Raw genomic sequence first — 288,358 nt, 5'->3', positions numbered from 1 at the left:
ACATTGGGGGCAAAGGTCATCAGAGCCTGAAAGAGCTTCCTCCCAGATGACTCCTGGGTCTTCTGGGGACAGAATCTGGGAAAGGTCGTGTCTGAGAGAGCAGGCACTGGACTGGAGAGACAGAGCTGGACTGTCTACACCGTCTACCCTGTCTACACTGGCAAGGTTAGAAGGGCACATTTTAGCACTAGTAATGCAAGCTAGGAGGGAGGTTGGTTTGCTTACTTTTGTTCTTTGCTTTTTTTGCATAAACACCAAGCCATGGTCTTTATTTCCCCTCCTCAAACCAGCAGCTACATTGTGAGAGCTTTCAGTGGGGGATGCATTTCAGGGAAGAGACGAAGTCTGCCTGGGTGTCTGCAAGTCCAAAAAGAGATTTCTAAACAGGCTGTCTGGGAAGATCTTTCCTACACGAGATCCTGGATGGAGCTGGCAGTGGTCTGACACACTTTCTCTATAGACACCACTTGAAGGCCTTGCCTTTTCCCCAATACCAGAGGATGACATAGTCCCTAAGTGAGGCCACAGGGTTACTTACCATTGATCGTCAAGTCCTATGGTTTCCTTGAACTCTGGGCATCTTACACACAAATTAGAACCAAGTATAACTCTTAGGTTAAAACAGGCTTTGACCTCAACACCTAAAACCTCAATGGAATGGCTTGATTTTCAATGCATATGTCTTTTTTTTATCATTTTAATTTTTTTAATGTTTGTTTATTTTTGAGAGAGGCAGACAGAGCACAAGCAGGGAAGGGGCAGAGAGAGAGGGAGACACAGAATTCATAGCAGGCTCCAGGCTCTGAGCTATCAGCACAGAGCCCGACACGGGGCTCGAACTCATGAGCTGTGAGATCATGACCTGAGCCGAGGTTGGACGCTTAACCGACTGAGCCACCCAGGCGTCCCTTCAATGCATATTTCAATCAATATTTAAACGAAATATCTGTGTAATAGATATTGTCTATATATCTGTCTGTGTACCTGGAAGTTTGTTTCTTATGATGCCTCCAAGCACAATAATCCAGACTCACAAGCCAAATGCAAACCCACAACAAGCATACCCCCTACCAATCCCAAGCCTTCCCTCCTAACATTGGCACCCAGGGTTACAGTGGGTATGGTGGTTCTAAGTTTGAAGAAGCCCAATAGGCACCAGGCACCCTGCTGGGGCCTCTGGCCTCCAACTCCACTAGATTTGCCAACACATTTGTCCAATAATCCAAGATGGCAGAGGCCACTGACTCCATACTGAGATCAGTACAGCCCAAAGGACTTGGAGGAAAGGAATCTGTGTGATCTGAGCACACGCCCAGTTGGCGTGCAAGCAAGACACCCATCTGCAGAGCCACTGTTCGCTCCTGTGCCAAGCCAGGCTCCCTTAATCTGCCAGCCGGAGTCCAGCCAAGGAATGGAGATGTAGGGCTGTCACTTCCAAATGGCACACAAATCCTCCCCCGCCAATTGGCTGCCTATGAGTAACTGGACCAAGCACATAAACATAGTCCATTAGGTCCATGGCAAAACAGGGCAGGGCAAGGCAGGCCCATCCTTGTCCAGATGGAGCTGGGCTTGGAGCTTTTTCCTATAAGAGCAGGGCCTGCACTGGACCCTGAGTGTTATGCCCAGGAATTTTCTGGTACACGTAGCACTCAAGAGACATCACTGGCCCATTCCACTGGAGCTTATCTAGGAGACCCTGACCCAAGCCAGTCACCAACCAGTCCCCTTGTCTTCCTTTCTCCTTGCCTTTCCTATGGTTCCATCCACTTCTGTGGCTATTGACCCATACCCAAACTTGTATCCCAGAGTCCTCTCCTGAGTTCCAGCAGGTAAAGCAGCAGTTCTTTGGGACACCCTGTGTCTGCTCTGCAGATGTCTCAAACTATGTCCAAGATGAACTGACTTTATTTTCCCACCTTTTATCCCAGCCCCAAATCTACCCTCCACCTACATTCTCTCTCTTGATAAAATTCATCTAGACACAGGGTCAGGAATTTCTGCTACTCCCCACCATCATCACCTCCACCTCCACCACGACCATCACTAAAACTTCCACCCTGACCACTACCTCCATATTCACCTCTGTCTGTGCTTTCACCTCTGCCACCATCACCATCACCTCTGTCACCACCACCTCCATGTCCTCCACCACTACTATCATAACAACCTACACCACTTCCAGACTTACCTGTACCAATACCTCCACCTCCACACACACGTGCACGCACACACACACACACACACACATTCACACACTCACACACTCATACATACCCCTAATGGGTCATCCAGTTTTGGTGGTTCTTTCTTCCAAATTTCTTGGAATCTGTCCCCTTCCATGCATCTACCCAAATGCCACCTGAGCTAGGACTAGGGCACATTAATCTTGCCATAACCAGCTCTCCATTCTTCATCTCTTCCTCCCATCTGCCTACACATAACTCTTAGGGGAACCTTTCTAGTGTGCTCAAAGCCCTGCAATGGCTCCCTACCACCTGCTCCTAAACTTCCCCAAATGTACCCTTAAAAAGAAGGTTTTGATAAAATATGGGAAATGCTGGATTAGAAATCTAAGACATTTTTTTTGTGAGATTTGTCAGAACTTTAATATGAATAACATGGAGACATTTCACTGGGAAGAAAACAGATGTAAGGTGTAGTTTTCTGAATTTCTTTTCTTTTTTTTTACAGTCTAGAGGTTTGTTTGTTTGGGTTTTTTTTTATACTATCATGCCATGAATGAATAGAGAATGGGTTCCAGAAGCCCAGGCTCCTTTCCATTGGTTCTCACAAAGTGAGCTTCTCTGGATGGAGCAGGCTGGTGCTTCAACTGAACCCAAGTATCTTTCTCTTTGGCTTCCTTCACTTTCTGATCATTTTCCTTCACATGCTTCAGGAAGCTACCTCAGCTCTGTGAGTGTTTAATATGATCAATCCATACATTAATTCTCTCGGCAAGAATCTTGCCTGTAACTTGTTTGTTTTCAATGATGTCAACAGCATGCTGGGTGACATTGCAGACTGTGCCAGTCCTCCCATGGTAACATTTGTGGGGTATTTCGTTTTTGAACAGTGCCCATTCCCTTGATGTCTCCAATATCACCTTTCTTAGAGATATGCATGTATGTGGCCAAAGGAACAACTCCATGTTTTCTAAAAGGCCTACAGAACATATAGCAAGTGCCTCTCCACTTTCCTTTTGTGTTGGTCATTTTGGCAAATTACTGGAAGATGGCAGAACTTGCTGAAGTTTCTCAGGGTGGAAGAAGCAAGACCAAGACACCTGTTTTGGCTCCGGCTTCCCCTCCTCACAAATACCTTCCTGCTGTTCACTCTGCACAAAGGTCCTTTCTCTCCTTGACAACCTCCAAGGTCAACATAATCACCACCCCCCACATACTCCTACCTTACTCACTTTCTAATATTATAATTATCTTAATTTCTGATTTACCCACTGTTCTAGGATCTCCCTATGTGTAGGGAGTATTGGGGATCCCCTCAGCCAACACAGTGCCCGAGAAATGGTGGTGCCCAGTGTTTGTGGAAAACTGTCCAGTGCTTACTGATCTAGGTAGGAAAAGTTGAAGCAGACCAAATAGTGCCTTGTGCTATTTGCCCACACTCTGAATGTACTTCCCTCTCCCCTCTCTTGCTCCTCAGACCACCACACCCTGGAATCAGCCTCAGCACCCCCACCTACAGAACTCCTACTCATTTGCCAATGACCCAAATCACTAAACTCGCCCTGGTGTGTTGCAGTTTTCAATGGACTCAACTTCTGGTCAGAAGTCTACACAGCTGCCCCTCTGTCTTTCCCAAAGCCTCTCACCCACAACCCCACCTGGTTCTCTTCCCACTGGCCACTCTGTCCTATGCCTTCACCCTTCCAGTCAGTTCTGCCACTCCCCTTTCAGGTTTGGCCTGATTCTCCTCTCCTGCCCTGGGCTCTTCCTCAGTGAGTTTTCTTTGCAGCTCCTCCCGTGGCTTTGGCCCCACTGCATCCTCTGATAATTCCCTCATGGTCTGCCTCCCTCAGTCCTCTTCTCCAAGATCCCGGTCTGATTCCACCAACTGTCCACTTGACAAATACACTCTGATATCTCACTGGGGTCAAGTATTTTCCCACAGTCCTAGATGGCACCACTATTCACGGCCATCCACCCACTCACTCACCTCCCCAGCTTTGCCAACAGTTAGCCCCCGTAAATATGTCTCTTTTTAAAATCGTTAACATTTAAAAAAAATTATACTGTGATAATATTTCACATGAGATTTACCCCCTTAACATTTTTTTTAAGTGCACACTGCGGTATTGTTAACTACAGTCACAGTGTTGTACAGAAGACCTCCAGAACTTCTTTATCTTGCATAATTAAGACTTTATGCCTTTTGATTCCCCATGCCCCATTTCCCCCTCCCTCCAGCCTCTGCTTTTTGCTCTCTGCTTCTATGAGTTTCACAATTTCAATGACCTTGTCTGAGTGGATTCATACAGTGTTTGCCCTTCTGTGACTGGCTTATGTTACTTTACATAATGTCCTCAAGGTTCATCCATGTTGTCACATATTGCAGGATTTCCTTCTTTTTTAAGGTTGAATAATATTCCATTGTATGCATAGACCATAACTTCTTTATCCATTCATCCACTGATGGACATTGAGTTTGTTTCCAGTACTGTGAATAATGTTGTAATAAACTCTGGGGTTCTACTATCTCTTCAAGATCCTGATATCAGTCCTTTTGGGTATGAAACCAGAAGTGGGATTGTTGGATCATATGGTGTTTCTATTTTTAGCTTTGCAGGAAGTTGCCATACTGTTTTCTACAGTAGCTGCATCATTTTGCATTCCCACCAACAGTGCACAATATTTCCAATTTCTTCACATCCTGGCCATTACTTGTTTTCTCTTTCCTTCCTTCTTCCTTCATCCCTCCCTCCTTCTCTTTCTTCCTCCTTCCCTCCTCCCTTCTTCCCTTCTCCCTCTCTTTCTTTCTTTCTTTCTTTCTTTCTTTCTTTCTTTCTTTCTTCTTTCTTTCTTTCCTTCTTTCTTTCTTCTTTCTTTCTTTCTTTCTTTCTTTCTTTCTTTCTTTCTTTCTTTTTCGTTCTTTCCTTGATAATAGTCATCCTGACAGGTGTGAGGCGCTATCTCATGGTGCTTTGGCTTTACATCTTTCTGGTGATTAGTGACACTAACCATCTTTTTTAGTTACCCCCTTTTCTCTTGGTCCCCAATGCTGCCACCCAACCTGGACTCCACCCTCTCTTGCTCGGATTCTTACTAGAGCCAGAGCCTCCAAACAGGCCTCCCCTTACTTATCCATACTTCTACTCATGCTCTGCACAAGCAGAAAGGTCTTTCTAAATATAAACCAGTCGTGATGAGTATAAACCCTCTGATAAATTTCTTCCATTACTCTTGAGATAAAGCGAACATCCCTAGTGTAGACCCTCCACCTCATCAATGTGTTTCCAGCTGCATCTCTGGCTTCCCACAGGTCAGGCTCGCCAGCTTTTGTGGGTCGCTCTTCCCACCCTCTCCCTTCTTGCATCACTTACCCAAATTGTTCCATCTAACTCTGTAAGTCCTTTGGAGTTCAGTTCTGAACTGTCCTTTGGAGTGTGTTCTGATAGCCAGCAGGACTTAACATCTGGAATGTTATAAGTCAACAGCTCTGCTCCGAGGGCGGGAGGGCTAGAGGACAACGGGAGGGAGAGTTGTTGAGCCCCGGAGGACAGAGCTCAGCTTGGCGGGGAACAAAGGCGCTCGCCAGCGCCATCTCCCTTGCCCATCCCCCAGCCAAAATCCCAAAGGGAACCGGTTCCCATCAGGGAACTTGCTTGCACCAGGCAAACACCCAATGCTGTGCTTCTGTGGATCCATCCCTCCAACGGGTCTGCCTCCCTCCTGGTGCTGCAGGGCCCCTCCCAAAGCGGACCACCGAATGCAAAGTGAGCTGAGTCTGCCCCTCCTGCCCCTGTGCACCTTGCGGATCCACCTGGACTAATACACCAGATCCCAGATTACCACAAGCCTGGCAGTGTGCAAGTAGCCCAGACAGGGGCCACACCACTCCACAGTGAGCTCTGCCCCTGGCAGAGGGGAAGATAAGGTACACACCAGTCTGACTGTGGCCCCAGTGGTGGGCTGGGGGTAGACATCAGGTCTGACTGCGGCCCCGCCCACCAACGCAAGTTACTCCAGACAACACAGGGGAAGAGCCCTGCAGTTCCGCGCCACTCCAGGGACTATCCAAAATGACGAAACGGAACAATTCTCCTCAAAAGAAACTCCACAAAGTAGCGACAGCTAATTAACTGGTCAAAAACAATTTAAGCAATGTAACAGAAAATGAATTTAAAATAGTAGTCATAAAATTAATCTCTGGGCTTGAAAAAAGTATAGAGGACAGCAGAGAATCTATTAGTACAGAGATCAAGGGACTAAGAAATAGTCATGAGGAATTCAAAAATGCTATAAATGAGCTGCAAAATAAAACGGAGGTGACCACAGCTCGGATTGAAGAGGCAGAGGAAAGAATAGGTGAATTAGAAGATAAAATTATGGAAAAAGAGAAAGCTGAGAAGAAGAGAGATAAAAAAAATTCCAGGAGTATGAGGGGAGAATTAGAGAACTAAGTGACACAATTAAACACAATAATATATGCATAATTGGGATTCTGGAGGAGGAAGAGAGAGGGAAAAGTACTGAAGGTATACTTGAAGAAATCATAGCTGAGAACTTCCCTGATCTGGGGAAGGAAAAAGTCATTGAAATCCAACAGGCACAGAGAACTCCTTTCAGACGTAACTTGAATCGATCTTCTGCACGACATATCATAGTGAAACTGGCAAAATACAAGGATAGAGAGAAAATTCTGAAAGCAGCTAGGGATAAACATGCTCTAACATATAAAGGGAGACTGAAAAGAATAGTGATGGATCTATCTACTGAAACTTGGCAGGCCAGAAAGGAATGGCAGAAAATCTTCAATGTGATGAACAGAAAAGATATGCAGCCAAGAATCCTTTATCCAAGTCTCTCATTTAGAATAGAAGGAGAGATAAAGGTCTTCCCAAACAAACAAAAACTGAAGGAATTCATCACCACTAAACCAGCCTTACAAGCAATCCTGAGGGGGATCCTGTGAGACAAAGTACCAGAGACATCACTACAAGCATGAAACCTACAGACATCACAATGACTCTAAACCCATATCTTTCTATAATAACACTGAATGTAAATGGACTAAATGCTCCAACCAAAAGACATAGGGTATCAGAATGGATAAAAAAACAAGATCCATCTATTTGCTGTCTACAAGAGACTCATTTTAGACCTGACAACACCTTCAGATTGAAAGTGAGGGGATGGAGAACTATCTATCATGCTACTGGAAGTCAAAAGAAAGCTGGAGTAGCCATACTTATATCAGACAAACTAGACTTTAAATTGAAGGCTGTAGTAAGAGATGAAGAAGGGCATCATATAATAATTACAGGGTCTATCCATCAGGAAGAGCTAACAATTATAAACGTCTATGCGCCGAATACAGGAGCCCCCACATATATAAAACAATCACAAACATAAGCAACCTTATTGATAAGAATGTGGTAATTGCAGGGGACTTTAATATTCCACTTACAACAATGGATAGATCATCTAGACACAGGATCAATAAAGAAACAAGGGCTCTGAATGATACATTGGATCAGATGGACTTGACAGATATATTTAGAACTCTGCATCCCAAAGCAACAGAATATACTTTCTTCTCGAGTGCACATGGAACATTCTCCAAGACAGATCACATACTGGGTCACAAAACAGTCCTTCATAAGTATATAAGAATTGAGATCATACCATGCATACTTTCAGACCACAATGCTATGAAGCTTGAAATCAACCACAGGAAAAAGTCTGGAAAGCCTCCAAAAGCATGGAGGTTAAAGAACACCCTACTAAAGAATGAATGGGTCAACCAAGCAATTAGAGAAGAAATTTAAAAATATATGGAAACAAATGAAAATGAAAATACAACAATCCAAACGCTTTGGGATGCAGCAAAGGCAGTCCTGAGAGGAAAACACATTGCAGTCCAGGCCTATCTCAAGAAATAAGAAAAATGCCAAATACAAAATCTAACAGCACACCTAAAGGAACTAGAAGCAAAACAACAAAGACACCCAAACCCAGCAGAAGAGAAATAATAAAGAGCAGAGCAGAAAAAACAATATAGAATCTTAAAAAAAAAAAAAAAAAAACTGTAGAGCAGATCAATGAAACCAAGAGCCAGTTTTTTGAAAAAATAAACAAAATTGATAAACTTCTAGCCAGGCTTCTCATACTTCTTGACTTCAATGCCTGATGAACCTTGCTTATTCAGAGGCAGCTTCTCTAACAGTTAAAAACAAAGGTTTTGGAGTCAAACAGGACTCCACCTCTCACTAGCTTTGGGACTTGTGACTCAGTTTCCTCATTGGTAAAGGAAGGATAACTGTGTGTGGGGGCTGGCCTAGAGAACAAGCTCAGTGAAGGTCAGCAGCTTTTCCTACCATGTGAGGCAGCAGCCTCACCCCTCTCAGCAGAGGAACAAAGATCCCTATTCTTGCTTTCTGAAGGTTCCGTGTTCTTAGACCTTTCACTCACTCATGTTGCACAGAATGGAGACTGTATTAAGTAGTTAGTTTCCAGGGCACCTGGGTGGCTCAGTTGGTTAAACATCCAACTTTGGCTCAGGTCATGATCTCACCACTCATGAGTTTGAGCCCTGTGTCAGGCTCTGTGCTGACAGCTCAGAGCCTGAAGCCTGCTTCCACTTCTGTGTCTCCCCCTCTCTGTCTGCCCCTCCTCTGCCAGCACTCTCTTTCTCTGTCTCTCAAAAATAAATAATAAACATTTTTAAAAAAGTAGTTTCCTAGGGCAGCAGTAACAAAGTACCACAGACTTTAGGAGATGAGGCTTGAGCTATAGAAATGTCTTGTCTCAGGGCTCTGGAGGCTGAAAGTCTGAAATCAAGGTGCTGGCAAGGCTGCTTCCTTCTGAGGACCATGAGGGAGCATCTGCTCTCAGCGTCTATCCTGGCTGCTGGTGGTCTCAGGCATTCTTTGGTTTATAGAAGCCTTACCACCATCTCTGCCCTCATCTTCAGGACTCCGTGTGTGTGTGTGTGTGTGTGTGTGTGTGTGTGTGTGTCCAAATTTCCCCCTCTAAAAAGATACCAGTCATATAGGATTAAGGTCCCACTCCACTTCAGTATGATCTTAAGCACTTACTGCAACAATCCTATCTCCAAATGAAGTCACATTCTAAGGTACTGGGGGTCAGAACATCAACTTCCGTTTTGGAGGAACACAATTCAACTCATAAAGGAGTCTGTCCATAGGGTCTGAAAATGAGTCCTGGACAGGCTGACGGGGATTGGGAAGGGGTCCCTCTGTGTTCGGTGGTAGGTGGACAGGCTAAGTTTCCATGTGATGAAGCTCTCAGACTCAGCCTGGTCCAGAGAATTTCACTTATCTGCAGAGCAGACAGGGAGCCCCACTACATCTCTGTTGAGGGGGTTGAGAACAGGCCTCTCCAGGGCTCTCCTGAGACCCCTTGTCCATTGTTCCACAAGCCAGCTCCACTGAAGGCACCCTGCTCACCAGAGGGCTCCTGGTTGAGCTGGCCCACCACTCACCCAAGGGGAAGGTCATGGCAGCTCCCACAGCTCACCTTACCTGCTGCAGAGAAAGGCACCCAGCCTGCCTTGCCTTTCGCCCCATTACTAAGAACTGAGATGAGCCAGAACCTTTCCAGAACTTGCAAGACAAATGGGAGTGAGCAACTATTTCTGTGACTTGGTTCAGTTCCTGTGGCTATGTGGTTCAGGGTTCAGGGTATGGGGTCTTCACTCCTCCTGACTCTGAGGAGTGCCCAAGAGGACACCTACAACAACCACACCGGCTTGTCTAGACCCCACAGACTGCATGATCCCCAGCAGCTGGCAGGCAAAGTAGGCCCTTCACAGAGGCATTTTGTCTACAGTGAAGGTGGCAGAGATTTCTGCTGAGGCCAGCCCTTGAGGTTAGCTTGTCACAGTTGTGATTTCTTCCCCGTTTGCCTCCCACACACATCCAGGCTCCTCAGATTTAAACTAGTGCCTACAGTTGATTAGTGACATTCCAGGCACATAGTAGGTGCTTGATAAACATGCTCCAGACTGGCATTTCTATTTTCAAAGTGGAATTATCTTCTACTGACCTCTCTTTCTCAAACTACCTCTGGGTGTCCCCTGCCAGGGTTCCAGATTGTCCAGTCACCTCAGCTGGAATCCCTGACCCCTCTCCCAGCCTGTCTGCTGGAAGCTTCTGGCATCTGTCTCCCCATTTCCTCAAGCCCTCTTCACCTCTCCATCCACACAACCTCCAGTCAGGCCTGCACTTGTCTTACCTCCATCTTGAGGGCTGTCTTCATGCCCATGTCTCCCCCAGTGGTATCTCTCCATCCTATCCATCTGCTGTCTGCCTCCAGATCCCCAGGGAAGCCTGGGACCCTGTGTCTGATCATTCACTGTTTGGATGGACACTGTCTGGCCTCTGCCTGTCTGGTCATCTTCCCCTGCCAGCTTTCCCCATGCCCCTCGACCTCTTCCTCAGCCACACTGACCTACTGCCTACTCCCAGACCACACTGTGCTGTTCCTACCATGCCCTTCCTCATGCCGTTCCATTGCTAGGGAGCCCTCTTTCCCCAGTTCTCCAGCTGGCAATATGCCTATTCACACTGTGAAACCCAATGCCAACATCATGTCATGGGAGTTGACCATGACCACCCAATCTTTCCTTACAGAATAGTTTGGACACACCTCCACTGTTGCATTTGTCACTCCACATTGTGATTGTCTGCCCATTAGTCACTCTCTCCCATATGCATCCCAAAGGTGCCCAAATTCCAGTGTGCACAAAATTATGGCAACATCATAAAAAGGTGGCTTGCCTGGTTCCATGCCCAAGATTCTGATTTGGGGGCCCAAGAATGTACATTTTAACAAACACACCAGGTGGTCTTGTTGCAGGTGGTCTTTGGGCCCTTCACTGAGAACCACTGGTCCTGTGGGTTCCAGGCTGGGGGATCTTGTCTTATTCAGGGCTATGTGTCCCCAGATCCAGCTCAGCCCCCGTCACATGGAATTATAGGAGAACTGGAGTGGAGGCCTTGTTGTGGCTATCCCCTTCCACTATGGCAAGTCCCTCAGAACCCCTGAGGCTGGCCCCTAGCTCCATCTGAAGAAGGCAGATCCCACCCCCAGCCTGGCTCATAGGGCTGTGGAGAAAATTGCAGAACGTAAAAACCCCAGACACAGCTTCTGAACCTGATAGCCTATCGGTGGATACTGCCGAACCTATAGCAATCCATGCTTCTTATGATTTTCCAGAAGTGCAGAGTCCTTTCTCTTCAACACATTCATGAGCCATCTATTCACAAATAGTCCTCAGAGGAAAAAACCCTTCCCTTCTTCGGAATTGATAGAGTTTAAAACCTGTCTTGAGTTTCCTTAGGTCTCTTGCCAAGTTTTAGGAGGGTGGGTGTTAATGCATAGAGATGAAGGCACCAACATTTCCTGAGAATACAAAAGGTAGGAGGTGTTACTAGCACACTGCATGCCTCTCTGATGGGGATGGCCCCAGTGATAGGGAACAGCAATGGCCCTGGGCCTCTGACATGCTAGCCAGCAGAAATGCAGGTAGCCAAGGGCCAGGGCCTGCCTAGAATTTAGCACCCTTGTTTGTGTTTAACTCAACCCCAGTTGGATTTGGCCCTGCACCCACCTGTGAGCTCTGTCTCACCCCACACTGTCATTCAATCATTCATTGATGTGCAAATATTTATTGAGTGCCTGCTACCTGCAGTTACTGTGCTAACCTTGTGGATACAGGGACAACAAAAGACGTCTCCACGCTACGAGGTTTACACTGTTTGGGGGGAAAGATAAGCAAGCAGGAGCAAAGCAAGACAGTAATTATTGGTATTAAAGCAAATGGAAAGTTCTGGAAGGCCTTGAGGGAAAGACTACTAAGGTAGAGTCTTGCCTTTGCCTGTGAATTGGCATAGAAGAGGCCAATGCCATAAGAAGCCCTTATTTCAGAATCTAGGCCCCTCTGGGTGCCACATGTTGTCCCACCTCTATGGCTGCAGCCCAAGGTCACTGCAACCTCATCCATCAGTCCCTGGGTCCAGGCATCTGCAGGTAGAGGGACTGGCCAGAAAGACTGGGCAAAAAGGGCAGAAGGAGCACAGAGGAGCCAGTGTGCCAAGAATCTATGATGCGGACCCTGCCAGCCCTGACATAGATACTCAGGGCAGCTACCCTGGTCTGTAATTGATCTCCTGGACAAGTTCTGTAATTGATCTCCACTAGTTGAGGGGACCCCTTCTTGGATTCCCATGAGCCCTTTGTAGTCTTATTTTAAGAAAATATTTCACTTGAGCTGTATTTGTTCATTCATTTATTCAAAAAAGTATTTATCAGGGGCACCTGGGTGGCTCAGTCAGTTGAGCGTCTGACTCTTGCTTTCAGTTCAGGTCATGGTTTTTGACCTGAGAGTTATGGGACTGAGCCTGACATTGGGCTCCAAGATGAACATGGAGACTGCTTAAGATTCCCTCTCTCTCCCTCTCTCTCTCACTCTCTCTCTCCCTCTGCCCCCTCTCTCCCATTCTTGCTGTCTCTAAAATTAAAAAAAAAAAAAAAAAAAAAAGGTATTTATCAGGCATCAACTAGGTACCAGGCATAATTCTATGTGCTTGGCCTATATCAGAGAACAACATTAACAAAGACCCTGTTTTCATGGAGTGTGCATTCTAGAAGGAGGAAACAGACAATAGGCAATAAGCATAACAAGTAGGTCAATTATATAGTATGTAGAGAGTTACAGGTGCTAGAAGGCTGAGAGTAGAATAGAAGGAGGGGATTGGGGGCCTAGAGAGTGGGGAAGTAAGTTGTAATATTAAATAAGATGGTCAGGTGAATCCTTGTTGGGTTAAGGAGATGAAGATGATACTACCTGAGGGGAGGCTGCTTCTGGCAGAAGGCACAGCAAGTGCAAAACCCCACATGGGACCATTTCTGGGATGTTTGACCAACAGCAAAGAGACCAGAGAGCTGGAGCCACGTGAGCAAAGGGCAGAGCTATGGAGAAAGAGGCAGGAGAAGTAAGGGGCTGGGGGACCCAGGCAGCCCCTGGGGGGCATGAACAGAAGAATGTCACCAGCTGACTTAGGCTTTAAAACATTCGTCCTGGCCACTTTTTGAGACCAGATGGGAGAAAAAGAAGAGACTGGATGGGCCATATGAATTATGGTTGCCATATTCAGGTGTGAACTACTGATGCTCAAATCAGCAGCAGTTCTGGATCTATACCACATGAGGACCAACAGGGCTTCCTGACATTGGATGTGGGAAGTGAGAAGAGAAAAGTCTGAATTTGAATGTGTTTCTGTTGCTTGTAGACACAAGAGTGAAGCCCTGAAACTGGTATCCTTTGCTCTCACAGGGACTTCCAGGTGGCTGCCTGAGCCTGACCTGCCCTGGTCCCAAGGCACTGAAGACACTGCCTTAGAAACCACCCATTGCCCCATGAGGAATTAGAGATGATGACTAAGCCCAGGGATTGAGTGACCTAGGCATATTTACACACAGAAGCTAAAGTCAGAAAGAACAAAGGGTGTGAATGAGAAATCCAGGAAATAGACCATGGGCCCCAGAGCTTGTTTGGGCTCAGCACACTTTCCCACACACTGTCAGCAGCTGCAAGGCCAGTCCTTTGTGGCTGAAACTCCTCAGTGAGGGCACGAGACCACACACATGAGTTTATTTACCGTGACTTTGCTGGTGTCATGGGAACAGTTGATACTCACCTACCTACCATCCTTGAGCTTCCCAACATTTCCCAGCCTCCCTTGCTATTAGATATGACTAACTCTGGCCAATGGATTGTGAGCACAAGTGATGTGCTTTCCTTCCAGGATAAGAAATAAGAGACAGTGTGTGTTCTCCATCCCTCTCTTCCCCTACTTCAGTGACCTGAGACAAATGGACAGTTTGGATTGCTGAGTCACCAGGTGGCAAGAACCAGCTCTCAGTGGACCTTATATGAGCAAGAAACAAACTTTTGTTTGTTACAGGGTTCATTTATTGCTACAGCATGACATAGCCTTCTCTGATAAATATTGGCTAAAGACTTTAAGACCAATTTAAACAATAGCAAGAATAAGTAATATTCACATATTATTTTACAGCTTGAAAGAGCCTTTGCTTACTCTCATTTGATCTTGATCTATTCCACAAACTAGGTAGTTCTGTTTGAACATTTTCAAAAAGACACCTTCTAACCAGCTAAGAAAAATAATCACAGAGAAATTAGTAGCTTTTCTTTCTGGAAGACTGCTTTACCACACTGTCAAAAATTACCTATGTATAGTGATAGATGTTAGCTAGACTTATTGTAGTGATCATTTCACAATATATACAAATATTGAATCATATGTTGATGGATGTTAACTCATTGTGGTGATCATTTTGCAATCTATACAAATATAGAATCATGTTGTACCCTTGAAACTAATATAATATTATATGTCAATTATACCTTAAAAAAAAAGCAAGAAAAAAGAAGAAACATGTAGCATTTAGGGTGAGTATGAGACCAAAATCCTAAACAAATGTATCCTAACAAAGATTCCTTTTACAAAATTTTATTTTATTATAAATTCCAGTATAGTTAACATACAGTATAATATTAGTTTCAGATATATCATATAGCAATTCATCACTTCCATACTTCACCCAATGCTCATCACAGCAAGTGCACTCCTTAATCCCCATCACCTATTTAAACCAACCCTCACTCCCTTCCAGTTTGTTCTGTATAGTTAAGAGTTTATTTCTTGGTTTCTTTCTCTCCCTCTCTTTTCTTTATCGTTTTCTGTTTGTTTCTTAAATTCCACATATGAGTGAAATCATATGGTATTTGTCTTTCTCTTACTGACTTATTTCACTTAGCATTTATACTCTCTAGATTCATCCATGTCTTTGCAAATGGCAAGATTTCATTCTTTTTTATGGCTGAATATATATATTCCACATAACATCTCCTTAATCTTCTTCATTCATCCATTCATCTATCAGTGGACACTTGGGTTGCTTCCATAATTTGGCTATTATAAATAATGCTGCTATAAACATAGGGGTGCATATATCCCTTTGAATTAGTGTTTTTGTATTTTGGGGGTAAATACCCAATAGCTGGATTACTGGAGTGTAAGGTAGCTCAGTTTTTAACTTTTTGAGAAACTTCCATACTGCTTTCCACAGTGGCTGCACCAGTTTGGATTCCCACCAACAGTGAAAGAGGGTTCCTTTTTCTCCACACCCTCACCAAAACTAAAGAAGCAATTAGTGTGCTTTTGATTTTAGCCATTCTGATAGGTGTGAGGTGACATCTCATTGCAATTTTGATTTGCATTCCCCTGATGATGAGTGATGTTGAGCATCTTTTCATGTGGCTGTTGGCCATCTAGATGTCTTTGGAGAAATGTCTATTCATGTTTTCTGCCCATTTTTTAATTGGATTACTTGGTTTTGGGTGTTGATTTGTCTAAGTTCTTTATATATTTTGGATTCTAATCCTTTATTGGATATGTCATTTGCAAATACTTTCTCCCATTTAGATTGCCTTTTAGTTTTGTTGATTGTTTCCTTCACTGTGCAGAAGATTTTAATTTTAATATACAAAGATTCTTTTTTAAAGACTCTCAGAGAAGCAATATTTTTAGTTACTAAAAAAATATTAACATACACGTAAGAATGAACTTACCATAAAAAAGCAGGATTTGTTGAGAAAGCTAGTATATGAACTCTAGTATATGTGCTGCTGAAGTGAGCACAAAAGCTTTGAACTCTAATAAGGAAAATAAAATAAAATTTTAACAAATGTAGAAAGATACTGAGCTCTTGATTGGAAAGGTTGAATATTGTAAAGATGAAATTTCTTCCCAAATTAATTTACAAGTGTAATGTATTTTCAATCTGTGCTCAAGATGACCTTTTGAGTAACCTAAGAGCATTAATATAAAATTCTTCTTGAGGAATGAAAAGCTATAGTAATGAAGAAAATTTTAAAATAAAAAAGCATAATGCATTTCCAGATATTAAAACAAAGCCTATTTTATTTGGACATGTTATTCAGTATTTGTAATCAAGAGGGGACATATGGGGAACTTTCTAAGAGTGGTAGAAATGTTCTATTTCTCAATCTGATGACAGGAATTTTCACCTTGTAAAGATTTAATAGATTATTATTCACTAATGTTTTTGGTACTTTTCTGTATTGATACATATTTCTTGTTTTAATAAGAGATTTAAAAAGATTAATAAAGATAATTTTCCATGGCAATTTTTTAAACAGCCTATCTTAAAGCTACGATCATTAAGAAAGTGTGGGACCAGTGGAGAAGTAAACATACCTATGAAATGGGATAAAAAACTTAAGAAGAAACCTAAGTGCTTCAGTAATACAAGATAAAATTCAAAGGGATTAATGGCAAGGGTTTAATGATTTTCAAACTCAGTCTCTGGAGTACTCCACATTTTCCCAGAGTTACAGTGTTTCTTTATGGCAAAGATTCTCATTGAGAGGGCTTGAGATGGAAGGAAAACCATGTTAAAATATCTGTGTGTGTGAATTTAAAAACTGCCCCAATGCATACACGTGTAGTAAAGTAATGATGAAAAGCAAGAAAGTGATAAATAGCTCAAGATATTTCTTACTTCCTCAAGAGAAGAAAGAGAATGAGATCAGAAAGACCTTCAAAAGGCATTCGAAGACTTGGTGATATTTAATTTTTTAAGCTGAGTGGTGGATAGAGAAGGGTTCATTATATTATTTTTTATCCCCTATGTAGACATTATACATATTCTTTGTATGTGTGAAATATTTCCCAATACTGGAGTATATTTGATGTGCCTCCTCAGAAGGTGTATCCACCCCATCTCCAGTTATGAATCACTGGATTAATAAATGATGATAAAACAATAGAAGAACTTGGGGTGCCTGGGTGGCTCAGTTGGTTAAGTGCCCCACTTTGGCTCAGGTCATAATCTCAGGGCTCATGAGTTCGAGCCCCGTGTCTGGCTCTGTACTGACAGCTCAGAGCCTGGAGCCCACTTCTGATTCTGTGTCTCCCTCTCTCTCTCCTCCTCCTCTGCTCATGCTCTGTCTCTCTCTCTCTCTCTGTTTCTCCTTCAAAAATAAATAAACATTAAAAAAAATTTTAAATAGAAGACCTTGAAGAATTATCAGTAGTATCCATGACACAGAGTTTACAAAATAAATAAATAAATAAATAAATAAATAAATAAATAAATAAAAGATGATGAAGATGGGGTATAAGTACTTCCATGAAAGCAAGTGAAGAAATACTTTTTAGTCACTCCTTTATTCCCCCAGCACCTCACTGCCACACACAAAGGCATAGACTTCCCAATTAGTATTTATAATTGTAATGGGGGGAAATGCCATTCAAAACAACACCAAATGAAATATTTTAAATCTACTATAGGAAAAAGAGTATAAATTCTTTTTTTTTTTTTTTAATTTTTTTTTTCAACGTTTATTTATTTTTGGGACAGAGAGAGACAGAGTATGAACGGGGGAGGGGCAGAGAGAGAGGGAAACACAGAATCGGAAACAGGCTCCAGGCTCTGAGCCATCAGCCCAGAGCCCGACGCGGGGCTCGAACTCCCGGACTGCGAGATCGTGACCTGGCTGAAGTCGGACGCTTAACCGACTGTGCCACCCAGGCGCCCCAAAAGGGTATAAATTCTACATTAAAAAAATGTAAACCAATTTACTGAACAACGTTTAAGAAGTCTGAAAAACTCCATGAGCTTCACTGGAAATGTTCAGTTTTATAAAGAGGTAGAGTCTGTCCCAAATGATGCACAAATTGAATAAAATATGAACAAAAATCCTAAAGGATTTCTATGGAATGTACAAAATGGATTCTGTTTAAAATATAGAATAGCCAAAAGTGTTGGAAAAATAAAAATGACAAGATCTTGATGTGCTAGATATCAAAATATTCTATAAAGTTACAGTAATTAAAATATTGTGATATTGATAGCCAGAGTAGACAAATAAATGGATGGAAAAGGACAAGTCTTGGAACAGATTCATGATTATTTGGGAATTTATCACATAATAGAGGACCATCACCAGCAGAGACAGACTAGAATGTTCAATAAATGAAGGTACTACTATTAAAAAATAATATACTTATATTCCTAAAACATCACTATATACAAAAATAAAATCCAGCTGCATTAAAGAATCAAGTGCAGAAAAATAAAATTATAAAAGCATTAGAAAAAATATATAGGGGTATATCTTCATATTTGATATATAATGTCATAAGCAGAATACCAAATCCACTGGCCATAATAGAAACACTGACAGATTTAAATATCTATAATTTTTAAAACTTCTATATATTAATGACATCATTTGCAAGGTTTAATGATGAGGTAAACTTAGAGAGAAAATATTTTTAATATGTATAAAAGACATTCAAGTTTTAAATTGTAACAAATTTCTAAAAATTGATCAAAGAAAAAAGAATAGCCTAGTAGAATAAATGGGCAAATGGTATTTATAAAAGCAATTCACAGAAGAAATATAAATGGCTGGTAAACCATGAAGTATTGGGCATGGAAATGCAAATTCAAACAATGAGATGACATTTTAAAATCTATCAGATTGTCAATAATGTAAAAACATTGGTAATATCCCATCTGGGTTAGAGTATGGGAGAAAGGGATCCATCACACACTATTGATAGAAGTATGGAACAGGGACCATGTTTATACAGGGCACTGAGTGGTGTCCATCAATGGGTCACCGTCTGACTCAACAATTCCACAGTTGAAAACATAGCTGACACAAATCCTTACACCATGCATAACACCACATGTTCAGGATCATTTACTGCAGCAGTGCTGGCAATAACTAAATTTGGGGAAATTTCAATGTCTGTTGGGGTGATGCTGTAAAAAATTAATAATGGTGTATTTCTACTATGAAATGGCATGCAGCCCTTTACAAGAATGAGGCAGTTCTACATGTACAGAAGGAGGAAGAGACCAAAGACCTATTTTTTTCTTTCTTTTTATTTTTATTTTTTTTATTTTTTTTTTTATTTTTTTTTTCAACGTTTATTTATTTTCGGGACAGAGAGAGACAGAGCATGAACGGGGAAGGGGCAGAGAGAGAGGGAAACACAGAATCGGAAACAGGCTCCAGGCTCTGAGCCGTCACCCAGAGCCTGACGCGGGGCTCGAACTAACGGACCGCGAGATCGTGACCTGGCTGAAGTCGGACGCTTAACCGACTGCGCCACCCAGGCGCCCCTCTTTCTTTTTATTTTTAATGTTTATTTATTTATTTATTTAAATATGAAATTTATTGTCAAATTTGTTTCCATACAACACCCAGTGCTCATCCCAACAGGTGCCCTCCTCAATACCCATCACCCCCTACTCCTCCCTCCCCCCCCATAAACCCTCAGTTTGTTCTCAGTTTTTAGGAGTCTCTCATGTTTTGGCTCCCTCCCTCTCTAACCATTTTTTTTTTCCTTCCCCTCCCCCATGGTCTTCTGTTAAGTTTCTCAGGATCCACATAGGAGTGAAAACATATGGAAGCTGTCCTTCTCTGTATGACTTATTTCACTTAGCATAACACTCTCCAGTTCCATCCATGTTGCTACAAAAGGCCAGATTTCATTCTTTCTCGTTGCCACGTAGTATTCCATTGTGTATATAAACCACAATTTCTTCATCCATTCGTCAGTTGATGACATTTAGGCTCTTTCCATAATTTGGCTATTGTTGAAAGTGCTGCTATAAACATTGGGGTACAAGTGCCCCTACGCATCAGCACTCCTGTATCCCTTGGGGGAAATTCCTAGCAGTGCTACTACTGCTGCTGCCAAAGACTTATTCTTAAATACAAACAATACAGCCTCAAAACAATACATTTATTATGACCCATTTATCTACGTGCAAAATATATATACCTATGGCAAAACAAAGAACTAGAATGATCCTCACCAATCTATTACTCTGGTGAGAAAAATGAGATTGGGGGTGAGATGGGAAGATAGGCTTTGCAATGAAAAACTTTTAATAATCCATAGTTCTGTTGGATTTGACATTTTTATTTATTTATTTATTTTTATGTTTAATGTTTGTTTACTTTTTGAGAGAGACAGAGAGACAGAGACAGAGACAGAGACAGAGACACAGAATCTGCAGGCTCTAGGCTCTGAGCTGTCAGCACAGAGCCCATCATGGGGCTTGAACTCGCAAACCATGCATGAGATCATGACCTGAGACGAAGTTGGACGCTCAACCGACTGAACTACGCAGGCACCCCAAGGACTTGACATTTTTAAAAGATTATATTTAAAAAATTGAAGGGGCACCTGGATGGCTCAGTTGGTTAAGCGTCCAACTCTCGGTTTCAGCTCAGGCCATGATCTCATGATTTTGTGAGTTCGAGCCCCACATTGGGATCTGTGCTGACAGTGTGGAGCCTGCTTGGGGTTCTGTCTCTCCCCCTGTCTCTGCCCCTCCCTTGCGTATGCTGTCTCAATCTCTCTCAAAATAAATAAATAAACTTAAAAAATTTAGAAAAATTTGAAGAACAAGGGATGCCTGGGTGGCTCAGCTGAACATCCCACTCCTGATTTTGGCTCAGATCATGATCCCAGGTTTGTGAGATAGAGCCCTGAGTTGGACTCCACGCTCATCATGGAGCCTGTTTAGGGATCTCTCCCTCTCTCTCTGCCCCTCCCCAACTCACGTGCTTGCACACACACACTAAAATAAAATAAATTAAAATTTTTTTGAAGAACAGCAAATCCAGAATTATGCCATTTTAGGTTTTAAAAGGCAAATACCTAAACACATATACAGGATTCTTCATTTTGCATGATAGTGCGGGGCCATAAAAATGTGTGATCTGAAACCATGCAAAGCAATCTTAAGAATCAATGGAGAAGACACATTAAACTTTCCTGGATCTTGAAGAGGGACTTAGCCATTTTTCCTCAATATACTTCTGGGTTATTGAATACTTGACAATGATTCTTGGAATGTTAAAAAGAAGAAAAACACATGCAGAAAAAGAAAAAGTCATCTGAAAAAAATACCATTGTTTTTCTAAAAAGATATGGAAAGTGTATATAAATAGAAATATTCCATTAGATTGTTTTTAAATTGTCTTTATTAGATTTTTTTAAATTATGAAGTAATACATATCTTTAATAAGTGAAACAAGCCAAAGACAATAAGGAAAATGTTAATATTTCTGGATTTTATTTTGTTTCATTTGTTTCTGATTTATGTCATTTCTATGCCAACTGTTAAAGCATTTTGAAGTAAATTGTAATAATCTGGTGAAGCAAAGCACTCTCCCCACACCATTTCTTTTTAAATAAAATATTCTGGGGTATTCTCAGACTTTATTTTGTCATATTACCTGTAAAACATATTTGTTCCATTCTAAGATATACCACCGAAATTCCATTTACAACTGCATTTTGTTTTTGTTATTGTACAGCTTCGTGTTTATATCTCAAAACATGGTGTGTCTCTCCAATGTTGTTTTAATTCCTTTAGCAAAGTTAGAAAATTTTTTTCAATAGGTATCATATCCCTTTTGCTAGACTTACTCCTGTAAATATTGTTAAATTATTGTCACTGACATGAATAGGATCTTTCCATTTTAATTTCTAACTAAATTTGTTAGTACAGAGAAATGCTATTTATTTCTATAGATTTACTTTGTATCCAGCAAGCTTATTAGATGTTCTTATCAATACCAGTTTTTTAATTAGTTTTTTAGGTTTTCAAGATATCCAATCCATTACAAGTGCATATAAAGATAATTTTACCTTTATTTCTGATGTTTATATTTTAAATCAAATTTTGTTTATCTTAGTAATAAAAGCACATAGTTTAAAAAATCAAATAATATACTAGAAGATTTATAATTTAAAAATAACAGTTCCTTGCCACACTCACTTTTGATTCTGAATCTTCAGATGCAAGTGCTTTTATTTATTTTAACTATTTCTTCTGACATTTTTATAGTATTTATAATTCCAAATGTCATGCTTGTATTTGTATCTTTATTCTTATTTTTTGGTTTAGAAACTATCTATTGACTTCCTATAATGGAAAATAAGTATTCACTGTCTTATACCAGCCCTCACCCACAAGTGTATTCCCCATTCTCTGAATACAGTTTTGTCACAATAAGCCATTTTTTCATATTCATGTAGTCATATTATCTATAGTAAATATTACTTATAATATCTATATCTACATCTAATTGTATATATTATCTATAGCACAGCCACACACATAATGGCAAGGACTGTCTTTCCCTTACTGTACAACTTTTCTTTTCCCTGAAGTTATTAATGGCTTTTGTTTATTATTTGTTTCTTTGTTTTGCATGTGTGTGCACATGTGTTCTTATTATCTTGTTTTGCTTAATTATTCATTAGCATTGCTCTGGATACATTCTCTCAATACATTTGAACACATCCAATCATCTATTGATTTTGTTTCTTTTTTGGAGATCTCTTTTCTGTGGCCCTCTACCTTCCTGCTTTCAATGGGACCAGCTGCTCTGATAGCCAGCAACATAGCTATAATTCTGGACTTACATTCATATTAGCTGTTCACAACAGTCCTTTGCTTCTCAAGTGTGTTTCCTGTGTTTCATTTATTTCAGTTTTTTCATTGTCTTTCTCTTTCCTGCTTTACTCCCTACTGTAAGCCAGATAGAAGATAGATTTTGAGGAAGAAGTAATTCCCACATGCCAGAAAAGTTTTTCAGTGAAGAAAGAAACATGAACCATTAAAAAAAGGCAGAAGAGAAATAGTAAGGTGAAAAAGAGAAAAAAAAATGTGTCACCTGAGAGAAGGAGATAATATGTAGAAGTTTCCCAGAGATTACACATGGAGGAGCTGAGTTTGGAGAGGGAAGTCTTCCCACAACAATCAGCAGGAGGAATTGAAAGATTCTGTTTCTAGGAATTTGGCAGACTAGATTATTTGGGTCAACTCTCCTGCTGAGAAAAATTAAAAATGCTGCATAGAAAAGAAGCATTTTTTTAAGCATCCAAAGCCTGGTTAAATATTAGATTTATTATATTTGCTTTTTGACAGTCAAAAGAGGTCAACCAGTAGTAATTTCACATGTTTCAACCCTAATAGTAAAGACTTAACAGGACAAAAATATAAGGGAAAGAGGAAACTCCAGAGAGGTAAGAGCAATACTGGAGTTACTTTTGCTCTGAGGGCATTTATTGATTGAGCCAAACTTGAACTCTGATTTGAGTTCAGATGGTGAGAGGGCAAACATCAAAAGTGAGCAGTATAATAGGAGACTTTCCCCACATTAAGCTAAGAACCTGAAAAGCTATACTCTCACAATAAAGATGAATCGGGGAGCTAAATGAGAGTTGCTGAGTCACTAAACAGAGTGTGGGAGGGACTACCCCACTCCAGAACTTGCAATCTTAAGTAGGGCGTTATGGAGATTTGCATCCCAAGTTCACATTTTTAGGGTAGTCTAGAAGTAATCTCAGTTGCCAGTTTAGTTTAAAGTGGTCATTAGCTGGTAGTCATCCCAGACAACTAGAGAAACAAATGTAAATCCTGAAGAAAAGCACTTCATCCCACAAATACTTTTTCAAGAACAATGAGCAACGTACAATAAAAAATAACCAAGTATATAAGGAAAGAGACAGCAGGAGGGAGAGCCAATAGAAACAATGGGTAGCAGAAACAGCCCTCAAAAAGAGTCAGCTATTAGATTGTAAGACACAGAGCACAAAATAATAACACTTGGGATGTTTAAAGATATTGAAAGCTTAGACATATCTGCAGAGAATAGGAAACTATAAAAAGTAATAAAGACTTGAAATAGAACCAAATAGAACTTCTAGGAATAATTTAAAAAGAAAAATCAAAATTCAAAACTCATACTTTCTTTTACTTCCATTTTTTATTGTGGTAAAATATACAGGACATAATATTTACCATTTTAACAAATTTGAAGTATATAATTCAGTGGTATTAAGTACATTCATATTGTTGTGTAGCCATCACCACCATCCATCTCCAGAACTTTTCCATCTTCCTGAACTAAAATTCTGTATTCTTTAAGCACTGTCTCCCCATTCCCCCCCTCCCTCAGTTCCTGGCAGCCATCATTCTGCTTTGTGTCTGCATAAATTTGATGACTCTATGTACCTTGTATGGGTCAAATCAAATGGTATTTTCCATTTTTTGTATGGTTTATTTCACTTAGCATAATGCTTTTAAGTTTCATCCATGTTTTAGTGTATATCACCATTTATTTCCTTTTTAAGAAAAGGAATATACACATATCATAAAATTCACCATCTTACCCATTTTTTAAGTGTACAGTTCAGTGGTATTAAATAGACTCACATTCTTGTGCAACCATCACCACCGATCGCAAAGTCTCTTTCCATCATATAAAACTGAACCTCTGTACCTACTAAACAATTCCCCATTCTCCTGTCCCCCCCCCCAACTCCAGTAACCACCATTCTGCCTTCTGTCTCCATCAATTTAACTACTGAAGTACCTCATAGGTGGAATCATACAGTATCTGTCTTTTTGTGACTGACTTATTTCACTAAGTATATTAGCCTCAAGATTCATCCATGTTGTCACACATTGCAAAATATCCTTCTTTGTAAGGCTGGATAATATTTTACTGTATGCATACATCACATTATTCATCTGATTACAGACACTTGGGTTGCTTCAACATTTTAGCTATTGTGAGTAATGCTGCTATGAACATGGATGTACAATTTAGTCTTTGAGGCCCTGCTTTCAACTCTTTTAGGTATATACCCAGAAGATGAATTGCTGAATCATATGCTAATTCCATTTTTAATTTTTTTGAGGAACGATTATACTATTTGCACAGCAACTGTACCATTTTACAGTCTTACTAACAGTGCACAAGGGGTTCCAATTTCACATCACCAACATTTGTTTTCTGTTCTTTTAATAGTAGCCATCCTAATGGATGTAAGATGATATCTCATTTTAGTTTTGATTTACATGTCCTTAATGATTGGTGATACTGAGTACTTTTCATGTGACTTTTGGCCATTTGTGTATTTTTAAAAAGTTTTTATTTAAATTCCCATTAGTTAGAGGTGCCTGGGTGGCTCAGTCAGTTAGGCATCTGACTTTGGCTCAGGTCATGATCTCACAGTTTATAAGTTTGAGCCCCACATCAGGCTCTCTGCTGTCAGCACAGAGCCCACTTCAGATCCTCTATCCCTCTCTCTCTCTCTCTCTCTCTCTCTCTGCCCCTCCCCTGCTTTCTCTCTCTCTTTCTCAAAAATAAATAAACATTAAAAAAAATCAAATTCCCATTAGTTAACATACAGTGAAATATTAATTTCAGGTGTATGACATAGTGATTCAACACTTCCATACAACACCTGGTGCTCATCACAAATGCACTCCTTAATCCCAATCCCCTATTTTTAAAATTTATTATTTTTCATTTAAATTCCAGTTAGTTAACATAAAGTGTAATTTTAGTGATGAATGGATAAAGAAGATGTCACACACACACACACACACACACACACACACACACACACAATGGAGTATTACTCTGCCATAAAAAAGAATGAAATCTTGCCATTTGCAATGACATGGATAGAGTTAGAGAGTATTATATTAAGCCAAATAAGTCAGTCAGACAGACAAATACCATATGATTTCACTCATATGTGGAATTTAAGAAACAAAATAAATGAGCAAAAAGAAAAAAAAAATAGAAAGAGGCAAACCAAGAAAGAGACTCTTAATTATAGAGAACAAACTAATGGTTACCAGAGGGTAGAAGGGTAGAAGCATGGGGGAAATAGGTGATGGGGATTAAGGAGTGGACTTGTTGTGATGAGAATCCCGTGTTGATCACTATATTATACACATTGTCTATCTTTGATGAATTGTCTATTTAAGCATCCAGCTTCATGGTTTTTTTGTGTGTTTTTGTTTTTGTTTTTGTTTGCATGTACATATAGTTTTCCCACCATCATTTGTTAGAAAGATTGCCATTTTCCCATTAATTAATCTTGGCAATCCTAGCAGTAGTCATTTGACAATATGTGAAAGGGTTTATTTCTGGGCTCTTTATTTTATTCTATTGGTCTATGTCTGCTTGATGTTGATACCACACTGTTTTGATTACTAGAGAGTTTAGTAATTTTTGAAATTAGAACGTGTGAGTCCTATGGTTTTGTCCTTCTTTTCAAAGGTTGTTTTGGCTTTTCAGGGTCCCTTGAGAATCTACATGAATTTTAAGATAAGTGTGTCTATTTTTGCAAAATATCATTGGGATTTTGATAGGGATAACATTGAATCTGTAGATTTTAGTACTGACATTTTAACAATATTAATTCTTCTCATTCATGATGTGTTTCCATTTATTTACACATCCTTGATTTCTTTTGGCAATGTTTTGTAATTTTTACTGTATGAGTTTTTCAACTCCTTGGTAAATACCTGAATATTTTATTCTTTATGATACCATTGTAAATGGAACTGTTTTTATAATTTCCTTCTCAGATTATACATCATTCATGTATGCAAATGTAAGTAAGTTTTTGTGTATTGATTTTGTATCTTGCTACTTTGTTAAATTCATTTATTATTTCTCACAGTTTTTGTGTGTATGTGTTTGGAATCTTTAGGCTTTTCTATATATAAGATCATATCACCTACCAACAGAAATAATCTTACTTTTCCTTTTCCAATTTGGATGCCCTTTATTTCTTTTTTCTTGCATAATTACTCTTCCAGTATTATTGAACTGAAGTAGTGACAGCAAGCACCCTTGCTTTGTTCCTGATCTTAGAGCAAAAGTTTTCAGTCTTTCACCATTGAGTATGATGTTTGCTGTGGGGTTTTCACATACAGCTTTTATAACATGGAAGTGGTTTCCTTCTACTCCTAGTTTTCTGAGTGTTTTTATAATGAGAGCATGTTGAATTCTATCCAATGCTTTTTTTATACAATTGAAATAATTACGTGGTTTTTTCCCCTTCATTCTATTGATGTGACATATTATACTCATTAATTTTTGTATGTCTAACTGTCCTTGAATTCCAGGAATATATTTCACTTGGTCATGGTGTATAATTCTTGTAATATGCGGATGAATTCTGTTTACTAGTATTTTGTTGTGGATTTTTGAATCCTTTTTAAAAAGGGATGATCATCTGTAGTTTTCTTGGAGTATCTTTTTCTGGCAATGGTATCAAGTAATGCTGGCCTCATAGAATCGGTTTGGAAGTATTCCTTTATCTTAAATTATTTTGGAAAAGTTTGAGAAGGATTGGTATTAGTTTTTCTTTGAATGTTTGGTAGAATTCACCAGTGAAGTCATCAGGTCCATGGATTTTCTTTGTTGGGAGATTTTTTATTATTGACTGAATATCCTGACTAGTTATAGATCTATTCCAATTTTCTAGTTCTTCCTGATTTAGTCTTGGTTTGTTTTGTATGTCTAGGAATTTGCCCATTACATTTAGTTTATCCAGTTTGTTGGCATACAGTTATTCATAGTACTTTCCTGTAACCATTTTTTATTTCTATAGAAACAGTAGTAATGTCTCCACTTTCATTTCTGATTTTAGTAATTTGAGTCACTTTTTTAATTAGTCCATCTAGCTAAAGGTTTGTCAATTTTGTTGATCTCTTTTTAAGAGCCAACTTTTGGGGGGCGCCTGGGTGGCTCGGTCGGTTGAGCATCTGACTTCGCCTCAGGTCTCGATCTTGTGGTCCATGAGTTTGAGCCCTGCATCGGGCTCTGTGATGACAGCTCAGAGCCTGGAGCCTGCTTCTGATTCTGTGTCTCCCTGTCTCTGCTTCTCCCCTGCTTTCACTATCTCTCTCTCTCTCAAAAAATAATACACATTAAAAAAAGAAAAGAATCAACTTTTCGTTTCATTGATTTTTCTCTATTGTTCTATTCTCCATTTCATTTATCTCTTCTCTAATTTTCATTATTTCCTTCCTTCTTCTAGCTTTATGCTTAGCTTGTTCTTCTTTTTCTAGCTCCTTAAATTGTAAACTTAAGTTGTTGATTTGAGATCTTTCTTGTTTTTTAACGTGTTATAGCTATAAATTTACACTGCCCTGCCATGTTTATATTGTCTGGTCCGTTTTGGTATGTTGTATTTTCATTTTTATTTTTCTCTAAGTATTTTTTTCATTTTCCTTGTGATTTCTTCTTCAATCCACTGGTTGTTTAACAGTGCACTGTTAAATTTTGGGGGCGCCTGGGTGGCTCAGTGGGTTAAGTGTCCAACTCTTGATTTCAGATCAGGTCATGATCTTCCAGTTCATAACTTTGAGCCCCATGTCAGGCTCTGCACTGACAGCATGGAGCCTGCTTGGAATTCTCTCTCCCTCTCTCTATGCCTCTCTCCTGCTCATGTGTGCTCTCTCTAAATAAATAAATAAACATTTGAAAAAACAGTGTGCTATTAAATTTCCAAAATTTTGTGAGTTTTTCAGTTTGCTTTTTGTTGTTAATTTCACATTCTTCAAGAACATCTTTAAGATAGTTGCTTCATCTCATTGTGATGAAAGAAGATATACATTGCATATTTAAAATTACATCTTTTTAAAAATTTTATTGAGACTTAATTTGTGACCTAACATATGGTCTATCCTGGAAAATGTCCCCTGTGCACTTGAAAAGAATGTATGTATACACTGCTGTTATTGGGTGGAGTGTTCTGCATATGTCTGTCAGATATAGTTAGGTTAATGTGTTAAGTTCTCTATTTCCTTACTTCTGCCGAGGTTTTCTATCCATTACTGTGAGTGCAATATTGAAGTCTCCAACTATTATTGTAGAAATATTCATTTCTCCCTTCAATTCTATCCATTTTTGCTTCACATATTTTGAGCGTCTGTTATTAGGTGCATAATGTTTACAATTGTTATATCTATTTCTATATTGAGTTTTACTAACATATAGTGTCCCTTTCTGTGTCTTATAAACTTTTTTGACTTAAATTCTATTTTTTTCTATTAGTGTAGTCACCCTGCTCTTTTTTAGTTACTATTTGTAGGGAATATCTTTTTCTATCTTTTCACTTACAACCTGCTTGTAAATTTGGTTCTCAAGTGAGTCTCTTATAAATAAAATATAGTTAGATCATATGTTTTTATCCATGTTGCAATTTTTGCCTTTTGATTGGAGAGTTTAATCCATCTACATTTAAAGTAATTTCAGATAAAGAGGAATTTACTTCTGTCATTGTGCTATTTGTTTCCTGTATGCCTTATAGATTTTTGTCTCTAATTGCCTGTATTTACTATCTTCTTTTTGTTTAGTTAGGTTTTGTTGTTGTTGTTGGTTGTTTGGAGGTTTTGTTGGTAGTGAAATGTGTAAATTATTTTTTCATTTCCTTTTGTGTATATTCTATAGCTATTGTTTTTTGTGATTACCATGGAGATTACATTTAACATTTAAAGTTATAATACTCCAGTTTGAATTTATATCAGCTTAACTTCAATAACATAAAAAAGAAATCTCTGTTCTTTACAGCTCTGTCCCCACATCTTTTGGTTGTTGATGTCACAAAATTACATCTTTATACATGTGTGTCCCAAATCATAAAATAATTTCAAATGCATTAGTCTTTTAAGTTAAGATTTGAAATCATAAACAAAAGTTACAATAGCACCCCTTTTTACACACATAATTTTTTTTCTTTAAACATAATAGTCTCTTCAATCATGTAGAAAACAAAAAGTGCAGTTGCAAGCTATTGTTACAATAATATTTGGTTTTAGAATTTCCAGTGTATTTTCCTTTATTGAGATTTTTATTTCCCCATTCTGCTCAAGTTGCTATCTAGTGCCCTTTCATTTCACCTAGCAAAGAAGTCTTTGAGCATTTCTTGTAGCACAGATGTAGGGGGCACAAATTCCTTTGGCTTTTGTCTATCTGGGAATGTCTTAATTTCTCCCTCACTCTTAAAGGATACATTTGCTGGATATAGTATTCTTGGTTGACATATTTTTTTTCTTTTAGCACTTTGAATATATTGGCCCACTGTGTTCTGTCCTCCAGCATTTCTTTTTCTTTTTTCTTTTCTTAAGAACTATTTTATTTTATTTCTTTATTTAATTTAATGTTTTTTTAATTTACATACAAATTAGTTAGTATATAGTTCAACAATGATTTCAGGAGTAGATTCCTTAATGCCCCTTATCCATTTAGCCCATCCCCCCTCCCACAACCCCTCCAGTAACCCTCTGTTTGTTCTCCATATTTAAGAGTCCCTTATGTTTTATCCCCCTACCTGTTTTATTATTTTTGTTTCCCCTCCCTTATGTTCATCTATTTTGTCTCTTAAAGTCCTCATATGAGTGAAGTCATACGATATTTGTATTTCTCTGACTGACTAATTTCACTTAGCATAATACCCTTCAGTTCCATCCATGTAGTTGCAAATGGCAAGATTTCATTCTTTTTGATTGCTGAGTAATACTCCATTGTGTGTGTGTGTGTGTGTGTGTGTGTGTGTGTGTGTGTATACCACAACTTCTTTATCCATTCATCAGTTGATGGAGATTTGGGCTCTTTCCATACTTTGGCTATTGTTGATATTGCTGCTATGAACATTGGGGTGCATATGTCCCTTCTAAACAGCACATCTGTATCCCTTGGATAAATACCTTGTAGTACAACTGCTTGTCCTCCAGAATTTCTGATGAGAAATATGCTGATAGTCTTATTGAGGATCCGTCATATGTGCCAATTAATTTCTCTCTTGCTGTTTTTAAGGTTCTCTGTCTTTAACTTTTGAATTTTTGATTATAATGTGTCTCATTGTGGTTCTCTTTGAGTTCATTTTACTTGGAGTTTGTTAAGCTTCTTTTATGTTTATATCCATGACTTTGATCAAATTTGGAAAGTTTTCAGTCATTATTTTTAAAAATATTCTCTCTCTTCTTCTTCTGGGACTCCTACAATGCGTATATTAGTGGACTTTATGATGTTCCACAGGTTCCATAAGCTCTGTTCAGTTTTCTTCAATCTTTTTTCTTCTAGTTCCTCAGATTCCACAATTTCCATTGTCCTGTGATCAAGTTTACAGATTCTTTTTCTTGCCTACTCAAATTTGCCTGTGATCTCTAGTGAACTCTTCATTTCAGTTATTGTATCTTTCAGCTCCAGAATTTCTTTTATTTTGGTTTTCTTTTTCTTGATCATTTCTATCTCTGTATTGATATTCCCATTTTGTTCACACATAATTTTCTTGATTTTCTCCACAACTTTCTTTAGCTCTTTGAGTGTCATTAAGATGTATTTATTTTAAACTCTTTGTCTAGGGGTGCCTGGATGTCTCAGTTGGCAGAGGATGCAATTCTTGATCTTGGGGTTGTATGTTTGAGCCCCATAGAGGGTATAGAGATTACTTAAAATCTTTTAAAAAATATTTAGAAAAAGTATTTCAAAAAATAAAGTCGTTGTCTAATATATCTGCCATTAAGACTTTTTCAGGGACAGATTCTGTTGATTTATGTTTTTCTTTGAATGGACCATCCTTTCTTATTTCTTTGTATGTTTTGTAATTTTTTGTTGAACACTAGACATTTGAATCTAATAATGTGGTAACTTTTGAAAGCAGATACTCCTCCTTCCACAGGGTTTGCTGTTTTTTATTACTGATTTTTGTTTTTATTTTATTGCTATAGGCTGTCTCTGTGAGGAGGATCAGATTGAGTTATAAACTTAAGATCTTCTCAGGTCTTTTCTGAGCCTCTCCATGGGCATGTGCGATCATTTTCTAATTTTCCTCATACAGTTGTTTTTGCATGTTGTACATGCAGTTGTTTTTGAATGTCCTACTCTCTGACATCTGGCTCCCAAAAGAGGAAAAAGCAAAAAATGAACAGAGTGACAAAGGACAGTAGCTCTTTAAGTCCCTGGATGCCACTTTAGCCAAATGGAGAGAAGTTTCCAATAATGGAGGGAGGTATATGGTTGCATGCCTCTTTGACTACATACCTGTGAGCAGAAGTAGCAATCAGTGATCACATATGGAGTGCATGTCCTTGTATTTGGAGGACAGGAGGATAGTCTTTTTTGCCCACTGTGGCTCCTGTAAGATGTGTGCAAGCTGTTCTAGGAACACATGCACAGCTGCCTGCCACATGGCTGGGGATGGAAGATGGATAGCTGCTACTGTGCTAAGAGCTTGCCCAAAATTAACAAATTTTACCATCCAAGTCTTTTCCTGGATGTTATAAGACTTCAATAGACCCCAGATCTCCAAATAGCTATATCAAACATTACCAGTACAATGGTTGTTTAGGTTGAGAGACAGATTTTTGGTGCTTCCTTCTCTGCCACCTTCCCAGGATCCTCCTCTAAACTCAGATCTTTTTTTTTGTTTGTTTGTATATTTTATTTTTTGAGAGAGAGACTGAATGCAAGCAGGGTGGGGCAGAGAGAGAGGGAGAATCCAAAGCAGGCTCCAAACTCTGAGCTGACAGCACGAAGCCTGATGTAGAGCTTGAACCCACAAACCACAAGATCATTACCTAAGCCCAAGTCAGACACTTAACCAACTGAGCCACCCAGGTGCCCTAAACTCAGATCTTTTAATAAGAGGTTAGAAAAAAGCTAAAGAAAGAATTTGGGAACTGGAAGTTAAGTTCATAGAAATTATTCAGAATGAAGCACTGAGACACATAAAAAATGGAAAATATGAAAGAAAGGTGAAGAGACATGAAACATGGAGTTAGAAGATAAATACGTATTTAATCAGAAGAAAGCACAGAAAGAATCAGGCAAACTCAATATTTGTAGAGATAATGGCCAAACACTTTCAGAACTGATGAAAGTTTGGAATGTGTTTCTGGGTGGTGTTCCTCAATAAACACATAACAAAATTTGCTCTGCTGTTATATTGTTGTGGGTGTTAGAAGGACTCAGGAAATTTTTTAATTTTATTAAACCAGGATCACATCACCCCACCCCCTGAGCTAAAATCCAGTTTCAGTGTGATAATGCACTGCAAAATCAGCCTTCATTCCTAATGGGAATGATGATTTCCAGCCCAGCTGAAATGGAGCAGAGGAAATTCTTTAGAACACTGATCTCAGGTTAGGATTCCTTTGAAATCTCCCAAAAGAGCCATGACATTTCATTTTTAAAAATCAGTATCATTGGTGAAAAAGCATAACTTCCTCAGAGGATGAAAAAGAAAATCCCACAAGGTTCTACATCAACAACCTAGGCCAAGGCGCCAGAAAAATTTCACATGCTGTCTTGTCATGAGTTACAATCATTGTTCTGGGAATTTTCTCAGGGCTTGGCATTTTTCCTTATAAACAAAACTACATATCACTCTTGAAACTGTCTGATAACTGGAATGCAAGCAATTGCAGCATCTTCTTCAAGCCAAAGAATGATACCCGGTGGCTCCCATAAACCAGGAGTTTATGCTTCATTCTTCATTTCCTAGTGGAGCTGCCTCCATTCAGGACACATATGGAGAGAGGCATCCCCAGATATCTTCAATCTGGCCCCAGGAATCTCACACATGGACCTCAGAGGTCCTTTCTCCTTTACCCCACAGAGTCTTATCTCCACCTGGAGATCAAGGATAAGGTTTCTGAGGACCTATTAGTGTGGACACAATTTCTTTAAGATCTCTGGATCAAGTACCCATGGTTGGTACATGTCCCTTGTTTGTAAATTAATTCTGGGATAAAGTTTACAAGAAAAAGTTTGATGACCTCTTGGATAAAGACATGCAGGCTCAGAGATAGTTTAAATAAATCAGACCAAAACAGAAAAGAAATTATCATTAGCAAGCCTTCCAGTCATCTTTTTTTTTTTTCTAGTTTCCCTCTGTTAATATCAGGGTAGTGCGTCTCTGTATTATGTAGTTTTGATCTCTACATGCTCTGAGCCCAGAGTTTTCTGATTCCTCCAGGGATGGATAAGGGAGCATCCTACACTTCTGTCTGTTATCACCTCTTCTGGTTGTGGTGCTGGATCCTCTCTCATAGGTACACAAGAGTGACCGCAGTGGGATAGGCAGTGGGTGACTTACAGTTATTCTTAGCTACCTTGACAGTCTTCTCTCATTTAAGTCTGGGATCTCCCCTTCCCCAGCTTCTTCTCTACTCCAGCTCCCTTTACTTCCCCCAAATACTCTTCTTTTCTTCAGTGATTTCCCATTGTCTTAGGGATCAAGACCAAATTCGTTCCTTTGGTTTTCAAGGACTTCCTCAGTCTGACCGCAAATCCCACCCTGATTTCCAACTTGTTGGCTCTAGTGGGTCTCCACAAGGGGTGCCCTACAGGGTGTTTGGAAATGCATGGAAGCATTTTGGTTGCTACAAGGATAGGGTGGTGACTGGCATTTATTAGGCAGGGTCCATGCATGCAAATTGCCCTTTAATGGGACTCCCAACAGTCCCACACAGTAAACATCCCAACCTGATGCCAGCAGTGCCCCTGTTGAGAAATGCTGCTTGATTCTGGCCAAACTTGTTCACTCTTCATCCATCAAACCAGTTATGTGTGTTTGTCCATACTGTTCCATCCCACCTGGAATTTCCCTCCTTTCCTCTCAGCTTATCTGAGTTCTACTATTTGTAAGGTCTGACTTGCTCGGATACCCTCCTGAAGCCATCACACCTTCTGAACCCTTGAAGCAACTGTCATCTACCACTGGGAGGTTAACAGAGTCATGTGAAGGATATGGATTCTGGAGTCACACAGACCTGAGTTTGGTCTCATTCTGCCACTTTACTAATATGGTCTTGGGAGAATCACTGCTCCTGGCCAAGTCTAGTTTCCTCATGTCCAAAGTAGAGGTGATAACTGCATCTACCTTAAAAGGTTATATGAGGATGAGATGCTACACGGTAGGGTAAAGTGTCCAGCATCACCTGGCAAGTAGTAGTAACTCCACTAATACTATACAAATTTTTTTTTTCAACACAATATATGTATTCAATAAACATTTTGTGGAGTTAACATTTACCCCTAAGACTGTGGAGTTAAAGCACTAGGTCCCATCATTCTAGACAGGGACTGTGTAGGCAGAGACTCATTTTTAATCAGCCATGTAAAATGACTTAGAACATGAGCCAATGAGAAATGACAAAGGAAGAGGGACCCCTAGAAGGCAGCACCCCCTGAATTTTGACTTTACGCTAATGCTGAGTATAGTGCCGAAACACAGGCTTAAGTCCACTCTCCTAAGTATGTTTACAGCCCAGAGGAGGCCTAAGAGGAGAAACAGGGGCCCATATATCTCTTTGAGAGAAGTGCCTACTCAAGTCATGGACACCACAGGATGGGAACAAGATGTTGTCTCTCTGACACAGTATGCCACAGTCAAGCCACCTCCCCAGCTTCTCTTGGCCACTTCCTTTTTGCTCTATGCACTATGAAAACCCTCAATTACCTTGGAGTTTTTCCAGTTTGGCTTTGCTCGTGGCCTGAGAAACGTCATTGTCTCCTAGTCAAGGAATGGCAGATATGGGGTCAGAGAACAGCTTCACTGCTTTTATCCAATGACATAGGGCATCACAGATATTCAGGGAAGTGTATAAGGGTAGACACCAAGTGGGCCCAGGTTCTCTGGCCTGATCAGAAGCCCAAGTCCCCACAAGATGTGCACTGGCTCTTAGCAAGCACTCAGGGGCTAGCTGATGAAGGCTGAGAATATGACTCACTCAGTAATAAGAAGTGAAAGTTGGTAGAATTTCTGCTAAGAGATGACTAAGAGAGATATTGTAAATCAGAGACCCTTCTCCAATTCCTTCTTATTATTTCCTACTTTTAAAGTTAGCAATATCCCAAAGGTCTACAAAGACCCATCAAGAGTATTCTAGCCCAGCTCCCCCCACCCCAGAGAAACAGTTCAGGCATGAGGCACTGCATTTGTTGCAATTTGAAAACAAGGAAGTGGTCCCAAGCAGACCTAGGTCAATGGACTGATGGAGCATACTGTGCCTTCCTGTGTGGAGGAAGAAGGGAGGAGGACTGGAACTGAGGCATGGCTCTGCCACCAAGTGGCCAGAAGGTTCTGGGCACCTCACACAGCTTCTCTGGGTGTCTGTCTCCATATTTATTCCATCAGAACATTGTCCCATAAAGATTACTTCTATGATGATGATTTAGTTAAATACCCGATTGACTATTTTACCCAAAGAATTGGTAAGTAGTTGGAATGATTATGTTGTTCATTTGACTGTTGGCTCTTCCCACAGAAGACTTCTCACCCACCATCCATAAAGGTGATTAGAGGATATCACCCAGATCCACCTGGGGGGGGGGGGTTCTCCATATGACCAGGTTATATGTTCCTGGCTTCAAGTCCTGGCTCAAGCTCGGATCCTGACACCTGTCATCTATCATTTACTCCCCAGGACTGTCTTTTCTTTGTGTGTCCACTGATTCTGCCCCCAGGCCTGGGATAAGCCAAGCTACATAAGGGCTCTGGACTGGGGGGGAGGGATCAGATGGCACTTGTGACCCAAAGGCCAGACTCAAGAAGATGCAGTGACTTCTACTGCCCACAATCCACCAGCAGTGGATGGTGTTCAGCCAGAACACTCAGGTGAGAAATGACAAGCACCAACTCGGGTTCTTACTCTTACAGAGAAGGTGCAATGAGCACCCAGAGCAGAGCTGGAACAGATAATGATTGTACAACACATGCTTGCAGACACCCCTTTCAATGCAGGGTCCCATCACAAGTTATGAACGGAAAGCCACTATCATTCGCACTCTTGGGGAAGCTGTCCAAAAGAGCCAGGCTGAGGAGTCTTCTTTGGCCAAGGACAAACACAGCTTCCCTTTCTAGGAGCTGGAGAAGATTCAGTTTCAACGTGAAGAAGCGTGAGTCCTTCTCAAACCCACCTCCAGCAATGCAAGCACGTGGCAGGGGCCAGCTGGATGCCTCCTGCCGGCCTTCATACTTCTGGCCTCTTCAACTCAGAGGTTTTACTAGAGGACAAAAACCTTAATGAACTAGAGCACAATCAACATTTTGAATTCCTCAGATCATTTTTGTAAGTTTTTCCTGTAACAGAAAGAGAAATCACACAGTAGAGAAAGAGCATGTCTCTGGTGACTCTTCCTCTTCTTATAGGGACTCTAATCCCATCTTGAGGACCTCATTCAGAGGACCTCATCTAAATCCAGTTACCTCCCAAAGTCCCACCTCCTAATACCATCACTGGGGGATCAGGGCTTCAATATCTGAATTGGGGGGGGGGGTGGTTACAAATGTTCAGATCATAGAAAACATTCAAGTTCTATGTCATCGGTATCACCAGGGCATGTAGAACATGTTTTCCTGCTGCTCCAAACCTGCTCTGGCCACGGGCTCCCTCCCTATGCAGTAGCCAGGGAAGCAAACCATGTGTAACCCCCTTATCCTATGGTTTCCTGGGCAGAGTCAGAAGGGTAAGGAGGCAGTGAGGGAGGTCAGCCTTAATTTGGAGATTTGGTGGTTTTAGACATAGATCCTTGAGCTTCCATCCCAACGTTTGGTGTATGGCTGAGAGTGTAGGCCTGTACTCTGGCCTTCCAGAAGGTCTATACTCTTCTGGACCAAAGAGTAGAGCAGGGGCTGTTCCCGGGCCAATGCTTCTTTCTCTGCAGGAACACATAACTTGGCAGCATCTGAGGCCTAAGGCAAGGCTGAGCTAGTGCCCTGACTGGGAGCCCTGCAACACCAGCTAAGAGGGGTTCAGAACTGAACCTCAGCCCAGGCTGATAGGGCGGTTGCCTCTCCCTTACATCTGGCTCGGGGCTTTGTTTGATTTATTCTCAGGACACGTTTACAGTCGGAGGGTCCTCGTTCCTCACCCATCCAGGGACTCTCGCTATTTCCCTGATCACCTCCCCCCTACACCCTCTCCCCCACTGCTGCTGTGACACCGACCCCTGGGAACCTGGATGGCAGAAAGGATCATTCCCGCCAACATGGCTGGCATGGGGGAGGAGCTGGAAGTTTTTGCCGGTAATAGGCTACCTTCTTCCCTTGCATCAGCATGAAGAGGCTGCACAGCCCACTTTTCCTGTAATTTGCTCATCTGCTCTTGTAATCCTGGACCGAGTGATGTAATTAATGCCTCTCTGTCCCCCACTTCCTGTAATGATTTCTTTTACAGGCCCCTTTGAAGCCGGAGGCCCACCAGACGTTTCCATTTTGTTCCTTCCATTTCTCCCTTTACCATCACCCTTGCAATCCATCCTGAGACCTTCTGAATGAAGCCAGAACAGCACATTCTTGTTTTTGGCTCACACTTTTCTCCAGTTGAAAGCTCACTGTGTTTCCCTACAAACCGAGAGGCTTCGTGTTGAATATCTCTGAGAAACTCTTACTCAGTTGATTACAACATTGCTGAACTTTTGGCAGAACGTATGTTTATCCATTTAATTATCATTATTAAGTTTCTCTCCCACTCAAATTTTTGGCTTTACATATTATATCATTTTTGGCTGAGTGTCCATGACTCGGGGGAGGGGGTCTATGGAAGGGTAAAAAAAGATACAATTACTCCTATTGACTATCATGCTGTGTACTTAAACCTTCATTTTCTCCCAAGGATAAATAATTAAGAGCTATCTATGGCACTAAGCAAATATTCCTTTCTTTAAACCAATTTCCTTTTCTTTCCTTAGTTTCCCTTCCATTGTTTCTGACCTCACCAAGTCTTACTCATGCCTCAGTCACTTCCTACTTGGGTTAGAGATGGTTTTGTCTCACCACTGGTCTCAAATGATGTCTTTTGAATATTTCAGAAGCCAGCCAGACAGCAGAACGATTGATTCTAGGCTCTGGAAGAGAAAATTTTAGTCATCTGCTTTACTCACTTGTTAAGCACATTGAAGGATTAAAATCAAAAGCACTCATTCAGATTTCCAAAGCTTCGTTGTCCCAGTAATTACCATAATTCATACTTCACCTGTTACGTATGCCTCCCTTTCCTTGGCATGTTTGTGGGTGACCATTTCCAAACCACTGGCCAGGGGAAACAATAGAGCAGTTACAGATGAGCCCTCTGTGGGAGCCCCAGGCCTGCCTTCTTTCCCACCCAGATCCACGGCTCCCTTACTCTTGAACCCACCTGTCTCCAGGGCATGGTGCTATTGGAGGGACTCTGACACCTTTCAGGCTAAGGCATCCACATTTGGCTCTGCTCTAACTCCCATTTCCTAACAACTAACCATTTCTTTTGCTCACCGACATACCCCACCAAGGTTCCCTGCTCTAACCTGTCTCCCAGGACCAGCACAGAAGGCTGGAGCCAGAGCCAGTCCACAGTTCTCAGGGAGCCATGCTCTCACTGAGTCTGGGCCCACACAGGGATACGTCTCTCCTTGACTGGGATCCTGAGAGTATTTCCCTTCTCTTTCTCCTCCAGTAAGTGGCCCTCAGAAGGCAGCCTTCTCTTACCATTACCCACTTCTGTCTGGACCTTGTCCCTACTGAGGCAGAGATGGCCACCTGCACACCAAAACTGTGTGCTCCCCCACCCGGGTATGGGATGCTCCAGCCCCACCTGCACTACATTTCCCACCTCCCTGGCATCCAGGAGAAGCCATGTGACTAGTTCTGGCCAATGGAATGTAAGTAGACGTGCAGAGAGCCCCTTTAGGTTGGTGTCCTCACTAAGCAGATGTGACCTCCCCATACTCTGCTCTCCATTTGCCCGCTAGAGAAATAGAAAGCGAAGGGACTGGCAGACAGCAGAGATCCAAAATGGAAGGGCTCTAGCCTGACATAACATATGGAAGAAAGTCACCCATTGACCAAGAATGTCTGCTTTGGACCATCGCATGAGAGAACACGAAGGTCTATTATGCTCAACCACTGAGAAGTGAGGGATCATTGTTACAACCACTGGTATTACTTCCCCTTCACCTCTGGGGCTGCCATTCACTTTCCCAAGGGGCTAATTTCCCCACAACAGTGGAGACCACACCCTGAGGGTGGGTGGTGGAGCCAGTTTGGGGCCTCTACACCTTTGGGTGAGGTGACTTCCACTGTGCCTTCAGGGTTATCCCCAGCACCTCTCTCCCCAGAAGGATGTCCAGCAGGTATTGCCCTGGGTGCTGTGAGGATGTTGGGGCTCATTTGCCACTAGGGGTGAGGCAAGGCTATCTTGGGGTCAATTTCTCAAGTGCACATCTGCACCCTGACTCCATGGTTGTCTGGCCTGTCTCTATCTCTTCCACCTGCTAAGTGGCATAATGATATCTGTCCCACAGGGAAAGTGTGAGGCTTTCAGAAGATAAACTCCTCAAAGTTCCTGATAGCAGAGTGAGGGTGCAGAACATGTTAACTCCCTTCCACATTCACCCCACTCTTTCCCAAGGAGGATATCCAGATACGAAATCTTAACTGTATGCCTACAAATTGCCTAGTGAAACAAAGAGGGGAAACCCCCCAGGAATCCAAGATGGCCAAGCCAGACAGGGCAGGTCACTTCTGGCTGCGCCTTTCCTGCTTGGGGGTGAGCTCAGCGAGCCTTGCCGCATTCCAGGGAAGTGAGCTGTCCAGGCCAGTTGTCCAAGCGCCCCGCGCCTTGTCAGGAAGGCCATCCCGGGCCCATCACGACTGCTCAGCAAACTCCTGCACCATGCCAGGAGCCTCGGAAGGGGCTGTGGGTGCTGGACAAGAGTCTGAGGGGCCCCTTCGCAACACCCACCTTGTGACAAGAAGGAAGCTGTCCCTCGGGACAACCCTTTAGAACAACCCCTCCATGAAGAAGGAAGCCCCCTGCACAATTGGCGGGAATGCAAACTGGTGCAGCCACTCTGGAAAGTGGTAGGGAGATTGCCCCAAAAATTTAAAAATGTAACTGTTACAAGTTACAATTCACACTGTCATCGAAAACCGACCTCTGTACTCCCCAAGCCGAAATATGTAGCTGGAAGACAGAGTTTCGTGATAAAGAAGGAAGAGAATTTATTACTTTGCCAGGCAATTGGACGCTGTAGTGGCTAATGCCTCCAAGACGGCAAGTCCTCCGGGGGTAAAAGGCTGGGGGGTTTAATAGGACAATACAGGATCTGGGCGGTTTCGAGAGGAATCTGCTACTTGCTGCCAGCCGCGTTCTTACCGCGTTCTTATGTCTTCGAGGTGGTCTCATGACTAGCCAGCGCTGCCATCAGAGTCTCATTACTAAGTATCAATATTGATACCTCGTTCCTGGAATAGAGGATTGTGCAGAAAAGCAAGGGAGGGGGTGGGGGAGGCTTCAAGAATGAGGAGGAAATTTGTTCAGTTTGAAGTCAAGACTTGGTGAGGCATTAGTGTGTCTGTCTTAATTTCCATTCACTTTTACATTTCTGTAGGCGTCTCAACACTACTGGGCATTTATCCGAAACATACAAAAACACTAATTTGAAGGGATACATGCACCCCTATGTTTATAGCAGCTTTATTTACAATAGCCAAATTATGGAAGTAGCCCAAGTATCCATGGACTGATGAACAGGTAAAGAAGATCTGGGAAATATATAATATATAATATATTATAATATATTTTATATATATATATATATATATATATATATATATATATGTATTACTCAGCCATCAGAAAGAATGAAATCTTGCCATTTGCAATGACTTGGATGGAGCTAAAGAGTATTATGCTAAGAGAATTAAGTCAGAGAAAGATAAATACCATATGATTTCATAGTTGGAATTTAAGAAACAAAATGAGCAAAGAAAAAAAAAACAGAGAGAAAGACAAACCAGGAAACAGACTCTCAACTATAGAGAACAAACTAATGGTTACCAGAGAGGAGATGGGGGAAGGGGGTTGGAGGAAATAGGTGATGGGGATTAAGGAGGGCACTTGTGATGAGCACTGGGTGATGTATGGAAGTGTTGAGTCACTATATTGTACACCTGAAACTAATATAGCACTGTAAGTTAATTATACTGGAATTAAAATAAAAGACTTAATGAAAAAAAAAAAACAAAACAAAAACAGCCCCTTCAGGACCCGCAGCTACCTCCTATCTCTGGTGCAGAATCAGCACTGGTCTTCTGTTTATGTGGATGCAGTCCACAGCTTGGCTCGAACGACCCCACAGCTACTTTCCCACTAGCCGTCTGACAAGGAGGGAACACACTGGCTCTTTTCCTGGATGGTCTCCAGCTCTCCCATCCTCTAGGCTCCACCCTTCCCTTTCCCCCGCCTTGCCTGCCACATCTGTTTGAGCACCTGGGCAGTCCAACCCGGATGCCCTAGGAAGGACACCTCATGCCGTGAACTCAGGAAGAGTGTCCTCCAGAGCCCAGACAGAGATGCCTGCTTGTCATCTGTCATCTGTTGGAGCCTGCGACCTTTTGTGGAAGTCCTTCTGCCTGAACGCTGCTTCCTATAAGTCTGCCCGCTCCTCCGGAAGGGTCAATGTCAGTGAGACACAGCCAAGGAACTAAAGTCCACTGGATGTTCCTGGTGATGCTGAAGAGTGATTCAGGACCTCTCATTGAAAATGGGGTCAAATACTGTACCATTATGTTGACCTCTTTTCTTCCACTGAACACTGATAGCCTCAGAATGTCAGCCAAGGGAAGCTCAGTTTGGGGGCCACGTTTTGCTCACAATTGGAGTCACCGTTTCCTTATATTTAGGGGCATCAGGATGCCATCAACTCTCCCTTCCTGGTGGGAAGGTGGGGGGCTACGAGCGAGGGAGATGTAAAGAGCTCCATTCGTACTCTAATGCTTCACTGAGGCAGCTCTTCCCCAAAAGACTGGCCGGGGCCTGAGAACCTCCTGAGACCAGCTTCTAGAAGCAAAAGGGAGAAGCTAACTTCTGTGGGCCCCAATGCCTTCGAAGTGGCCCACACCCCATCCAGGTCCTCCAAATTAAAAGGGGCAGGTGGTATTTTGAGCAGGGGAAAGGGACAGGAGAGAACATGTGAACTGCAGTCCTTTATGACAGGGATGGATGGAACTGTCAGGGATGGAACCAGGAGACCTGCTCCCCCACGACCCCTTATTAGGTTTGGGGGCCATTAGAAAAATGTCAACCACAGCAGGGTCCACAGGAATCTGACCCTTCCCCCCACCCAGCTGGCCCCCAAATGACTTACACGTTTAGAAAAGACTCTGTCAGAATCCACAATAAAAATTCTTTAAATAAGAGTTGGAGTTTGAAGCTAGTGCAATACTTGGTCTGGAAATGTCAGCTGCTTCTCGAATGATAGACCCAACCCTTCCTTAAAATATCCTGCTCTGCCTAACAATAAAATGCTATCAAGGGTTTAAGGCACTCTTTTCAAAAAGATATTTTTTTCTTTTAACATTATTCAATTTTGAGAGACAGAGCATGAGTGAGGGAGGGGCAGAAACAGAAGGAGACAGAATCTGAAGCAGGCTCCAGGCTCTGAGCTGTCAGCACAGAGCCCAATGTGGGTCTCAAACTCTCGGACCCACGAGGTCCTGACCCGAGCTGTAGTCAGACGCTGAACTGACTGAGCCACTCAGGCGCCCTGGGTTTAAAGCACTCTTGATTTGCCGGTGGTGCAAAACTGTCAGACTTCAGAGTTTTTTGACAAAGCCAAAATTTTCAGGTGGTACCTGGGTAAGTCAGTGACACCAACTGCTTCATTACCAAACAGCAGTGAAAGAGAAAGGGCTGAACTTGAGGGAGCAGACCCACTGCTGGGGATTCCCCAAGGACCCTAGCCGCTCCTGGCTCCAGGAGGTACACATCCACCCTGCAGGCATGACACTCGGGTGGAAAATGCCTCCAGTTGGGGGCGGAGGGTGGGAAGGAATTTACACCCCAGCAGCTCTCCAGTGTCCCTCTGTGCAAGGTCTGGCCTTATGCTTCAAGTTTCTTTGCAAGTGATACAGACAGGACATTCAGAGAGGATATGCTATGTGGTTTGTGAAAGAGGTTGGGACAGGATTCCACAAGCATCCACGCCATATGAGGCAGGGCCGTCAGGAGGAACGTGGGTGCAGTCTTTGGTGCCCGTAACCCCATCCTCACCCCTACTTCCTGGACAGTCTTTTCATTTCTGCGCTGCCGTAATCGGATGAAGTGTGTGAGGGCTTTCAGGGAATGGACTGTGCTGTGGCAGCTGCACACAACGGCACAGCTGCCTTCACAACGTTTTAATCATCACATACTCACCCAGTGTTGCAACACAATGGTCCTTATTCATCCATTCTCTTAAAAACTGCTAAAAAAGAAAGAGCAAACCCCAAACGAAGTTGTTTCCGACTCCACAACAGCAAAGGAGACTTAATTACAGTTTCAACCGATCCCAGGAATGTGACCTTTTAACAGTCAATCTGTTGAAGTTTCCTGATCAGCACTAGTGAAGTCAAATGCATGATAAAAAAATAAAATAAAATACCGCTTCTCCCCAAAAGAAGATGATCTGGCCTGGAAGAATCCTTTCCTTTCTTTGGCTAATAATTCCTTGCCTTCCATTTTGTACCACTCTTAGGAGCATCTCTCTGTTTGCTAGGATTCATGAACCCCTTAATAGAGCCAATTAGATCTTCACATTTATCTGGTTGAATTTCGGTTTTTTACAGAACTTTGTGTTGAGCACCAGGTGCTGAATGAACAAGACACATGGGGCCCATGCACAGTCCGAGGGCGGTAGAGTCCCGTAAGCAGGGAATAAAGAGACCCTACCACGTCTGGGCATCAGAGCAGGCTTCAGGCTGGATGGGAGGTCTCCGCTGAGTCCCGCAGAATGTCTGGCATGGGATGGGGGCAGAGAGTCTGAAGTGTGGTGGGCGCCCAGGAAATACCATGCCACAGTCACACCAACAGGGGGCTGAGCAGAGGCCAACAGAGTTTGACCTTCACCTCAGGGGCAACATCAGGACACAGACTTGGCATGCAAGTACCAGGTGGGTCAGCTATGGGGGTCATGGGCTCTGAGATAGCATCAATTTTAAACCACAACCCATTTCAGAAATGTTAAAATGTGGGGGTGCCTGGGTGGCTCAGTCGGTTAAGCGTCCAACTTTGGCTCAGGTCATGATTTCGCAGTCTGTGGGTTCAAGCCCCATCTTGGACTCTGTGCTGTCAGGTCAGAGCCTGGAGCCTGCTTCGGATTCTGTGTCTCCCTCTCCCTCTGCCTTTCCTCGCTCACTCTGTCTCTCTCTCGCTCTCAAAAGTAAATAAACATAAAAAAAGAAATGTCAAAATATGGAAAAAAATGTACATATTAGAATATGGGAAATGGAAGTTCAGTCCATTGCATGAAGTGAAAATCATAATCAGTTCAAAGCAACCTAAGCATCTGAGGGATGGGCAGCCCCAAGCAGGGGGCACGGGCAGGGGTTGGGGAGAGAAGGCCCATATCCAGCACCACTTGGGGCAGGCGATCTTGGCCCCTTCATTCCCTTCCCTCAACACTTTTGTTCAGACCAAACCAGATAAAACTAAGCCTCAAGAGCTGACTGAAATTAAAAAGATAATAATAATAAAAATTAAAAGTCCAGGAAAAGGCTCTCTGAACTAGGTGTGGAAACAAAGGGAAGCTTATGTATATGAGGCCCCCCACACTCCCAAAACAGAGCTACCTTTCTAACCCCCAACTCAACAGCACCCCTGAACCCCCAAACCATCCCTTGTTCTGTCTCTCCCCACCCCCAACATGGTAGCAGGTGTCCTGCCCTCCCCTAGACACTCAGTATTCACACACCATATTTCCCTGTTGGCATTTTACCCAGATTTTAATATTTCTGAAATCACGATGCCTCTTACAATGGATGTGTACATTGAAGGTGATGGTGTTTTTTTCCCCCTGAAAAGTCATTAAACTGATGGCACATCTCTTAATTGTTTACTATCTAGAGACTTGGACTCTAAAATATTCAGTAATCCACGGGCCCAGCAGATCATGGGGTAGCAACTGTGTGGTTTATTAAAAAAAAAAAAAAAAGGCACTTGGGCTTTTTTGTTTTTAAATGCTGCTGTCTCCAACCGTCTCTCCTTTTTGCTGATGTACACAAAGAACCACTAATAAACAAATTCCAACCTCGATTGGGTAATTCCTCTTAAAAAGAAAAAAAATGAGGAATATCTAGATGGTTACAGGAATTGGAGTCACAGATATTTTAGGGAGTGCCTTTGCACCCACACTTAATGGTACAGTTTTTGCAGGGTGAGGAATGACCACAGCAAAGCAAGGTTGGGCATTAGGCTGGTTGCAATTTACTTTGCTTGCTGGCTGTCATTTGACAGTGCCTGTTGACACACAGCATCTTTGTCGTCTTCACAGTAGCCCTGTGACCACTGTCCAGATGTGGAAACTGAGTCTTGGGGATCTAGGGGGCTACCTGAGACCACACAGCATGGAAGAGGTGTGGGGTGGGACTGAAACACAGGTGCATCTAATTCTGTGGAGTCACAGAGACTCCCCAGGGGCACAACACCCTCAGGGCTTTAACCCAGATGCAAATCAGCTTTCTTTAACCCCCTCCCTCCCCTGGGAGAAATTCACATGCATGTGTAGGGGATAAAGAAACTTTCTTCTTCCCTGCAAGTTTCTTCCAGCTGGTTTAGGAATTAAATTGACATGAGACAGATTAACAAGGAGGAAAAACCAAAGTTTCATTATGTGCACACAGAGGCACAATAATAAAATTGAGACCCAAAGAAATAACCAGTACAGGCAGTTTTTATACATTTTAGACAATATGCTTGTCTAAATTGACAAGGAATTGACAGAATGAAGAAAAAAGATGCTTGAGAGCTTTAATTAGTAAGGAATTCTAAGCAGAATTTGGGCTGAGGTAGTAAATTAGAAAAAAATAAGGTTTCTACAGCTTTCTCGGTTTTGAAGTCATATCTCTGGTGATAAGGATGTCTTTTTACTTCTTAGTTCAAGAAGAGTACTTTTATTATTTTTATTTATTTTTTATTTTTTAAAGTTTATTTATTTTGAGAGAGAGAGAGAGAGCACACAAACGAGCAAGGAAGGGGCAGAGAGAGAGAGAGAGAGCGAGAGAATCCCAAGCAGGCTCCAACATATCAGTGCAGAGCCTGATGCAGGACTTGAACTCACAAACCATGAAATCATGACCTGAACCAAAATCAAGAGTCAGATGTTCAACTGACTGAGGCACCCTGGCACCCCAAGAAGGGTACTTTTTATAGGGGGATTTCTTTCCTGCTTTCATGGGGATAGAGAAGGGTCAGAGGGTCCTCATACCAGCTGTTTTCCAAGTAGTTTCAATTCAAAATAATCAGTATGTCATTGTAGGACACATGGGGGCAGCCTGCTCTGGGCTCCTTTCACTTCCCTGCCACACAGCACTTCTGTATTCCAGAGGGGTCTCTGAGTGGAGGTCAGATCCTGAGACTTTACTTCCTTTCCATCTCTGCCTCTGACTCTGTGCTGGGAATGGCCCCTTGGCAGAGTGCAACACTTTCTGGTGCCTTCCAGATATTAAAGCAGTGAGGTCCAGGCTGAAACATCCAGCCTCCTACCTGGCTGTCTTCAGCCCAGCCCAACCAATGCTTCTTCCTCTGGAGATGGAGAGACCAGGAGCTGTCTTTCCTTCACCCCTCCATCTGTCCACATTCTCTAGCCTCTGAAGCTGGGACTGGGGAGATGATCAGGGATATGTCAGGACCACCTGCTGGCTTGTTCTGGTTCTGTCCCATGCAAGGACCCAGAATGGGATAGAGGTGGTGTCCACCCCTGTAAGTACTTATGCAAATCTCAGGCAGGAACAGGTTCCAACATCTGGATCAGGTGCTCCCTGAACTCCACATCACATGCCTTGTGGGCTGGTGGTCTTATGGTCCAGCAAGCAGTCAGCTGAGCAGACAGGTCCAGGTCCCCTTTCTTGGGCACCCTGGACTCCAGGAGGAATACCCACTACCCATCTCCCTCACTTGGCTGGGGTGAGGAAGAGCACAAAGTCTGCCCCTGCCCACAAGGCTGCCAATGCAAACTTGACTTTCCCTCCTGCTCTCCAGTCCCCTCTTCTTATGGACAGAGGGGCAGGGCAGTCACAGTGCCGGGATGCTGATGGTGGCCCTGTGGTTCTGGCAGTTCTTAGGAAGCCTTCAGGGGGCTCCCTTCCCAATACAGAAAACTCAGACCTTCCATTTGTAGATGTGGCCTTATGCCAGAGCCCAGCCAGGGCCTATGGGGAAAGCTTCCTGACATGTTGTTAAAAAGGAGAGGGTTAGGTAGCTAGGGAGCAGAGTTCACACTCCTTGTACACTGGCTTACTCATTCTAACCCTTCCATCTTCTTCTTATCTCCTGAAGCCACAGGTAAGGCCCACTGTTAGCACTGGGTCCCAACTTTCTCACAGCCTCCTACTTTGATGAGCAAACTTTGAATGATGAACCTCACCTTTCCACCTGAATCCAGTGTCCAAAGACATTGTGGAGCTTGACTAGACCAAGGAGGCCACACACAGATGAGGTTCAACGTGGTCACTGCAATCGGCTGAACTGTGCCCCCCACCCAAATTCCTAGGTCAAAGGCCTAAACCCCAGTACCCCAGAATGTGACCTTATTAAGAAATACGGTTGGGGAGCCTGGGTGGCTCAGTCGGTTAAGCATCTGACTCTTGGCTTTGGCTCAAGTCATGATCTCATGGTTCTTGAGTTTGAGTCTCACATCAGGCTCTGTGCTGACAGTGCGGAGCCTGCTTTGGATTCCCTGTCTCCTTCTCTTCTGCCCCTCCCCTGCTCATTCTCTCTCTCTCTTAAAAATAAATTATTTAATTAAAAAAAAGAAATAAGGTCTTTGCAGATTTAACCAAAGGTCATTAGGATAAGCCTTAATCTAATATGACTGGTGTCCTTCTATGACAGGGAAATTTGGCCACACAAGGGAGAACACCATGTGAAGAGGAAGGCATGAAAATGATGGTGATTCTTCAACAAGATACGGAATGCCAAAGATCACCAGCAAACCACCAGAAGCTGGGAGAAAGGCCTGGAACAGATTCTCGCTCACAGCCCCCAGAAGGAAGCAACCCTGTTGACACTTTGGGCCCAGACTTCCAGCCTCCAGAACAGCGAGACAATATACTTCTGTTGTTATGTCACCTGGATAGTGGTACTTTGTTAGAGCAGCTCTAGCAAACTCATAAAGTCACCAACATCCTGGATTCTCCAGAAAAGTCACAATCCCAACCGTTTTAAATCTCAGTCCTCAAAAGCTGTCAAATGTTGCAGAAATTCAAATTTCAGCTAGAAAATATTCTTTCTCAGGCTGCTTCCCAGACTCCCAAACAGCATAAAAACCCACTGAGGGACAATTAGTCTTGATGTAGGGTTCAGAAAATATTTCACCCCATGTATAGTTCCACCCACAAAAGCCTACCTCATCAGGACTCACTCTACCCAGCAGGGGAGCAACCATGCTTTCCTTTGCTTTCCAAACACACATGACAGAATCAGAGCTGGGTTGACTCTGTGGAAAGGCCTAGAGAATCTCTGTGGCACCCCGAGACTTGGTCACCTCCTCTTGGGTGGAAGGCTTGAAGCCCTGTGGGAGTGAGCCAGCACGCACACATGATGCTCCCGACTTGGGGAGCCAATTCCTGCTCTCAACCCTGTCCTCCACATCAGCGCCTAAGTGCCCACAGGAGGCCAGCCCTATGTGAAGCACACACACAGGTCACTGGGTGCCTTCAGACCTCTGGATGGGCTCCTTATCATATGTCACTACCTGTCTGTGCTTGAATATGTCTCAGACTGGCTGGTTGTGATTCGCCCCATCACAGTGACACGATTAGGATGGTTCTATAAAACCAACAGCTTGTTTTCTTTGGGGGTGTGGGGAAGACATTTCCAGAAAACTGAAATGCTGCTTTTATGCACTGTGAAGTTTCTCAAGCCAGAAGGCCATGGGTGTTTGGTTGGATTGTGCTGCTTGGTTTAGGAGTGGAGCTGGGCTGTCTGACTGTTGCCCACTCTTGGCTGGACAAGCTGACAAGGGACCCAACAGCTCTGCAATGTGAACATTGCCAAAGAGTCAGCCCTGGTTTGAAGTGGAGACAATGATTCACAGCAAAATGTGCCAAGATGGCTTCCATCAACACCAAACTCACAGTAGTTTGTCCTTGGAGGAACATCACCTGGGCTCTGGGTGAAGTTTTGAAACACCACAGTAATGTTGGCCAAGGGCTCAGTTAGACCTAATGCCACACCATTTGGCCCGCAGAGGAAACTCTGAGAGTGTCTCAGACAGAAAGACAGATGTGGGCCACCATCCCACCTCCACCACTAGCCCACCATGCGACTTTGGGCCCTCTATGACTCAGTTTCCTCATCTTTACCCTGTGGTAATAGAGTACCCACCTAATAGAGTCATTCTGAAGGGTTAAATGAAATAAAGTGTACACAGAGACCCACATGCATGCACCCATGCACTAGCATTGCGAAAAGTTTTCAATAATCACAGCCTTCGGGCTGTTGGCAGCCCCACGGAATCATCTAGTGCCAGGGAGGAAATGATGGTCCAAGAGGAAGGCCACATTGTGAGCTCAGGACAAAGCAGATGCCAGCACTCAGGCCTCCATCCTGCACTCAGGGAGTTCTGCATCCTCATAAGGAGCTGGGAACACTACACGTCCTCATGCTTTTTCCTTATTAGACCCCAATAATTCTTCATGTCAGGAAAGATGATTTTCTTTAATATGCAAGCCTCTTATTTTACAGGAAGGAAATGATGTAAAAATGGCATCTAGGGGCTCCTGAGGGGCTCAGTCGATTAAGCGACTTTGGCTCAGGTCAAGATCTCACGGTTCGTGAGTTCAAGCCCCGCATCAGGCTCTGTGCTGACGGCTTCTGAGCTGTCAGCAGGCCCGAAGCCTGCTTCGGATTCTGTGTCTCCCTCTCTCTCTGCCCCTCCCCTGCTCATGCTCTGTCTCTCTTTCTCTCAAAAATAAATAAAACACGAAAAAAGTTAAAAATGGCATCCAGAAATGGTCACTTAGGTCAGGTGGGAGCATAGACACATAATGGTCTTCCATACTCCACTTTCCCACCCACATTTCTGAGTGGGTTTGTGTGCGTGTGTGTGTACAAATGCAAAGAAGCCAGAGTCACAGAGTTTAAAACCTGAGGCAGGGAATTTTCAAGAAAGTCTCCTTACCTCCAACTCTGTGGGACCAACCAACATGGGCCATCTATTTTGTCATTCAGCTCTTGGTCTGAAAGATGAAATATGGGATTAGAGACAGAGAGGAAAAAAGAAAAAACCACCATGTTGTAATGAAATAAAGATCAAAATCCTCCATGCGGAGGAAAACAAACAGGGCTGCCCAGGTCTTACCCTCCATGGGCAGCCGGTGGCCTCACCTCACTTCAACTGAAGTAAACATACAGGGAAAGAAATGCAAGTCGATTAGAGTGCCGCCGTGCATCACCAAATACCGGCTAGTTCCTGGAAGGGACGCCAGCATTTCCCAGCCTCTGCTAAGTAGCCAGATGTTTTCCTCGTTAAGGCTTTCCTCGGGTAGAAATGATTCTTGCGTGCTTAATGCTCAAGTAGATTAGCAGTCTTTCTGCAAGGCCTGGGAACTGTCTACTTTCAACTGCCTTCGGAGATGAAACTGTTTAAATGTATGCTAGTACACAGCATCGTCTATGCAACACATTTACGGAGAATGCTTACCCTGAATCCAACCTCCCTGCCAGGCTGGCTTTCAGTTTACAGCAAATACCAAAGATAGATGAACAAGCTAAGAGGCACCAGGAATAAACAGTCATGCAAATCCAGATTATGGGACATTCTCCAGGCAGCTCTTCTAGATTCTTAATGTCATGCAATTAAAAATGAATAAATAAATCATAAGGTAGGGGGTATTGTTCTAGACCCAAACAGACCCCTGGATCAAGACCAAATGTAAACCTAGATTAGATCCGGATTGAAAATAATACCAAAATAGTTATAACAGACATTCTTATGGCAATTGGGGGAAATTTTGAATATGGGCTGCATATTACATTAGATTATGGAATTACCATCATTTTCTTAGGACCGATATTGGCAGCATGTTTCTATTGAAGAGTGTCTTTATTCTTGCATGTAGGGTGAAGCACTTAGGCGTGAAGTGTCATGATGTCCACAACTTACTCTTAAATGGCTTTAAAAAATATGCATGTATATCCACATAGAGAGAAAGCAATAATGTTCAAATCCTCACAGGTGTTGTAGCTACATGGAAGTATTCATTGTATAATTTCTCAACATGTTATGTTTGAAAATGTATTTAAAGGCTGGGGAAAGAAAAACACAAGCAAAACAAAAATAAAGAGAAAACTAGAAAATATCAATAAAAGGAGAAATATTTTTTAAATGAAATAAAAAAATTTTAAGTGGGGGGAAAAAGGTCATTGTAACTGGAAGCCATGCATTCCACTCCTTTGTCTTCTGAAAAGCAGAGTAGAAAACGTATGTGCAAAAAAAGTCCTACCAACCAAGCAAGGAAATAAGAGCATTATAAAATCCCAGGGCAGGCTGGTGGCGACTTCGCAGGAGGACGAGGAGTGCAGATGCCAGTGAAAAGTTCAGTATTCCAGTTTTTGTGTTGTATGGAGGCTTGTTGACTGGAACATAGTAGCAAATGAATAAATGAAATGGGAGCACATCATGCACAGACTGATGATGACAGTTCAAATATCAAGTAAAATAAAACACTGCCCAGTGTATGTGAATGCTAAGAAAATGCTCTCATGGTGGAGTCTCTGGTCCTCTGGAAGCAAAATAATTATACTCATTAAGTGATGCTTCCATTTACTCGTTTGTTTATTCATTCCATGAATATTTACTCATTGTCTGCTATATTGCAGGTATACAGTGTGTGTATATAGATAAATAAATATACATAGAAAAATATATACATAGATAAATATATATATGTATATAGATGAATATCTATGTATATATATTTGTGTATATACATGTATGTGTGTGTATATATATATATATATATATATATATATACATACATGCTCACACACATATACATATACATACAGACACTGAAGGTCTCCTATATTCCAGGTATATGTATGTGTATATATTTAATAAATATATTTGTTAAGTAATAATATTTAATAAATATACAAATACATAAATATAAATATGTGTAAATCTATATAAGTGTGTATATATTTATTTAATATACTATATATATAGTATTACATATTATATATTTATAAATAACTTATTGGGGATCTGCTATATTCTAGGTATATAGTATGCACAGATATGATATATGCAAATATATATTTACTGAGGGTCTGCTATGCTGTAGGCATATATACGTAGGTCAAATGCTATGAAGAAAAACATAAGACATATAAAGGGGCTTAAGAACAGGGAGACTGACCTTTTAGACAAAGGGCTGGGGACAGGCTCTCTGAGAAGGTGTCCTTTGAGAAGGCTGGAATGACTGAACAAACTGTTCTGTGTTCTCAGAGGAGGAATATTCCTGGCAGAGGAACAGTAAGTGCAAGGAAGATTCTAGAGCAGGAGTGTGCTCCATATGTCAAAGAACACAAGAGGTCAGAGCAGCTCCAGTGAGGTGATATGGGTCAGAGAAGGTTTGAAAGCCATGATAAACACTTCAGAGTTGTTGTGTTGGAAGCAATCAGTGGGTCTTGAGCAGGGAAGTTATCTCTCTGATTTGTGTTTTTAAAGGTTAAAGCTGAATGATCCTCTTGAACAAGTGAACCAGAACAGTGTTATGTCCATGAAGGCAGGGGTGATATTCAAGGCATTGAACAACTTGCAGGACCAATGTCATGACCAATCAGAACTGACGCTGGTCCTGGCACAAGAGCCAGATGCTGGAGAGCCCCTGGAACTGCTAGATCTGGGTGAGGTTTCCAAGGTTGAGGAGGCCTAGACCAGTGGGGTGCTGGGGACACTGGAGTTCTCAGACAATGACTATTTGTCCATCTGTATGGAAGTAGTCAACATTTTAACAAAGGAATGGTAAAAACACACTTGCATAAAGATCTAATGAAGAGCTAGGATTGAATTGGAAGTTTAAGGAAACCCAGTCAAGGTCATCAATGAGCAGATCTACTTCCTCCCTTTATCCATGGTAGATATAAGAATCATCTGTCCATCCACCTGTCCATCCAGCTAGGCACAGCATCTGTAGGTTTTGAACTACTGGTATATGTCAAATACTGTTTTAGCACTGGGATATATTGGCGAACAAGACAGGAAGTGTCATCAATTTCAGTTTAAACTTTAATGTAGACAGACAGTAAACAAATATATGTCAAGCAAATTTCAACCTGGGAAAATAAAACCCTTGATGAGATAGTAGTTAGGAAGCAGGGTGTATACTTTAGATTCAAGAAAGAATTGAGTAAGAAATGGACACATAAAAGAACTAGTTTCTGCTATCTCCCCAACTCCTAAAGTACCTGATACATGGAAGTTGCTTGATACACATTGGTTGGAAGAAAAAAAATGAATGTGGAATTTATTTAGCCATTAACAAGAATTAGGCATAGTTACACATGGTAACAGGAAAGAGTTTCCATGAATAGAGAGAAGGCATCTGCAGAGAGATTATTTGGTAAAACTAAATGCACAAAGTCTTGGAAGAATCCACACTACATGATTAATGTTGAGAGGGAAAAACAAGGGCTTTCATTTTTTACTTAATATTGGTTTATTGTTTGCATTTTAAGAGTATATACTCATTTTGAAATAACAAAGACTTTTCAAAGTATGCACACAATGATTCTGTGTATCAGAGGGAAGACCTGGAATGAGCCATGAACAATGGTGAACAGTTTGACCCAGTCAGGACACCTACACCAGACATAGTCACTTTAGAGGTGATGATCCTTCTTACATGTGGGCAAAGCACGTTCGCTCACACTCAATGCCATCAGCCAGGCTCCCTGATGCTCCCCAGGGCCTCTCTGTGTCCAAGGAAATACATGCATAGAATATGTTACTGCTTCTGATGCACCTGTGTGCTACCTCAGAAACAAGAGGCAGAATGAGTAAAAACAGAAAATAAGGAAGAAAAAGTATTGCAAGTTTCAAAGTACAGCATCCTGGCTGCATTGTTGAAATGGTGTCGGGAGCTACTGGCATTTAAACAATCCAGATCTTCACCTTGAAGGAAGTTGAGCAATGCTGACACAATGATCTCTCAATCCAGGTGAATTCTGTCGCCGGTTTAGAACAAAAAAGAAGAGGAAGCGGTCCTTGTTCCTCACCCTGGAAAGACCTGTTGCATGTTGGGAATATCAAAACCTTGGAAACAAAGGCATCCTGTGCAGAATTTTGTGGAAGGATTAGAGAACAAACAGGCATGCCCTCCCTAAATTCTCCTGGGCAGTGCTGGCCCAAGAGCCCCACCATGGACAGCTGCACACAAAACATGGGTAGGTGGGATGCCGGCAGGAGAGCGTCCAGGGGTGAGGGCTCCCTGACCCTAGAGGCTGAGCCTGCGAATCACGTGGCTTCAACTCCTAAAAGACCCTGTAATTTTCAGTTGACTAATGGGGGGAAAATCAACATGTGAATCACCTTTCAAGTACTTAATTTAATTAGACAAGGAAAATGAGGCTTCTTTAAAATTCTTACTTGGCATTAACTTCTGTCACAAAGCAGCCTAGCGTAATTGGTAAAAGTGAAAAAGTGATTACTGAGGCTTAAGCTTATTTATCACAGCTGCTGCACTTTTACAAAGTGAGTTTTATGGTGCTAAACCCTCTGCCAGAGCAGTGCAGACCCCGGAGCATGGATTCCAGTCTTTTCATAAACCACCTCTAATAAGCTGCGGTAATGGGATGGGTGGGTGGGGAGGGGAGTATATTAAACAAACAACACGGCTGGGGCTCACAGCTTGGTTTGCTGCTCTAGGTGTCCATTCTTTCCCCTCCTGTCTTTCTGTAACTTAGAATCATACAGTATGGCAGGTCAAGGAGCCCTTAGCGCATCTCCTCTAATCCTTGGCAAATGACTTGTCCAGAGTCACACTGCCAGTTACCAGCAAAGCCAGATAAGCCCAGGCCGTGTGAGTCCCAAGTCATGGATCTTTCTATCTCTAGCAAGCTAATCAGAAAGAATGGGGAGCTGGATCTCGGGAGCTACAATTCAGGGTGTTCTGCAGCAGCCCTTTATCTCTTGTTCTTCAGGGTCCTTCCTATTTTCCATCGCGTTAGTAATTTTCATTCACCATCTCTTCTCTCCAAGGACCTAAACATTCGAAGGTAGGTTCCTGATCCCATTCCTCTTGGGTTACTGAGGGCTGACTGCAGTGCACTGTATTCAGGAGGCCCTGGATACAAGTGTGTAAAAGAAAGAAACCACGCCACGTTAGTAACTGTGTTAACCAATGAATGCTAAGAGTGTTTCCTCAACTCAATAGGCTAAAACATGAATGGATGCCTGCTATGTGTCAAGCTCTGTGTTGGAATCCAAGAACTGAGGAAAAACCAGGGCCAGCCCACACAGAACGTACAATCAAGCTGGCAAGAAGACAATTTTCCTTTGTGTTTTGGGGGAAAATATAACACAATATTTGCAATGTGAAAATACATTTGCACATCCAGGGGCTCCTGGGTGGCTCAGTCAGTTGAGGTCCGACTTCGGCTCAGGTCATGATCTTGTAGTTCGTGGCTTCAGGCCCCGTGTTGGGTTGTATGCTGACAACTCAGAGCCTGGAGCTTGCTTCGGATTCTGTGTCTCCCATTCTCGCTCTGCCTTCCCCTGCTCATGCTCTCTTTCTCTCTCTTAAAAATAAACACAAAAAGTTTAAACTTTGCACATCTAAGTTTTGTCATATTCACTTGGTCTCCCAACCAAAACCAGACAAGTAAAACCAATATAATAGCAGGACAGGATTGTCTGTCCTGGACCAGGAGGCCAGGGATTCAGCTGCACTTTCCTTTAGAAAAATACTTAGTTAGGCAAACAGGAGATACAGGGTTTGGAGAATAGACCTGCTGAAATCCTTCCAAGGCATCAGAGACCCTGAATATTTTATTAAGCACCTCTGCCTGATGAAGGACTTCCAGCCCCCATTCTACCTCACATTTACACAGGCTGCATCATCATCAGGCAGAGGCTACATGGCTGATGGGCAGGACAAGTCACCTGCAGCCACTGTCCCAAGACCCACTGGGGCCAGGCTTTGGGGCAAGGGGTAGGCAAAGCGTCCCTTGGGAAGTTCCCTCAGAACTTTTGGGAACACCACTATTGTCTTTGCTACATGTGTCTCAACCTGCTTTCCTACCCCCTCAGGCCCCCTGCCCCTTGAGACTGGAACCTTGAGAGTGACACTCATTACTTCTCCCAAGTCCCAAGTTGCATGTAGCAGCTTCTTGCACCACGAGGACAAACTCTGAACACTGCCTTTCCTTCAAGTTGTCTGTTTTTCCAACTTTCCAATGGGAACAATCAAACTCATCAGATTGTACACATTAAATACGTAAAGCTTTTTGTATAACAATTACAAATTCAACTAAACTGTTAAAAAAAAAACACGACATGGTAGGGAGGAGGGAACACCATGAATTCTTTGTTTTTAGCAGGTAGATTCCATACAGAGATGAGTCCATTTTGGTGGCTCTCAGAGTGGCTCCTGAACCAGCAGTAGCAGCAGCCCGTGCAAAGCTATACTCATTTCCTGATGATTTTGTGTGTGTGTGTATGTCTTAAAATGGGTAATACCAACTTAGTCTCCAAGAAGCCCACGCTGCATCCCGGGGCTAGGAAAGGATTTGTGGGTGCAATAGTTTCCTCAGGCTACTGTGGGGAGCTCAGGCTGCCCCCAGCCCAACCTGGCTTGGGGCATCCCTGCTGATGCTTCTTTCCATCTTTGGGACTCGCCATTGGCAGCTCGCCTCGTGGGTAGAGCCAAAGCACATGCTGGCTGAAGCAGCTAGAGTCACGGTCTCCCCCACCACAGAGCAGGCTACGACTGTCATTACCAATGTTTGGCAGCCATATTATTTACAGGCTGCTTAACTAGGCTGAAGAACAAAAACAGAAGGATAGCAGAACTACAGGCTACTGGTTTTGTCTGTGCCCAACTTAAATTAAGTAGTTGCAAAAGATAATTGGAGACATAAAGGACCAGACGTACAGTCAGCTTGTAAGGGGGGAGATTTTTATTCTTTGTTAACACAATACATATAGAACCATTCAGGCTGGCCCATAAAGGGGACTCATTTTACCTGTGGTTTCTGAGAATCACTAGATCTACTTTATTCACAACTCATGGACAAGTAGGAAGGTGGTTTCTATAACATCTCATACTAACTGTTGGATTGTTATCTTTTCTCCCTTTTGTCATGCAAAAGCCTGAGGTAATACCTGTCTGTGGTGGTTCTAAGTGTCGTCTGCTGACCAGCAGCATCAGCATCACCTGGGCACTCATTGGAAATGCAGATTCTTGAGTTTCCCCCTGCCCCAGACTTGCTGCATCAGAAACTCTGGGAGTGGAGTTCAGTGATATTTTAACAAGCCCTCTGGGGGATTCTGATTCTCACTCAAGGTATACAGTGGAGTACCATAATTCCACACTCCAGGAATGGTGTACAGTTTGAATTTAAAACATGGAAGTCCTTGGGCAAGCACAGCCCTACCTGATTTCCACACAGCCTGGCCTCCCCACACCAGCCCTGCTTCTTCCTCTCCTGCAATCCCCACCCCATTATCTCTTATCTGTCACCTGGGCTCCATCACCAGCTGGCTCCTTGAATGCTGGCACTATGCTGGCCCCTCAGCACAGGTGCTAAAATATATATAAATATGTATGTATTGATTGAATGAGTCAGCAGTTCTCAACTGGATTTCTCAACTTTTCTGGGACTTTGTGAACATGCTCAGTAAAGACAACAGCGGTGGTGTCTGTGGATGTTACATAAGGGATCCCCCATGCAGAACTCAACTGGGGTTCCACTGTGTTAGGAAGACCAAGGGACTCTTCTCAGGAAGGAGCTTTCTCATACAGTTTTCCAGGGGCACAGTCCGACTGGAGGAGTATCTCAACCTCTATATCATTGAGATGATGAGTTAGAAACTACTAAGCAGGCATTTTATTTTTATCCATTAAAACAAAGTGATTAAAGCACTTTTTAATTTTAAAAATTATTATATGGGGAAGGAAGTAATAGTATCAGTTAATCTCAGGTCAGGTTTTTTTTTTTTTTTTTTCTTTTCGTTTCTTGAAACCCTGTAATAAGTTCCTAAACATCAAGCATTTCCATGAAGCTAGCCACTTACTTAATTATAGGCTTGGTGAGTAAGTGCTTCTACAGAATTCTCAAAGGGATTGCCAGGATCCTCATATAATATAGGGTTTAGATGTTCCACACTGGAGCCTATATACTAGCCCTTTTATCTTAACTCACAAAGGTGCCCAGGAGAGGATGTGATGCGGGGGTATACATTGTGGGGAGCCAGCCTAGCTCAAGGATGAGGCAAGCAATTGAAGGCTGTGAACCAAAGTGCCAGCACCCCCACCCATGGGCCACAGTAGAGCCTGTTCTGGCCACAGTAACCCTCTGAGGGCCTCTCAGGACAGTAATGTCATGGCTCATCATCCGGGAGAGTCAGCATTGCTGTTGTTCCCCTCGAAGCTCCGAGTTTTTCTCTGAGGTAACTGGGGAGCCTGCAGATGTTGGGTGGAGGGAAGCACAGTGGACGGCCAGCAAGAAGGGCCCAGCATCTGGCTGGCACCATCATCTGCTGCGAGGCCACGGGCAAGCTCTCCAGGCTCTTCTAGTCAGAGCGTCCTCTCCTTTCCCCAAATTACAGCATGGGGTCCCCCAGGTCCCTTCTTGCCCCAAAACTCTCTGCTCCCTAAGACCTTCTCACTGAAGATGGAGGTTTAGGACTCATGTGGAAATAGTTAAGTGAGGAGATGAGAAGAAAGATGGGGGAGGATGGGGGACCAAGGCAGCCGACTCACACCCCAGCCCAGTCAGGTGGGAACTCCGGGCCCAGGAGGCAGGAGGAGGTGTATGCCATCATCACCTGGCTCAGCGCGGAGTACTCAGGACTTAGGCCAAATACATGGGCAGGGCCCCAGAGGTGGGTCGAGGAGCTGCCCTTGGTACTGGGCTGGCAGGGAAACACACTCGGGAACTACCACAGGGTCAATGTGCCACTTGTTGACACTAGGGGATGACAGGGCCCTTTGACAATTTGACAGTACCCCAGACCCTCTTCCCTAGAAAACTCACATGTGCACCCATACAATATGTCACACACTTAGGTTTCATAGGTTCTACATTAAGAACCCTCAGGAACACAAGTGCACACAATGAACAAGACAGTGGGTGGCATCTGTGATAACAGGGGCAATACAGATGTCTGGAGGAGCCCAGGGAAGGGTGAGTGAGGCCCGTTTGGAGGCTTGGGAAGCATCCCTGGGGAGGAGGCATCCTGGTGAGGTGGGTGGGCCAGGGCCTGGCAGAGCTTGGCAGGCAAACTGGAGTAGGGAAGAACCAGCTTCAGCCTCTTCAGCTGTGAAAACGATCAAAGTACCTACCTCACAGGGTGCTGGTGAGAATCGACAAAGAATAAATGGTAGCTTAATGGAATCTATGTGAGCAAATCTAACACTAATTCTCCTCCAATTTTCTTACCTGATAACAGAGCTTTCAAGGGGCTGTTATACCCACTCCCTCCTTCCCTCCCTCCCTCACCATCTACAAGGCCCCATGACTACAGCCAGGCATTGTTTGTTGGGCCACAAAGCCCAATGCGAGATCCCTGCCTTCCAGGGGCTTCCAACATGGCAGGTGGAGACAAACCTACAAATCGGTTTCCCCCTTGGAAAGAGGAACTGCAGGACAATCTCTCCAATCATGACTTCCCAAGGGAAGGAAGCAGAGGGGAAGGGCATTCTCACCACTGGAACAGGAATGCCTTGGAGAAGCCGTCCCAAGAGGCAATCCCAACTACTGTCCTGGGTTCGGGCTGGGTGTCCAATAGGACGGGACACCCTGCCCTTCTCCCCCCACCACAGATCTCCCAGCTAACACTCATTTCTGAGCACCAGCCCCTCCACTGCCTCTTTGCCTTAGTTTCCCATCCCCTTCTAGACCTGACTAACCGGTTACTATAAATCCTCAGGCCCCTAACACGGAAGTCCTGCTCACGTCATGACACACAATCAGAGTTGACCTCTGCAGAGGCACGCAGGCCTGCCCTACTTCCATGAGAGCCAGTTTTCTGACCAACACTATTCTTTGATCAAAATCTCATCTCTGTTCATCTAAGGCTTTATTTTAGTAATAACATACACACACACACACGCTTTTGTGGGGGTGTGTTAACACATTCATCACTTATGCATTATGGGACAGATACACCAGAGGACAGATTGAACAGGAATCAGGAGTCAAGGCAAGTGTGCTCAACAGGCTGTAGCAAGTTGCTGCATCCCAGGCCCACAGTTTCTGTGACTCAGGTGAGGCCATCCCTTATTCTTTAAGGGGCTCCAAGGTAAGGAAGAGACTGCTACCAGCTCTGGCTGTCTCAATTCTAGGCTCCTGGTGGTGTATCTTGGATTTTGTTATGGAACTGTGGCCATGTGTTGAACCCATTCCTCCCCGGACGAGCTCTTCCCAGGAGGAGGTGTGAGGCGAGGGATTTCATCTCTCCACTACTGGTATTACCCCGGCAGGTGGAGACCCTAATGGCCCTACAACTCATGCCTTAGAAACACCTGCCAGGGGTGGGGAGGTGGTGGTGGTAACTTTCAAATCTACCCTGAATTGGGATTGACAGGAAGTTGGAAGTGAAATGACCACCTTATTGACATGTCTGCTGTGATTTTAACCATGGGACCTCCAAATGTTCCATGGATACTTTCTGGAATAAAGCATCATACTTTTAAAGGCTGATGAATTAGGGTAAAATAATTGGACATCCTTCCTTTAAAAAAAATTATTTTGGTTCTAGTTAGTTAACATACAGTGCAATATTGGTTTCAGAATTCTGGGATTCATCACTTACATACAACACCCAGTGCTCATCACAAGTGCCCTTAATACTCATCACCCATCTAGCCCATTCCTCACCAATTTCCCTCCATTAACCCTGTTTGTTCTCTATTATTAAGAGTCTCTTACAGTTTGTTTCCCTTTTTCCCCCCTTCCCATACGTTCATTTGTTTTGTTTCTTAAATTCCACATAAGTGAAATCATATGGTATCTTTCTCTGACTTATTTCACTTAGCATTAATACACTCTAGCTCCATCCATGTTGTTGCAAATTTCATTTTTTTTAATGTCTATTTATTTATTTTGAGAGAGTCGGGGGGGGGACAGAGAAAGGGAGAGTGAGAGAGAATGGGGGGAAGAAGAGGGACAGAGAGAGAGAGAGAGAGAGAGAGAGAGAGAGAATATCCTAAGCAGGCTCCAGGCTGCCAGCACAGAGCCTGACTTGGGGCTTGATCCCATGACCACCAGATCATGACCTGAGCCCAAATGAAAAGTTGGATGCTCAACTGACTGAGCTACCCAGATGCCCCAAGATTTCATTCTTTTTGATGGCTGAGTAATATCCCATTATATATACATATATATACATATACATACACACATATATATATGTATATATATATATACATATATATATATATATATATATATATATATATATATATATATATATATATTACACACACATACACCCCACATCTTCTTTATCCATCCATCAGTTGAGGGACAATTGGGCTCTTTCCATAGTTTGCCTATTGTTGGGAATACTGCTATAAACATCAGAGTGCATGTACCCTCTCAAATCTTTTAGTATTCTTTGGGTAAATACCTAGTAGTGTAATTGCTGGATTGTAGGGAAGTTCTATTTTTAACTTGCTGAGGAAACTCCATACTGTTTTTCAGAGTACTGGCTGCACCACTTTGCAACAGTGCCAAGAAGGCTCTCCTTTCTCCGCATCCTCACCAACACCTGTTTCTTGTGGTGTTAATTTTAGCCATTCTGACAGGTGTGCCATGGTATCTCATCATGGTTTTGATTTGTATTTCCCTGATGATGAGTGATGTTAGCACCTTTTCATGTGCCTGTTAGCTATCTGGATGACTTCTTTGGAAAAATGTCTATTCATGTCTTCCGCCCATTTCTTAACTGGGTCATTTGTTTTTTGGGTGTTAAGTTTGATAAGTTCTTTATAAATTTTTGATACTAACCCTTTATCAGATATGTCATTTGCAAATATCTTTTCCCATTACATCGGCTGGCTTTTAGTTGTTTCCTTTGCTGTGCAGAAGCTTTTTATCTTGATGAAGTCCCAATAGTTCATTTTTGCTTTTGTTTCCCTTGCTTCTGGCAACATGTCTAGTAAGACGTTGCTATAGCCTAGGTCAAACAGGTTGCTGCCTGTGTTCTCCTCTTGGATTTTGATGGTTTCCTGTCTCACAGTTAGGTCTTTCATTGATTTTGGATTTATTTTTGTGTATGGTCAAAGAAAGTGGTCCAGTTTCATTCTTCTGCATGTTGCTGTCCAGTTTTCCCAACTCCATTTGTTGAAGAGACTTTTTTCCCATTGGATATTTTTTTTCTGCTTTCTTAAAGATTAGTTGGCCATATAGTTGTGGGTTAAACTAACATGACACCTTCCATGTCAGTAGTGACACTTGGTACCCCCCCACCTCTAAATCTGCAAGTTTTACTTTTTAATTGCTGAAGGTAATGATTTAATCCCTAAGAAAATTTATCAGCACCCTACATACAAACTTCAGAAGCCTTCAGATAAAAAACAACTATTTCTTATTTTACTTTTTAAAGAAGCATCTATTTTAAAGTGTACACAACAATTAGCTGCTATCTGATACAAGGATATTTATTTCAACTCAACCTTATTGCTAAGATGAAATATCCAAGTTCCTCCCTCTACTCCTTGGCAGGTCTCCTTAACTCCCAATGGGAATGTATATCATGAATGTAAGAGATCATAAAATGTGGTGGAAGGATGGGAGCATCTATCAATCTTAGGTGCCTGCATGAAAGATGAAAGGGAAAAAAAAAAAAAAAAGCTTGAGTTTGAATGCCACAGGGGTCTCAGTACAGGCTCATGTATCCAGTTATGGGACATCTTGTAAACATGCAGTGCAAAACAGAAACACAGCATGCCGAGAATTTCTGTTGCCACCCTCACAAGGATGGCAGTGTACTTCCTAAGGGCATCTCCAGAATCATAGTTGTTTCTCTTCAGTTCAAAAAGTTGTGGCAGAGGCTAAAATGGAATTTTCAGAAAACATTCTGTAGGAAATTACAGGCAGTGTATGGATGTGTGGGCTTTAAATCTAGGAAGTATGTATAGAAAATCCCGAGCCCTGCCAACTCTTGCCAAAGTGTGTCTCATCCCATCATTGCTGTGTGAACAATGGGTCAATTGCTGTTCATGGGAAGCAACTGGTGCCAGTGAGAGGAAAGCCAGCTAGTCCCGGGAGGGCCGGAGAACGCAGGGGTTGAGGAAGCCTGGCTTCTATGCCCTACCGCCAGTCACTACGTGCGTGGCCACAGCTACCAAATCACTTCCATTCTCAACTGCCCAGCTTTCCCACCTGTAAAAGGAAGGGTTTGGACGAGATTCAGTCATTTGAAAAATATTGATTGTGTAATACTTTGTGAGGCACCATGCCAAGGAGGCACTCAGGAGAAGGTTAAAGAACATAAAGAGCCACCTATGCTGGTGCTTTCCTACTACATAGAAAGTGATACGATTTGTGCTCTGCAGGCTGAGCATGGAGGGTAGTGATGGGCCAGGGGTTCTGCCTCGGTCCCCATCTAGCTGCCCTGAGGACTGAGGAGAACTCTAAGCATGGCTGTAGCCCATGGAGATACACAGTGACTCGGGGCTCCCTGTCTAGACATGCTGAATTGGACATACATGGAGTGTCCACTGCCCCAACGGGAACAGGAATCCTTCAAGAAGCTTGATGCGCTGTGCCAGCTCAGGACGCAGTCTCCTGGTAGACAGAATTCCCTGCAGCCAGAGTCCAGCAGTCTCTCTTTGGAAGCTTGCCATCACAGTGTCACGCATGGTTGATCATGTGAGTCCACTGCCCAGTGACGATGGTGGAGGGGAGGCCAGAGGGATGCGGACAGAGGGGAGGAGGAAGGAAGAGCAAAAGGCAATACTGGCAGGAATGAGGACTCCACTTACCTGAGATTTGGAGCTGAGAAAAGCTGATGCTGTCATCCACTTGTCCCTGGTTTCCTTGGAGGCTTTAAGGGAACTGTTTGAGATTTAGGCAAACAAGGCCAGGGATCTCAGGAACTCACTGTGCAAAGAACTCACAGCAAATGGTTTCTTAAGAGCAATGGTAATAAACCAAGAAGAAATGCAATCTGTTCCTCTGTGGCACTACCCAAGATGATAGATGGATGTAGCCCTGACTAGTTTGCTAGGCATTCTTCCTAAATGGAAGTAAGCTAGAATTCTACCCAGGTAAGGCAGGAAAAACAAACAATCTGGGAACTCTACAATCAGCACACAAAAGCAACCTGGTGTGGCCAAGGCCATACCTTGTGCACGTGTATGTACTTCGCTAAAGGGTTAAGTGGCCAGAACTAAGAGAGGGAAAACCTAGAAAGCCCCTAGAGAAATACAAAATGGTCATGTACTGTAAACCCATGCCCTACCCCTACAAATGGTCTTTTTTTTTTTTTTTTTTAGTAAAGAAAAAGAAAACTGAGCAGTGACCTGACCCAACACTATCAGAGGAAGAAAAGCAACATTAGCTTCAAGCCTGAGCAGCAAGAAAAATAGGACTCCGTTTGCCAGATAAAATAGGAACTCCCTGCAGCTGGATTACCTCTGTGTCAGTCACAAAGGCACAGCCTACTCATCACGTGACCGAGTCTCTCAACTTCAACTAAGTCCTGTTGTCCAAATTAAGCCACTTCTTTTCTTATTCATAAAATACTGTTTCAGAGAAAAGTGAATCACTTCATTACTACTTAGTGTAACGTAAAAGAAGTCACACTTAACTAATGTGAAACAATTACCTAATTAAAAGGAAACATAAAAAATGTGCTAAGCATGATTTTTAAGATGCCGGAATAAACCAAGATTCAGAACGTATTTATAGTAACCACAAACAATTATATGAAATTTTTTTAAGGTCCTATCTGCAACAGAAGAGAGTAATTCCCTGGAATCTGATCCTTTACCCGTAATGGATCTTCAGAATTGATAAATTGCATGGTTTGTGGATGTGCAATGGAAAACGCAGCACAAGGCACTCTGGGCGTCAGCGAATGAATGAAACAAAAGAGCACATTTCAATACTGAGTGTGACACTCCTTCAGGACAAGAGACCGAGCACTGGAGCAGCAGCACTAGCTCAGGGTTTCATTCCCACACCGACCATCTCTTACAGGACCTTCCCGCAGATCACCTCAGTCTTTCCAAATGGGATTCAGAATGTTAACTGTCACTCAGGAATCACAGAGTTCTTCTGGAAGATAAAGAAATACCTATAAAAGGCATCATGATCCCTTAGTAAAGAAATATATTTACAAAAGTTTAAATACTATTTACCAGCAGCGTACAAGAAAAGTCATGAGATCCAGCAGCGCCATATGCCGACTTGACACCTCAGTTATCTAACACTTAAGACATCTCAATGGTAATGACCAAATAACTAATGACCGAATAAAGACCAATTACCTTTGTATCTTAGGACTCTAGAGCAACTCGGGCCTAAATATCTGGCAGTGGATATTTAAAATGTTTATTGGTATTTAAGCTCATATAAGTTCTAACATCAAAATTTGTAAGACGTGTTAAGAGAACACAGTTACATTATGTTACATAAATACAGGCAGCAGATACAAATCCATTTTCTCTCTTCTCTGAAACGCAGCTACATGGGATGTGGAAATATTTTTTTTTATCAAGTAGATAATCTGTTTTATCAATAGCTAGTAAGCCATTTTTGTAAATTGTCAGCTGAAAAAACAAAACACTACTTACATCATATTGGAAAAGGAATGACCTCAAGATTTCCAAGCAACACAGCTATTTTTCACATCTGAACTCCCCTGCTGATCATTAGGAATGGTTTCAAATGTCCCATTCTTGGCCTTTGGTTGTGCCAAACCCTGGACAAGTCCTCAACAAAGTTAGTTGCAAAATATCGGTTATTTCTGCATCGGGGTGCTCCATCTCAACTGTCTGCCCTCCCTTTTCCTCAGCACACCGTCACTCACAGTAGTGTGAAGTCTCTCCTGAATCAAACTGTGTTTATATTACATAAAGGAAGTGTGAAATCAGAGTTGTCTTGCTTCTATCTCCTGCAGACTAATCAACTACCTCCAATTCATCATTCTACTGTTTTGTGCTTAGAAACAATGTGGTCCGAACTCTGTGCTCAGTCAAGGTGTGGCAGGCATGAGGCAGAGGTGAATTGGGCCCAAAAGGGCTCGGTGCTCAATCAACACTCTTTTGTGGTGGTACATGCAGAACACGGCGAAATAAGTGATTGGGGGAGGGGGCCAGAACTGCCTTCTCTGATCTAAACTGATGCTGTTTTCTGGATCACGCTCTCTATACAGTTCCCAATGATCTAAAATGCTGATGAATGAAAGACAGATCTTCGTTTCTTTTCACCGAACAGCCTAGAATATGAAAAAGCTAAGGTAGACTAGAAATAAAACACAATTCCGAAAGGGTTTTAAACCAGATTTAAGTTTTTTTTTTTTTTTTAATTCAAATTGACCCAAAGCAAAACTTACATTACAAAGGAAGAACAAAATACATTATGATATAACACTAGGAGTTACATGAAAGCTAAATTTGTGGGCAAAGGGCCTCATCCCAATCACATTCTGGGCTACTGAGCAAACCTGCAGGGAAGTTAGAATCTGTTTGCATACGGTCCACTCTGGTAATGAAACTATACATTCTTGTCTCTTAGGGTGTGCGTCTGACAAATCACTCTAGACTCCTCAGGCTCCAGATGTGGACTCTTTCTCCTGCCAGAACACTGAATTCTCTAGCGGAAATGCTGTTCCAAGCATGACTGATAATGAATTAAAAAAAAACAAAACAGTCAAGTCCTCCAAACTAACAAGCGTGGATTATTCTGTAGTAAATAGTTTAGAAATATGGGAATTAAATAACCTAAAAAACACTCTTAACTCTGCTGTACATTTATAAACACAAATATTTACACACAAAAAAAATCTTCTGTTTTCAAAAGATGAGGTTGGCAGTTCATTAATGATCATAATCTTTTATGAGTTGGTTTCTTTGGTGTACTTGCCAAATATATTTTTATAAAGGTTTAAAAATAGGTTTAAACAATAAATTCCAAAAGGAACATAGAAGGCTCAGTGACAAATTTGATAATGTTTGGAACACTGTGGTGAAGATTCAGGAAAAATCAATCAGTTGATCTTCTGAAAATACTTGTTCTCTCAACTCATGACGTGACCACAGAACGCATCCCTGCCAATTAAATTCAAATGCGGACCTGCATGTTCGTCCCTGTATTCTACCAGTTACCACCTTTGAGACTGAAGTTTCAGTTGTGGTTGAATAGGGTATGTGATTGGGATTTCACTAACAAAACCAAAACATTCTCTTTAAGCTTCGAGGTAAATCAAACTTCAAACAATAAACAATGGAATTATCCACTTCTTCATTAAATAGAAATTTCAATTCCAGGAAGAGCTCTCATAATTTTTTTCCGAAGTTGCAGCAGCAATACAGAACAAAGAATTTACCTTAATCTGATCTTCTTACTTGGAATTCCCTGACTCAAACTCAGTGGCTAACTTAGTTTGGAAACCTCCAAATGGCTGGGGAAAGAAGTCATTTTAATCTACCTGAATAAATGAATACACACGTTTGAGGAAAGAAGCCCTGTGTGACGGTAATGTTAATATTCCTGCTCAGAGTACAGGGTCCCAGGCGCCCTCCCAGCTCCTCGCCTCCCTAAGGCCTGGGCTTTGAGGGGGAAGTAACACTCAATTCATTTCTGGCCATGCCATGCCCCTGATGCTGCAAGTATGTCTCAGTTCTGACTTGGGCACTGGTTAAAAGAATGAGAACACAGTTCACTTCCAAAAGGGACTCTCTCTCTTGGAAGATGGAGATGACCCATTTCTATCCATCAGGTTCCAGTTAGTTTTGGAATGGTTATAAAACTGGCCACGCTCTCACTGGCTCCCCGCAAAAGAGTCCATGTACCCCATCAGCAATCCCCCAAATCATTGTTTCCAAAGCTGCCCGTTCTTGTTCTTCATAAACCTATGCAATGCCTACAGCAGATCAGATACTCCCAACACCAAAGCTACTCCGCATCCAAGAGAACAGACTTTGTGCTTGAGAAAATGGCGCTGCTGGCTCTCTAAAAAATGTAAAGCCAGAGTAGATTCTTAATTCTGCTTGCACTTTCCAGATGAAAACGTTTTATACTGAATGACTTAAGACTAGAAATTCAGACGAGAGAAGCCCTTCATCTTGTAAACTTCTGATAACAAATTTATTACTAGTGTGTAAATATTTTGAAATTTCCCAAAGCACTAAGAACAATACTGGGATATTTGAAAAGGTTCTTCTGAAACCAATATGATGACAAATCAAGCACAGAACACATTTCTAAGGGCATCATCATAGATCCCTAATGCTTCTGGAACCTTTCCCGTTGTTACACATTATCATAACCATGTTTACACTGCAAACGTATGCCCAATCAACCCAGAAAATAAAACGACCGTCCAGAAGAGTTTCACTGTGCATAACCTTAAAATGAATAGGAAATGTTTAATTAGCATAACAGGAATTAACCAGACTTACAACTGTGCACCCATTCGAAACTGTACCCTTTAGAAATCGTTTTTTAAACTGGGAAGAGGAAAAAAAAGAAAAGAAAAAAAGAAAACACCATGAAACCACCCCGAATTATTGAACCGTTAAAGCCAAATGGTTTGACAATATTTTGGGCTATTTTTAGGGAAGACTCTACCACCAGGATATGAAATTTTCTGCTTAAAGTGAACGACAAAGCTTACAATGGAAATTGCAACTGACACACTATGGTTCTGCAATTAAAATTAAAAGTAGCGGTTCCTGTCCTTGTGGGCATGTTGGAGCCGGTTGTGGAATGAGAAACATCAAGTGAAATAATGGATAAAATACACCAGAAAGAGTATTGCACGGAGGCACTGTTTTAAAAACAGAACACACTGGCTTTATAAAGTTATCTTCTTTTTCCATTAATTTTTTTTTTTAAAAGCACGATTCAACTAGAGACAGAAGTTGAGTTCCAATGTCTCCGGGTAGTGTACTACAGTTGTTAAAAAAATAAGTTAAAAAATAAGAGCACACCAACAGGAAAGCAGAGGTACTGGATTTATGTCATCCGAAAGCTACATTAATTAGGAAAGGAACAGTTTGAAACCGCCAATTTGTACTCATTAAAAATGAATGAGGTGACAGCATTACTTTAAAAATTTCTTCGGGCATTTTCCAGTAGAACCCAGGATTCCCCCCACCCCCCCACCCCGGGTGGAGCTGTGCCTCCAAACCTTAACAAGTGCTCTGCCGGTTCATACCGTCGTGCGCGCCCATGAAACCATAAATTTGGAAAGGGTAAATTCTCCACTTCAGCCCTGCTTGTGTCGTTTTGGAAAAACAAGTTTTGTAAATGCAATATTGTATAGAAAGCTTGGACCTCTTAAACTTGGACCAAGAAACCAAATTAAGACCTTCAAGCATGTGGGATGTGTGTGTGTGTGTATGTGTGTGTGTGTTTGTGTGTGTGTGTTTATATATATATATATATATAAAAAAAATCCCTCCCCTACCATGAAAACCAACCAAACAAACAAAAAACCTAAAAGTGTATACCTGCTTTCTGACTTCACAGCAAATCAGAAATTGCATAGGATATACTTTGTGCAAGGCAAAAAGCCTTTTAAGTATCTGGAATATAACTCCTAATCTTGCTCACAGTTCTGTGTACATCAGATATCGTCAAATTTGTGTTTTAAGTAGTCTTTCATGACCTTGGCAATTGGTAGTTCATCAAGTAGCTTTAGGTTTTGAAGGCCTATACATTGTCGAATTTTAATTCGGCACAGGTCCTGTAAGTTTCTGGGCTGTCCTAAAAAGACAGAAAAAAAGAAACTGTTACAAAGCTACAAAGTACAGTATTTAAGGCAGGCTTTTCAGTTTTGAAAACAACTGTTTATTTCAGAGGGATATGCCCCTCTGTGGACTTCACATGCAAAGGATCAGACAGACTCTTACTGAGAGGACACATCCCGGGTACCTTTGTGGGAGGTCTTATTTGATGCTTTTCACAACCTTGGGAGGATGGATATTTTCATCTCTATGTTACAAATATAAGGACTCAAAGTCTTAAGGATGGGAGTAAACTGCTCAATGTCAGATGACCACCAAAGGCTTTTCAGCAGAGACTAAAAACAGTTCTTTTGATTCTAAGGCTGGTATTCTTTCCATTACAAATCAGAATGCTGGTTTTCATCCTGGGATGCCTCTAATATGCTGAGTGAGTCCGTATGAACAAATCATCCCTCTGGGCCAAAGTTCCTCCATCTGAAAAGTAAGGGGGCTGAATGAAATGCTGTCTAATGTGGCCCCTCCTTCCAGCTCACCATCCAGGACACTGGAGCCTAAAGATAGCACGATCTCCGGGGAGCTTTCTCAAACAACATGTGCGCACCTGCTCGCCAGGATTCCGGACACGGCACACCTTGGCTGTGGGCATGAGGGCCTGGACTGCGAGGGCAGGGAGGCAGGCGGAGAAAGCACTCCACACTATTCTGAAGCTGTGTGTCTTCAAACCTCACACCCTGGCCATGTGCCAATGAAAACCGCTGCTGCCACTCAAAAGAAAAATTACAAAATCCAATTTCTTTCGCTTTGGAACACTGTATTTTACCAAAACGACTTAGATGACCACAAACACAGGCAAGAATTCGAAGCAGCAGTGCCTCAGTCGTGTTTGGATTCACATAAATTCTGCTTCCATATTAAATGGTAATAATAACAAAAGCTAACATGCCAAACGCTTACTCCGGGCCACGTACTCTTCTAAGCTCTTGACATACCCTAACTCGTTTCATCCTTTTATGAGGGAAGTACTTTGATCATCATCCCCATTTTACAGACTCCTTGCGTCTCAGAGAGATTAAGTAACATGCTCAAAGTCAGGTAGAATGCCATACTTCAGCGGTTCTCACAACTTATTGGTCTCAAAACCTCTTGGCATTTAAAAAATTTATCAAGGACCCAAAAGAACTTCCATCTATGTGGGTTGTATCTATCAATAATTAGGAGGTAAAGCAAATTTTAGAAACACGTATTCATTAAAAAAAGATAAAAATAAGCTCATTACACGTTGCCATAAATAACACTGGCACAAAAAATAACAATGTTTAGAAAAATAATACGAAGAATGACATTCTTTCACATTTTTGCAAAGTTCTTAACAGGCTGGCTTAATAGATGATAGTGGAGTTCTCATATATGCTTCTACATTCAACCTGCTGTGCTAAATTCACATCATCTCATCTCTGGAAAAGTCCACTTACACTCATGAAAGAAGGAACATGAAAAAGGCAGGTAATGTCTCAGTATTCTGAAAACTGTTCTGACCTCAGATGGGGAAGGGGTCTTGTGGAGCTCCAGAGGTCCCCAGGCCCTACGTGGGAAACCACTGCTATCCTTAGTACTTTATACCCCTTACTTGAACTGTCCTCGTTTGTAGCAATCGCCATTATTCAAAATTAAGTAATTCTCCATAAATGAAAAGGGCTCCTTAAACTGCTCTGTAAAGCCTGTATGAACATGTGCTTGCCAAGAGTTACTTAAGACATGGTCTCTTGACAGAATCGCAGAAGCTACTGCTTTCCTGGAAATGCCTGTAAAACAGGTGCATGGGTATCTACGGATATCTGCCCTGGGATCTATGTGAGGCTGTGACACATACACACTCATGTGTCTCTCGTCAAGATTTGTCTTCTCCATTGTCCAAATCTTTGCTAAAAAAGCACTTCGTTAGGATTGACAAAGTCAGGTTCCCCATCAGATACTCTAGAGCTCTCTTCTACTACAGCACTTAATAAGGTTATGATTTTACATTTATTTGGTGACTATCTATTAATGCCCACTTTCCTCACTATGTCACATGTTCCATGAGGGCAAGACCACTTCTGGCTGCCAAGGAAGCCCAGTGCCTGACACAATACTCAATAAATACTAGTTGAATGAATAAATACTTAACAGGCTTGTCCATAAGGGATAAACCAGCCAACTTATTGCAAAACCCACCCATGTCAACAGCAAATCATTTTCTAACCTGTTTTGAATTATTTTTCACCACCCTTCATGGGCTACCATTAGGAAGAGAATAAATTATCATTGTCATTTTTCAATAAATGCTTACAGTATTTGATCTGCAAATGCAAACCAGAATAGGAGTTAGATATGAACCTTCTTTTTTTTCGAAACAAAGAATCTGATTTTGCTAATAGATGGCAGGTTCTTTTCAAACGGAACATTAATAAAAGGAATAAGCTCAATGTATTCAGGCAAAAAAAGCAGGTGAGGACAAAGTTAACATGTATGAGTATACATGCGCACTTAAATGAAAACATATCATCCAACAAAGTAGAAAAACTATGTTACTGGAATTTGCTTAGCTAAGGAAAAAAGAAGGGATTGAGACAAAGGAATATTATGTATGGGGATCTTCTGATAGTCCTGTTTTGTGGGTGACCATGCTCTCCAAAAGTAACTACACCTTCGCCTATGCCTCATGCTCTTTTTGTACAGACTGAGAACTACCACCATTAAGGTGCCCTTTCCTTGAAACTATGGCAGAAGTGATGTTATGTGACTGCTATGGCTAAGTCATAGAAGGGGACACGCTTTCACCTGGCCCTTGGGACATTCACTCTGCGAACACAGCTACCCCCATGCCACGAAGAACTCCAAGCAGTCTATAAAAAGGAACTGAGGTCACTCACTGCCCAACAGCCCTGGCTGAGCTCCCAAATGCCAGCACCAAACTGCCAGCCATTGGAGTGAACCATTTTGAAAGTGGAGAGGACCCAGTCAAGTGACTCCAGATGGAGCAGAGAAGCAAAATAATCCACCAATACTGTGTGAAGGCACTAAAATTTGTAGCATTCGATAACTGAGATCCTGGGACCCGGAAGCAGGGTGTTGCCATTAAAAAAAAAAACAAAAATCTAAAATATGTGGCTCTATCAGTGGGACCAGGTGGTAGGGAAGGGTTCTGAGGAGGCTGTTAGGGCTTAAAAGAATGTTTCAAATGTTACTAGAAGCTGGAGGAAAGGGGAATCTTTCATTAGTGGCAGAAAGTTTGGCAACACTGTCCCCTGCTGTAACGTGGAATGTAGTAAATGCCCTAATGATCTGGTTAAGAAGATTCCTCAGCCAGAATACTGGCTCTCCTCATTGTCTATTATAAAATGCAAGAAGGCAAAGATAAGCTAGCAACTTTAATCCAAGGGATGCAGCTACAGAAATACTATCATCCTCAGAAGGTATCTCCACATGGGCCTTTCCCAGGGAGAGATGTACTTTCTATGTCTAAATATCAGACAGTTTTACTCAATTTGCTACTGATTTTCCTTCTCCTTAAGCAGTTTGTTGTGCTGTGGCAATCTTTGCCTATCTTGGGACAATCTGATTTTTTAGAAATTTCTTGACCATGTATAATCCCTGTCTGCAGAATGGCCTTTAATGGGAGAGGCTTATCTTGGTGGTTAAAAGCATCCACCCTGGAGCAAGATGGCCCAGGTCTGAGTCCTGGCCCCACCACTTTCAATCTGTGCGGTCCTAGGCAAGCTACTCAGCCGCCTGCTTCAGATTCTTCATCCATGAACCAAGGATAGTAACACCTACATCACAGGCTTTCTACCAGCATAAAAAGTAAATTTTGCTAACATGCTCCTGGCACAGTAAGAGCTATTTAAGTATTCGGTAAATAAATATTAAAATGGTAATTTGTAAATACTCGTAAGGATAACGTCTACTTCTCCTTCCCAGAAAAGAAGAGGACTCTTCTTGGAAGCTGAGGTCTCCATCTTCCTGGTGTTAAGATAGTGAGACACCTAGCTGACACCATGGGAGCAACTGGTAATCCATTACGGGGAAAAGACCCTGGGCAAAATGACGGAAATGGCACTCTGGAAATCACTGCGTGACTCGAGTCAAGCAGAGGTGTAAGAGCCTTGTGTAAACAGCTGTGCAGTGACGACGGGAGAGATGTCCTTCTACAACGGTGCCACAAATACACAAATACAGATCTGAACTAATCTTGCATGAAAAGCAGGCTAAATAGTAAGGAGTGGTAAGGACTCCTTGTTGTAATTACTGCTATTTCTAAGACTAAGGAGCTATCTTTTCAGGAGTATCATTTTAGGAATGGAAGGTCATGATGGAAAAAGAAGTACTTATTTTGTTGTCAATACATCACTCAAAAGTACTTACGGAGCACCTACTATGTACTCAAAAATGCACCGCCCAAGGATTAAAGGGGTGAGGGGAGAGGAGGCAGCAGTGGCAGAGGAGAAGAAGGCAGAGGAAGAGAATAAAGAGAACGAAACCAAAAACAAAAACAAAAACAAAAACCCTCAATACGCACATGCACAGTGTTTATTAGGTGTCTCAGAAAATTATTCCTACCCTACTAAATAACAACTGCCTTGTCCAAGGGATTGTAACAAGGGAGACCTGGGGGGGGGGGGAATCTCACAAAAGAGTATAATTTAAGGAACCATAAACACTTGGGGAGATGCAGAAACACTATAAGGTGTTCACACTAACAAACTACAATGGAATTGCATAACAGTTCAAAGGGTTATTAGTCTTTCCATTTGGTAAAGAAGCCCATCATTAGTAATAATTGGGCTGGTCTAAAGTAGGAAATCAGCTTTTGAAGGGTCTGGTCTAGGATAAATTACAAAACCAGGCAGCAGCATAATTTAGAAAATTAAATGTCCTAAACAACCTCCTTTTGATATCACCATTACCATATTTATGATAGGATAGGCAAAACATTTTTGTATAAGCTAAGTAAAGAAAATGAAAGCACAACAAAGGTCCCAGTCTTCTTTGGGAGAAAGGGAGAAGAGGCTGGACATTTCAGAGGGGAGGGTGGAAAGAAACACAAGGAAAGACTGAGCCTCCTCTGGACTGCTTTATACAATCCAGCTTGTCCCTTCAAGCACCTCCCCACCTCAGGTCAGCATCTGGGATGGTCTCCCAATACTTCTGTTTTACTTCAGCTTCCCATTTTAAAATCCTACCATAAACATGTTTTATTCCTTTGCTCTTCTCTCTGATTTCCTTTCACAGGGACTCAGTATGAAATGTGTTCAACAGGGGCAGCTGGGTGGCTCAATCGGTTAAGCATCCGACTTTGGCTCAGGTCATGATCTCACAGTTCATGAGTTCGAGCCCTGGGTCAGACTCTATGCTGACAGTTCAGAGCCTAGAGCCTTCTTCTGATTCTGTGTATCCCTTTCCCTCTGCCCCTACCCTGCTCACACCTTCTCTCTCTCTCTCTCTTAAAATAAATAAACATTAAAAAATATTAAAAAAAAAAAAAAAAGAAATGCGTTCAACAAATCTTACTTCATAGGACAATGGCAATTTCTACCTTGCCTTAAAATAAAAATCATGGTATTGTAAAATAATTTAAGCCTTAGAATCCAAATATATACAGTATCAGCCTTGATGACATCTGTCCATTGGTTACATTTTTTTCCACAGGCTAAGTGAGCTTTGACCTACATTCTTCATTTGCACCAAACAAAATATTGCTTCCTAACAAGTGACAAATCTCTAGAAGCCTACGTTAAAAAGCAGAGTGCAATATAGGGGCACCTAGGTGGTTCAGTCGGTTAAGTGACTCTTGATTTTGGCTTAGGTCATGATCTTAGAGTTTGTGAGTTCAAGCATTGGGCCTGCAATGGGCTCTGGGCTGACAGTGTGGATCCGCTTGGGGTTCTCTCTCTCCCTCCCCTGGCTCATGCACACATGTGCACAAACTCTCTTTCTCAAAATAAATAAGTATTTTTAAAAAATTCAGAAAGCAAAATTAGTATCATGAAAAAAAGTCAGAATAAGGTAATACTTTCTATATCAAAGAACCTTAAAATGTAGGATAAGTTGATTTAGAACTGTGTACTATTTATTTCTAAAAGTGATTTTAGTAATTGGTACTGAAAAGCCTATCAAGACTACAATGTAGATGTCTGGCAAATTCCCAACTTCTTTGGGGAAAAAAAATCAATAATCAAAAATCACCTTAGGTAAAATGTGTTACATAAATGATTTCTCCAAAGAGTTATACTAGGTAACACTGTTTTGATATCATCCTACCAAAAAAAAAAAAAAAAAAAAAAATCAAAGAAATTGATTAAAGAAGCATTTGAAAGAAACACAGGAATAAGGGCACCTGATATAAAGCTGTTGTTTTATGTGATCATCTGATGACATGCCTGTCGTTCCATTAGATTTAGCAGAGAACACCACAGCCTAAAATTTTCTTAAAATTAAAAAAAAAAAAGTCATGACCTGTATTCTTACTTTTTAAAGTTCGAAACTGTTTTGGAACTTTAACTTTGCAGCTAAAACATAGTGTTTGACTATTTAAATAAAAACACACTTCAGATTACTGCAGTGTTTATAAAACAGTGTTCTTAAATTTTTTTTTTGATGTTTGTTTATTTTTGAGAGAGAGATTGACAGAGTGGGAGTGGAGCAGAAGCAGAGAAAGAGGGAGACACAGAATCCCAAACTGGCTCTGAGCTGTCAGGCCAGAGCCTGACACCGGGCTTTAACCCACGAACCATGAAATCATGACCTGAGCTGAAGTCGGACACTCAACTGACTGAGCCATCCAGGCGTCCCTAAAACAGTGTTTTTAAACACCTGTGATGCTGTTCTAGAAAGTAACAAGCTTACGTACTTGACAGATTTAAGTCTCCACCAAAACAGTTTACCCAATTCATTTCCCTTCTAACTAATCTTTTTTTCAGAAATATAAGCCATTTAATTTCTTAAATTATACAATTTGAAATACAACCCAGTCCTATCTTTTACGCACCACTGAAGCATACTGAGTGGTTGCTTCAGGTCTATGAACAGCATCTACTGGAAACACAGATCGCTGCATCAACTTGGACTCCTTAGGACAGTAAACACAAACCCAGATAGCATATTCTTTGCTGTAAGAAAAAATCTATACCAGAGCTTGCCACAGGAATAAAAGATGCTGTGTAATTTGTTCAGCTGTTTAGTGAACAAAATAAAATGGTTAATTTACTGGACTTCTTGCGCCTTGGATATGCTGCTCTCTAGAAGTGGGATCTAGAGTCCAGGGTACTTACTAATCCTCCAAATTAATCTGAATAATGAATCTGTTTGCCCTCATGCATCTGATAGAACCACAGTTTTACAGACACACTTCAGCAAACACTGATCTCCAGAGATCCTAAATTGTAAATATGCTGGCATAGGGCAAGTAGTAATTTAAAGCATTTCATTTTATCCAGGCGTTGTTTTATGTGATCATAGAGAAAGAGAAACTGTAACTGCAAAGAGAAATATATCAGAGATTCACCAAATTTGAAAACACTAGGCTAACAAGGTGTCCTTAAAAATTTGAATAGAGAGGTTATACATATTAGGTCTCAAAGTTTTTAAGTTTTATGGCCTTTATGCACTCTTAAAATTGGAGCACCTCAAAGAATTTTTGTTGTGTGGGTTACATCTATCAGTATTGCCACACTTAGAAATGAAGATTGAGAAATTTAAAACGTATTCATTGATTCATTTAAAAATAACAGTAATATGGGGTGGGGGGCGCCTGGCTGGCTCAGTCAGTGGAACTTGTGACTCTTGATCTCAGGGTTTTGACTTCAAGCCCCACGTTGCATGTAGAGATTCCTTAAAAAATAAAATCTTAAAAAAATACAACAAAATAAATAAAATAAAAATAACAGTAATATAAATTCATCATCACTTGAAGTAAATTTTTGTGGGGAAAAAGAAGCTGCTTTCTAAGACAAAAAAGGTTTCACGAGAAGAATGGCACTGTTTTACATGTTTTTGCAAATTATCTCTTAAAGTCTGGCTTTATAGAAGACAGCTGGATTCAGAGATCTGCTCCTGCATTCTGTTGTGATATGCGGTCTTGATTGAAGTAAGTGAAGAACACCCAGCCTCACATAACTGGAAAGGGAAGGAATATTTTCACAGCCTTTTAAGATAATCATCATCTTTGATACTTCACCAAAACTCGACAAGTGTTATTTTTTTAAAGGTTAGTTGCAATAGGAAATCTGAAACAAAATCAATGAACCTTTTGTACTCTTTCACATTAAAATCCATTGGTCCATCTTGCCCTTTGAACAGTTCACTACGTTATGAGACCTTCCAAATGGTGGCCCATTTCATTATATGGTATCAAAAAATCACTTTTGTTAGTATCACTGCTGATCTCAAAAAAGTCTTTACGTATTGGGAACGTACCAAAGTCACAGTAGCAAACACAAGCTTTTCAAAATTCTAATTTTCACTTGAAAGCTCAGATTTTATGGCTTGCCATAAATACTGTCAGTTGTTTCCCTTAGGGTGACAAGGAAATGTCTGCCAAATATCCAAGGTGAAATGGCTATAAGTGTGGCTGTCAGTCGCCCTTCCAGGTAAAAATGGGTGTTCCACACACACAAAAGCTGCTGGTGTAGCTCAAACAACTCAAAGGAGTGCGTTTCCTCAGTTCAATCACAGCACTCTACAACTCAGTGAGAATACTTTCCATCTCCATTCCACAGAATATTAAAAAGGCACACACGCAGAGGGATCAGATTTAATGGGATTAATTTTACTGCTTCGTCAAAGACATCCCTAAATGGAACTGGAATATTCTTTAGTGAGATTGCCCGGCGGTGAAGAGCACCAGGACTGCTGGTACCCTTGGGGGCCATGGCCTGAGGAGCCAGCAGGTTCGCCTACTGTTGCATTCACACCCGGTCAAATGTCAGTGCAGTGAAAGAGGCAAATCACATAGCATTGCTAGGAAATCTGTTTTGCCTGCATGGGCACCTAAAACGGTCTCGAGGACCCCCGGGGAGTCTGCACTGTTGCACATAAATTGTAAAATAAAATCTCAAGCAGCAGGAAACCATCCCCTTTAAGAGTGGTTACTGGCAAGAATTTTAAGAAGGGAGAGACCCCAGAGACTATGGTCTGATCCCCCCATGGTTCAGAGGTGGGGCACTGAGAACCAGGGGGAGTGGGGAGGCCCAGCGGCTTGCCCAAGTGTTTTTAGTCAAGTCAGACACAGGGTCAAGAACCATTAGCCCCTCTCTCCACCATTAGATACACCTAATTTAATAGCACCTCTGACACAGGCAGAGCTGAGAGGTCTTCAGAATGGTAAATGGGAGAGATGTGCCTCTCAATTCCAGTGGGCAGATCACCACTCAGCCCAAATGACCACGGACAGGATAGTTTCCACATTGTAAGTAACAATGATAAAACTAATGAACAGACTTCCAGTTTCAGCTCCCAAACATGTCAAGAGCTTGGAAGTCATCACTCCCATCCTCGTAAGAAGGAAAAGCTGAACAAGCTCAAAATCAATGACTTCCCTTGGACCAGCCCACCCGTGAACAGACCTCCCAGGGCAAACGTCCATCACAGAATCAGGAGAGAGGAACAAATCCAGAGAGTCACTGCGGAGATGTGTGTGCCTGGTGCAGAAGACGTCAGAGCCCTGAACTGGCAGAAACACTTAAATGATAATTTTGATGAATTACCTGAGGCTGTGTGTGGACTGGCCTGACAGTGAGAGCCCCCACCTGTTCTCTCAGTTTTACTCAGGAGCCCCACCAGGTTCTCACAGTGAATAGCTGATAAAAACCCCTTTGTGGTTCTAGCAAGGGAGGGCAAGAATAACCATATGACCTATGCCCAGAACCTTCTCCATAACAAAGGCCTGTTCTCTACAAGGAAACACATTACCAGAGTCTTATCCCACCTGGAGAAAGAACATTTCTCTGACTTCAGCCCCCAACAGGCTTTCGGTCTCACCAAGGGGTGTACGTGTTGAGGAGGAGAAAGATGCGGGGGCGTGAGGGGGCAAACTAAGAAACGCTTATGAAGGCCACAGCCCAGGGACACAGGCCCCTGGATACACTGAGATCTTCATCTGTAGACTGTAGACTGCTAGCCTGCCCACACCCTGCCTCCACAGCAACAGGGGTCCGGTGTGAGGACAGTGGACTACAGGTGCATGTGAAAGAGCCGCGAGACGCCAACACTTCCGAGAAGCCCAAAGTCAAGAGGGGAGACAAAAGCCAGGACGCGGGAGTTTGAAGCCTCCGGCACCTACAGCCTTGGCAGACACAGCACACAGCCCAGCTCCTCACCAGGTTAACACAGAACCTGACATTTAAAGGCCTATTTACCTCAGTTCCTGTTACCTGATCCATCATGCCTGGCTTCAATAAAAAATTACAAGACAGGCTAAAAGGCCAGAAAAAACAACAGTCGGAAGAGACAAAGCCAAGCATCAGAGGAGACTCAGCTATGACACAGATGCTGGAATTATCAGACAGGCAATTTAACTATGATTGCTCTTTTAAAACTAACGAAAATATTTGATGGTGGTGGTAAAATCTTGCCTCTCTAATGCCTTAATGAAATAGCAGCTCTGCAGAGGTAGATTCCACACAGTTAAGTATAGACGTGGATGTCACTGGCAAAGTAAGGAATGGGTGACAAGCGCAACCTCTCCAATAGCTCTTGACCTTGCTGCTTGCACAAGTCTTTGATTCCACTTTGCCTTCGGAACATTTCCTTCTTGTGCAGAAAGGGTAAGCCTTACAATTGAAGGATTTCCTCGGCAGGCAGCACAACACGGCACCTGTTCTTCAAACAGTCCAGCCCATCAGACATGGAGGCAGCCTCCTCTCAGGGGGCGCTCTCCAGCAAGGAGTCATCTTGTTCAAGTGGCGCTCTCCAGCAGGGAGCCATCTTGTTTACTGCCCTCTCTACTCTGACTTGACTCTGTTCTCTAAAACCTTCTTCCAATTTCCACACCCTTGTGCACAAGGAGCTGCAGGTACCAGTTCTGTTCAGTCCTGAGGCCTTCTCCTGCAGAGGTGGCTGGCTGAAGAAAGTCCATGGCGACCACATGTGTGATCTGTGCCTGAGCATGAAGAAGTAGGCTTTCCCCTGAAACTAAGTTCCTCACTACTTCTCTCCGAACAAAATTCCAGGCATGCAGGTAATTAAAATCCCTTTTGTCCCCCCATAAGTTTAAAAGTTCTTGCTGGTCAATGCCTGAGGTTCAGCTTTCCTGTGGAATTCCTCTCTCTTCAAAGATTTTACATTCCGAGTAACTCCTTGGTCAGTAGGTATGTTGAGTAGGGAGGGGAATTTACATTATGGCACAGGGAGATGATAAGGGGTAAAAGGGCACTGGATTACAATCGAATAGCTCAGGCTGAGTTTGGTTATTATTTAACCATATCCTCAAGGTAGACTTTACTGATGAAATAGTCTTTATCCACGTTTAATACTGTACCTGTTTTAACATTTTCTTGTGCTTGCCCTTTTTTTATTCATAAATGTTTACTTTCTTTTATGAATTGGGCAAACATTCCTACAATGTTCTGCTCTTCCCTCAGGCTGGAGAATTTGAGCCCATTTCCATAGACCAGAGCTTCCAGGATCCTCTTTGCTCCGTAATGGTGTTTGACGCTATGTGCAAATTATTCTCCTTTAATTACCTGTGTTCATTTGCATGATCCTGAGAATGAGTTTTTCCTTAAATTTTGTGCCCTAGGCACCCGCACCCTAGTTGCCTCACCCGAGCCGTGGCTTTGGTGCAAGGGGCTGTTTAACTCCTCATCCAGGGACTCAGCCCTAAATGGACCTCTCCCTACCAACAAATGGGTGTCTGCTGCAAACTGTCTCCACTACCATTTCTACCTGTGATCAGTCACACCTGCATTGTTCCGTTGTTCACTTTCTCGTTTTTTCTTCCAAGTAAAAGAACTAAAAGAACAGAAACTGGCTTCTCTAAGCTGGAAACATCTTTCCTCCTGCAAAGTGATCCACATTCTTGCTCCAGGGCACAAAGAAGCCGCTCCTTCACTTGACTGGTTTTCTGGAGGAGACCATGTCGAGTTCCAGCCATTCTAGGAAACAGAAGTTTCTGGAAGTCTGGTTGCAGGTGAACAGTACCAGCAGTTCTTCATGGTTTCTGCCTCTACCCACAGTCAACAAGGCACCAGCAGATACTAGTTTATACCTAAGCCACTCGACCTGTTCTGTTTCTATGCGGTTTGTATCAGAGTTTTTATAGCAATTTTTCTAAAAAGCCACAGTAGCTTTTAGATTCCATAGGATTATAACTGTCTTGAGCTCTTCTAACTTAAATAAACTGCTTCTAGTCACAATGGTGCAATGAACAGTAGAAGAGACTTGAATAAAGACCACCAAGTGGCGTTTCTGCCATCCTTATACCTCAGGGGTCTCAGATTAGAAGCCAACAGCTCGGTGCCTGGTGCTCAATGGTGTTGTGGAGGCCAGAAGGAGCTTGCAGATTTGACTTAGTGCTCCCTGAACTATCCGACCTTCCTTCACTCTGGCTTTCAAGAGAGCTCAGTAGAGAGCTCCAAAAAGCATCAGTTACAGTTGGTTCTTCTAACAGATAATTACTCACTAGGAAAAGAAAATCTAATAAATGATGCACAGGTCAAGCAGAAACGTTAACTTTGGTTTTGGCAGGAAACATCACTGGAGAGTCAACAAGGAATGGACTATGTTGAGGCACCTGAACACAACGATACCGTAGCCTTCAAAAGGTTGATGGCCCTTCACTTCTGAAAAGCATACCAAGTTTGCTCGGCCACCAACCACCAGTCAACCAGCTGACCCACATTTCCTGAGGGCCTACCAGGTACACAGCTCCACTCTACGTGTAGCAGGAGATCTCAAATACGAAGAGGCAACCCCATAACTCTTTCCATGTGCCCCTAATTTTAAAGGTACCTGTGAGTTTTCTCTGTAACTCAACAGTCTTGCTCCCCAGAAGCACTCTGTGCTGTAACTCAGCAGCTCTGAGGCTGATGGGAAAGGGCAGCGCCCCCCATCCCTCCTTGGGTCTCCATATGCAGACTACAGAAGAGTCCACCAAGCTGAAATTAGGAAGCAAGGGGAGAATAAGAATCTAGGGGATTCGCTCTATTGGAAGCAAGCCAGCCTTTGCTGTTCATCCACTCCCGTTTAATTATTTTATTTAGAAAAGTACACATAGCCATTAAAATGTGCCAGGCACTGTTTTAAGTGCATTATAAATATTAACTCATTTAATCCACATGGCAAGGCTGTAAAACAGATATAATTATCCTAATGCTAACAAGAGGACACTGGGGCACAGAGCAGTTGGGTAACCTGCCCAAGCTGACACGTGGCAGAGTCAGGGCTTGAGTTTGGGCCGCCTAGCTCTAGTTGATGCTGTTAACTGCCGAGTGAGGTATTTAACAAAAGGAGCTGAGGCATTTATGTATATAATATGCCTTCCCGAAGGCAGTCACGCTAATAAAACCAGGAGTCTCTAGTGAGAAGTTAAGACAAAAATGACAGCAAGAACACAAACATATTCAGAATGTATAAAGAATAAAAGATACTTCACAGGCTATTTACCATGACAGAATCCTAAGCTCAAGTTCAAGAGTAATCTTCTCTCTCATAACACCAATACCTCTCCCAGTCTATGCATGAAGACTGCTAGAAAATTTGCTGAAAAGAATCAGCACTTGAAATTTCACAGCAAACTTTTCAGAAAATGTGGCCTGGATCTGAAGAGTCAGAGTAAACTGGTGAGGAACCAACATACACAACATCTCCCATCTCTCCAGAGGTCCCGTGCCTAGAAAGCTCTCAGCAAGGGACCACCTACCAATCAGCCCAAAACACCTCTCCCAAGGCACACAGACCTGTACTGTGGAACATGGGAAACACCAGGCGCTTGTAATTACAGTCAATACAGTTAAATTAAAAATTCAGTTCCTTGAGGCACCTGGGTGGCTCAGTCGGTTAAGCGTCCAACTTCGGCTCAGGCCATGATCTTGCAGTTCATGGGTTCAAGCCCCACGTTGGGCTCTGTGCTCACAGCTCAGAGCCTACAGCCTGCTTCAGATTCTGTGTCTCCCTCTCTCTCTGCCCCCTGCCCCCACCCCTGCTCATGCTCTGTCTCTCTCTCAAAAAATGAATAAACATTAAAAACATTCAGTTCCTCAGTGGCATTAGCCATTAACAAGTGTACAACAGCCACCATATTGGACAGCACAGACAGACCATTTTCAGACCACGCAGAAAGACCTACTGGACAGCACACGTTAGATCCTGAGTGTTATTTCTTTTTATGCTTTAGTGTGTATACACCCAGTGGTGATAATGTCTTTTCCTTTTTACAAACATACAAAATTCAAATTATACTTCATTTCTAGACTGCTAGAAAACTTGCTGAAAGAATCTGCAAATTTCTACTCCCAAGTTCAGTTCCAAACAAGGGGGCAGATTATCTACAAGGTCAAGTAAACTCCTTACCCCTCGGTACCTGGTACCCTAACTTCTTCCTTATTAATGACTGAAAGGTAAAAATCAGGCGAGGAAAGAGGAATTCACTAAAAAGTGCAGCAGTTGGTAAAATCATATATTTTGTTTACAGACTTTAGCTTCATGTTTGGAAGCTGAGCTCTGAGACACACACTTGACTAGTCACACAGGACATCCAGCAAGAGAAGGAGGCGGTGTCCGCACAAACCAATACCCCTGCCGGAAAAATGATGCAAACATGTGCACCACAACATGAGGTAGGTCATATGCCTCCAGGCTTTAAGAAGAAGTGCCCACACAAAACCGTGTCGAAAGTGGAAGTCATGTGGACCAGGGACGGTGGCACCAAATTTCCTACTGACAAAAAAATCTTTTCTTACAACAACTTCTAGCATCCTTAACCTGTATTATTAGTATCCCTAAATCAGGAACACTGCTGTTCATCACATGTGGGGTCACATCATAGGAAGCCAGCAAAGAAACAATAAAACGGTGAGCAACAGCTTAGCAAGAAAGCACAAATTCTAGGACACTTACACAGACATAGAACCTAAAATCCCAAACTCTCCTTCTCATTCCTCAAGCTGAAGTCCATGAAAGCCTGAACGACTATGTATATGACCAGCAAGAACTGCTTTGTTCTAACACAGATCTTAGTGAATTTAAAAATTTCTCTTCTGTCTGTCCTTTTCTCCATTTCCTATCTCAACCTATATACATACCCGTTACTTTCAGTAACACAACTGAATTTGTATGAAACCTTGTGATCTAGAAGTTTCTTTTTACTTCAGATGAATGAAGTAGAATATTAATAATAACTTATTAATAAGCAGGGCTAATAGGAATCATTAGTGTCTGGTCATTTTAAGTTGTGAAAACATCTAAAGCCCCTCAGAAGATGAACATTTTAAATGCAATGCCAGTAATAATGAAATTACATACTTGTGACTTCTTGTAAGAAATCCAAACATGGTCGACTACTTCCAGAAATACTTATTGAAACAGCCAATGGGGTCTGTCCTTCATAGTTCCTTGTGTTTGTGTCCGCTCCATAATTATATAACATCCGTGCACAAAGCACATCATCCCTAAGGGCAGACAAATGTAAAGGAGTCTGTCCATCTTCTAAGCGACCCAAGTTTGTGTCTGCTCCTCTCTGAAGGAACATTCGGCAATAAGAGTGATTGCTTTTGATCACAGCGTATCGCAGCAGGAAACCGTTCTGGATGTCAATGTTGGCATTGTGGTCCAGGAGGATCTTCACGCAGCTTGACCTCTCTCGGATGATAGCGAGCTGAAGTGGTGTTGTGCCTTTATCACTGAGCGGGTCGACCTCCGCCTTGAACTCCAGTAGAAGTCGGACAAAAGAGTCCCTCCCATAGTGAGCAGCCACATGGAGGGGAGTCCAACCGTCATTACTTTTGGCATTAATAATGTCGCTCCTGTATTCAGACTCTAACATCAGGCGTGCGATCCGGGCCCGGCCATGCATAGCTGCGTAATGAAGAGCAGTGAAGCCTCCAATCAAGTCCTTAACTGTAGGATCAGCTAGAGTTAAAACCAAAACGAAAACATTAGCAGACTTGAAGACAAAACAATGGTCTCTACCATGGCACAGGGCATTTAAGACGTTACCATAAAAATTGCGAAATGACTGAACATTATAATGAACATCAAGTACTTCTTTCCTCAATTGAAGCATAGTTTCATGGAAAATAAATTTTGGTAGAAAGTTATCAAACCTGGGTTAACAGAATGAAAATGACTTACAAAGTATTTAAAAGATAGATGGGCAAAAACAGAGAGTTCAGATCGCCACATCCCCTCTCTTGGCTAATTTAACCAATTGCTTTTGGCTACTCAACTCTCTCATCTCTGTATTGTTTCATGTTTCTCTTCTGTTTTGAACTTTTTGTTTTATTTTCTCTTGTGTTTCTTGGTCTTAAAGAGAAGCATGTGTAGCAACATCTGCTGCTCTAAATTACGGATGTACTGTGGTCTGGCAGGCCATGTTGTTTTAGGGTGTATTAGGTAAAAAAAGAAAAAAAAAATATTTTCTGTGGTCTGTAAAAATTCCAAAGCATGTAAGATATATGTTAAGTGATCTTGATAAATCATGTTTTCATAAGATAAAAGACTATTCTGGATTCTTAGTTTTACAAGAATTGTGGAGTTTATAAGAATTAAACACCACATTGGGTGAAAAATTCGGAGAAACCTCAGCACTGTATAAATATTATTTTCTAAAACAGTTCCAAAACTCTCTCCTAAATGGATTGATTTCTGGAGAGAAAGAGAGAGAGACAAATGGGGGGGGGGGAGGGGATGGTGGGAGGAGGGAGAAGAGGAAAGAATAAAAGAGAAAGAAAAGCAACAATAATCTATCTGCTATGTCACTGACTTGTCACCTGCCCCCAATCTCTCCTGAAAGTAAGGGTCAGTTCTGTATAGCTCTCCTCCCGCTGGCCTTCCGGGGCTGTGGGTAGAAGAAGTGCTCCTTCCTACTATGTAGGTCACTGCCTGGAGGCTAGCAATTTCACGTGAAAATAAATTGTTCAGACCTAACTACCTAGGATTAAAATGCTTTCTCCTTATAAACATCACCCTTAATTTCTGGTTTGTTCGTGAAAGAGAGAAATTCATGAGTGTTTTTCAAACAAACGAAAAGCTTCCCAAGTTATATGATTAAACATTCAAGTATTGTTTACTAAACTGTTATTTCATTCCAAACTATATTAGGACAGCTGTGTCCCTCAGGAAAAATGTGAGGCAGAAAACTACATATAAAATATTAATAATACTATGGAGAATAAAAATGACAATTAAGAAGTAGTTGCTAACAAAACCTGTAAAAAAAAGTTAACATTTTTATGTAAGCTGTGTCAGTTGAATTTATAAAACCACTTAGTATAAACTGACAGTACCCAAAGGTTGTATTACCATTTAAAGAAACTAAGAGTATTCCATCTGCATTGGCCTTTGCGAAAAGAAAAAGATACAATACCTATTTACTCTGTGACTTAAAAAAAAAAAAAAAAAAAAAGGCAAGAAAAAAAAAAAAAAAAAGCAAGAACATTTAAACAAAGCATTTTGCTGCCATCTGCTGGTATCAGGCATGAAATTCAGCTACTAATGTTTTCATTTAGACAGCTGACACTGAAGCCTTCACATCTGAAACCTACCTCCCATATATACAGAGACCAAGTGAAGACAGGCATGAATCTAAAAGAATCCCTTTAATTCAAATGAAACAATGAATTTTGCCAAGACTTCCATTTCTAATCTATAATGAGCTGCTTCCTACCCTCTTTCTTAACTTGTCAGATTTAAGAATACCTTCTTTCATTTCTCTCACCTTTTTTCATCCACCAGGGGTGTCTTTAAGGTGCCAGCACACAGTCCTGTGTGCATCCTATACTTGCTCTATTTGACAGTTAAGACTGAAAATATGTTACATGAAATGGCACTAGCATCTTTAGTTTTCCACTTTACTACGTCTTTTTTAGGTGCTACTTACATTTGGGTGCTATACTGAGCTAGGAAAAACAAAGATTAACAGATACAACAAGGATCTGCTCAGTCTCAGAAAAACCATGAAAATGCATTAAGTAAGCACACGCTGGAAACACAGCACAGCAGAGATGTAAATTAACAATGCATGAAATTGTATACTTACTGTCCTCAAGGAATTAACAAATGGGAGACAGAAGACCATTGAGGATGCAAACAAAGATTAATTTAAGAATTATTATTAGCCAGTGCAACAGATAAGAAAAAGATCTCATTTCTGATAGTAACAGAAACCACAGAAATCTAGATAGAAATTAAGAGATGGAGCAAGGCACATGTCAAGACATTTCTTTGAACTCAATTCACTTCATCTGTATCTGCTCAAATGTCCCTTCTGAGAAAAAACTTTCTCTGAACACTAACAGAGCAGCCCCACCCACCTCATTACTTTGTCTGCTTATAGCAAGCCTCCCTCCCTCCAAGGTGCAACTTACTTTATTTTCTATTTTTGTTTTTCAAGTGCAACTTATTTTAAACAAGTTATAGTATAGTCTCAAGAAATCCATTTAAATCTACTGAAAAAAATTTAAAGTGTGTATAAAAAATGCTTCCCACCAATAGGATTTCTTTTTTTCCAACAGCTTGACTGAGGTACAATAAAATCCACTCATTTTCAACGGAGGTTGATGAACTTTGACGAATTGTATACAGCCATGTAACCACCACCACAATCAAAATATTTCCATCATCTCAAGAAGTTCCTTCCTGTCTCTTTACAGTCAATTCCCTGCCCAGACTCTGGGTCCCAGGCAACCACTAAAGTTTTGCCCTTCCAGAATTTCATAGAAGTGAAATCACATAGTGTGTAGACTTTTGTGTTTGACTTGTTTCACTCAGCAAGATGTTTCTGAAATTCACCCATGTTATCAGTGTGTATCAAAGGTTCATGCCTTTGTATTGCTGAACTGTATTCCATAATATGGATACACATTTATTTATGATTCACCAGCAGGTGGACAATTGTGTTATTTCCAGTTTGAGGCTACTATGAATAAGGCTGCTGTGAACATTCACAACCAAATCTGTAAGTGCATATGATTTCATTTCACTTGGGTAAATACCTAGGCAAGAACTGGCTGGGTCACATATTAAGTGCATGTTTAACTTCCCAAGAAATTGCCACATTGTTTTACTAAGTGGCTATATTTTCTCATAACTGAGTTTATAATTTAATTGTGTATATATTCTGGATACAAGCTTTTTGTTAGGTATGTTTTATAAATATTTTCTCCTAGTCTCTTGATTGCCTTTTCTTGTTCTATATTGTTTTGTTTTTTGAAGAGCAGAAGTTTTAAATTTTGATGAAGTCGACTTTTGTTTTTTATTGCTTGTGCTTTGTGTGTCCCATTTAAGAAATCTTTGCCCAACACAGTACCACATAGAATTTCTATGTTTTCTTCTAGAAGTGTTATACCTTGTTTTTTAAATTTGAGAGAGAGAAAAAGAGCATGTGTGAGTGGGGAGGGGCAGAGAGGGAGAGACAGAATCCCAAGCAGGCTCAGTGCTGTTAGCACAGAGCCTGATGTGGGGCTTGAACTCACACGAACCGTGAGATCATGACCTGAGGTGAAATCAAGGGTCAGAATGAGCCACGCAGGCGCCCCTAGAAGTGTTAAACTTTCAACTCATATTTAGAAGAATGACTTATTGCTGATTTCTGTGTACAGTGCGATCAGATCAAGGTTCACTGTTTTCCACACAGATATCTAGTTGTCCAGCACAATCTGTTGTAAAAACTATCTTTTTCCCAATGATCTATGCTTGTGCCACTGCTGAAAACCATTTACCATACGCAAGTATGGGTCTGTTTCCAAACCCTATCCTGTTCTATTGACCTAAAAGTGTATCCATACATCAATACTGGCTTGTCTTGATTACTGCAGCTTTACAGTAAGTTTTGATAGCAGGTAGTATATATCCTCAAACCTTTTTAAAAACTTTTTTGGCCAATAAATTTTGGAATCGACAATTTCTTCAAACAAACCTGCGGGATTTTGATTGGAACTTCATCACCTCTAAAAATGGAAACCATCCCCTAATACTTTAAATAATACTGATTCTTCCAAACATGAACATGAAACCATCCCCTAATACTTTAAATAATACTGATTCTTCCAAACATGAACATGAAGTATCTATTTATTTAGGTCTTCTTTGATTTCCATCAGGAATGTTTTGTACTTTTCAGTGTGTAGGTCTTGCACATCTTTCATTACATTTATTGCTAAATATTTTAAGTTTTGTTGGTATAGTAATGCAGTTTCAAAATTTCATTTTCCAAGTAGTAAGTGCTGATATAGAGAAATAAGGTTCATTATATACTGACCTATGTATTGTCTACCTAACTAAATTTTAGTTCATGCATATTATTGTATATTTGTTATGCTAGTCTATGTACATAATTACATTCTGTGTGAAGAAAGCTTCATTTCTTCCTTTCCAATCCACAGGCCTCTTATTTAAACAAGAGTTGAATAAAAGTGGTAAAAACATCTACTCTTGCCTTATTCCTGATCTCGGAAAGCAATAGGCAATTCACCATTTACTGTGATGCATATTATAGCTTTTCTTAGGTGCCTTTCCTTAGGTTTTAGAAGTTATTTTCTGCTTCTTGTTTGCTGAGTCTTTATTGATGAATGGGTATTTCATATTGTCACATGCATCTTCTGCATCTATTGAAATGATCACTTGGTATTTACTTTAGTTCTATTGACAGTGGAAATTACCATGCTTTTCATATCTTAAACCTTACATTCCTGGGGTAAACTGTAGTTGGCCATGATGTAATATTCTTTTTGTTGTATACTGATAAGATTTGCTAGTATTTTGTCCAGGATTTTTTTTTTTTTTTAATCTATTGTCACAAAGGATACTGGTATATAGTTTTCATTTCTTTCAGTGTCTATTTGGTTTTGTATCAGGGCACTGCAAACCTTGTACAGTACATTTGGAAGTGTTCCCTTAGAGTTTGGGTAGTGCTGTTACTGTTTATTTTTTTTTTTTTAATATTTGAAATAATTCAACAGAGAAGGCAGCTGGGCCTGAAGTTTCCTTAGTGAAAAGTTTTAATTATCAACAAAATTTCTCCAGTATAGGGCTATTAAATTGTTTTATTTCTCCTTGAGTCAGTTTTGACAATTTGTGTCTTTGAAAGAACTGGTTCATTTCTTCTGAATGGCATAAAGGTGTCCATTATATTCCTTATTACCCTTTTAATGTCTGTAGGATCTGTCCATACATAATACTGGTGATATGTCTTTTATTTTCTTCATCAGTTTTCCCCATCATTTTCCCATCTTCGATCCCACTGATTTCTCTTCTATTATTCATTCCTATTATTACGTTGGGTGTAATTCCAGCAGTACATAGAAACTGTTCCAATACAGCTCTTTTCCCCTCCCCTCTCCTTTGTGCTACCATCGTCAAATATATTACATCTCTACATAAGCCTAACAGCAGTTTTATACTTGTTTTATATTGTTGTCTTTAAGAGATGAAAAGGAGGAAAATACATTTATACTGTTTATGGCAGAATGATTCTAAGGTGGCCCCTCCCATAATCCCTGTCTCTTCATGTCCATGCCTTTCTGTAATCCTCTCCTGGCCAGTTGTAAGCAGAACGTAGGACTTCCTTCTAACCCAAGAGTGTGGCAAAGGTGATGGCCTGTCACTACTGTGATTGTGTTCTGTTATATGAGATTCCATCTTGCCGGCAGACTCGCTATAGTGACTCTCCTTGCTGACTTGATGAGGTAAGGAGCACGGGTGGGAAAGCCTACAGGACAAGAACCTGCAGCAACCACTGGAACCTCCAGCCAACAGCCAGCAAGCAGCTGAAGTGCTCAGTCCTAGAAGCCCAAGGAAATTAACCTGGTAACAACCTGAATGAGCTTGGAAGCAAATTTTTCTCTACTCAAGCCTACAGATGAAAACATTCTGGCCAACACTTTAAAACTGTAGGGTAATAAATGTGCACTGTTTTAAGCCATATGTTTGTGTAGTTTGTTGCACAGTAATAGAAATGAATATACTGTTTGTTAGATGTACCTGAGTGATTACCTTTACCAGTGATCTTTATTTTTTTGTATGAAAAACAAAGGACAGTTTTGTTAGACATAAAATTCTTGATTGACAGTTTGTTTTCAGCAATTAGAATATGTCATCCCACTGCCTTTTGGCCATTGTTGTTTCTTATGAGAAATTAGCTGTTAATCTTACCAAGGAATTCTTGTACATAATGAGATACTTCTGTAGGTGCTTTTAAGATTTTCTCTTTGGTTCTGGCTTTCCACAGTTTGACTACTATGTGTATAGATGAGTTTATCCTACTCGGAGTTTGCTGAACTCCTCAGATGTGTAGTTTAATATTTTCCATCAAATGTGGGAAGCTGTGGCTATTATTTCTTTAAATATTTTTTTCTGCCTCTTCCTCTCTCTCCTCTCTTTTCTGGCTCTCCCATTATGCCTCAGGCATATGTCAGTATTCTTGATAATGTCCCACAGGTGTGTGGGGCTCTATTTTTGTTGTTGTTCTTTTTTTATATGTTCCCCAAACTGAAATAATGTCTGTTAATCAATTTTCAAGGTCACTGACTCCTTCTTCTGCCAGTTCAAATCTGCTGTTAATTACTCTAATGAATTCTTCATTTTAGTTATTGTACTTTCAGCTCAAGAATTTCTATTTGGGGACACACACATATATTCATATGTATGTAAATTCTATCTCTGCATTGCTAGTGTCTATTTGATGAGTCACTGTCATCACATTTTCCTTTAATTCTCTGAATGTGGTATCTGTCCTTAGTTCTTTGAACACATTTCTAATAGCTGCTCTGAAATTTTGTTAACTAAGTATATAGCATCTGGGCCCCTCCAGAGACACTTTCTATTAGCCAGCTTTATTTCCTGTGTATGAGCTATACATTCCTGTTTCTTAAGCATGTCTCACAATTTTTCTGAAAACTAAAGATTTTAGACTATATTGTAGCAACCCTTGATTGTATCCAGGTGGGATGCCATTGCTGTTTGTTTTAGTGAAATGGGCAGGCTAACTATACAAAATCTGTCTCCTTTGCAGCATGCAGCGACTTACACGTCTGCTTAGCTGTTAATATTATTAAATTCTGGCTTCTAGGGGCCACTACCAAGAATAACTTATGTTTGGCAAAAATAACTCTCTTTGACCAATGACTGGTCAGAGGTTGTACTTAAACATCTCTAATGAGCAAGGCTCCCACACTTTTTGCCAAGGTGATATGTATACAGGTTGAGGCACACATTCAATATTCAGTGAAGCTCTCATCTTCTGGTCTCCTGTTCAGCCAGGGTTGAGTCGATAACTGGGGTCCTTTGTGGTCTTTCTTAAGCATGCATGTAGCCTTCCAAATTCCCAGGAATATACAGAAGCTCAATAAAGCTCAAATGGCTGTCTCATTCTCCAGGTCTCCTATTAAATGTGAGGGTACTGTGTTGCTTGCTCCAACCAGTATCACAGCCTGAGGCAGCTGTGTTGTCGGCCTTTCTAGATTGTTTGCCACCTAATTTGAGACCACTGTTATTTTCAACAATGCTCCAGGCTTAGGGCATTTCTACTGAGCTCCAAAAGCAGGTCTTCCCACTGGCAGCAAAGAGAATGCCAGTCCTCATGATAACGTGCCATAGAGATTGTTGGGGGACAGAAAGGGCGGATGGGGGCAGCCACTCTGAGTTCAGTTTCTTACAGTAAAAACTTGGATAACTGGTATAAAATTCTTTTCTTTTTTTAAAAAAAAATTTTTTTTTAACGTTTTTATTTATTTTTGAGACAGAGAGAGACAGAGCATGAAGGGGGGAGGGGCAGAGAGAGAAAGAGACACAGAATCGGAAGCAGGCTCCAGGCCCTGAGCCATCAGCCCAGAGCCCGACGCAGGGCTAGAACTCACGGACCATGGGATCATGACCTGAGCTGAAGTCGGACGCTTAACCGACTGCGCCACCCAGGCGCCCCAAAATTCTTTTCTACTATAAGCAGTGAAAGTTATAAATTTCTCTCTAAGCACCAAATACATCCCACAAATTCTGATATATTGTATTTTCATTAGCATTCAGTTCAGAACACTGTTTAATTTCCAAACATCTGAGGCTCTTCTAGATATCCTATTGTTATTGATTTCTAATAAAATTCCACCGTAGTCAGAGAACATATTCTTACAATTTCATAAAATTTACTGAGACTTTATCCTGGTATCCTATCATGTATGCATGAAAAAAATCATGTACACAGGAAAAAAAAAAATGTAAATTCTGAAGGTGCTGGGTGCAGTTTTCAAAAATCTCAAGTCAATGTGTTTGATGTTTTTCAGATTTTCTCTAGTTATTGATTTCTTTATCTAGTTGTTCCATCAACTGCTGCAAGATATTAAAATTTTCAACTGTGATTGTATAACTGTCCATTTTTCCCTTTAATTATCAATTTTTTGCCTCATGTATTTTGGGCTCTCTTACTGTGTACACATCCCATGATCCTTACTCCTCCTTCTTCAGTTCTGGTACTAGTTTAGGTCTTAAAATAGATTTTATATGTTAGCCATAGCCACTCTGGCCTTCACTTAATTACCATTTGCATGGTGTATCTTTATCCATTCTACTTTCAACCTATCTGTATCTCTATAGTTAAAGTGTATCTCTTATAGGCAGCATTTCATTGAATCTTGTCTACTCCTTTTTGACAATTTCTAGCTTCTAACTGGGAGTGTTTAGTCCATTAAATATTTAATATAATTATTGATACTTAGATGAGCTTAGATCTGCCATTTTGTTTTCCATTTGTCTCCTCTCTTGTTCCCCTTCTTCCCTTTACTGCCTTTTTTATACTATTAGGTCATTTTTTAGTATTTTAATTTCTCTATTGACTTTTTAGCTATATAATAAAACCTTGGTTTGCGAGCATAATTCATTCCAGAAACATGCTTGTAATCCAAAGCATTTGTATATCAAAGCGAATTTCCCCATAATAATGGAAACTCAGATGCGTTCCACAACCCAAAAATATTCATATAAAAATGATTACAATACTGTAATACAAAATAATAAAGAAAATACAAAATATAAAGAAAAACAAACAAATTAACCTGCACTTACCTTTGAAAACCTTCGTGGCTGGTGTGAGGGAGACAACAGAGAGGAGGGTTATTGTACAGGACGACTTTTGCTAGCATTAACGAATCACAGCTATCTACTGACTCAAGGGAATCATTTTCTTTTTGTGCAACTTTATCAAGGAACCTATCCATTGACCCTTGCTTTTGCCTCCTTTTGAAGCTTTCACAGAAATGTAACACTGCATTGACGATCAACCACAATCCCACAGCAAGAGAGAGTGAAGAACCACTGGCTCCGTTGTGATCACGTGATATCTGGTGTCAAGTACAACTCATATTGCAAGACGTTGCTCATTTATCAAGTTAAAATTTATTAGAAATGTTTGCTCGTCTTGCAGAACACTCACAGAACAAGTTACTCGCAATCCAAGGTTTTACTACTGTACATCTGTTTTGTTTTGTTTTTTTTTTTTTTAGTGGTTGGTCTAAAGATTGGAATATACATACTAACCTGGCCAAAATCATACCAGATTTGTATAGATGTACTATGATATGCATCTCATTTGTATTTAAAAGCAAAATCCTCAAATCAGGAAAATACACAGATAAATACCATACCCTAGTTCACTATACATGTGATTACTCTTTAAAAAAAGGTTTGGGAAGCACCAAATACAATTAGTTAAGTTACACAGGCACAGACATTGCGTGGAGGTCTAAAACAGTTATACATTGTGCTGTATTAACACAGGATAGAAAGGCAACAGTGACAGAGGAAAAAAAAAAATCTAGACAAATACCTAAAACTTTGCTAAGAATTCACCAAAAAATACAAAGTTGGAAAGTCAGATGGTATAATGTCTCCAAACAGGATTTCTCCCAGAAACAAATTTTTTCATTAATGAAAAACTGAAAATTTAGAAAAGCAGCAGCACAAAAACCCAGCATTTCCTGATAATTACTCTCACCACTGACAGTAGGCTTGCAGCTTTTCTTCTATACCTTTTAAAAAATTACACATACTTGTGATTATAGTCTACCAATTTAATCATTTCTCTGTATTTGGGCATGAGAATTTTAAAAATTATATGAAATGAAGGGTGAAATTTTCAGACACAAAAAAATTCCTTCATTTAAGATGGATTTATTGGAATAAATTAATTAGAAGTAAATTTACTGGACAAAAAGATCTTCCAATTCTAAGGATCTAATACATACTTTCAAACTGCTTTCTAGAAGTGCTTTCATAAATTCCTACCATTAATGTTTCTTCTTTATCACATTTGGGATAATAATTTGCAAAATCTTTCCTTTTTGAAAAGCTAAAAATAATTTCTCACCACACTGCTATGGATTTCTTTGATTCATCCCTTACCTCTCTAACTTATTTTCATGTGTTTCACCATGAGGATTTTACCTACTGTATCAAGAAGAACTCTGAGATTCTTTCCTCAGGTTCCTATGGGGATGTGCTTTACGGACTTAACTTCTACTGCCCTCCAGGTTAGTTACATGAACCCAATCTAAAGATAAATAATCCCACCTAAGATAAGGTCTCTTAATGTTATTTTTATAAAATGTCCAACATGATCTTAGAATTTTTAGAGAGATTCCTAGTGGGAAAATGAAGATGATAGTAATAATGGGTTTCTTATACTTTCCACTATTATAATACAGACTCTTCTGCGTAACTTCAACAGCACACTAATCTGAACAGGAAGATTAAGAATTTGTAATATACTATCACTAATTATTATATTAGTTATTATATTACTAATATATTATATTATGTGTCCAATATTTGATGTTACTGTTGTAATGGTTTGGGGTACCATGAACTATATCCACATAAGATGGGAATAATAAGCAACAGCAACTAGCCATTACCCCATCTTTCTCCCTCTCCTTCCTGTCCCCTGAGACCTAACAATACTGAAACTAGGCTAATTTATAACCCTATAATGGCCTCTAAGTATTCAAGTGAAAGGGAAGAGCCATGTGTCTCCCACTTTAAATCAAAAGCTAGAAATGATTCAAGCTTAGTGAGGAAGGCATGTCGAAAGCCAAAATGGGCTGAAAGCTAGGCCTCTGGAGCCCGCTAGCCAAGCTGTGAATGCAAAAGGAAAGTTCTTGAAGGAAATGAAAAGTGCTACTCCAGTGAACACACAAATGATCAGAAAGCAAAACAGTCTTATTGCTGATACAGAGAAAGTTTTCGTGGTCTGGACAGAACATCAAACCAGCCACAAGCTCCCTTAAGCCAAAGCCTAGTCCAGAGCCAGGTCCTCACTCTCTTCAATTCTGTGAAGGCTCAGAGAGAGGAGGAAGCTGAAGAGGAAGAATTTGAAGCTAGCAGGTTGGTTCATGAGGTTTAGGGAAAGAAGCCGTCTCCATAACATCAAAGTGTAAGGTGAGCGTCAAGTCAAATGCTGATGTAGAAGCTGCAGCAAGTTCTCCAGAAGATCTAGCTGAGATAGTTAATGAAGGTGAGTACACTAAACAATAGATTCTCAATGTACACAAAACAGCTTTCTATCGGAAGAAGATGGATGCCATGTGGGACTTTCGAAGCTAAAGAGAAGTCAATGCCTGGTTTCGAAGCTTCCAAGGACAGGCTGACTCTTTTATCAGGGGCTAACGTGGCTGGTGACTTTGAGTTGAAGCCAGTGCTCATTTACCATTTCGAAAATCCTGGGGTCCTTAAAAGTCAACTAAATCTACTCTGCCAATGCTCTATAAAGGGAAAAACAAAGCCGGGATGACAGCACATCTGTTTACAACACGGATAACATACCATTCTAAGCCTACCTTTGAGACTTACTGCTGGGAAAAAAAAAGATTCCTTTCAAAATGTGACTGCTTGTTGACAATGCACCTGGTCACCCAAGAGCTCTGATGGAGATGTACAATGAAATTAATGTTGTTTTCATGCCTGCTAACACAACATCCATTCTGTAGCCAATGGTTCAAGCAGTAATTTCAACTTTTAAATCTTATTACTTAAGAAATATATTTTCTAAGGCTACAGCTGCCATACACAGTGATTCCTCTGATGGATCCAGGGAAAGAAAATTAAAAACCTTCTGGAAACAATTCACCACTCTAATTGTAGTTAAGGACATTTGTGATTTGCAGGAAGAGGTAACATATCAACATGAACAAGAGTTTGGAACAAGTTGATTCCAACCCTCATGGATGATTTCCAGGGTTCAAGACCTCAGAGGAAGAAGGGACTGCAGCTGTGGTGGAAACAGGAGGAGAACTAGGATTAGCAGTGGAGCCTGAAAGGGGCACCTGGATGGCTCAGTTGGTTGAGATCCGACTTTGGCTCAGGTCACTATCTCGTGGTCTATGAGTTTGAGCCCTGCATCGGGCACTGTGCTGACGGCTCGGGGCCTGGAGCCTGCTTCAGATTCTCTCTCTCTCTCTCTCTCTCTCTCTGCCCCTCCCCTGCTCATTCTCTCTCTCTCTCTCAAAAATGAATAAATATAAAAAAAAATTTTTTTTGGGGGCGCCTGGGTGGTGCAGTCGGTTGAGCATCCGACTTCAGCCAGGTCATGATCTCGCCGTCTGTGAGTTCGAGCCCCGCGTCGGGCTCTGGGCTGATGGCTCAGAGCCTGGAGCCTGTTTCCGATTCTGTGTCTCCCTCTCTCTCTGCCCCTCCCCCGTTCATGCTCTGTCTCTCTCTGTCCCAAAAATAAATAAACATTGAAAAAAAAAAAATTAAAAAAAAAAATTTTTTTTAAAAAGGAGTGGAGACTGAAGATGGAATTGAACTGCATCTCACAATCTAACTTGAACAGTGAGAAACTGCTTCTTACAGGTAAGCAAATAAAGCGGTTTCTTGAGACGGAATCTACTTCTGGTGAAGATGCTATGAAGGTTGTTGAAATAACGAAGGACTTAGAATGGTACATAAACTTAGTTGATAAAGCAGTGGCAGGGTTTGAGGAATGACTCCAATTTCGAAAGAAGTTGTGGGCAAAATGCTATCAAGCAGAATCGCATGCTACACAGCAATGTTCACGAAAGGAAGAGGCAATCGATGTGGCAAACCTCACTGTCATTTGAAGAAATTGCCACAGCCACCACACCCTTCAGCAACCACCACCCTGATCAGCCAGCAGCCGTCAACATGGAGGCGAGACCCTCCACCAGCAAAAGGATTAGGACTGGTTGAAAGCTCAGATGATGGTTAGCATTTAGCAATTAAGTATTTTTTAATTAAGGCATGTAGAAATGTTTTTAAACATAATGCACACTTAACAGACTACAGTATAGTATCAACATAACCCTTACGTGCGCTGGAAAAACAAAAATTCATTGACTTGCTTTACTGTGATAGTCACTTTATTGACGTCGTCTGGAACCCAACCTGCTCATCTCCAAGGAATGCCTGCAAAGCAGCAAAATGTAATTTACCTGCACAAGCTAATGTTTTATATCTGTGAGGCCTAACACAGTAGCTACTAGTTACATGTAGCTATCGAGCACTTGAACCACAGCTACTCTCAATGAAGAACTGAATTTTTAAATTTCATTTAGAATTTATTTTTTAATTTCTTTAAAAATTTCATTTAAATGTAAATAGCCATGCCTGCTACAGACAGCCTAGGATTAAATAAGAAAGAGAACCTCACTTTTTTTTTTTCTACCTTCTGGAATAGAGACAGCATCAACTAACCAAGTCAAACTTGCTCATTTTCTCAGTGAAACTGGATTCCTCCCACAGGACCAACAAGTATGGCTTCACACAGCTGTTCTCTGACCAGGCTTCCCTGGTGGCCATATCGCTGGCATCCCAGTAGGGTCCCAGGCAGCCTGTTATCTCTGCATTTGGGTTAGAGCTGATCATTCACTAGCGGTTTCACTGTGCAGGTGAACAGGTATTACAGTGGTGAATGGTTTGTATTAAGCATCTGTGTCTTTTCTTTTTAATTTTTTTTAATGTTTATTTATTTTTAAGAGAGAGACACAGCACCCAAGTGGGGGAGGAGCAGAGAGAGAGAGAGAGAGAGAGAGACAGCATCGGAAGCAGGCTCCAGGCTAAGCTGTCAGCACAGAGTCCAATGCAGGGCTCAAACTCACAAACCATGAGATCGTGACCTGAGCCGAAGTCGGACGTTTAACCAACTGAGCCCTCCAAGGCGCCCCTATGTCCCCTTTTTTTAATTGCATTTGGTTAACTTTCAGCTGCTCATTCAATGGCAACTCTTTCTCCCCCAGGCCCCAGACCTCAGTTATCTTGATTTCTTTTCACTGCCACCACATGGCCAACTAATCTATCAGCAAAGCCTATTGGCTCCACTTTCAAAACCTCTCCAGAATCTGACCACTTCTCAACGTAGGACTGTTCTTGTCTAGGATGAGCCACTAGCATCTCCTGCCTCAACTATTCCAAAGCTTCCCGACAGGTCTTCCCCTTTATCTTTTGCTCCTCTATAATCTACCTCCTTAAGCCAGAGTGAGCCCTTCAGTAAGGTCTTCTCATTCTTCAGTTGAGAAGCCTTCGATGGTTTTCCATTCTCAGTTGGAACAAAGTCCAAAGCCTTTTTGAACCTTCAAGGACCTACGGAACACGTCAGCTCATCATCTCTTTAGCCTCTCTCCCATCGTTCTGTTCTTGCTGTAGTCTTCCTGGCTTTTTCTTCAAAGTGCTAAGTACATTCCCTTCCCAGAACTTGTGCAGCACTCGCTTGTTACCTTTGCCTCTTTAAAAAAAAATTTTTTTTAATGTTTATATTTGAGAGAGACAGTGTGCAAGCAGGGGAAAGACAGTGTGCAAGCTGAGACAGAATCTGAAGCAGCTTCAGGCTCTGAGTGGTCAGCACAGAGCCCAATGCAGGGCTTGAACTCATGAACCACAAGATGATGACCTGAGCCAAAGTCGGCCGCTTAACCGGGGCCACCCAGGTGCCCCATTGTTCCCTTTATCTTTAACGTTTTTCTCCCAGATATTCTCATGGCGTGGTCTTCATTTCTTCCAGGACTCAATTCAAACAGCACACTGGAGGCCTTCCCTAAATACCTAATTTAAAACAAAATCCTATATACCTCTTTATCCCTTCTCTGGTTCACCTTTCTTCACAGCACTGATCACCACCTGACATTGTACATTTCACCTCAATTTCCTTCACTCAGAAATGTTTAAGGGCTGGGGCGCCTCCTGGCTCAGTCAGTTAAAGCGACTGACTCTTGATTTTGGCTCAGGTCATGATCTCAAGCCACTCATTGGGCTCCACACTGATAGTGTGGAGCCTGCTTGAGTCAGCTCAGGTCTTCATATCACCGTCTGTGAGATCAAGCCCCACATAAGGCTCTATGCTGATAGTGCAGAGCCTCCTTGGGTTCTCTCTCTATGCCCTGTCCCCACTTGCACACGCTCGCTCTCTCTAAACAAATAAACTTAAATACAAAAAAACGAAATGTAAGTGCCATGACAGCACTTTATTTTGTTGCTGTATTCCCATTATGTTCAGAACAGTGCCTGACACATAGCAGGTGCTCAATATATGTGTTTAGAGTGGGGTGAAGGGAAATGAGACCAGAGTTCTGATCAGGAAGCAGGCACCCACCTGCTCTTGCTGAGATTGCAGGCCCTTTTACTAAGTTCACATACTATCACTAGTGAATTTGCTAAAATGCATCCGTTTCTGCCACTCCTCTCTATCAGATGTCAAATGGCTAATACAGTCCATAGAATAAATTAGTGGATATGCTCTAATCATACTGAACTTTTCTCAGTTCCTAAAACCCAACATGTTCCTTTCTTCTTCTACCCTTCACACTCAGTGTCCTATGTGTTTCAAAAATCCCACATCTCTGTCCTTCCACTGCCCCATCCCTGCCCCACCTTTCAGGATCTCAAGTCAAACCATATTTTCTCTAGTAAACTTCTTTTGCTGTGGCCCCCACATCCACCACTGCAACAGTGGGGACTTTTTATACCCGGCACTTAGCTCACTCTGTTGGAACTGCATTGTATCCGTATAGGCAGGCCATACAGAATCATAGCTAAGACAGTGGATTTGAACCCTAGCTCCACGATTTATGAGGTGAATGGCCTTGGGCAAATTATTTCCCATTCTGTGGCTCAGTTTTCTCAATGGAAAAACTACTACTCACCCTCACAGAGCTGCTGTGAAGCATTGGGCTACTACTAAGTGCTCAATAAGCATTGCCTATAAACCTATCCAGCCTCTTGACTATGAAGGACCAGACGGCTAGCACAACGCTCATTCTGTACCTTGGTGCCTGGCCCAGAGCCTGGCATATGTTAGGTACCCAACGAATATTTGCAGAATAAATACATGAATAAGTGATTTATGGAGGACCAACGGGCCACCTCATCTAACTATCTCTATGAACCTTCCCCCACCCTCATGGGACTGGGGGCCAGGAGGAGGACGGGAAGAGAAATGAACCTTTGTTTTTTGTGGCTTATTTTGCTCACTTACCCACATTTGATCTGGACTTCAGTTCACCTTAATACCAATCACAAGAGAAGCTTATTAACAGGAGGGGGGGCCAATCTGGAAACTTTCAAGCTCTTAAAGAAACTATGGTTTTAGGACAAGAGCAGGTAGGTCAAATTCAAACACTTTTCTAATCCCACCACAAGACTGGCCCATTTTCAGCCAATATTCAATATTTTTAAAGAAAGGATTAGTCTTGTCTCTGTATGGCTGGGGAGCAATTCTGTGAGATAGCTGGTATGTGTTTCCTCTCTCTCTCATTGAGAACAAAGAAGATATGGGTGCTACCCTCCAAAGCTTCAACAGGAGATGAAGACATTAAACAGGGTGAGCAGGGGGACTCAGCAGGTCCTGCGCATAGGCCTCTGGGCTCAGTGAATGTGAATGAACACAGAGAGGCTGCGGCTCAAAGATGAAGCTGGAAAGATATCGCAGAGGAGCCAGAACAATGAGGGTCATGTAGGTCACATTAAGAATTTTGACTATTACCCTAAGAGAGATGGAAAACTTTCAGTGATTTTAAAAAGGAAATATTTTCATTTTAATTTTTTTAATGTTATTTATTTTTGAGAGAGAGGGAGAGAGGAGGGAGAGAGAAGGAGAGAGAAAGAGAGAGCGAGAGAGACAGAGCGCAAACAGGGGAGCAGCAGAGAGACAGGGGAGACAGAATCAGAAGCAGGCTCCAAGCTGTCAGCACAGAGCCCGATGCAGGGCTGGAACTCACAAGCCGTGAAATCATGATCTGAGCTGAAGTCAGATGCCCAAATGACTGAGCCACCCAGGCGCCCCATTTTAATTTTCATCACAGATCATTCTGTTTGGAGACTGGCTGGGAGGGGGCAAGACTGGAAGCAGGGAGAACATCATCACAGTCCTGGTGAGGCACGAGGATTCCTCACCCAAATGTGGGGCAGTGCCTCCAATGAAAAGAAATGAGAAGATCTGGCAACTATTTAGAAGAGCGTCAAGGGTGGTTTCTAGACTGCTGGCCTAGCAGGCTGTGGTGCCGTTAGCTATAAAAGAACATGTCCAAGCAGCAGCCTGTGCTGTGTGTGAGCCAGGAACGTGCAGAGGCTTAACACACAGCTGGACACTCTGGTCTAGAGGTCAGAAGGCAGGCTTAGACTAAACACAGAGCACTGAGAAGCATTACCTGCAGCCAAGGGCACAGGGAAGGAGGAAAGTTCTTCTCCTATTAACGTTTCCAAATTGATATATAACGTGCTAGGAAAAAAATACTTCCCAAACCTCCTAATTCTGTTAGGGTAACAGGAGTGAGTAAAAGGTGCTATGTAAAAACAATTGAGAGGCTTCTCCAAAACATTTAGTTCTATTGTTTTAAAATTTTATATGAAAACATAAAGGGCTAAGAGTAGCCAAGGCATCCTTAAAGAACAGAATAACAAGGAGATTTGCCATACCTGCCTCCTCCTGCAAATCAAAACTTTAATTACAGAGTGATATTAATTATAATAGTATTATACTAACTCGGGGTTATACCAACAGACACTAGACTCAATGGAACCATGCATATATGAAAACTTTATATCTGAGCCAGAAAGACACAGCAATAAGGACAGAAGTGATGACTGAGGCTACCCTTATGGGGAAAAAGTATGAAATTGTACCTGACCATCTCATACTAGACACCAAAATCAACTCTGGAATAGATTAAGGATCTATGTGCCATAAAACTTTTTAGAAGAAAATACAGGCAAATAATGACCCACTGGCATGGTGTGCAAGACACAAAAAGCACACATCCTAAGGCAGATGAAAAATAAAATTCAACTACAATAAAATGCAAACTTCTGCCCAACAAAAACAAACACGACATCAAGAAGATAAAGCTAAAACCGGAGAGAAGATTGGCACAACACATATCTAACAAAGAAGAATATACGAACAATTCCTACAAGCCAATAAGAAAATGACCAGCAAAGCAGCCCAGTGTTGCAATGTTTTGTTACTCAAATGTCATTTCGGGGGGGGGGGGGGGGTGGGGGGGAGGAAGGAGAGAGAGGGGGAGAGATAGGGAGAGAGGGAGAGAGGGAGAGAGGGAGAGGCAAGCAAATCACAAAGAGGAAGAGCAAACCATCTTGTGATGGATGCCTGGCAAAGGTGGGGGAACAGGTGCTATCCTACTGGTCAGTAAAGACAGAGCCATCCTAACATTTGCAGAACAATTTGTCAAAAAATCTATTAAAAAAAACTTTTTTTTAACATCCTTTTGGTTTGGCAATTGCACTTCTAGGAATTATCCAAGAGATAAACTCTCACATACATTAAAAAAAAAAAAAAATTCAGTCAAGGACATTCTCTGTAATACTCTTTCTAGTAGTAGAAAAATGAAAAATCAAAATGTCCAACAATGAGGGATAAGTTTAAATAAATTACATCTGTGCAACAGAATGTGAGATACTGTCAGTAGTGATAAGGAGTTATTGCTGGGCTAAACTGGCAGGTGGAAAAAGCAAGATGTGGAATAGACTATTAACAAGAAAAGGAGCAGGCTAGAAGGAGGAGGATGGAATATTATATGCACCTAGACACACAGGTTATATCGGCCGGGACACAAAAGAAACCAGTAAGAGTGACCGCCTCTGGGAAGGGATGTCACGGACAGGTGCTAGAGAGCAGGCGTTTTCCCCTCACTGAACAGTGCAGAATAACTATCCTTTGGTTTTTAACCACATATGTTATGTTCTCAACAAATAAAATCCACTGAGAAAATTTTAGCCATGCTCAAATAATAAAAAATAAAGAATGGTTTAGACAAAAGACAGTGTGTCCATACTAATAAATATTATAATTAGCGGCTAAAAAGAACACAGTAAATCTATGTGTATTATAGAACAGGCCCAAGTATTTTCGGGGGTAATGAAAATGTTCTAAAATTACTTGTGATGATGGATGCCCAACTCTACAAATATACTAGAAGCCACTGAACTATATGCACACTTTAAATGGGTGAATTGTAAGGCATGTGGATCCTACCTCAATAGAAGCTGTTAAAAATACCTACACACACACACACACACACACACACACACCCATGGCTACACAGAGGGGAGGGTGAGTGAGTACGCAGGGTTCAGAAAACTGTGGCCCACAGGCCAACTTTGGCCCACCATTTGTTTTTATGAAGTTTTATTTGCACACAGGCATACTCATTTGCTTCAAATTGTCTATGGCCACTTTCATGCTACCTACAAAGGCAGAGTGGAGTATTTATGACAGAGACAGTAGGGTCTGCAAAGCCTAAAATATTTCCTATCTGGTCTTTTACAGGAGTTTGCCAATCCCTTATTTAGAAAAAATCTTAAGTTGTACAGTTCAGCAGAAAACAACTGCAGGATACCATGGTCAGTACAATATCATTTTATGTTCTAAAACCACACACAACGCAATATGACATATTTTCTGTAAGTATAAGTAACAATATGAGGAAATTATCCCAAACTCATATCTATGGTTATTTCTGAGAGGGGCAGGCAGAAAGGATTGGGAGTTGGGCAAAGGGGTCTTTGGCTTTATTTGTGATTTATTTGAAAACTGTTTTATTTAAGGAGACACAGTAATGTTATTACCTGAGTAATTGACTTTTTTTTTCCCCTTAGTTAATTGCTTAAAAGCAAGGCTGGCAGAAGCAGAAAGCAACAGGACTAGGTTGTCAACTCTTGGGGTCACCTGGGTGGCTCAGCTGACAGAGCGTCCAACTTCAGCTCAGGTCATGATCTCACAGTTCATGAGTTCAAGCCCCATGTCAGGCTCTGTGCTGACAGCTCGGAGCTGGGAGCCTGGAGCCTGTTTCAGACTCTGTGTGTGTCTCTCTCTCTCTACCTCTCCCTGCTTGCTCGCTTGCACTCTGTCTCTCTCCCTCTCAAAAATAAATAAACATTAAAAAAAAATGTCAACTCTGATCTTGGTAAGCACTGCCAGAATTTTTCAGATCCTATGGCTTTCAATTTCCCTGATCTTTCTCCTGTTCCTCTCCGTATTTCCCCTTCATCAACATCAGGACTGAGGTTTCTAAAGAGGAAGGTGAACTGAGGGAAGAGCCAGGGTGGCAGGAGGGAGGGAGGACAGCTACACAGCAGGCATGGGACAGCAAATGGCTGGGCCGTCAACGATCCACCGTTTCAGGGATTTAGTTGCTGTTACGGAACCCCTGGGGTGTGTGAAGACCCGGGGTCCCGGGCTTAGCATCGCCCTGCAATTAGTTCCCACTCACAGCCTCCATGTCCCTAGTTTCACGTAATTCGCACGACCTTCAAGAGAGCCCTGGGACTTCTCAAGTTTTCTGTACTTCAGGTGGGTTTACAAGGCTGACTCATCTCATAACATAGCACACCTTAAAACAAAACCAAATGGTTGTCAAAGAGCAGTGCAGGCCCCAGAAGGGGCATGTGTGGAACCTGAGTCCCAAATAAGCTGCTTTACACCATAATTTACAAAGATAACATGGGTATGAATACAGAATACATCTAGCCCATCTTTGGAAAATTAAGAAATTCAACTGGGGAAAAAAGTAAACTAGTCTGGGATAATGATTAGTTCTTATTATTATGGAAATTGTTAACTATGGGAATGCACAGATTTTCAAAGCAGAAGCATAAAATGTCAGATGTCGTTCCCAAATGTGTATATTTATACACAACAAGACCTCAGATAATCTATCTTCTAACCTACAAACTATGTACAGATCTGAAAAAGGCAGGAGCTCTAAAACAGTAATAAAAGATGCCATCCAAAAGTTTTTTTTAAAGAGGTAACTTCGAAAGATAGGACTTCATTAAGGGCATGACACTTAAAGGGATCCCTGCTAGGTCTGTTTGCATGAGCAATTATCGAACGGGAAACTTGTGCAACTCTCTAATTGTGGGTACCACAACCACTTCTGCTTCCGAAACAGAAGCAGCCGGACAACATGGAGGGTTGCTTTTACTTGAAATGACCCAGGAAAATCTGGCTGTGTATAAATACAGTTACAGGCGGGGGAAGCACATTATATTCACCAAATTGCGCTTTAAACAATCTGGTTTTAAGCAAAACGCAGCACACCTGCAACAAATCTTCACAAAGGAGAGAATAAGAAGGTGGGTATCAACCAAAGGGAAGCATTAAACATTATATACATGTACACATATATTTAAACTAAATATAATTTAAGTTTCTCCTTGACAAAAAAGGTTTGCTTCCAGAAAACTCACCTCCATGTTCTAGAAATACTCGAACACATCTTTCCTTCCCTCTTGCTGCAGAGAAATGAAGAAGGGTCCAGCCATTAGCATCCCGGCCATTTGGAGAATAGCCTTGTTCTAACATCTTTCGTACTGTGTGAACATCCCCGGCAGCCACTGCAGCCTGAATCTGCAATTCTTCCTGGAGTTCAGGGTTCCTTCGACAATGGTGGTGTAACATCCTAGCTGAGTCCACTTTTTACCAAGGATTCATTAGGTCACAGGGAACAGCCTTTAAGGGCAAGTAGAATATGTGAAATTTAGAATACTTGGCTCCTCGCAGTGTGTCTATTAAATAGCACAGAATTTTCCATTGTTAAATCATGTAAATCTTAGTCATGACAGTTCATCCTACTACAACTAATTAATATGCACCTCTTATAACCGGAACTTTGGTAGCTTCCCAAAGATTATAAAAGATTTCAAGCAAAAAGCCAGGCATAATGCCTTAAGTTCCGTTTACAGGAAATTTCTTCTGTAGTCTTTTGAAAACTCAAAGCAAACATCCTATGAACATAGCAGCATTATTTTAGGTATAATGGAAGGTGATGCTGGGCAGCCAGAAAATGGGAGACAACAGAGTAGTCAGGTGAGTGCTTGTCTTAAGAGTTTGATTTCGGGGCGCCTGGGTGGCGCAGTCGGTTAAGCGTCCGACTTCAGCCAGGTCACGATCTCGCGGTCCGTGAGTTCGAGCCCCGCGTCGGGCTCTGGGCTGATGGCTCGGAGCCTGGAGCCTGTTTCCGATTCTGTGTCTCCCTCTCTCTCTGCCCCTCCCCCGTTCATGCTCTGCCTCTCTCTGTCCCAAAAATAAATAAACGTTGAAAAAAAAATTAAAAAAAAAAAAAAAAAAAAAAAAAAGAGTTTGATTTCCCTGGGGCACGGTGGGGGGGGGGGGGGAACAGGGCTCAGTTGGTTAAGCATGTGACTTCCTCCACTCAGGTCATGATCTCATGATCCGTGAGTTCGAGCCCCCCGTCAGGCTCTGTGCTGAGCTCAGAACCTGGAGCCTGCTTCAGATTCTGCACCTCCCTCTCTCTCTGCTTCTCCTCCACTCATGCTCTGTCTCTCTCTCTCTTTCAAAAATAAACAAACATTTTAAAAAAAATTTTAAAAAGAGTTTAATTTCCCTAATGCATGCAGTTATAAACCATTCAAGGACTCGATCACAGATCAGTGAGTGAATGCACAGTATCAAATGGTCAATTCATAGCCTATGAAGATTAAAGACTATGAGAAGCAGTTTAAAAAAAAATGAAAAACTTTAGATGAGTCCCCTAAAGTATTTCAATATTTTATTTTTAGCCCCAAAGGGTGAAATGTTTGGGGGGGAAAGAAGTGCATGGGGTAAAGTAAAATGCATAGAGAGTATGCATTTTCCTTTTGTTTGTTTCTTTCTATCCTCCCCACTTTGTTATTTGATGCATGATTTACCACCCCTTTTTCTGCCACGTTATCTTTTCCACTTTTCTAATTTCAGTTTTCTAAAAGTTTTACTCTAATTGGCAAAGGACCAAGATCACACAAAATATCTAAAAACTCTAAGAATCAGGGCACCTGGGTGGTTAGTCAGTTAAGCATCTGACTTTGGCTCAGGTCATGATCTCACAGTTCATGAGTTTGAGCCCCTCTTCGGGCTCTCTGCTGTCAGCGCAGAGCCCACTTCGGATCCTCAGTCTGCCCCCTCCCCTCTCAAAAACAAATTAATTAAAAAAAAGAAAATGTAGAAAATCCAAGTGAGATTAAAAAAAAAAACAAAACCTGTAAGAACTGAAACAACACATGAAAAAAAAATCATTTTAAAGAAAAAGTAGTGTCCTGGACTTCTGCACCCTCTAACAGGTCACAAAAGAGGTGTGCACTCAGGCTCAATATAAAACGAGATCTCCTTCACGCAAAGAGGAAAAAGTCCAAAGTGAATTGTGAAAAGTGGCTTTTACATGTGTGTGTACAAAAACTTTTTCAGTGGGTTTTTAAGCTTTACAGAAGCTTACAGAAGCTTAAACTAACACGCTTCTAAGAAGCCATTCCATCTGGGCTAATTTTAAGGAATAGATTAGACTCATCTCCTAATTAGGCGGCTTCCATTTCTAAAAATAAAAAATTATGTGATAAAGTCCTTTAAAGACATTTTGGTCTCCTATGTAGGTTAGACATCTTGGGATAATCTTGTTACCAATAATAATTTATCTTGCAAAACCTCTTGCTATAGATTGTACAAAGGTAAACTTAAGCCTGACCTAGGTCAAATCATCACAGCTTAAGAATACAATCAAATGTCCTATGTTGTTTCATAAAGTGAAAATGGTTATTTCAAACTCGTATTCCTATTAAGTAATATAATTTAAAAATATCAGGCTACTATTACAAAGAGCTATCTCCTCAGAGAAAATTTGGAAATGAGAAATTTCCTGACAATTTGTCTCCTTAATAAACATGATTTTCTCCCTTATCCCTTTGCTTAATTACTTTTTCAATCAACACTATAAAACTAAGTCTCTCATCTTAAAAACGACCAAGAACCCTTTTGGAATAGCTTTCTGTGTATTTTTAGAGTTGTAAGCAAAGACACTGAATACCACTGGAAGAAATTAATGAAAACTACTACTATATGCTCAAAATCAGTTTTAACAGATTTTTTTTTTTTTTAAATGAGACCATTATCTTGGCTCTTAAATGAGGTCTACTATGTAAGATTCAAACAGTATAAAAAATAAACAAAAACCTGGATTTTCTTTTAGCAAGTGTTGTGTTTAGTATATGTTAGCTGCTTTGAAGGGAAAAGCAAAAGCTATATGGATTTTCCTCCCCAGAACTGCACAGATGACCAATAACCTTCAGTCACTTACCTTGTGGAAGAATGTCCCTTCTTCTGATACGTGGATTGCCTAATAACCATTGTGCACATACAGCATTGTGAGGAGAAGGCTCAGAGTGTGTCCAGATTGCAGTGTGATTGAGCTTTCTTAACCTAAAAACAAATACCAATTATGGGAAGATTCCTAAAAATAATAAAAAATCAGAGATGCCTACACACTCTACCTTTCGATGAGCTTAAATTTTAGTGCTTTCTATCAAACTTCCAGAGCAGAGAAAGAACTCAGGTCAGTTCTTAGAGAAAATGATCTTGAGACTTACATTAATCTCCAAACTGGTACAGGATATGGTGTATTTTCAGGATTTTTTTTCTTAAAAGGGCAGTTTTTTGAAAAAGAGTAAATTAAAAAAAAAAAAATCACACATTTGAAATTCAGATGCAAGTACAGGTTCCTTTTATCTTATTTTTTGCTCTATTCAGAATATATTTTCAGGCTTGCTTCATCTGAATTACTTTTTAACTGACACTGTTAGGCGTGTGCTCTTTTCTAAACAGGACAAAAATGAAAGTATGTGTTCATTCAATATAGTAGGTGGTCAGGGCCAAAATGGAATCTATGACAACCAAAAGGAGAGTATATCTTTAAATGCTGGTTCTTCATATGCCCTAAAAAGCATTATGTTAATCATTTTGAAATGGTTATTCCTTTATATATACATCAAACTGCGTAAAAGATTAACTACATCCTTGCCAGCTTCCCTATATGAATTCTGGAAAAATCCTCTCCACAATTGAAAGAAAAAAAGGATCTTTCTTCATACAGATTAAACCCTAGGTCTATGAACTCCATTAAGGTTAAGAGCACATGCTAAGTGACTTCCACACTTTATGCTCAAATTACTCTAGAAATTACTCACTGGGAGAACTACTACCCCACCCCATCCCAGTAGGGTAGGTATGCTAAGCCCTCCATCACTTAAACAGGAAAGGCTGGGCTACCTGAAAACCTGACAACCTGACGTACTATGGGGAAGAGTGGCAGTCCTAGGTGCCGCTGGTTGCACACCAGAATTTACAACCAATCCACATCAGTATATAGTCCACTTTGACCCTTTCCTTTTTCCAAGGCCAAAGACTTGGCCAGCACACACTTGGAAACAATATTTAACTTAAAACTGACTATCATTTCTTAAAAAAAATGAATTAGAGAATTAGACATGATCAGAACAACTCCTACAAGGCAAGCTGCAAAAAATGCAGAACTATCCTTACAGAAATGCCCAATTCTGAGAGTGGGGCAGGAAATATACAATATGAGCCTGGAGCATCTCACTGTGCCAAAAAGGAAGTGCTCAAAGAGAAATGCAGTGATGGGGGAATGTCACAGGAACACGGGCCAACCACAAGACCTCTTAGTAGCTAAGCTGGAACAACTTGAACAAGATAAATATAAGTGGTATGGATTCTAATCCAAAGTCTAGAATAAATACCAACAGGCCCATAATGCTCTGATTGAATAAATAAAGGATGGAGCAGAAACAAATCTCCTGTACAGAATTCCATATAATTGCATGGATCCCCCCTACTCAGGGAGGTAAAGCATAACTCCCTTCTCCTTTAGTGTGGGCCATGTAGAGATTTCCTTCCCATGAGGACAGCATGGAAAAGGAGGGAAAGAACAACTTTACGGCAAGAAACCTGAAAAACACCGCCTCAGCCTGGTGATCGTGGTTAACAGGCAGCGGTGCCAAGTCACGTGACAAGCATGGAATGAGGAGAATGGCAATTTACTGTGGTGATCTTTCTCTCCAAAGCCCATAACCCCCACCTAATCATGAGAAAAACACCACACAAATTCCAGCTGAGGGACATTCTACAAAATACCTGACCAGTACTCCTCAAAATGTCAAAGCCATCAAAAACAAGGAAGTCTGTGGAATTGTCATGGCCAAGAAGAGCTTATGGAAACAAGAAGGCTAAATGTAATGTGGTATCCTAGATGAGATCCTGGAACAGAAAAAGCATATTAGGTAAAAGCTAAAGAAGTATGAACACGATATGGATTTTAATTAATAATAATGTTCATTGTTGGTTCATTAATTGTGACAAATCCATCTATTAATATAAGCTGTTGGTCGCAACTGGGTGTGGAGTATATGGGAATTCTGTACTGTCTGTGCAATTTTTCTGTAAATCTAAAACTATACTAAAATAAAAATTTGTTTAAAAAATGCAAACCGAGGTCTCCAATGATAAGCCTCCAGCATTTTCCACAAATGAACAGGTGATTATTTTCCACATGAGCTACATCTACATTGCAAAAATCAATGGCACTGGCTGCCTTACTTCTAAGGGTGTCCTTGGTATCCCCTGCCTCCCAAGCGAAGCGGAGATAGCTCTCCATGGTTTCAAGCCTTTAGGAATCTTGTTCTTAGGCCTTCTATCTACCCATCGCCCCTTCCATGGAGGCAGAGGGGGTAAGTGGGGAGGAGGGCATGCAAAGTGGGGGTTGAGGGGAATATGAAATGGTACTGATTTATTAATAATATCAAGAAAAGGCTTTGTGTTAAAGGATGAAGTGACTATTTCTCTGAACAAGAAAGATGCACAAACCACAATAACTTGCAATAATGCCGTATGGGCTACTTCAATCAGACAGATGAAAGTCCACGGAGCCCCTGACATGTGTTTGGCACACTGCTAGGCCTTGGCCACTGGTGTCGCCCCCTGGTAAAACTTTACTAGAGAGTTCTGCATACTTAAAATAAATTAGATACACCTAAAAATGTTAAGATCATTTTTCCCTTTTCTGACAATACCAAGTGCTATAAACAATAACTATATGTTTAAACCAAAAGAGCACTTTACATGCAACAGTTTTTACTGGAAAAAAAAAAAACAAGACACACATACCATGCACACAGAGTCCTTTGTCAGCTGCATCCCTTAAATTATGAAAGGCAATGACTTAATTACCATTACCAAAACATCCTAATAGTCCAAAGCACCAGACAAATAATTAATTTTTATCTTGGTGTTATTTTAGGAGAGTTTGCACTTAATAGAGTATAGCTATCCATATATGAATACATTAAAAAAAAAAGACTATTGAACTTAAAAAGTAAATACAATATCTAGCGCTAAACATACTACTTAAAAAATCAGAGAGAAGTTGGGGTGCCTGGGTGGCTCAGTCGGTTAAGTGTCCGACTCAGGTCATGATCTCACAGTTCATAAGTTCAAGCCCCGCATCGGGCTCTCCACTGTCACTGCACAGCCCACTTCAGATCCTCTGTCTCCCTCTCTCTCTGCCCCTCCTCTGTTCCTCTGCATGTGTTCTTTCTCTCTCTCAAAAATAAATACTTAAAAAAAAAAAAAATCACAGAGAAGTCCAGACACAGGAAAATGGAGAAAAGTCTATATTCCCCTCAAGGAGTGCACATTTGAAAATCTGATAGTTCATGAAGAAGTCACCTATAAAATAATAGAATATGGCCAAGGAGGCTATTTTCTAAAGAAATAAATGTACAGTGTAAGCTGTTTTTAAATTAATGACTCACAATGACTAAAATTCTGAGGGTATAATCTTAGAAATCCCATTCCAGGTTTCAGTCAGAAAAGACAAGAAACAAAAAACAAAAAACAAACCATGCAGACAAGACTTCAGAATTATGTATCAAAATGAGCCACTTCCCTAATGTCTATCATTTTTATATGAGGTTTTACTGCAGGATAGTGTGTTGAATTGTGTTGTTTAAATTTTACGAATCCATCTTTTCTAATCTACGTCAGGTCAAAAGGAAACAATGCAGGCCTCTGAGCTTTTACACTGTTGACCATAGTAGAAAGTATACATTTAGGAATTAAAATTAACACTGAGGCACCTGGGTGGTTCGTTCAGTCAGTTGGGCATCTGACCTCAGCCCGGGTCATGATCTCACGGTTCGTGGGTTCAAGCCCCACATCGGGCTCTGTGCTGACAGCTCAGAGCCTGGAGCCTGCTTCGGATAATATGTCTCCCCCTTTCTCTCTCTGCCCCTTCCCACTTGTGCTGTCTCTCTCCCTCTGTCAAAAATAAACATTTAAAAAAAATAAAAAATAAGATGTTAACACTAAATTCTATGAAGATGCCAAAGGAACTTCATTAAGTTAAAACTAAACTTCTTGCTTCACATAATTAAAAGAAGTTTATATTCACAGAACAGAGTGAAGAGTAAAATAACTGTAATATAAAATATATTTAAGACCTGTCTAAAATTGTATAAAACTTTCACCAGATTTGCCACATGTCCCCGATTTCCTCTGGCATAAATGATTAGTCACTAATGGCTCTTTGCATATTATTTTCACTAAAAGTCCACATATTTTTGGATTAGGTGATACAAATTAGAACTGTGCTTTCAGATTTCACACCACTAGAAACAAGATAACAGCTTGCTACTCAAAAAAGGAAATAAGCATTTCTTTGTAGAACAGACAGAGATATACAGGCTGGTAAGAAAATAAAATCAGCAACTCCAAGGATATTGGCTCTGAGGAAAAAAAAAAAAAAAAAACAAACACCATTGGGTCACAAGTTCTAAGAGGGAAGATGGCTGCAGAAACACTGTAAGGCCCAAAGTGTACAACATGGCCGAGGTCTATGTTGACCAGCACTATTGATATGATCAAGAGCCTGGAACCCAAAATGAAGTAGAAGTGTTTTCTAGTATCACTCCTCATGGTTAGCATGGTGTTTATGTTCTAAAACAAGTAAGGGTATTCATATTTCCTCCAAATTACTGGGCCTCCGCGTAACACAAGGATGTGTTATCATGCACAACTTATCTATAATTCTCAAATGTTCCAGCAGAAAAACCAACCATTTTCACAGAATGTGAAGGAGGCAAGAAAGGAAATTGTATAATTCACTATCCAGACTCAACTCAAGGCTTAAATCACAAATGTTGTAAATGAGGAGGTCTTGTCAATATTATCATATTAACCCCTGTCCGGCTTTATCATCTTAGCAGCCTTACATCAGTACCTAGAAGGTTTGCAAAAAAAGAGACGATCATTCTCCTTAAGGAGTGTCTTCAGCTGAAAATGACATAAAAGGATGTAAGTCAGATATTAGGTAATATATAAACCTTATCTGACTTTAGGCTTTTTAGGAATAGTATGAACTTCTGTGTTACCAAAGTTAAACGTGAAGAAAATAGATATATATAGAATATTAAATAATCATGCATGGTATTACTTCAGGTATAAAGAATGTAAGTATAGAGCCACAGCATACTCTAAATGCATCACTGTAGATCTTCAGTTAAAATCAGTTATTCTCCCTATGTAACTATAAATCTATATTTGGTTATCAAATAAATCAGGCTCTTTCCATTTTTTTTTTCTCTAAAAACCTGTATACACGGCAATCGAATTAACACAAAGTTAACTACCAATCTGAAAAATATAAACTACCTAATTGTCCATGCTGGTAAATAATTACCCATATTAAACGTTTTAAATGTTCAGCATAATCTAGACCAAACACTCTCAATCATGCTAATACTAGGAATAGATGCCAACGATTTATATACATATTCCCTAATCATAGAAAAGCAGTTAAAAGCTGAGAGGAGCAATGAAATATTATTTAAGCAATGAGAATGATCTGGTGGGCAACCAGAAGAAAGCAATGTTCTCTCTGTAACTTACAAGCCTGACTCGCCACAGACCTGCTCCCTTACCATCTCAGGTGGTAACACCCCTTGCAAATGAAAACATGCTAGAGTCATATCTAAAGTAGAAAAAATATGTAAGTGAGAAGGCCTGAATAGAAAACACATCATTTGTCTTTACCTTAAAAACATATTCCAAATATGTTAGCATTTAAAAGACAAAATTCCTAAAGTAATCATTGGGCATCTCTCTGGAGATTTGCATATTTGCATAATGAAAATTGCCTTTAACTTTTATAGACTTCTGCCCAGCTTTTACTGAAGTGAAGTGGACCCTATATGCACATAAAGGCTGCCCTAAATGTTCACCATGGAACAGTCAGTGGTAGATACTGATTTTCAATTCCATTCAGTAGCATACACTCTCCCTTTGGAGTCCAGTACCAGGTCTCAAGAATATGCGAACCCTCAGAGCACTTAAAAGTATCTTTAGCAATGTCTTCACAATTAAAAGAATCAGGAAAGGCATAAATTTCTTTTGCAGGAAGGCAGAAAGTCCAGTGGAACAGAGTAAATCAACGATTTCCTAACAACTTCTGCTATTTTAAGTACTTCTTTGTACCTGAAATTCCCTAAACAATCTGAGATATTAAAATAACTCTGAGATTAACAAGTCACTTTATACTCCTGTTATTGGATGTTAGAGAAGTCATTCACTTGACTAATTTGTGAATTAACTCTTATATAATTTCCCTGATCATATTCCCTCTTTAGGAATTACATGAATGTCCTAAACTTACCTTTGGTGTATTTTCCAGAAGCAGCAACAAAATACGACGACAGAAATGTGATCACATGAATTAGATGCTTAAATTTCAATCTAACAAATTATCTGTAAGGATTTTGAAATAAACCTTATCTATGAAGAGTGCAAGAATACAGCCCTAGATTCTAAACACACCAAAACATCCCTTTGTTTTCAAATTCTTGAGTGTCAAATGATTAACAAAATATTGTATGAAGTTTTGTAAGTTCTTCTAGAAAATCTAAGGTGTCACAAATATTACTTAGCGTTTTATAACAGTTTCAGAACCCATTCACATCTGTCAACAGAAACACATAAAAGCCAGAAGAGTTAGTTACAGGTACGTGCTTCAGGAGCAAATATTGCTTTCATACTATCCACACTATTAAGGTATACAGATTCACTTTTCACTAGCAGAAAAAGTCAAGTTATTTTCCAAAAGTCATAAATTTCAAGCCATTACCGCATCTTCCTCTACCAAACCCTTGTCTGTTAGTTAACTCAAAAGATTTTCTGACAGAGTTAGAGGAAAGGTGATAGGCAGACATAAGGGGAAAACAGAAAATTGTGGTTTAATTAAAAAGCAGAGTCATTCAGAATTAACAAGCAATTAACAAGGAATTGAGGAATTCCTCTGGGAGTAAGGTTTGGGGGGGGGGGGCTACAAAAAGGTCTCAAAGTCTCAGAGCAGGGTAAATGGTACAGTGTACAGAAAGATAATGCAAAAAAGAAAAAGAAAAGAAGAAAACACAATGTACAGAGAAGGGAAAATATGTTTCTGGGATAGAGAAGTTATTATTAATTAAAATCTTAAGGATCAGGCACCGGCAGAGTTTTGTTTTTGCTGGGAAACTGGGTGCCAGGAAAGACTTGCATTTCCAGGTAAACACGCTGAAAATAAAGCAATGCTTAATGAGATAGGGGCTAGAAATAAACAATGGGGGTGGGGAGATCTGGCTTATTACCTTTATACAGGATGCTGGTCAGAGGCTCTCTGCTGCTTCTCTGGTGGGTGGCTTGACCCTTCCTGCTCTCTCGTCTCCTCTAGCCAGCTCAAACCTGGAAAGCAAAAACCAGTGAGTGGTGCAGTGACCCAGGGGCGAGGAGGAAGGGGCTCTGAGAAGGGGTAGCAAAAGGAAGAGTGATAACGGCAGGCAGGAAGAAGCAGTGATTCTTCCTCCCCGCCAGTCCCCTTCCCCTCGGGGGAGGTAACTGACTTTACCTGTCTCCTCAGCTGCTGCTTCTCTTCCTCCTTTCAGCCTTCTCCACACTCACCAACTTCTCCATTGAACAAACATCCCAGGCAGGGCCGGACACGGGTGTTCCTGATCCTTCTTGGTGCCTCACGGCCCCAGCCCGCCGAGCATCCAGACAGCCGAGCAGAATGGGGGCGACGGTCCTGACCGCCGGGCAGCCTCGGGGCAGGGGTGCAGGGAGGAAGTCCCGGCTCGGGTGGGGGGGGGCAGTCCCGGTCTGAGGGCTCGGAGCAGGGGGCTGCCGCGCTCCGGGCCGGAGGCTCCCAGCTACCGGGGCACACGAGAGGTCTCGGGGCAGCGAGGTCCCGGGTCATACAGGGTCCGAAGTGCCAGCCGCAGGGGCTCCAGGCAGGGGGCTTTCGGGATGCACTTTGCACTGGGCCACCCCCGCCCCCTCCCTCCAGCACTTTGGGGTCACTGGGATGGGACCAAGCCTTCAGCAGCCAATCAGCGGCCGCACTGGAGCCTGAGCCCGGAGCCGTAAACCAGGTCCGGGGTGGGTGGGGGTGGGGGGTGGGGGCGACTTGGTTGGTTGGTTGCTTCCTTCTCCCCTCCTTACCCCCTGCTTCCCCCACCCCTTGCCTGCCGTAAAGCCATCTGCGCATTCGCGACAGTTAGAGGAGGCGTGCCGATCGAGGCTGGGACTCGTCTCGGATTGGCTTCACTCATTTCCCCCTCGGCTTCCCCACTGTGGCTTCCGATGCTCCGCCCCTGGCGGAGGGACTCGAAGCCGTTGCTAAGAGACACTGTACGCCGAACGGGGCCTCTGCGCATGCGGAAGGAGAAACTAGCTTATACTTTCCGCGAAGTACGGTGGCCCGGAGGGCGCTTTTGTGGGTTAGGATGGTGGTGGCAAGGCTGAGTCTCCCAAGCCAGATCCCTGGCAGGTAACTGGGAGCGGCCGCGGAGCTCCGCGGGGGAGGAATGTGTGCCGCGGACTGAAAGGCAGGTCAGAGGGTCTAAGGTTGGGGTGGCAGCAGTCCGCAGGAAGCGAGGAGAGGGGCACCCTGTGTCGCCGCCCCTCCTCAGCGCTTTTCAGAGGCGGGTGCCGGGTCTGTGGCTCGTCTTTCGGCCCCCGAGGCCCCTTTACCGACCAGGCTGGGCTTGCCTCGCCCGGAGAGGAGAAGAGGACTCTCTTTGGAACGGTGGTAACGCTGCAAGAGCTTTCCTGCGAGGATAGCGACCCTCACGGATTTCTGACAATGGAGGGGAAAGGAGAATGGAAAATAATGCGAGATGGACGGGTTTATTGAGTGCGTGTATTCATTTAGAAAGTGTTAACTGGCTAGACACGGTTCTAGCCGGTAGGGAGACAACAGTGAACATGAGGGGTGCGATCACCTGTCCTCGTGGAGCTTTCGCTTTAAAATAGGAGACAGATAAACACAAAATTATCACAAAGGGATAGGTTATATAAAGAAAGTGAAGCAAATAATGGGATCGAGTTTGACTAGGATGTGATGACTATCTTAGATAAGTAGTCAGGAAAGATCTCTGAGGAAGTGATATTTGAGCTGAGATCTGAATGAGGAGGGGCCAACCGTGCCAAGATCTGGGGCGATGGGGTGGGGATAATTTTGAAGGCAACAGTACAAAGGCTCTGATGCTGGAATAATCTTTGCTGTTTAACAGCAACCGCAAGAAAGAAGACCCCCGTACTTGAGCAGAGTGAGTAAGAGGGAGAATGATTGGTAGTAAGGTTGGGGGTGTGGGAAAAACTGCGGATCTTTGCAGGACATTGTAAGCCATGTAGGGAAATTATTTTTTGAAAAAATCCCTGACTGCTCAGGGGGAAAGACTGTAGCTGAGAGCGGGGTTACTGCAAATCTGGAAGGCTATTAGAGTAATCTAAACAAGCATTGACATTATTTTAAACTGAGCCATCTGATATACCAAACATTTGGCTACCACCAATGTCTACATAGAAAGGCCTATCATTATATAAAGGAAGTAATTTAATATGCCAATTACTTTTAAGTAATAAGATAAATTAAGATGTTGTGTGGCCGGTGGGGGTCGCTGCAAACACTTTGAATTTGCACGCGCCACCCCCACCCCCCACCCCCCACCCCCCACCCCGTTGTCTTCTACACTATTCTTCATTCTGGAGTACATGTTTTGGTGCTTTCCTCATGAGCTACATACTGGCTTATGTAAGCAAACACCTCAGTCCTGCCCAGGGAAGCCCATAGTCAAAGTGTGGGTAAACCAAACTAGAAAATATTTATAGACCATGCAGTGAGATAAATAGTGTAGTATAGGCTGAGGGAGCACTTGGCACGGCCCTCTAATCCTGAGTTGGATATGTGAAAGCCTTCCCCTGGACCGCAGGTTTCCACACTAAAGGTTGAACGTGGGAGGGAGAAAGTTGAATGTGATTTAGTCAGAAGGTGCCAGGCAAAGCTTGGGAACGCTTAAAGTGCATGGTTTTTGAGGACCTTAGAGAAATCCTGTAGCTTAGTTTGTGGGACAGAAAGTTGAAGGGATTCCAAGAGGCAGATCTTGAAGGACCTCTAAGCCCTGTCCAGGGGTTTGGACTTTTTCCTAAGGAAGGTGGAGGGGTTTTTCAGAGGGAAGTGGGTGTGATGTGGCCTAAGAAACAACCACGTAGCAAAAAATCTGTTAGTTTGTCCGGGGCAGAAGTGTTGTACTGCAATAGTGGCCGTGAAAATGGAGAGAATTGGGGTGAGGAAGGGTTCCAGGAAGATGTCTGAGTTTCTAGCTTGGTTGACTCGGAGATACACCTAAAGTGAGATGTAAGAGAAAACAAGTTTGAGGGACCTTAGAAGTAGAGCTGAATTTATGCTAAAGGTGCCTGTGGGACCTCCAAGTGCAACTCTCTGATAGCGTTTTGAGTCTGGAGCCCAAAACTCTCTGGGCATACTTGGGTGTAGCACCCAGAAGACAGACCCTAACTGGATTCTGGAGTTGTTAGCATAGAGATAATAATTGAAGACATTGAGAATCCATGAAATTGCTCTAAGAGAGAGGCTGTAGAGGACTGAACACTTAAAGATGCCAACTGTTTTTCTATTTTATTGAGAAATAATTGGCATACACGATTGTGTCTGTTTAAGGCATATGGCATGATGGTGTGATTTTTATAAATTGTGAAACGGTTGCCGCAGAAGGTGCAGCTAACACCCATCTTCTCATATAGATACAATAAAAAGAAATGAAAGAAAAAAAGGAAAAAAAAATGTTTTTCTGGTGATGAAAACTCTGAGGACTTACTCTCTTAGCAACTTTCCTGTATGTCGTACAGCAGTGTTAGCAGTAGTCGTCATGGTGTACCTTACATCCCTAGTATTTATTGAACTTATAATTGGAAGTTTGTATCTTTTAGCCACCTTCCTTGAATTCCTCTCCGCTGCATTGTCTGCCTTTGTAACCACAAGTCTTATCTCTTTTTCTATGAATTTGGAGTGGTCTTTTGTTTCGATTCCACATATAAGTGAGATTATATAGTATTTTTCTTAGCATAATGCCTCCAAGGTCCATGTGTGTTGTTGCAAATGGATTTCCTCATTGTTTATGGCAGAATAATTTGCCATTGTATGTATATTACACAACTTTTTCATCCATTAATGGACACTTACATCACGTCCATGTCTTAGCTATTTAAATAATGTTGTTAGGAACATGAGGGTGCAGATATGTTTTCAGGTTGGTTTTTTTTTTTTTTTTTTATGCTTTTGGGTATATTCCCAGAAGTGGAATTTTTGCATCATATGGTAGTTCTGTTATTAATTTTTTAAGGATCCTCCATACTGCCTTCCAGATTCCAGAGTGGTTGCACCAATTTACATTCCCACCAACGGTGCGCAAAGACTCCCTTTTCTCCACCTCTTGCCAGCATTTGTTAACTCTTTTTCATGATGGCAATTCTTAACAGGTGTGAAGTAATATCTCATTATTGTAGTTTTAATTTGCATTTCCCCGAGTGGTGAGGTTGAGCATCTTTTCACGTACCTGTTGGCCTTTTGTATATTTTCCTTGGAAAAATGTCTATTTAGCTCTTTTGCCCATTTTTATTTTTTTAAATTGTTTATTTTTATTATTTTTTATTTTTTAATTTACATCCAAGTTAGTTAACATATAGTGCAATAATGATTTCAGGAGTAGAATCCAGTGATTCATCCCCTACACATAACACCCAGTGCTCATCCCAACAAGTGTCTTCCTTAATGCCCCTTGCCCATTTAGCCATCCCCCCACCCACAGCCCCTCCAGCAACCCTCTGTTCTCTATATTTAAGAGTCTCTTATGTTTTGTCCCCCTCCCTGTTTTTATATTCTTTTTGCTTCCCTTCCCCTATGTTCATCTGTTTTGTATCTTAAATTCCACATATGAGTGTAGTCATAATGATATTTGTCTTTCTCTGACTAACTTTGCTTAGCATAATACCCTCTAGTTCCATCCACATTGCTGCAAATGGCAAGATTTCATTCTTTTTGATTGTCAAATAATACTCCATTGTGTATATACAGCATATCTTCTTTATCCATTCATCTGTTGGTGGGCATTTGGACTCTTTCCATACTTTGGCTATTGTCGATAGTGCTGCTATAAACATTGGGGTGCATGTGTCTCTTCGAAACAGCACACCTATATCCCTTGGATAAATACCTAGTAGTGCAATTTCTGGGTCGTAGGGTAGTTCTATTTTTAATTTTTCGAGGAACCTCCGTACTGTTTTCCAGAGTGGCTACACCAGTTTGCATTACAACCAGCAGCGCAAAAGTGTTCCTCTTTCTCCGCATCCTTGCCAACATCTGTTGTTGCCTGAGTTGTTAATTTTAGCCATTCTGACTGATGTGAGATGGTATCTCATTGTGGTTTTGATTTGTATTTCCCTGATGATGAGTGATGTTGAGCATTTTTTCATGTGTCTGTTAACCATCTGGGTGTCTTCTCTTGAAAAGTGTCTATTCTCATGTCTTTTGCCCATTTCTTCATTGGATTATTTGTTTTTTGGGTTTGAGAAGTTCTTTGTAGATTTTGGATACTAACCCTTTATGTGATATGTCATTTGTAAATGTCTTCTCCCATTCTATTGGTTGCCTTTTAGTTTTGCTGATTGTTTCCTTTGCTGTGCAGAAGGTTTTTATCTTGATGAAGTCCCAATAGTTCATTTTTGCTTTTGTTTTGTTTCCTTTGCCCATTTTTAAATTGGATTATTTGTGGTTTTTTGGTTGAGTTGTACGAGTTCGTTATGTATTTTGGACATCAGATGTACGGTTTGCAAATATTTTTTTCCATCCTGTAGGTTTTCTTTTCACTTTACTGATGATTTATTCAGCTGTGCAGAAGCTTGTTAGTTGGACATAGTTCCACTTGTTTATTTTGTTGCTTGTGCTTTAGCAGTCATCCAAAAAATTACCAACACCCATGTCAAGGAGCTTTATTCCTGTGTTTTCTTATAGGAGTTTCATGCTTTCAGGTCTTATATCTAAGTCTTTAATTCATTTTGAGTTAATTTTTGTGAGTGTAAGATATGGATCCAATTTGATTCTTTTACATGTGAATATCCAATTATCTCAGCACTATTTATTGAAAAGACTGTCTTGTCCATTGAATATTCTTGAATCCATGGTTAGATATTAGTGGGTTGTATATGCGGGGATTTATTTCAGGGCTCTCAATTCTGTTTCATTGGTCTGATTGTTTTCATGCCAGTTTTGATGGCTATAGCTTTATGGTGTAGCTTGAAATCAGGAACTGTAATGTCTCTTGCTTTGTTCTTTCTTAGGATTTTTTCTGGCTTTTGGGGATCTTTAGTGGTTCTGTGTAAATTTTAGGAGTGTTTTTTCTACTTCTATAAAAAAATACCATTGGAATCTTAATAGGGGTGGCATTGAATCTATAGATGACTTTTGGTAGTATTGACATTTTGACAATGTTAATTCTTCTAATACGTGAACATGAGATACTTTTCCATGTATTTTGTCTCTGAATTCTTTTATCAGTGCATTGTGGTTTTCAGAGATCTTTCACCTCCTTAGTTACATTCATTCCTAAATGTTTTTGTTTGTTTATTTATTTTTGGTGCTATTACATGTGGGATCAATTTCTTTATTTCTTTTCAGAAAACTTGTTGTTACTGTAACAAAATGCTACTCATTCTCATATTTAATTTTATATCTTGCAGCTTCACTGAATTCTTTGATTAGATCCAACATTTTTTTGGTTGAGTCTTTAGGATTTCGTTTATGTCAAGTCATGTCATCTGCAAATAGAGATAGTTTTACTTCTTCCTTTCTAATTCTGATACTTTAATTTAATTTTCTTGCCTGATTGCTCTACCTAGGACTTCCAATATTGGAGAATACTGGGGCATGGAGAAAGATGAAGAGTAGAACTAGGAGGGCAAAGCACGCGACATGCTGTTGGAAGATATCCCTTCTGCGTCCATCTTTTATAGGGGAGGGAGGTCCTCTTGAAATCACAGTTCACCAGCTATGTTCCTTTTGTCTTCCAGGCCTTGTCAGTGCCTTAGCCACCCTCCTCAGCCTCCCCTGACTTTGGCATCACCCTTGAACTTTCTGTAGACTCTAACTAGACTCATTTTATTTGTTTGTTCGTTCATTTGTTTGTTTAGACATAATGATTGCTGTCTTAGTTGGGACAGAAACCAGAATCATGGAAGGATAGCCTTTGTTTAGAGGTCTCAACTTCTGCCTTTAGAATCACAGCATCTTCATTAGTGGAGCAATGTAGATTCAGTGACCTGTGGAGCTGTGATCAAATTTGAATTTACTGTTGCATTTGGCCAAAGCCCAGTTTTGAGTTTTTCAGTCAATTGACAAACTATAGTAGCTTTTCATATAAAGAAAAGCATTTTTTCATTGTAACAATGACCATGAAAGTAATTATTTTTCTGTATTCTGAATTTAAATATATAGGTTATTTAAAGAAAATCTCCTAAAGAGATAGTGGCACCTTTTTTGTTGTGTTTTTTTTTTTTTTTTTTTTCTGCATACAAAAAAGGATTAAATTACTAGCAGCTTGTTTTTTGATAATTTTGAAATTGGGTGATGGCAGAATGTTTTCTAATGAATAGACTGTGCACTTAAAATTTCTACCTAGTTTTTACTTAGGAATATTAAAAAAGTTTTTTTAATGTTTATTTTTGAGAGAGAGAGAGCGAGAGAGAGCATGAGCAGGGGACAGGCAGAGAGAGAAGGAGACACAGAATCCATAGCAGGCTCCAGGCTCTGAGCTGTCAGCATAGCCCAACAACATGGGGCTCAGTCCCACAAATGGCAAGATCATGACTTGAGCTGAAGTCAGATGCTTGACCGACTGAGCCACCCAGGCGCCCCTTACTTAGGAATATTTTTTAAGAAAATACTTTTTAGGGGCGCCTGGGTGGCTCAGTCAGCTAGGCATCCGACTTCTGCTCAGGTCATGATCTCACAGTTCCTGAGTTCGAGCCCCACATCAGGCTCTATGCTGACACCTCAGAACCTGGGGTCCGCTTCAGATTCTGTCTCCCTTTCTCTCTAACCCTCCCCTGCTTGCACTCTGTCTCTCTCCCAATAACAAATAATAAACAAAAAAAATTTTTTTTAAATACTTTTTAGCATTTTAAAATGCCATTCTGCTTAGTTTTCACTCTAGGAATTTTCAGAATCAAAGTTCTAATATCTTTACATTTAGATAAAGTTGATATTAATGAAATTCTATGTATATTAATGCTTGGGATCAGAAGGCTGATGTCTGTAGCTGAAATCATATTTTCTTCTTTCTTTTTTTTTTTTTTTTTTTTTTTAGGTAGGCTTCATGCTTAGCTTGGAGCACAACATGGGGCTTGAACTCATGACCCTGAGATCAAGACCTGAGCTTAGATCAAGAGTTGGATGCTTAACTGACTGAGCCACCTAGGTGCCCCTGAAATTATGATATTTTTAATTGAATTGTTAATTTTGAGAAATTGTAGATTCACATGCAAGTGTAAGAAATAATACAGAGAGAGACTGTGTACCCTTTGCCTAGTTTTCCAATGGTAGCATCTTTCACAACTATCATACAGTATCAGAAGCTAGATATTGACATTAGTACAATCACTGATCTTGTTCAGATTTCCTGTTTTACCTCTGTTCATTTATCTGTATGTATATTTAGTCCTATGCAATTTTATCACATACAGCAGGTTAGTGTTGCTGTCACCAGTTCCATGGTCACAAGGATGCCTTGTGTTGGCCTGTATAATCCTACTGCTAAGCGGGAGGGGCCCTCCCTAACCACTGGCAACCACTAATCTCTTCTCCATCTCTCTAATTTTGTCATTTCAAGAGTAGAGCCGTACAATATGCAACCTTCTGAGATTGGCTTTTTTCTCTTGGCTTAATTACATAAGAGCTATCCAAATTATTGTATTTATCAATAGTTCTTTCCTTATTGCTGTGTAGCATTCCAGTATGGTATGGATGTACCACAGGACAACCATTCATCTATTGAAGAACATCTGGGTTATCTCCAGTTTTTGGCTATTATAAATGAACCTGCTGTGAACTTTCATGTACAGGTTTTTGTGTGAATGTAAGTCTTCATTTTGTTGGAATAAATGACCAGGTGTGTAATTATTAGGTCATATAGTAGTTGCATGTTTAGTTTCTTATTTTGTTTTAAAGATCTTTTAAAGATTTTTGTTTTAAGATCTTTGTTTTAAGATCTTTTTAGAGCAGGTTTAGGTTCACAGCAAAACTGATCAGAAAGTACAGAGATTTCCTGTATATATACCTCCTGCCCCTCACACATGCATAGCCCTTCCCTGCATTATCAACACCCCCCCGTCAGAGTGGTACATTTGTTACAATTGATGAACCTACTTCCCAAGTCCATAGTTCACACTAGGGTTCACTCTTGGTAGCGTACATCCTCTGTGTTTGGGCAAAGATATAATGATACGTATCTACCATGATAGGATCATACAGAGTATTTTCACTGCCCTAATAGGGATGCTCCCCTATTCATCCCTTCCCTCTACCCCAACCCCTGGCAACCACTGATTTTTTTACTGTCTCCATAGCTTTACTTTTTCCAGAATGTCTTATAGTTGGAATCGTACAATATATAGCCTTTCACATTGATTTTTTTTACTTAATACTATGCATTGAAAGTTCCTTTGTGTCTTTTCATGGCTCAATAGCTCTTCCTTTTTAGGACTGAATAAGATTCCATTGTCTGAATGTACCGCAGTTTCTTTATTCATTCACCCACTGAAGGATATGTTAATTGCTTCCAAGTTTTGGAAATTTTGAACAAAGCTGCTGTGGACACTTGTGTGCAGGTGTTTGTGTTGACATAAGTTTTCAGCTCCTTCAAGTAAATACCAAGGAGCACAACTGGTGGAACATATGGTTAAGAGTATGTTAGCTTTTTAAAGAGACTCTACTAGACTGTTTTCCAGAGTGACTGTACCATTTCATAATCTCACCAGCACCATAAGAGTGGTCTGGTTCTCCATATCCTCTCCAGAATTTGGTGTCACTAATTTTTATTTCAGTTATAATGATACTGGTATTTAATGTGATTTTAATTTATATTTCCCCAGTGTCTGATGTGGTTGAACATCTTTTTAAGCACTTATTTGCCATCTGTAGATCCTCTTCAGGGAAAGGTTTGTTCATGTCTCTTGCCCATTTTCTAATTGTTATTATCTTTTAAAATACTGAGTTTTGACAATTCTTTATAGATTTTTAGATACTAGTGCCATGTTGGATATGTGAGTAGCCAATATTTTCTCTCCGTCAATAGCTTGTCTTTTCATACTCTTAATAGGGTCTTTCACAGGGCAAAAGTTTTTAATTTTGTTGAGGTCTGGTTTATCAATTTTTGTTTTTATAGACTGTACTTTTGGAGCCAAGTTTAAGAACTTTATGCCTAACCTTGAATCCCAAATATTTTTCTCCTATTTTTTTTCTTTTTTCCTAAAGTCTTATTTTAAGTCTTAAGCCCATGATCCATTTTGAGTTAGTTTTTGTGAAGAGTTGAAACTATTTTAAGTGAAGTAAAATCAAGGTCTTAATCACTCATATTGATACCGCCTTTAACTGTTGATGGGCTGATGTTGATGTATGATGTATAGATACTTTGACTTTTCATCTTGGGTTTGATGTATCTTCTGAAAGTAATTTAATATAAAAATTCAATCAAATGGATGTCCTGATTAGTGTTTTAACCTTTGGTTGCTGAGTGTCTTTTGAAAAAAGTAGTCTTGGTTTGCGTTGGGAAGTTGTTTGGTAATTGGCCTTGAGTTTAGATTTTGTGCAGCATGTGAAAATCATTCTAAGAATAGGTATTCTGCTTTACAGTATTACGGGAGAAAATCTAGAAAGTGTTGAAGATTAGTCTGTGTGAATTTTCACTCACAAAGTTTTCGATTTGGAAGCTTATTAGAGCTCCTCTGTTCATCCATTGTCCTGAGGCTTGGAGCATCAGACAAAACTTGAGGAGGACCCCAGGCTTTCAAATCAGACTTTGTCAGTTCAAATCCTGACTCTGCCACTTAACTCTTTAACTTTATCTCTCCTTGCCTTAATTTACTTATTTGTAAAATGGGTATGATAATTATCCACCTCATAAATCTGTTGTGAAACTATCACTCACTTAGATCAGTGTCTGGTACATAGTAGGCACTCAGTAAACTTTAACAATTATTATTCCCAAAGCATCGACTTTATGTGAAGATGAGTGGGAATATATTGTTTTTATATTAAGACAAACACAGTTTATTAGGAATAGAATACACAATTCAAATCATTTATAGCACTTCAACAGTAAAAGAGAGACTGGAGGCAAATTTTATGCTTATAATAGGTGTTCCCTTAGGCAGTCTGGTGGTGGAGTTCATTCTCCTCTGCCAAGAGGCCTTTTCTGAAAAAAACTCTTTGAAAGACACTATCCGTTTACTGCCCCAAACAGACCTTTCCTAATGATTGTTTCCTTCTCAAGCTAGACATATTTCTCATGTATATCTAGCATGGCTTGCTCAAAAGCTTGTCTGAGGGGTACGCCTTCCTCCAGCCCAGGCTGGTAATGAGCTTGAGATGTACCAACCTTGGAATGACATTTCAGGGGGAAAAAGTGTGGTTGGTCAAATCCCCTAGTTCGTTTTTGCAGGATTTGTCCTTTCATGTAATACTATAATTCCTTTCACAAAAAAAGCTATCATTCTCCATAGGCTGCTCACAGACGTTTGTTTCAGTGTAGGTTTCTTTGGCCAGCATCAGTACTTGAAAAGACATTGTCATGAGGAAAGATTGATGCTTAGTCACAGAAGAACCAGCCTAGCATCTGTCCTCTTCATTCATTTGGTGCGTGTGAAGGGAAGGAAAAATTCTTCCTCCATCCTTCAAGCTTCAAGGCCTTCCAGCAGGACTAAGAATTAAATTTACATGAGATGGATTAACAGAAAAAAAGTTTTATGATGTGTGCACAGAGACCCAATAATGACTGGGACGCCTAAAGAAATGACCAAGATAAGCGGTTTTTATAGTTTTTAGACAAAGAGACAATAAATCTGTGAGGAAGTAACAGGACAGAGAAAACTTAACTTCAGGAGCTTTTATTAGTAAGGAATTCTAAAGAGAATTTGGGCTGGGGGAATAAATTAGTAAAAGGTCACAAGGGTTGTTATACAGCTTTCTTGGCTCTAAATTCCCTATCTCTAGAGGTAAGGGCATCTCTACCTCCTGATACAGGGAGGACACCTCTCATGGGAGATTTATTTCCTGCTTTGGCAGGGACAGCGGAGGAGGATCTGAGAGTTCTTGACAGGGCATCTCTTAAGTAACTTTTATTTGAAATAATCAATGTGCCAAAGTGGCACCTTTCGGGGCAGCCTGTCCTTGGCCCTGCTACACCTGCCTGGCATGTGTGGGCCCCCATTGATGCTTTTGTTTTTTCCTCTGTCTATAAAGAGTCATTTTGAAAATGTCTCTCCTTGATTGAAAGTTTATAACTTTTAGATCTGATTTCTCGCGACCACGCTTACCAGAAAACCTGGGTCCCACTATGACAGAAAATAGCCCATATCCCCCCCGAAATGCTCACTTGCTCATTGGTTTGTTTATTTATTCATTTACTGGTATCCACTTCAGTTTTGAGTGCTGAAATGGCCCTTTTCCTAGGTCAAAAATGGTTGATTAGCAGCAATCTTATTCTCATTCATGGTAACAATTCAAGAACTTATAAAAATATAGAAATATTATTGGAAGTGTTTTTTACTGTTGTAGCATTGAAATAAAAATAATTTCTTTTGTGGCTAAAAATTATAATACACGCACACATGTGCTATTAATTAAAACCTAAAATAGTCTATTGTCATAGGATATTTGACATACAAAAGTGTCAGTAGTTTATGTCAACTTAAGTAAAAGATGTTATTGGTTTTATTGGGAAGAAATGTTCCTATCATAACTAAAATATAAAGTAAAATAAGTACAATGGAAATGGACTTTGAAGTAGAATATGAAAACTAGTTTCTGATTTGCGGCAGATGGAACTCACCAGACAATTAAGAAGATAAGTTTATTCAGGCTATTGCAAAAGGGAGAATGTTCATTAATAGAATACCTCTCGAAGAAGAAGGAGAGAATGTGAGTTTTTATGAAACAAGGGAGTCAATGAGGAAGCATGGAGGGGAGTCCTATCTGGGAATGTGGTGAGCACTTTCTTGTAACATTAACCATTTTTGCTTTCTGGGAGCACAGTGTTCAGGGTAACAGATAACACTGAACTTTGTCAGATAGAACAAAGTTACCGATAATTACTTACATTTCCAAATGATGTGGGATGTATGCCACAGTTTGAAAAGAGGATTCAGAGAAACTTAACCAAAGTTTCACTCATAACTTTACATTAAAATTTACAGGTTTCTTAATACTTACAGGACAATGGGGCGCCTGGGTGGCGCAGTCGGTTAAGCGTCCGACTTCAGCCAGGTCACGATCTCGCGGTCCCTGAGTTCGAGCCCCGCGTTGGTCTCTGGGCTGATGGCTCAGAGCCTGGAGCCTGTTTCCGATTCTGTGTCTCCCTCTCTCTCTGCTCCTCCCCCATTCATGCTCTGTCTCTCTCTGTCCCAAAAATAAATAAACGTTGAAAAAAAAAAATTAAAAAAAAAAAAATACTTACAGGACAAAAACAAGGCAGTTCATCTTGGCGGAGGAGAGGGTAGGAATCAGGAGTTGAAATGCCCTAGAAGCTAAGCCAGGGAAAGAAACCTGTAGTGGGGGAGGTTTAAAGACCAGGCAGGGGCAAGTCAGTGGGCCATACTGTAGAAGTGAGACCAACCCAAAGTAAGTGACAGGACTCCTACTAGGTTTCCTCCAGGGATGACTGAGGTTAAAGATGGGCAGGGCATTTATAAATGGGCCAGAGTAGATGAGGCAAGGCCGTGGAGTTTATTAAAGGGTAGATTGTCAGACAACAAAATCATCACCAGTACACAATGAACTTTATCGGCAATTGTATTTAACTCATTAACTAATGAAAGAACTAGGCAAATGTCACAACTGGCCTAAAGAGGAAAAGTTAAAGAGCCACATGAGTTTATATGGAATAAGAAATGTGGAAATAAATTTACAAATAGAAAACATAATTGGCTTTTCCCACCGACGGGAGGGTTGCCCCTCCCCAGACAATTATTTACATGATTTGGGGGTTCCCCCTTCCCCCCCCCCGTTTTAGTGGGGTTTTTTTTTATATTCTTCCCTCCCCCTTATTCTCAAGTTAGTTAAATACAGTGTAGTCTTGTGTTTGCATGTTGTAAGACAACAATTATTTGCATTGCTATCAGTAATCTACAACTTACAAAGGTGTGAAATAGCTCAAAGGCTATGAAAGGACTGAGTCCCAGAGGATCAGATAATTTCCTGAGGCTCAGCATTCCATTGGATTTTCAGTAATCTCTAGTTTCTGCCAAGATCCTAAATTTTTCCTCATCATCTTGCTCTTTAGTAACTACATTAATACTCCTATTACTCGTAATATTTTCTGTTCTATTCATCTATCAGTGATTGTCCATATTCCCTGCTTTATAAGCCATGCCTGACCCCTTCTCCCCACTCTTGCTGGTCTCCATTGTGTCAGAGTCAGGGACACCCGAATGTCTAAAGTTGTATCCAGCTACAAGTACAGTGTGCTCCCGTTTGGATTACTTTTGCTTATTAACATCTTGTTTTTTCCTTGGGATGACATTTTAAAATTTTTTATTAAATGTTGAAAGCGGTGACTAAGGATCTTTATATTATCACTAAATTGAAGTTGGGAATTAATCATCATAACCACAATAGTTTGACCACATAACTATCTAACTAGGTTTTCATCTGTACATTTAAGGTAAAGTGTTTTTTTCTTAGTTTATTTATTTATTTTTGAGAGAGAGAGAGAGAGAAAGAGAGAGAATATCCCAAGCAGGCTCCACACTGTCAGCACAGAGCCCGATCTGGGGCCCGATCCCATGAAACATGGGATCATGATCTGAGTGAGCCAAGATCAAGAGTTGGACACATAACCAACTGAGCCACCCAGGTGCCCCTGAGATGAAGGTTAATGAATTGGAATTGAGCCCCATGGGTCTCAGCCTGAGTGGGTTTGCCCCCAAGGGAGGTGCTATAAGGCATCTAGTGGGTAGAGGCCAAGAATGCTGCTATGCCGCCTACAAGGCACAGGCCAGCTTCCCCATAACAAAATTATCCAGTCCCAAGTGTCAGTGCCAAGGCTGAGAAGCCCTTGTGGCCCACTGAAAAATGTTAGAGGGAAGGTGAAGTTTCTGCTCCGATAAAATTAAAAATAATTTTATGGCCTTAAATCTTACAGAAAGCATGCATTTCGTTTTTATGGTCTTAAAATAATGTTCTTATTACCAGTTTTCCATTTTAGAAATTAAGCAGTCGTCCTTACCTTTAACTTGAGAGACTAATGATTAAGTGGAAACAGATGCCTTTCCCTTGTACTACGAGGTATATAACACTTGTAATTTAAAAATTATTTTTCCTATTTTAGGTTTCACCGAAGAACCCTCTTAGAGATTCATCGCATTTCTAAGATTAATATTTACAGTTTGGAGTCGTCAGCTTTCTCATGAGATGTATTTTGGCAGCCAAAATGAAAGCTTTTTTTGAAGTGTTAGAACAATTCTACAAGAAGGTACTTCTGGGAGCCACACTTGAAAATGAGAGCCAGGAATACATCTTTTATCTCAACCCAGCAGTTTTAGCTCAGGATTGCTCTACAGCCGCTTCTCCAGAATGCTCGAACCACCGTGGTGTCCAAGGCAGGCACCAGCCACCCAGCACCACGTTGGGTACCATTTCCGTAGTGCCTGTGTGTTTGAAGAGACACTCTCCGATGTGCAGCGCCCGAGAAATCATGCTCCTTCAGTTAACAGTAATCAAAGTGATGATAACTAGAATATTGTCTGTTGAAACTGACTTCCACGCAAAGGAAAAATACAGAGATATAATTACAATTCTTTTAAAATCCTCTGACATCGATTCAACCTTAGTAAGCCAGTTGTTTTTTGTGGATTTTTTTTTTCTTTAGATGCAGATTTTTAGGACAAAAGTTTTGACAACATTTGGCAATAGTGGATAAACTTATTTGTTTTCCCATAGACCTGTATGTTCCAAAACTCGGATAAATTGTTATGTCACATGGCTGCCAAGTGCCTTGCACTACTTCTGTATTTCCAAATGAGAGAAGAGGTAAGATAAGTAATCAAATTATGTTACTTCTTTTATAGTTTCTTTAAAATTGTTCTTTGGCCCTCGATTTTCCCCTTCAGATGTTTGTACCAATAAAATGTTTGCTCACCTAAGAACACATAAATCCGCAAAAGTGTAAGAATGGAGTAATATAATAGTGACTTGTATCAAAGATTAGAGTCTTAAATATGTTGTAAATCATTATAAATCAGATTCTTCACCTCAAGGATGGGTTTCAAGTCAGTCCATAACTTTCTTCAGCTTCTCAGAGGAGCAGGTAGGCCTGCTTCCTTATCTCCAAAGAAAGATTTAGGAACCCCTGCTGAAGACCAAGACCATTTTTACAGGTTTAACATAAATAAATTCTAAGAATGGTCCTCAGCATAATATTAAAAAAAAAAAAAAAAATACAAACAGCATCAGATTTTTCTCTTGTCTCAGAATTCATTAATAAATGTAAGCACCTACTGATTTATTTTAGCTATAATTCCTTGTTGTTTTCTCAACATTTTTGTCCTAAATACAAAAAGGTGGTATTTGTAGTAGAAAATCTGGAAAATGGGAGAAAGTGTAAAGAACAAAATAAAAACCACACGTTAACCACACATTATCCTACCACCTAGAAGTAATCACTGCTAATATTTTCATGTTCACTGTTGAGATTTTATTTCTATGGCATATTGAATTTTTTAAAGAATATTAGGATATTTGTGTCTTTGTTTTCCAAATACTCTGCTTTTTTTCTCCCCCAAGGGAATAAGAAATGTTATATGGAGTTGTATGTAATAGGTAATTTGTAATTATAAAGAAAATTTTATGTTATAACTTTACTTTTTGTTTTTTGTCGTAGATAGCATTAAGTAATTCCTGGATTGCTTTTTGCCAGACAAATCTTTCTGAATACCCTGAAAGTGAGAAAGCAGTGTACTGCCTCTGGACCCTTACTTTTATAATAAAGGAAATCTTTAAAGACTCATGTTCACAAAAAACAGGTACAAATTATGGTCCCCCATAAATGCCATTCTTTTGCTCCCAAGGGGCGTGATGTTTATAATGAAGATTGAAATTTATTTTACAGCATCTGATCTGTCCTCATGTATGAAAAACTAAAGACTCTCCCTCCAAATTTTTTGACTGAAGATACCTTTTTAAAATAAAACATAAGACAAAAATTAAACCTCTTTATTATTATATATCCCTTTCATAGTCTGATGCTATTGATATTTGTAAAAAGGATAATTAACCATGATTATTCACTTTTATTCTTTTGTTTGTTCATTTGTTTCAAGTTTTTATTTAAATCCTAGTTAATTAAGAAATAGTGTAATATTGGCTTCAGGAGTAGAATTCAGGATTCATCACTTACATACAACACCCAGTGCTCATCCCAGCAAGTGCCCAGCTGAATCCCCAGTACCCATTTAGCCCATCCCCCTGGCCACCTCTCTCCCAGTAACCCTCAGTTTGTTCTCTGTAGTTAAGAGTCTGTTTTTTGGTTTGCCTTTTCTTTTCTTTTTTCCCCTGTGTTCATCTGTTCTGCTTCTTAAATTCCACATACAAGTACAATCCTGTGTATTTGTCTTTCTCTAACCGACTTATTTCGCTTAGCATAATTCACTCTAGCTCCATCCACGTCATTGCAAATGGCAAGATTTCTTTTTGATGGCTGGGTAGTATTCCATTGTGTATAAAAACCTCCTCTTATTAGCCGTTATCCTATGTATCTTCACTTGTTCACATGAGTGAAATAATCCAAATCCATTTTTCATCGTGTAAAGTGATAGTATTTATAAAAATTGAATTGTAAATTGTGTTTTAAGAAGCCTTTGTTTTTCTTGTTGATATTACTGTTTTTATCATTGCAGAAATTTTAAAGCAGTTCCTGACTCTTTTTGACACTGCTTTTGAAGTTTTTTACAATTCCTTATTTTCTCAGCATTTTGAAAGCTGCCAAGATACCTCTAAAATAATAAACAGTTTGATATGTTCCCTGGAATTGCTTGAACTTCTTATAGCTTCCAGAGTTCATCTGAAGCTACATTTCATTTGCCAGAGGATTTTATTTTTGAAACCCTCTTGTGTGCTAGGTGTTATTACCTGGCCCGTTCAGGCTTTTGTCAAAAGGAGGTTCATCATATTCATCAAAAAGTGCCTTCTCTGGAAAGTGGGTGAAGATCTGTGTCGGGGAACTGGCCCTGCCCTGATGCCACCAGATCAGCATTTAGGTGTAGACATATTGGCTTTAGCTGATGCTGTTTTGCAAGCTGTGGATTTGGGCTTATTGAGGACATTGTCTGTCCACGGAAAACCTCCCTTCTTCGGTGGAGATGAAGTTCAACCTGCACATGAGCGTGTCCCTGGTCCAGATCATGTAATCCTCAGAGCAGCAAGCCTACTTATCATTAAATCCTTAGAAATCAAGTTTCAAAACTGTGCTTCAGCAAATGATATGAAAGGTAATTCTCTGAATTCCTTTTGTGTGCAAAGTGACGAGTAATTGTTTAGTGATATAAAATAATTCATAATTATCAAATCTTAGGACTATAACTTCACTAATCTACATGTTATCATAGTTATAATTTATTAAGTTTTCTTTTAAAAAAAGAATTAGAATTCCCTTAAGAAACATGTCAACTTTGGGGCACCTGGGTGGCTCAGTCGGTTAAGCATCTAATCTCCACTCAGGTCATGATCTCACAATTCATGAGTTCGAGCCCCCCATTGACAGTGCAGAGCCTGTTTGGGATTGTGTCTCTCTTCCTCTCTCTCTCTCTGCCTCTCTCTGTCTTTTATATAAGCTTTAAAAAAAAAGAAGAAACAAGTCAACTTTTTGTGGGCTAAACTGAATTCATATAGTATAATTAATGACAAAAGTTAAAAAGGTGTTATTGAGTCGCCTCAAGGCAGGTGATATAAGTCTGTTCAGTTAAGATATTTGTACTATTTCATTCATATTCTGCTTCATAAAATTGGGGTAACTACTAATGTAGATAATGGATAACTAGGAAATGAATTGAAACTAACACGTGAGAAGTTACACTGATTAAGAAATTGTTGCATATAGGGGCACCTGGGTGACTCACTCGGTTAAGCGTCTGACTTCGGCTCAGGTCATGATCTCATGGTTTGTGAGTTCGAGACCCATGTCAGGCTCTGTGCTGACAGCTCAGAGCCTGGAGCCTGCTTCGGATTGTGTGCCTCCCTCTCTCTCTGCCCCTCCCCCACTCATGCGCACGCTCTCTCTCTCTCTCTCATAAATAAACTTAAAAAAAATAAAAAGAAATTGTTACATATAATATTCAGGATCTTAACTCCAAAGACTTCTGTTTAAAGTAGAATATTTAATTTAGGTGTTGGGGAAGACATGTCCTCCATTTCATGTGATAAAAAGGAATAGTAGATGTCTCCAAACAAGCAACATATAGTTTTACTGAAAGGTTTGAATTGTAAGCCGTGACTTCCCTGCGTTGCTTTGAATGGATACCACTTACGGTGTAATCACTACATCCTAGATACCATCCTCACCCTGTGCAGTTATAATTTACAACACTAGGTGGCATATGTTCTACAAGTCAGAGTTTCAAATTGCGGTTACAAGTCCCCAAAACTTTTTTGGTTTTTGTGCTTGATAGTAGTCTTTCTTTTAATACTTTAAATATTTAAACAAAATTTTTTCCTGTTATTTTGAAGGCAAAATGATTTTTTCTTGGTTGCATTGTCGCTTCTAGTAACAGACAGCTGCAGCTTCCAGCGAAGTGATTTCTTTTTTCTGCTACTCCTTCATTTGTATGTTTCTAGCAAGAATTCATGTAACTCTTGCTTCTCAGAGAGCATCCATTATTTGGCACTTGCAGCAAGTAGATGATCTGGTTGTACATTTTAATTGTATCTTCTTGAATGAGTCACTTCTTTTTCTCTGATGTTCAATTTCCTAATTTGCAAAAGAGAGCTCATCCCTCACAGGATTTTTGAAAAGTGTGAATTATGATGATAATGCATGTTGGAATACTTGATGCTATAGTTTTCTATATAGCAAGATATAAATGCATTCCTGAGCTGTTGCCTGCTCTTTGAAATTTGCATTTTTTGAAGTTGGTTTACAGAATTTCATGGCTGAGTTACTGACCTTCTTAAAGCCTCACCTTCAGCCCTCCCTTCAGCCACACAACGCATGTGAGTGGATCTCCAGGGTCTTCATAGAACAAGACGATGACATGGTGGAAGCTGCCAGAGCATCATTGGGCATCTACCTAACGTTGATCAGGCCAGTAGATTTTAAAGTAATTGTAGTAACTACATGCCAGGAAAGCAGAAAACATTTTTAATAATGTGCTGGACATACTGTTTACTTTCCATCATTAAGGGGGGGGAAAAAATCCGTAACAATCTTGTGGTTTCCTTATAAGTTCCAGTTCCTTTCTTTAACCCTGCCCTACATGAAAATGAGATTACATTTGAGTTCTCATTATGAAAACTTGGCTGGGTAGGCAGATCTAAGGCAGTAGAACCAGACCAGGGCGCTGGAAAACTCGGGTTCTGGTTACGCTTCATCAGTTTCACCTGTGCGATCAGGAGTACGTTAGTACCATTGTCCCAACCTTAATTTAATCGATGTTCAAAAATGCTTTTCACCCCCAAGACTAACTTTCCCATAATGAGCTTCTAGGACTTTCACCTTTTTAAAGGTGAGTAAAACGTGTAAGTAACCAAAGCAGCAGCTCAAAATTTTCATTTTAGTATACAGTTGCACTGAGGCTGATACCAACCTGATGCAAATATGTGAAATTGGTCGTGAAGTTTTGTTAGTGATGACATGGTTTCCGCTGATCCTGTTTCTGCTTTAGTAAAGCAGCTGCACATGGGGTCATATCATCCCGTGGCAAATAGCTGTAATCGGCTACGGAGTTAATAACTGATGACCTTTTACACTATTTCTGCTCTGCTTTATTAAAGTCCTAAAGTATTTGCCTTATTTCCATTTCTTTCTTGGCTTCAGAGAAAGGGATTTCTTACTAATGACCAACGGCACAGTGTCACGCTGCCAGTTTCTGACTTGTATTATGGCCCTGCTGGCAGTGGCTGCCTTCAGACTGTAAGTGTTTGGGGCCAATTTTCAAAAGGTTCTAATCAAGAACACAAAATTCCTGCATGTGATTTGAGTTAGGCTCCAAAACGGTGAGACACAAATTCAATCTGAAAACACACATGCCTATTAAAATAGATCTTAGTTGTGCTCAAAGCTGACTTCTTACTCCTCAGGAAGGAGGAAACCTCTGAATTAAATTTCTAACTTTCTTAATTTCACTATGTCCAGAGAGGCATGTGCTCATGCCCTACGTATTTTTCCTAATGTAGTTGTATCTGTTAAGATTGTTTGGTTTAGGGGCGCCTGGGTGGCGCAGTCGGTTAAGCGTCCGACTTCAGCCAGGTCACGATCTCGTGGTCCGTGAGTTCGAGCCCCGCGTCGGGCTCTGGGCTGATGGCTCAGAGCCTGGAGCCTGTTTCCGATTCTGTGTCTCCCTCTCTCTCTGCCCCTCCCCCGTTCATGCTCTGTCTCTCTCTGTCCCAAAAATAAATAAACGTTGAAAAAAAAAAAAAAAAAGATTGTTTGGTTTAAAAGGACCAACACAAACTGGTCTAAGCAAAAAAAAAAAGGAATTTATTAGCTCAAAATTAGAAATTCCAAGGGGTCATGTTGGGATCAGACATCACCGTATACACAGGGATACAGTCACGTCATTGATCATCGCTCTTCTTCTCTGCACTCATTCTCAGGCAGGGCTGCTGGCAGTGCCCAGCTGACACCAGCCTTACAGTTCCAATCTTTAATAGCTCTAGCAAAAGTCCCAGCGGGGGGATCTGATTAGCCTGCTTGGGTCACAGATTCATCTAAGGAAGCAGTCATTGTAGCCAGGAGCATGAAGCACTCTGACTGGCGGTCTGGGTCACGTACCCATCCTTATTGAGGAGACCCTGGAAGGAAAGGAAGGAGGTCAGTCTCCAGCCCCCACCTTACTCCATGCAATTAGTTACCTGTAGGCGTGAGGAACTCTGATGTCAAGACAGGAAGACAGAGGACTTTTTTTGGCAGACAATAACTAGTACTGCCAAGGTCCCTGTATTTTACTTATTTTATTGACTTGGGTTATTATATAGAGTTTGTAGAGGAAGAGATTGTTTTGATGTTTTTTTCTTTGAAGATAATGCATAGATTAGAAAATAATCCGATAGGTGAATTTGTGGTATGTGAATTATATCTGTTAAAACTGTTATTTTTGTAAAAAGTCACTAATCTGAGGTCTCTGTTGCCTTTATTTTCAGAGAATGTAAAGCTGCTGAAAGCTTGACCCAAGAAAAAGAAATGTGCAACCATCACACACATGAATATGGCTATAATCCACACTGCGTCTTCTTATTCTTACTAAAAAATATAGGATTTGATGCTTCAGTTCTTCTTGACTTTTTGATTTCATCGGAAACCTGTTTCCTTGAGTATTTTGTTAAATATTTAAAGTTACTACAAAAAGACTGGACTGACTTTTTCACGATCTGCAAGTATTTTGATGTAACCAAATCTAAAGACAACATAAATATCTGTGCTTGTAGCCCCTCACTTGTCCAAGACACGAGCAGCAACCAAACAGAACTGAGACCTTTGGCTGCTCTTGGTAATCACAGAAATGCCCATGCTTCCGGCTCCTGGGTTTCTGATGCCTCTTCCAAACCTCTGAACCAGCTTGTGATGCCCAAGGAGACCCCCGCCACGCTCCTGGCTGATAGCCCGTCTCCCCCACGAGCTTCTCAAAGTCTGGTAGATTATGACAGCTCTGATGATTCTGAGGTAGAAGGCACAGACCAGCATTCAGCAAACAGTAAACAAGTATCTTTACACCAAGAAGCAGTGAAGAAATTTCAGGACACAGTTGGAACAAGTGGGGAGGAAAAAGAAGTGAGCCTCGAGCCTCAGTCAAGGCCTCTGGTTCCCAAACAATCTAATATTCTCTTCTCCGTTGATTGGGATACAGTCCCGAATAACGTCTCTGAAGTGGGACTGTCTTCCAAAACACTGAAGTGCTTTGAGGAGCTACAAAGTGCTGTTTACCGCTTGCAGAAGAAAAATCTTTTCCCGTATAATCCCACAGCACTTTTAAAGTTGTTAAAACGTATCGGGGCAATATATAATGAGAGTATGAACGCCTTGTAAAACGGTAGCACTTTATTTCCAGGAGCTGTTTTTCCCTAATGTAAATTGTGCCTTAATGAGATAATAGTAAAAAAACAACAAACAAAAACCCAAAACACCCTCACAAGCATTCTCTAAATCAAGTCTATCTTTTTGTCCTTTCGAAGTAACCTAGTGACTGACAAATATACATCAAATACCAAGTCACCTGATAAATCACTTGAAATTTACAGGGTTCAAATTTGGGTTGGTCATTTTGTTAGGTTGCTAGGGCTGCTGTAACAAATTACCACAAAACTTGGTGGTCCAAACAACAGAAATCTATTCTCTCATAGTTCTGGAGACTAGAAGTCCATAATCAAGGAGTCAACAGGGCCATGCTTTCTCTCAAGGCTCTAGGGAAGAACCTTCCCCGCCCCTTCCTATCTTATGGCGATTGCTGGCACTCCGTGGTATTCTTCAGCCTGGAGCTGTGTCCCTCCAGTCTCTTCCTCTGTTGTCACATGAGGTTTTCCCTGTATGTGTCTATCCGGTTTCCCTCTTACAAGGACACCAATCATTGGATTAGGGTCTGCTGTCGTGTAGTATGGGCTCATCTTACTACATCAGCAAAGACCCTATTTCCAGATAAGGTCACAGTCACAGGTTCTGGGTAGATGTGAGTTTTGGAAATGACACTATTTAATCCAGTGTTATTTGTTATTTCCCTCTGAGGTATTTACATGTAATATGATACATAAGAACTTAAAATCTCAGTGACTATCCCTGTATATGTAGGTGTATGGTCTGTTCTGTGAAAAGGAGTCTATTCTTTAAAACACATTTTTCAATCACTAGATAATACTTCTATTTAAAATCGTTGTAAGGTGCCCCTGGTGCCTCAGTCGGCTAAGCATCCAACTTGATTTCAGCTCAGATCATGATCTCACAGTCATGAGATAGAGCCCTGTATCAGGCTTAGTACTCATTCAGGTGGAAGTGGAAAGATCAGTGGAACTAAAAAGAGGACTGCTAACTGAGACAGCAATGAGATGCTAATGTTAACCAAATAGAAGTGCAGAGGTCAAGGGGTGCCTGGGTGGCTCAGTTGGTTTCACCCCAGGTCATGATCTCATGGTTTGTGGGTTTCAGCCCCACTTCGGGCCCCATGCTGTCCGTGTGGAGCCTGCTTGGATTCTCTCTCTCCGCCTCTCCCCTGCTTACACTCTCTTTTTCTCTCAAAATAAATAAATTAAAAAAAAAAAAAAATGCAGAAGTCAGCAAGTTTGGTAACAGTTGGTATACATTGGGGCAGTTTCTACATAATTTAAAAAGCATATTAAAGAATGTGTATTCAAAGATGTACGATGCACATTGTAAAAAAAGCAGAAATACCTGGTTAAATAACATATATACTCTATAGAAGACTTTATACTTGTGGAAACAATGGGCTATATCCATGTTTACAGAGATGAAGTATCTGCAGGAAAAAACAAGTGAATATATAGGGCTCCCATCTGTTTAAGAAAAGAAGGGGACAGGAGTAATGCACCTATACATTTATATATGCTTTTGTGTGTACGAAACATTTATATAAGGAAGTCCTAACTGATTGCCTCGGGAAACCAATCTGAAGGAGATTAGGCTTCTCGTTGTATATCTTTTTTTACTCTTTTATTTGTTTTTAACTGGGTGCATAGTTTTATTTTTGTTGTTTTAGTGAAAGTAACCTTTTATTTAAGAAAAGCAAAAACCAAACTGGATTCTTTATGCTCCTAAAGGTACATACATGTTGAATGCCTTAAAAGACATGCTTACACTGTTGTGGTTTTGACCTACCAGTGTTTCTCTATAAAGTTAGTAAGGAACCATCAGCCCCTTGTTAGACCTAAAATAAGGGAAGAGGCCATCTTCTACGTATACTGAGTGTTGGTATTTCAGTCTCTGACCTTTGGGTGTAAGTCAATTTGTCACACACTCACGAAGTCCTATTAGTGGTCAAGGTGACTGATGTTGGCTATCCTTGGCCATTCAGAGTATCCAAGAGCCCTTCTGAGTTAGCCCATAAACGAAGACCAAACTAGTGATGCTTGGCGTGATGAGTTCCCAGCCTGTAGCTCCACCTCTTTAAGTGAACACATAATGTGTCTCCAAGTAAGCACAAAGTATCATGAGTCTAATTTATTTTTTTAACTAGAAATATTAACAGATATAGCAAGTTCCACATATAAGTGTATGGCTTGATAGATTTTCATAAACAGCATACCTGTGGAACCAGTAACGACATCAAGAAACTACTGGCACCCCAGAAGTCCTGCTGGGATCCCCTCCTGGTCACTGTCCACTTGTAACCATCCCAAATTGCGACAACATAGACTAATTTTGCCTGGTTTTGTTTTTTATAAAGGGAATCATTAAGTATGTGTTCTTTTATGGCTGGCATCTTGAACATTATTTGGAAATGTGTTCAAATTTGGTTTTTAAATAATTGCCAATGAAGCGCCTTTCAGCTATTAGTAACAAAATACCTTTAACCCCTCAAAATTGTCTTGGCATTCCCAGCATGCTAGGATGGTGAAATTGACAAACTGGTTGAAACAAAGTACAGACTCAAACAGGTTATGCAGGGCCTTGTGCAATTGGCCCCAACCTGCTTCTCCAGCCTCACCTGTCGGGTCTCCCCCCACCCACTGGCTTAGCAGCACAACCTTTTGTCGTACATAATTGTTCATCAAGCCCCATCTTAAATGTCGGGTCTGTGAAGTCTTCCCCTACTGTTCTCAACCATTAGATCTTAACATGCTTCGTATTCTCTTCACTGTGCTCTTTCCTGTATTGTAGGGTTTGTCCCATTATATTTTAATCCTTAGTCTTCATTTGCCAAGCTCCTTTTACGTAGTCGTTTGTGGATAGCATCATGTCTGTGCCATTATATGTCCCACAAATGCTGACTAAATGGGATAGAGCCCTCTCCAAGGACTTGATAATCTCCTGGAGGAGACAGGTGTGCAGAGGCTTTCCTTTAACACTCACATGGCACTTCCTATGCCAGCCACTGTTTTAAGGGCTCTAATAATACTCGCCATTATGTTGGAGGGCAGGTACTATTATAATCCTTGTGTTGCTGATGAGATAAGTAACTTGGCTAAGATCACCCAACTGGTAAAGTGGCAGAGCCCAGAGAATGGATCGAGGCAGTTTGGTTCCAATGTCCTCATACCGTTCTCCACGATCTCATGCTAGAAAGGAATATTGGGGTCAGATCATCCACGACCTTCGGGGCTATGCTAAGGAGTTTTAATTGTTTTATAGGCAATGGAGAGCTATTGACGTTTTTGGGTAAATGACTGGTTTTGTGTTTGAAAAAAAAAAAAAAAAGGTGACTTCCATAGCAATACAGTAGCTAGGCGGACAAGCAGCAAGATTAGAAAGAGTCCTGCAGGAGTCCCACTGGAGTCAAGGGCAGTGGAAATGGCAATGAGGCAGCAAGTCCTGGCCGAATGCCTGCATCCAGCTCTCTCTCTCCAGAGACCCACTACAACAAGAGTAAAGAGGCAATGAGACACAAGGACTGACTGAGCAAACCTTAGAAAACCAAATTCTTGGCTGCAATGGAGAAAGTTGAGCATCCTGATTACCAGGTGAATCTCCCTGAAGACAGGAGTATCGAGCATTGCACTGTGTGCCAGGGGATGGTTGATTGAAAGCCTATTTGAGAATTGCCTCTAGACCCTCTGTCCAATTTCATGTAGCTAAACCATTGTGCTCTCTCTCAGGTATATAAGAGGCTTATTTCCCAGAGAGAGTGAAACGGGGACTTTGGACTAGGGAACACCAGGCACAGCTGAGGATAGGCATATCACACTGAAAATGGAATTAAGTAGACACACTGAATGTTGAGAACCTCTGTTGTCCCCAGCCTTCTCCCCCACGAGACCAGATACCACTTTTCTGAGGAATCTGACCAACCCAAGAAAAAAGACCTAAAGCTATATAGGAAGGTTCCCCAAAGAAATTTCTCACCAAGTCACCCTACTCTGAAGCCCACAGTCACAAACCTCACCCAAATGCATAGACCTTCTGATGGGCATTTAAATGTTCAACTCTTAAGTATGAGTGAACAGCCAAGGATCATCAGGCATTTGGGAAAGTCTCTAACATGGAAGAGAGGCCAAAACGAACTAGACAGATCAAGCTGTTAGGAAGTTAATCTATGAATATCCTCAGAGATAAATGGTTATAGAGGATATTACACTTAAATTTTTTTTCATATAAATGAATAATATGATAGGAATGAGGGGTGCCTGAGTGGCCCAGTTGGTTAAGCATCCGACTCTTGATTTCAGCCCAGGTCATAGCACAGTTAATGGGTTCAAGCCCTGCATCAGGCTCTGCTGACAACATGGGCCTGCTTGGGATTCTCTCCCTCTCTCTGCCACTCCCCATTTGTGCTCTCTCTCTCTCAGAATAAATAAAATAAAAAAAAATTTTATTTATTTTTTTTTTCAACGTTTATTTATTTTTGGGACAGAGAGAGACAGAGCATGAACGGCGGAGGGGCAGAGAGAGAGGGAGACACAGAATCGGAAACAGGCTCCAGGCTCTGAGCCATCAGCCCAGAGCCCGACGCGGGGCTCGAACTCACGGACCGCGAGATCGTGACCTGGCTGAAGTCGGACGCTTAACCAACTGTGCCACCCAGGCGCCCCCCAAAAAAAAATTTTTTTAAATATGATAGCAGAAATAAAAAACTCAACAAAAATGTAGTCAAATTAATTTGAGGAAATCTAGAAAGTATAGCAACATGACAAAGAAAATGGAAAACAGGAGAGAGAAACTATAAGAAAACTTGAGGACCAGTCTACAAGTTTCAACAACAGGATAATGGAAGTTCCAGAAAGAGAAGGAAAAAAGGGAGACAGTACTAAAATTCAAGAAAATTTTCCAGAACTAAAAGACTTGCATCATGAAACAATATTTGCATATATAACTGAAAAGAAAAAAAAAATCTAAATTTTTAAAAGGGGAGACAGGACCAACCAGAGAGACAAGTGCCATTTTTTCACTTGTGTGGCTGAAGATGCTGCTGTTCATGGAAATAAGGAAGTAGAAAGTCTTGTGAGGAGGGAGACAGATTCAGTTTCCCCTGAGTGACTTCAGACACTGTCCCCCACACATGTTGATGTCCAGCAGACAGACAGAAGTCCCACGTTGAAAGTTAGAATGGCGCTCGGCAAACATGGAGGGCAGTTGCACACAGGTCTGATGGAAATCATGGGGCAAAGTGTGATTGCCCTGAGACTTAAGTGAGGCTGGAGAAAAGGCCTGGTGGAAGAAGAAAAGTGACAGGCCAAGGACAGGAGAGCAAGAAATACCCTGAGGAAACTCTGAGGTATTAGGCAGGACTTTGAGAAAGAAAATGCATATGGCTCTATCTCTGAGAAGAAGCTAATGGGCGCTTTAACCATTAGGAGGCTGTTGGTGAAGTAGGAAAGAGGGATTTGGTTGGACCAAGTATGCACAGGAGAAGATGGAGAAACCTCAGGGACAGTAGTTTTCAACACATTTGTACCATCTCAGTGGTTGGAATTTTTGGTGGCATCTTTGAAGTGGTAGAAACGCTGAAAAGCAAACTATCTGAGTTAACAACAATTTGAACACTATCCCCAGAGGCAATGTTCTTGCCACCAAGCATCTCCTCAGGCTCTGGTCTGACCTGCTGCTGCTCCTCCCACCTCTTCTTGGCTGCATTCAGCCTACTCCTACTGCCCAGGTGTTGGGAAACTTGACCTAAATACTGAACTTTAATGGGTCTTGTCATTTACGACAGTGTATAAAGTTGTCTTGCTCTATTAAAATGTCTATTTTAAAACTGGGGTTGATAAAATGCTTTTTCTGACTATATTATCATAGCCCAAACTAACAAACCAAGTCTAAGTTTTTCTTGATTATGGAGCTGAACAACGCAGATCAAAAAGCCCTTACAGTTAACGCCATGTATCCCTTTCTAATTACAAAACCCACTAGGATGCTTTTTTTTACGATCTGGGAAAAACAGTGATCCCTCTCTAAATTTCCCATTGACATTGAGCTATACCAAGTAGTTTGACGCAAACTAATACAGTTACTTCCCACACTGGGTAAAATACATGTTTGTGGAGAGCTAGTATTGCTTGTACTTTTCTGCTTGGAACTTTAGCTTTGTTTGCAAGGAAAATACAGTTGTTGGTTTTTTGGGTTTGTTTTTTTTTTTTTTTTTTTTTTTTTATACTCAGAAGAACTGAGAAATGGGAGGTGATCAGGGTATGATTTCCTTCCTGGTGAGAAAAGTTCAGGTATTTTTAGTCTGGCTTCAGACAAGAGTCCACCTAGTCATTGAAAGCCACAGAGTTTAAAACATGCATCTATATTAAAGATATCTTCTAATGTGCTTGAGATTGTCTGCGGCTTCATGGCAGCACTTGTTTTTTTAAAGGCTCTATGTCTCCCTTCGGCATATTTCTCCCTTGAGTCTCATGAGACGAACACACCAACAGCACATTTATGATTGCTTATGACTTTGTTTTTTTAAGGTATTCAATACGTTGTAATAAGGACTGGTGGCTTTCCCAGAAGCTAAACTATTTTTATTTGCTAAGAAGAGAAAAGTATATTTTCTATCTCTAAATTGCTAGGTGTTTTTTTTGTTGTTGTTCATTTCTGAAAACTAAACAAAAGAGTATTATAGCTTTCTTGTATAAAATAGAATTGGAATTTTGCGTGTCAAATCTCTTGTAAATGACAAAATTCTTTCTGAGTTTGCTTAATTTCTACAATAAAGATATTTCCCTTACTCTCTAGATTGTTGACAAGTAAATCATTTTTGATGTCATGTGGCATCTTTTGCTTGAATATGGCATATGCCCTCTTAATTGGGTGTCACTTTTGATATGTATAAGGAATGATTTGATGATTACATGGAAGGGAAGATAAGTGGTAAGTGGAAAATAATATTAGTTGGCAACAGATTTTCTACCATATGGGTGAGTCTCATTGCAAACTAATAGGAGAATAAAAGTAACATTTGAGAGTAATCACAAATAGCCCAATTCTCTCCAACGTCCGCATGGGCAAAAAAAAGAATGTCAGCACACCTTCAGATGGAGATTTGGAAATGGATCTTGAACAGTACTCTGCACATCCTAGATTGGCATAGAGAAAGAAGAAGCCACTGGGATTCCATCAGAAGCATTTCTTTTAACAACATCGCAAAAAGTACATTAACAAGACTACTTATTTTGTTCTTTAGTGGTCTGTTGTGGGGGATGGAAAAGGCCCATCTCCAGTGAAGATGTGTCATTACAGTGGTTATAGGTCAGTGACAACATATCCACTGCGGGAGACTGGAATCACAAACATGGGGACATGGCATTTGGAATAGTGATACGTAGAACATATGACGCTGGAACCCTTGTGCAGTGTACATTGTCTACCTTGACCCTGCAAATTGAGCTGGGAACCAGCCGGTGAGAAAAACCACTGTAGTATCTAAAGAAAAGTGCATGGGGATCATCCAAGACCAGGGGTTTTGGATGATCTATTATGTGACCTTGACAACTAAACCTTTTGGAATGATTTCTTTGGTCTGACCACGTACAGTTGACCCTCGAACAATACAGGTTTGAACTGCACAGTTCCACTCCTATTTGGAATTTTTAAAAAAAATAAATACAGTACAGTACTGTGAATGTATTTGCTCAATACATTTTCTTAATAACATTTTACTTTCTCTAGCCCACTTTATTATAAGAATACAGTATATAATACATAGGACATACAAAATATGTGTTAATTGGCTGCTTATGGTATCAGTAAGGCTTCAAGTCAAGAGTAGGCTACTATAAAGTTTTTGGGGAGTCAAAGTTATACATGGATTTTTCTACTGCACAAGACTCAGCACCTCAAGGTGTGCTGCAACACCACATTTTTCAAGAGTCAACCATATAAACAGTAGATAAATAAATCAACTTTATAATATAAACACAATCAAAAAGTTTTTAATAATCCAAAAGTTATTCCTTTTTATTCAAAGTATAACATACATAGTTTTAACCTTACAGATGATTTTTCTTGTCATAAATTACATCTTTGCTATTTCAGTTTATTCTTCCTCGATGTTTCCTTTGTTTTTTCTTGGGTTGCATATGGGTTGTTAGTAATTTATATTTATTTGTACAAATAATTTGGATTTATGTCTTGTAGTTAATTAGAAACATACCTACTTTTTTTTTAACATACAAATCATTATCTTTTTATGCTTTCAAAAACCATGTTCGAAAATTCCTTTTTCTGGTCATCAAAGCCAAGACCAAAGCCATAAGCATAGACTCCATTCTGTGTAACATTTTGCTCACTTTCACTTCCTTGCTCCTCCAGCTCTCTGGCCATTGCTAATGTCATCTGAACTCATAAACCACATGGCTATTCCCAATAAACTTTTACCCTACGTATCGTCTACAAATTTTACTTTTGCTTTTTACATTCCATTTTATTATCATTACTATATTTATTACTATTATTATATTTATCACTTAGTCTTCATTCTCCTTTCCTCTTCTGTCACAAGTGTGTCCAATGAGCTCATCTTAATTTTGATTCCTCTCCAGATAAAGTTTCCAGGAAGGATGACTGGTGTATGGCTCTCAGCAACTGAAGCTGGGTATATTTTCTGAGACCTTGCATATCAGACCGTGTCTTTTGGTTGCCATTCCTTTTGTTGACCTAAATGACTTATCTGGGAATAGTTTTTTGTGTTGCAACTTTTCTTCAACTGTTGCCATTTTGCCTCATTGTTTTCTATCCTTAGTTGTTCTGGAGGAGAAAGGCAAGACCATCCTCACTGATTATTTTTAGGGTTAACTGTGATTTCTCCGGTGGGTGCATCCCAGATAATTTCTTGTCCTCAAAAGGTAAAAATTTCCTGAAACTCTGTCTAGATCTGGTTCTCTTTTGAGTACTCTTGTCTAGAACATGTCTTATATAACATCCTAGATATTCTTTATGTTGTCATTTGTAGATTGAGTTTCTGCTTTCTTACCTCCATGCTTATCTTCCTCCCTTATCACCTTGGTCTTTGTTCTCCAGTGCATTCTGAGAGAACGTCTGAACTTTTTACATCTTTGTACCTGATCTGATTTTTTCCAATGTCAGTTCAACTCATTATCACTTCCAAAGCAGGTTTACATCTGTGATTACTTTTCCACTTCCTTGAAATCTTTCCTCCATCTCTATTCATATGGTGCCTGTATCCCAACTCCTTGCTTGCCATTTTATCTCATCCCGAGCTCTCCTTGATGCCTTTTTATTTTTATCTCATGGAAAATGTAGTAAGACCTAACAAAACAAAAAAAAAAAAAGTAATAATTGAGTTACTTATTATTAAGAACATACATTTCCTAAACGTTTTTGTGTACTTAAATAGCAAAACAGCTATCATTTTCTGAGCACTTAATTTTTACCAGGTATCATACTAAATACTTCATAGACTTTCTTTCATATGACCCTTAGGACCCCCTGCAAGGAGGAATTATTACCCTCATTTTACTCATGAGGATAGTAGCATTTTAAAACGCTATGAATAAGCATTTAAAAGCCCAAGGTCACATATCCCAAAGTTAGTAAATTTTAGAGTCAGAATTTGAACCAAGGGCTGCCTGGCTCCAAAGCCTTTTTTCTTAACCACTACACAATACTGTCTCCTGTATAAATGATTTTCACAGGTTCATATTTTAGTCAAATATTCAAAGAAATAATGTTCCCTCTCTTTTGCTGGAGATTTTTCATTGCTTCATTTTATCTCTATGCTATGTATTGATCTATCTCTGTTAATTCAACCTTGTAATGAGAGATCACCACCTACCTGGGCTTACAGAATTATTCCAGAACTGCTTCGAGCTTCCTCGCCCTGCACCCGGAAGTTGTGGACAGTTTGTAGACCAGTTGCTACTTAACCTCTGGAGAGGTTGTGTAATGGAGTAACAAGGGCGCCGGGTTTGGAATTATTAGAAACCCAGATTAGAACCCCAGCTGTGCTATGTACCAGCAGGACAGCTCGGGCAAGTCACTCGGCCTGTGGTACAAGTCTGTGTTACAAGGTCAGTGTGCCCATTAACAGAAGTGCAGCCCAGGTACAGTACCTGCCGTGAACCTGGCGCCCACACAGGAAGCTGTTGTCATTCCCTTTGCAGTATTCTGATGGCCTGTTGGGCCTCCCCACCCCCACCCCGCCTCCCGCGCGCCACCCCCCACCCCTCCACGGCGCCCCCTCCAGCCTCGAGAGGCCCTCGTCCCAGGATGCACCGCTGTGCTGACCCCTGGCCCTGGCTCTGCGCACTGGAGTCCCGGCTCCGAGCAGAGGAAAAAGGTGCTGGGGAAGGATGTGGCTCCGGGGGCTCTGGGGGTGGGGGTGTACGCGGGGCAGGCTGATCTCCCTGCCGGAGCCGATGCTGTGCAGGCTGAGCCAGGCCCCTGTCCCCACGCAGGCCGGGGCCCTGTCCCTGTCCCCTCTCAGGTCTGAGGTCGTTCCCTTGGTCCCTGTCTCTGCCCAGGCCTTGTCCCCGGTCCATATCCCCACGCAGGCCCTGGCCCTGTCCCCGCGCAGGCCCAGGCTGTGTTCTGGGCCGAGTCGCCTCCCCATCTTGCTGCAGCCCACTGGTACTGGGCCTTGCAAAGTCAGTTAGGCCCATCCCAGGCTGGAGTGCCTTTGCCTTCGTGGGTTTTTGTGAATCGCTGGGTTGGCTCCATATTTTCTGGATATTAACCCCACCCAGGTGAATAGAGATCTGGCCCAGGTTACTGCTCTTTTCTGTGGTAGGGGGCTCAGCAGGGAGCCGCGGACACTGTCTAGAAATGGACTTGAGAGACTAGACTTGATCCCACAAGCCTATGGCCTTTGTGCCTCTGGCCGGGAAGCCTCTTTGAGTGGGCTTGGTTTTTGTCAGGTAAAAGTTATTATCCCTACTTTCAAAAAATACTGAAAATACACGTTTATTTACTCTAAAATTCAGGAAAATTTATCAAGTGTTCAGCATGTGCTTAGACTCAGTTGTAGGTTTCTCTTCCTAGTAGTCATAGTTTGGAGACCAAAATTATGAAACTTGAAGCTTATCCAAATTTGTCTTTTATCTCATCAGAAAATGTCTTTAAATTAACTGAAATGAAGGGGGGGAAAAATCTAAGTAGTATGTAGAATTATAGAAAGGGTAAAGCAATCCAATTAGGTAGTTTTGGACCCTATAAATTGTGCTCTATCACCCCATAATGGGTCAGTAAACCAGTATAGTAGGGTCAGACCAGCATTTTTTAAAGAGTCAATATTAGACTAGAATAGATAATAGATAGTATGGATAAGTGTTGTTTTGTGAGACTTTGGTTTCAGTTATGTATATTTGTAGGTATATTTGTGTTAGGTCATGATGTAAAAGGTATGTACAAAGGTATTGTGGGTTACATTTAAAAATTAAGTTACTGGTTTAGACCAGGATAAATATGTTACCTATACAGAAAGTATGCTTAGAGTAGTAATAACCTATCTTAATAACAATTATTTACATGATTGGAACTCTGGAAGAATCAAATGGTATTTCTGTCCTCATTAGCTCTGCGTGTTTTACATTTACTTTACATGTATTAGCATGGCATGTATCTGGGTATCCGGTCCATCACATTCAGTATAGATCATTCCTGATATGTAAGGAATGGAATGGGAGAATTGCTTCACTATGTGAGATCAGTCACTGGTGGTTAGCAATTATGGGAGCCACAAGCCATCATTGTTACTGTGAAATTATGCATGATTTACACATACCTCTGTTCCTATTGTGTGACTATGTGAGGATCTTTGCTTTACATTGTCCCTGCTGAAACTCAGTGATGACCTGTATTAACAGTCCAAGAGTTTTCTCATCTGTTCTGGTTATTATGTTACTGTCTTGGAAAACAGGACCTTGATGCAGAGCATATCTGAGGCCAAAGTTTTGCTGTTGACAGTCAGGTGGTCTTCTCAGCTTTGAAAAAAGATTTCTTAAAAATTTAACTAAAATCTGGGGCACCTGGGTGGCTCAGTTGGTTGAGCGTCCGACTTCAGCTCAGGCCATGATCTCACGGTTCATGAGTTTGAGCCCCGTGTCAGGCTCTGTGCTGACAACGCCTGGAACCTGCTTCAGATTCTTTGTCTCCCTCTTTCTCTGCTCCTCTCCCACTCCCTCTCTGTCTCTCAAAAATAAATATATAAATGTTAAAAAAAAATTTAACTAAAATCTGAAGCCCTTGGCGCTCATTATAATAATTATTTTCAATCGCTTCTCGGCCTTTTGGCTAAGATCAAGTGTATAATAATTATTTTCATATTTTGTATTTACATTTATCTGTTGAATGATCGGTCAGTTGATTTTGATTTTAAGGATTTAAATAATGAAAAGTTTGAACCAGAGTTGTTGGGGATAATTTCCCTGTATAAAATTTATCCACAAAAGCAACTGATAGGGGGAAATGTATTTGCTTTAGAACTCCACCACAGGGAGTCTGGAAATGACCAAAGAGTGACCAAGGTGGTCCAATAGCCACTATCCCACAGGTGGTCAACATTCTTAACCTCAAGTCTGGGCTTTGTTTCTAGTGCCTCGTGGAATAACCAGTCTTTTGTTCATAAGCAGGCAGATGGGTGACAGTCTTGTTCATGGAAATAAGTCTTAGTTGGCTGACTTCATGAAACTTAGTCCGGCTTTTAAAAAAGTTTAGGCCAGACATTTACTTGTAATTTTTTAATGTTTATTTATTTTTGAGAGAGAGAGAGACAGAGCATGAACAGGGGAGGAGCAGAGAGATAGGGAGACCAAGAATCCGAAGCAGGCTCCAGGCTCCAAGCTGTCAGCACAGAGCCTGACGCAGAGCTTGAACCCACAAACCACAAGATCATGACCTGAGCCGATGTAAAACAGTTAACTGACTGAGCCACCCAAGTGCCCCTAGATATTTACTTATAAATGGCTAGTATTCTCTTTTGCAAATGCGCCTTGCAGACAGTTTAATATGATCAAGCAAAGTATTGTTATTATAACCACACTTATAGTTGTCATAACTGCTATGATGTAGTATATATAGTATATAGTATGATGTAGTACGTACAACTCCATAGATGTATGAATGAATGAACATTATAAATTATTCATGGAAACATTCGGTGATGCATATTATTAGTTTTTAGTGAAACTTAATTTTTATACCTGGTTTTTTTTAAAGAGGAACTAGGGGCACCTGGGTGACTCAGTCAGTTAAACATCTGACTCTTGATTTTGGCTCAGGTCATGATCCCACGGTTCGTGAGATCGAGCTCCGCATTGGACTCTGTGCTGATAGCATGGAGCCTGCTCGGGATTCTCTCTCTGTCTCTCTCTCTCTCTCTCTCTCTCTCTCTGCCCCCCTCTCTCTCTTTCAAAATAAGTAAATAAACATTTAAAAGAAAGAAAGAAAGAAGAACCAACATTTGGTGTTTTTTTCAGGAAAGATACGAAACATCTGCTGTGTAAGTGAATAGAAATCATCCTATCTCATTGAACACTTTGTGGCAGCACCCAGTAGTGAAACAAGTTATGTGACATCTGAATTTCTAATGCAAAACCAGTCTAATGTAAAAGAGGTCAAAAGGGGTTATTTTTCCTGATGTGAGGTCTCAGTAGAAGGCAGTGAAGGACGCTTTGTAATCAACTTGGTGTATATAGTATTGTGCTCATATCCTTTTAGTGTCTTCCAAACTGTTAGACCCCAGCATTGGCTGGGTAGCACCGCTGACCTGTGGATAGTCTCCCAAAGAGGGAGAAGAAATGGGTGCTGACATTCAGGGAATGTGGTTGCCTTTCCAACCTTAGGCAGAACTTGAGACTGAGTAGCTAGAGAGCAGGGGCCATAGCTGCCTTGTTCATTGTGATTTTCCTGTTTCCAGGCTCAATAAATAATTGTTGAAGGAATGAAAATACTGTGGAAGGAGGAAGAGTGGCAGCAGAAGGTACCTATAGCTTAAAATGTAGGGGAAAGGAGTGTTATCAGATCCTCGACTAATATTTATTGAGGGTCTCCTATGAACCTGGTAGTGTTTCCAGGCTATTTGGGCTCATAGGGTGTTTACAGCCTAGTGGAGACAAGGCACATACCTGCATGTGTATGTGTGCATACATACACACACACTCATCCAGTTGTATGATGGAAGGATTTTGTTCTATACTGGTAAGAATGGGGCTGCATATAAAATGGAGCTCATGGTGTGATTCAGATAAGCGTAAAGGCTCAAGTAAGAGAAAGCGTGATTTAGTTGATTAGAGAGGCAGAATTTCCCAGAGGAAATGGAAATGGAGGTCTTGGATGAGGAGGGATTGATCACAGGTGGGATGCAAGCTAAGGTCAGAGTGAGCATAGCTACGGGCTCAGCCCAGGGACTCAAGGTACTGGAGTACAGTGGGGATGACAAGGGGATAGCCTAGGTGGGGATCCCATTTTTGAGGGGAGTTTAGGAAATCAGCTGTCATAGAAATTTAGATCGAATGTAACCAGCATAAAGATGCCCTAGATTCTGGAGGAAAGAAGTAAGTTGATAAAGGCTGTGTTTTGAGATTACTTGGTAGCAACATGCAGGAGGATGGCTCTACCTCAGGAACCAGAAAGGAAAAGGGAAACAGCCCCCAAGGATTGGGATCTCAGTACCATTCTTGGTTGTACTGGGATGTTCTGGTCACTGTGGGTGCTTTGGTGGCAAAAAAGCAGCTGATGAAGGGAAATGTACTTGGTTTAGAACTCCATCATAGGGAATCTGGAAGTGACCAGAGAGTGACTGAGGTGGTCCGATAGCCACTATCCCACAGGTGGTCAGCACTCTTAACCTCAAGCCTGGGCTGCATTTCTGGTGCCCCATGGAATAATCAGTCTTTTGTTCACAAGCAGGCAGATGGGTGAGTGTCTTGTTCATGCGAATAAGTCTTAGTTGGCTGACTTCATGAAACTTAGTCTGGCTTGAAAAAAAAATCATACCCAAGAATTCACAAGCTGAAGAAATGTGCCCATTTTGGGGTGTCTCAGGCTAGCCAAGCAGATCTTCTCCTGGTTCCTTGTTGGCAGGTAGCATGTAGGGTATGGGGTAGGAGGGAGAATAGAGTAAGGGGACAAAGATAGATGGTAGTCTCCTTGAGGTCAGGGACATTGTCTCCATCTTTGTATGTCAAGCACCTCGTATAGTATATGTGTTGAATAAGTGATGGCTGGATGGATCAGGGGCATTTTGTTTCCCATTATCACACATAACATGGTATTGACAGCCCATGTGTTTATTGAGACACTCATCTCCCTCTTATCTCCTGTTGCTTCCTACCTATTGTTGACACAACTCATATAAGTCTATTCAAAGCACATGGACTATTTACTTTGATGCCCAACACGGTGCTGGATAAAGGAGCACAGCTGTTGAAGCTACCAAGCTGTACCTTCACAGACCTAGACAGTCAGGGGATTGGTTGTTTGGGGGATGAAAATTTTATTTACCCTTCTGCTTCCTGATGCCATATTATACAGTCTTAGCTCCTCATCTAAAATCCGCAGCTTATGCTTGCATGCATGTAGGATATGAAATAGTAAATGTTTGAGAGTTCATCTCCTCTGTGGTCCCAATTTGTCCAATGCAGAGCCTATTGTACTCTGTATAATAGGTTTGTGAACACTTATGCTCATCCATATGAGTGTGTGTCTGTATCAGTTTGGGCAATCATGCTATATTTTTATTCTTGAGATCCTTAGCTCCCACAAAAGATATGATGTGCCTGGCACATGGTATGAACCCAATGAAATACTTGATCAATGAGTTAATGAATAAATGTGTGTGTTCAGAGAATGGTAATGGGTGCTACTTGGAGTCTTACTCAAGATTTAATTGGAGAATCTATGTCTATGTGCATGAAATAAAGTCTATTATAAAGTAACATAGGAATAAAGCCTATAGATGAAATAAATTAGTAACAGCAATTATAATTATCATCATAGCTAACGTCAACAGAGGTCTTACTATATGCCAGGTGCTCTTCTATGGACATTACCTCATTTACTGTTTTTACAACTCTGAGGCGTTGCTGTTATTTTCCTCATTTTTCATGTGAGAAATCCAACGGACTGAGAGGTTAGGTGATTTGCCTGGAGTCACACAGCTAATAAACATAAGATCACATAGCACAAAGTGGAAGCGGGTGTAGCAACAAGAACTTTCTGGAAGAGGCAAGTTGAGATGAGGGCTGCCTGGTCACCCACAGCCACACTTGTGGCCAGGGCCATATGCAAGACCTTCTGGCCATCTCTCAGTGAGGGCTGTGGACTGAGAGGCAGGCAGCTCACACGATAATGTATGATCTGGCTGGCAGACAGCTCCATGGCCTTCCCAGAGTATGAGCCAGATGGATTCTAAAAACCCTTTGCTTTAAGTACTCAGAGTGTAACAGACCTAAGTCTTTGAGGGAAAAATCTCCCTCTCTCCCAACAAACTCAGACTAGAACTGGCCACCTTCATGACACCCAGTACCCACCTGTAAGTTTTGAGAAAGCCCAATGAACTACCTTTGAAAAAAGCAACTGTCTATTGTGGTAGATTGGAAGAGACTCAACCATAAATAACCAAATTAAGTGTACCCACTCAGCATTGAGTGCCAAGAACTGTTCTGTCCCCAGAGGACTCAGCCATGAGCAAGTTAGACAAAAATCCCAGCACTCATGGAGCTAATATTCTGATGGGGGAGATGGGTCACAAAGAAGTCAATAAGAGGTCACATGTGTTATATGATGATGAGTGTGATATGAAGAGACCTAAAGCAGGAGAGGGGAAGGAGATTAGGGGGTGGCACTCAAGTATGAATATATGAGAACCATCAGTTCTGATGACCTCTCTTTCGTTTTCTCACTTTCTCTCAAATTATCTGCCAGGAAATCTTTTAACACTGGGTCAGGGGGAGTGTGGAACCTGGTGAGTGGGGGTAATAGGGACTCAGTTCAGATTCTATGCAGACATACCTGTATTATTGTGCTTTACTTTGTTGTGGTTCACAGATCATGCATTTTTTACAAACTGGAACTTTGTGGCAACCTTGCGTGTAACAAGTCTATCGGCAGGCACCATTTCCCAACAGCATTTGCTCACTTGGTGTCTCTGTCACATTTTGGTAATTCTCGCAACAGTTCAAACTTTTTCATTATAATTATATTTGTCATAGTGATCTGTGATCTTTGATGTTACTCTTGTAATCATAAGACAGCGAACTTGACCAATAAATATGTGTGTTCTGACTACTCCCCCAACCAGATGTTCCCCCATCTCTCCCTCTCCTCAGGGCTTCCTGTTCCCTAAAATATAACAATATTGAAACTAGGCCAATTAATAACCCAACAATGCCTTCTAAGTGCTCAAGTACCAGGAAGAGCCATGGGTCTCTCACTTTAAATCAAAACCTAGAAATGATTAAGCTTAATGAGGAAGGTGTGTCAAAAGCCAACATGGGCTGAGAGCTAGGCCTCTGGAGTCAGCTAGCCAAGCTGTGAACACAAAGGGAAAGTTCTTGAAAGAAATGAAAAGTGCTACTCCAGTGAACACACGAACGATAAGAAAGTGAAACAGCCTTATTGCTGATACAGAGAAAGTAAAACTTTGTCTGGATAGAAGATCAAACCAGCCATACATTCCCTGAAGCCAAAGCCTAATCCAGAGCCAGGCCCTCACTCTCTTCAATTCTGTGAAGGCTCAGAGAGAGGAGGAAGCTACAGACAGAACGTTTGATGCTGGAAGAAGTTGGTTCATGATGTTTAAGGAAGGAACCCATCTCCATAACATCAAAGTACAAAGTGAGCATCAAGTCAAGGGCTGATGTAGAAGCTGCATCAAGTTCTCTAGAAGATCTAGTTGAGACAATGAAGGTGAGTACACTAAACAACAGATTTTCAGTGTAGATGAACCAGCCTGCTCTTGGAAGAAGATGCCATCCAAGATTTTCACAGCTAGAGAGAAGTCAGTGCCTGGCATCAAAGCTTCAAAAAACAGTCCAACTCTTGTTAGGGGCTAATGCAGCTAGTGACTTTAACTTGAAGTCAGTGCCCACTTCCATTTTGAAAATCCTAGGACACTTAAGAATTAAGCTAAATCTACTTGTCCTGCCCTCAGTAAAGGGAACGACAAAGCCTGGGTGACAGCACATCTTTTTACAACATGATTTACTGACTATTTTTAAGCCTACTGTTGACACTTATGGCTTAGTAAAAAGATTCTTTTCAAAATATGACTGCTTATTGACAATGCACCTGGCTACCCAAGAGCTCTGATGGAGATGTACAGTAGGATTAATGTTGTTTTCATGCCTGCTAACCCAATATCCATTCTGCAATCAGTGGATCAAGGAGTCATTTCAAGTTGCAAATCTTATTGTTTAAGAAATACATTTCATAAGGCTACAGCTGCCATAGATAGTGCTTCCTCTGCTGGACCTTGGCAAAGTCAACTGCAAACCTTCCAGAAAGGATTCATCATTACACGTGCCCTCAAGAACATTGTGATTCATGGGAAGAGGTCAACATATCAACATGAACAAGAGTTTGGAACAAGTTGACTCCAAACCTCATGGGTGACTTCAAGGGTTCAAGACCTCAGAGAAGGAAGGGAGGGAGAGCAAGAATCCCAAGCAGCCTCTGCACTGTCACCACAGAGCTCGACACAGGGCTTGAACCCATGAACCGTGAAATCATACCCTGAGCCGAAACTCAGTGAATACACAAATGATTCTCTTTAACACTGGGCCAGGGGGATTGTGGAACCTGGTGAGTGGGGGTAATGGATACTTCACTGACTGAGCCACCCAGGTGCCCCTGCCATCTCGTGATCAAACGTAACTGGATGAAAAGCTGCCTCTTAAGGATAAGCAAAGAAAGTGGTTTCTTGAGATGGAATCTACTGGTGAAGATGTTGTGAAGATTTTTGAAATGACAATAAAGGATTTAGAATATTACAAAACTTAGTTGGTCAAACAACGGCAGGATTGACTCCAATTTTGAAAGAAGTTCTACTGTGAGTAAAATGCTATCAAATAGCATTGCAAGCCACAGACAAATGTTCATGAAAGGGAGAGTCTTTCGATGCAACAAACTTCACTGTCATCTCATTTTAAGAAATTGCCCCTGCCGCCCCGCCCTTTAGCAGCCACCACCCTGATCAGCCAGCAGCCATCAACATCGAGGTGAGACCCTCCACCAGCAAAAAGATTAGGACTGGTTGAAAGCTCAGATGATACTGTATTTTTAGCAAGAAAGTATTTTTGAATTAAGATATATACATTCTTTAGATATAATGCTATTGTACATTTAATATACTACAGTAGAGTATAAAGATAACTTTTACATGCACTGGGAAGGCAAAAAAATTCCTCGACCAGCTTTATTGAGATGTTCACTTTATTGCAGTGGTCTGGAAACCAAACCTATAATGTTTCTGAGGTGGGTCTGTAATCTATCGTCCATTGTGGGGATTTAGGCAAATCATCCAGGGAGCTTTTAACACCAAGAAGATGTAGTGTTCAAATTGAGTCGGTGTAGGTATTGTTCTAGGCATTTGTGAAGACATCACCTTGTCCCATAGGAGGTTTTCCATGTACCTATTTAAAGAATACACAGTTCGGTAGCATTTTGACTTAACATATCTGTCTATCAGAAAAACATTTGCATTTGGGAAGTCTGTGAAAATGATAAGATGAAACATTATAAGGAAACAGTGTTTTTGTACCTAAAAGCCCAGAAAATTGGACTGGTTAGGTTAAGATCAATGTAGCCCAAACTGTACTCATTGAGTTTCTTGGAAGGGTTTCTCTCCTTTGAGGTAAAAGCAGGTCACTTCTATCAAACTTACATTTCCTTCTCTAGAAAATTAGGCTCAGAATTGGTTTGCAATGTAACATGCAATTTAAATATCAGAAATTGCTCCCCGTCCCTTTCCTCTGTGTCTATACCCTGGACACCCTCTGCTCCTGGCTAGCAGAACTTTGGACACAATTTCTAGTTCTGTGCTTTCCTGCTGTGGCCCAGAGTCCATTTTCCAGCGTCCTGCTTATGCTGTGTTTCTCTTGTGAGTTCCTAAGTGGCCCTCCAGACTCCTGACTAGGTTTGCCTAGGGTCCTCACTGCTCTTACCTTATCCCCCTCTCCTGTTTTACTCTTTGAAATATTCCCAGTAGGTGTTTTACACACTCACTCACTTCAGTAACAGTAATAAGTTTGCTCTGCGTGTTAAAACCCATCCATTTTGCAATGCAGCCCCTGGCGGCTCCCCGTGAAACTTTGTCCACTAATATCAGGCTTAACTGCCCACGTTTAATTGGCAGAGGTGTGATGTTGACTTTCAAAAAGCAAATCATTAAGATTTAATAAACAGCATCTATTTATGAGGACTTAAAATGTACAACAGATTTAATGTCTTAACTGGCTTCTAAACTTTTCTCATAAAAGGAGACAGTTAAGTGTTACCCAGGGAAGAGACACCCACACACGCATGTTACCTGCTTCCTGGGGTTACATGCTTCCTGGGGTTCTCTCTCTTCTGTTAGCAGTGAACTGATACATTCATCATGAGGCACAAGGGGGAAAGGGAAAAGGAAAGGCATCACCTTCGGAGTCTTTGAAAGAACCATATTTGTATTTATTTGTCTTCCTCAGAGGAGTTGTGCAAAGACACACTGGACTGATGTGCACGCACACAGCTCCCCCCATATCACAACCCACAAACCATCAGAATTCCCCACTTCTATCCCTCTGGAGGTACCCTGTCACATAGATTGTGCAACAGGTTAAGTTTTACCTTTGTCCCTGAAGGAAGAAGGGACTACACCCTGACAGTGACTCACTACAGCATATGATGATGGGATTCTTCTGGTTATTGAGGAGGTACTGAGCTCTGCCGCTTGCAACCAGGAACCAGGCCGTCATCCATGCTAAGAAAGCTTACAGGGAAAAGGTAGCTGGTAGAGCTTTATCAGTGGGGAAGAAAGACACGATAAAGAAAAACAATTAGGAAGGTAAGCTGGGTGGCAGTTGGAGAATGATGGACTAGAAAGGGATAGTAGCCTGGGGTCAGGAAGACCAGGCAATTCTACGGAGTCGCCTGGTAAGACATGACCAGAATCTGAACCACACAACCTGCCTCACTTAGTGACCACTCTGCTGGGAGCTCAGCCCTCCTGCCAGATGAGCTTTAAGATTTCCTAACCCTGTCATAGCCCCAAAAAAGTCTGGGAAGAGGGGCGCCTGGGTAGCTCAGTCAGTTGAGCATCAGACTTTGGCCCAGGTCGTGATCTCTCAGTTCGTGAGTTTAAGCCCCATGTCGGGCTCTGTGCTGACATCTCGGAGCGTGGAACCTGCCTTGGAATCTGTGTCTCCCTCTCTCTCTGTCCCTTCCCCATTGTGTGGATGCACTGTCTCTTTCTCTCTCTCAAAAATAAATAAACTTAAAAACAATTAAAAAAAAATGAAAGTCTGGAGAGAAAAACAGGGTAGGAAGAATTCAGTGAACGAGGGTCCCGTGAAAGGGCCTTCACCAATCCTCCATCTGTGAATGGAATTTCATTAGTGAAACTTGAGAAACTGTGGAGTCTGAAACTGGCCTCCCCTCTTCTCTGCCTCTAGTTAATTTTTAATTTGCTGTCATTGATTAGCTGACAGGAGAAGAAAGGTGTCTCTCAGCAGCTGAAGTCGGCCGATGGGAAGGGCCTTGAATCAGGCCCTCAGAGTAGGCGGCCCGGCCGGAACCGCCCGGGAGGTGAGGTTTGGCTACGAGGGGGTGCAAGTACCAACTTGTGAAGCTTCCTTGCTCGTCAAAGCACCTTTAAATAATCCACGCCCAGAGTTGTTTCATCTTCAGGCAAGAGAAAGTGAAAACGGCCCCAAAAGGTCTAATATCTCAAATAAACACTGTAAATGTAGGCATACTTGCCTTTGAAATTGGAGCGCCTCAAGCAGACAGACAACGTTTGTGTCCTGCTACTAACAGGTTCGCCTTTCGTTGTCTGTGACGGCTGTTCTCTGAGGCTGACACGAATATAAACAAAGTGCATTACCTCTGACTATACTGAAAGGAAAGGGCGGTCAGACTTTTATTTTTTGTGACGTGGTTCAAAAAACTGATATTCCTCACTGCCACCCCCCCCCCCCGCTATGAAACAGACAGAGAACTGGTTGCCTTTCTGCGGATGGGTGGCATGCTGTTGGTGGTTGTGGTAGGGATTTAGTTAGTCCAAAGCTCCGCCAATATTCCCAGGCTTCTAGAAAGTGCTATAGCTGCTGTCAGACGCGCTCGGCGAGTAGAGTAGGGTTGTCAACAGTGTTTCAGGTTTCTCTCCGCCACATAAACCCCTTCCTTTTAACGCAAACAGTAAGACCACCTCGTTTAGTAGTTGGCCAATGACGGTGAGCACCAAAACCAACAATGATGAGGCAATCCTGCATTTGTCATCCCGTGTCTGACTGAGTTCCAGTCCTCTCCTCTCCCAAGTGGTGAAACAGGAAGCATCCTCCCGTCAGGAAGAAATTCAAGGTGCCATCCAGTAGCTTTGCCTCACGTCACTGATCGCCCTCAGTCGGAAATCTTGACTTGCAACTTTAGAGGGTGGGTCTCTGAAAGAATTTCAGAGCTTACACAGAGATGAGGTGTGTTGCTTTCTGATGAGAACGAAGCTGACTGGAACGCTGGAAATCTGCCTCTGACTGCTCCTCACAGGCAAGGGGCATCTTTTGTGGGCTGAGATTTCAGAAAAGGTAGGCACCATTTTGCTGTTGTTGTGGCCATTTGAGAGCTTTCAAACCACGTTGGCCTTGACTGTGTGTGTGTGTGTGTGTATGTGTGTGTAAGAGAGAGAGAGAGAGAGAGAGATGATCAAAATGCTCATTTTTGGCCTGATCATTTGAATCCCATTGCTTGATGACTTTTCCTTCAAAAATATTCAGTAGTGGAGAGCAAATGTTGAGTCCAGACTTCTCCTCGTGACCTGTATCACTTGCTCTCTGGCAAGTGTAAATGGATTCATTGTAGGGGTAGGAAGTGGAGTGGAATCAGGGAGTGGACTCACATGAGGCTGAGCCCTCAGTCAGTACAGCTTGGTGTATTCGGAAGGAGAAATGGAAAGGGTGACCACAGATCTCCAGGTGGCATGGCCAAGGCCATCTCAGACCATTTCGGCATGTCTGAAGTTTGGAACAAGGCAGGACTTGCTCACCTCACAGCGGCCAACTTCTCTAAACCGGCTCTATCTTGGATGAGACCCTCTCCATGCTGTGTGTGTCCAGAGGGCATTAACCGATTAGTTATAAAACTGTCAGCCTTGGCTAGAGGAACATAATAAAATTTTCCTTTTTTCTAACTCATGTACACGTTTAGTGAGGATATTCTTTGAAACAGTGTTGTTTCCTGAAAAGCCTTATGCAGAGCAAGGGAAAGAAACCTATGGGACTCACCAGATGATGAATATTAATTTATGTGTTAATCCTCAATATTCAAGTACTTTCTCAATCACGAGTGAGGTTTCTGACTTTAAACAGCACCTTTTCCTGCCTTTTCCCCTATAAGCTTTTTAAAAAGGGGTTGCCACTTAAAAAAAATTTCATCAGTAGAATTTGCTGAACAAAGGGGCACATTTTTTAAGGGGGGAAAATAGATAATAATTGCATAATCTTCCCTTTAAAAATACTTCTGCCTTTTCCAAAAGCAATCAAATCAATTGACATAGTTTGGAGACAATTCTGGGTCAGTAATAACCTACATAATTCTGGGTTAGTAATAATCTACATTTATTGAGTCCTTGCTGTGCATAAATGCATTGCCCATTTAATTCAGTGAGACAGAACTCATGTTCTGAAGTTTTCCAATGAGGACATTTCAGCTTAGTGAGAGGTATAGTAGCATAGCAGAGAAGTGAGAAAGCCCAAAGTCTGTTGCACACAGAAATACATGATTGGAGCCTTCTCTGTTCCTATATCCTGTTCTGTCAGCCCTTCAGAAACCTTGTCCTATAGAGGGGTTTCTGAAGCCATGATAATATGTAAATATGCCAACCTGGTATCTGATAGCAAAAGACCAAAAGTCAGTCTATAATTTGCTTCTGTTGGGGTGAAGGCATGGTGTGGTGAACAGAACATGGGCTAGAAAGGCAGACAGATCTAGATTTGAATCCCTGCTTTCTGCTTACTATTTATGTGACCTAGGCAAGCCAGTGAAATTCTTCAAACCTCAGTTTCTTTATTTATAAGCTAATTATTATAATATCCATCCCGCAGGGTTATTTGTTATAAAGGATAGAAAGACAAGGTATGCAAAGTGCCTTCTGCATGACTGACAAATGATAGGCTTTTGATAAATAGTATTGATTTCTCCCGTTATTTGCTAATGGATCCTGTTCTGGGCTCAGGGGTATCAGCAGTGAACAGACAAGACTGTGCCCTCATGGAACTGACCAGTGTTGTTTATTCTATCATAGTGTCACTGACTTTCCTTGAAAACCAGGTGGTGATTATTGACATCTTCTGTGGTGGAGCTGATCTGGCTTTGACACAGCCTGTGAGGCAGAGTGGTAAACATCCTATGCAAAGAGCCCCCCAGAGCGTAGTAAAATCAGGCAAAAAGCAAGAGCATCAGATAACTCTTTTGCAAGTATCAGTTTGTTGTGCTAATCTTTGCAGAGTTAAAGGAAAGATATGTTTTTACACACGCCTTCACACACACGCACACACACACACAGAGTTCGTTTGAGTTTTCTTAGGCCCCCAAGACATTGCCCGCAGGCTGTGCATGGGAGGAGGGTCCAAGGTCTCATAAAACACAGAGTGTAGCATGGCAACCATTCATTTACCTTGGGCTCTAGGCCATCTGTACAATAGCCTTGGGCTTTCTGAGGCATCCCCAATGTGAATTTAGGGATGGAGTCCAAAGAATGAACTGGAGATAATACACCTTCAAAAAAGTGGATTTGAAGAAGAGTATTTGATTTATTTACTGGCTAAAAGCCTATAGTCACGTTCACCAAATGGGCTAGTTGGCATCAAGAATGGTGCTTTGACAATCTCTCCCTACAGAGAGATAGAAGAGAGGAACAGGGGGGCTCCCTTTGGAATCAAATGCAGGTCTCCCTTCTCTTAGAAACACCTGCACACCCAATACACCAACTTTATTGGTCCTACACAGCCCAAGTTTGTTGTTTTGTTTATTTGGTGGACTCAGAATGATTGAAGAAATCTTTGTGACAGCCCTAGACAGTCCAGACAATTGTCACTATGAAATAAGACTTTCTAAAGTAGCAAGACTTATTTTCCTAAGCCCTATGCAACCATCAGTCTCATCATGTTATGGGTCATACTATATACATTGCCTTAAGATTGCATCTTGCAGTGGGTTTTTTAGATGAAAACAGAAATCACGCTAAAAACCTAAATTAGGGCTTAGGCATAAAACCCTAAAATGGCAAGTGAGTGGTGATATTAAGAATCTTCGACCTTGTACAACACTGTAACAGCCAAAATTCTTCACAGGGCTTTCTGTTGATGGAAGACAGATGTTTGGTTATAAATAGACGTTAGCAATCACTGTCTTTTAAAGACAGTTATTTTCAAATTTCATTATTATCATACCTTAAAGTCTGAGCAAGCCCACTAACAAATAGATGGTGGCTCTAGTGAGAAGGGGATTTAACTTGGGTGACCTTGACACAAACTTCACCTTTCCTAATTATGAGAATTTAAAATTTCTTGAGCTGTGAGTGTCTACATTCCTCGCAAATATAAAGAAATGTAAAGTCAAAGGGATTTGGTTCATTTTAATAACCATTTCTCCTCCTCCTCCTCCTCCTCCTCCTTCTTCTTCTTTTCTTCTTGTTTTGTTTGTTTGTTTGTTTGTTTTTGTATTTTTTCCCCCATCTGGTCATTGGAAAGTCTGTGGAGACAGTTCATGCTGCATTCTTAAGGAGAGTAAACTCAACAGACCCAAGGCCTATCACATAGCTGGTATTTGGTTTATAGAGGTTTCAGTTCAATGGAAATCTTCCTTTTTATTGATCTCCAAATTCTATCTTCAGGAAAGAGCAAAAAAATGGAGATATTTAATGAAAATCTCCAAATCTCTTTAAGACTGGCACACATGGGGCACCTGGGTGGCTCAGTTGGTTAAGCGTCCGACTTCAGCTCAGGTCATGATCTCGCGGTCTGTGAGTTCGAGCCCCACATTGGGCTCTGTGCTGACAGCTCGGGGCCTGGAGCCTGCTTCAGATTCTGTGTCTCCCTCTCTCTCTGCCCCTCCCCTGCTCATGCTCTGTCTCTCTCTGTCAAAAATAAATAAACATTACAAAAAAAATTTTTTTAAAGATTGGCACGCACACACACACCACAGTCTCTCTCTTGCACACATACATTTACGTGCAGGTGCATAATATAAAAATAAAACCAAAGGATACATATATTGTGTGTCTGTGTGACCAAGGTTTATTTCTCTTTCTGTCATAGATGGTTCTTCTTCCATCTTTGTAGCTGGGCCTTCTGAAACATGTGACATGTGGTCACTAGGACTGGAGAAGGGAAAAATGAAAACAGGTCTCCAGCTTTTTAATTTTTTTTTTTTGAGGTATAACTGATATAGAACATGGTGTTAGTTTCAGGTATATGACATAATAATTCAACATTTGTATCTCTTATGAAATAACCACCAAGTATATCCCTCCTTTATCTCTTAATGAGAAAACTGTGAAATTCACAGATAAGGCATGCATTTGAAGAGACAAAATATTACATTTGGAGAGACAAAATGTTACATTAAGGGGCTTGAAATAATTTTTATTTACTATATCCATGTTCTAAAATGAAGTACTTAGGGAAAATCGTATGCCACAATCCATTTGTTCTCTACAGAGTACTCGTATGCAAGAACAAAGTCTTTTCCTCTTATTTTGATTCCTTTGCCAGACATATTTTAGTGGATAGTCAATAAATAGTTGTTGATTAGATTGATCTTGACATAAGCCGAACATTAAAATAATCCTTTCAAAATTCAAGCAAAAATTCTGAGAGCATTTTCTTCAATAACGAAGGTTATTTAACATCATTTAATAGCTAAATTGGCTTCAATTTCTTCCCCTCAAATTTTGTTTTCTTGTTTGACATCCCATTAAAACTTGAAAACCATAAAATCTGCTGATGCTGAACAAATCTCAAATTATGCAGATTAGCAATTTTCATTTGTAACGTTCACATCATGAATTCATTATCATATTCTGCTTTGGGTCAAAGTTGCAGGGTTTTATAATGAGCTCCTCCTGTCCTATTAGCTGTAAGTGGCTTTCCCTGACTTGTTTCAAATGGAGATCTGCTTTGGTCTATAACCAATGGTATAAGAATAAAGCTTCAGAGCATTTCTAGATGACAACTATAAGATAACATGCAAGCTGAATTTTCCCAAGTAATTGGTTCACAGATTGCACTATTGTAGTAGATTTCAGACTTTTTGGTGGGGGGGGGGGGGGAGGCATCACTGATGGTAAGAAATACTTTTTAGATCTCAATTTAAATACACACACACACACACACACACACACACACACACACAGTGACCGAAATGAAAGTTTCACAGAACAATACTGGGTACGTATTGATGTTTTCTCTTCTATTCCATCCCATTCCACTCCATAAAATTTCTGGTCATAGCTACTAATAAATTTTGTGACCTACTAGTAGTGGTTCTCATTACTGGCTGAATATAAGAATCAACTAGGGAACTTAAAAAAAAGAAAAGAAACTAAAGCCAAAGGCACAGTAGACCAATGAAATGAACTAGAGATTCTAGACATAAGCCTCCATCTATTTGGACTCTTGATTTATGATCATGTTGATACTATACAGAAGGGATAGGCATTTGAATATACAGATGGGGGGAAAAACCTAGAATCCTGATTCTAACCTCGAAATTTATGCACATCTGAATGTTAATTTGGGTGTGGCAGGTAAAACTATAATTTCTAAATCTGCATTGTTCTGATATGATAGCCACTAGCAACTTGTTGCAATTGTGTCCCTGAAATATGGCTGGTCCAGTAGAGACAGGTTATAAGTGCAAAACGCACACCAGATTTCAAAAACTTACCAGAGAGAAAAAATTCATAATGTCTCATTAATAATTTTTATACTGGTTATATGTTGAGATGATAATATTTGAGATATATCGTGTTAAATAAAATACATTATTACAATTAGTTTCACTTTTTTTTCTTACTTCCTTAAATGTGACTAGGAGAAAACTTTCAGTTACATATTTGGCTCCAACTATTTTTCCACTGGACAACATCATTCTTGATGACGAAATAGAATATATTCATGACCTGGGGGCAGGCAGTGATTTTTTTTTAAAACAAGACACAAAAAGTACTAGCATAATGAAAAAGATCTATATATTGGACTATCCTAAAGCGAATAGCTTCTTTCCATCAAAGCTTACTATTAAAAGAGTAAGAGACAAGCTGCAGAGGGGAAAGAGACATTTGCCATACATATAAACAATGAAGAGTCATGTCCAGAATCAGGAAACAGGTCCATTAAAAAAGGTAGACCAACACAATAGAAAATAGGGCAAGAGATTTTTTTTAACGTTTATTTATTTTTTTTTTAATTTTTTTAACGTTTATTTTTTTTTTTTTTATTTTTTTAACGTTTATTTATTTTTGAGACAGAGAGAGAGCATGAACGGGGGAGGGTCAGAGAGAGGGAGACACAGAATCTGAAGCAGGCTCCAGGCTCTGAGCTGTCAGCACAGAGCCCGACACGGGGCTCGAACTCACAGACCGCGAGATCACGACCTGAGCTGAAGTTGGCCGGTTAACCGACTGAGCCACCCAGGCGCCCCTAATGTTTATTTTTGAGAGAGAGAGACAGAGAGAGAGAGAATCCCAAACAGGCTCCGTGCCATCAGCACAGAGCCCAACACGGGGTTCAAACTCACGAACCGTGAGATTATGACCTGAGCCAAAATCAAGAGTCAGATGTTTAACTAACTGAATCACTCAGGCACCCCTGGGCAAGAGATTTGAACAGGTACTTCACAAAAGAGCATATCCAAATGGCCAAGAAACATGAAACATGCTCAAAAATATGAAACAAGGTACATCCCCTGACTAACCATTAGGGGGATGCAAATTAAAACCACAGGGACGTACCACTACACACCCACAAGAGAGGCTAAAATTTGAAAGACCGCAGAGGTGTTGGTGAGAATGTGAAGCAGCTAGAACTCTCATACACACATGTGGGAGTATATATTGGCACAACAGCTTTAGAAAACTACGTAACTATATGCCCTACAGAAATGCATATGTATGTTTACCAAAGGTATGTTCAAGAATGTTAACAAATAGTAGCATTATTTGTTACAGCCCCCAATTCAAAACAACCCACATTTCCTTCAACAGGAGAATAAAAAAATAGATTGCGATATAGTTATACCATGGAATACTAAACACCAGTGAAAATGAGTCAACCACTGTTACCTGCATCAACCTGGATGTATCTTAGTCATACATGTTGAGGGAAAGACTCTACATGCAAACGAATGCATTCAGTGGGATTCTGTTCATATAAATTCCACTAGGCAACATTAATCCTTACTGTTAGAAGTAGTCTAGGATAGTTGGAGAAAGTGGGGTAGTGACTGGGAAGGGACACAAATGCAGAGGCTAGGATGCTGGTAATACCCTGTTTCTTGGGCTAGCTGTTGGTTCTAACACAGGTGTGTTTACTTTAGTGATTTGTTACTTTACTATCCTACACTGTGCTTTAATACATATGTTTGTTAAGCAACAATAACAACAATACTGATGACAGGATGGCGCCTTCAGAGATCCTGATTTATGTGGTCTAAGGGGAGAGCTTGGCTTAAAAATATTTTCCAGGTAATTCCCATAGAGAGCCAGAGTTGAGAGCCAGTGCGTTAATGGGTCACAACTGGCTCCTTCAAACACCATGTGCTGATACAAACTATAATCATTAAATGAGGCTGTGCTAGGCTCATATTATCTTTACTTAACTTGCACTGACTTTGAAGACATAGTTCACATTGATAAATCTTAGAGACATAAGGAATCACAAAGTTAAATGGCTTAGAAAGCAAAGCAGGTAACAAATTAGCAGTGATTAGCAGGGCCTGGTGATTAATCTTGTGCCTCCCTTAAGGCCTGCAGGTCCTATGATTATTTCCAGATCTTCTGGTCTTTTCAAATGAAACTATAGATCTGGATTTTTATGTGAAAATTCCTAAATTTGAAATGTTGGCTCAAATTGTTTTAAAGCGCTATGTAGGTTCCAAACTGATTGGGAGGTCCAATTCAGCCTATATCAAGAACTGCCACCGGTTTGTAACCCTGACTTAAAGTTTTAGAGTTAGAAGGAAACTTATGGGTATAATTGTATAGACTGTTAATTATGTTTCCCTTTTCTGCTTCTGCAGGGATGCTGTGAAAGTGAAGGCGAAACTTTTATATATATATATACGTATATATATATACACACGTACATACATATATAGTACGTGAATTCCTCCGCAGAAATCTCTCATTTATACTCAAGGTAATTACTGTTCATTTTATTTGTACATTTACTGTTTAATTTATTTTACATTTTGTTTTATTTTATCTCTACTGTGTTTTCTTAGCTGTGATCTTGGAAAACTACAGCTGTGACCCAAAGCTTTATTATTATGTGATATTGTTTTATGTGTTCTGGGGAGGAGAGGTGTCTGGGCAAGGCAAGTGCCGTGTTCTTCTCTATGAAATACTGTAGGTCCATACTCTGGTTTTGTTTTTTGTTGTTTTGTTTTGTTTTGTTTTGTTTTGGAAAAAAACAAGGGCCCAGGAAGGGCCCAGGGCAGGAGTGCGTGTGGAATTAGGTGGCCCTCAGCCTGGCCCTATCCCCCTTCCCAGCCCCAAAATTGTCCTGCTGGGCTAGAAGCCCAGGGCATATGTGTGCAGATGCCCCAGTGTAGGCGCCCAAGTGTGAGTTCCTCGTCTCCTCCCCAACAGTCTCCTTTTGGCCATCCCTAGGCCTAAGGGTATGTTGTGCTGTCACTTTTTTGAAGGATACACCTGGAGAAGTGTCCATGGAGGCCTTGGAAGTGGACTTAGACGTTGTTTAGGCATGGAATTCTAGGGTCCTAGGCAGCCCTAGCGAGTCTAGAAAGGGGCTATGGTGTATGTGGGGGCATGTAGCCTTGGGCCTATGGACTCTTCGCCCAGTGGGAGACAAGTGTGGCCAGAGGAATGCCAGAGTGGCGTCTTTTAAAATAAGGCCAGGGTGTAAGGGTGGGACTGCTCCTGGGCATGAAGCTTAGGGCCCTTTGTACACAGTTGGTGCTTAATGATATCACTAATTGATGCATGACAGAGTGACAAAGGCTGAGCGATTTCAGAATTGCCATGGACTATGTAAATGTGACTCCTCTCTACCATCACGCCCTGTAAACATGCACCTGACAGCATGGCAAAGGTTGAAATTGCTTAGATTTCATAAGGTGACTGACAGCTGAGTAACATTCCCAACCTCATAAACTAGCAGGAAGAAAAATTTACTGAGAAACAGCTTCACTTGGCAGGGAAGAGAAGCATCTAGTGTTCTCCCCACCCTGAACGAAAGGACTTCACTGAGGCTCCAATAGGGATCTCTTGGTATATTTTAAGAGACTCCACACAAGTTTAGTGTCTCTCTCTCTCTTTAATATTTACATATTTTTGAGAGACAGGACAAGCAGGGGAGGGGCAGAGTGGGGGTGGGGGCACAGAGGATCTGAAGCAAGTTCTGTGCTGACAGCAGAGAGCCCAATTCGGGGCTGGAACTTGTGAACCATGAGATCATGACCTAAGCCAAAGTCAGACTCTTAACCGACTGAGCCACCCAGATGCCCCTAGAGTAGTGTCTCTTTCACTTATATTTCATACACTTCTTGCACTTGGGATCTTTGCTGTTGAATATCATGCGATCCTTTCATTCACCATCTTTCAGAGCATTGCTGTCTTTCACATCGGCCTTAAGACATCCATATTTAAACTTCACTAACATGAGTGACACAGAGGAACTCTGAATCCCCCCATCCAGCACGTGAAGCTAGCTGCCTGCCCTGTGGGTCCCCTCTACTCCAGTTCCACCACCGTCTCTTCCCCTAGGTTCACACGTTGCCCTGCTTCACAAAATTCGGATTAGTCATCCCCAGTAGCACTTCAGCCAACTATATTTCTTGGAGAAAAAAGTCTTAGGTTAAAGAAAAAGGCCTTTAAAAAGGAAGGCTTAGGAAGCCATAGACCTCAAATTAGGATCAATAGAGGAGTAGCTGGAAAATCACATTGGCACATGACCAACGTATGTCCCCCAGGGAAAAGGGAATTGACTGCGTGCAAGATGTGGCCTTGACATAGGGAACTCTGTATATGTTAGCACAGTGTTTTCTTTTGTTTGTAGCATAGATTTGCATTAATAGACAGAAATCAGAGACTGAAATGAAAATTATGTTTTGGGGAGAAAGTTAAGGATACCCTTTTGGAAAGAATGTATGTTTGAAAAGTCTGGTGGCTCAGTAGGCTCGGGTCATTACCCGAGGTCTTGATTTCGGCTCTTGATTTTGGCTCGGGTCATTACCCCCTGGGTCATGGGATCGAGCCCCATGTTGGGCTTTGAGCTGGGCATGGAACCTGCTTGGGATTCTGTCTCTCTTTCCCTCTGTCCCTCTCCCCCACTCACACTCTCAGTCTCTCTCTAAAAAATAAAAATAAGTTTTAAAAAGTTCAAAAAAAAAAGTCTGGAAACCTAGGGAAATTTTTATTTTTAAATAATGTTACATTTTCATACAATATATGCAGGATGTTTTTCCCTCCACCCACTTTTGCTGGCAAAATTGCTCTAAATTTGAAGCCATGGATTTAATCATTAATCAAAAGCTGTAAAATGAATAAATGAGATATTTTCCCTATGTTCTAGACTTTGCACATGCCCTCCCTAAGTCTCTGTCTCTGTCTCTCTTGATCTCTATTGTCTCTCTGTCTCTGTCTCTCCCGCTCTGTACTTAAATTGCGCTGTGCTGATACAGTGCAGAGCCCGACTGCGGGCTCGAACTCACAAACCCTGAGATCGTGTCCTGAGCCAAAATCAGGAGCTGAACGTTTGACTGAGCCAGCCACGTGCCCCTTATTGTCCTAAATTTGTTGTGATTTCGGACTCAAAGAAGAAGGCCCTTGCGAACATGCAGTTGGGATTTTTTTCCTGCACTCCTTCACTACCTCTGGGCCCTATACTGTAAGCTTCCACACCCACCACACCTCACCCTCCTCTGAAGATTTCGAGAATCTTTGTCATCTTGTTCTTTTCCAAAGACTGCTTCATTCTGCGGGGGCAGCAGGCTGTGTGACAGGAAACCCTGCCTTTAAGTATTACGTAAGCATATGTTTTAAAACCATTAAAATCTGGGCTTGCTTCATCAGTGTGCCTTAGTAACCCCATGTCCTTCCCTGAAAGTAATTTGGCATCCTCCTCATCTGTGAGAGGAATGTTCCAGATTCTTTCTTGATCAAGATGGGGCCCCACACCCTAGGTTTTACTCTCTTTCATAAAATGACTCCTTTGGTGACACTGCCCAAGACAGGTTCTAGTGAGGTAAGAAATCCCTCTGTCACTGAGGAACTGAGTTACCGTGTCAAGTGACACCCATCCCTCAGAAAAGCTGCCACCTTGCCAACACTTGGTCTAGGCAGCCTTAACACTGATGAGGGTATTGCAGGAAGCCAGTGAATGATGGCTGACTATTGGGCCACCTGGAAGACCATGGCGCCATTGATGAGGAAATGTAAATAGTGACAGTACTGACACCTACAGCTTATTGAGCACTTCCTGGACGCCCCAAGTTACACCAAGTGATTTAGACACATGACCTTATTTAATGCCGACTTAGACTGTAGAGAAGTAAAAAATATTGTGCCTATTTTGCAGATGAGGAATTCAAGGCTTAGAGGAAGTCATGCACTCTCCTAGCTCAGGTATCGGGAAAGGATGACGATGAGCATTCAGAGTCCCAAACCCCTATTCCTTGGTAAGCCAATAGGCCTAGGGTTGCCCCATGTCCTGTCCCAGAAATTCTACCACGGTGTGTCGTGGTTGGGGGGGCTGGGGTCTGGGTATCACCCTAGGGGAGTCTGATCATCGAGAAGGTCTGAACTAGATGACACTGTGTAGTATTGCCTCTGCAGGACTGTCTCCAAGTTTTCTGTTTGGCAAAGTTTGTGTCCATCACATAGGCTTCCCTTACTGAAAGAAAGAAATGGAACTGGTTATCGTTTCCCAGCAGTGAGCAACGTGCAGGTTATGGGGAGAACGTAGTTGTGAAGGGGCAGGGGGGTCTCCTTACTCTCCCTTGGGGAATCTTTTTAAACTTAGCATTTAATCCTACTGTCTAAACCAGCCTGACGTCGGATTCTTGGCCAGACCCAGTAAGGGTTAAGATCATAAGATACCATGACTCTGTAACATGGGTCCAGCATTCTGCCGTGTTCAGGTATTTCTACATACCGAATCACTCTTAATCTGCAATAGGTCTCTGTGGAAGGCAGGACTGGCACCCTGGAGCACGTGGAGCAAACAAAGATTCAGAGGGACTGAGTTGCCCAAGTTCGCTTAGTTTTAGGAGGCAGGGCTGGCGCTCGAACCTTGGGCTTTCTGACACTAAAGCCATAGTTCTTTCTCAAGTTTTGCGACTGGTTGAAAGACAACGAGCTACTTGAGCTGGTGTGTGAAGCACTACATTCTTTTTTTTTTCTTCTTTTTTAATTTTTGATTATATTCATCAGTTACGGGCCTGCAGTTTGTGGGACGGTCTTGCTGACTCTTCTGACTACATGGCGGGGAGGCTCCTGCAGCAGCACCCTTCCGCGCCACCCAGGAGGGCTCTGCAGACACGAGGCCAATCCTCTGGTCTCTCAAATGGGAGAACTGAGACAGGACCAGGGCGTCTCCTCAGACCCTTCTGTGAGTCACCGTCAGCGAGCTTCCCAGCCCCCTTCTTGCCTACATCATTCACTTGTGCCTGTGACTAATAACAGGGTAATTTGTGGAGCAAGATGGGTAACTGACCAGGCCAGGGAAGAGAGCTTGCAAGAAAGGACTCGGTGGAGAGGAGCAAAATATTTAATAGCAGTTGGAAAGGAAATGGTGATGTGATGCTAACTGGGTTAAAATTTCTTTACATTGCAACAGCATTGCCTAGTTACCCAGCTATTCATTTACCTTTTAGACTTCGAAAGTTAACTTTAAAAGAATGGGGGGTGGGGGTAGGGAGGAATTCTACCTTTGAAGGCAGAATTATGAAAAATCCATCCTATGTAACTTTCTCATAGATTCCCTCCCAATCATCTCTCGGCCCGTTTTCTTTGAACCCTAGGATTTACATGCTTCTAAGACTTATCTATTCTGTAACTTTGCTTCACATCCTTCTGATTTCAGTCATACCTGCTTTTCTGCAAGTTCCTAGCCATGTGACTGGTCTCAGTAAACATCCTTGATCAGGGCCTCGTTTTTGGCCCTGAGCTGGACTTTGGCAATGTCTGTCAATTAATGACTGGAACAGAGATAGAGCAGAAATGTGATAAAGTTGAAGAGGCATCTGGAAGAATTACATTTTGGTGAATCCTGTCTCCGTAAACTGCATTTTCTCTCTTATCTTCATTACCTTTGGCATCTCAAGTCAGTTTATATAGATAGATCTTTCTACTGGCTATGGGAGCACACTCTATTTTCTCTGAAATTGTTAGAGTACAAAAGATATTCTCATAGTTAGCTTTTGCATCTTTAAGAAGGCTATGAGAAGTTTTAGTAGGTAACAAACTTGCCTTACTTCAAATCAGCCAGTAGCTTTTGTAAGTGAAACATTTACATGAAAAAATGATTGTCTTAAAATGTTAATGTGAAACAAATCACCTTAATAACACCTTTTAGTAATGGGAAACTGTGTGTATTGGGAAAAAGCTGGCTTTCCTGGGTTTGCTTGGTCAGTGCACCTGTATTTCCCTGGGACTCCATTTCTTCATATGTACAGGGCTGGACTGGATGATTGTATGGTTTTTAGAACAAAATTTACCTTTGTTGATTTGAGTCATTAAGCAGAAATCGGTTATAAATTTTCCTAATATTGGATCAACAGTAACAAATTGTCAACAGTAACAATAATTTAAAATTTTCAACACCAAGAATTTTACCATTTTTTCATTCCTTCTAGTTTGCCTTTATACACACACACACACACACACACACACACACACACACACACACTGAGATGTATATGTATAAAGTAGTATAAAAATGAGATGATATACCATCATATCATTATAGTATAGATATAATTTTGAATTTTGGGGTTTTTTTACAAGTCTAAACACTTCTCATGTTGGTAAACATCATAATTGTTAGTCTTAGCTGAATGTTATTGCATAGAGCTAACATTTCAAAATATACTTAAACCTTTCAGATTTTTAAAAATCATTATTATGAACACTGAGACTGAAGTAGTATTTATTAACTATAGCCTAAACATATTTTTGTCCTGTTTCACATATATTCCTAGGTAGGCTTGAACATTTGGTGACTTCTAAACTTATTACTCTAAAGGGTGGTATCACTTATGTTTTTTTTTAAATGTAGTAGTTTTAACTATATCACAGCACTGTATATTATTTTTAAATAACTTAATTTAAGAGATGTCAGTTAAAGAATTTAAAGTTAAAGAAGAAAGTTCATTTTAGGTCCTCCTCTTCAGAAGGGCAAATGATATTGAACAGCTTGACTCCAATTTATTATTATTTATTATTATTTATTTATTATTTATTAACAGGCATGTAATAAAGTGATTTACAAACATTTACTCACTCACAGAGTACATTACCACTGCTGTTTTGTAGATGGAGAGATTGACATTGACACTAAGTTAGCTGTGTGGGGGCGCATAGTTAGTCAACTGTCAGAACCAGGTCTTAAATCCAGGCAGTCTGGCTCCAAAATCCATGTGCTTGACTGCTGTGCTGTATACTGACTCCCTTAATATCTATTGAGCACTTACTGTTTGTACACTTACTGTATGCCAAGTTAGGGATGCTGTTGTGAGCAAAACAGGTGTCCCGCCTATTCTTGTGCATCTTGAAATCTAAGGTGGGAGCCAGAATCCAATCAACATACAAACATGTAATTACAAATTTAATACAGGTTGTGAAGGAAAAGAACAGGGGGCGATGGCAATATTTGGTTTAGATTTGGAGCAATGTGTGGTGGGGGGCAGGGGTCATGGAAATCCTTGCTGGAACTCTTAGGGAGGCTTAAGTTGGGGCTTGAAGGATTAGGAGGAGAGAGTTGGGTGAAGATGGGGAAAAGGAGTCCTGGCAGAAGGAATAGTCAATGCACATACTGGGAGGCAGGTAAGAACTTTGTGTTTTGTTCTCAAGAGTCTGAAAGCAGACCTGACTTGCGGGATCACAAAGTGAGGAGCATGGGAGGCACAAGTCAGCCTGGAAAAGCAGACAGGGATCTAGTGGCCCAGGGTCATTCCCAGGAGACCATGCAGAGGTGAGGGCGGGCCATGAGGAGCTGCCTCCAAACAAAGGGGGTGCCGCTGGGACCCTAAGCCTCCGGCAGAGCCATCCCCACGTTGGGTTTTTCTGCACACAACAGCAAACAGTAACTTGTGATTTTCTAGGAATTAAACTTCATTGGCTCAATATTTAAGTTAGGAAGCGGGCTATTTAAGCTAGGAACCCAGATCAAGGCGTATTGTGAAATTTTATTACAGAGCCAAGAGAAACATGGCCTGAAGAGAATGGCACTAGGGGATAGCCCTGGCTTCAAAGAGAGCTTGACCCCATACAGATGCCAAGTGCCTAGTTGGCATTTTAGGAGTTTATTAGTTTTGCTGGGAAAATATCCCAATTATGTTTACTAAACAGGGAGAACTTATTGCCCTAGTGGAAAGTGATGGCTGCTCATGGGGACATTAACCTAAGCCTTGGAATGGAGAAAGGAGCAGAGGAGGAGAAGCACATCTTTCTGAAATCTCCAGGCATCATTTAATCTGTAACCAAACTCTACACACAGTATTAGAAGGGAAAAATGAGAGGGTTCTCCCTTCTGCTTTGGAACTTCAGAGGCTTTTTTCACTTTTTGATTTTTTTTGTTCAGAATAACTTTAGCTTCTGTTAATTCATATTAGATTAAGCATATTAGATTAAAAATTGGACTTTTCCATCAAGGCAGTCTGGGCCCAATCAAGATTGGAGAAAATAAAGGATTGGCCAGTAGGAAGAACTCTATAGAATGCAGGGATCACTGCTGTAGGAAACCCTCACCCCTGGGGCTGAGCTAGAGCATGCAAGGAAATGCCACCCTATCTGCACCGCTCCCTCCCCCCCGCAGGAGGCAGACCTGTTGGGGAGGACACAGAGGAATTACCAGCAGAATAGGCTGGAAAGCAGCCCCCTAGAACTTGCCGGGAATCTGCCCTCCAGAATGCGGGGGAGACCTAGTCACTGGAAAGTGTCTCACTGGCAGCACTCCCCAAGTACAAAACTCCCCAGGGAGAATCTGCTGGCTGCTCAGGGCTCCTGGAGCCTTTCACTGGAGCCTTTTCACTGACTTTCACCACAGTCAGGAAGCAAAACCCTTTCATCCTGCAACATCCCTCCACCATCCTCTATTGATAGAGCTCCAGGGCGAGCTGGCAAAGGGAAAATAGGAAAGGAAGCAGACCCGTTCACAGAACAGGCAAAAAAAAAAAAAAAAAAAAAAAAAAAAAAACGGTGGATTTGCAGTTGAGAGGCAATGAATTGATAATTGGCACAGGCTTCATACCAGAAGCCCTGTAGGCAGAGCAAATCCTGAGCATGCTCCCCAGTAGGCAGAATACTAATGGAAATACAGGTCCCCAATTGACTTATTATTTTAAAAAGTCCTCCAGAGTTTTTAAATTATTGAATTTAAATTACTGAGCTCTTTATATATTCTAGATACAATGTTTTCCTATTGCAAATATTGTCTCCCCGTCTATATAGGCTTCCTTTTTGTTCTCTAAGTGATATTTTTGTTGTTTTTGAGCAGATGTCTCCAGATTTTATAATCTACCTGGAAAAAATATAACACAATATGGCAATGTAGTTCTTATTTCCTTCTCCTTCATATTTTTCTATATATATGAGAGTTACGGTCTGAGCTGTTAAAACAAAAAGGACCCAAAATTCAATGGCTTCTTGACAACAAGAGTTTCTTTCTCTTGTATGTAACTGTGCAGACATGTGGTAGGCCAGGATAATGGGCTAATTGGCCTCAAAGATTGCTTCTATCCTGTCATCCCTATTTCTAGTTATTAGGATGGAAGAAAGAGAGAAACAGAGACACACAGCTTGGTATTTAGGGAGATTACTCAAGTGAATTCCACTGCTGTGTCATTGACGTGGACACAGTCACGCATGGCCAAATCTAGCCACAGGGGAGGTTGGGCAGTGTCTCACATGGCAGGACAGCCACATGCCCAGGGAAAACCTGGGGCCAGGGGTATATGGGGACTGTAAAAGGAAGAATCATTGAATACTCAGGACATCCTGATACCCCTCAATGACTTCTTTGAGGTGATATCCTGGTTGTGTTTGCAAATGCTCTGTATTTTTCTTTTTTTTAAGCTATAGGTCTGTCTTGAATTTCTTCAAGGCTTTAAATTGATATAATGGTAAAATTTAACATGAGAGAGTTATTTATCTTATTGTAAGTCAGTTACTTCTCTACACAGAGTATAGGTTTTGTTTGTTTATTTATTTATTTATTTATTTATTTATTCATTCATTCATTCACTCATTCATTCATTTTTCTCTTCAGTTTTCTCACTGTAAGCCCAAACATTTATAGGCTTTTAGTGCACTAATTTAATCACAATAAATATTCCTCAGAGGTAAGTTAGTCTATCACTTGCATTGTCTTATCCATTTGAAATGGCACAATTTATTTATTTTTAAGTTTTTATTTATTTTGAGAGAAAGCGCACCAGAGCACGCAGGAGAGGGGAGGGGCAGGGAGAGACTCCCAAGCAGGTTCAGTGCTGTCAGTGCAGAGCCTGACACGGGACTTGATCTCACGAACTGTGAGATCATGCCCTGAACGGAAGTCAAGAGTCAGAGGCTTATAACTGAGCCACCCAGGCGCCCCTTAAAATGCTTTTAGAGCTGGAATTTACAGTTGGCTCAGTCCTTATGCCATTGACAGGAAGCAAGTAGCTGCTAATGTTTTCCTATGTGTTTATCTTGAAGGCTTAACCAGTTTTTTTGGCCGAGTTAGTAGAATTCATTCCAAAGAAAACACAAACAGATGAAATACAGATAAACATATTTACCTGATCCCTTGCACCAAATTTTAAAAATTGTTTTGCAACTAATAAAAATGAGATGGTTTTTAGATAATTAAATTACATATCACTTTTGGCTCTAGCGTCACTCCTTGATCGTTCAAAAGTCTATGCCAGTCTCGGCAAACCTTCTGTCCATCCATTCAACAAGTCCTTACTTAGTGTGTACTGTGTGGCAAGCCTCGGGTGTACAATAGTGAACAATCCAGGCACACTCTTTGCTCCTCTGGAGTTGCCTTTCTTGTTAGCAGAGGACCCTGGTCCCACTGTAATCTGGCCGGTCACCCAGTCTCCAAAGCTCTCACCAACTCTCATATCCTCCAACACTAATAATACTCTGAGATAGTGAACATCGATTCAAATGGGTCTTTCCATCACTTTATTGCTCAGAAATGCACCGTAACTTCGATTAGAGTTGTCTGCCTAGTTTCCCATTTCTCGTCACTGGCCTCTGAGAGCTGTGTTCTGTTCTGTAGACTCCCTCTCTCGTCACTCTCCTCTCTCCAAGAGATATGTTCTGTAGCGTTATCTCCTAAGGCGATGGGGTTACTTACAGTTGGTACTGCATGGATAATTAGCAGTAGGGATTGCATGGATAATTACCAGAATTTGATAATTTGCCCAAAACTTCAGCCTAACTTGGAGTTCTCACCTCAGCAAGGGTTCAAGTGCCACATTTTTTTTAGTACTTTGCAAAAATGTTGCTTCAAATAGTGATGAACTTGTGGTCCAGATGGTTTTATTTCTTCAGTCCTAAGGTCAGATTTAATGGTGTTCATTTGAGAAAGTGGCTCAGCAGGCTTCTCTCACCCTGTTGGGGTTCTGTATCCATGAGGTCAGAAAATCATGAGTCATAAAAACCCACATTAGTTAGATTGTCTTCCTGCAAACTACTGGCAGCTGCAGCCGCAAATAGGGTTTGAAACTTCCACAGTATTGGCAGGTGGGAAAACACAGCTGGACTGTGATGCTTCCTCCAATACTGATACTTCCTCAAAGTAAAAGGAAATAAATGCAGGTATTTTTCTTGCAAATATTTCTTACTTTAAAAAAGAGCTTCAGCTATTTGTAATGTAAATACTATGGTTCCTTCAGATATTTTTATATAAATAGGAGTTGCAGTACTCAGAGAATGGATGAGGGATGGGAAAGGGGGACTTTTGAGTAGCAGATGAGAAAAAAAAAAGAAAGGCACTGGGAGTGGCCAACGAGTAAAACACATTTGCTTAAAGAGCGTACCAAGCAGAGACAGAAGAGTTGTCGACAGAGCTGACAATATTTCAGTTGCCAGAAAGGCCTAGAGCTGAGCTAAAGGAATGGAGAGGTGGGCTGCGAATTTGCCATGGGAGTCAGTGGGCTTCCCAGACTGTCCCAGACGCCACCGGCCTAGAGGCCTTGAATGACAGATTCGTTGTTGCCAATGCTCAGGATTGTGCTTACAGCAGTAACCTGTGTAGGCTTTTAAAAATGCAGGCTTTTCCTGGGATGCCTAGGTGATTCAGCCGGTTGAGCATCTGGACTCTTGATTTCAGCTCAGGTCACGATCCCAGGTTATGATCCCAATGTCGTGCCACATCAGGCTCCCTGCTGAGCATGGAGCCTGCTTAAGATCCTCTCTCTCTCTCTCTCTCTCTCTCTCTCTCTCTCTCTCTCTCCCCCTCTGCCCCTCTTCCCTCCTCGAATGTGAGCTCTCTCTCTCTCTCTCTCTAAAAAAAAAAATGCAAGTATTCCCCCATGTCAGTGTTTTCTAATTCTCTTTCCACCTGGCTATTATTGAAATATTGCTATACTTCATTAACACAGCATAAAGATATCGCTTCACTGGCTGCACAGGTAATATATCTTGTCATCTGCCACGCATCTTTTTAAGGCTGTGTCAGGGAGGCCAGCAGCCTCTTTTACACTGAACCAAAAAATACCTTACACAGTGACTATTAATAATGCCACTGTGACTTGAAACTTAGGCAGTGCAGGAGCCAAAATGGAAGAGGGAGAGAAGAAAGGGGATAAATAAGTGCTCGTTGTCTGCAAGATGAGATCAGAGGGAGGAACTGACAAATGCTACAGGCTGCCTGCCCCTAGATTCCTGCTTCTCCGTGTAAGCCCTCTTGGTTAGAGGCAACAAAATCCACCTCTCTCTTAACCATCTTAAACACAGGGCTTCATTGGAAGCAGCCCACAGCCCTGAAGGAAGGCCGGTGGACCAGACTTGGATGACAGTGGAAACCAAGAAACCGGGGGTGGGGGGTGGGGTAGGGGGATGGGATCAGGAAGTCCAAAAAGCTAAGAGATGACAACGATCTTTTCAACAGCAGCGGCCTAGGCAGGATGCCATCGGCTGCCGCTGGATATCGATGTCTGCTCCAGACTCAAAGCCCTGAGAAAAGCATCCAACTGGCCAAGCCTAGGCCATCCCAGCCAACTGTCAGCAGATGGAGAACGGTCCATGTTGGCTCTCTCAGTGGGAAAGGCAGTGCTCCGCCCCACCACCCCCCCCCATTGGTGGTGATTTCCCCTGCTGCTCTGAGACCCAGATGCTGGGCTACCTCCAAAATGGCATGTCCGATACACTAGGGTCAGGGAGAGGTGGCTATAAAGGAGGCCAGAGGTACTGGCACAGGCTTGTGGCCGTAGGAACAGCTAGCGGGAGGCTGAGGGACCGTGACCTGTTTCTTGCTAGTCGACCCAAGTGGCCCAGAGGATTGGAGACTGCTGGCCCCGGTTTTCTTCAGCTCATTTCTCTGTGTTTAGCTTCTGATCTCATCCTGAGAGAAGTAACAGGATGGTAGAGAGGCTGGCTGGAGGCATCGCCTGAATTTTTAAAGCCCACTGCTAGAGCTGAAATGTGGGCTTGTGGATGTCTACCGAACACCCTTACACCCGGTGGGGGGGGGGGGGGCGATCATCTAGGACAGCCGCTTCTCCTTCAGGGCGGTTAGTCTGTTTTGCTTTTTAAAGCATGCTATTTCTTTCCCCCAGAAAGTCATGAGCTTTAAATCATGCTGAAATCTGAATCTGGATATAGTCTTTCCTTCATTTAATTACTTTTCTTGGTTCGTGGACACAAGCTTGACACAGGTGAATTTGGGAGGTAAACATAAGCCCCATAAATGAAATAATGGGAAGCTTTAGCAGGATGAGCTCTGGGTTAAAAGGGTTGAAGCGGAGGAGGCTTCTCTTTTTAATTTTTTAAAAGTTTATTTATTTATTTATTTATTTATTTATTTAGAGAGCAGGGGAGGGGCAGAGAGAGAGGGAGAGAGAGAATCCCAAGCAGGCTCCACACTGTCAGTGAACTCATGAACCACGAGATCATGACCTGAGCCTAAATGAAGAGTCGGACGTTTAACTGACTGAGCCATCCAGGCACCCTGTGGAGGAAGCTTCTTTCCTGTTTCTTTTTTCTTTTTTTGTGATATAATTCATATACCACACAATTCACCCATCTAAAGTGTGCAATTCAACATTTTTTAGTATCTTCACGGTTGTGCAGCCAACACCACATTCAATCTTTGAACATTTTCATCAGCCCAAAAAGAAACCCTGTACCCATTATCAATCACTCCCCATTTCGCCCCACACTCCCTTCATACACCCTAAGGAACTAGTAACCTACATTCTGTCCCTATGGATTTACCTCTTCTGGACATTTCACATAAATGGAATCATACAATATGTGGCCTTTTGTGTCTGGCTCCTTAGCACATTTTCAGGAGCCATCCATGTTGTAGCATGAATCCTTCCAATTCTCCTACACACCCTCTTGAATGCCTACATGTAGAATTGCTGAGTCATACGGTAACTCCACGGTGAACGTTTCAAGGAACTGCCAGACTGTCTTCCACAGCATCTGTACCATTTTACTTCCCACCAGCCATGTCCTCCACATCCTTGCCAACACCTATTATCTTTATGATGATAACCATCCTACTGGGTGTGAACAGTACCTCTGAGGTGGTTTTGATTTGCATTTCCTTCATGGCTAATGAAGTTGAGAGTTTTTTTTATGAGCTTAGTGGCCATTTGTGTATCTTCTTTGGTGAGATATTCAGGTTCAGATTCTTTGCCCATTTTTAAGTTGGATTATGTGTCCTTTTATTATTGAGTTGCAAGAGTTCTTTATATAGTCTAAATACAAATCCCTGATCAGACATATGATTTTCAGGTATTTTCGCCCATCCTGTGGGTTGTCTTCTTCACTTCCTGATGGTGTTCCTTGGTGCACAAAAGGTTTTCATTTTGATGAAGTCCAATTTATCAATTATAAAAATTTTGGCATTTGTGTTTTTGATGTGATAGTAAGGAGGCTTTGCCTAACCCACAGGACTGCGTACACCTATCTAGTCTTCTAAGAGTGTTTTAATTTTAGCCCTATAAGGGTCCATAAAGGCCTATAAGGTTTGTGCTTCATGTTGAGTTAAACTTTGTGAATGGTGTGAAGAAGGGATCCTTGACTGTTTGAAGCAGCAATAATTGATGTTTGGTGGCAGCACATAAAAAAGAATGAATAAATAATTAGATTTATTTTTTTCGCAGTCTGAGCCACATTTTCCAGGGGGCCACCCTCAACTTTTGTATTGTTTCTATTTCCCTTTAAATGTTTTAAGCTGTGGGATATTAGCATTACTATGGCTTTCAACATCTTGGTTCACTGCTTGCATATGAGGCACAAGGGCATAATTTAGAGTGGCAACTCCTAAATAGCTGTTGTAAACTATTTATTTAATTGTGTTTCACTCTGGACAAAATAATCTGTGCTGCCTGGAGTTGCATTCTAGGAGTGAGTGAACTATTTTGTATAACAATTACTATAACAATAGCAAAAGAAAAAGTAACTCAATCACCATTGCTGTTTGTTCCCTGAACCCTAGATTATTAAATTAAAAAAAATTTTTTTAACATTGATTTATTTTTTTGAGAGACAGAGACAGAGTGCAAGTGGGGGAGGGGCAGAGAGAGAGGGAGACACAGAATCCGAAGCAGGCTCCAGGCTCCGAAGCAGGTGCACAGAACCCCACCCGAGGCTCGAACCCACAAACTGTGAGATCATGACCTGAGCCAAAGTTGGAAGCTTAACCGACTGAGCCACCCAGGCACCCTTAGACTATTAAATTTACAGCCAACAAAGCTATGAACATACTGAGGCCAAGTTTTAGGGAAAAAAAAAAAAATCTCTCTGCCCTTGCAGGTGTAGCTCATTCTGATGTGGTGAAGGTCAAGGCCTGGCCCAAGATTTGCCTATTACATAGAGCCTCCCATGCCCAGAGTTGGTTTCTGAGATCTGTAGGAAGTTTGAATTTCAGCTGGAGTTGGACTCAAGGCTTAGGCCTGTTCTTTTACTGAGCTGTATCTGGCCATGCATTCAAAACAGATTACCTCTCTTCATGCCTTCTTTTGGCCAGTTATGTCAGATGGCCCAGGCAACCGAGCTTGAATCGTCAGTTCCCTTCCCAAAGTGTGTGACTTCCCCTTCCTGACTACCCTCTCCCCTGTTCTCACTGCCTCCCTCTGAGTCCAGAGCCACATGAGTCCTGACTCAGTCATAAGCTCCCTGAGTCCAGGATCACCCCTTTCCTTTCTGTAGCCCCACAGCCTGATAGGGAGGAAATATCAACTAGTCTTTCTTGATTATCTTCATTCCATATTTGCACAACTGCAGCTATATTCATAGGACTCATCCTCCCCCAGAGTAGAAATCAGAGTGAAATGATTAACACATGAGAAAGAAGGCAGCGCTTCTCTTTCTGCACACAAGCCTTGCAGCTGCGGGTGTGACCGAGTTAGTGCTACTTCGGATAAGCACATCTCTTAACATCGGATGAGAGACGAAATGAAGCACGGAATTATCTCAGCAGGCTTCAGCTGTTGCTTGGGGTGTGGATTTTTCGGAAGGATATCGGGGTCCACACTCCGGAATTCTTCCTCACCTGAAGTTGGAAATCTGTAACGTCAGGACTCCACCCTCTGATCCTCACCTCTGATTGAGACTTCCTGCCCTCTGGGGTCCTTAGTCCCTCCCATCATACTTGTTCTTTGACCTCTGCTTCTTGGGGTTGTCTATTTCCCCCTTCAACCTCACTTCTCTCTTAATTCTTTGTTCTCTACCTCGTTGGGATCTCATGCGTAGTCTCATGTAGGATGTTACTATCAGCATACTCAGTGCCTGATTCCAGCACTGCAGTGCAAGCCTTCCCATTTCTGACTGTATCCAGCGCTTGAAACTCCTAATTGCTCTCCAGTCTTCCTGTCTCCTGAAACGGACTCCATACCGCTGCCAACCAAGTAGCCACATATGTGCCTGGCCAGGGGGCTCATGGGGCCTTAACATCCAGCCCTCAGCCCACTGGGTAGAAGGGCTGTGTCTGCCCAGAGGCGACGCCATCCTCCTATCTGCAGAAAGACACCATTTGGGCTCACAGAGGACTTGGCTGCCAAGTGGCCTTTGAAAAATATCTGACCATTTTACTCTTTTGCATAATACTGTTCAGTGGGTGTCATTAGCTAAAGTCCAAGCTACTTAGCATGGGTCTCACACCCTCCATGACAAAGTCCTACTTGACTCACCAGCCTTTTGATGAGAGTGGCCATATGATTTATTGGCCAAACTAGAGCACTTCTGAAAGTAAGGGGGCACTATTAAGAAGCGTGCCAAGGCAATGAACTTAGACTGTCAGGGGACCTGTGTGTAACCATCCCACACCTTGGATTCTTACACTGTAGTAGTACCAAACTGCTGGTCGTGTTCAACAGGAACGGCAATATTTACAAATCAAGATGTTTCGATAGAGTTACTTTGACCACCTTGTGATCAATCTGCGGACATTTTGATTCCTTTCTCTGATTAACTATTAAAAGACGAAATCAAAACATCCTCAAGGTCAATATGTCAAGACTAAAAATTGTTCATAGCTTAAACAATGAGATTAGGACATCTAATTCTGTTTTCTTCTTTGTTTCTGGTTATTTGATCATAGCATTTTTCCCTCCTTAAAACTTCTATTTCCCACTCCCATTTCCTGCCTTTCCCTGGTTTATCTCCATTATTGTTCAGGACATCTCAAGGATCATCTGTTCCAGGGATCTTTCTCTGACACTTCCTGGCTGGGCTCAGTGCCCATTATCTCGTTCCAACAACACCCTGTGCCTTTTTTATTGTACCTAAAAAAGATATGTCAAAGTCATCTAGATATTCAGGCCTGCCTTGCCCACAAGACTGTAAGGTCCTCAAGGCAAGAATGCTATCTTTTCAATCTTTATATTTTCAGTGCCTAGCACAGTGGTTGGCAAATAATAGAATCTCAATAAATATTTGTTGGCATGAACAGATTTGAGCTCCTTATTGTACTATGAAATTAAATATACTTGTTCTTTATTTCCCAAAGAAGTTCTCAGGGTACTAATGTAGATTTATACATACTTGGAGCTTTCATGAGGTTGACCTTGGGCATGTTGAAGTTGTAGAAATAGATTACTGTTAAATAATTTTTCATACCATAGAGTCATAGAAGAGGAAGAAACATACCCATGATATCAATGTATGTTGTGCCATTAGTAGTATGTTAAACTCCAGTTTGCCATGCCACAGCCAAAATTGTTCTGAGAGTATCGGCAGAGTAATTCTTGTTTAATGCAATGAACAATCATGAAACCCATTGAATAATAGGATTCCATTTTGCCTTGTCTTCAAAACTCTCTTGCATAGGTATTTCGAGTAATGGTGTTTGATGTTATTTTAATTTTCAGTATTTGCTTTATAAGCCTAACATATTCTTTTTCCATCTCTCTAGAATGTTTCAGACGTTTAAAGAATGGTTTTGGTTGGAACGGTTCTGGCTTCCTCCAACAATAAAGTGGTCAGATCTTGAAGATCATGATGGACTTGTCTTTGTAAAACCCTCTCATTTGTACATGACAATTCCGTATGCTTTCGTCTTGCTGGTTATCAGACATTTCTTTGAAAAGTAAGTAGTATTTGTGTGTCTTTCCTTCCCATTCCTCTTCTTTGCCCCAACTCTGGAATACTGGAATCTTTGTAAGAACGTTAAATAATCTGTTGTTCAGAGGTGGCCATTAATGGGCTACAGATTTCTGGGGGAGTTCATCAAATAGTATATACACCAAACATTATCTAGAAGCCGAACAAATGAAAATTAGGAGCACAATCTCCTCAAGTGTGTTAGTTTCACAGTGAAGAAAATTGAGGTCAAGAGATGTTAAGGATCATAGGACTTATTAGTGCCAGTGACAACGTGGGGACCCACTTCATCTTCCATGTCGCATGCTGTCTGACAAAGGATAAACGTTCCCAGAAAGTCAGTGCTGGAAGAGTCTGTGTCATTTTAGAATGCCTATAAAATAGCAAAAATGGCTCATTAAAGACCAAACTTAATATTTGCTTTATAGCATAATTTTAAAGGTTTACTGAAAGTTTTAATAGCAGTCCTTCATTCCAAAGTATAAGGAAATCAAAGAAAAAATATCAATTTGCTTTCTCAGAAAAAGCAAACTTTTCTTTTTCTTTAATTTAATTTAAATAGATACTGCTTCCAACCTTTTTATTAAAACTGTGCTTGTGTTATGATAACAGGAGATAAATGTTCATCTATAATCTCCATGGCTGTCTCTATTTCAAAAACTGTTATTAGCACATTAACTTTTTTGGAGCAAAAAGAATATTTGAATGTCAAAGTTGGAAAAACTTAAGACAAAACTTGATAAAGATCATTTAGTCCAAGACTAACTGTAATTCAGATCATATGTTTATAACCATTTGCAGGGTCCTTATCTCAAGAGTTAGTTTGACCAACTCTGCTTCATAGACTCTCCAAAAGGTTTTTGTGCAAATAACAACTTTACTTGGGCCAACAATGTGCTATTGCTATCGAGAGGAAGAGGAAGCCCCTGGATACCACTTAAACTTTAGCTGGAAACATTTGCAAATGTTCTTCCTTTTTGACCATTAATTCCACTTTTTACTCACATGTTTGGATTTGTCAAAGAATGCATAAATAAAGTAGGATTTGCCGCTGCACGTCCGATTTAGCAAATTACTTTCTACTACCCTGAACTCCTTGCTTGTCTTGCATAGCATGTGGTGATGTTTGAATTTGGCATCCAGGCCTTCTCCTGATTTGCACTGCTGATTTCCCACTTCTCGGTGGACAGCTCCATTTTTTACATTTTGATCAGGACTAGAACTAGAAAACTCTTTTGGTTGCCAAAGCAGCACAGCTGTGGAGGACCAACTTGCTCTGTCTTAGCCTAGGCTGCTCCAACAATAATCAGGAAGGAATCCAATCCTCTTGTAATTCCTAGGACCATTCTTGCTTCTTCTCAAGGGATTAAGTATAGTCTATGTCATTTTTCCAATCTTCTCATGTAGCTTTAACTCCCAATAATTCACCCTTAGCTTTTTCCATTCACTACAGAAAATGATGTGTTGGTCCACTAGCCTCACATCTCTGTTTGAATGCAATAGAAGTAAGGAAAATCTAACTTGGAAGTGAGATTATGTCCTTTGAAGCATGCATTTATATCTTTTTCAAGGTTTACCATATCATTTGCATTAGATTAAACCACATATGTCATAAATAAAATATTGCTTACACCTTGCATTTGAATAGAAACTTACAGTTTAACAAGTACATAAAATCACAACTGATGTGATCTCAGTCAAGAAAATAAGAAGTGAGTAACCTGGCCAAGATGGCACAGTTAGTATTCAAGGGGTAGATTTGGGACATGAACTGACATGTTATGACACCAAGTTCAGGGCTGTTGGGTTTTTCTTTTCCCATTATACCGGTACTTCTTGGACTTTCACAGTACAATACTCCTGATGGCAGACAAGAGTTAGTTGGTATCTCTTGAAAATACAGAAAGCATAAGCTAGCAAATGTGAAATTTTCTGAACTATCTTAAAAACTCATGTAAATTTGATACTGTTTCAGCATCTCCCACGATATATTTATCACACAAAACCTTTCTTCTTTGGTCCTAGACTGTGTTTATATTACACGTACTCATTCCATGAAGTGACCAGTAGCTGTGATTTGGCTGGTTCATTTTTATCCCTTAGTGCTAGCCAGGAGCCATTTAAGATCAGAAAGTGATGTCCCTTCCTAGAATAGCAAGAACGGAGAGAGAGAATTGATAAAGAACAAAGAAGTAGATCATTTGAAAGGGACTGACATTTGCTTTGTATTTTGGACTCCTTTTCCTTCTAAGTTTTAGCTTGTGGCATATATGTATGTGCATGTTGTTGTTGCTGACTGGGGTTGGTAGTGGGGAGTCCAGCATAGCACTTTCTAACCAGTTTTTCCAGACTCTTCTATGCATTCCTTTATGTGTCTGAAAAGTAATTTAAAGGGGATCTGAGCCACTCAAATTTAAATACTTGTGGAATAAACACATTGTCTCAAAGTAAATTGTGGTCCCAGAAGGGTCAAGGCAAGGACGGAGGTGGCAAAGTCAAAAGTTAATCTTTTTTCTTTCATTTAATTGTGCCTTGAATACACTCCCCATTTCTACCATTTCTACTGAGCAACATAAGCTCATGATGGGCTAATATGTCCTCATTCTTCAAAGAAGGAAAGGTGGAATGACCCATCTGTAGCAATTTCCAAGAGTTGAAGAAGAATTGTTATTAACTGTCCTAAATTGAAATAGTCTCAAAATATGTACATTAGACTCAAATGTTATCTGAGACTTACATTGCTCCAGATATTTCGTTCTCTCATATAAACCCCGGCTTGGGGCGCCTGGGTGGCTCGGTCGGTCGAGCGGCCAACTCTGGCTCAGGTCATGAGCTTACAGTCCGTTAGTCTGTGAGTTCGAGCCCCACCTCAGGCTCTGTGCTGACAGCTCAGAGCCTGGAGCCTGACTTGAGTTCTGTGTCTCCCTGTCTCTCTCTGCACCTCCTCCACTCGTACCCTGTCTCTCTCTCTCTCTCTCAAAAATAAATAAACATTAAAAAAAATTTTTTTTAATAAATAAAATAAACCCCGGCTTAAACTCTGTTCAAAGAGTCTTTGAATCCTTCGTTAGCACCTGGGAATCGACCATAATTATGCCAGTGGGTTATTGTTTCTGTTTAGGAGAAGTATTTAATTTTTTTTTATGTTTATTTATTTTTGAGAGAGAGAGAGAAAGCAGGGGAGGGGCAGAGAGAGAGGGAGACACAGAATCCAAAGCAGGCTCCAGGCTCTGAGCTGGCAGCACAGAGCCCTACATGGGGCTCCAACTCACAAACTGCGAGATCATGACCTGAGCCGAAGTTGGGCGCTTACTGAGTCACCCGGTTGCCCTGTTGTTAAGGAACAGTATTTAGACTTCACATGCTTAATATCTGCCTAGGGCTGCCTTCCTTTTATTCTATAAAAGAATATTGAAAAAAGGGGGGGGGGATCTCAAATTGCTAGGCTTTTGGCTCCCAGGCAACTGATGAAGTGCCAGATGAAGAGGGGGCTGTCTGGGTGTCTGCATGGGGCCATCTGAAGGCTCAGTTCTGCAATAGTAGCAAACCTGAGAGACTCATTCCTTGGCAATTAACCTAACATTGAACCGTTTACATGGGAGCAGAAGTTCGCATTCTTTTTTCTTCCTCTTGGACATTTTTTTTTATATTCCGTATCCATAAAATGAAAGTTCAGGCAAGTTAATCTCTAAGGTATTTCTACAGTTAAGACCTGTCTCCCTTCTCTTTTCAGTTTATCAAATATTTTTATACTCCATTCTTTTCTCCTTTTTCAAAGCAGAGTTTTAAATTAAGTACCTCTTCATAATTATTTATACTTACATCAGATGAAGTGATTGATTTTCCAGATTTATTTGAAAAGGAAAGATAATGCTAAAATAGAAAACTATATACTTCCTGTGTTTCATCAAAAATGTTATTTCTGTCCTTGAAACCTGGGCATCTTAAAAAAAAGAGACCATATTTCTCTTTTTTGGTTAAATTAATAATTTTAATACAGGTGGGTTCCTCAGATCAGCAAGTATGCTATGGATATGTATATTCACCCATTGTATATATTTATCCATATACTAATCTCCCACATGACCGTCTAGAGTGGAATGTTACACTTTACTCGGCTTTGAGGTTGGTTGTATTCCTTTACTGCATAAAGCTTTTTTTGGCTCAATTCTGCTTTGCTTTTAAAATTGTTCCTAATTTCTTCATTTCTAACATTTGAAAGAGCATTGAGTGACTCTGACTGAGAACATTACCGTATTAAAACATTGTATATTTGTGTTATTCTATTAGTAAAAACAATGAATGTTTCCCTCCCAATAAAACGTTTCAACTCGTAGGTTGGACAAATGAACAAATTCCATTATTTATCCAAAACCTTGTCAAATATGTATTTGGAGACTTTGTTAGTTTCAAGGACATCTTAGTTTTTGTTTGATTTGGACATTTTATGTGAAGGGAAAATTAATTAATCATAGTTCTCAAATCATAGCATTCTCTCTTTGGTCTGTGTAAGACCTCTTGACTGATTGATTTGAATTAACTCTTTTCATTAATTACCTTTCATCCTTGTTTCCTAGTCCCATTCCTGCCCTCTGGGTTCTAATGGATTTGATGGCTTTTTGTTTGTATGACCCAGCAAAACATGTGCATAAACATAAAGTGCATGTTATCGTTGGTTGACATAAACGGTATTGTGATGAGACCTCATTTTCTTTCTTCTTTGTAAAAATGCAGCCTCGTGTTTTATGATCTATCCACATTGCTCTATGTACATGTGGCGCATACTTAGTTTGTTTTTCTATGTCTCTGAAATGTATGGGCCATTTCCAGGAGAATTCAGTCCATTTGGAAGTTGGATTGGCTTATATATTTTATCAAATTGTTTTAGAAAAAATTTTATTCAACTCCCACGGTCATAAAAAAGTGAATTGAAGAGCTAAATGATCATGCATAACCAAAAATTTCTGGCGTTTAATTAAACACAGAAACCTCTAAGTAAGTACTAAAATAGACTGACCTGGCAGAAGATAGAGCCTTTGTTAGAACTGAAGAAAGAATAGGGACATATCGTTATTTTTTAAGATCAGCTTTATTGGGGTATGATTTACATATAATAGAGTTCATCCAAAACTTGATGCCTTTTAACCACTATACAGTCATGTAACCATCACCACAATTATGACATGGAAGATTTCCATCAGCTTAGAGACTTCCCTGTACCCTGTCTGGTTTATCTTCTCCCTTCCTACTAGCCCCTGACAATCACTGATATGCTTTCTATCAGCATAATTTGCCTTTTCTATTACTAGAAATGTAATCATGTAGATCATAGTCTTTTGTGTCTGGCTTCTTTCATTGAACATAATGCACTGGAGATTGCTTTCATGTTGTTGTATGTATCAGTGATTCCTTGTCATTGCTGGGTGGTCTTTCAACACTGATACGCCACAATTCATTTATCCTTCAACTAATTGTTGGAAATTTGGATTGTTTATAGTTTTTAGCTATTACAAATAAAGGTGCTATGAATATTTGAGTACAAGAATTTATAAGGACACATGTTCTTGTTTCCCTTGGTAAACTGCTAAAGTATTTGCTCTTCAAAAGACATTGTTAATGTATGTCTATACATACATACAATGGATTTTTATTCATTAATAAAAAGGAATAAACTCCAAATATATCCCCAAATACAAATGGACCTCAAAGACATTAAGCTCAGTGAAAGGAGCCAGATATAAGCAATCACATATTATTTTATGATTCCATTACATTAAATATCCAAAAAAGACAAAGTTGTAAAGGCAAAAAATAGATTAGTGATTTCCTGGGGCAGGGGTGAGAGGGAACAAGATTAATAGTAAATATGCATAAGGGATTAGATCGGGACAATGAAAATCTTCTAAAGCTGATTTGTGGTGATGATTCTAAACTTGGTAAATTTACTTAAAAAAACACTGAATAGTATATTTGGAAAAGGTGAATTATATGATATGCAAAAATGCCTTAATGGTTATTATTTTTTTAATGTTTATTTATTTTTGAGAGCCAGAGTGTGAGTGAGGGAGGGGCAGAGAGAGAGAGGGAGAGACAGACAGACAGACAGAATCTGAAGCAGGCTCCAGGCTCTGAGCTGTCAGTACAGAGCCCAAAGTGGGGCTCAAACTCATGAACCCTGAGCCGAAGTTGGATGCTCAACCGACTGAGCCACCCAAGGACCCCGCCTTTGTGGTTATTTTTAAAAATGTAAATAGAATGAAAAGACAAGCCACACCCTGGGAGAAAATATATGCAAAACATGTATCTAATGAGGGACTAAAATTCAGAATATATAAAGAACTGTTATAATTAAATAATAAGAAACAAAAAAATTACTTGATTTTTAAAATGGCAGAAGGCTTGAATAGATAATTCACCAAGGATATACAAATGGCAAGTAAACACATGAAAAGGTGTCCAATATCCTTAGTCATTAGCAAATGCAAATTAAAACCACTACACCCTGGAAATTAACAAAAATGTCAAAGTTCCTCTAAAAATTCTATCTTCCCTAAAGGCAATCAGAAAACTAGCAAAAATTGTCAAAATAAACTTTTCAGAATTCATAATGAACAATCCAGGGTTTGTTATTTAAGAAAAACAACTGACTCTTGGAAGGAATAGCAAGCTTTGTGGCATATTAACTTCCCTATTTCTATCCTTCCTTTCCACCTCTGTGATAGCCTTGAAAAACCAACAACCTGTAATTTCAGTGGAAACCATCACCTTGGCAGCCATTGAAGGGAGCAGAAGAGAGTTAGAGCTCCTTCAAAGCATCATTACCAGAGAATTATCCTTACCTGACCTGTCTTGTGGTTGCCTAGAATACAGTACTTATAAGGCTGTTGTACTGGATCTGACTCAGAAAAGTCTTTCCTTGAGGGTGCTTGTCTAAAACAAGTAGAGGCAATAGTTTAACTTTGAAACTGCCTGAGGTAGTAGATAACAATTGGGACAAAAAATAGATTAAGCAAAATACTTAAAAAGGAAAACTGGAAAGGTTCCTGGGTGGCTCAGTTGGTTAAGCATCCAACTCTTGATTTCAGCTCAGGTCAGGACATCCCAGTTGTGAGATTGAACCCCACATTGGGGTTCCCACTGAGTGTGGAGGTACTTAAGATTCTGTCTCTTTCCCTCTCCCTCTCCCTCTCCCTCTGCCTCTCCCCTCCCCCCACCCTCTGTCAAAATAAAATAAAAAATAAAATGAAATAAAATAAAATAAAATAAAATAAAATAAAATAAAATGGAAAATGAGATGTCCATAGAGGGCTTTGAAAAGATCGGATATATTCTTGGAAATCAGAAGGCCACTTGAAGTTGTAGAGCTTTGAGTATGCCCAGGGCTATCCACGTGCCCAGGAAAGATCTGAGAAGGCCCTTAGCTCTCACCTCTGGATGATCTTGAGGCTCTGTGCAAAGAGAAAGTGAAGGCTAAGGCAAAGTTGGCAACTCCCTAGCTGAGTGCTGAAGGTGTGTCCCAAAATGTATGCAGAGCTCCTTGGCAAAGACTGAGAGAATTATTGGTTCCAGGCATTTAAGGAAATCTATGTCCAATCATGAAATGATACCTAAGCTAATCCAATAGAGACTCCACTGCCCAAACATGACGAAGAACACAGACTTCACAGATCAGTTCAAAAGAGGAACTAAGTAAACAAATGGACAATGATAACAAACAGCAAAACAAACAAACTCTGAGGAGAGGGACAATTTCATTTCTAGAATTGACACATCATATTATTTAACATGCCTGATTGTCAACAAAACTTATAAGGCATGTAAAGAAACAAGGAAGAATGGTTCATGCACAGGAAAAAAATAGTAATCAGTAGAAAGTGTCCCCTACAAAGCCTAGATGTTGGACTTAATAGACAAAAACTCTAAATCAGCTATTTTAAATATGTTCAAAGAACTAGAGAAAACCATGCTTGAGAACTAAAGGAGGGAATGAGAACAATGTCCCACCAAATCAAGAATATCAATAAAAAGATTATAGTTAGAAATTATAAAAGAAATAAGAAATTTTGGAGTTGAAAAGTACAATAACTCATGAAAAACTCATTAGAGGAGTCCAACTGCGTATTTGAGCAGGTAGAAGAGTCATCAGTCTGAGTAAGAGAAAGGAAATAAAAGAATGAAAGAAAATGAAGAACCTTGGAGAGATATGGGATACCAGGAAGCATAACGACATATGCATAATGGAAGTTCCAGAAGAAGGGGAGAAAATGAATAGGATAGAAAATATTTGAGGAAATATGGCCCAAAATTTCCCCAAATTTGATGACAAACATTAATATACACATCCAAGAGGCTAAACAAATTCCAGGTAGGGTAAATTTAAAGAGATCAGCAGCTAGATACATCACAGTCAAAAGACAAAGACAATGAATCTTGAAAGCTCGAGAGGAGCATCTATCATATACAAGAGATCTTCAATAAGATTAAGAGTCGATGTCTTATCAGCAACCATAGAAGCCAAAGGCAGTTGGAAGACATATAAAAAGTGCTGAAATGAAAAAAAAAAGATACTGTCAACTGAACAAGCTATCTTTCAAGATGGAAGAAAAATTAAGACATTCTCTGATGAACAAAAACTGGAATAATTTGTTGCTTCCAGAGCCATCCTACAAGATATATTAAAGGAAATCCTTCAGACTGAAATTAGAAGACAGAAGACAGTAACTTGAATCCACAGGAAGAAATAAAAAGCACTTCCAGTAAAGTCACCTACATAAGAAATAAAAAGGGGGCGCCTTAGTGGCCTAGTTGGTTAAGTGTGCAACTCTTGATTTCATTTCAGGTCATGATCTCACTGTTCCATGAGTTTGAACTCCTCATTGGACTCTGCGCTGACAGTGTGGAGCCTGCTTGGGATTCTCTCTCTCCTGTCCCTCTGCCCCTCCCTGCCCTCAAAATAAATAAATAAACTTTAAAAAAAAAAAAAAGAAATAAAAAGAAAGTATACACACAGTTTTAATTTATAACACATTTCCTCCTATCTGATTTAAAAGACAACTGCATAAAACTGAAATCATGAATCTGTGTTGATTAGTATATAATTTATAAATGTATTATTTATATGATAATAACAGCACAGAGAGGGGAGGTAATGAAGCTTTTGTATATTGCTGAAATTATTTTGGTATTAATCTGAACTATGATGTTATAAATGAAAATGCCAATTGTAATCCCTAGGTTAACCACTAGGAAAAATATTTTAAAAGAATATTTTAAGGAAGAGAGAATTAAAAAGATACACTTAAATATCTAACACAAAAGGAGATAGCTTATGGAAGAATAGAGAAATAACAGACATAAGATATATAGAAAACAAATAACAAAATAACAGACCTAAATCCTGTTTTATCAGTAATTAAATATAATTTGCATTAATGTAAATACTTAAGTATTTAATGTAATTAAATACTCCAACTAAAAGGCATAGATAGGGGAGATGGATAGAAATACATGATCCAACTATATGCTTTCTAGTAAAAACACACTTGAGGTTCAAGGACATAAATAGGTTGAAAGTAAAAGTATGGAAAAAGTAAGCAAACAGTAACCAAAAGAGACCTGGAGTGGCTGTACTAATATCAGACAATTTTGACTTTCATAGATTTTTAAATTGTTACTGGAGACAAGGACATTTTATAATGTAAAAGGGTAAATATATCAAGATGATATAATAATTATAAACATATATGCACCTAACAACAAAGTTGTGAAATACATGAAGCAAAAACTGACAGAATTGAAGGGAGGAATAGACAACAAATAGCTGTGAATGTCTATATCTCACTTTTTAAAGTATTTATTTATTTATTTAGAGACAGCGCAAAGTGGGGGAGGGGCAAAAAGAGAGAGGGACAGAGGATCTAAAGCAGGTTCTATGCTGACAGCAGAGAGCCCAGTATGGGACTTGAACTCACAAACTGTGAGATTATGACCTGACTGGAAGTCCAACCCTTAACCGGCTAAGCCACTCAGGTGCTCCTATATCTCACTTTTAATAATGCATAGAATTAGGGGAGAGATTAAAAAGGAAATAGAAGACTTGATCAGCACTTTAAACCAACTTGATCAACACTACAGACATCTGTAGAACATAGCACCCAATAACAATGGAAGACACATTCTTCTCATGTGCACAAGGAGCATTCTCTAGGATAAACCATATGTTAGGCCATAAAACAAGTCTCAATAATGTAAAAAAATGGAAATCATACCAAGTATGTTTTCCAATCACAATGAAATGAAATTAGAAGTCAGTAGCAGAAAGAAATTGGGAAATGAGCAAATATGTGGCAATTGAACAGCATACTTCTAAATAACCAATGAGTTAAAGGAGGAATCATGGTAAATTAGAAAATACTTTGAGATGAATGACAAAGAGAACATAATATCAAAACTTATGAGATGCAGCAAAAAACAGTGAGCAGAAGGAAATTTATAGCTGTGAACACCTATATTAAAAAAGAAGGAAGATCTCAAATCAGTAATCTGACCTTCTACCTTAATAAACTAGAAAAGGGACCCCTGGGTGACTCAAGTCATGGCCTCAAAGATCATGAGATTAAGCCTCACATCAGTGGCCTTGCTGTTTTTGGGATTCTTTCTCTCCCTCTGTCTTTGCCCCTCCCCTGCTCACACTCACGCTCTCTCTCTCTCTCTCTCTCTGTCTGTCTCTCAAAATAAATAAAGTAAACATTAAAAAAAAAAAAGAAGATGCTAGAAAAAAAAGAGCAAACTAAACTTATAGCAAGCAGAAGTTAGGAAATAATAAGGATTAGATTGGAAAGTCAGTGAAAACCAGTACACACCCAGTAGAATTGTTGAGATTGAAAAGACTGGCAATACCAAGTGTTGGCAGGGATATGAAGTAACTGGAACTCTGGCACTTTACTGGCAGGAATGCAGTGTGGTGCAGCCATCTTGGAAAACAGTTTGCCAGTTTCTTATAAAGTTAAGTGTATACTTGTCCTATCAATTCCACTCTGAGATATTTACCCAAGAATCAGGCTATTTTTCTCATAAGTTGGAACTTCAGATAAGAACACAGTAATTCTTTAAGAGAATATCACCAAATAAAACTTTCCAGAACTGCACCTGGGTGGCTCAGTTGGTTAAGCATTCGACTCTTGGTTTCAGCTCGGGCCATGATCTCATGGTTCATGAGTTCAAGCCCCACATTGGACTCAGAGCTGATGGCGCAGAGACTGCTTGGGAATCTCCCTCTCCCTCTTTCTCTGCCCTTCCCCTGCTCGTGCTCTCTCTGTCTCTCAAAATAAATAAATAAACTTAAAAATATAATAAAATTATTCATTTTAATCCCTAGGAGTCTTAAAACGAAACTCTAAGTGAAATGGCTTATCCTAATTCCTGGATCTTATATATAAATATATTTGGGTTTACATAAAGTAGATTTGAGAACAGCATGCAACTTATTTTTTTAAGTTATTGCTTGTATAAGAGGGTCTCAAAATTTGCTCTCCTTGAACTTTTTTGTCAGCCAGAGGTTGGTTGTAGATAGCCCAAGAACAACATGACCCAATGACTGATCCTTCATTTGGAACCTAAAGTTACAGCTTGAGTTTTCTGGTGTCATTGTGGGTTCATTCTCAGATTTCGGACTTACTTTCTTTCATATTTTGTAGGTTTATCGCCATGCCTCTAGCCAAAGCATTTGGCATTAAAGAGGAAGTTAGAAAGAAGATTATACCAAATACCATCTTAGAGAATTTTTTCAAATGTTCCACAAGGCAACCATCTCAAGTAAGTACAAAGTCTTTGTTTTGGGATTAAAAAAAAAAAAACAACTCCTTTCTTAATGTTTCAGTCACCAGTGGTTTACCTCATCTGTACAAGATATCTGTTCCAGTTAACCATTAAATCATTTGATTCATTTGGATTTTTTTCCCTCTATTGAGGGCATATGTTATATGCTTGGAATGCATTCCAAACATAATATAAAATGACAAGTAAATATTATAATATAAAATAACCAATGTTCGTAGCTGAACTATTGTGTTCAACTACAGTGTTTAACGATCAATGCCATAATTTAGGTATAAAGATCAAAATTAAATTTTGGAGGATAGGTATGCCAAGTATACTAATACATACACAAAGTACAAAATACACTTATACAAAAGTATACTAATCACAAAAGACCGTTGTTAAGGCAGAGTAGCTCCTATCTGAGACTTCTGATGATTGTGGCACCATTGATATACATTGCACACATTTTTAAAGTCTTCACTGGGATGGCTTTTGTGAGAAGGGGCACTTTATTTTATCCAAGGCCTCAACACATTCAGAAATATGCAGTGCTCCTACGATGCCCCAGAGATAGAATTTTTAGGAAAGTCAGAATTCTATTCACAATACAAGATGCACTTAAATGAAATGTTGTAGTGCACTGCTTGTGTGCATAACATTAAAAAAAAAAGGTTTTGATGTAATGGCTGTAAAAAAGATAGTGTCTAGGCAAGTCTAGTTTCATTTTCCCACCATAGTTAAAATGAGAGATGGAATACAAACTGTTTCAAAAGTGGCACACCCTCTATGATGACTACAGACAGCAATCACCGGTAATTTTAGAAGTCGAGAGTGTATGCTAACACAGTTTAGGATAGATAGATTTTTTTTACAGTTTATTTATTTTGAGAGAGAGAGAGAGATAGAGAGAGAGAGAACAGGTGAGGGGCAGAGAGAGAATCCCAAGCCAGCTCTGCAGTACGGAGCCTGATGCAGGGCTCGAACCCACGGACCGTGAGATCATGACCTGAGCTGAAGTCAAGAGTTGGTCAATTAACCGAGTGAGCCACCCAGGCGCCCCTAGGATAGGTAGATTTTTAAGGGTGCTGAACTTTATTTGCGGAATTCAGTTGTTTCATGATAACTGTTTCTATTGTTGGTCTGGTGGGCTCCCTGCCCAAAGAAGCCATGTGGAAGTCTAAACACATAACATGAGGCATCATGTCCAGAATAGTTCACAGCTAGCCAACACTGTCTGTAACTTATTCTGCCCTCAGCTTCTGTCCTGGAATTCTTTGTTTTTTCTAAAATGAGGACAGTCTGACAAGCCATTTCCACGTGTTCTTTATTTCCACCTGCTGTAAATGACTGCTGTTGTTTAATTCAGTACTGTTGTTACTACTGGTGATGATAGTGCCCACACATCATTTCACATTTCTTGAAATGTGTTTATGAGAAATTGGGACTCTTTCAGAGAGTCCCTATTATTTTTCTCTCTTTCTGTTTGAGGACAACGAACTTGGATAATACCTTATATAACACATAAGGAACTGTGCTATGCTACCCATCGCTTGCTATATTTGTTATAGCAAAACCTTCAGGTCAGCTTTTAGGAAATTTAAAATTATGTAGAAAATTTTATCTTTATCAAGTCTCCCTGCTGTGGAGAGAAAAGAGCCATGTGACAGTTGAAGAAGTACTAACATAATATCTTGCACAATTTTCTGTGCATTGGAGGTATTGTTTTATATATCAACAAGAAAATACTTCTAGAGACTTTTGTTTGCAAGAGGATTCTATCCCAATAATATTAGAGTGTATGAAGCCAGTATTGTCAAGACTGATGTTCAACCAGATTCATCTGTGCTCTAAAACAGAAAATAAATTGCTTCAGGGGCGCCTGGGTGGCTTGGTCGGTTAAGCGTCGGACTTCGGCTTAGGTCATGATCTCACGGTCCGTGAGTTCAAGCCCCGCGTCGGGCTCTGTGCTGACAGCTCAGAGCCTGGAGCCTGTTTCAGATTCTGTGTCTCCCTCTCTCTCTGCCCCTCCCCTGTTCATGCTTTGTCTCTCTCTGTCTCAAAAATAAATAAACGTTAAAAAAATTAAAAAAAAAAGAAAATAAATTGCTTCAAATCATGTTCGAGTGCTATTTCTAGATGCAATTTATTAAGCAGATATCTGTAGAAATGATGGGATAATAAAATTGAGTTGTTCCCAGATTTGAGAAGATTCCAGTATGAGAGCAGGGACTTTCTTTTGCTCACTGCCGAATCTCCAACATCTAGAATGGTGCATGGCACTTGTGAATAGAGGCCCACTGAATATTTTCGAATGACTGAGTATATAAAACTTTTATAACAGTCAAACTAGACCCAGAACTCTTTCAGTCTGCAAGCAAATAGGATATAGTGCTGCAGCATAGCAGTATATGTCCTACTGTGGACCAACCAACAGCATTTGAAGCATGTCCTCTGTTTCGAGAAATCAATTCTTGCTTGCAAAGTATTTCAGAAGTAAAGGAATGTTTTTTCTTAAATGATTTTCAGCCCGTGGTGTCCTTTCTGGGTTCAGCCATAATCTCTGGCACTGATGTAGCACAGGATAGTTTGCACAGCACGTTTTCCCTCAGGAGCCCCCAGATCCTGTAACCATCCCCGTGAGGTGATGCAGGAAGCAAGCACTTACGCTGTTAGCACCCCATTTCCACAGGGGGTCAGAGGAAGTGCTCCGGGCTACCCAGTGATGAAGTAGCAGAACTGGGTCCTCTGCTTTCAGTTCCCTGCCATATTTTGTTATGGAAATACTGTGTTCTTGCTTCCTGTGAGGGAGTTTGATGCACATGGGACTCGTGGGTTAGGGAATCTAGACTTCTAGAGTTGTCCAGCACGAGGTCCTCGCTGTGAGAGCAGAGGGATTGGACAAAAAGGCCAAAGATGTCCATCTCCACATGTGTTCCTGCGCCTCCATTCAGTTCGCACCACAAGAGGGGGACTTAACAGTGCAAATGTCCAGTCACCCCCAAGATAGATCCCCAACAAAGCCCCCCTTGATGTGAGCCTAGCCACATTTTCCCTCCTTTCCTCTTCCTATGTTTCTACCCAGCCAGACTTCTTTCTGTTCCTCAGGCATTCCCTGTGCATCCACACTCTCATCTCCAGACGACCTCACGTGCTGGACCCTCTGCTGGGACACTTCCCTTCTTTATCCTCTCCTTCTCAGGGCATTTTTCAGGGTCCAGCCTATGTGTGACTTCCAGGAACTGCTTACACAGAGTTAGGTCCCATGGTATCCTAATCTTCCCCTGTCTTAGCACTCTTGGTATTTGATTGGAATTCTTTTGTTTTATTTTCTTACTTCCTCACCAGACAGACTGTACCCTGTGAAAGGGAGGCCCACATCAGGGTTACTCATTTGGACCTCTGATGACTGGCACAAGGTCTGCAGGAAGTAGACACCAATCAATGGTTTTGCCAACTCAGTCTCCTCAAGAGCACAAAAGCAAAACAGCAACAAAAACAACAGCAGGTGAACCCTTGGCCTATAAAAAGAATAGGTATTAGATAGGGCAGTTTACCAGAGTATAATATGGGCTATATCCTGTTTTTGTTTTGTCTTGTTTTCCTTCTTGCAGATTAAATCACAGGTAGCAATTTAGTAGGGACATAGAAGCTGCAATTAGTCTTTTGCCAGTCTTTAGCGTGAGAGCTTCGTTTTGAATTTTATCTACTGTTACCTTGTGCGACTGAACAATTATGTGAATTATGCACAACAACATAGCAGAAACTGTATGACTGAACACAGACTATTGGGTGTCCTGCCACTGGGGAAGCTTTGTTCGGCCCTTGCAATGTTGATCCACAATTGGTTTTTTTGTTGGGTTTTTTTGTTTGTTTTTTGGCTTTTGGTTTCTTTTTTAATGTTCATTCATTTTTTGAGAGACAGAGAGCCCAAACCAAGTGGGGGAGGAACAGAGAGAGGGGGAGACACAGAATCCGAAGCAGGCTCCAGGCTCTGAGCTGTCAGCACAGACGCGGGGCTCAAACCCATGAACTGCGAGATCATGACCTGAGCTGAAGTCAGATGCTTAACCAACTGAGCCACCCAGACGCCCCCAAAATTGGTTTTAAATTTATTTTGATAGGCACCTGGTGGCTCAGTCGGTTAAGCATCTGACTCTTGGTTTGGGCTCAGGTCGTGATCTCAGGGTTCGTGAATTCAAGCCCCGCGTCAGACTCTGCACTAACAGTACAGTCTGCTTGGGATTCTCTCTCTCTCCCTCTTGTTGTGGCCCTTCCCTGCTTGCACACACTCTCTCTCTCTCTCTCTCTCTCTCTCTCAAAATAAATAAATAAAAATAAAAAAGAAATTTACTTTGAGGTATTAGTCATCAACATTAAAATCCCTGGTGATTTCACATAAAAGCTCTGTGTGTACACTTGGACTCTGGGAACCATCAGCCAGAGCTTGTGCACGGCCACACTCTTAGGGGAGGGCACGTGTTTTCTGTCTACCGCATCTGTAGCTCCTGCTTGTTTCCTCCACACTGAAGCTGAGGGCCAGTATGAAATTTTATTTTTTTCTAGTGACGAGAAAATGGAAATATTTCTTGTACTGGTGTTGGAAAATGAAAGATCAAGAGAGCAGGTGTTTCAGAAAATTACAGAGCTAATTTCTCTGTGCTGGCTGAAAGAACTGTGGGTTTAATGTATAAAACCTGCCTGTGTGAAAAGAATACAACTTCCAATCCCACCACGAAACAGACCTGGTCCACTCAATCATGTTTGTTTCTTGTCTGGCCCAAGGAGAACTTCGAGTTTATGACCTTTGGGCTAATCGATCATCCATATTATTTCCAGATTTAAATAATAATTTCTGCCTCCCAGAAGAGAAGCCATCATCACTATTATATTCTGCAATCTTTACTTTTTTTTATGATTGGTATTATTTTGGATTCATTTGAAATAGGCTCTACATCTGATTAAATGTGAAAGTGATGGCCAACACCTGTTTGTGTCTTTCCTGTATTATCTTTTGGAGCCATCAGAAAGATCGTGTGAAAGAACAGAAAGTGCATTAGCCTAAGTTCTTGTCCTTGCTTTCCTATTAACTTTAGGTCTTGGAAAACTTACCAACACCCTTGGTGTTCCAGCTTCTCATAGGAAAGATGAGGCAGTTGGATCTGATCAACATCTAAGCTATGCTTCTCTACCTGGTACCTGGGAAGCCCTCGATAAAACTTAGCTGAATGAGTGAGCTCACATCTGCAGCTTGAATGTATGGGTTGCTGCCAACTTACAGAGAATTGATCGTTTTTAGTAACACAGAGTGCTGGGATACTAACAGCCTTTTTTTTTTTTTTTTTTTTTTTTTGCTGTGTATGTGTGTGCGTGATTCCATAAGCAAAAGAGGCAAATTCACTGGCCCAAGATCTAACACATGGTCTCTCTCCCCTCCAGTGCACAAGCTCTTGTAACCCAGTTGCACTGTCTCTTGACTGCTGGCCAATATGACTGCTCTTTATCACTTGTTCATTCATTTTATCGCCTTTCAGGCTGATATTTATGGACTGGCGAAGAAGTGTAACTTGACAGAGCGCCAGGTGGAAAGATGGTTTAGGAGTCGGCGGAATCAAGAGAGGCCTTGCAGGATGAAAAGATTCCAAGAAGCTTGGTAAGTAGGACAGTTCAAGCTTTTGAAATGTCATGATTTTACATGGAGCAGGATGGTCATTTCAGAAAGAACATTGAAGTTGGAGCAGAAGAAGGGTTCGAACCCAGCTCTGTCACTGACCAGTTGGGTGTTTTAGGCTAGTCACCCATTGACCTTCTCTGCTTCAGTTTCCTCCTCCATGAAATGGGGCATGCTATGAGCTCTCTGAAATGAATAGGACATATTATGTATTCACCTTGAAGTCCAGAAAAATAATACAAATGTCTTAACTGGTGTTTATTTTTTCTAGGGTAGAGGTTGGCCCTACTTCACAAGACTTTATCACCTGTTTCCAAGCACATTCCAATTATTATATCACATTATAAGAGCAGAAAATGAGATGGTGTCTGTTCCTCTGTCTCACTTGGCTCCTCCCCCCCCCCAACCCCTCCACCCCTTGCCTGTGGACTGGATGGCCAATTCCTCTGGGTTTCCCAGTTGGTTTTAGCAGGGGAGTCAGGGTAGGCTAGGGTACCAAGTAAGATTTTTCAGAGCTGGCTACTTTGAATATGCTCTGCAGGCAGTGAGGCTGCATTGCACTTATTTTTGGTTTCATTTGGGCTCTGTGGTTTTTTTTTCCCCCTCCTGTAGAATTTTGTTGTACTTTGGGTTACTCCCTTGGTGGCAGAAATTGATACCTGTGTGAAAAAGGAAGACTAGGTCATCACTCTTACTCTTTTCCTCCTCTTTTGTCTTCCTTTTTTCTTTTTCTTGAGAGAGAGTACATGAGTGGGGGAGAGGGGCAGAGAAGAGAGAGAGAGTGAGAGAGAGTTTCAAGCAGGCCCCATGACCAGTGCAAAGCCCGATGTAGGGGCCTGATCCCACGACCCTGGGATCATAACCTGAGCCAATATCAAGAGTCAGATGCTTGGGCACCTGGGCGGTTCAGTCGGTTAAGCATCCAACTCTTGGTTTCAGCTCAGGTCATGATCTCATGGCTCATGAGCTTGAGTCCCACGTCAGGCTCTGGTCTGGTGGTGCAGAGCCTGCTTCGGATTCTCTCTTCCTCCCCCACTCACTCTGTCTCTGTCTTTCTCAAAATAAATAAATAAACTTTAAAAAAAAGAGAGAGAGATTCTCAACTGACTGAGCCACCTAGGCACCCCCTTTTCCTCTGCTTTGCATCCAGACAAATGCCCATTTATTGGGTTGTGTTTGATTCCACATTGTATACACTAATAGCATCGCTTCCTTCTCCCTCTTTCTTACAGTTCTCTCATTGCCAGTGATTTTCACCAGATATATTTTTTCATTTTAATGGTGAAGTGAATAGCGAGCTGATGTAAGAGTGTCAAATAAATAGAGTCTGAGGCTAAGCTTTAATGGCTTCCTTCAGTTTACCTGGATATTCCTGACTGATGTGATCTGGCTGTGATGCTGATCGTGTGTAGGAGTACAGCCCACGTCTTCAGGGTGTCTCAAAACAGTAATTTCTCATCACTGGCTTCCAATGGAAGTTCAATGTGAATGTCCTGGTTTGTTTTCTTTTCTTTTTTCTTAAGTGTTTATTTATTTTTGAGAGAGAGAGAGAGAGAAAGAATGAACGGGGGAGGGGCAGAGAGAGGGGGAGACACAGAATCCAAAGCAGGTTCCAGGCTCTGAGCTGTCAGCATAGAGCCCAATGTGGGGCTTGAACTCACAAACCGTGAGATCATGATCTGAGCTGAAGTCAGACACTTAACTGACTGAGACACCCAGGCACCCCTCCTGGTTTGTCTTCTAACTAGCTCTTTGATTTTTAGCTCTTGAGAGATTAATATTGTTGCCACTGATGTCAGCTTGGCATGACAGAATCTCTTTAAACCATTAGTGCAAAACACTAAAAAGTCTCATATTACATATTACATCTTCCTGTTTGCCTACTGTCATTCATTAATTTTTTTCTAGTAAATGATTCTTATCTTAAATAAAGTCCCCAGGCAGGAATTAATTGTCTACTCCTGAGCTGGATCATGCACCCCTGAAAGTCTGTGGTAATTTCTTATACATTACAGTGCCTTACAACTTAAATTTTTTTTTAATGTTTATTTATTTTTGAGACAGAGAGACAGAGAACGTGAGCAGGGGATGGGGAGAGAGAGAGGGAAACACAGAATCCGAAGCAGTCTCCAGGCTCTGAGCTTCCAGGACAGAGCCCCACGCAGGGCTTGAACTCATGAACTGTGAGGTCATGACCAGAGTCGAAGTTGGAGGCTTAACTGACTGAGCCACCCAGCTCCCCAACAGTGCTGACTTACAGTTTATAAATAATGTTTCAGCCTCCCACCAATGGTGTGAAACAATCAGGAAAGGTGGAGCTGGCTCTGTGTAAGAAATGAAAATTTTTTCAACTTACACAGTGCCTTATGTCAATGAAATCTCAATAAAAATGGAGAGGAAAAAAAAAGAAATGAGAAACTACAGGTCCATCTTCTTAAAGGAACTTGCTTGAGATAACCTAGCTGTTGGCTGGGCTACTGCACTCATATCTTCTGACTCCTTTTGTGGTACTCTTTCTGCTCCATGGTACTGCCCCTTGACACCTAATGCTCACCTCTTAGCAAGGAGAAACCCACCATATCAGCTAACTGGTTGGGTCAACAAGGCCTAACACTTGGGAATCTGACTGTCAATTAGCCTGCTGAAAGTCAGCCTAATAATTCAGGCCATGGAAGGGAATTTCAAATTGTCAACTATTCATCAGTCAGGCAAAGGAGAGGGTTATGTTGACTGTCTTCTCTGTATGCGGCACTCTCCCACATTGGGTGGAGTTCTAGATTTTAGGAGGGAAATAAAAGTGGAAGGCCTGGTCACTCGCCTTACACAGCTAATCAGGGAGACAAGACTATCGCTTAGGAAACCACAACATCCATCCAGTGATTCCACCCCGATGGTGCATGAGCCTGTATACCTGTAGTTCACGGTCATGTTTAGATGCATTGTGGGCATTCAGAGGAGATGGTGTCAGTAAGCCTGGATACGTTAGAGAAAGGGAGGTCAGACCAAGAGGAATGAGTTGGGATTTCCATGAGAAAAGAAATCAGGATTGGAGAGTAGCATGTTTCAAGTAAGGCAAAGACACAAAGCAGGAAATTCTACAATGTGTTCAGGAAGTAGGAGAGGGCCAACAAATAAAATTTAAGCTTTACCTTCTTCTTTAGAAATGTCACAAATTTCCTCTAAGTCAGAACACTGCTATTATAGACTAAATAAATAGACGAAAGCAAAATGCCAAGCTATTTAATCACACTTTATTGCACCAGCTATGGGATGTGCTATGGGAATCATAGGAAGAGATACTTAGCCCCAGGCATTTTGGAAATCTCAGGAAATTTATTTCCCAACACCAAGCTTTTACAAATTATTCTCCAACAGGCAGAAACTCCTCTATAATATCAGGATGAACACCTTAAGTTTACTGTATTGTTTCCTTGGTTACTTTCTTTTTTTTTTTTTTATTGAGGTATAGTTGACATATAATATTAGATTAGTTTCAGCTGTACAACATGGCGATTTGACATTTATATACATTCCAAAGTGATCACAACAATAAATCTAGCAACCATCTGCCACCATATAAAGTTGTTACAGTATTATTAACTACATTCCCTATGCTGCACATTGCATCCCCGAGTTTTACACACTTAATAACTGGTAGTTTGTACTTTTTAATCTCCTTCCTTTATTTCACCCGTTCCCCTATACCCTCCCCTTTGGCAGACACCAGATTGTTGTCTGTATCTGTGAGTCTGTTTCTGTTTTGTTTTATTTATTTGCTGTGGGTTTTTTTTTTTTTTTGATCCTACATCTAAGTGAAATCATATGGTATTTGTCTTTCTCTGTATGACTTATTTCACTTAGTATAATACCTTCTAGGTCCATCCACATTGTCACAAATGACAAGATTTCATTTTCATACATGTTCCGCTGTGTATGTGTGTGTGTGTGTGTGTGTGTGTGTGTATATATATATATATATATATATATATATTCCATGTGCCCATGGACACATTCCATTGTGTCCATATATATCACATCTTCTTTGTCCAGTCATCTGTTGATGGGCACTAGGTTGCTTCCATATCTTGGCTATTGTACTTGGTTACTTTTTAAAATAATGACCCCTGGGGCGCCAGGGTGGCGCAGTTGGTTAAGAGTCCGACTTCAGCCAGGTCACGATCTCGCGGTCCGTGAGTTCGAGCCCCGCGTCAGGCTCTGAGCTGATGGCTCAGAGCCTGGAGCCTGTTTCCGATTCTGTGTCTCCCTCTCTCTCTGCCCCTCCCCCGTTCATGCTCTGTCTCTCTCTGTCCCCCCCAAAAAAATAAATAAACGTTAAAATAATGACCCCTAAGTCCTGTTCCTCAGAATTCAGGATTTTAATCCACACTGCATCCTTTATTTTTAAAGCAAATTCCATATTACCTGACCACTTTTTAAAATAAGCATTTCCATCTAGCGGTGAGAAGTTTATTATGAAAATACCAGGTAATTCCCAGTACTCAATATCTGGAGCATTCCTCTGGCTGGGTGGGCTGCCATCTTGCCTTAGCTGACCCTGGGGCTGGTCCCTGCCTGCTCCACTGGGCCTTGCCCATTCCTGAGCCCTGTCACTGCCCTTGTCAGCTTCTGTTGCCATTGCCCGAATTTACTCTGTCCAATCCCCCTGGCTGTACTTACTGTCTGAGCCTGACCAATCAGTTTTTGGATTTCCTCCCCCACCCCCTCCACCAAGAGATCATTTTTCCTTGCAATTATATTTGTCTGCATCTTTCCTGGGAGAAAGGGAAGTTTTACCAACGATTTCATCTGAAGCCAGTGAAACAACATTGGCCTTGTCATTTGTCTTATAATTAGTGAAGGGCAGCCGCTCTCAAACTTCTCGGTTTGAAAGTGTCAAAGACCACAAAGAGCATTAGCTTGTGTGTGTTATGCCTACCGATATTGGAAATGAAAGCTGAGACATTTATAAAATATTAGAGTACACAAGCACACAGTGTATCAGCTCTTAGAGCAAAGATGGCACCCCACGTCAGGTAGCCTCTGGAAATCACTGTATGCTTGTGAGGGGATGAGTGAAAATGGCAATAACACGGTGGTGGTGTTATGAAAATATTTTGATGCCAGGAATCCCTCGCACACACCTTGAAACCCCTGGGATGGTGTAATGCAACCTGACAAGACCAGTCCAGGAAAATGTTGACACTTGGGTTTTGTGCTTGCCTCTGATGGTCACTGCACAGCCTCGGAGAGTTATCTGATCTCTCCCAACCTCTTTTGTCCTTTAGTGGTAGCCACCTTCTCTGCCCTTTATCCATAATGAGGAGCTAATTACAGTTCCTAGTCCACAAACGTGAAGATAGAAATGTGATAACACACATGTGCTTAGCACAGCGCTTGGCACAGAGTCAAGAGGTCAGTAGATGTTGGTATATAATGAAATATATGTGCTATGTACCCATCACGGACTTTAATTATTACCAACTGAAGGCAATCCTGTGTCATCTGTGTCCCTGACCTACTTTTCTCTCCTGGCACAGATTGTTTTTTGTGGATAAATTTTTTTTCTTTCAGTTTTACTGAGATATAGTTGACATACATCACTGTGTAAGTTTAAAGCACACAGTATGATGGTTTGACTTTCGTATATTATGAGATGATTACCACAGTAAGTTTAGTTAATGTCTGTCATCTCATCCAGGTACAAAAAAGAAAAAAAAAAGTTTTTTTCCTTGTGATGAGGTCACATGACTACTGTCTTAGCATCTTGTCAGTACACCAGACAGCAGCATCAACTATCATCATCATGTTGTACATCACATCCCCAGTATTTGTTTATCCCATACTGAAAGTTTGTTCCTTTTGACCACCTTCAACCAATTATGACTGAAGATTACTTTTTTAAAAAAAAGTTTTTAATGTTTATTTATTTTTGAGAGAGAGACAGAGACAGAGTGTGAGTGGGGAAGGGCAGAAAGAGGGAGACACAGAATCTGAAACAGCTCCAGGATCTGAGCTGTCAGCACAGAGCCTGATGTGGGGCTCCAACTCATGGACCTTGAGATCATGACCTGAGCCGAACCTCAGATGCTTAACCAACTAAGCCACCCAGGTGCCCCTTGAGGATTACTTTTGACACAAATATCAGACATTATATGACTTCACTATAAATATTTCAGTATGTATCTCTAAGAGATACTCTGTTTTTTTTTTAAACAAAATTGCAACACCAGTATCATACCTCAGAAAAACTGTAACAGTAAATATTTAATCAGTGTTCAGATTCCCTTGATTGACTCATAATTTTCTTTACAGTCTGTTTGTTTGAATTGGGATCTTAATAAAACCCACACAGTACAGTTGATTGATATGTCTTTTTAAGTCTCTGTTCATACATGAGGAAAAGATTTTCTTTCAAAATCTGCTTTTCAGAGACAAGACGAAAATCTGGCCACATGGAAACCGTTTCACTGGGGATTACATGGGGTGCAAATAAACGATTAGATTAATACTAATGTCAACCCATTGTCTATTGTGTGTCAGGAACTGGGTCTATTGTATGTCAGGTATGATACTAATGGTAATAATAGTAGTCACCTGTTGTTGCTTACTTCATACCAGATGCTTACTTTTCACAAATTAGCTTCAATTCTTTCTGCAGTTTGAGGTAATTTTTGTCATTCCCATTTTATAGGTGAAGAAATTAAGGCTAACCTACAGTTTCAGCCATTTAACAAGTGGCAGAGTCAGGATGTCATATTGGATTTGTCCGTGCATTCTTTCCAAACTGTCATACAAAGTGCGTTTCTCCTCAGATGTCAATCACCTTCACAAGATTTTTCTTTCTTTTGGCAGCTGGCGATTTACATTTTACTTAATAATGACTGTTGCTGGAATTGTATTTCTTTATGATGTAAGTTGTCTCTTTGATATTCTTTGACTGGAATTTGTCTTTAATTTTAAAAATTCTTGCCTGTGAATTCCTTGGGAAATAATATTCTCAGTAAAATAACCAGCTTTTATGCCTTTAAATTCATCCTAATGTCTAGAGAAGTCAGAAACCCTCAGGCTGTCTTTCAGAGCCTTTGTTAAGCTTTGAATTTGCAAATACTATTTTTTTTTTTTTTTTTTTGCAAACATAAGTCTTAAACCTAATCTCTATTTCCACTCGCACAACCCATGTGCCAGCTACCCCTGAACTACTAACAATCCACTGAACACACTGGTATATCCTCACTTTTGGATTTTAGCACATTTCATCCCCTTTTCCAGAAATTTCTTGCCCTTCCCACCCCTATCTACCTGCCAAATCCCATCCCTGCCATATCGAATCCCACTTGTTCTATCAAGACTCGGTACTCACTCATCAGAAATCTTCCCTTCCCATATTACCTTTGCATTGTCTGCTTAAATAGTTATTAAATGATTACCTCATTAAGTGATAGATAGTTCACAGAAAAAAAAAAAAGATAACCAGCTTTTAGAGATTTCTTTCAAGATACTTTTATTGCTGCAGAAACAGCAGTCTGGTTCGGAAGTAATATCGTTAGAGGTTTCGCTTGTTTGAATAATTCCCTGCATGAGACAGCAAGGTGTGTGGTCCCAGATTCACTGGAAGTCATGAGCATCACAGATATGTTGTATGGGAAGATGTACAAAGAGAGAGAGTTTCAGCAGGAGCAACAGTTTACTGTGCATGTGTGCCCCCATCAGTGACATCAGGAAGAGCTTATGTTTTCTGCTGAAATCTGCCTTTGACTCCAAAAGACTTATTTTCTCTCCCTTGGTTCCTTTTTTTTTTTTCTTTTTCAGAAACCTTGGGTTTATGACCTGTGGGAAGTGTGGAATGGCTATCCCAGGCAGGTAAGTCCCCTGTGATACAGTCCCTCCCTTATGTCAGCTTTGGGTCCCTTAAATTGTCCCATGAGTTAGGTCTGAGCCCCCTTCCTACTCTCTGTCCATGTCTGTGAAATTCTTTGGCTTTTTCTCTACTGAAGCTTACTCCTCCTTATTCCTTATTTACCCATCACATGTGTTTTTCCTTTAGTCTGTTTATGGTTAATGCAATTACATATTTGAGTTTAAATCTAGTATCTTAATATTTATTTTCTATTTGTACCACCTAGTGCATTTCCTTTTATTGTACTCTCTTCTTACTTTTTTATGGGCCAGTCAAGTTTTTGAAAAAAAAATTATTATTCCACTTTTTTCTTTATATTAGCTTTTCAGTTAGCTTTTATTCTTTCAGTATTTATCCTAGAGATCACCATGTGCATTTTTAAATTATTGGATGGAGTCTAATAAAACTTAGTGCTCTTACCTCTTTCCAGCCACTGAACAGTCATTAGAATACTTTGTATATATCCCCCTCCTATTTCCTCCTTCAAATATTTAAAACCTGACAAGTCATTGCTATTATTGTTTTGTAAATCAGTTAAATCTCCCTCCCAATGCTATGCCTTGTATCTTGCTTTTCCATGCTTCCATCTGGGATGATTATCCTTCTGGCTGAAGAAGTCCCTCTGGTTTGCTTTTCTGAGATGTTATCACTTTGCCTTCATTTTTTAGAGGATATTTTTCCTGGGTATAGAATTCTAGGTTAGCAGTGATTTTCCTTTAGCACTTTGAAAATGGCATTCCATTGCCTTCTGGATCCCATAATTTTCTTTAAGAATTCAGCTGTCAGTTTTTATTTTTGCCTCTTTGAACAAAATGTCTTTTTTCTCTGAGTTCTATATCTTGTCTTTGTCTTTCACATTTTATTATGATACGCATAAATGTGGTTTTCTTTGAATGTATCCTCTTTAATGCCCATAGTACTTCTTGAATCTGTGGTGTGATATCTTCAGTCAGTTTTAGAAAATTCTCAGCCATTGGGGCACCTGGGTGGCTCCGTCAGTTAAGCATCTGACTGCACCTCAGTTCATGATCTCACAGTTCGTGAGTTCGAGCCCCATATTGGGCCCTCTGCTGTCAGCATGGAGCCTGTTTCAGATCCTTTGTTTCCCTCTTTTTGCCCCTCCCTTGCTTGCGCTCTCTCTCTCTCTCAAAAATAAACAAAACATTTTTTAAAAAGAAAGGAAAATTCTTAGCCATTACTTTAGTTCCTTTCTCTTTCTTTTCTCTTTCTGGAATTCCAGTTACAGGTGTACTAACATGCTAGACCTTTACACTAAGTCCCATATGTCTCTTTTGCTTTTTCCAGTGTTTTCCATCCTCTGGCTTCTCTGAGCTTTAGTCTGTTGGGAGTTAATCCACCACAGATTTCTTGCATTTTTGCATGTCAAATGAAATGAAGCACTGCCTGCCTTTTGTTCTGTACTATCTTCTCAAGGATGTTTATATAACAGACAACCTGGGAAAATAGAAATGTCTCCTTCTGGAGCAAAGGGTAGGCATGTTACCATCTATTATGAAAGATTCAGGTTTCCTAGCTCAGTGTTCCTCTCTTGTAATACAACCCATTACATGTGCAGATGTCATCTGACCCTTTTTTTTTAGCCCTACATGAATTAATATGGGAGAACTGGCCCAAATATTGATACTCTGGCAACTACTATTACTGTGAATAAGGAACTATTCTTTATCTCTGACCCAGGAGTTTCATATCTTCAATCATTATCCATGAAACTGTGGCAAGCTATCCTGCAAGTAGGATAAAATCTCAGATCCTTCACAGATCTGGATATATTGTATTTTGTGTCCTCTAGTTTGCTAGTGTCTTTTCTAGCAGTGTCTAAACTGCTGTTAAATATATCTTATAAATTATAGTTACTCTGTTTTCCAGTTCTCAAATTTTCATTTAATTCTTTTTTTAAATGGATTCCAGTTCTTTACTGAAATTTTCCACATAGTAACCAAGTTTTCAAAGTTATTTTAAAGTCCTGGTCTGATGAATCCAATGTCTTCATCACCTATAGGTCTGTTCTATTTTCTTATTCTTATCTCCTTGTGCTTGATAACTTTCTATTGAATGATAGATATTGTATATGAAAAAGTATAGATGCTCAGGATAATATTATCTTCCTCTTGAGAAGATTTACTTTCACTTCAATTAGTTAGAATAGAGACAGATCACCTTCATCTTATATGTGATTGAGTTGATTCAAGGTTGATTCCAGTCTTTTTGAGGGCAGATGTATTTATGACTTACCCATATTCCTAGGATATTTTCCTAGTGGTTTTAATAAAAGACTACAGCGTTTGCCAGGACTCTTCTTGCTTGGCTGGCCCTGAGTACCAATTTGCATCCTAGCAGTATGAGATTGCCAAAAGTCCATTTAACTTCTACTTCTTAGTCTCTGGGTCCATACTGCTTATAAATTGACAAATACTCACTAATGCTATACACAGGTGTAGTTTTCTTTGAATTTATCCTCTTTAGGGTCTGTAGTATTTCTTGAATTAAGGATGCATTTGAAATAAAGGATTCACTTTTAATGCATTTTTCTCTTAGAACTCTTAGCTTCACAGGTTCTGGATGCCTTGGTTGCTCTTTGATGCCTTCTCACAGATGTTTTTATGCATTTTACCCGGATTGTTTTTTAGTTATTCTCACTAGGAGAATTAGTCTCATAGGTGCTTGTCTGACGTAGAAGAAAGCAGCAGCTGTCTCATTCTTTTATGGCCTTACTGAGGATGATTAGTTGACCAGAAAATTATTCCTTTTAATATGTTAGCTTCAGTATTACAGAATCAAAGGTTAGACCCTAAGATACTCAGGCATTATGTAGGCCAAACTCCAGTCTTATTCTTCTGCTTCCAACTTACTCTGAACTTCTTAGGTATGTTAGGTATCTATTGGTACCTAACAAACCATCCTCAATACAGTGTCTTAAAACAACAACCATTTATTTGCTCGTGATTTGGGTTAACAATTTGAGCTGGGCTCAACTGAGCAGTTCTTTCTGTTCAATATTGTGTTAAATGAATTCGTGCATGCATTTTTCAATTGGTTGGTGGGTTGATTAGGGTTTGGTTCATGTCCCTGGTTCATATTTTTGGCAGTGGGCACCTTGATCCTCTACTTTGTTCTTATCAGCAGGATAGCTCAGGTTTCTTACCTGGTGATTATAGACTCTCTGCTTGCATCATATTTGCTTATGATCCCTTGACCAAAGCCCAAGATCAAGTTCATGGTCACATAGACTATACCAGTGCATGGATATCAGAAGGTGAAATTCACTGGAGGCATTAATGTAACAATCCATTACACCAAGTAATATATCAACTTACCTAAAATAGGCACCCCACACACATACACACACTATAACATTATTAAGTAAAATTCTAGATGTAGAAATTTTTTTTCAGAAGACATTTTTGGAGTATTTAAATAATTGTGTATATTTTATTACTGCCCTTTTTGAGAATAGGCCAATTCTGATTACTTACCTGTCACCAGTAAAGAGGTTAGGACATCAAATTTTGAATAGTATTCAAGAAACATAAAACAAGGTAAATTATGGGAATAGCAGAACAGACTGGCCAATATTCTTAAGTAAAGATTTTTGAATTTTTTTCCTAATTTAACTTTTAATCAACTAAAATAATGCAATCATACCTGTGGTAGTTTTATTAACTTTTTTTTTAAAGTGTTTGTTTATTTTGAGAGAGTGAGAGAGAGAGCATGCATGTGCACATGTCAGTGGGGGAGGGGCAGAGAGAGAGGGAGAGAGAGAATCCCAAGCAGGCTCTGAGCTGTCAGCACAGAGGGCTTGATCTCATGGTTTGTGAGATGATGACCTAAGCCAAAGTGAAGAGTCGAGTGCTTAACCAACCGAGCCACCCAGGCACTCCATAGTTTTATAAACTTTTAAATAAAACATTTAACTTGATTTTGGAATTTTTATCTACCCTTTTGGAAATAAAATGCCTTGAAATATTATCTTTCATTCCTTTTCAGAAATTGAAATCTTAAAGCATTGTAATTTTGTGGAATTAAATAGGTGTAAACAATAGTTTAATGCCTTATAATGAGTTATTGATGATGCTAAAGCAGTGAATTTTTCTCATGTCTCATTTTCCTCAGCCCTTGCTGCCTTCTCAGTACTGGTACTACATTTTGGAGATGAGTTTTTATTGGTCTCTGATATTTAGCATTGGCTCTGATGTCAAGAGGAAGGTAAGTATCTTATTTACAAAACTACTTATTGTACTTCTTCAAAAATTTTTACCCTCCCCCCCAAATCTTAGTCTTTAAATTGTATTCTTCCATGTGCGTAGTTTCAGTTCATAGCCTTTTTGCATTTTATATAGCACATAGATTAATGCAAATCTTGCTCATACTTTGGTGCCTTGGCAGGTTTTTGTAGTGAAACATTAGAGAAACTTTAATGTGGAAACCCCCCCCCCCCCCGCCTTTTGTTCAGTGAGAAGAGAACTCTCCGTTATGTGATCTGTTTTTTTCTTTTGGTTTGGGAATTTGATGTTCTTTAGGTCCTAGTAGTTTTAATTCTGTGGCCACATCCTTTAGTTGATTACAACCCACCTTATGTAATTCTTTGATGTACTCAAAAGGTTTTAAAAACATGCTGTCCTTAATTCATCCAAGATCTTTACAAGGAAACTTTGCTTCAGGCATGATTAGTTTTGCTTTATATGCAGGGAAATTGAGTTACAGGCATGCTAAATGTATCCTCCCACATAACAAAGTGAGGCGTTTTAGGAACTGTTTAGGAACCATTTGCTGGTAAAGAAAACCATATTAGAATCTCAATGCAATCACAAGATTTCATCATCTATGTTAGCAACACATATCAAATGATACTCTTGGCATATACTTCATATGGTATACTCTATTTAAAAGTCAGTTTGTAACAAAATTTGTGTGATAAATAAAGTTAAGTTGAACTCAGTTTTAAGGAGATAAGACCAATTGGCTTGAATAAATGATGTTTGGGGGTGTGATGGTGTCCACTGTCCACATTAAGGGGTTTAATCAACTGCAGTTAACTGGAGATCTAACAGAAAACTTCTGGAATGTAAGTATAAGAACATATTATGAAAAAATCTGATAGAAACAATCTCCTTCCCACACACTTAATAATAGCTGTGGATTAACTGTCATTAACTTTAGTTTGGGCTAAGAATACCTCAAAATGAAATTGTTTGAGCAATTTTCTCAAGGGAGAGAATTGAAAATAATCCCTTTTTAGAAGGTCTTCGTAGATATACTAAGGTGGGTTGACCCTATAACGATCCTGTCTTTCTCCCACCTTTGATTTTTCAGTAGTTGGTTTCTCTTTATTACATACAAGTGCATTGGGTACCTATTCAAAAATTAAATGTAAATATATGTCATATATTTGTAAATACATGTCTTCAGAGTCATATGAGACATACAACTATCAGGAGGGGGGTAAAACACAGGCCCTGGAATTGGAACGCCTGGGTTTGAATCCGTGACTTCACCACTCACTAACATCTCAAGCTAACTGGCTAAACCCCTTGATCTTCATTTCCTCATCTGTAAAATAGAGCTAAAAATAGTTCCTCTCTCTGGTTATTATGAGAATTAAGCAGATTCACCCATACAAAGCACTTCTTGGTATACAGTAAGTGCTCAATAAGTTAGACTGTTATTAGTAGTATCATATTTACTCTTTTACTTTGGCTACAAGGAAACTGAAATCTTTAAGTTTTTTTAAAACATCTTTATTGAGGTGTCTGCATACTATAATCCATTCATCTAAAGTACATAGTTCAGTGGTTTTGAATATATCCACAGAGCTGTGCAATTATCACCATAGTCAGTACTAGAACCTTTTTGTCACCTCCAACAAGAAATCCTGTACCTTTTTGTAGTCACTCCCCATTCCTCCTAACTTCCTCAGCCCTAGGCAACCACTAATCTACTTTCTGTCTTTGTGGATTTTCCTCTTCTGTATATTTCGTATAAATTGAATCATATAACAAATCGTTTTTTGTGTCTGGTTTTCACTTAACATAATGTTTTCAAGGTTCATTCATGTTGAAGCATGTATCCATACTTCATTCCTTTTAATTGCTAAATAATAGTCCACTGTATGGATATACTACATTTTATTCATCTATTTATCACTTGATGGCTATTTGGGATGTTTTCTTTTTTTGGCTGCCAGAAATAATGCTGCTGTGAACATACATAGGCCAGTTTTTGCATGGAGATATTTTTATTTCTCTTGGGTATATACCTAAGAGTGGAATTGCTGGGCTATATGATAATTTTATATTTAATCTTTTGAGCAACTGCAAGGTAGCTGTAGCATTTTACATCCTACCAGCAATATATAAGCATGCCAGTTTTTCTACCTCCTTGCCAACACTTGTTATTTTTCTTCATCATTTTTATTATAGCCATCCTAGTGGGGATGAAGTGGTTTTGATTTACATTTTCTTGACAGCCCATGGGTTGAGTGTCTTTTTTGCGTACTTGTTGGCCACTTGTATATTTTGTTTGCAGAAAACCTTTTAAGGTTTTATGTTCAATTGTAATAGCTTTCTTTAGCCTAGATTTGTTAACATATTTGTTACACTTTCATTTGTTACTTGTTTCATATGCAGCAACTCTTATTTTAATGGTTGTACAGTTTCACTATATTGTGTATCTGTCTTTTTCCCTTGTTGGAATTAGACAGGGAATAAGTGATAGATGTAAATATACACAGGAATATACTCATGTGTGTATGTATATGGGATGGGATGTGTATGTATATCCAGTGTGAGGCAGTGGAAAGATGTTAGGAGATGTTTAGGATTTAGATGACAACTATTCAGTGCTGTCTCAGAGTTCAGTGACTTCAGTGATGCCGATAATATGTGCTAGTTCCCTTGCAAGGATTGTGTTTAAGAATTAAAGTGAAAGCATTTTACAAATTTCAAAACATTCAGATGTAAGTTACTGGATTTTTTTAAAAATATTATTGTTGTTGTTGTTGTTGTTGTTGTTGTTGTTGTTGTTAGCTCTTCCAGTGATTAGGAAATAACTGCATTTGCTTAATAGCCGCTATTTTCCTCTCATTATATAGGATTTTCTAGCTCATGTCATCCACCACCTGGCTGCTATTAGTTTGATGAGCTTCTCTTGGTGTGCTAATTATATCCGCAGTGGGACCCTCGTGATGATCGTGCATGACGTGGCTGACATTTGGCTGGAGGTAAACTTTTGCCATTAAAAAAAGTAATAACAATACCACGTCCCGGGTTTTTGTGTCTCGTCCCAGGAAGAATTGTCTGTGAGTGATTTAGCAGGGCTCTCTGTCATGAAAACACCCGAAGTCTGAGGATGTCTCCGGGCTTAAAGAAAGGAAATCTTTTAGTTTTTAGTTTCCATCCTTCTCCAGGGTACTTGAGAGAGGTTAACTCATGGAATCCCACTTGCGAAAGTCGCACGCAGATACTAGCTCAGAAAGTACACTGATGTCTCTGAGGAAGGAATGAACTCTAATCTTTGAAAAGGAAACCTTGGATTTGTGGCATTATGGATTCTTAATATTGGATGATACCATATATTTCCTTAAGCCAAAGCTGAACACCCATTGGATGCTTGCACTCCCCCACACGGATGGTCCTCCAGCTTTAAGGAATGAGAGCTGATGTTTATTTAAATGACATTTCTTTTCTAAGGAAGGAATGTTTTGGAGCAGGGGACATTAAAGCAAGAGTCTTCTTAATCCCAAACAACACAAAATATGGGAAACAAAACAAAATTAGGATTGTTTTCTCTACATGTTTCTGTTATGTATTGGTTCCCGTTTGCCCTGAGGCAGTGATCCCAGGGTCCTCTTCCCGGCCAGCTCTCCTGCTGTACTTAGGGTCACATTTCCCAGAGCCACTTAGGGTGTCCTTTAAATACCTTCGCTTATAATACAGCTGAGGAAAATGATACCAACCCGTTTCATGTTCAGGATCGCCTGAATATAGGTTGGTATGGAAGAAATTAAATTTGATAGGATCTTGTTTTTCTAGAGCAGCATTCACCAAACTTTTTGGTGAAGAGCCAGATAGTAAATCTCGCTTTGTGGGCAACATAGGATCTCTTGCCATATATTCTTTTTGTTTTTTATTTTCTCATACCCCTTTAAAAAGTGAAACCCATCCTTAAGGAGTGACAAGCTTTAGCCCATAGGCTGGATTGTACTTTGCTAAACCCTTTTCTACATGTAACCAGAAGTCATTTGAAGCTATTTTGAAGCAACTGGCTACTGTTCAAATATCAGATGTGCACAGAATTTTGTTTCTTCTATGCAATTGCAGTTAGACATGTAAATCCCATTCTAAGGGTCTAGATTATTCAGGGCAGCAAATGGCTTAGCAAAAGAAGGATTATGCCAGTTTTCCCATGTATCGCTGTCTGAATGTAGCCATCTCTGTTATAATTGCCTCCTTCTCTGATCATATCTCGGTAACCCTGCCTGTAAATTAAAACCATATTGGCCATGACTTAAGAATTTTATGCTACTCTGTTGCTCCTAAGCCCTCTAGCCTTTGGTGTACGTCCACTGTAAAACAGCTTCACTGTGTTGTTAAAAGGGAGTTAGCTGTTGGGACTGGGAATAAGCACTGGGCTGTCCCTGTCCACCCTCCCCCACCTTATCACTGACACGACAGAACTCCCTGGGTGATTTGGGCAAATCACTTAATGCTTTGTTTTCTGTCCTCAGCTGTAATATGAGAAGTCATATCTACCCCTTAGGGTATATTGTGAAATTTAGCTCATTACTGTTTGAAAATGTTCTGGGGTTCTTAGGTGAAAAAAAAAAAAAGAACAGAAGAAAAATGAAATGTCAAACTCAGAGGTCCCTTCGTGAATAAACTGAGAACAGCTTCATGTTGTTAGTGATCATGAATCATTTCTGATTCACAAGCCATGATCTAACGTGAGGTTCAACGAGCAAGGCCAGTACCTTCCACCAGCTGGGAAGAGGCAGCATGAAGTAGTGGAGTGGGGCTCATTTTTTATATTTTCCAGAGGGTGCCTAGTCCACAGCTTCCTTGAGTAGTTGGTTTTAGTGTTTGTCTTCTTGGGCAAGTTCTATCTGAACCCAGACGTGGTACAACTTTTGCCCCTGTTTAGACCCTCCTAAAGATGGTGCCTATTGATCTTTCAGATTCCTCAAGAGAGTTGGTAGGTCATTTTCTTAGCTCTTTCTTTGCAAGGAAAAATAGCCCCAATATCTATGATCACTCTTACTCAGAAGGTGTCTTTGCCTTCTTCAAGCATCTTCCCGACCCTCTAGTTTTCCACATGTTCAAGTTTGGATCCAGGACCCAACCCTTTAATGGTATCATCGTATCATTTTGTTTATGAATATTTAATTGAAGAATTTTATACTAAATCACTTTATCTGAACGCAATTGCTTTCTTTTGTTTTCAGTCTGCGAAGATGTTTTCTTATGCTGGGTGGAAGCAAACTTGTAACGTGCTGTTTTTCATCTTCTCCGCCATATTTTTCATCAGCCGCCTCGTTGTCTTTCCCTTCTGGTGAGTAGACAAGGTGCTGTACCATGACTTTGGTCACTGTGTTGAGGTGGCCTTGGCATGTTGTCAAAGTCAGAGTGTTGCCCTCTCCTCCTTACACTGATGTCCAGTTGTTTGTGCCAAGTTCAGTTGGAAACACTAATGTGAAGGGGCCATTTTTATAAATAATTAAAACAACACCTTCCAGCGTGGAAAAGGCTTATTACAAAGGGAGGTGGGAAATGTGTAACCCAATGGGTAAGCAGCAGCTCTGACTCTATGTCTTGTTTTGTGAATGTGGATCTTTGTGATTAACAGCTTTTCCAGTTATTCAGTGAAATATCATTGGCCAATCAGCAGCTCTTTGAAAGAGAGGCATGTTCTATGTTAAAAATAACAGTAATTGTGGTCACCATTAATTGAATGCCAGACACTGGATTAGGCCCTTTGTATAATTTGGCTCTAGTCTATACAACAAATCATAAAGATAGGTATTACCAGTCCTACTTCACAGATGAAGAAAGTGATACTGATTTCATTCTCCATGATCACTGGCCCTAACAAAGTTCTGGATATCTTTTCAATATTGATCAGCTCTCGATCAGCCTGTTGATTTTATTTAGTCAAGGGCAAGGATTGAAGAACTTATATAATGTCTCCCCTGACAGTCATCCCTTTGACAAGCATAATTTTCCACGTGTTGATTGACAGGAACCAGAGGATAAATGTGAGGAAGTCTTTGATGGTTTGGAAGAAAGAACTTATAACCAGCCATAGTTTGGGGCCGGACTAGGAGTTTCAGATCCTCTCAGCAGAAAAGTTAGTGTCATTGAAGATCCTGGGTTGCAGGGGAAGGGGATGGAGACCCACTTCCAGGCCTGGTTCCTAGTGGGTGGACAGCGTCCTTGACTAGACCCCAGGGAAGTCTGGTCAGAGAGGTCAAGGGATGCTGCCCTCCCTATGGAAGCCAGCTACAGCTTTAAACATAGACCAATATCTTACTTAGACATTTTCTGGAGAGGAGCAGCAGAGTGTGGTAGTTAAGTTCATGGATGCAAGTTGGGCGTGGATTCAAATTCTGGCCCCGCACTTACTACCTGTGTAATCTTGGACATATTAGATATTTCCTTGTGCCTCAGTTTTCTCATATGTAAAATGTAAGTGTTGTCACAAGGCTTAAATAAAATAATACATATAAAATAGTTCAGAATGACATCTGAAACATAGTAAGGACTCAGCAAATGACAGCTATGTTTGCTAAAGTTATTAATAATTCTCCAAGAATTTGAAGTTTCATCTAGAATCATCTAGATGATTCATCTAGAAGTTTCACCTAGAATCAAATGTGAGATCCATCTTTGAAATACTCTCCTTGAAGAATCACATTATCCTCACTTTTGCTTTGGTTGAGCAAGTGTGTTTATGAAATTATAATATTGTATGATAGCAATTATTGGTAGGATAAGTATTGACTTTCAGGTAACTGTTGACTTACGGCTTTTCAGTGTGAATTTTATGATGCTATAAATCCAGCATTTGTCCATCGATTCCTCTTATTATGTTCCAAAGACACCATGCGTTCCAGTTATCTGTTGCTACATAATAAACCATCTGTACACTTAGTGGCTTAAGACAGTGTTTAAGGAGCTTTTTTGGTAAAGGGCCGTAGAATAACTATTTTAGGATTTAAGGGCTACATATGGTCTCTGTCACATATTATTCTTTGCTTTGTTTTGTTTGTTTTACACCCCTTTAAAAATGTACCAAACCCAGATGATCTCACAGGCTGTAGAAAAACAGGTTGCAGGCCAGATTTTACCACCAAGCCTCAGTTTGCAGACCTCTCTTTTAAAAAAACAACACTTATTGATTATTATTATTATGACTTACGGGTTTGGGAGTTGACCAACCTCAGCTAGGTGGTTTTCATTTAGAGTCTCTTCATGTGGTTACAGTCAGATGTGGCCAGAATTGGACTCTTCTTTTTTTTTTTTTTTTTTAAATTTTTTTTTTTTTTTCAACGTTTATTTATTTTTGGGACAGAGAGAGACAGAGCACGAACGGGGGAGGGGCAGAGAGAGAGGGAGACACAGAACCGGAAACAGGCTCCAGGCTCTGAGCCATCAGCCCAGAGCCTGACGCGGGGCTCGAACTCACGGACCATGAGATCGTGACCTGGCTGAAGTCGGACGCTTAACCGACTGCGCCACCCAGGCGCCCCTGGAATTGGACTCTTCTTAAAGACTTCCACACTCCACATGGTTGAGATAACACGCATAGGATCAATTGGTTGATGCTGATGGCTAGTTGGGACCTCGGGTAGGCCTGTCAGCTGGCGTACCCTCCATTGGCCTGACCTCCCCATAGCATGGCAGCCGGATTTCAATGGTGAGCAGCTCATAAGAGAGCTAGGCAGATGCTGTGTCTCCTTTTATAACCACCTGCAGAAGTACCATCATGCCACGTCCAACCTTTTGTTCTTCATTGGATCCAGGTGACTAAGCCCAGCTCATATTTGAGGGAAGGAAAATTAGACTCCATTTATCCACAGGAGTAGTTTCAAAGAATTTGCGGGCATATTTTAAAAAGCATACACCGTGGAAGTTCTCAGTGCAGGGAACTCTCTGAGAAGCTTCTAAGTGTTGCTGCTGTGGTTGGCTTTTGATTTAGCAATGAAGGACATTAACCTCAGACATTCCCATGATGTCTTAAATCAACAAGCAAGCTTACTCTTGCCCAGAAAACAACCAAACATCATGCTGGGGTTGAGGGATTGTGGAGGTGGTGTGTTAACTTTCCCACATACCCTCGTCTTTAAAAATCCTAGATTTAAGTCATTCCCTTGCCAGTATTTCTGCATTTCAAGGAGAATTAGTTGCATGTATTTGGCATTTTCTTGATCTTGATACTTCGCTGACTTCACCAGCCCACTGCAGAGGGCAGCCAATACCACGGTTTGCTGTCTTCAGGGAGTTGGATTGCAAATAAACCAGTATTAACAGACTTGACTGTAAAAATCGTTTTGCTGGTAAAAATTTTTCTGCGCTGACGTTGACTGGTCCTCATTGGAAGGTTGAGGAAAACTTCACCAAGCTATTGGAAGTTTGGGTGATTGGTTCTTGATGGTTTTTGAAAGAATCAGTTGCAGTGTGTTACTCTAGCTTAAATAGTGTTCCCATCAGCTTGAACGTGTTACACAATCATCTTGCGGTGCCAAAGAGGAAAAGTCAGTTCCTTGTTGTTAGCCTGACTCCAAGCATCTGTCTAAAATGTGTAACTGTAGATTCATTTTTCAAGGATATTTTATTAGTTCAGTTTTGGGGGGGGGGGGTGGAATTTACTACGGACCAAACAATGTGCAGATGATCGACCTATTTCCAGATTCAGACATTTTTGAGGTGCCGTGGGAGGCAGCTGGCCATCAGTTGCTCTGTTCCTCCCAACTGTTTTTGTGGCACCTTTTGTGTTAAGATGAAGGGCTGAGTGGGGAGAAAGCTGACCCCTCTGAAATGTATCCAGAAACTTTGAGAGAAAGAACTAGAGTTTGTCCATTACACATGTCTTTCCCTTTCTTTCACTTTCCCTACATTTTCCCCAGCCTCAAGTATATTTGCTGTTGTCTGATCGCTTTCTCTTTGTATTAGTACAACTGTGCCTTCTCTTCTCTCCTCCTTTTTTCCGGAATCTTACTTAGCCAGTTCTCACTCAATCAGTGTCAGCAAGAAGTAATTACATTCTTTTTTAAAATACTGTTCCTCTCAACATTAGGCAGGAATTCCAACTGGCCTTGGTCAAATTACTTTAATCTAACTGCCTACTTACCTCATTTGTTTGCATTTTTATTCAAAGCCATTTAAATCTCAGGCTTATGTTTTTTACGCTTTATTACCAACTGTTGTTTTAAAATAATGACTTCTAAACTGTTGAATTATTGGATGTACCTATGTATTGGAACAGTATCCGAACACTTCCAGGGAATCATTAGGCTAGAAATCCCTTCCTAAGTTCAGGTAAACATCTCCCCTGACTCTCGAAAATTTCCTCCATAAACAACAAGAACAGATAACAATTTAGTCCAGGCTGTTCCAGCTGAAGGAAAGGAGCTCTCTGTCTCAGCTGAAGTTTACAGGGTGGTGCTGGCTCACTGCACTTCTCCATTTCTGGAGCTCATCACAGCTAGATGTTGTGAGGAATACATGGACGAACAAGACACAGTTCCTACTGTGCAGGAGGTCACGACGGTGGTAGAAGAGATCTTTGTATCAACTACCTCATCTATATATGTGAAGACCATTATATTATGTGATCTGTCTACTGGATGTTCAAAAAAAAAATTTCCAACAGTGAGTAATATTCAAATAAGTAACTTCCTGACCTCCAAGGGTCCACATGCTGTGGTAACTTTATATTCCCCATCACTGGCTCACTGGGCTTCAGCCTGCAGCTTTTGGTGATCTGGCTCTCACTGGCATAGAAAAATGGTACTCTGGGAAGCCTCATGTGAAAGGGAATTCTGTGAATGATGTGACGATATAAATACTCGGAATGGCTATCAGAAAGAGGACAGTTTTAAAAAAGACAAGACAAAGCTGAAAGCGTAGAGCAGTGCATTTAGCAGACACTCATCGGAGGGAAACAAGAATAAGGACACAGTGGACCTTTCCCATTGTCATAAGGCCTGGAGCCTCTGTTCTTTTTTTTTTTTTTAATGTTAATTTATTTTTGAGAGAGAGAGACAGAGCGCCAGCAGGAGAGGGGCAGAGAGAGAGGGAGGCACAGAATCCCAAGCAGGCTCCAGGCTCTGAGCTGTCAGCACAGAGCCCCACGCGGGGCTCGAACTCACAGACTGTGACATCATGACCTGAGCCCAAGTCTGGCACTTACCCGTTTAAGCTACCCATGTGCCCCTGGGTACCTCTGGAGCCTCTGTTCTGAATGATAAGGGCAGAGCATGGGTCCAATTGTACCATGGCGCCATGCCCTCATGGGATGGTACAGTGCCCTTCGCATAGCCACCAGAGGAAAGGAGGGACTTGTGCAATGCAAGAGTGGCTCTGCTGAAGCTGGGGCCACTCCCTTGAGCCTCCGCTGCAGATGAGTATCTCGGAACTAGACTTTCCAGTTACATACTTTATGAGGGAGACCGTGAATTTCACCGCCTGTGTTTGTTCAGTGTCTCATTCGACAGGGTGCCCTCACTGGAGCTCCTTCCCTCACATCCCACATGCTTGGCACTTCTGCTGTTCATAAGTTCATAAAGGACAACTACAGCACTCACCCTTCTTCAAATCATGGTATTTTAGAAAAGGGACCTTTTACAGAATTTGGTCATTTATATATTTGGAAATAATTCCAGGCTTACAGGATAATTTCAAGTATGTTACAAAGAGCTTCACTGTATTCACCCAGATTTACTAGTTAGTATTGTGTCCTGTTTGCTTTCTCCTCCCTTCTCTCTCCCCACTGCCCCATCACTCTAAGCGCGCGCACACACACACACATACATGCACACACACAAGCACATGTGCACATATATATTTTTTCTAAATCATTTGAAAGTTGCAAGCATCATGTCCCTTCATTCTTTCGTTCTTCAGTGCGGATTTCCTAAGAACAGGGAGATCCTTTTACAGAATCACAGGAATAGTTGTTGATTTCAGGAAATGTAGCAATCTACCATCCGTGTTTCAGTTTTGTCCGTTGATCCAATAATGCCTTTATTGCTTTGTTCCCTCCTCCTGGATCTGGCCCAGGATCACATTTTGCCTTCAGTTGTCATTCCCCCAGGGACAGTTCCTCACCCTTCCCGTGTCTCGTGTCATCAACATCATTGAAGCATTTAGACCCCCGATTTATTTTCCAGGTGAGGGGTTAAGATATTTCTGGGCTCACACAGCTAGTTATGAAAGAACCAAGACAAGAAACAGGACAGTTGAAACTGAGAATAGATATGTTTCAAATTAAATGACTAAACTGGACAGCTAAAAGCAGGCATAATTTGCCTTCCCTAAGTATTTATTAAGTTTTCTTCAACTGCGCAGTCACCTTGAAATACAAGACATCCCTGAAATATAAGGTAGGCAATTACTCACCAGTAGAACCAGTATTTGTTATCCTGAAAAGGCTTAGGGCTCACCCCCGTGATTAGCAGAAGACCTTTCAGTGCATTAGGAAAATACAACTTGTGGTGGCTGCCTTATCTAGCCCAGCAAAACCAGCTACTATTTACGCCAGCAATGTGATCTTTTCAAGCCACCAAAGCTGCAATGATTGCCGTAGAGTGGAGATGGGAAACAGAACCAAAGCGGGGAAAAGCCAAGGTTTGCAATCCCGGGGCTTGGTAGTCCTGCCACCGTTTGGACAGATTAAAGGCGGTGGACGGAACAAAGTGGCTCCAGGAATCCAGGAGCACAGCGGTCTCGGGGCATCCCCTGTGAAGTGAGAAATTCCATGTAGCCCGGAAGGTAAACAGGTGTTGGCGTGCTCATTCATGTGCCAGCACACATGACACACATGCGTTTGGGACAAAACTGAGGAGGACAAAGTGTTTATTTTTCCCTTCCTCCCATTCTTCTTTTAGCAAAGGAGGAGAAGAAATTGGGATTGAGAGACTGGACCATCCTTAGTGAGCACACTGAGACCAACAGAAGGAGGTCCTGAAAATGTAACCACAGCCCCCAAACCTGCTGTCCCTGGGGCCACAGTGGCCACCCCCTTTGGAGCTCCTCTCCACTTCTGTCCCCTCTGTCCTCCCGCAGAGAATGTTCCGGCAGCACAGGGTGCCCACTCCTCTGGAGCTCCTCTCCCTCTCCTGAGTGGCTCCCCCCTCCTCTCCCTAAGCAGAAACTCCAGCCCAGGGAGCTGCACTCCCCTCCCACCCCATAAGCCACCTGTAGTGGGAACGGGTGGGTGGAAAAGCAGTCATCCTCACAACAGTAGTGACAGTAATAGTCCCAGCTACCATTTTTCGAGTGCTTCCTGTATGCTAAGCTCTTCCCATTTGTCAACTCCTCTAACCCTCACGACAGTCTGACAGTCTGATGAGGGGAGTGGTGTTGTTTTGATCTGACAGAAGAAACCATGCCCAGAGCAGTTCTGTGACTCGCTGAAGACAGCAGGAGAGACATGATCCTAATCTACCAGGTTCCAGAGCCCACGCCCTTGTCTCTCTCCTCTCTGCAGCTCTCTCAGAAGGCATTTGCATTTTAATGGTAGTCTCCTCCATTTCTAGGACTCCACAGTTTGCAAAGCTGGCTGTGTGTCCCCCTGGAGCCTCCCTGTCACAGCCTTCCCCCCACAGGAAGTAGGGGGTGACTTCCACCCTGTCCCAGGACCAGGAAGCTCAGTGACATGTGCTCAGGTTATGAGGCAAGAAAACAGCCCCGGAATGGCCCCAGCCCAGGAATCCTGCTCTGCTGAGTTTAGTCCTAGCGTATCACTCCCCTTTCTACATCCAGCAAAGCTTCCTGATGCCATGACATGCAAGGCCAACATGAGATGGCTCCATTCAACTTTCCACTGGCATCTCACACCGCCCCCCTCTAACAGTCCTCTCCCTTAAGCTGCACCGGTCTTGTTTTAGCCCTTGACTTTTCCATGATGCCTCCCACCCGAGGGCCCTGTACATGTGGTTCCTTCCAACCAGAACCCTCTTTTCTGTGTCTTCCCTTTAAGAATAGAGAAATAGGGAAATCGCAGGTCAGTCAGAACCCTTTTTCTTTCCTTTGCATGGATCACAATGAGTAACTGCATTATTCACATTCCCTGGTAGAATCTGTAAAGTGGATGCTTTTGAGTAGTTTCCTTTACTGTTTTTGATACTGACAAATCCCTATTGGGGACCTAGTAAGGAGCAAGCCCCTGGAACAGGTGAAGGGAGGGCACAGAGATGAAGACGTACAAGCATCTCTTAGTACAAGGCAGGTTGAATGAATCAGGCCAAACGCTCTAAAGGAGGAGGTAGTGGGGGAGCCTAGAGAAATACTATACATTCATACATTCAGAGGTGATCAGAACAGCACCGAGACTTGTTACAGAGGCTCCCGTGCTTGCTTTGATGGGTGAAAAGAGTTTTAGCTGAAGATGGGAAGGGCGGGGCGCCTGGGTGGTTCAGTCAGTTAAGAATCTGACTTCGGCTCAGGTCATGATTCGGCTCAGGTCACCGTTCGAACCCCGAGTCAAGCTCTGTGCTGACAGCTTGGAGCCTGGAGCCTGTTTCAGATTCTGTGTCTCCCTCTCTCTCTGCTCCTCCCCTGCTTTCTCTCTCTCTCTCTCTCTCTCTCTCTCTCTCTCTGTCTGTCTCTCTCTGTCTCAAAAATAAATAAAACATTTTTAAAAAATTAAAAAAATAAAAGGGAACAGGTGAGGACATTCTAGGCTGAGAGAGTACAGAAAAAGGCACACAATTCCCCAAAGATCCAGCAAATCAGAATGACAAAGAGGCTTTCTGTACATTCTTTCCTGAAATCCCTGTGAATGCAGGCCCCAGAATGTGAGCCTTAGCACTTCAGGGATTTGGGTCTGTTTTATTCATTGCTACATTCCTGGCTCCTATGAAGTGCCAAGTAGCACTTTGGTAGGTGCTCAATAAATATTTATTGAATGAATAAAGTAGATAATCATTGCTTCCATTTTACAATTGAGAAAATGCACAGAGAAGTGGATCAAGGTTACATAGAACCAGGATTTTAAGTGGTAGAGCCGGTTATGTTAAAAACATATAGGAGGGGTGCCTGGGTGGCTCAGTCAGTTAAGTGTCCAACTTCAGCTCAGGTCATGAGCTCCCAGTCTGTGAGTTCAAGCCCCACGTTGGGCTCTGTGCTAACAGCTTAGAGCCTGGAGCCTGCTTCGGATTCTGTGTCTCCCTCTCTCTCTGTCCCTCCCCCACTCATGCTCTGTCTCTGTCTCAAAAATAAACATTAAAAATTAAAAAAAAGAAAAGAACATACGGGAAAATATAGTTTATAATGATGGAGGTGAGAAAGGCCTTTTAAAGTATAACACGGAGGCTACCTATAAAGGCAAAAATTGATAAATTTGGTTACAAAAATATTTTAGAAGCTGATTTGCCCCCCCTCGCCCCCCCCCAAAAAATAAACAAGGTTGAAAGAATGAGACTATGTGATGATATTTAATATGATTTTAAAAATAATGTTGTGCTTGATATGTAAAGAACATTTACGAGTCAACAGAAAAAGTAAACACCCCAATAGAAAAATGGACAGATACCATGAAGAAGCAGTTCACCAATGTATAAATCAAAGTAACCAAATAAAATATAAATATATACACACACGCATATTCATTTCACAAGAAATACAAATGTAACTATAAACAATGTGATGTTCTTTTAGATAGAGGCTGACAGAGTACAATGTTGCTCAAGATCTAAGGAAGCAGGTGCCCTCATACATTGAATGCAAGACTATAAACTGGTATGGTCTTGCTGAAAGCAGTCCTGTAACATATTCTAAAATGTAAAATGAGTATACTTTCTGATTAAGGATTTTAGCCATTCTAATAAACGGTTCTATCAAAATATCTTTACAAGTAATTCTTACAGTATTCTCTATAATGTAATGAAACTTTGGAAACAAATAGCTATCAATAAGGGACTAGATAAATTATGATATCTGTAAATAGATTTCTGTGCAGCTGTTTAGAGGATGGCATATAGTAGGGGTTGGCAAACTCTGGCTCACAGGCTAAATCCAGCCCACTGACTATTTTTGTTAATAAAGTTTTATTGGCCCAGAGCCACACCCACTAGTTGATGTATCTCTGCGGCTGCTTTCACACTACAGTGGCAGAGTTGAGTAGTTGTAACCGTAACCAAATGGCCCAGAGGCCTAAATTATTTATTATCCGTCCTTTTACAAAAATGTTTGCTGACCCCTGATACATAGATAGAGTCATTGACACGGTAATCTCCCTGTATCATATTATTTAGTCATAAAAGCAGGATACAAAATCACATGCAGGGGTGCCTGGGTGGCTCAGTCGGTTATGCATCCTACTTTGGCTCAGGTCATGATCTCGCGGTTTGTAGGTTTGAGCCCTGCGTCGGGCTCTGTGTTGACAGCTCAGAGCCTGGAGCCTGCTTCTGATTCTGTGTCTCCCTCTCTTTCTGACCCTCCCCCATTCATGCTTTGTCTCTGTCTCAAAAATAAATAAACATTAAAAAAAGATTTTTAAAATCACATGCAAAGTGTGTTTCTGTTATATAAAATTATGTGATGATGAGGAAGGGGAAAAAAGACTTAAAGACTTAAAGAATGTATTTTTAGTAGCAATGACTTCAGTTACGTTTACCAAAATTTACTGGGTTACCTGTGAGTTGTGAGATTTTAGGTGACTTTTGCTTAACCTCTTTATATTTTTCTATAATTCTTAAGTGTCTAAAAATGATTGGCATACATAAAATGGATAAATGGCTATTATCTTTGTTATACAGAGTTTAGAGTTCATTTAGTTACTTTTTTTTAATTTGTTTTTGTTTGTTTGTTTGTTTGTTTTTGAGAGAGACAGAGGAAAATCAGGAGGAGGGACAGAGAGAGAGGGAGACACAGAATCCAAAGCAGGCTCCAGGCTCTGAACTGTCAATCCAGAGCCTGACCTGGGTCTTGAACTCATGAACTGCAAGTTCATGACCTGAGCCAAAATCAGGAGTTGGATACCTAACTGGGTGAGCCAACTAGATGCCTCATGAATAGATTTTTTAAAATTTATTTGTTTTGAGAGAGAGAGAGAAAGAGAGCAAGAGAGAGGGAGAGAGAGAACAAGTGGAGGAGGGGCCGAGAGCGGGGGAACAGAGGATCTGAAGCTGGCTCTGTGCTGAAAGCAGAGAGCCTGATGCAGGGCTTGAACTCACGAACCATGAGATCATGACCTGAGCCGAAGTCAGGTGTTTAACTAACTGAACCACCCAGATGCCCTTAGATTATTTTTATAATTAGAATAATATACTTACAAGTCAACCTATCCAGAAACTCTAAGATCATGGTAGTGTATGAAGTTTGGGAAGGAAACAGGTAGCCCTTCACACTGTAGTTATATCTGAAGGCACTGTGCATTCTGGGTCATCAAGGGCAGTTCCAATGATGTCCGGGAGTCTGTTCATGAAATCAATAAAGTATGCAGTTCACTTCAGAAAGTGGAAGTAATAGAATCATTGCTTCTTTAAAAGCCTCTCTTACTGGAAAATTTACTTTCATAAAATCCCCCATTCACCTTTGCTGTCCAATAAATGAGATTGTGTTATAAGGCAATTATAACTCCATGTAAACATGCATTATCCTATTTGTTCTACAAATCCCGGGAAGCCTAGCAGGGTTCTGTATGCTCTTCTGTTTGCAAAGAGGAAACCCAGGTACAGAAACTTTGGAGTGGAGGCAGTGTGACAATAAAAATTCCATTTGCTTTAACTTTTCTCCCAAGAGGCAGACTGTATTTTTGTGTGTGTGGCTCGCCAGTGATATAAAAGGTAATGTTAGTATACTGTTTTCCCTCGAGGATTTCCTGGACGTGGTCAGAAATGAATTAAATGTTGTATGCCTTGGGAGAAAAAGTATTTGTTTTCTCACTGAAAATTCACAAGTGCTTTTTAATGAAATACTCTTCTCTGTTCGTTTTTTTTTTTTAGGATTTTATATTGCACGCTGATCCTTCCTCTGCACTACCTTGAGCCTTTCTTTTCATACATCTTCCTCAACCTCCAGCTCATGGTCCTGCAAGCCCTTCACCTCTACTGGTGTTACTTCATCCTGAAGATGCTCAAAAGATGTATATTCATGAAGGTAAGGGCTGTCTGAGTCTTACTGTTCTTAACGAGTGGATTTCATTGCTAGATTGAAGGTGAGGCCCAGGTGGTGGAACTTTCTAGTTAATTAATAGTTAACCAGAATTCTTTATATTTTCTTGATTTGATCATTATTGATTAAAATGTATCTAAAAGGTAACTATCTTTTCCATTAAGTAGGTCTCTAAGGTGCTTTTAAAAAATTGCTTTTATTAGAAGACAAGTAATTTTTATAAAACTTTTATCCAAATATTGATTGCTGCTTCTTAATTTATTTTTATTTTTATTTATTTGAGAGAGCACAAGCATGAACAGGGGAGAGGGGCAGAGGGAGAGAGAGGGAGAAAGAATCCCAAGCAGGCTCCACACTCAGTGCAGAGCCCGATGCAGGGCTCAATCCCACGGCATTGGGACTATGACCCGAGCAGAAATCAAGAGTCAAACCCTCAACCAACTGAGCCACCCAAGTGCCCCTTGGTTGTTGCATTTTAAAGAATGTTCTAATAAGTCTAAATTTGGTCTGGTTTGGGGTAAGCTTTATTGTGAAAGTTGAGTAGTATTTCAGAGCCTTATGGTTACCTTCACTGAACACTCAATTTGCACATAATGCTCTCCCTCTGAGCTTTCTCCTACATCTGAAATATTGTCTCTCATTTGGCTATGCTTTTTCTCTGAAAACAGCTTCTTCTCTAAGTAATAACAAATTAATAATACATTTTAGACAATAGAAGTTTTTGTTTGTTTGTTTTGAATTCAGTTATGGGATTTAATCCTAGAACAGGGGTGGGGAAGGCTTCAAAAATGAGTAAGATATGATTACTGCCTTTGGGGAAACAACCCAGCATCTGGGGTGGGGGGAATATTTACCTACTAGTGACCACCTATATTGTGGAAGACAGAAACTAGTTGACTCCAGGGGGGGAACCAGGGAAAGTTTTATCGAATAGACAGAATTTGACTTGAGCCTTTATGGCAAGTAAAAGAATAAATAAATAAAATAAAATCATAGTTCCTTCTTTGTCTGGAAATCATACTTTTTTAAAAAAAATGTTCATTTATTTATTTATTTTGAGGGAGAGAGAGCAGGAGAGGGGCAGAGAGAAAATCTCAAGCAGGCTCTGTGCTGTCTATGCAGAGCCAGATGTGGGGCTTGATCTCACAAACCGTGAGATCATGACGTGAACCAAAATCAAGAGTCAGACACTTAAGATTCAGCCACCCAAGTGCCCCTGGAAATCATACTTTTAAGGGAGTTTTAATTAAGGATCTTTCAAGGTGGAAGTTACAGTGGGCCCATTTTTGGTGTCACCATTCATGTGTAGTATGACACTGTATCATCAGAGGGAGTGGCTTGTAATGTAACTGGTATCCTGTCAATTTATCTGATAAGCTCACACTTTTATCAACCGTTCAATTCATTTGTTTTCCTATTTTAGTAAATGTGCCTCAAAGATTATTGAAGAGTTGACAAATGAAATGGACATTGCGATAATCGACCTCTGGGTTTTCTACCATCTCTTAGCTTCTAGATCTAGACAGAGGTATAGGAAATTGCATCTGGATCAATCTCAAACCAGATTCTGAAAGTACTGTTTGTTTGTTTAAATAAATTACTGACTTGAACTTGTTTTCTTGAGAGTGGACTCTTTCCCTTAAGTAGGAATGCCCAGGAAAAAACAAACAAACAAACAAACAACTTTCATCCAAAGATTCTAGTTTATTAATATTCTAAATAGTTTTCTCCTGACCTCTGCAAAAGTTATTTTACCTCTGAGCGACTGATAAAGTTAAAGGGACTGAGATAAGGTTAAGAAGTTGAGTATTTAGACAATTTGCACATCCAGGGGCTGGAAGGAAGGAAAGCCACTGAACTGAGCGTGTCCTACCACTGAGTCAAGCCTTCCTGGAGCGCCCGTCCCTAGGCAGACACGGTTCCCTTAATGGCTGGTGAGTGACAATAATTACAGGCCTGGAAGGGATCCAAGCAGAACAAAATTTGGAGACCAGAAGGTACTCTTGTTTGGTTTCAGCATAATTTTTCATATTTCTGACCTCTAATGTGTTGTACCAGGCCTGATTAAAAACCCAGTGCGTTGGGGAGCCGTGGACAGGAATTCCCGATTTCTCATGCTGTACTTTGGAAAAGCTGTTTCCAATTGCGTTTTGACAGCAGTAGTGGAGGCCCCCGCAGCCCTAATCCCTGAAGTTCTTATGACTTCAGCTGGCTTGCATGCACACTCTGTTTTCCATAGCGGTGGCAAAACTGGCTGTGAAATCAGCTTATTCCTCCAAAGCCGTAAAGTGCCTTTTAAAGAATGCTATTTGAAGGCACAGTTGCATTGCAAAGGGGGAGGAGACAGATAAAGGTGGGAGTTGACATTCTTAGAGGAACAACTAACAAGTCAGTTTTCAACTCTATTTAATACGTAGTTAGCATTTAATGTACAACTCAGTTGTTACTAAGGTGACTAATTCTTGGATATTTAAAAAAGGGAATTGCAGAAGTTCTCAGGCCTCTTAAAACGTCTTTCAAATCTTATAACAGAGGTTGGGAATTTGTCTTTTTAAGCTTCTAGGCCCTTAATGAGTAGTTTTGAATATGCAAACGAATACGTCATTCAAGGGAACAAACCACACGGGCGTGGAAAGTCACAAAATTGTTTATTAACTTTTTTATGGCCTCCATGGATTTGCCTGGTAGGCTGGCAAGACAAAAGTGATTATACATCCTAAAAATAGCAATTTTGGAAATATCCATACCTTATTTTCCCTAAATAGTAGGGTCACTGCACGTGTATGACGAATGAAAACCTTCTACCGTTTGCTCCTGTTGTTGAAGACCTTAAAACAACAGAGGAACCCAAGTGGTTCCTCTAAAGTGGGGGGGGGGGGGGGGGAGGGTTGTGAGGAACTACCAGCCCACACATCACATTGGGAAGTATGACGGGCTGATACATCCGTCTTGTTATTCTCTTTGCAAACACGAGAAGTGCTTTCAGAGGAAATTGGAAGGAGGGTGGCATGCTTTCGTTTAATATTACTTCAGAGAATTTGATCATCCTTCTGGTTTTATTTTCTTCTTTCTAAATATCACACTGGGTGCTGGCCAACCCAAGCATGTCTCTCTGACATCTTAGGCTGGTGCACAGCCAAAATGCAGAGGGAGGAGCATTGCACGCAGCCGTCACAGCCAGGACAGGGCAACTTTCCCCTGGCAACCTGCCCCAGCCATCTGCTCCGGACAGGCAGCGTCTCTTCAGTTCAGAGATGACACTTTATGCGCGGTGAACTCTTTTAGTTAAAGAAAGGAACCCTCTCAGAAATAGGGGAAACTGAGGCCTCGACCAAAGTCACACAGTAAGTTTATGGCAAAGCTGAGACTAGAACGTGGGTCTCTTAACGTGTAATACTCTGCCTTTTCTAATTATTGTTGCTTTGAAATAACCAGAAAATTAATTTAAAATACTTGTAGGGGGTAAAAAAAATAGTCCATAAAACAACTTGAGTCATCAAGATAATAGAATAAAACCCAGCACAAATCCTTTAACTTGTGCTTGAACGTTCTGAAAACATAAGAACATGTTTTGTATTTACTTTTTTAGTTTCAAATCACTTCCTTGTGAAGCAGGCTCTGTGTAGATTCAAATCTCTGCTTTCTCATTTGCTGGCTGTGTGATCTTAGGGATATTACTTCCATCAATTGCCTGAGTTTCTCCACCTATAAAATGGAGGTGGTGATATTAACACCTGCCTTGTAGTATAAAGCCCTTAGAACAGCATCTGGCACATGGCAAGCACATGATAATGTCAGCTACCATTGTCATTACCATTATTACTATTAACTCAGGTTCTTTGTGCCAAGTCATGGAGAGCCTGTGACTTCCAGGTAGCCTGGCACTTGGCTGTCAGTCAAGCCCTCCCTCCCTTCCGCTTAGATAATGCCGCAGCTGAGTCAGGCGTCAGTCCAAGGGCTCCCATGAGCCCTTGCTAAGCCGTCTTCTGCCAGACGACTTTCGGGACTCACATTCTGATGATCCTTTTTGACACACTCCGATATCAGCATGTTGGGGAAGAAATACAAAATTTGTAACATCTAGGAAACCTCTAGGTCTCTTTTCGTGGTAGTTAGCAGTGGATGTAAAACCTGCCCTTTGCTGGACAAGAGGTAAAATATCACAAAGGCTGGCGGTTAAAATAGCGTATTATAAAAATGCTATCAGTTTACATTTCCATAGTTCCAAGTATTTATATAGATTAACTACTTTACCAATCTATTGGGGGCACCTGGGTGGCTCCGTTGGTTAAGTGTCCGACTTTGGCTCAGGCCATGATCTCATGGTTCTCGAGTTCAAGCCCTGCATCAGGTTCTGTACTGGCAGCATGAAGCCTGCTCAGGATTCTCTCTCTCTCCTTCTCTATCTTCCCCTCCCCTGCTCGCATGCACACACGCACACATGCTCCCTCTCTTTCTCTCTCTCTCAAAAATAAACACTAAAAAACATTTTTTTTTCAACTTTTTTTTTTTTTTTTTTTTTTTTTTTGGGACAGAGAGAGACAGAGCATGAACGGGGGAGGGGCAGAGAGAGAGGGAGACACAGAATCGGAAACAGGCTCCAGGCTCTGAGCCATCAGCCCGGAGCCTGACGCGGGGCTCGAACTCATGGACCGCGAGATCGTGACCTGGCTAAAGTCGGACGCTTAACCGACTGCGCCACCCAGGCGCCCCAACACTAAAAAACATTTTAAAAACCCCACAACAATCTATTGAAGAAGCAACAGTAGAGTTTATAAACTTGTAAAAAGTAACCATGCAAAGTTGCTTGGCTTAAGGAATTTCAAATTTGAATCTTCTTCCACACACTACATTCAGCCGAGCCGTGAAATAGACTTGCAGAACTGGGAGAGACCGCTACGCATCCACCAGGACACCATGACCCCCTCCTCAAGTCCTTCCCACTGTGCTGCAGTGTACCACTCCCTTGCACGTCAAACTGTGCTCTGTGTTTCCTAGAGGAAGAGAGGGGGGTGAGTGACGAAGTTACATGACTTACCCAAGGTCACACGGGAGCGGGGTTCATGCCTGAAAAGCTTGAGACTTCACAGCCCATGTTGCTCATGTGCTGTGCTCTCCTGCCTCTGCAGCAGCTCTGTGTTTGTGAACGTACGTCCTCCTAACATGAGTGATATGTATTTAATATGTGTGTGTTTATATGTATTTCCCTGCATGTGCATTCAGTGGATGTACGCTCAGTCCTCACAAATTTCATTATCTTTTTGTTTATTGTTTGGTGAGTTTTAGTAAACGTATAGACCAAGTGGCCAATACTCTATTAAGATGTAGAACATTTGGGGCGCCTGGGTGACTCAGTTGGTTGAGCGTCCAACTTTGGTTCAGATCATGATCTCCTGGTTCGAGGCTCTGGGCTGACAGCTCAGAGCCTGGAGCCTCCTTGAATTCTGTGTCTCCCTCTCTCTCTGCTCCTCCCCCACTCATGCTCTGTCTTTCTCTCCTTCAAAAATAAATAAACGTCAAAAAAATAATAAAAAAGAAAGATTTAGAACATTTCCTTGACCCTATAACGTTCTTAGCGCCTACTTCTGGTCATCACCAATTCCCACATTGGCAGACACTGTTTACTTTGAGAGAGAGAGAGAGAGAGAGAGAGAGAGAGAGAGAGAGAGAAAGAGAGAATCCCAAGCAGGCTCTGTGCTCAGCTCAGAGCCTGACACAGAGTTCGATCCCAGGACTCTGGGATCATGACCTGAGCTGAAATCAAGAGTCGGACACTCTACTGACTGAGCCACCCAGGCTCCCCAGAAACCACTGTTCTTATTTCTGTCCCCATAGACTAGTTTTAACTTTCTTAAACCTTATGTAATTGAAGTTACACAGCATGCTCTTCTCTACATTCTTTTACTACAAACTTCATAGTCTTATCATGACTTTGCTCACTTGTCATTGTCTCCTTGCCAGTAATCCATGAATTCCTGCTCTTCATAGAGAATGCTCTTTAGAAAATCTCCCTAGGGTTATCCCCATTAGGGGATTCTGTGGCTTGAAACAATCATAAATTTGAGTTTTTAGAAACTTGAAAGTGTGGAATTGTTTAAAGAAATCAGAGTAGAACAGGCAACCATCATGGCTCTAAGATAATTGCAGAAGGGAAATGTATCCTGAGAGGCCTGTGAGCAAACCCGCCTCTTGCCAGCTCCCTGCCTCCAGCAGGATTCCTGTTGCTTTGCCCTGGACTAGGAGGCCTCGGAACAGATGCCAGGGCATAGCCAGAGCACCTAGGATGGCAGTAGGCACTCAAATCCTGCCTTTCTTTCCCTGTCCTAAATATGGCCCCTGATGTTTCCTTGAACCACTGATCATATCTTGCTGAAGTTGAAAAGGAGGTGAGGGACGGGGGAAGATCTAAATTAGAAGAGATAAAAGATGCTCTGACAGCTTTCATACCTGATTTTAAAAACCATTTCACGAAAATGGAATTGAATTTTATATATTCCTGAAAAGAACAGATACTCCATTTAATTGGTAGAGAAGTAGCCACATGCACATGCCCACTAACACATGTACACACAGAGATATCTTATATGGGACTTGAGTTTCTCCTTTTTTATTTTTAGTTTATGTGTTTATTTTGAGAGAGAGAGAGAAAGCACAAGTGGAGGAGGGGAAGAGAGAAGGGGAGAGAGCATCCCAAGCAGGCTCCATGCTGTCAGCGCAGAGCCCAATGCAGGGCTCAAACTCACAAACCCCGAGATCATGACCTGAGCCGAGATCAAGAGTCAGATGCTTAACTGACTGCACCACCAGGCACCCCTGGAACTTGAGTTTCTGTTTCCATCAGCCTAGACAAGGAGACAGGAACAATTTATGGCTTGTTAATAAATCTACACATTCACACCAGGATGTGAAAGTGCTATTAATGGGCTCTTGAGCCAGAGAGCCTGGTAAAAACAGGGGTAGGGGGAGAGGTGCACTGTTTCTGTTAATATCCCACAAATCTCTGTGGTCACACCCTCCCTGCGGTCCCCATCCCTCCCCCACCACATAAGTCTCAGAAGAGAGCTTTATGTAACACAAAAGAAACCTTACTACTCCCGAAGATTCATTCAGTTTATAGATAATGGGTAAAATAAATTAATTTGTACAACATTTTCATTTTGATGTATCACGTGGGCCTTAGCATCATGATGCCTTTATCTGTGTTCTGTTTGGGGCATAACAGGTGTGCCATCCGTGGGACCCTGGACTCTCAGTGGGGGCTATTTTCTGCAAATTGTGTCTGCTTGCCACATACGGTGGACTCTGGAAATCCTAAAGAGAGCATCACTGGACACACACACTCTTCCTGTGGTCCCACAGCCCATTTTGCATGCCAGCTCTGAGACTTTCATTTCAGTCAGACCTCAGCCTCAGTGTTGTCCCAAGAGACTTGGGCTTGTATGTACACTTCTGTAACATTTTTAGAATTTCCGGAGATGATGGTCGTGTCTTTCAAGGGAATGGGGTTGGTTGTTCTCACTCACATGGTTGGATTTGGGACCACCAATCAAATATCTAGAGCATTCCACCAAGGCCCAGCCGTGGTGGGGTCACAGGCTAAAGTCAGAGCTGATCCCATAGGAGCTATAATGGGTGACTACTTATGTCATGATTTGGTAGGAGCCTCTAAATCTACATGCACATCCCCTCAGAAATCTCCTTTACCCACTTCTCTGGGCGCAAGATGATATGAAGAATGTGTGGAAAGTCCAGGCTCTGGGATGACCCTGGGCTCCTGGCTGTCCAGAAGAGAGTAACAGGTAAGGGCAAAGGTCAGCGAAGGTGTAGAGGAGATGGAAAAAAACTGCCTACATTCTGTACCATTCTTGCTTCCTCAACTCAGTTGCGTGTGTGTGTGTGTGTGTGTGTGTGTGTGTTTGTGAGACCATGCACACATGCGCACATAGAGGGGGATTTCAGGGGTGCTGTGAGACTCCACACCCGTGAGGGGATGAAGGGAGCTGAACTAAGCAGAGGTGGTGCTGTTACAGCAAAGGCCTCAGCCAACCCTAGAGAAAACCCTAGAGCTGGGTGGCCCTCCAGAGATGTCCAGTTGTGGCAAAGAGGCTGGACCTCTGTCCCCTGACATTAACCTATCGCTAAATGTGTGCTGCCCTGTGGGGAGGGAGCTTAACTCTGGACAAGGCAACTCTCGTCAACCAAGGATAATACCAGAGAAGGACATTCCTGGAGCCCCCACGGCTGGGGGTTTAGAACCATGGTTCTGAGGGCCTCCCACCTCTTCCTGCCCCATCCCGAACCTAACAGGAGTCCCCACGAAGAGGACTGCGTGTACCTCTATAGGCAGACTAGGCATCCGAGAGCATGGGCTCCAAACACGTAGAGGTGAGGCCTTGGAAAATTCATTTATTTATTATTTTACCTTCTGTTTTCTCATTGGGGGTGATAACTGCCCAACCTACTTTACAGGATAAAATGCCAATGTGAATGAGATGGCCCTCTAAACTTCAAGGGGCAGAGAAATCTTTGATTATAACCATTGCAGTAAGCATTCCATGGTTTCCTAGTCAGTCATTTCCAGTTACTTCCTGTCCCCCACCCCCCACTCGCAAGACACTTGTTTCTCTCATGCAAAAGTCCTTTCTGAGCTGTGGAAGATCAGTCACCAAGCCCTAGGCCATCCAGGAGGCACTGAAACAGTTTGCTGAAGTGTCTGGTGAGAAAGGGGCACTCACAGGTTTCTGGAGAGGGAAGGTAGGGAGGCTGCAGGAGGCTGAGCCCCTGGACACTGCCCTGTGGGGTTTGGAGTCAGGCCGGGCCTTTCTGAGAGCCTTTAGAAATGTGTCGGGTGCCAGGCACTGGAGGTGGCAGGTCTGGTGGCTCTGTGTGTCTCCTCCACTTGTGCCCCATCACCCCTGGAGAAGGTGGCCCTCCCAGCTCCCACTTTCTACAGGCAGTCCTGGCACTCACACTTGCATTCCTCCCCAGGAGTGATATGTGTTCTGGAAGCATCTCTGCAATTGGCAGGTCTGCATCTGTCTCAGGGTTTCTCCACAGTAGCACTGGTGACCCCTGGAACCAGATGATTCTTTGTCATGGGGGCCATCCTGGGGACTGTACGGTGGTTAGCAGCACCCCTGGCCTCTCCCTGCCAGATGCTGGTAGCAATCCCATCCCTAGTTGTGGCAACTTGAAATGTCTCCAGATGTTGCCAGATGTTCTCATCCTGTTTGAGAACCACCACCTATTGGTACATATGTCCATTTCCCTTTCTGTAGAGGTGCATCATGTTTTCTTCCCCCAGCACACGGTATTTTTTATAGAAGTTTCAAAGGCTTCATTTTATTGCTTTATTTATTTACTCCTGTGCTTTGTGCTGTTGTCGTCATGCATTTTAATAATATACAATAAATGTCATATGTTTATATATGAAAATATACATCTACATATAAATATTAATTACACATTACTACAAATGCCATATTATATTGCTATTTTTTTTTGTTTTGAACATTTAATTATTTTCTAAAATGATAAAATTTTAACTTTTTTAATATTTCCCTTTATTCTTACCATTTTTGGCTCTCTTCATATTTTTACTGGATTTAAGATACCAGGGTTTTCTTTATCTTCTTCTTCTTTTTCTTTTTACTACTTTAAAGAAGCTGCTTTATTATCTTCTGCCTCACATGCTTTCTGATGAGATGTCTGTTTTATCTTTGTTCCTCTAAACAAATATGCTCTTTGTTGCGGGGGGGGGGGGTTCTTTAAAATTGTTCTCATTAGCACTGGTTTGCAGCAATTTGATCATGATGTATCTTGATAAGATTTTTTTTTTAATGTTTATTCTGCTTGGAGTTTGTCGAGCTTCTTGAACGTGTGGGTTTCCAGATCTCATCAAACTTAGATTTCTACAAATGTTTCAAAATTTCTTCTGTTATCCCTTCTGTTGTCCTGTTCTTGTGGCACTTGCATGACCATTTCATTGGCCCAGAAATCAATGATATTTTGTTCATTTTCAGTCTTTTTATTTCCCTTCTATGCTTCATTTTTACTAATTACTATTGCTATGTCTTCACAATCTTTCAGTTTTTCTTTTGTAGTGTCTGATCAACAGTTATTCCCATCTAGTGTGTTTTTTAATCTCATATATCATATTTTTCATCTCTATAAATTATATTTTGGTCTTTTTTGCATCCTCCCTTTTTCTTACTATGTTTGTGTTTTTCTCTACTTTCTTGAATATATGGAGCATATTTATAAAAGCCATTTTAACATCTTTGTTTGATAATTCCATCATCTCTGATATTCTTGGTTCTGTTTCTATTCATAGAATTTTGTCTTGGTTATGTGCCATATTTTCCAAATTCTTTGCAAGCCTGGTAATTTTTCATTAGATGCCAGGCAGTGCTCACTTCAGCAGCACATATACTAATATAGATGTGAGACATTTTGAATTTTACATTGTTGGATGCTGGATTTTGTTGTATGCCTTTAAATAGTGTTTTTGTATGTAGTACAACTAGTGTATTTTGTTTTTGTATGCAGTCAAGGTGTTGTCATAAGTTTGATGCTTTCAAGGCTTGTTTTTAAGCTTTGTTAGTGTGAGACCAGAATAACCATTGGTCGATGGCTATTAATTAACAGTGAAGTCCTTCTTAGTGTTCTCCTTGATGTCCATATACTAAGAGTTCTTTTTGGGGCACCTGGGTGGCTCAGTCAGTTAAGCATCTGACTCTTGATTTTGGCTCAGGTCGTGATCCCAGAGTCATGGGATCAATCCCCTCATCAGGCTCTACACTGAGTGTGGAGCCAGCTTGGAATTGTTTCTAACACTCTTCTCCATTCACACTCCCTCTCTCTATATAAAATAATAATAATAATAAAATTTTAAAATTAAAAAAAACATTAAGGAGCAAGTGGGTGGCTCAGTCAGTTAGGCATCTGGCTTAGGTTCAGGTCATGAGCTCGAGGTTCATGGGTTCAAGCCTTGCATCAGGCTCTGTGCTGACAGCTTAGAGCCTGGAGTCTACAATTCTGTGTGTGTGTCTCTCTCTGCCCCTCTCCCACTTGCGCTCTGTCTCTGTCTCTGTCTCTGTCTCTCTCGCAAAAGTAAATAAACATTAAAAGAAAGAAGAATTTAAAAAAAAAATTTAAAAAGAGTTCTTTTCACTCTGGCTGCTGAGCAGGCAACAAACTGCCACCCCAGTATGAGCTCCAGGGGTTGTTTTTCAACTTTTTTTCTGGTGATTCTTTGCCTGGCCTTTGGTAGTTTCCTGACACACACACATTGGTCAGTGCTGAGTCAAAGACTGAAGGGAATTCCACTAAAGATCTCTGGAGCTCTCTCTCTGCATATCTTCCTTCTCTCCAGAATTCTGTCCCACAAATACCTGCCTGGTGGTGAACTCCAATTTCTATTTCTTCAACTCAGTGGCACCATGGGGCTCTGTTTGGTTTCTTCACTGTGCTTCAGCTTAGAAATGGTAAGATGGTATGCTGGGACAGGTGAACGGCTCCCCTCCTCCATTTTCCTTTTCTCAGGAATCACAGTCCTGAGCTACTTCTTGAACAGTGTCTAAAAACTATTTTTATATTTTATCCAGCTTTCTAGTTGTTTAACATGCTAGGATAATCTATTCCCTGTTTTTCCATCCTGGCCAGAAGCAGTTGTCACAGTATTTTATTTTCTAAATAACAATAGTTTATACACTTCCTGAGATAGCCTGTTTCATTTTCAAATGAGCATAACTGTTAGGTAGCTCCTCTTTATTCCTGATCTTTCCCTCTAGGCCAATGCTATCCAATAAAAATATAATGTGAGCCACATATATAATTTTAAGTTCTCTAGTAGTGTCACTTAAAACCATAAGAAACAGGTGAAATTAATTTTAGCAATATATTTAACACAACATAAGCAAAATATTATCATTTCAATTTTGCCTGTGCTATATTTTGCCTGGTGTGTATCTTAATCGGGGAAGGATTATAATCATATTTACAGCTAATACAGTGATTCAGCAGTCAATACAAAAAACTAGGAATGAGACCTTTTTCATTCTTTTTTTTTTTCATGTTAAGTCTTTGAAATCCAGTGTGGATTTTACACTTACAGCACATCTCAATTTGGACTGACCACAACTCAATTGCTCAAAAGACACATGTGGCAAATGGCTACCACATTGGATGTTGTAGCTCCCAGCTCTAGAATAGCCATTGTACTTCTCTCCTCCTGCATCTGAGACAGATGGTGGGATATGTTCTCATGTGTGATCTGTTCTCATGGGGCCCCTGGTGTTATGCTCGATTATACTGTTATGCTTGATTATACTATGCTGGCTGTACCCACTACCTTTCCTTTTCCACTCAAGAAGTTTTCAGTTTGTGAGCAATAGAGGATAAAAGCCAACCTATTGTCTTTTAAAAAATTTTTTTAAATTATTTAGTATTTATTTATTTTTGAGAGAGAGAGAGAGAACAAGCTGGGGAGGGGTATAGAGAGTGGAGAACTGGGGATCTGAAGTGATGCAAGGCTCAAACTCACAAACCATGAGATCATGACCTGGGCCAAAGTGTGACACTTAACTGACTGAGCCACCCGGGTGCCCCCCAACCTATTGTCTTATTTCTCTTTCTCTTCTGTGACATCCTTATTTTTTGTTTTTTCCCTTCATTGCTTATCTCCAAGTACCACATCTTCTTTATATACCTGATTCTCCCCAACACACTCTGCTTCTCTGAGTGACACTTCCTGTCTGGTACACTTTGGGGCTCCTTCTCTTTAATAAGGGTTATGAACTACCAGGTCCCAGCCTGTGCATTTATACTTTCCCTTTCTCTTTCTGGAGGTGATTTTGTCTGCACTTCTTCTAGGTCAATACACCCATTCTGCTCATTCTTCCAACCTTCCCCTCTCCATGTTCCCAGCACAAGTTAGAGGGCTGAGGGAGCTCATTCGAATTTGTATATATATTTTTCTTCTTATAGATACCCAAACAGTGTTCTCTCTTCCCCAGGAAAATTGAAGGCATTTGATGCTGTATTTGTTTTTGGAAAGTGAGGGAGAAATGTGGAATCAGTCTACGATTGTTCTCCAAGCCCAGAAGTCCTCAAGTAAATCATTTGCACACAGGTGCTTAAAACGTTTTTAATAATAGACTTCTTCCTCCATTCTCACATGTAATCTTGATGACGTCTCAGTATGGAAACTGCATTTAGCAGCACAGAACTGCATGGTAGCCATTAGATATCAACCATATGCCCTACTATCACCTGCGTGGCTCTGCTTCTGTGGATTGAACATCTCCAATTCTTTTAGGGCACTGGGTGGCTCAGTCAGTTAAGTGTCCGACTCTCAGTTTTGGTTCAGGTCATGATCTCATGGTTCGTGAGATCAAGCCCTACATCAGGCTCTGTGCTGACAGTGTGGAGCCTGCTTGGGATTCTCTCTCTCTCTTGTCTCTCTGCATCTCCTCCACTCTCTCTCTTTCTCTCCCTCTCACTTTCTCTCTCTCAAAATAAATAAATAAACTTAAAAAAATATTTAAATATCTCCAATTCTTTAAACTGTACCTCATCCCAAGGTATGCTATTGAGCTTTTTCACCTACCTCTCTCATTTCATTTTATCCAGATTCTCCTTTAAATGAGCATCACTTTCTACACATGGTCTGACTAATACAAAAGCAGGTCTGATGTCTCATTTTGTGAAAACTCTACTTCCATTGATGCAGCCTAGTTTTGCTTCGAGTTGCTGATAATCACATTACATTGTTAATTTATAGTGAGCTTGAAATTGATTAAAACCTCTAAGTCTTTTTCACATGGGCCAAGTCACATTTCCTCCATTTGGGGATTGTCTGGTGATGGTGGTGATTTGTGATGGAAGTTATATTCCTTCTTATTAAACATCACTTTGCTTAATAAGCTTATCATTTGAATGTTTTGCTTAAGAATGGAAAAGTAGTAGGGGCCCCTAGGTGGCTCAGTCGGTTAAGTATTCGATTTTGGCTCAGGTCATGATCTTGCAGTTTGTGAGTTCGAGCCCCGTATTGGGCTCTGTGCTGACAACTCAGAGCCTGGAGCTTGCTTTGGATTCTGTGTCTCCTTCTCTCTCTGCCCCTCCCCCACTTATGCTCTCTGTCTATCAAAAATAAATAAATGTAAAAAAAATTAAAAAAAAAACAGAATGAAAAAGAGGACATTTGGTGATGGATGCTTAAATGTTCCTGAGGACCTTTTGTCTAGGACGTCTGTTATAAGAATTCAGGAGTATTCTACATAAACCGTCTCATGAAGAAAGTCTTTATTATTTTTCCTGATATATATTTTCATCAGGTGAGGATTGTGATTATATTTAGGGAAAATACAGAGTGAGGTATACTGCTCACACTGACAAGAAGATCTCCTAGGATTTCCACTTTTTATTTCAGATGAACTTTTTACCCATTAGCTATGTTGACTACACCTGACCAGAATGACCTGTGGAGCCTTTAAAGAAGGACACTCATGGCCAGGTCCTAACTCAGACCATTTAAATTAGGATTTATGAGACAAGGCCCAGACATTGGAAGTTTTTAAATGTTTATTTACTTATTTTTTTGAGAGAGATAAAAAGCAAGTGGGGAAGGGCAGAGAGAGAGAGGGAGACAGAGAACCAAGCAGGCTCCATGCTGTTGGCACAGAGCCCGAAGCAGGGCTTGAACTCACAAACTGTGATATCATGACCTGAGCTGAAACCAAGAGTCAGACGCTTAACCAACTAAGCCACCCAGGGGGCCCTGGACATTGGAATTTTTGACTGACTTCTTCCCCTGATATAAGTGATTCTGATCTGCCTCTCAGGTTGAGAGCCACTAGAAAGTCGAGAAGTCCATGTATGTGTGTATCTGTGTGTCTTCTCCACTGATGGACAGATGTCCATGGACGACTCTCCATTTATTGTCTACTTTCTAAAAACCAAAGATAGCTGCATTTCTCCCTGACATGTGTGGAGTTTGTGGACATGACCTCAACAAATACCCCCATCTTGCAAATTTTAACAAGAGCAGCAGACTTTCATGTCACATAGGTGTTCAATGCTAAAACATTCTTACAAAAGAAAACTCAGACTATTGAAACACTTGGAGATTATTTCCTTTGTGGAAACCCAGAATTCTTTAAGTAGTACATTTCTCTGGAGAATTAAAGGCCTGACTCATTTTATAAGATGATTGACTAATTATTTGTAAACAGCCATCCATTATAGGAAGTGAGACATATTGGTAATTTTTTATTGCCTTTCTGGATTAAAAAGATTCATCTTAGGGGGTGCCTGGGTAGCTCAGTCAGTTAAGTCCAACCCTCAGTTTTGGTTCAGGTCATGACCTCATGGTTTTGTGAGTTCAAGTCCCATGTCAGGCTCTGAGCTAACGGTGCAGAGCCTGCTTGGGATTCTCTCTCCCTCCCTCTATCTCTGCCCCTCCTCTGCTCACGCTGTTTCTGTCTCTCTCAAAGTAAACAAATACACTTAAAAAATTTTTTTAAAGACTCATGATATATAGATACTAAAGAAATAAAAATTATTTGAAATCATGGAATTTTCAAACTAGAAAGATCCTTAGGTGACTCGCTGCACCTCTTTTCACAGAGGGCAGCAATCTAGGGAGAGTCTGTGGCCTCAGAAACAGCCTGCTAACCACAGTGGTGACTCTGCCTGGGCATCACCTAGAGCTGGTTAGAAATGCAGCTTCACCAGGGGAACCTGGCTGGCTCATTCGGTTAAGCGTCTGACTCTGGATTTTGGCTCAGGTCATCATTTCACAGTTCATGGGATTGAGCCCTGCATCAGGCTCTGTGCCGGCATCGTGGAGCCTGCTTGGGATTCTCTCTCTCCCTCTCTCCTCTGCTCCTCCTTCCTTAAAATAAATAAGTGAAAACTTACAAAAAAAAACCCTCAGAAATGCAGTATCTCAGGTCCCACTTCTGAATGAGAGCATGTACTTCATCAAGAACTCTGGGTGATTATATGCCTATTAAAGTTTGAGAAGCCCTGGTCTAGAAAATTCAGATCCAGGTAACTAACAGTACTGTCCCTGTGTAGCTAGGTTTGATAGAATCCAATTTAAATTTAATGCAGCCTCTTTGAGGGAAAAAAAAAAAGAAAGAAAAACCCAATTGTTTTTTTCTGTGACCTTGTCATTTTGGATCATAAGAACTAATATAACAAAAAGGAATGTATTTGGGTAGTAGTTCAGAAAATTGAACTCTTTGACTGAATGCACCTCTTTTTCTTTTCATACAGTTGAAGTGAAAAGTTTGCTTTCAAAACAGCATAAAATGCTTATTATATTGTCCTTTGTTTCATTGCCAACTGTGGATTTAGATGTGGAGCCATTCAAAAAGCAGTGGGACATTATGAGTCATTCATGACCTCCTGGGCTTTTGACATTAATGTAGAACCACAGATTCCCAAGCCCAGAGTTTCCTTAAGGCATTTCAAAAACACAGCTCTACAATTTTATTGAAACCATAGCTGCAGATGTCTTTCCCAGAGGTATACGGAAATGCTATGGCAGAGATCATTCATTTACTTGAAATGAGCATTTTATCTCATTAGCATTAGTATATTTTTTCCTCATTGTCAATGTTTATTTTGCTTGGTAATCCTTGCAATCAGTTTTTAGGAAGACAGGCCAGGGCCAGATGTTACCTTCATTAACAGGCAAATCATGATTAATTGATAAAGATCTTATATTCCAGTATCTTAAAATATAAGAAAAAGTTACACGAAACAGTAAAGCCAGAAGTGTAGATATCAGGGTTTGATTTACATTTATTGTACGCCCCCTCTCCCACTTTTTTTTTTTTTTTTTTTTTTTTTGGTGGATATGAAAGTGATAAGTCGTGTATGACTTGGGTGGTGCTGGTTGTGTTACACACATTAATACAACTCAGATTGATGGCTACAGATGGGAGTATATTCTCTAAGATAACACAGCATGGGGAGGGGTTCTGATGTTGTGTCATATGAGGAGCTGTGGGAGGAAATTGGAATATTTAGCCTGAAGAGGATTTAACTGTCTTTAAATGTTTGAAAAACTGAGCAATGTTTCAAGGAAGTACACAGACTCCTTTTGGACAATTACTGTAGTTATTGGAGATGTATGAGCAGGAGTGTGTATGTGTCAACAGAAACTAGATTAGATGAGCCTAAATGTCCCTTCCAAACCTGGGGGCCATTGGGCACTGAACTTTCTTAAGTAACACCCCTTCTGCATCTCCAGTGCTAACCCTCCAATCCGTGCCACTGCTCCTCTGGACTACAGTCACAGCCTGCACAGCCTCTACCTCTGGCGTCTCTGAAGTCCTTCCAGCCCCTTCCACACAGCAATCAGGAATGCTGTTATATAGCAACCAGCTCCCCCCATTAGAGCAGGAGTTTTCTGAGTATAGACGCCTTGTCTGTTTTGGTCGTTGCTATCTCAGACGGTGCTGCACAATGGCTTCTGGTTGGACTTAGAAGTAAAATATACCTCCTGACCGTGACCTTTGAAATTGATAATCCAGTCCATGCTCACTCCCTGACTTCATCTTAGGACATGCTCCATGTTTCTCACTATGCTTCAGCTGCATTGGCCTTTCTGATCCCTCAAACGTGACAAGATTTTACCCCACCTCAGGCCCTTTGTGCATACTATTTCTTCTTGAAACATTCTTCACCCCACTCTTTCCTGACCACTCCTACTTACCCTTCAGGTTACTACCTCCGAGTTCCATTTCCCTGGCACAGCTACCTGACGTCACCCCATCTAAGTGAAATCCCTAATTTACACATGGTGGTTTTCTCTACTTCATAGTAACACTTATAAATGTGTAGTTCTATATTTATTGTTATTTGTTTGAGCTCTTAGCATTTGGCTCTTCTAGTAGACTATAAGTTATCTGAAAACAAAGACTATTATGTCCTTGATGCCTTGCACAATGCACTGGGGCTCAAGAAATAGTTTTTGAACCAGTTGTTCTCAGTGGGAATTTTGCCCTCCAGAGACATTTGACAATCTCTGGAGACATTTCTGATTGTCACAGCTGTATCTAGTGGAAAGAAACTAAAGAAACTTACTGCTAACCATCTAAATGAGTAGAACAGTCCCCACACCACGAATTGCCAGGCTCACAATGTCAAGAGTGCCTAGGCTGAGGTTCCTGGAATGGATGGATGAGCTTCTTTCTCTTTTGGCTGATTCCACTTTGTGGTTGGAGGTGTTCCCAAAGTATTCCTTGCTTTCCCACCTACCATTGTCATTCTATACAGAGGGAAGGTAGGTTATGCCGGAACAGCCAAACTCGCTAGTTCTTGAGAAGCCAAGCTCTGTGTAATTAGCTGGGTAGCATTTCTTCAGATGTAAATATTGGTGGTTTAAAATTATTCAAATGATAATTCCAAATGGTTGCCAGCCATTTCCTTTTGAAATCAGGCAACTGCATTGGGAAAGTTCTGATGAATGGAGAGAATAAGATTGTAGCTTATTGTTCAGTTGGAACTGGGTGAAAATGAATACATTTATAACACTACCAACTTTCCATTCCTTCATGGTCATGTACAGTTTGGGTTGGGAAGGGAATAGTGGTAGGGTTGACCATGCCAAGCAGTCATTCTTGGTTCTTTTTCATTCACTTAGTGACCATTTCTGTCTTGTCATTTCTTCTCTTCTTAACCTTGTCGAATGTTGGGTCTAAGCAGCAGAACCGTTCATGTCCTGGAAGCAGCTAATTCTCACCTCCTGCCCTTCGCACATACCTTTCCCTCCCCTGGAATCACAGCATCCAAGTTTGAGCTACACAGTTTCCCATCTCTAGTTCAAGCAACTGTACTTAGGAGGAAGTCTTCCAAGGTTGCTACTTATTGAAACATTTCTTTCAGCCCCATACAGCGCTTCCCAATCTTCCTTCCCTCAGGGCACTGAGAGACTGATACTTGCACAGCATGCTAGGGAAAATCGCCGCTACCGTCCAAAGAATGAGGAGACTGGGGCTCTGGTAGCTGCTCCAAGATCTAAAGGAATCAATGTCTCAGCATATTTTAACCTTTTCCTGGCACACCAGTTGGGAAACTCTGGTGTAGAATAGCCCCACGATACTCTAGTTGCTATGGGCCATAATAATGTTATGTATTCCATTTTGAATGTGAGCTGGTGGATTGGGGTTGCCTAAGAACAAGTTGTATTTTGTCTACCACTGGAGAAGGACAGTGGTGAGATACTTTGTGAATTTTCCTTATTCAGAAATCTCAGCAACAATGGCAGCATGGCTCCTCTGAGCCAAGGCAACGGCCCTGTCCTGCAAGAACTCTCTGAAGTGGTTGTCATGAGTCTGCTGCAAAGTGCTCTAGGTCAGGAGGGGGCTCTGGGGATCCAAACCTGTGTGGCACAGCTCTGCTGACTGCTGTGCTACAGTTTGCTGAGCCCATGGGCCAAGCCAATGCAGAATCTAGATCCTGGCCACAGGGATTTGATGCAGTTTGGAAATTGCTGAAGACCAGGGAAGAGGTCTGTACCAAAGAGCCCCACTGAGTGTGATGGGCTGGGAAACAAGGTCTCCCGTACAGGGCAGGACTGAGGATGATCTGGAGGTTTTTGTCTGGAACAACTGAATGAATGGAAGTGCCATTTGCTGAAATAGGGAAGACCGGAGAAAAGGTGGTGTATGAGTTGACCAGCATTTGATAAGCCCGTTAGGCAGCTGAGAGGAGATTGTCTAGCTGTGAGCATTTGAGTTTGAAGCCAGGGAGAGAGGTCCACACTGGGGTATAAATTTGGGAGTCAAGGTGGGGGTTTCTGCTGTGGTGTTAGATTCGTTCATTCACTCACTCATCAAACAGATACTGAGGGCCTACTGCACACTAGATGGAATCACCTAAGAGAAACTAGAAAGAAAGATTGTATTCCTCTCTCTCCCCCTGCAAAGAGAACCACTGAAGCTGTGTCCTTCCATCCATGCTTTCATATGCTTGTTAGACTTGAATACAGTCAAAAATAGGGAGTATTGCTTTCTTATTTTTAAACTTTACATCTAGTATATACAATTGTGCATCTTGTTTTCTTCATCCATGACATTCACATTGATACATGTTACTCTGTGGATCAATTCATTTAACTCCTATACAGTTTTCCACCAATCAGATACTCCACACTCTGTTTAGCCTCCTGTTTACAGTCAATTCTACCATAAACATCCTTATATCTGTCTCCTTGGGAATGTATAATGAGAGTTTCTCTGTAGGGAGGATTCCCACGTCACCTTTACTGGATGCTGTCAAACTATCTTTCAAACTGAGTGTGTGAGAGTCTCTCGTTCCCCACATCCTCACCAACACTCGCTTTTATCGGACTTTTCAATATTTACCAGTTTGATGAATGTGAGATTTTTTTTTAATCTCATTTTAATTCTCATCTTCCTGATTACTAATATTGAGCATTTTGTGTAGTTTATTTGTCACAAATGTTGCCTCTTCCGTGAATTGCCTGCTCAGATCCTTTGTCTACTTTTCTGTCACATTGTGTTTTTCCCCCCCTTCTTAATGGAGTGTAGAAATTCTTTGTTGGATGTTAATATTTAAAACAAACTTGAATGTTTCAATTTTAATACACATTTTCTATGACTACATACTTAATCCTCCACCTTTCTATGATTATTTCTTAAACGATGCTTACCTAAATCCTAGTGATTTTTTTTTTCCAAAATCGCTTTGTATCTTTGCCTTGTTAGGGTTGTCGAATTTCCAGGCCATAGAATCTAAAGCTGTTTCTAAAGGCCATAAAATATGGCAGTTTAGAGAATGTGCTAATTTTAATGGTTCTAATCCCCAAAGCAAATTACATTTACGAAACCAAATCATTTTCCACATCCATCGCAATTGGATGATTATGACAGAGTCTGGTACATTGTTAATTAATTTTTAGGTAATACAGAGAATATGAAAGACATCTATGGTTGTTATCAAGAACCATGCAGCTGCTGCGGGGCTGTGTCACTCAGCTGGGTGCGATGGAGTCTTGAAGCTCTTATTTAACCTGGAAAATGAACATGTTTGACAAGACACTCTCTAGAATCCACCTAGCCCTAAAACTGACTTCTTCTCTTAGAAGCTCATTTTTCAAAGCCCCCATAAGCCTTAGCAAAATGAATTCATTTCTTAAGGAAATTAGAGACATTGATAGCACCAAGTGAAATGAAAAAAGCCATCAGTGGAAAATAGAATGCACACTTGACCTTTGTACGACACGGGTTTGAACTGTGCTATACTGTGAATGTATGTTCTCTTCCTTATGATTGTCTTAATGTTTTCTTTTCTCTAGCTCATTTTAAGTATACAGTATATAGTACATGTAACACACAAAATATGTCTTAGTCAACTATTCATGTTATTGATAACATTTCCAGTTAACAGTAGACTACTAGCAGTTAAATTTTTGGTGAGTCAAAAGTTATATGTGGATTTTCAACTGTGCAGGCGTCAATGCCCCTAAACCCCATGTTGTTCAAGGGTTATATTCTAGCTTACACTGGTGAGTTGGGGCAGTTTGAAAAGCAACTTTTGTGTCTGGCTCTGAAATTCAAGAGGAAACATTCTGTGTACGCAGACAAGCCAATCTCAGGGTATGTTTTCAGGGATGCGGATCCAAACTCCACAGGACATAAAGGGCTAGGTACTACGTTGACTCGCACTCAGAATTATAGGCAGCTGGGGCTGTGATCTTGATCCTGGCATTCTGTGTCCAAGAGATTTGACACCAACCGAAGGTAATTACCATGTACTATTACAAAGTCAGCCAGTTTTTTGGGAGCTCCCCAAAAGAAAAGGAGACTAGCAGAAGCTGGAAGTGTGTTCATTACTTTAGGGATCAGATGCTTGAATCTTTGGACATAAGTCAGTTCAGCTCTGTGCCCCCATTCCTGGCACCCACTCTTCAAAGGGGTATTTTGACTTCATGACTTTAATTGAGGAAGGCCATTTTTATCCCAATTTCAGAGCTTTCTTTCTTTCTCTCTCTCTTTCTTTCTTTCTTTCTTTCTTTTTAATGTTTATTCATCTTTGGGGGTGGAGGGAGGAACAGAGAGAGAGGGAGACACAGAATCCAAAGCAGGCTCCAGGCTCTGAGCTGCTAGCACAGAGCCTGACACAGGGCTCAAACCCACAAACCACGAGATCATGACCTGAGCTGAAGTTGGACGCTTAACTAACTGAGCCACCCAGGCGTCCCCCAATTTCAGAGGTTTCTATTTCTTCTAGTGTATGGGATGCTTCCAAACTGACTGCCTTCACAGTGGCTTGATTTCAGCCCATCCTCTGAACACACATCTTCTCTGCCCTCTTGGAGTGCCAGGCAGATGACATTTGCCAATATTGATGCCTTTTGGTGATGTGGGGGCTCCAGAGCCCCCGTTAGAGCTAGTAACACGGTCTCCGCTACATACGTAACTTGTCCCTCATTCTTTCCACCACCGTTTTGTGCAACCAAAGGTTGTTGCCAGGTGAGAAGGGGATTCTTAAAAGACTTTGCAAAAATTATACTCATCCACTTCAATCGTGGAATGAATAATATTGTTAATAACGTGTTCTAGAGGGCCCAGGTCATTTCTGGAAAAAGTTCAGTTGCATATAGATATCTTTGCTAATTCAAAAGAATGCTATCTAAAGTGATCAGATAGTGATGTGCTCTCTGTAATGGCAGCTGCTGAGACCTTCACTGAGGGGCAGCTCAGGTGGGCAGATCACGGTGAGCATGTGAGCCCATACGCTTGGGCAAGTGGGAGAACTGAACCAAGTAGCTGTGACCCTTTGGCTGCTGATCCAAGGTCCAGTTCACTCTTCAAAAGGTTCTGGGTTCTCTTTATGCATGCATTTTCTTGGGTCTTTAATAATTTGTGGGAGGGTTTCAGGCCAACATTTGCATGAGACAAGTTCTACTAGCCCAGTGACAACTAAAAGTGTGCAGAGAACAGTGTAGGGAAAGGCAATGCAGGAAAAGAAATGGGCTGATTCCAAGAGACAGACTCAATGCTGCTGTGTAAGCAGAGTCTTGGCACTCTGTCAAAGCAGACAGGTAGTGTTCCAGAAAACACTGTGGCTTGACCTTTAGCAAGTATTTAATTCCTTGTTCCACTAGAGCAAGCTTGATTTGTTTTTGATTTCTGTTAAGTGTTGTAATTGCTGGGAAAGATTTGTAGTTGTGAAAAGGTGCTTTGCAGAACATGCATTATGGTTTGTATTTTAATATTCTCTGATTTGAGCTATTTAGAAAAACCTCTTTTTTCTGGCATACCCGAAGTCAGCTTTTTTCAAACTGTGGGTGGCAGATCAGTAATCCAGTTTCCTAGGTCTCAACCACTGTTTTTGCAATGAAACAGAACAGAATAAAACATGTCAGTGTTTGTCTCACAGAGTAAAAATAATTAATTAGGGGTGATTTTCATTATTTCCAATTTTATGCTTCGAAGTCAGTCCTGCTGGTACCAAGGGCAGAGTCAGAACAGGGTGAGGAGGTATAAGGAGACCGCTGGTGCTCTGTTCAGTAGGAAAGGAGAGGGAGCTTTCTTATGCAGACAACTGACCTCAAACAGAACTGAGCGTCTGCCTTCTGGGTGCCCTGTCTCAAGTGTGTGTGCAGAAGACTCCAGCAGGGGTCTGTAGAGCACTGCGGTTCAGTTTCTAAGCTTAGAGTAGGGTTTTCATCCGATCTGCCTTCCTTAGCTGTGTGGCCTTCTAAGTTACTTAATCCCTCTGAGCCTCAGTTTCCTCTCTTGTAAAGTAAAGAGACTGGCTCCTATGTCCTAGGGTTACTGTGAGGAGGGAATGTTATTGTTCACACTAGCTGCTTGGTCCAGTGCTCAGCACATAGACATTTAGAGCATGAGTGTCTATAGCAGCCTTATCCACAATTGACAAAACTCGGAAGCAACCAAGATGTCCTCCAGTAGGTGGATGTGTACATAAACTGTGGTACCTCCAACGGTGGAATATTCCTTAGCAATAAGAAGAAATGAGCAATTGGGCCATGAAAAGACATGGAGGAACCTTAATGCACATAACTAAGTGAAAGAGGCCAATCTTAAAAGACTACATACTCTATGATTCCAACTATATGACATTCTGGAAAAGACAAATCTGTGAGGCAGTAGACAGGTCAGTGGTCACGAGGGGTTGGGAAAGAGGGAGGGATGAATAGGTGGAACACAGCGGACTTTTAGAGCAAAGGAAAAAAATCCCTTTGAGGTTTCCACTGCTGTTACGGTTTTATTATAGACGGCATATACAAGATAAAATTGAATATAACATGAGCTTTTAGCAATACTTTAATGCCCATAATTTCCGATTTATATTATGTAAGCTTGCATAACATGCAACCACTTGTACATCCATCTAACAAACTCTCACTATCCAAAAATCCTTTCTGAGCTTGATGCATCATCTAGGGCCATGGTTCTCAATCCTACTGGACCCGTATCCCATTCGCTAGCCTGAAATTAAATTCCCAGGTTAAGGGGGCGCCTGGGTGGCTGAGTCGGTTGAGTGTCCAACTCTTGATTTCAGCTCAGGTCATGGTCCCAGTGTCATAGGATTGAGTCCCGCGTTGGGCCCCATGCTGAGCGTGGAGCCTGGTTAAGATTCTCAATCTCTCTCTCTCTCTCTCTCTCTCTCTCTCTCAAAATTAAAAAAAAAAAATCCCAGGTAATATAACTCACCTATAATCATAATTTCAAAATTAATATAATGCCACAACTGTAATAGAAAAAGATATAATAAGAGGCATTTCTGATAAAACATTCATTTCATGTGTAACCTACGTGCAAAACTACACTCAAGAGGATCCTGGAGTCAACAGATGCCGTGCTTGCTCATGTGGAGACTCACCATGAATGGGGCAGCTGTAAACACAGACTGATGCAGGCATGTTGTGCTGGGACTCAACTTCCCCCCGGTAGTGTTGTGTCATCTGTGACATGGTTTTCTGAAATTATGAAGCCCTGAACAAAACAAAGTATAGCCTTCCTTTGAATTGTGTACATAGTTATGTTCCTGGAGAATTGAGAGTATATTAAAACCACACAAGAATTACTATGCTTGAATGTAAAATGGAATTAGGTTCTAGGCTTGGATGATTAAACACAGAAACACAGTTTCACTTACACAGAGGTCTGGCAGGATGCTAGGATGTCAGGCACATTGTAGGATATATGGTATCTCTAGCCACTGCTTACTGAAAATCAGTGATGCTCCCCAACCTTTGTGACCATTAGACGCCATTAATTTCCAGAAGGCTCCACTGGTCCAGGACCCCTTCCTAGAGGTAAGAGTGCTGGAGATGTGGCTTGGGGCAATGGGAAGCATCTTCTAAGACCAGTTCGTATCTCAGCTGAAGCAGCTCCTTAAGTCCTGGAGAAATGGGACAGTAGATGCTAGTCTGCTTTTCAGGAGAGAAATTTATTTCTTTATTCTGACTCAAATTTCCCCTTGTTCCCTACAAAAATCTTTTGAAGAAGGAGACTCAAGAGGCGTGGTCCATGAAAGCAATCATCAGCCACGCATGATCCTTCCCTGAAGGACCCCATCTGCAGAGGGGAACAGCACTTCTGATCCCTGCTCCCAGCATATCATAAAAAGGTTGCCTTTCTCCATTGCATAACAGATGAGACACCAAGTTTATGCCTCCATGTTTACAGTGAGCCTTTTTACTTTAAGACCCTTTCTGTGTTGTTGCGGAAAAGAACCGATCGTACAGATGCCCATGATGTGACATTTCTGTGATTAAGGCAGCAGAATATGGGTACGTTGGGTTTTTTCAAAAGCCGTGTTTGCAGGAAGATTGTACACAGAGGAGGTATTCGGTTACATATACCCAGAGGTGGTCAGGTTTAGTCTGGAGGTCACAAAAGGAGAAAGTGACTCATATGGCTATAGATGGCATCTCAAAAAATGGGGTGTCAGGAACCAGCCTTCGTCTTCCATGTTTTTTTTCTTTTTTTTAATTTCTATTCGCTTTGGCGGGGGGGGGGGCATGGAAGAGGCAGAGAAATAGGGGGATAGAGGATCTGAAGTAGGCTCTGTGCTGACAGCAGAGAGCCTGACGAAGGGTTCGAACTCATGAGCCAGGAGATCATGACCTGAGCTGAAGTCGGATGCTCAACCAACCGAGCCACCCAGATGCTCCCATGTTTGTTTGTTTGTTTGTTTGTTTGTTTTCTTTTCTAGTCTAAGTTTAATAGAGATGTTTGTGAACTGGTTTAGAGGGGTGCGGGGTCATGGCCAACACTGGCCTTGCCCAGAGCCTGAGTTCTCAGTATTGTTCTAATAATCCATACCATCTTTTCTGTTTTGGAATGAAGCCTGATCTGTAGCAATGTCATTCTTCTGAGAGTCTTCCTCCCAGAATTTCTCTGAGAATACCTGAGAGAGGTGGGAGAGCCTATACCCCTTCATTAAGAACTGCCCTTGAAAGAGTCCCTGCATAAAGAAAATAGAACCCATCCTAATTCCCGACAATAAGAGCATCTTGACAACCAAAAGGCCTACATGAGTAATACTTTACTTAGCAAATGCATATTGGGAAATCCATAGTATTTGCTATCTGAAAAGAAATACGTTTAATTTTTAAACACCATCGGGAAAATTGACTTTTTCCCATCTGTATAAAGTTTGATGAATCTATACACAGGTATAGATTTGTGTAGCCATCACCGTAATGGTGCCTCTGGCATCCCTTCTCCATCCAGATAGGTGGTCTTTTCAAGAAGAGCATGTAAATGTGATCTCGCTGTTTGTGAGTTCGAGCCTGGTGTCGGTGTCAGTGTGCACTCACACTGTCAGTGCGGAGCCTGCTTAAGATTCTCTCTCTCTCTCTCTCTCTCTCTCTCTCTCTCTCTCCTTCCCTTGCTCTCTCTCTCTCAAAATAAATAAACTTTAAGAAAAATGTATCATTTTTTTAAAAAGAAGAGAATGTTAATAACATTAGTATATCATATGGTAGGTATCCTTTTAAAACTCATTTATTTTCACTTAGCATAATGCCTCTGAGATTCCCCCAATTTCTTGTAAATGTCAACACTTGTTTCTTTTTCATTGGTAAGTAGTATTGCATTGTACAGATGCACCACCATTTATCCATTTACTGATTGAAGAACATTTGGGTTGCTTCCAATTTTCGCAGTTATGAATAGAGATGTTATAAACATTTGTTTTTATGTGAACATAATGTTCACTTCTCCAGGGTGGATACTCGGAAATAGGATTGCTGCCATATATAGTAAATGTATGTTTAACTTTATAAGTAACTGTCAAACTATTTTCCAAAGTGCCTGTACTGTTTTGTATTTCCATCAGCAATGTGTAAGAGTTCCTTCCAGTCACTCTGTGTCCTTGTCAGCACTTGGTATTGTCAGTAATTTTAATTTTAGGTATTCTAATGGGTTTATAGTTGTATCTCATCCTGGTTTTAATTTGCATTTTGCTAACAGTTAATGATGTTGAACATCCTTTCAAATGCTTTTTGACATCCTGTATCCTCTTTAAGGAAATGCTTCTCTTTGCATATTTTGCCCACTTTTCAGTTGGTTTGCTTTTTTCTTATTGTTGAGTTTTGAGAGTTCTTTATTATGCATACAAGTCAGCTATGAGGTTGGCAAATATTATTTCCTAGTTTGCACCTTGTCTTTTTATTCTCTAAATAGTGTTTTTTATAGTGGACTTCATTTTGATGAAGTCCAGATTATTGGTTTTTTCCAATGGAGTTTGTTGTTGTTGTTGTTGTTGTTGTTGTTCCACATCTTGGAACGCCTCACCCAACCTAAGGTCACGGGTTTCTTCTAAAAGTTTTATAGTCTTATATTCTACATTTAGATCTATGATCCATTTTGGGTTGGTTTTTGTGTAAGATATGACACTTAGGTTAAAGTTTAGTTTTTTGCCTATGGATTTCTAATTGTTCCAACACTGTTGGAAATACTATTCTTTCTCCATTGAATTCCTTTTGCACCTTTGTCAAAACTCAATTGGCCATATTTATGTGTGCCTATTTTTAGATTCTCTATTCTGTTCCACCGATCTATGTGCTTATCCCTTTGCTAATACCACCCAGCTTTGATTACTATAACTTTATAGTAAGTTTCAAATTTGGGTAGTTTGAGTCCTCCAATTTTATCAGAATTGCTTTAGCTCTTCTAGTTTCTTTGCTTTTCCATATAAATTTTAGAATCGGCTTGTCTATATGTACAAGAAATCTTGCTGAGATTTTAATTGGTGTTGTGTGGAATCTGTAGATCAACTTGGGGGTAATTAACATTTTTACTATGTTTAATCTTCCAATCCATGAACATAGTATATCTCTCCAATTATTTAGGTCTTTGATTTCTTTCGTCAGAGTTTTATAGATTTTACATACAGATCCTATATGTGTTTTGTTAGATTTATACCTAAGCATTTTATTTTTTGGAAACTTTTGTAATGTTACAGATATTTAAATTTCAGTTTTTAGTCAGACATTGCTAGTCATGTTAGTTTCCTGTGGCTGCTGTAACAAAACTTGATGGCTTAAAACAGCAAACTTGATGGCTTAAAACAGCAAATTTATTCTTTCACAGTTCTGGAGGCCAGAAGTCTACAATCAGTTTTGAGCTGAAATCAAGGTGTGGCAGGGCTGTGTTCCCTCCAGAGGCTATAGGAGAATCTGTTCTTTGTCTTTTCCAACTTCTGGTGGCTGCCAGTATTCCTTTCTTGCAACCACATTACTCCAGTCTCTAACTCCATCTTAACATTGCCTATTCTCTGTGTTGAATCTCCCTTTGCCTCTCTTATACACTTCGGATGGCCTTAGGGCATTCCCAGATTATCCAGGACAGTCTTCTCAAGATTCTTAACTTAATCATATCTGCAAAAACTTTACCATATCGGGTAACAGTCACAGGTTTTTAGGGATTAATACTTAATATCTTTGAGGACATTTTTCAGGCTACTACATTATTGTTTAGAAATGCAGGGCACCTTGGTGGCTCAGTCAGTCAAGCTTCCGACTTCGGTCAGGTCATGATCTTGCAGTTGTGAGTTTGAGCCCCACGTCAGGCTCTGTACTGACAGCATAGAGCCTGGAGCCTGCTTCGGATTCTGGGTCTCCCTCCCTCTCTGCCTCTCCCCTGCTCATGCTCTCTCTCTCTCTCTCTCTCTCTCAAGCAATAAAATAAACATTAAAAAACATATAGAAATCAAGATTGTGTGTGTGTGTGTGTGTGTGATTTTGTGTGTTAACCTTGTGTCCTGCAACTTTGTGCTAAACTCACTTATGAATGTTAGGAGCTTTCGGTAGATTCTCTGGGATTTTCTACATAGATGATCATGTCATCTTCAAATAGTGACGCTTTTACTTCTTTCTTTCCAATCTGTTTGACTTCTGTTTCTTTTTCTTACCTTATTACATTGACTAGGACTGCCAATACAATGTTGTATAGGAGTGGTGAAAGTAGATATTCTTGCTTTGTTCCTAATCTTAGGAGGAAAGCATTCGGTCATTCATCATTAAGTATGATGTTAGCTTCTATTTCTTCTTTGCTGAATTTTTTTTGATCATGAGTGGATGTAGAATTTTGTCATATGATTTTTCTTCATCAACTGATATAATTATATATTTTTTCCTTCTTTAGGTTATTAATAGGTTGAATTACATTCATTGATTTCTAATATTGAAACAGCCTTGCATTACTGGGACTAACCCCACTTCATTGTGATGTATTATTATTCTTATACATTGCTGGTTTTGATTTGGACTATTGTGTTGAGGTTTTTTATGTGTATATTCATTAGAGATATTGGTCTGTAGTTGTTTTTTCTTATGCTGTCTTTTTTTCTGGCCTTGGTATGTGGGTAGTTCTAGCCTCAAAATAAATTGGGAAGTATTCCTTCTTCTTTTTAATGGAAGATATTGTGGAACTTTGGTGTTATTTCTTCTTTATATGTTTCATAGAATTTGCCAGTGAAAATTTCTGGGCCTGATGATATTCGTTTCCAGAAGATCTATAACTAATTTAATTTATTCTATAGTTATATGACTTTTTTAGGTTACCTATGCCATATTGGGTGAATTTTGGTAGTTTGTAGTTTTTGAGAAATTAGTCCAATTCATCCACGCTGTCAAATATATATGCATAATATTGCTCATTGTATTCTGTTATTTTTATAATATTTGTAGTATCCATAGTTGAATCCTCTTTTTATTTTCTGACAAGTTGTGCCTTCTCTCTCTTTTCCTTTGCTAGTGATTTATCAATTTTATGGATCTTTTCAAAGAACCAGCTTTTGGTTTACTGCTTTTTCTCTATTGTTTTTTTCTGTTTTCGGTTTCATTGATTTCTTTATTATTTCCTCCCTTTTGCTTGCTTTGGGCTTATTTTGCACTTCTTTTTTCTAATTTCTTAAGGTGGATGCTCAAATTATTTGAGACTTGTCTTCTTTTTAATATAAACATTTAATGCTATAAATTTCCTTATAAGCACTATTTAGCTACCTTTGACAAATTTTGATATGCTGTAGTTTCATTTTAATAAAAATGTTTTCTAATATCCATTGTGACTTACTCTTTGATCCATTGTCAAGTGTGTGTTGTTTAATTTCCAACTGGTTTGAGATTTTCCTATTTTTTGTATTGATTTCTAGATTAATTCCATTATAATCTGAAGTATACTTTGCATAATTTCAATTCTTTAAGTTTGTTGAGATGTATTGTGTGACCCATGATATGTTCTACCTTGGTGAATGTTTGGTTTTTGAAATTTGCATTTTCTTTCTGGGTTTGGGATTTGGGTTTTCTTAATCACTCAAGCCTCTTTCTGGAAGGTTGTCACTCACATCCCATTCCTTTCTTTCTCTAGGACACCCACGATGTGCGGAGTGATGATGAGGATGGGTATGAAGAGGACGAGGAAGAGGAGGAGGAGGAGGAGGAGGAAGCCACCAAAGGCAAAGAGAGAGACTGTTTGAAGAATGGCCTCGGGGCCAACAGGCATCTCATTCTCAACGGTCAACATGGCTGTTAGGTTGAAGTCATGCAGCTACCGGGTCACAGTGTCCTCTAAGGGCTGCTGGAAGCCAGAGTTGCTTCCCCCTCCACAGCTGTGGCCTACAGGAGCCACAGGGACCCCAGATTCTGCCCTTTCCTCTTTTCAACCACTACCTTCCTCTCCCCCTGAGATGTATTTAACAAAATGTTGTTAATTTGTGTTAAAATGTTAAATATAGCATCCCTATGGATTTTACTGCAGTTAGGATTCAGACTGGTCAAAGATTTCAAGGATTTCTCCAGAGGCCCATTTCAGTTCAGTTGTGTTCATTCATATATGTGAGACTGGTGGTTTTCCATGCGGTCACGTCATGCCAGTAGGACTTTGCACCTTGCCACCTTGCTCACTCTCAGGATTACTTGAGAGGTTCTAGGGGAACCCACTTTTTCAGGTGTGTTCAGCCACAGATAACAGCTCATTGCCTCCCAAAGTGATGTAGAGTACGCAATGCAACAGTGGCAGAAGGACCAAAGGAGGTGACCAGGCTTCCAGGGCTCACTGGCCACTTTCTGATGTGGGTGGTTTTTTTAAACCTTCCAAGCCTTGGTGTCCAGTGGGAATAGTAATATTTGCCTGGCCTACCTCATGGAGTTGGAGTAAGGATCAAATGAGATAACAACAGAAGGAAAGCGTATAACTGCCAACTGCAATGTGACTGTTACCTGACCCTGTTTTCACTATGATGCCAACTCTGTTTGGGAGACAGAAACCTGGCTACACTTGGCACTGAATGGGCCTGAACAAAAGGCACAATCTTAAAAAATTTATTTTAAATGTGTCTGGAGATACCCAGAAGTGCAAATATCCAGAGGGTTGTTTCCATTATATTTGGTAACAGCTACCCAGGGATGATTCTCAAATTCCCCCAAATTCTCTACCCCCAGGTCCCCTGGCCAGTGGAGGCAGCCTGGGCCCCAATTCTTTATTGTCTTTTGCTGGCCTCTCACTCGCTTCCTGAGAAGGAAGCTTTCCTGCCCCTGCCCCTGCCCTGAGCCCCTCCTTCAGGCTGGCAGAGCTGCCCAGACAGTAGTAGGATCCCTCTGGGGGCCTGTCCCGGAGAGTCAGACCCAGGGCAGGCTTCTCACCTAGCCATTATTTCCCGGAAAACCTGAGCCTTTGGGGCATGACATGCATGTGAGCTGTTGACCCAAGTGAAATCTTAGAAACAGAAAGAGGATGCCACACTCTTTCATCTCTGCTACGCAACCCAATCAGACTGCTCAACAGTAAGACAGAACAAAACAAAAGGCTGCAAAATACCCCCTGAGAAATGTCCAAGGACAAGTGTTAGAGTCAATGGCAGCTCTTGGGGCTGCAGACCACTCAGGGAATACAGATACAAATACCAATACAGATATACCAATACAGGCTGATGGGTCAGTAGCCTGCTGGCGGCCCCCTCAGGGGGCACATCTGAGCCCAGAGTGCAGGGCAGACCTGAGACTTAGGGTTCAGCTGGCTGAGGAGAGGCTGAGCCTTGCAGAGGAAGAGCTTGAACGGAACACACAAATACCCCTCCGCACACACACACACACCAATCTCTCATACTTTGGGGGCCACATTTTGCACTTTTGTCCCATTTCCTTGGGGCCCCTATTATAAAACCAAGTGGGAGTTAGGGCTGTGAGGGCTGGCAAGACATCCACACAGGCCCCCCTGATGCGGGCTGCTGCTGCTGAGTGGAAAGGCACGGCCCATCAAGGGGTCCCCGGTTTTTATTCTTTAATAAAAAGATGTTTTTAAAATCTTCAGGATAAACAAAGACAAAACTCAAAACCCTTGCTAATTCTTTCCCCATCAAGATCTCTTCCTGAGGAGTCATTAGAACAACAGAAAAACCTATGTCAAGTTTTCTCTGCCTGTTATTTGCTTTTATGAGTACAATGACATAGGCATCATATGTACAATGTTTTATTATAAATCTAGAATGCCTCCACTCCCTTTAGGACATAGCTGTTAAATTATTATTAATATTATATTATATTATTATTGGTGGAAGAAAAATCCCATTGAGACACTATGTTTTATGTTTCCAGTTAACAGACTGTTTTTTTCCTTGATTTATTTTGGTCTTGTCTCTGTACCAAATTATCTTCTTACTTAAGGTAAAAACATGTTTATTGGCTGCTCTAGCCTCCAGTTCTTTTTTTTTTTTTTCTTATTTAAATGTGAAAGGTAAACTTGATAGGCCAACTTCAGCTCTCTCTGATACAACCGGAAGCACTGAACTACCTCTGGAAAGGTAGATATGCATTTTTGTAACATCCTCTATGGCTTTTGTGGTCATTTTAAAATTCACCTCTCTTCCTACCAGAACCAAGGCTCACACTATGCCAGATGACTTTATAAAAACACAGTCCACTGTGCCACCAATGTTATCATAATGGTGAAGACTTACAATAAAGCAAAGACAGAATCCAGAGTAGATTCAGCACACACATTGCTTGGCTTCTGAGAGATCATTATCGCTGTCACTGACAAGTGGAAAAAAAAAGATTTGCCTCTAAAAATGCCCTGCCGGAAATCGGAACAGGGAGAAGGGTAGAACCAAGTTAGGACATTAAGGCTGCTGCCTTTGGCGTATCAGACTCCAGACAAGAGGAAATAGGCCTGACGGGGGTGACCCGCTTGGCTGTACACAGTGCGGACAGACCAGTGTGGGCTGGGGTCTAACCTGGGTCATGGCATCTGGGGCCTGTGGTGCAAGGCAATGTTGAAGCGCTAAGAAAGGGGACTGATCCGAAAGAAACTGTCTTGACCACATTTTCAACGTTTATTTATTTTTGGGACAGAGAGAGACAGAGCATGAACGGAGGAGGGGCAGAGAGAGAGGGAGACACAGAATCTGAAACAGGCTCCAGGCTCTGAGCCATCAGCCCAGAGCCCGACGCGGGGCTCGAACTCACGGACCGCGAGATCGTGACCTGGCTGAAGTCGGACTCTTAACCGACTGCGCCGCCCAGGCGCCCCTTGACCACATTTTCACTGTGACTGTAGAGCAAGTAGACATTCAACAGATAAAAGAGTGTTACGAGTAACTTTATGTCAGTAAATTTGAAGGTGTGAACAAAATGTGTAAGTTCCTAGAAAAATGCAACTTGTTAACATGGGCACAAAAAGGAGTAGATATTTAAATAGCCATCTAAATGAAACAAAATTCAATCCGAAATTTTGAAATCCACTCCTCTACCCCCTACACACACAAAATCTTTAGGCCCAGATGGTTCATCAGTGGATTCTTCCAATATTTAAGGAGTAATTAACACAGGTATTATACAAACTTCTGTAGAGACCAAAGGAACACATCCATACTTGTCTCATAAGGCCTGCATAATCTCAATACTAAAATCTGAAAAGAATATTAGGAGGCAAAAACCGAACAACTATTAGCTAAATCATTTGTGAACATAAGTACAAAATTCCTCAACACAAACTGAATTCAACAATATGTAAAGAAGAGAATGCATGACAGACAAGTTGGGTTTATTTCAGGAAGTTGTGGTTGATTTATTATTTGAAAATCAATGTTACCATTTTAAAAGAGTAAAGGAAAAAGCCATATCTTCAAAAGCTTTAGATAAAATTCAACAACTATTTATTTGAAAAAAAAACTTCACAGAAAAGTAAGAAGGAACTTCCTTAATCTGATTTAATAGCACCTTCAAAAAGCATCAAGCCAGCATCATATGATGCTATAATGGCCAAATACTGAAAGCTTTCCCCAAAGGGATGAGCACTGAGACAGGGATGTCCATTAATGATGCCCATCATCCTGAATATATTCAACATTGTATTTTTCATCCTGCCTAATGTAATATTTCAAGAAATAAAAATTGTGAGGCTTGAAAAAAGTAAATAAAAACTCATATTACAAATGAAATGCAAAACATCCCACACAGTGTGTGTGTGTGTGTGTGTGTGTGTGTTTAAATTTATACAGAAATATCAAGAAACAAGACTGGCTAAGACAATCTTTAAAATAGCAAAGCAAGAGAACTCATTTTACTAAGCACCAGCACATACTACCAAAAAAGATAGTAAAGCAGTGTGAGATTGGTATGAGGATAGACAAATAGAACAATAAAATTGTATAAAGACCAGGAACAAACTCATGCATATATGCACAGTTGGCTATCTTAAGGATAAAAATTAAACTTGATCCTTACCTAATACCATATACAAAATAAATTCCAGGTGTTTTTGTAGATCTAAATGTGAAAAAGCTTCCAGAGGAAAACATAAGAGGACAGTCATCTTCATGACCTTAAGATAAGCAAAGGATTCTTAAAAAGCAATATGGGGTGCACCTGGGTGGCTCAGTCAGTTAAGCATCTGACTTTGGCTCAGGTCATGATCTCACGGTTCATGAGTTCAAGCCCCTAGTCGGCCTCTCTGCTGACACTGTGGAGCCTGCTTGGGATCTTTCTCCCTCTTTCCACACATCCCCTGCTTGCACGCTCTCTTTCTCTCTTTCTGTCTCAATAGAAATAAAACTTAAAAAAATAAAGCATTACACATAAAGGAAAACATTAACAAATCAGAGTAAATAATAATAAATTCTATTTCTCAATAGACACCATGAAGAGCGTGAAAGGGAAAGCCATAGAGCAGGAGAAAATATCTGCAATACTTAAAACTGACAAGACTCATATCCAACACATATAAAGAACTCCTACAAATAAAATCTGACAACCCAATTAAAAAAAAAAATCAACAAGGCACTTAACCAGATGCTTTACAGAATACTATAACAGTTAAGTAAATATATGAAAAGGCACTCAATTTCATTAATCATTAGGAAGGCTGCTAGTACCAAGCAGCGATCACGTGGAACAATGAGAACTTACACACTGCCACAGGAGTATCATTACAGCCACTTTGAAAATGTTTGTCATTTCCTAAAATTGGATGTATGTGCATATTACAATCCAGCAGCTTTACTACTAGGTGCATATCTAAAAAGCACATACATGAACCTCAAAAGAATGCATATGCATGTTCTTATCGGCAGTGTTCATGATAGCCTAAACAAGTCATTTCCAAATACCCATTAGGAGTAGAATGGGTAAGTAAATTGTGGTAGAGAGTAAAACCTTGGTTTACGAGCATAATTTGTTCTGTAAACATGCTTGTAATCCAAATCACTTGTATATCAAAGGGAATTTCCTCATAAAAAATAATGGAAACTCAGATGTTTCATTCTACAACCCAAAAATATTCATATACAAATTACTACAATACAGTAATATAATAGAAAATATTAAAGAAAATAGAAAATATAAAGAAAAACAAATTAACCTGCACTTACTTTTGAAGACCTTCACAGCTGGTGTGAGGGAGACAAGAGAGAGGAGGGTTATTATGACTTTCACTGTCACTAATGGAATCACTGCTATTGGCTCAGTGGAATCTTTACGTGCAAATTTAACAAGGAATCTATCCAATGACATTTGCTTTTGCAGCCTTTTGAGGATTTCGCAGAAATGTGACTTTACATAGTCGCTAAACAGATTCATCCCTCGCACTGCTACAGCCTTATTCGGTGGTGCTTTTCTACAAAACTTTGCACTGTCTCCCACATTTTACACATCTCCCTAATCTCATTTGAAGTGAGGGATTCCTCCCCCCTTTTCTCCTCCTCCTCTGCAAACAAGATGCAGATGTAGACTTCTTATAAAATCTTGCAATTTTGGCCAGTCGCATACCTCATTCGTACTTCTTGATGACTTCTTAACTTCCACTGTAATCATCTCCTTATTCTCACTGCCTTTCTTTTCAACCTTTTTCTTTTTAAAAAAATTTTTTTCAGTGTTTATTTATTTTTGAGAGACAGAGTGTGAGCAAGGGAAGGTTGGAGAGAGAGGGAGACACAGAATCAGAGGCAGGCTCCAGGCTCTGAGCAGTCAGCACAGAGCCCAACGCAGGGCTCAAACCCACGAACCATGAGACCATGACCCAAGCCAAAGTTGGACACTTAACTGACTGAGCCACCCAGATGCCCCTCAACCTTGTTCTGCCTGGGGGCCATTGTATATGCTTGCACGGATGTTGACTACAGTACAGTATCAATAAACTCTTGTCATATACTGTATTTAACATAACTGGTAATAAGGTGGTGGAGGAAAGGGTCTATATCTGCAGGCAGCCTGACCTAGAATGAAGCAAAGCATTCTTAAGCTCACTTTTGGATGGAAAAGCAAAGGACTGTCTATAGGTGCTTCGCAGTGACAAAAAATACGCTAGTATTAGTTGTGGGCACCTTCCAATGTTCTGAAAAAAATCACTAATTTCTGCCAAACACCTTGGCCTGAGACCAAGCATCTGAGCATAGGAGACCATCACCCACATTCTCGCAGAGAGAGACCAAGAGAAAGAGAGAGAGAAGAACCATTGGCACAACCGTGATCAAGTGATATTCAGCATCCATACTATTCATATTGCAAGACATCGCTCATTTTATCAAGTTAAAATTTATTAAATGTGTTTGGTAGTCTTGTGGAACACTTGCAGAACAAGTTACTGGCAATCCAAGGTTTTATTGTATTTATATTATGGGATACAATATAGCAATGGAAGTGAACTGGTATTTACAACAATGTAGTTTCATCTTCCTATCTGTTTTTCAAAAGAAGCTAATGGAAAATGAATATATAATTTACATTTCCATTTTTTCATAAAGTTCAAAAACAGACAAAACTAATCTATGATGGAAAAAGTCAGAGGGTGTCTGGGTGGCTCTGTTGGTTAAGCATCCAATTCTTGGTTTCAGCTCAGATCATGATATTGCGGTTTTGTGAGTTCAAGCCCTGCACTGGGTTCTGTGCTGGCAATGCAGAGCCTGCTTAGGATTCTCTCTTTCCCTCTCTCTCTGCCCCTCCCTCATTCATGCTCTCTCTGTCTCTCTCAAAATAAATAAATAAACTTAAAAAAAGAAAAAGTCAGGATGCTGGTTACCTTTGGGGAGAAGAGAGATCCTGCGCCCGGATTGGGTCAGAGTGGGTTTTAAGGTACCAGTGACTTTCTGCATCTTGACCTGGATAGGGCTTACATGAGTGTGTTGAGTTTGTGATAGATCATCAAACTGTACACTTATGGTTTGTATGCTTTTATGTAGGTATAAGTTCCTTAAAAAGTTGTGAAAATGAGGGGCTCGGGTGGCTCAGTCGATTAAGCATCTGACTCTTGGTTTTGGCTTAGGTCATGATCATCTCACGGTTTGGTTCATGAGATCAAGCCCTGCACTGGGCTCTGCGCTGGCAGTTTGGGATAATAATAACGTGATATAGGTGTGCCTGGGTGGCTCAGTCGATTAAGCATCTAACTCTTGGTTTCAGCTCAGGTCATGATCTCACAGTTTCCTGACTTCCAACCCTGCATAGGGCTCTGGGCTGGCAGTGCAGAACCTGCTTGGGATTCTCTCTCCCTCTCTCTCTTCCCCTTCTCCGCTCATGCTTCCTCTGTCTCTATCAAATAAATAAAATAAATAATAAGGTAAAATAATAAATGCACATGATGCACATAATGTTCATGTACATGCCTTAGGTCTCTCTCCCTCCCTCTCTCTCTGTCCTTCCCCTGCTCACGCTCTCTCTCTCTTTCTCAAAATAAATAAACTTTTAAAAAATTAGTTAAAAAAAAGAAAGTTGAAGGGATCTGTTATATTCACCCATATTGTTACTCATTCTGTTGTGTTCTCTTCCTTCCTGGTATTCTAAGTTTCCTTCTTTTATCATGCCTTTCTGTCTTGAATATTCTCTTTAGACACTTTTTTGGGGTAGGTGCTGATAATTTCTTGCTTCCTTTAGCTAAGGAGTTTCTGATTTTCCCTTCATTCCTAAAGGATATTTTTGCTGGGTATAGAATTATAGAATAAATAACTATATAATTATAGTTAGTTTCTTTCAGAATTTGAAAAATGTTGTTGTTTCCTTCCAGTTTTTATGGTCTCTGATGAGAAATCTGTCCTTATTTGAATTGTCTGTCCCTATTGATAGATGTCATGTGTCTCTTGACACTGTAAGTTTTGTCTTCAGTTTTTAAAAGTTTGATTATGACACATGTTGATATGAATTTCTTTGGATTTATCCTATATTGTGTTTCCTCAGCTTCTTAAATCTATAGGCTTATGTCTAACTGAATGAAGAAAATTTTCAGTCATTATTTATTTGAAGACTTTTCCAGCCCCTCTCTTTTTTTTCCTTTCCCATCTGGGAGTCCAATGACACACATATTAGCTCTTCAGTTACACTTACACAGGTCCATGAGTCTACCTTCATGGTTTTGTTTGGGGTTTTTTTTGTTTGTTTTTAATGTTTATATTTTTTTTTAAATTTTTTTTTTCAACGTTTATTTATTTTTGGGACAGAGAGAGACAGAGCATGAACGGGGGAGGGGCAGAGAGAGAGGGAGACACAGAATCGGAAACAGGCTCCAGGCTCTGAGCCATCAGCCCAGAGCCTGACGCGGGGCTCGAACTCACGGACCGCGAGATCGTGACCTGGCTGAAGTCGGACGCCTAACCGACTGCGCCACCCAGGCGCCCCAATGTTTATATTATTTTTGAGAGAGAATGTGAGCAGGGGAGGGGCAGAGAGAGAGAGTATCTGAAGTGGGCTCTGCGCCAACAAGCAACGAGCCTGACATGGGGCTCAAACTCACGAACCATGAGATCATGACCTGAGCCAAAGTCAGCTGCTCAACCGAGACGCCCAGGCACCACATGTTTTTGTTTGTTGGTTCACTCTATTTTCTCAGGCTCCCCACCAGACTTAGGTTGATACACTGATGCCACCCTGGCTGGAAGGGACACCTCATTGCTTCCCCATGTGGCTTCCACTGACACTGCAGAGCAGGGTGAGTTCTCATTATTGATAGAGTTTAGTGAAAGTCCTAGTTCACTCTGCCTTCTCTGACACCAGCCCAGTGTGGGGGGGGGGGGGGCAGTATGCCTTGTTACAGCTGCTGAAAATCTAGACTTCTCCACTGATCTTTGCTGATAGAAGTAGGGGGAAAGCATAGTTTTTCCCATAGTGTTAGGGTAGAGAAGTTATTGTCATTGTTCAATGTCTTGCTAAGCTCTCTTTTCTAGTCTCTTGGCTAGAGAGAATGGGGCTTTTGGAGGGCCGTCTGTGCCTGTGATTTTCTAGCTTCTCCAGCACTCAGTCCTGGATTTATGAGGTAGAAGGAAAACCCAAGGAAGTCACTGCTGTTGTTCCTTGGATCCTGAGGTCCACCTTTCAGTGTCTTCTCATGCTTGGTTGATGTTTTGTATCCAGGGTTTGTAACTGTACTTAGTGGGCAGAATAGGAAGAAGTGCATTTACTCCATCTTGTCTAGAAGTCTTCTCTTATAATAATTAAGTTTATTCCATTCATATTTATTGGTATAACACTTATATTTGGTCTAAGTTCTCTCTTATTTTCAGATTTTAATTCTCTCCTTTTTATCTTTTCTGTGGGGATTATTTTGCAGTGCATGTAGGTATGTGTTTCCCTTCTGTGAATCTGGAAGCTTTACAGTCATGTTAGACTTCTGAATCATTAACTTTATACATATTATGTGTGAGGTTATAATTTCAGATATTAACTAGAGTTTCCTAGCTTCCAGTCTTAGTAGAGCTCTGGCTCACACCAGGAAACTGGGGAGAGCCTTCCTGCTCAGGGTGACCCAGACCAAGAGCTATAGATAACATTTGGCTCTTGCAGGGCCCTGAAGAAGGTTAGTTCCTCCTTTTTCCATGTTAAATGTCTTGAAAGGGAAGTGAAATCTGGTTCAAATTTCTAACATGGAAACCTTGGTGTCTACCTAATTGTGGATGTGCTCCTTTGGAAAATGAAGGGATAATTGGGGTCAACCAATATATATTTTAAATAGTACAACTTGGGTATTTTTCTTACATTTTACTCACCCTGAAACCACTTAGGAATATTTTGTGTAACAAGGTTTGATTTTCTATTGGAAACCCACATACATTCTGGAATTGCAGAAGGGGGAAACCAAATCCCTGAGGAGGTCTGGGGATTCCGAGTCTATGGGGAGCTGGTTCCACCCACTGCTGGTTCCCACTTTGGGGAAGGCAACACTTTGTCTTCCATCTTCCACTAGTCCCATCAGTAAGATGATTTTATTGAACTTTCTTTTCTGTCCCAGGTGTTAAAAACAACAGGCCATTACTGAGGATCCCTGGATGGGCCAATGTTTATTTTTATTTATTTTTTAAATGTTTGTTTATTTTTGAGTGAGAGAGCACAAGCAGGGGAGGTGCAGAGAGAAAGGGGGACAGAGGATCCAAAGCAGGCTCTAAGCTGACAGCAGCAAACCCAATGTGGGGCTTGAACTCAAGAACTGTGAGATCATGACCTGAGCTGAAGTCAGCCAATCAACCAACTGAGCCACCCAGGCACCACATGGATGGGTCAGTTTTTAAATGAAGAAACCTAAGTCCACCTAGGAGAAGGGACTTGCCCATTGTGATTAAGTCATACTAGGTCCCATCTGGGCATCTTTTGGTAAAGGACTCAGGTCCTTTGTGATAGTGACAGAGGCCTGGCAGGACACAGAATCCATACAAAGGGGCTGAAACTTTCCCACTTGAAATCTGAACAGGAAACCCCACACCTTCCCCTCAAGACTTGGCTCTAAACCCCCACACTACAAGCAGCTTTCTTTGGCAGTTTTCTTGGCTCTTTACCCCCACCTCCCCACCAGTGATAGCCATATATCTCCAGAGGCTTACCAGCTAATGTTCCTGGGTCCCTGCGAACAGCCACCATTCAGCCCCAGTACCTGTGAGCAAGTAACTCAGCCTGTCTCACACAGGCTGGTGCAGAGAACGTTAAGCCATTGGTAAGTAAATCTGTCCTATGTCCCAGTGAAGCCTAGACCTGCCTAGACCTGTGAGTTCCCATCTGGCTGCTTCCCCACACACAACCTGTTGATTTTTTTTTTTAATGTTTATTCATTTATTTTGAGAGAGAGAACAAGAGTGTGTGCCAGCCTGGAGAGGGGCAGAGAAAGAGAGAGAGAAAATCCCAAGCAGGCTCTGCTCTGTCAGCACAGAGCCCAACATGGGGCTCTATCTCACAAATCATGAGATCATGACCTAAGCCCAGATCAAGAGACAGACATTTAACTGACTGAGCCACCCAGGCTTCTCACAACCTGTTGTCACTGTCCTTTGTCCTTAGGGCAAATGAAACCTTCCACCAGGTGGCCCTCAAGCTTCTGTTAAGGAGAAGGGTGAAAGTGGGTAGAGACAAAATCCACAGGCTTTTCAAGAGAGAGGGTAGGTCACAAAGAGAAAGGAATAAATCAGGAAACCTCGACCAGGGCTGCTCTGGGAAGACATCTGTCCCTGGGCTGGTGCTGTGGGTACCCAAGCAGTTTGGGATTTGGGACAATAGTGTTTGAGATCCTTGGCCAGCCATTCTTCCACACTGGACATCACCTCACACGTGCTATTCCCACTGGTCTCTGTAAGTGGTGGAAACATCCCCTGGAACTCACTGCCTTACCACATGAAAGAACTGGTCTTCCATGGGCACCCTTCCTTTTTATAACAATGACATCAGTGAACAAACCCGTTGATAGACAGGAGCCCCTGGGCCACATCCTTGGGCTTCTGCACCAGCCCCATGGGTTGAAGCAGACGTGGTAGAGACCTCTCGGAACAGACGTGGAACGGACTGCATGCACGCCTTGCCCCCAACAGAGGTTGCTGGGTTGGGGCTCAAAGTCTCTTTGCCCCAGGCTTTCGGATGCTGCTGTTCAGAGGAAGGCGAAGGGGTAAGGGAAGGGCTTTGTAACATTTACATTGAGATCCTAGGATATGAATTTGATCTTAGAAGACAGAGCTCAGTGCTTCTCACTGCAGGCTGTAAATACCACTGAAGGGTCTGGATGCTGTTGGGGCTTTGTATCCAACACACTCTAGAGTAGGAGCCCTTAACCTGGACCCAACCGAGTCATCCTCTGCAGAGGCAGAAGAATCTGTCCCCTTAGGCATCCAAAGACAGCCCCACTGGGGTCAGGTTAGAGATAAGAGGGCAACAAGTCAGATGGTACATTAGGATAACTCAACAGAATATGCATGGTGGCCACCAAGGAAAGGTATGGGAAGGCCAGGCCCATGGGTAGGGCTTGCTTGGGATTTACTATTAAGGTTAAACTATGAAGCCACAGATCATTTATTTTAAAAAGAAAAAAAAAAAAAAAAACGGGGCACCTGGGTGGCTCAGTTAGTTAAGCGTCCAACTTCAGCCCAGGTCATGATCTTATGGCTTGTGAGTGCAATCCCCACATCAGGGTCTCTGCTGACAGCTCAGAGCCTGGAGCCTGCTTCTGATTCTGTGTCTCTCTCTTTCTGTGCCCCTACAGTGCTTGTGCTCTGTCTCTAAAAAATAAACATTAAAAAAAAATTTTTTTTAAAGTGGATTCACTTTTTTATTTATATAATTTCATCTGTGATATTTCATATAATTTCACCCAAATGATGAATTATAGGTCATCAGTGTGCAGATGAGGAGACAAGGGTTCATGGGGAGCTAGGTAAAGCTGAACTCCATACAACAGAGGATGGTTTCTGGAGTCTGGTGTCCCCACTTTGGAGTCACAGCACACCGCTTATGAAATATGCAGCCTGGGGAAGCTTCTTCATCTGTGTGAACCACTATTTTCTTGGTTCTAAGAATAATGCTTTCCCCTAAGGTATGTTGTAAGGATTAAATGAGATATCTTTTGAAATGACACAAAAATAGTACTAGCTTTGTTTCTGAAATACAGGCAGAAGTCACCCATCTTGTAAATGGCAGAGCTTAGATTTAAATCTGCACTTTTGACTGATCTCTAGGAATGATACTCTTTGCATTGATGTGATTAAAACATATTTATCGAGGCCTACTATGTGTCATTCCAAGACACACATTGTCACAAAACACACCCCAACCTTGCTCATGCTAAATCTAGTGGGCAAGGGACACAGAAAACAGGTGTATCAGTCAGAGAAGCACTGAAATCACTCAAGGTATTTCAAACAGAAGAGATTTAATGCAAGGAATTGGCTCTAAAGGGGCTGAAGACTGAGAAAGGCCAAAGGGACACCAAGTTACCCAGAGATAGTAAATGCAGGAAGTGGATACAAAGGCTTTTCCAGAATGTAAGTGCCTGGAGGAGAGGTCCCCCCTGGGATTAATGCATAAATTCCCAGAGAATTGACTCTGCACTGCTGGCCCCCACACTCTGGGTAGGTGATAAGTCCAGGCAGCTGCTGCTTGTACCACTGAGGAGAGGAGGCCCTGTGGCTGGTTCTTGAACCTCTGAGAAGGGGACACAGTGCTGGGACCTCCATAGAGGAAGCCCAGGCTGGCAGGTGAAAGAGGCAGAGGGCTGCGGCACCTGGGTGGCTCATTTGGTTGAGCATCTGACTCTAGATCTCAGCTCAGGTCATGACCTCACAGTTCATGAGTTCAAGCCCCACACTGGGCTCTGTGCTGGCATTATAGAGCCTGCTTGGGGTTATTCTCTCCCTGTCTCTCTGCCCCTCCCCCACTCCCTCTCTCTAAATAAATAAATAAATAAATACTTTAAAAAAAGAAAGAAAGAGGCAGAGAGCTGGCACTCTGTTTCTCAAAGGGGCAGCACTTGGCTCTTGCTGGCATTTCTGAGGGGCTCAGTTGAAGCTGGTTCTGAGCACTAGGGCCAGGCTGTCAGCTGCTGCCACCAGAAGCTGGAAAATAGGGGGGGTACCTTGGTGGCTTAGTCATCTGACTCTTGATTTTAGCTCAGATAATTATCTCTTGGTTCATGGGTTGGAGCCCCTCATCGGGGGCTTTCTCTGTCTCCCTTTCTAGCTCTACTTGGGATATCCTTACTTGGGATTCTTGTTTCCCTTTCTATCTCTAACTTTCTTCTGTTCACATTCTCTTTCTCTCTCTCACTCTCTCAAATAAACAAACATTAAAAGAAAGAAGCTTAAAATTAGGAAGGAGCATCCTTCTCACTTCCTCCTACATTCCCAGTTAACTAATTAATTAACTAGTTCCAGTTAGTGCCTTCCTAAGTATTCCTATAAGCAAACCTAACAAGAAGCCAACTGGCAAGGGTCTGGGATGTGTAGTTAGGAGAGAACCGGCCTCAGCAAGACGGAGCAGAGTTTAAAAGGGGTCATTGGGGCGCCTGGGTGGTGCAGTCGGTTAAGCGTCCGACTTCAGCCAGGTCACGATCTTGCGGTCCGTGAGTTCGAGCCCCGCGTCAGGCTATGGGCTGATGGCTCAGAGCCTGGAGCCTGTTTCCGATTCTGTGTCTCCCTCTCTCTCTGCCCCTCCCCCGTTCATGCTCTGTCTCTCTCTGTCCCCAAAATAAATAAAAAAACGTTGAAAAAAAAATTAAAAAAAAAAAAGGGGGGCATTTAGAGCTGAGCGGTAATAGGTAAATAATTAACACAGCTTCTCCATCTGACAACTCAGCACCCACACAGGACCTTCTACACATATTTAGAATTCCATACAACAATGATAATGTCATGCTTCTGCCTAACAAGATGCAACTGAAAAAGAAGAGATAAAAATTAGTACAAATACACACACACACACAAAGAGCTAGCAACAAAGACATTTATTTACACAGTGGTATAATCCTCTTTACAGTCAAAGGACCAGTATTCGTAATTTATAAATTTCCTTAACAAGTTAGGACATTATCACTCTTTCTATTCCAGAAGAATGTGTGGCAGATTGGCATTCGACCTTTTTTTTTTTTTTTTTTTTTTTTTTTTTTTTGAGAGTGAGAGACAGAGAGAGAGAGACAGAGACAGAGACAGAACAAGCCCAGGGAAGGGGCAGAGGGAGAGGGAGAGAGAGAATCTTAAGCAGACGCCACACCCAGAACAGAGCCTGATGTGGGGCTTCCTCTCACCATGGTGAGATCATGACCTGAGCCAAAATCAAGAGTCGACGCTTAACCAACTGAGCCACCCACACACCCGATATTTTCTACCTTTTTGATATGAGTATTTATAGGTTTTTCAGCCTTTCTTCTGTTTTACTATAAAGGCTATAAATTATCCTTTTACAGATGGCTTTAGTCAAATCAGAAATTTTAATACATAGTTGTTTCATTGTCATTTAATTGAAAATATATTAAAATTTCCATTATGACTCCATTTTGGCCCATAGGTTACTCAGAAGTATATCTCTTAATTTCTAAACACATATGCATTTCCTAGTGATATTTTTATTGTCATTTTCTAGCTGAATTGCACCGATCAGGGATTATGCTCTATTAGGGTCGGGATTGGGGCCTGCGTGAAATAATCCTACGACTGTGTAAACATTAAATTCAACCATCCCATAAAGAACACTGCAGTTCCAATGGCTTCATTGGTGAATTCTACCAAATATTTAAACAATGATAATGCCAGTCAATATATATACTTTTACAGAGAATAGGAAAAGAAGAATCACTTCCAGTTTCCTTTACGAGACTATAATAATCTTGATTATCTAACAAAAACATTGTGAGAAAGGAAAATTGCAGGCCGAGCTCACTCATGAACATGAATTAAAAAATCCAAAACAAATTATGAACAAACAGAATTTAAAAATTTAAAGACTTATTTTAAAATACACCATACGAAGTTAAGTTTATTCTAGAAAAGCAGGAGTGGTTTAACTTTAAAAAATTACTGTCCAACAAAGGGTGATGAGATAATTGGTGAGGCACATGCAAAAAACAAACACAACAAGAACTTGGATCCACATCTCTTTATTAACTCAAAATGATCATAAATCTAAACGTAAAATCTAAAACACAAATTTCTAGAAGAACTCATAGAAGAATATCTTTGTGACCTTGGAAGAGACAAATATTTTTTCAGTACAACCCCAAAAGCTGGATCCATAAAAGAAAAGAAATGATCAGCTGGCTTTCATTACAATTAAGAATGTTTACTTTTCAAAAGACATAGCTAAGAAAACAAAAAGACAAGCGACAGAGTGGGAGAAAAAATAATTTCAGATCACATATTTAATAAAGGGCTTGTATCCAGATTACATAAAGAACTCTCAAGCCTAAATATTAAGAAAACAAACAACTAGATTTCTAAATGGGCAAAAGATTTGAGCAGATCCTCAACCAAATAAGACAGATGAATGGCAAATAAACACATTAAAAAATACCCAACATTATCAGTCAGCAAACTAAAACCACACATGTTAGAATTTCTCAAAATGAAAAGACTGACCATTGTAAGTGTTGGCAAGGATTTGAAGCAAGTGGAAATCTCATCTACTGATAGGATTGTAAAATGGTACAGTTGCTTTGGGAAATCATTTGCCATTTCTTTTTTTTTTTTAATGTTTATTTATTTTTGAAGGAGAGAGAGACAGAGTGTGAGTGGGGGAAAGGCAGACAGAGAGGGAGACACAGAATCTGAAGCAGGCTCCAGGCTCTGAGCTGTCAGCACAGAGCCCGACGCGGGGCTCAAACTCACGACAGTGAGATCATGACCTGAGCCAAAGTCGGATGCTTAACCGACTGAGTCCTCAGGAGTCATTTGGCATTTCCTAAAAAGTTAAAGACTCATCTACCATATGGGCCAGTCATTCTACTCTTAGGTATTTACCTCAAAGAAATAAAAGCATATGTCTATATAAATATTTTTATAGGAATGTTCATAGAGGCATTATTTGTAACAGAAAAAAACTAGACACAACCCAATGTCAACGAGCAAATGAATGGTTCAATAAACTTGGATTATCCATAACTAATGAAATGCTACTCAGCAACAGAAAAGAATAAACTGTTGATACACATAACAACATGGAAGAATGAATTGGGAGCGAAAAAAGCCAGACAAGAAAGAGCACAAACTCTGATATTCCATTTTTAGAATATATATATATATATATATATATATATATATATTAGATATACACACACAACACAGATACATACATTTATATATGTACACAGATATATACATACATGTACGTATATTTATTTATTTATAAAATTGTACACAACTTAATATGTGAAGTTTATTATGTGTCAATGTTACCTGAATAAAGTTTTTAAAATTTTATGAACGTTGCATGTAAAAAAAAAAAAAAAAAAGTCAATATTGTTCTCCCTCCACCTCTGGGTAGGATGGAGTAGGCCTCAGCCAGCTAATGTTCCTGCTGACAACCAGCTAGAAAAGGTGAACACATTTTTAAAACATTTTCTTAAGTTCCTTTATTTTGAGAGAGAGAGACAGAACATGAGCAGGGGAGGGGCAGAGAAAGAGGGAGAAAAAAATCTCAAGCAGGCTCCACACTGTCAATGAAGAGCCTGGTGTGGGGCTCGAACCCACGAACCATGAGATCATAACCTGAGCCGAAATCAAGAGGTGGTTGCTTAACTGACTAAGCCACCTAGGATCCTCTGGGTGAACGCATTTTTAAATCCTGGGTGCAAAAGCACTGGGAAGCTAGGAAAACAATGAGGGCTGAAGAGAGTGGAAGTTAGGGGGAAGACAGAACCTCAGCTAGGATACTCCCCTGCCTCTCCCTGCAGGGAATTTGGTTGCATTTGCTCCTCTGCTGCCCGGGCTGCTGCCCGGGGCCAGAGAAGCCAACCTGGCTTTGGGCAGCACCCTGGAGTGATGAAATATAAAGCTGAGGGCCTCAAGCCCCTGGCTGGTGTTTCCTGGAGACATTTGCTGAATTCTGAAGGCACGCAGGCAAGAAGCTAATGAGTGAAGAAAAAACTTTAGAAAAGCAGAGAAATGGACCAGTGCTTGGGCGAGAAAAGACTCAGGAGGGAGAGATGCCCTGGGGGACAGTAAATAAGAACCGAATGTCCTCAAGGGAAGAGTGAGTTGATACTGGCTTGCTGAGATTAGTCTTTCCCTGGGGACACTTCTCAATTTGGGGTGAGTGAGGGTCCCAGAATCCATGGGGAGATGCCAGAAGAGGGCTGTTTCTGTGGGACAAAGAACTCAGCACAAACAACTTTTTGTTTAGTTGGGGCTGGACTTGCAAGTTGCAGACAGATGCCCAGATGGACCCTTGAGATGTGTGTCAACTTCTGAAACCACACAGCAGGACAAAATGCAAGGACATTCCTGTAGTGCCAAGTGTCGTGGAGAAAATAATCCTCCAAATCTCAAAGGAGAGCCTAGACGGGGGGACCCAAATGCAGACTATTTCTTACCAGCTGTAAGTTATTTACAGCGATACACTTAATTGTTTTAAGTTTATTCATTTATTTTGAGAGAGAGAGAGAGAGTGTGTGTGTGTGTGTGTGTGTGTGTGTGTGTGCGTGCGCATGCGTGCGCCCGCGCGCACGAGTTGGGGGGAGGGGCAGAGAGAGAGGGAGAGAGAGAATCCCAAGCAGGTTCTGCACTGTCAGGGCAGAGCCCAATGTGGGGCTTGAGCTCATGAACTGTGAGCTCATGAACATGTGAGATCATGACCTGAGTTGAAATCAAGAGTCAGATGCCTAAACCAACGAAGTCACCCAAGTGCCCCTACAGGGATACACTTTAAATACAAAGATGTAGAAAGTTGTACTAAAAGCAAGGGAAATCATTTATACTTGACCCTTGAACAATGCAGGGGTTAGGAGCCCTGATCCCTCATTAGCTAGAAGTCCACATATAATTTTGACTCCCCCAAAACTTAGCTACTATTAGCCTGCTGTTGACCAGAGGCCTTACAGGTAACATAAACAGCTGATTATCATTATTTTGCACATCGTCTGTAGTATATCCTGTATTCTTACAATAAAGTAAGCTAGAGAAAAGAAAATGTTATTAAGAAAATCATGAGGAAAAGAAATACATTTGTGATACTGTACTGTAGTCATAAAAAAATCCACATATAAGTGGACTGGTGCCATTCAAACCCATGTTGTTTAAAGGTCAACTGGACTGTAAAAAAAAAAAAGAGAGAGAGAAAGAAAACAACTCTCTAAAAGCAATAAAAAACAGGTACTTACAGAACTAAAACGACAATGGACAAATTCACTCAAGTGAAAGACTCTAACCCACCTCTCTAAATAACAGAAGCAGAACATTAAAAAAGAGAAAAAAACTAATAGAGATATAAAAGATCTGAATAAGACAATCCACTAACCTGACCTAGTTAATACACAAAGAACTCTTTACCAAACCATGACAGAATTCGCATGTTTGTCAAATGCCGATAGAGCACATATTAAAATGGACTATACGTGGGCCAGAAAGAAAGCCTCAATACACTTCTTTTCAACAGGACAGAGTATGTTCTTGTCCACAGGGTAGTAAGCCAGAAAACAGAGCCATGGGAGAGTCAGAAAATTCTCAACTGCCTGGAAATTAAAGACTCTGCTTATAAATAGTCCATGTGTCCAAAGTTCCAAACAAAAATTTGAAAATATTTTAGCATGAATGGTAAAGAAGAGATCAAAACATATGGGCAGTAGCTGTTAAC

The 288,358-nt window shown here is 41.0% G+C and overlaps 3 protein-coding genes and 2 pseudogenes across 15 annotated transcripts; 3 read left to right on the top strand and 2 right to left on the bottom strand.

Moving 5' to 3' along the window:
- Positions 1-2,731: 2,731 nt before the first annotated feature.
- Positions 2,732-3,218, bottom strand: LOC123582041 (annotated as a pseudogene).
- A 66,441-nt stretch (positions 3,219-69,659) lies between these two features.
- On the bottom strand, positions 69,660-120,386 carry ASB7 (ankyrin repeat and SOCS box containing 7). 2 transcript variants are annotated; one of them, XM_045448803.1, is made up of 6 exons: positions 119,707-120,386; positions 119,450-119,543; positions 112,054-112,175; positions 109,178-109,439; positions 86,783-87,388; positions 69,660-71,306 (listed from the first exon to the last, which is right to left on the bottom strand). In XM_045448803.1, the coding sequence occupies exons 4-6, from the start codon at positions 109,386-109,388 to the stop codon at positions 71,167-71,169; spliced, it is 957 nt and encodes a 318-aa protein (XP_045304759.1). In that variant the 5' UTR covers positions 109,389-109,439; positions 112,054-112,175; positions 119,450-119,543; positions 119,707-120,386; the 3' UTR covers positions 69,660-71,166. The 2 variants fall into 2 exon arrangements, with proteins under 2 accessions (XP_045304759.1, XP_045304760.1); XM_045448804.1 differs by lacking the exon at positions 69,660-71,306 and adding an exon at positions 77,962-84,417 and having other exon boundaries at positions 119,707-120,286.
- Positions 120,387-120,519: 133 nt separating this feature from the next.
- On the top strand, positions 120,520-142,745 carry LINS1 (lines homolog 1). 12 transcript variants are annotated; one of them, XM_045448797.1, is made up of 10 exons: positions 120,566-120,627; positions 121,373-121,408; positions 130,958-131,061; positions 132,246-132,410; positions 134,753-135,253; positions 135,364-135,453; positions 136,304-136,445; positions 137,319-137,909; positions 139,546-139,717; positions 141,775-142,745. In XM_045448797.1, the coding sequence occupies exons 5-10, from the start codon at positions 134,831-134,833 to the stop codon at positions 142,655-142,657; spliced, it is 2,301 nt and encodes a 766-aa protein (XP_045304753.1). In that variant the 5' UTR covers positions 120,566-120,627; positions 121,373-121,408; positions 130,958-131,061; positions 132,246-132,410; positions 134,753-134,830; the 3' UTR covers positions 142,658-142,745. The 12 variants fall into 12 exon arrangements, with proteins under 12 accessions (XP_045304749.1, XP_045304754.1, XP_045304755.1 ...); XM_045448791.1 differs by having other exon boundaries at positions 120,546-121,408; XM_045448794.1 differs by having other exon boundaries at positions 120,546-121,408; positions 130,953-131,061.
- Positions 142,746-154,949: 12,204 nt separating this feature from the next.
- Positions 154,950-155,018, top strand: LOC123584756 (annotated as a pseudogene).
- Positions 155,019-165,205: 10,187 nt separating this feature from the next.
- CERS3 (ceramide synthase 3) lies at positions 165,206-271,042 on the top strand. The gene is made up of 12 exons (XM_045448790.1): positions 165,206-165,456; positions 173,168-173,286; positions 190,909-191,082; positions 202,793-202,910; positions 208,448-208,566; positions 215,437-215,494; positions 216,394-216,444; positions 220,613-220,705; positions 223,590-223,718; positions 225,939-226,045; positions 237,663-237,816; positions 268,722-271,042. The coding sequence occupies exons 3-12, from the start codon at positions 190,910-190,912 to the stop codon at positions 268,884-268,886; spliced, it is 1,167 nt and encodes a 388-aa protein (XP_045304746.1). The 5' UTR covers positions 165,206-165,456; positions 173,168-173,286; position 190,909; the 3' UTR covers positions 268,887-271,042.
- The last annotated feature ends 17,316 nt before the right edge of the window (positions 271,043-288,358 follow it).

Source organism: Leopardus geoffroyi, chromosome B3 (assembly GCF_018350155.1).
Source record: "Leopardus geoffroyi isolate Oge1 chromosome B3, O.geoffroyi_Oge1_pat1.0, whole genome shotgun sequence".
NCBI classification, from domain to species: Eukaryota; Metazoa; Chordata; class Mammalia; order Carnivora; family Felidae; genus Leopardus; species Leopardus geoffroyi.
Note: the sequence above shows the minus strand (reverse complement) of the source record. Positions and strands in the feature narration are given on the sequence as shown.

What these genes read in the sequence shown, in the direction of transcription:
- ASB7 (XM_045448803.1), bottom strand. Translation starts at nt 109,388, where the DNA reads ATGTTACACCACCATTGTCGAAGGAACCCTGAACTCCAGGAAGAATTG. An exon ending in AGTATTTCTAGAACATGGAG is followed by an intron (nt 87,389 to 109,177) that starts GTGAGTTTTCTG and finishes TTTTAACTCTAG; the next exon opens with CTGATCCTACAGTTAAGGAC. An exon ending in TTTCTTACAAGAAGTCACAA is followed by an intron (nt 71,307 to 86,782) that starts GTATGTAATTTC and finishes CTGTCTTTTTAG; the next exon opens with GACAGCCCAGAAACTTACAG.
- CERS3 (XM_045448790.1), top strand. Translation starts at nt 190,910, where the DNA reads ATGTTTCAGACGTTTAAAGAATGGTTTTGGTTGGAACGGTTCTGGCTT. An exon ending in ATCAGACATTTCTTTGAAAA is followed by an intron (nt 191,083 to 202,792) that starts GTAAGTAGTATT and finishes CATATTTTGTAG; the next exon opens with GTTTATCGCCATGCCTCTAG. An exon ending in GGAATGGCTATCCCAGGCAG is followed by an intron (nt 216,445 to 220,612) that starts GTAAGTCCCCTG and finishes CATTTTCCTCAG; the next exon opens with CCCTTGCTGCCTTCTCAGTA.
- LINS1 (XM_045448793.1), top strand. Translation starts at nt 134,831, where the DNA reads ATGAGATGTATTTTGGCAGCCAAAATGAAAGCTTTTTTTGAAGTGTTA. An exon ending in CTGACATCGATTCAACCTTA is followed by an intron (nt 135,254 to 135,363) that starts GTAAGCCAGTTG and finishes GTTTTCCCATAG; the next exon opens with ACCTGTATGTTCCAAAACTC. An exon ending in ATTTCCAAATGAGAGAAGAG is followed by an intron (nt 135,454 to 136,303) that starts GTAAGATAAGTA and finishes TTTTTGTCGTAG; the next exon opens with ATAGCATTAAGTAATTCCTG.